The sequence below is a fragment of the Halichoeres trimaculatus genome, unplaced genomic scaffold, assembly GCF_033239565.1.
Source record: "Halichoeres trimaculatus isolate MK-OKI-2021-1 unplaced genomic scaffold, fHalTri1.1 fHalTri1_scaffold_7, whole genome shotgun sequence".
Lineage (NCBI taxonomy): Eukaryota > Metazoa > Chordata > Actinopteri > Labriformes > Labridae > Halichoeres > Halichoeres trimaculatus.
The window spans coordinates 12,814,885-13,103,242 of NW_027437185.1; the positions used below are offsets into that span (position 1 = coordinate 12,814,885).

The 288,358-nt window shown below is 41.5% G+C and overlaps 5 protein-coding genes across 5 annotated transcripts; 4 read left to right on the forward strand and 1 right to left on the reverse strand.

Moving 5' to 3' along the window:
* The first annotated feature begins 1,794 nt into the window (after nucleotides 1–1,794).
* apool (apolipoprotein O-like) lies at nucleotides 1,795–12,023 on the forward strand. The gene is made up of 11 exons (XM_074674234.1): nucleotides 1,795–1,890; nucleotides 2,635–2,733; nucleotides 2,818–2,943; nucleotides 3,521–3,575; nucleotides 5,673–5,771; nucleotides 7,436–7,527; nucleotides 7,621–7,737; nucleotides 9,100–9,286; nucleotides 9,403–9,786; nucleotides 10,182–10,277; nucleotides 11,388–12,023. The coding sequence occupies exons 1-11, from the start codon at nucleotides 1,879–1,881 to the stop codon at nucleotides 11,474–11,476; spliced, it is 1,356 nt and encodes a 451-aa protein (XP_074530335.1). The 5' UTR covers nucleotides 1,795–1,878; the 3' UTR covers nucleotides 11,477–12,023.
* A 1,946-nt stretch (nucleotides 12,024–13,969) lies between these two features.
* On the forward strand, nucleotides 13,970–15,912 carry LOC141793914 (cilia- and flagella-associated protein 20-like). The gene is made up of 6 exons (XM_074674787.1): nucleotides 13,970–14,109; nucleotides 14,960–15,039; nucleotides 15,209–15,320; nucleotides 15,427–15,615; nucleotides 15,687–15,800; nucleotides 15,895–15,912. Exons 1-6 carry the CDS (start codon nucleotides 14,026–14,028, stop codon nucleotides 15,910–15,912), a joined length of 597 nt encoding a protein of 198 aa, XP_074530888.1. The 5' UTR covers nucleotides 13,970–14,025.
* Nucleotides 15,913–22,780: 6,868 nt separating this feature from the next.
* Nucleotides 22,781–25,660, forward strand: agtr2 (angiotensin II receptor, type 2). Its single transcript, XM_074674440.1, has 2 exons — nucleotides 22,781–22,931; nucleotides 23,430–25,660. Exon 2 carries the CDS (start codon nucleotides 23,496–23,498, stop codon nucleotides 24,747–24,749), a length of 1,254 nt encoding a protein of 417 aa, XP_074530541.1. The 5' UTR covers nucleotides 22,781–22,931; nucleotides 23,430–23,495; the 3' UTR covers nucleotides 24,750–25,660.
* Nucleotides 25,661–29,107: 3,447 nt separating this feature from the next.
* LOC141793944 (SH2 domain-containing protein 1A-like) lies at nucleotides 29,108–31,982 on the forward strand. The gene is made up of 3 exons (XM_074674833.1): nucleotides 29,108–29,472; nucleotides 29,804–29,867; nucleotides 31,398–31,982. The coding sequence occupies exons 1-3, from the start codon at nucleotides 29,336–29,338 to the stop codon at nucleotides 31,656–31,658; spliced, it is 462 nt and encodes a 153-aa protein (XP_074530934.1). The 5' UTR covers nucleotides 29,108–29,335; the 3' UTR covers nucleotides 31,659–31,982.
* A 1,619-nt stretch (nucleotides 31,983–33,601) lies between these two features.
* On the reverse strand, nucleotides 33,602–240,541 carry tenm1 (teneurin transmembrane protein 1). Its single transcript, XM_074674832.1, has 38 exons — nucleotides 240,159–240,541; nucleotides 223,543–223,814; nucleotides 217,968–218,306; nucleotides 179,183–179,426; nucleotides 172,845–173,083; nucleotides 146,154–146,327; nucleotides 134,319–134,521; nucleotides 129,641–129,848; nucleotides 125,332–125,433; nucleotides 123,374–123,568; nucleotides 119,512–119,712; nucleotides 117,427–117,612; nucleotides 117,239–117,268; nucleotides 116,979–117,125; nucleotides 110,909–111,143; nucleotides 109,560–109,679; nucleotides 109,203–109,464; nucleotides 107,658–107,943; nucleotides 97,223–97,366; nucleotides 96,547–96,799; nucleotides 95,759–95,779; nucleotides 88,127–88,359; nucleotides 63,384–63,538; nucleotides 58,203–58,286; nucleotides 57,503–57,697; nucleotides 54,031–54,118; nucleotides 52,267–52,463; nucleotides 50,472–50,785; nucleotides 49,639–49,811; nucleotides 47,727–47,971; nucleotides 46,721–47,014; nucleotides 45,250–45,494; nucleotides 44,415–44,557; nucleotides 42,519–42,730; nucleotides 41,863–42,164; nucleotides 38,076–38,782; nucleotides 37,123–37,265; nucleotides 33,602–34,672 (listed from the first exon to the last, which is right to left on the reverse strand). Exons 2-38 carry the CDS (start codon nucleotides 223,757–223,759, stop codon nucleotides 33,917–33,919), a joined length of 8,292 nt encoding a protein of 2,763 aa, XP_074530933.1. The 5' UTR covers nucleotides 223,760–223,814; nucleotides 240,159–240,541; the 3' UTR covers nucleotides 33,602–33,916.
* Between the last annotated feature and the right edge of the window lie 47,817 nt (nucleotides 240,542–288,358).

Here is a 288,358-nt window from a genome sequence, read left to right on the forward strand (position 1 = left end):
GAAAGAAAATGACATTTATTCTTCCTAAAGTAGCCTTTTTTGGTTTCATATATATGAATATATATTACAGAAAATACAGATTGTAAACTTAAGTTGTTAAACTTTGACTTCAATAAACTGAATCCTCTGCACTACGAGATATGCTCTGTTTGTATGATTCTTTTCTCGAAGTTATTGGACTGGCGCAACAATGGCCTTTGAGCTTATGTTTTCAGGAGGGAGATTTCAAACAAAGTGCAAGGATCCTGTCTTAAAACAGACCACTGTAATTCATGTTCTGTTAATGCAATAGTCAATGTGCATATTTTAGAGGTCCTGAGAAAAGTGCAGGCTTATCTTCTCTGTTCAAAAGCAAATAACTTGAAAAAATAAATAACCCGTCTATTCTGCTTGCACTGCTTTTCATCCACCCATGGCATCCACTTTATCTATCGAGCCATGGCTGGAACAGGCGAGAAATACTCATATATATATATATATATATATATATATATATATATATATATATATATATATATATATATATATATATATATATATATATATATATATATATATATATATATATGAGTATTTCTCAAATAAACAGAAAGTTTGGTTGGGGCATGACTTGACAATGTTTGCAGCAGTTTCTCCTCTTTCTTTCATCTAATGTGCAATATTACTATAAGTGATTAGTGCTACGCTTTATATCTTTTGTTAAAAGAGACCTCGAAGCCCTTCAATTAGGGGACCTTGGGGTTTAAAGGGTCACTGCAGAGAGCTTGCTTTGGCAGAGGGTGCCCAAAAATACATGAAAAAAAATGGTGTGACATCTGAAGGAAGTGTGTAGTCATTATCAAACTGTAAGTTAACCTCAAACAAGCATGAGGTTGGAGAAATAAAACATACCTAGCAAAAAAAAAAAAAAAAAAAAAAAAAAAAAAGCTGATCACAATGAACGACTGTGAAGGCAAATGATTGTAATGACTGCTCAAGCTTTGACACACAAAACTCTCCATCAGCATCATTGGAAGAGTTAGATCTCTTTTGTGATCCTTGACACTTTGTGAAAATCCTCTGCAGGTTCAGTCTGTGTTTAAAAAAGTGTAATAAAAAGTCAGTAAGGCCAGATGGCTTGCCTGCTTGCTCATTAAAACATTGCTCATTTGAATTAACTGAGGCTTGGTGCCCTGTCTTTCCACTGTCCCTTGACAGCTTGACTGTTCCAGCACAGTGGAAGAAGTCTGCTATCATCCCCATTCATAAAGTGTCATGTCCCTCTGAGAAGGATTTTCAAGCTATTGCATTAACTTGTACTGATGCAAAGGAGAGTGGAAAATCAGGGAAACATTGTAGGAAAGTAAACTTAAAGTACAAGTTGAATATAGAAAAAAGTTAAATGAGTCACTGATGAGTACCTGGAAGTGGTGAATGCGGGCAAATAACATTCAGTTAAACAATATTATACGATTTAAGGCAAAAGTACACAGTAATGACATGTGTCAGCTGAATTAAAAGGTTAGGCTAGACTTTTAAAAATAAAATAAAATGCAATTTATTTCTTAATACAAGTAAACACCTTGAGGAATTTAGAATTGGTTATGCTGGTACATGTTTTGTAGGTTATGTTGAAAATATCAAAGGTGGAATAAAAAAAAAAAGTATCCCAATATACCTGATTCCACACTATTTAAAAAATATAATGGGTTATGTATTCTTAATTTTCGTAACATATACAAGAACTCGTGCACATGCCTCAAGGGTGAAATCGCAGTGAATTATCAACACCCGGCTGCAGCTCCGTCTCCAGTCCACCAGGTGGCGGTAAAAGACTTTGCTTGTGAGCAGAGCAGTCAGTGAACCAAGAGAGCTGAAAGAAGAAGGAGGAGCGCTGTCATGGCGGCCAAGGTGAATGCTTGACATTTTCTCTTTGGCTAAGATTTTATGTGTTTAATGTGATTATTTTGAATGACTTATTGGTCTGTAGTGGACGTCAACTGTCTCGGAGCCGTTACTGACGCTTTCCAGGAAGTTGACGTTGCTGCGCGTGCAGATAGCCTTCTTAATTAGCCTGGCTAAATGAGCCAATGCTAACCATAGACTGTGAATAGAGTCTGTGGGGCTAACAGTCAGCCTTATGCTACTCTAAATGACAGCCCGTGACTCTTTCGCGTTTAACAGACAGGTGTAAGACCTGTTAAGTGTGCCTGCATGTCAGTATAAAGTGCTTTTCCACGGTGAAAACCGAATGAGCACATCTATGAAACTGACGTAGCTGTCATATTACATTGTGTACCCAAGCACTGTAACCGCTGATAAACACATAGTCCCATTAGTTGTGTGGTAGTGGATGTCAAGGAACCATCTTGCTGAACTTTGACTTCTTCGTACTTTCACTAGTTCTTTTAGACTTCACATGGTAAACATTACAGAAACATAAAGTATGTCGTACATAAGGGAAGATATTAGCAGTTTCGACAAAATTGTCACAATAAGAACTCCATTTATATCTGGATATTTGTACATTTTGTCTGAATTCTTTTACATAAGTTTAAAAATTTACTTTTTCTACCCATGCTCCACACAAGTGAAGAGTGTCTATCATTATGTTGGTGCTCTGTGATTAGAGTAGTGTATGTTTAAACTTTATAGGTGGCCCTTGTGGCTGTACCGACAGTGCTGGGCATAGCCTCCATCCGTGTGTACACTATAAGTGAAGCGCCCACTGATGGACTCATCACACGAGAAAAGGTATGGCTGTACTAAATTTAACAAGATTTAAATTTAGAGAAATGTCAGACATGGTAATCATGTGTATTCTGCCTCTGTCCCCAGCTGAACATCTACACCCCACTGCCACAGTCTGACACTGCTCAGTTTGTTCCAGAGGATCCAGGTTTCATTCAGAGAGGGTTAACAACAGCGAGAGAGGGCGTACTACCATTTGCCCTGGCTGTGAAGGTATTGAAGATTTAGTTTTGGTGTGTATACAGTGCTAGACAATAGACTCTCACATGCAGACACCACCTCAGCACACCTCATACTTTCACACCTCTGTGAGACTGAAACCAAAGTCAACATCTACCCTTTTGAGAGTTGTAAGTGTGACAGAAATGGAACAACTGCTAAAACACGTTGTAGATGTCTCCATCTTGCACCTGCAGTGTTAGTTTTCCAACCCTGATTTTTGTTCCTCTTGTTTGCGGTTACAGAGCACACATGCTGCGAGTGCTCTGTGCAGGTATGATTTTTGCAAACAGCAAAGTTAGGGAGTGAGACAGGAAATTGCGTTCATGCAGTTACCGCTGTAGTTTTTTTGGTTTGCTGAAAGGAGATATGACAGTTTGATAATGTGAAACATGGGGAAAAACACTACTCACTGACTCATATATGTGTGTGTGTGTGTGTGTGTGTGTGTGTGTGTGTGTGTGTGTGTGTGTGTGTGTGTGTGTGTGTGTGTGTTATTTCTGTTCAGGAAGTTCTGTTTTTGTGTCTGTATGTAATGGCTGATCTCACCTTTTTTCTATGTGTCTGGCAGGGTGCCTGTGTGTCTGTGAAAACGGGAACTGTTAATCTGTACCATGCTGGAGAAGGTGAGTCACCAGTAGGTAGCTGAAGGTATCACAGGAGTCTACGATTGTCTCCCTGAAAGTCCTGAGTTAATTTTCTGTTCTATTAGATTACTAAGTTATAGTGAAAGACTGTTGTAGACTTAAGATGTAGCTGGAGGGTTTTTGAACTTCAGCGTGGTCTGAATTAAATACCAACATCTTTAAGAAATGCACAGTGTATCTGTATTGTCTATGTGAACTAGGGATGGGTACCTTTCACATTTGAAATGATGCAGTACCATTGCCTGATAACTGGCAATCGGTATCGGTACTCAACACTTTTCTGTATGGTAATAAATATTAATTTGTTTCATAATAAATCTCAGAGTTTTTCAATTTAACATATTCATTTCTCAATATATAAACTTGCAATGCTGTGTTCATGCCCAGCATGGAAAATCCCCTTCTGTTCTACTCCCTCACAGTCTCAAGGATGTGTTTTGGTACATAAATATAGCACCGTTTGATTTTACGTGAATTGGTACTTGGTGGAATTCTGACGGTACCTGTAAAAGTATCTAGTTTGGTACCCACCCTTAATGTGAACCCTCCTTAAAAATTTTGATCCATGTATTTCAATGTAGGATTACATTGAAATTACTTCAGCCCATCGAGAATTGGTGACTCAAAGAGCTAGTATTTCTCATTATGCATAAATGATGCCGTTGTGTACATCAAGACTCTTAAGTGGCCCTCAAATTGTGTGTACCAGGGCCAGTTGTACGCCTGATCAGGTATTGATAAATCTAGTAAGTAATAATTATTAATAATAATTTTATTATTTGTATAGCACTTTTAAAAACAAAGTTTACAAAGTGCTTTTACAAGCATTCAGCACAAAATAAAATGCAAACAAACAAACAATGAGCACAGTAAAGTAAAAACAAAAGGCACAGTTTAAAATAAGACTAATGGTGAGAGACAGTGTAAAAGGACATGAGGTGAAAAGGTCCTTTCCATAATTTATAGTACTTAATAGGAACCCAGACAATACAAAAACCATGCAGCCTAAATAGAGAGTAGTGTAGTGTAGTGTAAAAGGTTGTCATTTAAATAACACGCCCTTAAATGTTCAGAAAGTTCTTACCTGACCTGTGTCAGTTTCCGGCCCATGTGTAAAAAAAGGACAGACAAACAATGTAGGTTTTAATACATTTCCAATATCTTGGACTGCAGATTGGTAAACCTCCATATCAGTTCCATCAACTTTATTTGTGATCATTTTGTATCCTGGCCCAGAACTGTTACTTATGTGCAAATACGCACTGGTAGACTGGAGTGCTGTGGTTATTTTGACAACGACACGAGCCACAAGGTTGTTAGCTCATGTAAATGACAGTTTTTTTCATAGTCATTTACACACGTCAGATTTATATCATAGGTTTGTTATATGGTGTGAAAAAACATCTTTATGGTAAATCTTGTGAATAATGTTTGTTTTGAAAAACATCTCTTTTCACATGCTAAAAGTTTGATCCGGTGTGCTCTTGAGAATTTCCAGATTTTGGTTAGCTGTGGGAGTATTCATAATCACTGAAAACAGCCTCTCTATGTTTAAAGTAAATCAATAAAAAAATATGTATTAGTGAAATTAAGAAATCAGCTGACAGCTTGCACTGATCAAAGTAATTTTATGAGCGAAGTATTTTAAAGGGGTTAGTAGCAGCAGAGCGAAATGTTTGTTACACTTGAGGTGTCTTATCTGTTGTTACATTCCAAACATTGATCCGTGAACCTTGGTTTACTTAAATGTACTGCATTAATTTGATCTAGCGATTCTCCAACATTGACCAATTGACATTGCTGCACTGTGCTCCTCTCTGTCATGGAATTTGGGCACATGAACATTGTGTGGGATTCAAGTTCACCTTCCGCCTACGTCCAGACTGATAAACGTCAATCTGTGCAGGGGAAATGAGCAAACACTCATTTTCAGTTGTACGCATGTTTGAGAAATGAGGGCTGCTGTAGCTATAGTTAGCGTTCTAACCAATGTGAGATATCATGAACAGACGTCAGGCTTAAGGTCACTATGGGGAATATTTACCATCATGTTCTCTCTGTCTCTTGTATTCCCAGATGTGTTTTATTACTTGAAAGATCCTCCCCCGGGTTTTCTACCCAGATTTGGCACCATCACTATGGCTGGCCTGCTCGGCATGTTCTTGGCACGGAAAGGTAAAACTATCCCCTGTCAATTCATCAAAACAAGCACTGTGAGAAAAGCATTTTATCACCCTCTGCCAAAGCAAGCTCTCTGCACTGTACACCAACATACCTTTATTCTTCATTACAGTTTAAGATGACAGCAAGGGGCTGTGAGGAGTTTGAAAGTGATCTTTAAAAGTCTCCCTCCTAGATTTATGCCTGATCGTAATCCACACTTTAAAATGAAATTATCAGCACCAATATTGCTGGTTACAGGTTATCTTAAATTGCGACATAGCTTGCAGGACAGGTTGTCCAGGACTGGATTGATTTACAGCACATCTAGGTCTCTATGACAACACCATGCCAGCTGACAAAGTTTAGTAGTGAGAAGAGATAAAACACAGAGATCTGTGTTTTTCTCTGCTAAAAACGATTTCTATGATTGATTGTGCAGTAATGGTGGACACAGGAGCCTAACTGTCAGACAGAAAAAATTAGCTAATTAGCCTTTAGCTCGGACTGTATCACTCTGTAACACAGGGGTTAAAGTGTTTGTGACAATGTTCATTCCAACCCACAGTCAGCAGTTACTCTGCAGTGGTCTGTTCAAACTTGAGAGTCTATCAATAAAATGAAGAGTGAGGTTACGTTAGCTCTGCTTGGTAGATGACAAGCAGGACATAGCTAACCAGGATTTACTAACGTTACACATTACAGACATGTCTTAGAGCACTGAGCTGCCAGATGAGCTATATATAGACAGCTACTAAACTACTTACAAGCTGACAGTGTGTAGTTCTTGTCACGTTAGCCCACAGATGCGTCGAAGCACAGGCTGCCGATGTTGCTAACATATAGCCGGCTGCTACAACGTCCACTTGATATCGTGTTTAATTTACAACAGTGTGCGAAGACTCCAGGCCACAGGGTGGCGAGGGAGTCCAATAAAACCAGATCCTTCTCCTAGCATATCCTTAAGTTGCTGGTAAAATGGCTTTCCGAAATCTTCCCCTATTCAACTGTCTAAGTTATGTAGATAAATGTGTCATTGGATAAGCAGAAAGTATTTTTACGAAAGTTTATTTTTTCTTTTAATCCCCTTTCTGCCCTGAATGAAATATGTGGATAGCACATTTTTAAAACAGTGAAAGTGCTCCTTTGTTTTTAGTTGTTTTGCTCAGAAGTCATGGCCTGAAACTCAGTCTCTTCAAGTAAAATATCAAACCTTCATGCAGCTACATTTAACCAGACTCTGACCTTACAAAGCGGAAGATTCCCCCCTCAGTGATAACATGTCTTCACAAACCACAGTTTACCACACAAGTAACCTCACTGATAAACCACAGGGCTAGAAAGAAGAGCAGCACAGAGTCACAAAGTTTCTCCACTTTCTGTTTTACTTTGCTCTCTTCATCCTGGAGTTATTTGGTTAGCATTTAAACTTTGTGAAATGAGTTATCTTATTCTTACTAAAGGCACCAGCTTTCTGGATTTAGAGGGTGTTTTGTCTCGGTTCAGACAGGGTGAGGAGGAGGATTGTGTAAACCTGCATCACTGTGTTAGTTTGAAAAGCTACAATAGGTCAAGTGTATGTGACCTTTCCAGATACAGCTGTCCCAGATGAATCTGTTCTCCAGGGTTTAACTTGTGCCAACCTAAACTGCCAATCTTCGTGATAAACTTTATTTTAGGATCTCGCTTTAAGAGGGTAGCTGTACCAATGGGTCTGATGAGTGTGGGAGCTTCACTGTGCTATCCAGCCCAAGCTGTGGGTGTGCTTAAGGTAAAAACTGCTGTTTTTAAATGATGACTTCTTGGAAAGCAGACATAATAAATGTATTTCCAGGGTTGAACGGAATTTTCATATTTCCCCCAGGTGACGGGTAAGAAAGTGTATGCTGTGGGCCAATGGAGCGGTGCTGCGGTGTCTTCACTGCTCGCCTCAAAACCCCAGGAGCCTGTCGCCAAAGAAGTTACTGCTTCACAACCAGAGGTTAGCAGCCATATTAACATACAATGAGAAAAAAAAATACTAAATAAATACTACATGAGTGGTGCTAGTTAATTTTAAGTAGGCAGAGCTGTGGGGGTGTTAACTATGTGTGACTGATATAAAAAGCAATTATTTTCTTACCACAAAGGATTTCTGCTCCCCACTTTTTCCCTGCTCAAGAAAAGTCCCTTTGTCACTCAGAGGAAGTCCTGATTCCTTCATCTCTGGGTTTTTTTTTAATCGTGTGAGGTTATAAACAGGATGTGTAAGTTGTTGGCTCTATTAGTTTCAGCTAAATGCTGCTTGATATCGGGGATGCAAACATAAGTTAACACATTTTTTCTCCTCTGCCAAAGTAGAATTTCTATATCCTGAAGAGCTTGAATTTCCAGAGAGCTGTGAAAATCTAGATTTATTCTGTTTTTAATAAAATGTGTAATTAGTGATGGGTACTAAATTAGGTACTGACCAAATTCCGTTTGTAGAACAGAGTACCAATTCACATAAAATTAAAAACTTTGAGATTTTATTTTTAAACTAGAAAAGCACTCAGAGCACAGACCTCTACCAAGCAAACTGTGATTGTCCCCAGCACTTTATTCCTACGTTAATGTTATACTCCCTTTCAGCAGACTGTCTGCTACAATTTGGTGTTAGTTGCAGGTTTGTACGATAATTTGTTACCTGACAGTGTTGAAAATTATGATGACCCAGTACATATTTCATATTCCAGATCTTAGTATCCAGAATATTGCCAGGATCTGGATCGTACTTTTACATCTTTCAGAAATTATGGTGACCTTGTCTTCTATTGTTTTGCAAAGCAATCAGACCATTTATGGTGGTTATATACACATATAGTGAAAACAGCTCTATCTCACAATGATAAAGAATCCTTTAAAAAAATTCCTGTATCCAGATGGTGATCCAGATCAGCTCCAAAATGCAATCACTTCTTCCTTATCCCATTTTGAACATTTCCTGAAAATGTCATCAAGATCTGTTTGTTACTTTTTGAGTTATGTTGTTCACAGACAAACAGACAAACTCCTTCAAAAACATAACCTCCTTGGCGGAGGTAACAAATTATTATTTATAACCACATTAACACCAAAGTACAGTGAATTGGTACCGTTTAATACTGATACTGACACTGCCCAGGTAATGGCCATCGGTACCGTACCATTTCAAATGTGAAAGGTACCCATCCCTATGTGTAATATATCTTGTTTGAAAGACTCGTTTTAGTGTCATTGATCAGATGTTAAAATTGTTAATGTAAATTTTTAAATAAAATGAATGAATAGTGTATATGTGTTTTTACAGATTGGTGTATTTAAATGTTTATCCATGTTTTGTTAGGTGGCTCCAGTGCCAAACCCAGAGTCTGAAGCTCCACAGGCCGACTCAGTCTCAGAGAAAGAGGCAGAATCGGTGCTGCCTGTTCCTGTCTCTGAAGAACCCATTGTCGCTGTTGTCACAGACGAGGTGTCATCAGTCACACTCACAGAGCTATCACAAGACCAGACCACTACAGAGGCCAATACAGGTGTTATAGATATTGATCTCTGTCTGCTTCCTTCTGCGTCTCAATCTCTTTTGTTTCACACACAATCACACAAAGGCTCTTACTGATGATGTGCTTTGTTCCCCCTTTCTGCACAGATCCAGTAGCACATTCAGTGCCAGCAGAAACAGAGCTCACCATCACCTCAGAGGAAGTACCTCCACCTATTGAAAGCGATACTTTGGTCACAAAGCAAGCAGCTGAGGATACATCCACTGACATCAGTACAGCCGAGCCTGCACCAAGCTTAGGATCTGAAGAAGTCGCCCCAGTCGAATCTGCTCCAGCTGAGCCTGCTCCAGCTGAGTCTGTTCCAGCTGAACCTGCTCCAGCTGAACCTGCCCCAGCTGAGTCTGTTCAGGGTGAAGCAGCTTTGGTTGAATCTGCTCCATCCCAGTCTGTCCCAGCGGAGGGTGCCCCAGTTGACTCTGTTCCTCCCTCTGAAGAACTACCTGCTCCAAAGGCCTCGGATGAACCATTAGGTACCAAAAGTACTCTGCCCTGTTATATCAAAGAGCAGAAAATATAACACTAATTCAGAAACTATGCCAAAACATATCCGCTTCTTTGAATGACCACTTTGGTGCAAAGAAAAGTTGTGAACAGCAAATAGTTTCCAAAGTTGTTTTGTAAATTCAAATCGCAAACAGAAGAAATGTCCTTTCAAATCTCTACAAGTATAATTCAAATGCCATCATTGGAGACTGCAAACTTTTTTGTGTTACGTATTTGAACAGATCACCATCAGTACACAGATACAACGCAAATGACCAGTCAAAATTTGTGACACACTGATTCTGGTTCGAGTGTTTGTGTGAGGTAATCATAGCTTTCATTAACACCTCTGACTCTGTGTTGTGTTCTGGCTCCTCAACAGTGCCAGGTGTTGAACCACCTGAAACCACAACAGCTGCTGTAGAGGAGACACCAACACCACCCACTCCTCCACAGCCTGCAGCAGAAAATAACAAAGGTATTGTAAACTCATCTGCTCTCAAACCACTGCTTCAGCCGAGAAATTCAAAACATCTAGATACCAATTCAATTCAGTCTTATTTGATTTAATTGAATCTATGGGTTATATTCTTTAAAAAGGACTCAGTGCAATAAAACATAAGTTTCCCTGACAGCCTCTTACCCTCCAAACAAGCTGTCCAATCACTGAAAGAGGCCGTAGAGTTGAATGGTGAGCCTCAGCTAGGTTTGATGTACATCTAATTTTAGCTCATCCAGACTTAGATTGTGGTTTATTCTGTCTTCTTAGACATCAATATTTTTGTTGAGTCAACTAAACACTTCATATCTGGGACAGATTATCTTCCTCTGAGCTGAAATTTGAAAAATATATCTTTACCTTTTCTCGTGTTTTGGTTTCATCTCTTCATGTGAGATTGAAACTGTAGCCAAAGAAGCACCAGTGCTAATGTTGAATCAATATGGCCGTCCACATCGCATTTCAACTCTGTGTTCAAGGGCAAAAAAAACAACAGTGCAACATGCAGAAAAAATAAGCAAGATGCTGAACTTTGAGATCATGTGTTGCTGCAACAGCCGCTCTCTGCCAAACACGCATGAATCTTAGAGGAACACGTCTCTATATCCAGCAGTCTGACAGATTAGGAAGTTAAAATAATATCCGTCAAACAAATCATTTGAGGAATCTTATGTAACGCTGCCAGAGTCAACATTTGGACGTGTGCAGCTTGAGCAATGCAAGGAAGCTTTACACGTTCTGAAGGTTTTAATCAAACCACAGAAACAACAACAACAATGCAACGCAGTGATCCCATACTGCACAGCAGCATATTTCACAGAGAGAAAATGTGGTATGAAAAAATGTCTGTTTAAAATAACCTCAGTCTCTTTGGGAAATACACAAGTCTCAGCACATCCTGATAATTTTAAATCCAGCCTATCCCAGGGCATTTCTGTGTCTGTGATTGTTTAATTAAATGAAAGAGTAACAGGGCAGAGTGGCTTTGACCCTACTTCTCTTTTTTCACATTAAATGCCTTTAAACTTACCATTGTTAACCCTGTGCCTGTGATTCAAACTTTGTTGTGTTTCTCTTGCTGCCCTCCAGGGGGCTCTGGTTTCAAGCCTGACCCTGCTCTGATGGACTTTGGCCAGTCCAGCCCAGAGGATGAAGACCTGTACAGCACACGCAGCTGAAACGCCACAACAGACCTCGACAATAAATCTCATTCCCACACTGCCACCTCGTCACTCATTCAGATACACTTTGTCTCACAGTACAGTGTAAATACGCCTTTTTACTGAGGAAGCAAGCAGGTTTAGGAAGTCTCTAACATTTCCGTTCTCATTTCTTCAGCCCACGTTATTCATATTTCAGAAATGCTTCATCTGCATTCATATGAGTCATAAAAAATACACAGAAGTGAGCTGGCTTGCTAAGAAGGACAGAAACTTGGAAAAAAAATCCTCCCACAACGAGCCTTTCAAATCACAGATGGCAGATTGTGAAATCCACTCTCTGTATTTGTCATTTAACAATTACTGGAAATTGTACTACAGCCTTCAGAGTCATGAATGCATGGTGCTTGTATTTATTGTAATAAAGCCCACTGCATTGTTAAGTTTAATTACACTGCATATGTGCTGGTGATGGTGACAAGATGGACCAGTTCTGCTCTGTTATGTTTCATCAAAAACGTTTCTCAGTTTTTGAAAACCAAAAATAAATTTATATTTTTCATGATTCCATGTTGTGTTATATCATATTTAAGCCACATACAGTTGTGTCTTTTATTATTTATGGTTCATCTGACATTTTGTACTCAGTTTGGAGATGTAGAACTCACTAGTTGTCTTTGGAGTGGTGCAACAAAGTTTAGTGCAGACTCCAAAGTAAGCAGAGAAGCATTGTCCCAGGCTCAGTAGAGTTAATTCTTAGATCAAAACTCAACCCACTGGCTCTAACATTAAGTTTCAGTCTGATAGTAAGTGCTATGCGCCGAAGTCCCAATGATGACTAAACAATCTCAAATGTACCTTTCTAACTACCCAAGAGCAAATGATACAGATCATGACATCATTCATTGTTCCCACAATCCTGACATTTCCTGTTGTGCTACCAGCAGGCCAGACTATAAATGTATTCTGTGGAACAGTTTAACATCTCCTGGATAAATTCATTTAAATTCTTTATAAAGACGTCCCAGGTTTCCAGGTGATTTATCCTACTTATTTTTACCCAATGCAGTCATGGAGTTAGCATGTAGTATGAAGTGAATTACCCCCAGTTTCGTTGTATTGATTGCTATGAATGTTGGCATTTATGCTGGATAATTCAGCAGTCATCATTTTTATGGTTCAATACTCATAAACTGCCAACCACAAACTGTTTTAATGAACCACAAACCTTGTATAATAGATAAACAGAATCTATACTTCACCTGCAAGCCTTTGCTTGGTTCATGGATTAGATGGATGTTTCTTTTCTATTTTTTTTATTTTATTTTATTTTATTTTTTTTTGAGTGCTAGGAGGACAGATTGATATTTATATTATCAGTATGAGGCACTTGCCAATAGCCAGTGAATTACTTATAAGAGATTACAGCTCTGTTGAGATACCGGGTAAGGAATTGGATTAGAAGCCAGCAGCTGCAGAGGGTTGATTTTACTTATATGATCAAATATTTAAAAAACCAAACAACCCAAACACTAATCTGGATGTGATTGTATGCTTCATGCACATTTTTTAGCCCTTTGTTTCACACTGAGCTGAAATAAACTCAACCATTATAGAGTCAGCTGGAAATTGTTTACTGTTTGCCTAAAATTATGTGAGACTGGCATGAAAAATGTCAATACTCCCAATAAATCAGACTGACTCCTCATTGTGAACCCAAGTTGATGATTAACGTGATGTAAGTGGAGGAATATGTGTACGTGCTGAGCCAACTACCAGAGCAAAAAAAAAACATGCCAGACACAGATGGGCTTTCTAATGGACAAGGGAAATACTAAAACTCTTTAACACAGACACTTTCAGAGTTTCTATAAAAAATTATAGTATTAGTTTAAAGAAGTTTTTACTTTGCTTTGCTTTGTTTGAACACATTTTTATCAATAAAATTTCACTTAATTAATAATTTGTTATTTTGTGTATCATAAGAGCTGAAAAAAACACAGCATAATGCCATGCAGGTTGTATTAAAAGGTGCTCATCTTTTGATGTCTAAACTATTTGTTTTGAAATAGAAGTCACATGATAAAAAAAAGGTCAGTTATTGTAGTACTTAGTCATAATGAGATACACCAACTCTATTTTATTTTCCAGATTAACTAAATTTAATTATTTTATTATTTTTTAGTTATTTTAACTTTTTATTTTATTTCATTTTTTTACTGGCAGAAATTGACTTGTATGGAGAAATGGACTCCATACAAACTTGACATGTCTGTTATTGATAAAGAAATTGTGAGATTAAGTGAGGAAATATACAAAAATACATAAAGTAAAGCTATTGAAGAGAAAAATTACATTTCAGCAAAGCATTCTTTAAGTCATTGTATATTTGTTTATGCTTTTGGTTCTTTTGTTATTTTCAAAGGTTTTAGGTGCATTTTAAAATCACTTCGAAAAACAACACATCCGAGAGACTTCAGTTACATTTCATTACAAACGTCGTTGGGACTTGTGGTGTTTTCGTGCAAATTTGCAAATGGGATCTGGATTAGCCACTCACAAGGAAAATGTTTAAAAACACATACCAAGGCGGACTCTTGTCCATTTTATACAGTGTTGGAAGCAAACCTCTTCAGATATGGGGTCAGAAGGTAAGCACTGATTCACAGTACGCTCGCTACTGTTAGCCTCCTAAGCTAGCCATGCTAAACCAAACCATTGGGTTCTATGACGATATGTCGCATTTCGTTTTACATGCTGTTTAAACATGCGAAATAAGCTTATGTTTGCTCCATTTAACGCTCACAATGCCCTTAAGAGTGTGGGTAAACTCCTCTAGCAGATAAAGAAATTTGTGTCTCTAATTTATCGTGTTTCATTCTGTTTATGATGCCTTTAATGATGATGCCCATTAAAGAATGGGTTTCAAGGAAAAGTTTGGACGTGAACTGAAAACAGGAAACACCGGTTACAGATAAAATATGTAGCTATGGACAAAGCTTTTTTTATGCTACAAAGTGAAACACTATTTTAATTCACCCCGTTAATAGATTATTTTCGAATCTAGTAGCTGGATAAAAGGTGAGCATGCGCAGTAACTACTGCAACAGATAAGACTAGCAGCATCACATTTTTTTTGTTTATAGCACATTAGTAAGTAATTACAGTAAATAAATTGAAATGAAATAAATAAAAGGGTAAGAATGAATCGAAGTTGGATAAATGAAAAAAAAAAAATACTGTGTAGCTAAGATGATACAATAAATGAAATAAAGTAGATGTTAAAATATTCCTTCAAAAAAGCATGGAAGTCATAAAATTATAGAAACCCTACATGAAAGCCACTCTAAATAGATAGTTCTTTAGTTTAGATGAAATTGTAAATGCTTTATTTGTATACAATAAAACTCATACCTGATACTACTGCACAGATGTCTTTTGCTAGTGAGAAACATAATGGTTCCTCTTCATAAAATACATTTTGACATTTTGTGATTGCAGGTGAGGAACGGTCACATCAAGAGAATCATGGACAATGATATTCACTCTATGACGCTGGCTGTTGAGGGGTCAAATGTCAGGTGAGTGAGTATCTGTTGGAGTCTTAAGCTCAGGTCAACTTGTATTTGCACTGAAAACCTCATTCACCCACATTATCTTGAGATCCAATTTAAATTCAAAGTCAAAATAAGCTTTATTGGCATGAAGTTAAAAAAAAAAATGTTGGTTGATTTTCTCTGTTCCCCTCAGGACCACACATATAACATGCCCTGCAGACCCTGAGAAAACATTGGGCATACAGCTTCCTATTCTTGTTATGGTCGTCAAGAGCCTCAACAAGTATTTCACGTTTGAAATCCAGGTTTTCCTAAAAAAAACAGACCTCTCCTATGCATAACCAAACATTATATTTTGGGTTTGAGAATTAATAATTTCTCATGTTTTCTCCACATCTTCATAACTTTCAGGTGTTAGATGATAAAAATGTTCGCCGACGGTTTCGAGTGAGTTCCTTTCAAAGCTGCACCAAGGTGAACCGGTTTGGCTGTGCTTTGCCTATGAGACTGGACAATGGCTGGAACCAGATCCAATTCAACCTGTTGGACCTCACTAGGAGAGTCTATGGAACCAATTACAGCGAGATGCTGCGTGTACAGGTTAGGGCTGTTTCGATTGGAGTCTTAGATGACCAAATCATCTCTAAAACAATGACTGTTTTTCCTCTTAGATCCATGCAAACTGTCATATACGGAGAGTGTATTTCTCAGACAGAATTTACTCTGATGATGAGCTTCCTGAAGAGTACAAACTCTATGTACCTGTTGAGCATAAGAAACCAAAGGTGAAACACACTCCTCCACTCTTCAAAGAGTATTATGTTTAGTAGTTAGTTTGTTTTCTGGTCTAACTCTCTTATATTTGTGCTTTTGTTGCAGAAGAAAGGATCTTCTTGAACCAATCCTCAAGACCTGAGTTGGTTACAGAATAAAGATAATATGTATTTACAATATACTTTGTATTTTTTTTTTAACTTTGGGGTATGACAGCATCATATCACATGGGATATAAAATACCTTCATGTCATATTCATGAAAGAAAAAGACTTGAAAATGCAGCTTTTGCATATGATTTTTTTATGTTTATAGTTGGACCATGATATAGAATTTAACGGGCAAATGGTGCTTTTGTTTGTTCAATTATTTGTATTTTTCTTTTGCCAACAGATGGCAGTGTTTATCAAGAAAAAGCACAGTTTTGCAAATATTCTCTTTACAGACTTTTATTCAAGGATAAAGCAGTGATGCTTGCATCACATGGAGTTGTCTGAGCACTTTGTGGCACTGTGTAATTGAGTTGATATGTCTTTGTAACTCTGGTAATGTAACAAACTGAGTTTCCTGTGTGTGTTTAGTTTAGGGGACGATAAAAGCCTTAACCTGGATGACACTCCCCTGTACAGATGTGAAAACAGTGATTCTGTGAGTGACGGGCCTGTCCTGTTGTGCGCTTGGGACAGAGACAATTTCAAAACCTCTGAATATGTTTAATGAAATGTTTTAATTTTTGAAAAAAAGAGACAACTGTCCTGATTATTGTCATGGATTTATTTGTCTAATACACTTCAAACAGGCAAGAAATACGTCTTATCATTCTTATAGATGTGGTCTGAGACCCAGAATAGAAAAGATGCTACAGTAGGTCTCAAGTTCTAAAGTTAGAATACATTATTAAATAGGGATGGGTACCTTTCAGATTTGAAATGATACAGTACTGATGCCTGGTACCTGGCAATCGGTACCAGTACTCAACGGTACCAATTTTCGGTACTTTTTTGTATTTATGTGGTAAAAAGTAACAATTTGTTTAATAGGATTATAGATATTTTTAAACTTTACATATTTATTCTTCAATATTTAACCTTGCAACGTTGTGTTTATGTCCAGTCTAAAAAATCCCCTACTCTTCCACTCCCTCACAGTCACAAAGATGCATTTAGGTACCTAAACACGGTATCTTTTGATTATACATGACTCGGTACCCGGTACTTTTGACAGGTCGGTACCTGCCTAATTCGGTACCCATCCTTAATGATATACAATACCTTTATGACTCATTATAAGTGTTGTGTTCAAAGAAAGTGTAACCATTTTCCTTTTTAATGGCAAAACTCTAGCGGTTGATGGCCTTGCTTTAGTCAGGTTCTACTGCTGGTTACACAACAAAGTGCACTGCAAAAACTGAAATCTTATCAAGTGTTTTTGTCTTATTTTCAGTAGAAAATTCCTTTTTAGACTCAATATGAGCCAAATTCACATGACCAATCCAGAAAAATGTCATGTTTAAAGTTATTTAAGGACAAAAATGAGGTCTGAATTGCTTGTAACCAGTAAAAAAATCTGCCAATGGAACAAGAGAAAAGTTACTTGTATGAAGACATTAATCTAGTCTCAAGGAAATTTTCTAGCAATTTTTTCTTGTTCCAGATTTTTTTTACTGGTTATAAGTGATTCAAACCTCATTTTTGTACTCTGATAACTTGAAACAAGACATTTTTCTGGATTGATAAGTTGAAAGTGGCTCATATCGAGTATAATAAGACAAATTTTACTTAAAAAAAAGACTAAAACACTTGATAAGATTTCAGTTTTTTGCAGTGTGACTGAGCTGACCAGCATTTCTTATGGGTATTACAATTACTATTGACAAGAACTTCACACAACCCCACTTAAAAAAAAAAAAAAAACTACACCTTTAACACTCTGAAACTGTCTGGTTATGTTACAACTTCAACTAAAGGCACTACTTTGAGTTTACTCACTCACAGCTGTTAATATGGCTGTAGACTCTTAGCACCTTTTTACATATAATTTTCATGTAATCATGAGCTTAGTCATGTAATTGGACTAAGTCAGAAACTAACTGGTGAACATTTACATGTGAATTCTCCTTGTGTTGATTAAGCAGAAATAGTGAAAATGATGGTATATCTGATCTGAAGTGACATGGTCTTGGTGGTTTCCTGAAACAAAAGTACAGTACAGAGAAAAATGTTTATCATGGAACAGTGTGTTAACCCTGGGAGTGTCATGTGTACTTAAAAGCATTTTTAGTGCCACATGTTTTTGATTATTTCAGTGTGCACAGAGGGACCAGGCTATCTGTTAACATCTTTATAGCTTTTTTAGTGCTCCTCAGGGGAACCCAAGCAGCCTGGACCTCATAAACTCAGCATGAGGCTGACCATTCGTCACCCATGGGACTGTGTGTATGCCTGTGTGCATGCTCACATGTGTTTAAGACAGGAGGAAGTCAGATCAATTAGATGTCGATACTTTCTCATCCTTCTTGTTAGACACAGAGAAAAACATATGGGAGGAAGGATTCCTGTGGCATCAGAGCTGCAGTGTGTGCCAAAGGAATGAGTTGATGGGTTACGAGACCGTAACTGGAGAGGCTGCGTTGTTTTGTAGACAAAATTCTTGAGAAAAAACTCCCTCTCCTGGAACCGTTATTTGCCAACACGTTTAATGAAACCACATGGAACATACTGAGTCATTTTAAAATAGAACAGAGAATGAGAATGCTGGAAATCTGTGCATCCCTTTCGTCACACATGGACCTCTTTTGCTATAAGCAGAGGGTCTGCATCAGAGGGTTTCATAAGATGTGACGCTATGTATAGCCTCATGTCACCTCTCTCAAGGGTCCCCTACACATACGGGACCCTTCATTGTAGCATCCCACACAAGCAGCTATGATTATGTTCTGAGAACTTATGCTCCACTGGACTCTGTCATGTCATCCAGAGCTCCCTCTCTCAGAGTTTCCTGACCAGCAGTGGGGAAGTGGGGCTCACAGCCCTGACCTCTCACCTTTCACCCCCAGGAGCCTGATTTTCCACAGCAGACTTTGCGACGGCCATGGTTTGTGGTGGTTATCTTCCCAGGATCCAGGCGGCCAGGAAAGACCCCACCACCAAATAAACACATAGCACATTTATCAGTAAAAATTATAAACAACACTACGTAAACAATTAAGGGGGACAGAGCACAGCACGCCTATATGTGTACATGCACACATCTTTCTTTGCCTAACTTGTGTGTGTGTGTGTGTGTCATTGCTTGTTAACAATTTGTGCCCATGATTTAATCCACACTTGTTCTTGTGTTAGTTTAGAAAAAGTTTGGTTCGTTCTGTTCAGTGGAAACATTCCTCTCATAATGCACACATGCTAGCTGTGATATATTTGTTGTTTTGCAGACTGCTGGGATCTTTGTGGTATATCTAAGTTGCAGACATATCCAGACATAAAATAATTATATATCTTGATAATGAGCCCAGAGGAAAGGAAAAGAAACTTTTGACAAACTACATTAGCAGGAGGAAAAAAAGGACATGTCATGCTTTTAATTCTGAAAGAAAAAAAGAAAGAAAACTGTGAAAAAATAATTGGCTGGGAGATAGATGTCCAGAAAGGGTTATGATGGAAGTTGAGGTTTGATGCTCTCTGCTCTATCGCTCCTCTTATCTGCTGCCCGTACAGACGCTGCCTGTAACTAAATCCCTGTGTTTGGATCATCAAACAAACACACAGGGACACACACTCCCACACATTCTCAAACTGTTCATCACTCAGCCTCTCCATTTGCTTTTAACACCCAGAGAGAGGGCTTATTTAGAATTTGGTAACAAAGTTAGAACAATAATGTTTGTAAATGCCAAGAATGCCATTAAAAGTGGATATTGTATCAGCATTAGCAGGTACATTGAATTGATTGTCTGGAGATACAGAGAGTTGAGAAAGGTCAAACAATGGCTAACTGAGATTGAAAAAAAAAACCAAACAAGTGAAATGAAGATCTATTGAATGCTTATGTAACAGATATCTTCATTTTGAATGTCTGTAATGTTTGCAAAGTATTGACTGATTCAAAATCTGGCTAAAGGCAAAGAGATGAGAGTCAGCTTTTTGGCTGACAAAAGCACATTTACACTAATGTTGAGCAATGTGTGCAAGCCGGGGGAGCAAAGGAGAATGTAAAGTGTTCACATCTGAAGCATTGTTGAAGTGATGAGTCAGCTCTTTTAGTTACTACAGGCGAAAAGAGTGTTTGCATAACTTTAAAGTCCCTGTGAGGACTTTTGAAGTGGTCTTGAAAAAGTCTCATTTCTAGTCATAGTTCTGATTGTAAATGGGACTATTAGCAACAAAGTAGGTTATCTCTAAATCTTATTTCTCAGCTTCCTGATCGGGTCGGACCAGACTGGATTGATTTACAGCGCATGGAAGTCTCCATGACAACAACACCGCCTGATTAAGTTTTGCTGGAAGAAGACAGATCCGTGTTTTTCTCTGCTGAAAATAATTTCTTGGACTTATTTTGTGGTTATGGTGACACTGGAGCTGAACCAACTGAAAGAAAAGGACATAAGAGCACAAGAAACCTAAAGAACAGTGTATCAGAGCACAAGGGCTAAAACACAGGTAAAGCTGTTTGACTATGCTCACTTCAACCCACAGTCAGCAGTTATTCTGCAGTGATCTATCCAAACTTAAGTGTCTATCACTAAAATGAAGAGTGAAGTTATGTTAGCTCAGCTTGGTGAGGTTGGAGCTGGTAGATGAGCACTGGTATGACATAACCAGGACTCACTAACTACATGTTTCAGACACATCTCAGAGCACAGGGCTGTGAGTAATGGTAAATATAGCCAGCCACTAAACTATGCTTCAAACTGAATTTGTAAAGCCAGCTTGTTGTCACGTTTCAAACAGTAATGCTACATAACTGTTGTAAATACATTTCCTTGTCGTGTTGTATCCTAAAAAAAGTTTATGAACAAAGAATTGTAGTGTTAAAAAAGATCAAATCTTCTTTTCATTTGCTTCAGAGCCACTTTGATGTTCTTTCATTGTAAGATCATGTCTGTCATCACGCTAGCTGCCGCATGGGACTATATTTCATGCTAACATCAGCATGCTAGCATTAGTATTGGTATCATAGCTTCATGTCATGGACTTCAACTTTTCTATACTCTACCAATGTCAACGCTGAAGTTTGGAATTAGTCTTGTCTAGAAAGTCAACTTTTTTTCTGATGGATGCACATGTCTCAAAAGACAGGATGGACATTTAAGCTAGCATGACAAGTAACACACCCCTCTAACAACTAAGAAAAAAGTGTGAAGTCCAATTAATTTTCTGAATTGCCCTTCAGGGATCAATAAAATACATCCAATATTTTCTGTTGTTTTTTTTTCTAAATGATTTTCATTTCTCTTGTAGATTAGTGTAACATTCCTGATAAAGATATTGCACCATGTAAGTTTATGTAAGCAGGGTATCGTAACTGGTGGGGATGGCTTATCTGACTTTGTAATCAATTTAAGTGTTCAAAATTAATCCTAAGCTAGTGCTGTCGGAGTATGATTAATTTAAGATAGATAGATAGATAGATAGATAGATAGATAGATAGATAGATAGATAGATAGATAGATAGATAGATAGATAGTAACTGTCATCATGTGATGAGCTAGACGTGGGTTTGTTTTTCCTCTTTTGACTTTATTTGAACTGGCTAACATGATACCATAAATTTCAGTTTTTAGTTGCCATGTGATGACTCATCCTTGGCTTCACTGGGTATGTGTGAGAACAACTGTGCATACCAGCAGCATGCCAGTGCGAGAGCGCTGCATGAAGTTTCCAACTTGGAAAGCATAACTGCCATTTTTTATGGCTTTGAGACACAGCGCATACCCAGTTTGTCATATCCAACACCAACAACGAGGGAGCTCTTCACACACGGCCTACAGAAGCCGCTGCTGTCTTGTAATCATCTGTCATCCTCACCGTCAGCTTTCCCACGGCCATTAGAACATGCCACAAACTGATAGATACTCAGAGGAGCACAGAGCACACACATACATCTGGACACACATGTAAACACAGACGAGCTCATTGCATCAATGCATGCATGCCACGATGAGATTAAGTACAGACAGTTGCACAAGTATTGAAGCATAAATGCACAGGCACACACACAGGGGGAGAGCATGCTCACACTGTTGATCAAAGGAGCTGTGATGTAATCAGTCTCAGGGCTTTGTGCGCATCCCTCATTAACTTTCACCAGAGACTTTAATGAAAAATCACTGGAGGGAATCTCCGCTTTCTCTCCATTTCTCACTCCTCCTTCCCTCCATCTCTCCTCTTCATCTCCTTGTTCACTCCCTGCAGTATCTGCTCATCCTCCTCCTCATCCATCTTCCACACTGTGCCTCCCCTCCGCTCCCTCTGCCTCAGTGGCAGGCTTGACTTCCGCTGAGACAGAGTAAATATTTCCCATGGCTTATCTGACCGCTGGCAGGACGAACATGACACAAAGTATGGAGTCCTGCTAATTAACACACAGATGCCTCAGATGCTTGGGTCAGAGGCCCAGATGAGGACAGTCAGGACTTTATACGTAACACCTGAAACACAGGAGTATCATGTTCATTGTAGACAGGTATGACACATGGCTGCATTTAACAGTCACTGGAAGCACAACTATTCCTCTGACACACATCTTAACTTAATTTTCCAAGGCATTTTCTGGTTGAGCGAATATTTGGAAAGAAGGATAAATGAAATGAAAAACAGAGAAAGCATCTCCTCTGTCTCTGGCTCTAGTCCAGGTACAGTCCAGCCCCTTGGTTCTAGTGAAGGTGTGACGTGTGAGTTACTTCCCTGTTGTGCAATCACCAAGAGGCTCTTGGGGGCTATAAGACTCCCAACCTCATCTGGTTTCTCAGAGTCTCCAGCCTGTCTTTCCTACACACAGACGCAGAGGCATGTTATGGTCCGGGGTACTCAGCTCAGCTGTGTAGTCTCTTAGAGGGGTCGAGGAGCAACTGTCAAGACATGGACTTTAGCCAAAATACACATTAAAAACAGCTTGACTTTGGACTGAGTGCACAACCTCTGAAGGTAAAATTAAATCTTTTAATAGAAAAAAATCTTTCATTTTGATTTAATAATGACTCTGTTCCATATTTTCCTTCAAAACTACAGCTTGTCTGCTTTAACTCCTGTCTGTTGTTTGCTATTAAAAACGTATTCCCTATGCGCACTGAACCATGACGCAATTAAGAGCAGTGCCATTGACTTTTAAGACTCATATCAAGCATCACAACTCAAATAAGGTTGACACTTCTTTATTTCTAGCATGAATTTTTCAAAAACTTATTACATTCATTAATGCAAAATAGATTTTTGGGAGGAATCCATTAAGCAGCCAGATTGTTTTGCTCCCTTCACATGTATATCATCACTGTCACACCTCAAGAATGGTGTAATGTATTTTTGCTGTGATTAGTTATCGGGAGGTACAGCTAATAAACTCTGACGCCAGCTGACGCTGTAGGAAAACTGTTTTTGTCCGTAAAAGGCAACTGAATTTGACATGTTCTTCTGTTTTATTTTCAGCTGACCTTGGATAACTCAAAGGAGGGAAATCATATTGTGCGACTCAACAGAATATCCATTTTCATAATGGCAATCCCGAGTGACCTCCCTCCTCTCAACACCACCTCCTCACCCTATTCAACAACAAACACCTATGGGAACACCTCCTCAGCTAATTCTACTCTCGACTGCCAGAGCTGGCCAGATGTGCCCATGAACACAATCATTCCTGCTATTTACAGTGTTATCTGTGTGCTGGGAATTACAGCAAACGCTCTGGCTGTGTGTGTGCTGGGCCATGCCAGCGCTTCAAGGAGAACTGTAGCAAACACATTCATGCTGAACCTTTGTGTCTCTGACCTGCTGTTCCTGCTGTCCCTCCCACTGTGGGCTGTTTACTACGCTAACGGCTACTACTGGCCCTTTGGTTTGGTTGCCTGCAAAGTCTGTGGCTTTCTCCTCCCCCTCAACCTGTACGCATCGATCTTCTTCATCACAAGCATGAGCGTGGATCGCTACCTGGCCATAGTGCATCCACTTCGTTCGCAGAGTGCACGAGACCCCAAACGTGCCCGACTAACATGTATACTTGTGTGGGTACTGGCATTCGCTTGCTCAGCTCCCCACTTGTTTCTGAGACAACTGCATCCTATATCTGAGACTGTGGAATACTGTGCAATAGCTCCATCTCGTTCTGTAGATCTAACCCTGACCAGTTTGAAGATCATTCTGGCCTTCCTGCTGCCACTACTTGTCATCTCTTGTTGCTACTGCTCCATTGGTAGACATTTGTTGGCTGACACAGGACTGGTAAGAATGCGGAACCCGTCACATGCCCCGAACATGCCCTCTTTTAAATCCCAGGAAAGCTGCAGTAAGCCAGAGAGACCTCCAACCCCTTGTGTGAGCCCCAGCTCCAGCGGAAGCAGACCTCAGGAGGGCAGGGGGCTGGAGAGGGTGTTATGGACAGTAGCCTCTGTAGTCCTTGCCTTCTTCCTCTGCTGGTTCCCCTTCCACTGCGTGACATTCTTACGCATCCTGGTCCACGAGGGTCTGCTGAAAGGCTGCTGGGTAGATTGGACCATGAAAAACATGATTCCTCTCACACTCTCATTGGGCTTCTCCAATTCTGCTATCAACCCTGTACTCTACTGTTTCATCGGAAACCACTTCCGGGGACGTCTGGGAGGCCTGTGCAAAGGTCTTTGTGCATGTTTGAAGACCCGTGGAGAGGATCAGAGCCAGAAGAGAGGCTCCTTTAGCACCAGGCTGAGCTCCTTCTCCAGAAAACTCAGTGATCTGAAAGATCTGGCTGTTGTGGAGCCCTCTGGTCCTGCTTAGTAAGGCTAAAAGGGGAGACTTTCTCTTTTCATTTACTGGCTTCACACCCTGAGAAGTGATGCCAACACCAGGGGACTGCTAAACTCCAATTAGCATGGATGTGTGAGACAGAACTGTTACTATAAGTGACACAGTCTAAGTTTCTGTGGAGCTGAGTCCTGTTGCTCTGATGGAAAATGTAACCATAGACAAGGATCTGTGGAAAAAAATGTTTGAAGTCTTGAGGCTAGTTAGTCAAAATGTGTTTCAAACAAACAATGAATTAAGTAGTTTTAGTCTTGCAGAAAGCAGCTGTCATCATACAAAAACTGCTAACGTCCTCTTTATTACCTGCTTTGCACCAGACAACAGTTAGCAACTAGCTTGTGAACAAAATGTAGCACAAAGCCACATATCTCCTGCAGGTTTTGTTCATTTCTCAGCCCATAATCTGTTTTCATGTAACACTAATCACGTAAAGTTAGTTAAGAGAGAAAGAAAAAAAAGCATTTAAAGCTTTGGAGACTACAGGGCTGAGATTTCAGCTAAGCTAGTTTGGTAATACTTTAGCAGGGTGAGCTTAGCACTTCTGTTTTCTGTCTTCATCAGTGCTGTTGATTAAAGCTGAAGCTCCTGGAGGGCTGGTGAGCATAAATGTTGGGGCTTAGAGTGACCAGATGTGATTTTCATAAAACAGTGAAGAGGTAAGAAAGAGAGACAGAAAAAAGATTGATCTTACCAGTCAGCTTTTATCTGAGTTTTAGCGACTGAGCTCTGCTTTAACCAGAATGTATATATAGCTGTAATGATATACATTGTTTTCATAATTTATACTGTAAATACGTGTCAGTGTCATAATCTACTTTTGCTTGTAATGACCTGCATTTTTGGCAGGCCAAAAATAAATATGATAATATACAGTGCTTATTATATGGACCACCACCCTGTCTTTCCACCACGGCCCTGAATTAACAGTACAAGGGGGTGGAGCGTTGTTTCAAAAACACACATTGATATGTGAAACAATGGTAATCGTATAGAGCACATTATGTAATCAAAAACATTGTCCAGCATAAAATGTTTATTTTTTCTGTGTAAGGAAACTTACGGCCCACCCAGTATAAAGTTGACCACTAAAATGTTTCTGTGACAGTTAATCCACCGGGATCTGCAAGCTCTTTAACCAGAATGATGTATTTAATGCAAAAATATAATTATTACTGTTTTCCATGAGTTCTCAGATTTTTTTTTTTTTAACAAAAATGCAAAAAAAAAAAAAAAAAAAAAAAAAAGGTAAAGCACACAATTATTTTTTTAATCAACAACTACAGTCATTTACTTGTGTATTTTCCTAAATGAAAAAAAAAATGTTTGAAGAGTTGTTTGTTATTTTTGATATATTTCTGACTTCTCAGAGAGTCCGAGTTTTTCTGCTCAAATATGGGAAAAAAAAACAAACAAACCATAAAATCAATTTGAAACTTCACACTCCTGCTCAAAACAGTGGAGGGAAGGAAAATATCTTAAAAACACAAACAGTCAGAGTTAAAGCACTTCATGATGATGGGTGGTTTTTCTTTTTAATGACAGGTGGTCTAAGAAATTAGTTAAACACTGTATCTGTAATGTATTTTATTAACCACTTTAAACAGCATTACTTTGAGTCTTCTTCCTGGGACCAATACATCATGTGTGTAATCATTTCTCATGTAACATTTGTATGTTATCACGATATATCGAGACAGTTGAGCAAAATAAATACAACTGTGTGTGTTTTTAACGCATAATAAAGCTATATGTCTAAAAATGCTTTTTAATTCTCTTGACTTATTTCTATTGTTCTTTGATGGAGACTATTGAAGAACATGTATTTGTTGTTGTTAACTTTTTCTTACAAACAGATGAATTTTATGTTTCTGAATCTGTTTAGGCTTTTTATTTTCTTTCCCAAATCTTCCCCTCAACCAGCTGTTACTGTGGGCTCTCACCACCTGGGAATGAGGATTCTGGTTTTGCTGACGGTCTGGCAGATGGACATTCAGTTGCCTCGCTCTTTCCCTCTCCCAGGATGCCTGTCATGAATTCCTTACATATCAATGGAAGATATCTTAATCTCATACTAATGTCCTTATGATGCATTCCAGTCCAGCTGGTTGTGCTGGTTGAGGGAGCTGCTGGCTAATCAATGGCTGTTTGTGTCTGTCCAGTATAGATTCATGCATTCTGCATCGACCCTGGCCTGTCTCTGTGAGCTGAGGGAAGATGATGGAAGCTATATGAGTTTTTTTTTTTTTTTTTTTTTACACAGGTGAAGGCCACGGATTTCTTTTCTACATGAAGGTTGAGGAGAGTTCTTCATGCATTAATAGTTGTGTTTTAGCTTTCTTGGATTTCTACATCTTTACTCTTAATGTTCTGGAGGATAACACAGCAACTAAAAAGAAAGAATCTCAACTAAAAGCCATCCAGATTGAACCTCCAGCCACTTGCTGCAGATCGATCCTCGTTAATCTTTCAAATATCTCCACTGGATGGTGCTAAAGTGCTGCCGAAGCAGTGAGTAGGATGCCACTGGCTGCTTTTCCAGACAGAGCCCCAGAGTCCCAGCGCTCATGATCTTTGTGAGCCGGGGGAAACATTTCCCTGACACAGACTGATGACTCATGTAGGCTACACTTCTGAATGTATAAAAACACAAATCCTCCACAAATGCTGCGTTAAAGAAAGCTACTGGCACAAAACACACACACACACAACATGGTGTTGGTGAGCCTGTCTGAAGGGTCTTTTGCAGCAGCACAAGAACTGTCTGTGAAAAAAGAAACACACTACATTTTTGTCATCAAAGTTGATGTGCTTTTAACAACAGAAGCTGTGCTATCAGCCATGTGTAAAATCTGAATGGCATGTTGCTGCTGCACACCTTTAATATTTTAATAACCACATCCTAATTTGACACAACAGAACTTTACAACTGACAGGACAGATTGCAGGATGGGTATGTTGCTGCTCCTCACTATCATTACACACACACACACAGACACACACACACAAATATACACAGCTTCATTAGCTGATTCCTCACTGTTCTACAGAGCAGGTGTGACAGTCCTTGACACACGTTCAGCAGCAGACAGACCAGTGACATGTGACTATGAACATGTGCTGCGCAGTGTGGAGGAGAGGGAGGGATAAGGAGAAATCTTTTACAGAGCAAGAAACTAACTTTTTGCCATTCTTTTTTTTAACACAACATTAAAAATTTATCATTTTTATTCAATTAATATTCACATTGTCTTCCTTAAATGTGTTTTATTTTAAATCAAAGCACAGGAATAAGACACATTGCTGATGTTTCAGAAAATAATACCAGCTGTAAAAAAACATTTCTGATATACCAGTTACATAGGGAAGTATTGTACTTTGCTACTTCAAATCCTTTGCATTTTGACAGCTTAAATATAGTGTGGTGGTATAATATAGGATTATATATTAAATGTGTCTAAATTGATATAAAGCATGATGTATTGTTCATAATGATCCTGTCCCTGCATCATGACCCCTGATTTAAAAGGTAAAGTTTAACATAATTTAATGATTAATCTCATTTCCAGTTCCACTAAAACTTATTGTATGCTTCATTTAAATATAAGATGGTGAATTATATGTGTAAAATAATTCTTTTTTTTTTTCAAATCAAAGAAAAGATAGGGTTTCGATTTTTTACATGAACCTTTTTAAGGGTAAACAGAGAAGCTAATATAGCTTAATGATCTTTGTTATAATTTTATAACAACAAATTGATCAATTCCCTGCAGAATGAAATATAAATTTTCAAATTTGAGTTGTACTGATACATCTTGTGTGGTGTTACTTCAGTAGGATCTGTGTGGAGCTCTGTAGCTTGCAAAAGTATTTAACATTCAGGCACTAATTTGCTGTCGATACAAGGATCTGAATACTTCTTCCCCAGCAGATTAATTGCACGATAAACTGCACACTAGGGCTCATGGAAACTGTGGTTGAAACAGACAGCGTAAGCAAACTTGAGCTAATCAGAAAAAAAAAGGAAGGCCTCCAGGTAACTGAGCTGGAAAAAAGTCAGATGAGCTGAAAATACGTATTTCTGTGTAAAAACAGTGATATTGCTTTCGTATTTTCTCTCCTGTGTGTTCTGTTGTTGTGGAACGGTTCAGTTAGAAACTTTGAAGTTATTTCCTGTCAAAAAAAAATACAATCATTTCCTGAGAGAAACACAAACCCACATTGTGTATATGGGTGTGTGTGTGTGTGCCTTTTCACATGTGTGTATCTTCAAGACAAAGAGGAAGGCCATAAAGGTTAGAGTTGAGACAGAGCTGCTTTCAGTGTGTGGAAAATCAGAACGCTGCCTTACCAAAGCTCAGACTCCCTGACAAACATCTGAAACAGCAAGAGGCAGATATCAGAGGAGGCAGGACAGCTACCTCACCCAGGTTCCCAGCGTAGAGCGTACACAGAGCAGACCTAAAGGCTTGCCTGGAGTGAAAAAGTTGAAGTCAAGGTTAAGAGAAAGACGGGGAGAAAGGAGGGTTGACACTCGGGAGCAGATCTGGAGAAGAGCTGTGATGGAAAAACTGAGCGTCTACCACGGACCCATTGGTAGAGAAGAAGGGGAGCGGAGGCTGGCCCAGGACGGGAGAAATGGATGCTACCTAGTCCGTAACAGTGACTCCATGGAGGGTGTCTACTGCCTGTGTGTGCTGTGAGTAGAAATACAGATTGTTCATCATCCCTTTGTCCTCTTCAGGCCATTACTGAGACCTCCATGAGCACATCAACACATAACCATATTTTCTGCTATTACAGAGATTATTGATCCCCTCACATTTAAGAAAATAAAAGCAGAGGCATAAACAAAGTGTGTGTTAGCTGAAACCAAAAAATGGGGTGGCCTTTTATTTAGTGTGAAATGTGAGTCCCAGAGGAGCAACAAAGGCAACGGCTGAGGCAAATACTTATTTCATTAAACTGAAAGATGATCTCAGGGTCAAAGTCATTTCTGTGTGTGTGTGTGTGTGTGTGTGTGTGTGCAGGAGTGACGGATACGTCTACACATACAGACTTCACAAGGACAGTACAGGGACCTGGACCGCAGAGGTGACGCATTTTCTTTTATTCTTTGCTCTGATCCTGTGCTGACTCCCTCCCTCTCAGCTGGAGACTTTACACATCCAGCAGAATCTATCTCACTTTTATTGAGGATTATTAAATCTGGAGGTTGTTTGGGCGCTGGCGTAATTCAGTCAACCCAGGATTTAAGTCAAACATTTTATTTTATTCATTTTTTTTTTCAGTACAGAAGGGGTGCATTTCATTTTCTTATTTTTTTTTAACACTAACACTCTGCGTATCCCTCTGAAACCTGACTTAAATTTAAGACACCACTGCATCAGCAAACACTCCAGAGATAGAAAATGTAGAATTGCATTTGACAGCGTCTCTGATGGGATATGTAATTGAGCAGTGAGGGTTGGCGAGATGTGGTTGTGTAGAAACATCTGAAGGCTTTGTCTTTCTCTGTGTGACAACTAAGCAAGATGTTGCTGTAACTACATTTCACCCCGGCTCATTTTTACTGACAGCATCAAGAGAACAGATAGCACAAAGCCTTGGATTACACGCATTTCACTACAAGCTCAATAACAGTTTACATTATTCATGTGCAGAATCAATCACTTTAATGAAATATTCCAGGGAACAGAGGTAACACTTGTGGCCGGAGACAGAAACAACCAAAGTGCTTTGCTGTGGAAAGTGCTCTCTGTGTTTGATTAAATGATTTTAAACTGCATTCAAGGAGCAAGTTTACCACGCTCTCCTGCTGCATGATTGATTGCACAGGGTGAAAACTGCTTTCTAAAGCCCTTACTGAGCAAAATTATAGCACTTTAAAATATTTAATCCTCATAGTTTAGAAATATCACATGTTAATCTGACAGCTGTGAGCGAAAAGGAAAATTGATTTAAAATAAAAAAGATTGCTAAACTCACTGGAAGTTCATCGGCAAACTTGAATTTCACTTAAGCCTCGTGTGCAGCAGAGGATGAATTCTGATTGACTTGTTTTATTTTGATTTAAACAGCAGGTGCTTTCTGAAAGTGAATTATTTCAGTTTTATTCACTCACAGTAGCGATAATGGGACACTTAGCATTTGCGGCTTCACACATCAATCCTAAAATAAATGCTTTTTGTTGTGTTGTTTATTAAAAAAAAGCCCAGGGGAGCAGATGCTTTTAGCGGTAAATGGAACCAGATTTCTTCTATTTTAGCTTTTAAACCCCTCGAGTCCATGCTCCACTCTTCTTGAGTAGTTTTACAGCAATTACAGATTGACTTTCTTTTGCATCATCTTATTTATCTTTGTGTTCTTCTTTCTCAAACACGGGCTCAGCGTGGATCAGTGGACTGGATGCATGAAAAAAAAACCTGACATGGTTCCCAGCCCATGCCTTTGCACAATGAGTTTCTCTGAACTGTTGGTGTGTCTGATGTCTTTTATCAGGTGCATCTGTGTGAGCTCACTTCAAGCCAGCCCTGTCCTGTCCCTCTCATTTCCCTGCAGGGCTTCATCTGAAGGCAGAGATGGAAAAGCTGAATTTATTTTGCCGTCTTTCTCCTGTTTCAGACCACTCCTGGTGTGCAGAAGCGATATTTCCGGCAAGTCAAGAACTTGATAGCAACTTTCCAGAAGGCCGGACAAGGGATTGCCTCGCCTCTGCTCTACCCTGTCACCGCTCAGAGACGGGCACAAACACACAGAGGCTCAGACGCCGGTAATAGCCTGTCACCGACACACAGCAGCCCTGACTCTTACCTCCAGCAGCATGCTGCTGCTCAGGGACAGAAAAACAGGAACAAGAAGGAGGTGCAGCAGGCTGTCGGTTAGGGGCAAACCCTAAGCTCTCCATTGACCTAATTATAAACAAAAATGTCGTCCTTGTGTGGTTCCTGCTGTTGCATTTTTCACGCCGTGTGTGGAGTAAATGTCATTTCTTTCCAATTAAGCAGCTTCTGTTTGTTGAATCAAAGACATTTAAAGTTCTAGTGCTGCCTCAGATCTCTTTCCAGTGCCTCTTTCTTTTTTTTTCTGCACATGCAGCACAGAAAGTGCCTCACAACTTCCAGAGATTTGATGTAAAATATTCAGCTGCTGAAACATTCATATCCATTACTGTTTTTGTTCGTTGACAGCAAATATTGTGCTCTGTTTTCTTAATGCAATTTGGTTATGTGAATGGCAAAGAAAATAAATGACATTGGTCGAAATAAACTCTTTTAAATGAGGTCACACATACACAGTGGAGTCTCCATCTGACACATGATGTGGAACAAAAATTCAATTTGACATATTGAAGCAGTGATTTCCACAGAGGGAGGAGGAGGGGGGGGGGGTCTGTCATTCATCTGACTGACATTACTGGCTCTTCATGCAAAATATGGGAAAGAGAGGAAAGAGAGGGAAGAGGAAAAAGGAGGAGAGAGGAAGAGAGGGGATCCATTCAGCCCAGACAATTCTTCAGTGCAGCCGTCTCCTAGCAACCAGACCCTCCATCTCTTCAGCACTGAGATGAGGTTGGACAGTATCTCGCGGAGCATATGGTTTAGAAGAGAAGGTGCATCGCGGCCGATCAGCACAGTGCTCGTCGGGAACGTATATCACCTGCTGGCAGTCAGAACATATGCATTGTGCGGCTCTGTCATCCACAGCCCAGGAGAGAAACACAAACAATTAATGGTGGGCAGATGGTGGAGTGACGACGGGAGGGAGGCAAGTTGGGGAAAGGCAGACGGACGGGGAGGTGGATTAGTGGTAGCTAGATTAAAAAAAAAAGAAAAACAAACAAACTTCTTTGCTTTCTTTTCAAACTTTTTTTTTAGGGGGAGGAGGAAGGAGGCTTGGAAGTGGTTCACATGCAGTCTGATTGGCATTTCCTAATGAGAGGAGACAAGCTGTAGAGAACGGCACAGCCAACTCCAGGTCCTGCCCCTTCTGCACTCACCACCCACTCGCTGAGCCTCAGCTGTCACATTTCTTTTTCCCTTCTCCGTGCCTTTTTTTTTTTCCTTCTTCTTTTTGCCTCTCTTTCTTCTTCTTCTTCTTCTTTTTTTTTCTCTTCTGACAGACTCAGGTTCCTCATGCATATCTCAGTTTGAGCCATAATGATGGGTGATAATGACAGCACAGATTTGAAAGTTACAAACTCCCAGAAACAAGAACAAAGAGCGCACAACAAATGTGTGGAGAGAAGGCGCAGCGACAGAGAGCAGACAGAGGGAGAAATAACAAGCCGCCATGTGTATGAAATACCATCGAGCAGTTTGTAATTCACACATAATAACTTTAATCAGCATTGTAACCCAATAAAGTCAGATTTTTCAGCGAGAATATTTACTATAGCCATGTATAATTCTTTGCAAAAATGTAACTGTTTTTCTATTGATTAACAATACTGACACTTACTTATGAACAACAGAATTTCCAGTTGAGCACTTTTTTCAGTGTGAAAGCACTGGCTATGTACATTCTTGATTTCAGTTTACACACTCATACAAACTACTGTTGGAGCACACCAGAGGAGGAATACCAGGAGAGGTTTCCTTCTCTAAAGGGGAGTGTCAGAGTCGACAAGGCCTCTCTTACACAATATGTAAACGATAGTATATCCGAGGTAAACCATGTAGGAACTCAAATGGCCACCGCAGAGCTCTTGATTTGAGTCATGAAGAGGATCATTCACTGGTAATCCTAATGTCTTCATCTCTACAGGTCTGTGAATTAGAACAGAGTCTAAAATGATTAACAGTGTTGAAACAGCAAATGACAGACGGTCGGAGAGTCAGTCCGTCGGTCGGGGAGTCAGTCCGTCAGTCCTAGGCCGGTCGGATACAAAAAGCAAAGCCACAGCCAAACCACACTGCTTGTGCCACTGTTAGAAATCGGAGAAACTGGACGATAATAATAAAATACCATCATTTTGTCACAATTAAAGGCATTTGGAGATCATTTTTTCCCCAATCTCTCCTCTTGTTCTTCTTCTGTCGTCATCTTCTTTTTTTCATACAGTATAGAAACAGTAGAACAAATCAGAGTAGAGTAGAAACAGGCAGTCTTTGGTGGGGTGGGGGGCTGCTCGCGTGTCTCTGTTACCTGCCCCCCACCTCGCTCAGTGTCATAAAGTGGATGTTGGAGGGGCAGTCGGACAGCTCCGGCTGCTGCTCTGTAGGCAAGGAGTAGTAGCCGTCGTAACCCTGAATCAGTCCTCCGGTCAGCAGCTGCTGCTTCTCGGCCTCGCTCCACACCCGGCTCCCCGCATCCCCTAACTCCACTCTCTTCCTCTCTTTCTCCCACGCCCCCTCCACTGCTCTCTTCCTCGCCTCCTCCTTCACTCGCGCCCTCTCCTCCTCCTCGCTCCCGCCGTAGCGCACACACAGACACAGCGCTCCCTGCTGAAGGGTGATATCAGCAAATCGTCGAGTCCTGCCGTTTACCAGTGCGCTCATCTGAGACACGCTCACGTTCACCCCGCTCTCCAGGATGCGTCCCCCGACTCCTAACCCCAGGGCGAGGTCTTCCTCAATGGGCCGGGACTGAAGGAAGTGATGGGTGTCGCAGCCCTGCACGGTGAAGCTCAGCCCGCTCAGATGGACAGCACCATTTAAGATGGCTGCCACGCGGCGGCTGTCCTCGCTGGCTACGCCGATGACTTCAGCGCTGACACGGCCATGGGAGACAGCAAAGCGGATGCTGGGGCCCAGAAGGGAGGGTCGGGAGCCGAAGGGGGGAGGGCGCATGGGTCTGTGACAGGTAGAGCCCACAGGCTCGGAGACCAGAGGTAACCTCTCCAGGGAGATGAAACTCCTCAGCTGTCTCCGCAGTTCACACTGGATCCCCAAGACCACCTGGGAGGAAGACACAGGTTATAAAAAACAACACTATTCACATACTGGGCTTATCACTGTATTACTGTTAGACAGGACCAGCTTACGGGAAAGGCACGGTGCCCCTTCCTCTTTGATAATAAATCAGAAATGACACATCCCTTCTTTCGTCTTTTAAATACTCTGTAACACTTGTGGTTTTCTTCCCACGACAAGTCAAAATGTGTGGTGTGAAAAAGGCTGAACCTGGTGGAGTGTTACCAAAATGACAGTTTGATACTGCTATTACTTCGTGCTTCAACTGCCATGTCTTTAAATATGAGTCAGGGGGAAATCAGGGCATTTAATTGGGTTGGTCATTATCTTTGCAGCTGTACTCTGTATGACTTAGTGAGCCAAAAAACAGCCCAAATTATTAAATTCACTTCATTTTTACTAATCATTTGAGGACTCATAATAAAGCCTGACTCACACTGCAGGAGTTTGAAACATCTTAAAAGATTCAAAAATCAGGTTGCATCCACACATCAGGAGGGTTTTCACATCCATCTCCTACAGCTATATCTACATCTAATACAAGATCTGAAAATTATGACCAACACACACCAAAGGATTTCATCAAGATTATCTGACCAGACCGAGGGATTCAGCACGCGATCCAACGTCATTTCATGAGGAAACAAAAGAATGGAGACAAGCATGGTGCTGCGGGCTGTGGCCATTATTTACAGAAAAAGAAAAGAAGACTAAATGAATCTGGATGAAGAAGTGGTTGGAGAGAGGTGGACAACACTGTGTCTCTGATAACTTCTAATCATTTCCTGTCCCTAGTAGGTGGCGCTCTCTGATTGGCTGTTGTCATCTTGGTGAAAATGAGTGGCGTGATCATCACAATAAATATAAAACATGTTTAAAAATTACAGAGGTGGCTCTGATGAGTCTGTAATAGGGCTGAACAATTAATCGCATTTAAACCAACATCGCAATGTAACAGAATGCAATTTTCAAATCGCAAAGGCTGCAATTTAAAAAAAAAAGTTTCTAAATGGTTGAGCCAAAACTATTCTTGTTTATAGGTCTTCACTTTAGTTTGTGCTTTGTTACTGATGAGAGATCAGTGAGATTTTTATACGTTAAACATTTATGTTTACTCAGTGTTTCATTTATATAAAAAAAGTGTATTTCATATGTTTACATATTTCAGTGGTTGAGTCAGAGATTTAGTCTTATTTACATCACTGCACTTTATTTAGTGTGGGATTCATTTAATTTTTTATATTATTGTTTATACCAGGCCTGTTCTGCAGGGCTATGTTTCTGTCTTAGATTGTAGGTAATTAATAATAATTAAAATACACGTTTACAAGGCTTGAAGTCAATATTCTACTGTGATTGTAATAGTTAAACAAAGATATTTTATTTGAATCAATTCATGCATCAATTCATCTCATTTCATCATAACATGCAGGCCTGGCCTACAGAAAAGAAATGTTCATATATTAACAGTTTCCTTTGTTGTGTTGGTTATACTACAGAATGATTTATTGCTTGTGTTTAGTGAATAATGCACAAGATCGCCCCAAAAATCGCATGTTAAATCGCAATATTGATCCAAAAAAATTGCAATTAGATTATTTTCCGAAATGGTTCAGCCCTAGTCTGTAAGCAGGCCGTAGGACTCAAGGTTGATCCTTCACCCACTCACACTAAAAGATAATCTGGGTTAAATGTCAGGGCTGACCTTGGTCCTGGATCGGACTCCTCCATGGATGGCTGAATTGGGATCAAGTCGGCCCTAAAATCCTGTAATGTGAGCCAGGCTTAAATCAATCTTATTCAGTTGAATAACCATTTTCAGGGGGACTGATTGCCAAAGTGTTTACATCATGGCAGCACTGACAAACTATTCCAACAATTTTAAAATTTAAAACTCAACTAAAATCTCAAAACCTAATTTCAATAGAAAAATATATTTTTTTAACAATTGTATTTTTCACAATATATTTCGGTTATTAATAATTATTTTTAATGTCTCAAGTTAATAATGACAGCATTTAAAAATATATATTTATATATATTTTAACTTTGTTTCTGTGCACTAAAAGGCTTCTTAAAAGTTTTAAGCGAGCTCAGAAACTGTAGCTCAATGTATTTTGCCCTAATGGCAACCAAACCATGAACTCAAGGGTAAGTGGATTTTAAAAACAAAAGCTTATCTCTAGCCCCCGGTTATGTGTGGTTGGGAACATTTAGTCTGTTTTGCCCCTAAGCTTAAATAACGCACAACAATGAATTAAATGAAATTTAAAAAATAAGAGAAGGGAAACCAACTGAGTAGAGGAAAAAAACCATATTTCTTTAAAAATATAATTCCATGAGGAGAGGGACAAACAAATAACTAACACAGTTGCACACAGAGCTGAAACTGCTGTGGTGCAGCTCGCCGTGGTTGTTGGTGGTGAACAGCTCACCTTACTGGAGTCCCAGTTCTGAGTCTTGGTTTGGGTCTTCATCAGTTCGTATGTTTGCTCCATTCTGCCAACGTCAGGCTTTGGGAAGCCAGGGACGACATTATGAAGCTGGAAGCCAAAGAGCTGCAGCCAGCTACCGATGTCTGAACACAGGCACGTAGAAATGTTGATACACACACACACACACACACACACACACACACACACACACACACACACACACACACACACACACACACACACACACACACACACACACACACACACACACACACACACACACACACACACACAAACAAAAAAACACACACAGGCATATGGAAGAAGAGAAAATTGCACAGGAGGAGAGAGTTAGAATAAGCTGGATATACTGCGAGGCGAACAAAAAGTCATAGGGCCAGAGTAACAACACCTTGTTCAGGAAATCACACAATATATGAAGATAGCACGTGGTAGGGATGGCTCGGTGGTGTTTCCCTGACAAACAAATTCATTCTGTAATAAACAACCTTGCTGCAGGCCTACGTGACAGGCCAAATGAACGTTCCATTAACTAGAAGGACATGTGCCCCCACCAACATCCCATATTCATTCTCTTATTCCATCTCGCTCCCTCGCTCCAGTCTCTATTTTGCCTCTCGGGAAAACAGTGTGTTCTTGACAGACAGAGGGAACAAAACACAACCGTCTGTGTTAAAAAACAAGCTGATCTGAGGCCTGGCTGTCCTTTCTGTTGCCAGAACATTCTGTCTGTCACATCTTCTGTCTCTGCCACACAGCTCACCTGTGGTTAGCTGTGAGCCCCGCTCGCATATGTTTTCTACTTGGAGTTGTGTGGGAGTAGGTGTTGCTGAGTGAAATTTCTGCCTGCAGCATCTTGTGAGAGAGAGTTAGTGACTGATTCAGTGTGGAGCTGTGAAGTGAATCAAAACCTGAGCACATGTGAAGCTCACCTGTGGTAAACTTTGTCACCTCCTCCACCTTGCCAACTGGACAGTTATTCTTGAAAGCGTACAGGTTAAACGGCTTGGGCTCTTTGCTCAGCTCTCCCCACAGCTCGTGATTGGGTGAAGTCCATCGACCAGCCAGTGTGTCATAATCCCGTCTGCCTAAATGCACCAGCCGTGTGAGAGGATCGTACAAGCCTCCGTGGAAGCCGATGACAAGCTGGAAGTCGGGGTTGGTGTCCTGGTACACCTCTCCATAAGGGGTGTAGAGGATCTCTTTGACCAGCCGCCCTTTACTAGAGAAGACAGCTCTTGGACTCCCCACGCTGTCGCAGGCGACATAATACTCCTCCCCGCTGCTGAGCTCCATGGCGATGAGGTGGCCCTGCAGGTCGTAGTACAGCGATGTGATCAGATTGCTGCTGTGGTTGTACAAATGGCTGACCCTGGTGGGATGTGACAGGTCAGCGTAAAAGAACTGCAGCTGCTCGCCCTTGCTGTTCTTGGTGGCTACACGCCGACCAAGCCCGTCGTAGCGATACCACATGGTGTGCTCGGTCACTCGATTGAAGACGCGCGTTAGCAGGCCGTTGGAATTGTAGTCGAACAGATCATTTGCTCGCTGGTGGAGGAAGCCATCATCGTCCACGCTGTACTGCAGCTCTCCGAGGTGTGTGATGCGGTCTCTCTGGTCGTAGCGCAGCGGCGTCAGCCTGGAATATAAACCAAACAAAAAAGCAAATACTGCAGAAAAATTAAACAAGTTTTTCCAACTTTAGTCAGTCAACAAAAGATGAGAGTCAGAGAGAATGTAAGCAGCTCTTTAAGGCTCAGCCATAACTTCAAATGCAATAAACGCCTCATGTTTACAGTCTCCTCCAACATTTAGTCATCAGCACTGAACAGAAAGTGAATGTGAGACTCATCAGATTCAGTCTCTGTTGATTTTGAACCAAATTACAAACTGATTCAACAAACCTAACAACAACACAATGAGTCAGAAGTGCATAAGTGGTAAACCCTCCTTTAGAGGGTCCTAAAGCTGTGTTTCACATTCAGATTAATCAGTCAACATTTTAGTTTAAAGACAACCTCGAACAAGAAAAGTCAGAGATCGCTATTCTGCAGAACTAATCAACTGGGCCCATATTCACAACGCATCCTAAGGCTAAAAGTAGCTCTTGGTGACGCCATTTTTAGAATAATCTGAGAATTCCTTGGATTCTAAGATTTTTTTCCAGAATATTCGCAAAGCGTCTTAACCATAGACTGTATATAGAGTGTACAGCGTTGTTCCACCATTAACCATTGTAAGGTTTTGAAGCCAAAGTATCCCCGCCACAGGTCTAGCCACTGGTAGTAGTTGTGCAGCCAGAGTCTGCGCAGTAGGGACTATGAGAGAGAATCTAAGTGGAGCTGGGTGACAAAAATAATTATTATTTTCTTTTGAGAGTCTAATCTCTTCTTGGCTCTCCCTCCAAACATGTTTTACGATCCCTGACAAAAACAAACAACACAACTGACCAGCTGTCAATCATCGTTCAAAGTGATGTAAAACCTCGTTTTTAGCCTCTAATAATTAATGAAAAAAAAACTTTTCAGAGAAAATAGGACCTGAAAACAAGGCAGCCAAATGATGTCTTTAAATCACCACAACAATTGGACATGAGAAACATTTCTATGAGGTGTATCAATCTTTTAAAAGTTTGACCACAGCCCATCTTGAATGACTGGAGAGATGAATTTTTTGACCTATACTGCAGCCAGCCACCAGGGGGAGCAGTTTTTGTGGTGACCTCACTTTGAGCTGAGCAAGATGACGTCCAATTCTTTTTACAGTCTATGGTCTTAAGGTTTAAGAGAACTTCCAAGGTGACAAACTGTTAGAAGGACTTTTAAGATGCTGATGCTGGTGTCAGACTTTCTTAACATGCTAAACACAGTTTCTGCCACCTGAGACAGCTGTTAGCTGCTGATCCACCCCCTACACAGACCAGTAAATGAGCAGATGAAATATATATAACATTCTTAGGATTATTGATATCAAAGGAACCAATGTCGTAAGTGGTAGCTCACAACACTATGAGAACGACTTCACTTCATGCTGTCTTCAGCTCTTGCTTAGGATAGCAGCACAGCGCACCCCTACACTCGTGCACTTTGTGCGCACAAGGAGAGGAACAATGATTATTGATTTGTTGGGCAATAAGTTGGCCTAAGTCTAAATCATACTGGGACCCAGTTTCCCTCTCGATACTGTTTTATTCTTGAGCTGAGCCAACAGCAGGCACAGTTCAGTTCTTTTTTTAACCATGCCATTCGTTGTTTTGGTCGTTCTGCCAAATTATACTGTTTTTTAAAAAGAGGCCATCAATCACAGGAAGCACTGACAGCTGAGTCTGCGTCCACTATTAAAACCAAACACATTGAGTAGTAACATGAGCAGCATGGACAGTAAACAGAACAATAAGCAAATCAATATGATCGGCATGTGGATAAGGTCGTTCAAACATTTTGAAGCTGTGTCACAATTAATATAATTTTGCTGAGTTTTATCATCACGATGTAAAATTAATATCACTATTACACATTTCTGAATACAGTCTGAGTTATGTGATTTATTGATATTACTGTACATTCATTGTTAGGAGCATGGGGTGCTGTTTTCCCTTGTTTTTTTCCTTTTTTGTACCAACCAATCACAGCTTTTAGCAGACTGTGTCATACCTAGGAATGGGGTCAACCACACCTCCTCAGTAAAATAAAAGTTTCTGTCTCCTCCTTGCTCTCAGAAGCTTCCTGAATTACTCTTAAAGTGATACTCCGGGATGGAACAAGTTGGGTCTTATCACAAGGTTTAGGGCAGAAATTACCCCTACAGCAGTGTTTTTGTGCAGCAGAAGCCCAGGGCGCTCGCACCAAACACCCCCTCCCTGCTCCTCTGCCGGTTTCCTCTGCGCCAACCGGGGCCATTTTTAACTTGACCAAAAACAGAAATAAACGGACTCCCACCGAAAAAATCTGATATCGATCTGCATTCACGCTTTATGTAGAGAATTTTCAGCGCGTTACTTTCACACAAAAACACCGCTAAATAAGGCTCTAGTTCTCATCGTGTCTCTTCGTCCTGTCAGACTACCTGCGTTTTTTTTATATCTGGCACGCCGCGTGCGCAGACTGATACACTAAGCGGCGAGCACCTCCTAGTCAGCTGTGGCACTGCAGTGGAGGTAGCGCCGTTTTACGACACAATGAGAACAAGAGCCTTATTTAGTGGTGTTTTTGTGTGAAAGTAACGCGCTGAAAATTCTCTATATGAACCGTGAATGCAGACCAATATCAGATTTTTTTGGCGGGAGTACGTTTATTTGTGTTTTTGGTCAAGTTAAAAATGGCCCCATCTGAGTGCAGAGGAAACCGGCAGAGGAGCAGGGAGGGGGTGTTTGGTGTGAGTGCTCTGGGCTTCTGCTGCACAAAAACACTGCTGTAGGGGTAATTTCTGCCCTAAACCTTGTGATAGGACCCAACTTGTTCCATCCCGGAGTATCACTTTAAGCTCAGACTCCTCGATAGGAATTTTTAAACTAAGTTAGGAGCTCACTGAAAGGACTTTGAGAAGCTTCGCGAATACGGGCCCTGGGGATCATTACTGTCTTTATGAAATGAAACTGCAATCCATCAGATGATAACAGTCTAGTAAAAAGTTGACTAAGAAATGCTCCAAAATGTATCATAACATCTCTTCAGTTATTTTGAGACCATAAAAATCTGCCTCATGTGGATTTGGACTGACCGTGCACTGGTCCCGTGGCTGAGCAGGTTGATGTTCCCGTTGAGGTCATAGCTGTAGCGCCACTGAGGTCGCTCATTGACTGAAGCACTCTGCAGCTGGCTATCTGCGTCATACTCGTATGTGTAGCGTGTAACGTTACTGTCCACGCCCACCCTGATGTCACAGGTGGTTGTGCGCCCTGCAGAGTCATACTGTATCGTCATCCAGTAGGCGATGGATTTAAGGATTTCATACTGGACTTCCACCACCTGGCCATAGGAGTTAAACACCTTGGTGTGCTTCATCAGATGAGTGGTGATGACCTAAACAGCAGTAGGAGTCAGAGGTCAGGCAAAGAGTATTCATTTAACTCTACAGATATGTTATTACTGTAATTAGAAATCAGCTGCAAGTTTGTGAATGAAATACACTTGGGTGAAGATATTTACTAGTTTAATTCATGATCTCTGCTCCCTGACAAAGAAACAACAGTTTTTAGTTGGTAAACTTTTTGATAGACATTGCTCTTTAGCATTCTAGCCACAATGCTAACTGGCTAGTAGCAACCTTCATTTGTTATCTGAAAGCTTCACTGGTCATTGATAAAATACTTTTCCAACAATTCAAGGAAGAGGAAGTTGTATGTTGTTATTTTCTTGACGCCGTGTTCTGCCCACCTGGTTGAGGTCGTAGAAAATGACGCTGAATTTGCCAAACTGCTCCACCCTTCCTGACACATCAACGTAGCGGTACAGGTCGATGGGCAGAGGGGTCTCATTGATGACTGCCTGCATGCTCGTCACTCTGAAGTTGTTGTAGCTGTAGTCGAACCTGGCATTGACCAAGCCCTCTTCGCTGAAGCGGAAGATCTGCCGACTCGTCAGGGGACCTGTGCAAAGGAGGAGTACACAGACTTGAAGTTTCCAGGAACATGCACCTGCATTTGCATGAGCTGTACACACACCACGATGCATCCGCACGGCCCTCACAGTTTGCAACCATGCTACCCCTGCAAGTCAGCTTAATTAATTCAAATTAAGGACTAATTCAACATCATTAACACGGGCACACGCAGTGCAATCCATTCAATCCGAACTATCTCCTCTATGGCATTTCCAGTGGTGACCTTTAATATGGAGAGATAATGAAATCTAAAGACAATAGCCATGATGGGCCAATGTGCTCCTTAATGTCAGAACATCAACTTTAACAACACTATTCATCACCTCTGCTGCTAGCAACTACAGCCTGTCCTCCATTTGGAAAAAGGCCTGCTAATGAAACACCATTATGGCGCTATTCGAGATGACTCTGATTGCAGTTAAAATGACTAAGTGTCGGGCTTTGGAGACTACAGAGAGCTGGATCGGCATTACATCTTCTATTTTTATTTTCTGTGGAATGTTGATTCTAAACCTGCGCTAATGGGGAAATGGCAGAGGCACTGAGAGCGATGTGAAGGCTTTTCTACAGCCCAAGGGAACCCGCAGTCTGTTTGTCTCGCTTCTCTAGCTGTCACTTCCCCAAGCTGTCATCTTTCCCTCTCCTTTTCTCTTCCTTTTCCTCCCTCACCTGCCTCTTTTTTATCCCTGTCTTTTCCTTTTTGTCCCTACTCTTCCTTGTCTTCTCTCAAGGGACAATTACCAGTATCTCTCCTCTCTCCTAGTCTCCGTTTGTACTGCTGAAATGAGATCAGTTAAAGGAAGGTGAGAGTCTATCCACTGTGAGGGCAAAGCGATAAACACACACGCACACACACATCGCTGAGCCTCAAAGATTAGTGACACCTGATCACTTTGAGCCAATCACAAAAGCCATGTGAAGTGAACCGGCAGCCGAGATGAGAGCACTCTCAACGACCCTGGAAAGAATCTGTAACTTGAGGGAATTGGTGAACTGTCTCACAATGACGATATCCTCTGATATCTGCTGCCACAGCTAAAGGGGGCCATTGATGATCATTGTATTACTGGGTAATGCTGCAAATTAAGAAGCGAAATGTCTCTCTGATTCTTTGCACCACATGTGGAATGATTGCCCTCTAATTAAAGCTATCATTGATCTCCTGCAGTAAGATTTTATGATTTCCCATACCTCGCAGACATGCAAAAGCGCAAACATGATCACAGACAAGAGCCGTTGTACACGAAGGCAACCAAAATGTAGAAGGCCCACCATATAGTATAGTATTCACTTTGATCATGCAGTATGGTTGCAGACGTGGTAAAGAGATAGCTCGGCTGAGAGCCCAGGGGGTTGGTCTCCTATTTACAGCTGTGGTAGACCACAGTCTTTTCCACTCTAGCATGCGCGGCCCAAGTCACACTCGAAAGATGCGGCTGACTCAGTCTCTGATGAAATAGCTCCATAGCTGAGTAAAAGCGACACTATTCAGTTTGATGCCAAATCTTGTTTGAGATGCATGACTGCGCAGTCTTGTTTAAGTACGGCTGCTTTAAGACTGTTTTATGCTCAGAGAGTTCATTTTGTACGACTGACTCAAAGAAAACTATTCCAAATATTCCAAGTCTCAGGCCTTCTCCGTGTGTGTGTGAGTGCGTGTGTCTATGTACCTGTCTGCCTGTATCGTATGGAGCTTATGAAGCCGTTATGGGTGAGATGAATGGTCTTGACGGTGCCAGAGGAGTCGTCATAAGTGAAGGTCACCAGGGTGGAGTCGTAAACCACCTCAGAAAGCCGTGCCGCTGGTGTGTACCTTGAATAAATAAGGAGCAAACAGAAACACAAAGGTGGTTTTTTTTAACAAATAAAATATTGCTGAGGAAGAGTATTTATGTGCTAGATTTTTATTAAAACTACATACAAACCCTCATGAATAATAAGGAGATCTGTTTGGACATTAAATAACAAGTCACATCATCCTTCATCGTTTCATCAAAACTGGAGCAGCTGCCGTGGCGGTTATGGCCTTTCAAATCTTGAAAATGGGACCGTTTATAATACTGTAGTGTCCTCAACGAGCCAATAAGTATTAAAAAATGTTAAATGCCAGAACGCTGCCCGCATCATTCCTCCAGCTTTCATCAAAATCAGATCGGTGGCGTCTGACATACCATGATGATAAAAAATTTGACCTTTAATCAGCCTCCTCATTAGTCCAATCAGTGTAATTTGTAAGGACAGCTGGGTGTAAGAGCAGCACGTTGCTAGACTCAGAGCAATAATGGGGCTTTTAAATTTCTCAGATTAGCCTTTAATTATAGCACCTTCATCAAGCCAATCAGTGTTATGCGTTGATATGGCTGAATATATATTGAGAGACACATTTTGCCTCTTAAGTCCCATCAAATCAAACCACAGGTGTTGTCAATGTCACTGCAAACTGCAACACGCCCTTAAATAAAATAATCCAATAATCAGACGTAATTCCTGAGATCTGTGACAGACCTGTAGATGACGCTGCGTCCTGTTCCCAAATACTGAGTCCTCAGCAGCCGCCCATCCAGGGTGTAGTCCTGCATAAAGGAGGACTGGCTATCAGGAGGGATGTAGATGTTCCTGTAGTAACCAATGGACAGGAGGGACTGCAGGGTGTGTTTCACCATGCTGGGCATCGTCACAGCGACCAGCCGGTCTGTTTGGTCGTACTCAAAGACGTAGCGTCGCTGGCTGTGCAGGAGTAGCATGATGGACTGTGGGGACGCAGACAGAAGCAGAGAACAGCTTAAACAGTGAAGAGCTGACCGTTTTTATCCCACCCGGTGTGTTTTTCAATCACAGCCTGGTATCACAAACGTGTCTGCCATTCAGAGGAGACCTCGGCTTTAGCCTTGAGGACATTCATTTAGAGTTAATCGCTGAGGCAACACAAAAATAAACACAAAAATCTGTTTTTAGATGACAGGAACAAGTTTTTGGTTGCTGATTTCCTTAAATTTAATTTTAGGTAAGACTAAACCAATCTGCAGTGCTGTATCTGTCCAGCAATGTGTAAAATATTCCTCAGCTTAACTAAAAGGTATATCACTACTTCATTAATATTTGATGAGGGTATTATTAATGCCTGTGTGATTTTGTAATATAAGCTCATTCATAGTCTAATTTTGTCTTTGAACAAAATCTGACACTAGATTAATTTTAGGCTGAAGATCATTTCATTAAATATTACAATTAATATCAAGGCCGGAAATTGTAGCTTGGTCGCTCTAACGTTCTCACACTTTAAAAGGAACATCTTGGCCAGACTTATTCTATTTAGTGGACTTAACATGAGCTTCACATTATTTCAAAGTGTTTGAAGCATGTCACGCGTTGACTGTGACGCTGTCTTTCAGGAAATGTGGTTTCTCCTTGGCGATCACTGTGACTGAAGTTATAGACTTTTTATACTTGCATGGAGAACTTAAACCCCCCTCTCGATGAATCTTTCTTTCAGCTTCACTTTTCTCAAAATACAGAACGGCTGTGAAGTCATGGAGCTCTGGGTGCAGACTGACTGAAAAGATCTGCACAATAGTTGAAAGTTTGAAAAAAAAAAACATAACAGACCTAATCTTCCCTCCAACTAAAGGATGGCCTTTGTCGAGCTGAATGAAAGGATAACAAAAGCTGCCTCAGAGAGATGAAAAAAAAAATTAAAACATGGTTTGTATGGCAGGACTGTAAAGGATCCGTTTTCTACATGTTAGTCACTCTCACCAAGTGAAAGCACTTTTCATAGTTTAACTAAGTGTTTGTCTCAGGAAGCAAAATAACCTTGAAGCAGTAAACAAAGGCAGAGCAGATGTGTTACTTTCTGTTCATATCAGAGATGAAAAGAAAGAAGTGAAAACTTCAGACAAATCTCAGTATGGTACAGATCAAGATAAAAAAACTGTCTTTCACATCCTCTTTAAGCTCTGTTCACTAAAGCTCTTACTTTGTCAGCGTACGTATAGCTCCAGATCTTTCCATTGACCCAGGCTCTGGACACCACCCTGTCGTTCTCATACTCCAGACGTTCAGACCACTCCCCGCGGTGGATGGATGACAGCAGTCCTCCACCAGAGTAGCTGATGTTGACTTCAGTGTATTTGCTGCTGGGGGACCAGACCACAGGTCGCCCCAGAGGGTCATACTGGATGTGAAGAGTAAACTTCCTGTGGTCATCGTAGATCTTCCCTACTCTGGTGTTCTGGTCGTAGTCTATCGACAGCAGGTTCCTGTTATGTGCCTGAAACCAAAACATTAATTACACAGAATAACAAACAGTCAAATGAAGAAACACACGTCTTACAATTAATTATTTTGTAACAGGGAGTGAGTGAGTCTGCACAGGGCCATACACATGAAAACAGAATGAGATGGCAAGTCTGAGTCAAGCAGATTTATTATTAGCTCTGATTAATTAATTTGTGTCTCTTTTTGGGAACCAGACGTACGTCGCAAACACTAAACTGCAAATTATGTAGCATTTAAAATCTTTCTTTCCCTTACAGAATAATCTGTTTGTGTGGTTTGCCTCCTGTGCCAGGGAAAAAAGGAGAGGTGTTCAGTTGGTGTGTGATGTATGGAAAGTTACACCACTTGGGTTTTCTAGTCATTTGACCTATCAACTCACTTTCAGTGACGTCATTTATCAGTCAAAACATCTAACATCCATCCTGTAGCATGGTTTAAAGTTTGCTCCAAATTAAACTGTAAGCTTCTCTTGACAGATTGCACTCGAGGAAGTGTATAAAGGTCAGATTGCACAACTTTTGTTTAACTTGCTGCTCTTTTAAGATGTGGCGGAGGCAGCAAATTTGACCTTTTTGGACAGGTTTCCATCAGCCTGACTTGGTTTTCTGGGCGTTGATAGACTCACTGTATTCCCTGCTGAATTAAGAGGATTTACAGAAGTGACTGATTTGACCAGAAGAAAAAAATTGATGAGAGTCTTTTACCCTGAGCCTGCGCTCATAAGTGCTGTAGTTCGTCTTGCTCTGCTCCTTCCTCTGCCTCCACTCTATCAGGCTGGGGGCATGGTCTCCAGGCAGGCTGATGTTGCAGCGGCTGGCTGTGGGACTGACTCCTCCCCCTGCGCCTCCAGGGAGGAGGGGCTCCGTGATGAGCGACAGCTCCATCCCGCTCGCCAGCGACACAAGGAAGGACCCATCAGCGCTGACTCTGTATGAGCTCTGAGCGTGGTCTGGGAGTGGAATCAACGGGTGGGTCATACAGAGACAGAGATGCATGAACGTAGAGCCCCCCACAAACCACACATGCACACAAGGATGCATCAACGCAGCAACAGCTAAAAAAAGTGTGAAAAGCATCAGTCTCTGTCTCTTATAAAACACTCTTTAGAAAAACCAATGAGATACAGCAGCAGAGCACATGAATGCAGTGAATACAAGTCTGGCTTTTTGTGCGCGTGTGTTTTGTTTGAATTAATTACTAAATTTTTCTGAGCTTAGTGCTCTCTCTCCCTGCAACATTAGAGCTCTATTGTATCTTTAGGAAAATGTAATCTATTCACAAAGAAGGCAGAGGAGAAGAGAAAGAGAGACGGGTAGATCTACAGTCTGAGGTAGCGGGAGAGACAGCATGAAAAAGAAAAGTGAGCCAAGCAAAGAGTGGTTGGCCATGACAGTTGTTCACACGCTGAGGTTTCTCAGAAACAGTCCTGTAACATCTATAACTCCTCTGTGAAAGACCACTGACTGAATCTACACACGCGGATGTTCAAATGTCTCATGCCTTTATCATTTTACAAAACATAATTGAAATAAAAAATAGCCAAAATAATCATAAAACTATATTCTTATCATAAAATTTAACATGGCTCATAAAGTGGATAAGGGCTTTAATTCCCTCCACTACTGTAAAACTTCTCTCTGTACATGTGCTTATTGTTGCCTCAGAGGCAGAAAGAGACTCAATGAATTTGTAGATAGTGGAAGAAATGGGTTGGAGGAGCACTGTAAAATGGGGGGTCATTTCCACTCTTCCCTGGCAGCTCTGTCATACTGTAGCTCTGCACACAGGCCTGTGTGAGAGTGAGTGTGTGTGTGTGTGTGTGTGTGTGTGTGTGTGTGTGTGTGTGTGTGCTGGAGCAGCTTTTCTCCCCCTGCAGTCCTGTCATTGTGACAACTGCTAGAAAGCAATTAAAGGGATGACATGAGAAGAAGCTGCTCCCATGAGCGGCTTCTCCACTCCACTCTCATTTCCTCCTCTTCTCATCTCTGCCCTCTTTTCCATTTTTTACACCGGTCGTTAAAAGATTTCACACGACAGCTGGATCTGCCTCTTTTCTATAAATAAATAAAAAAATTACTCTATTTTTCTTTTTTTTCTTTACAGTCCATTAGTCCTCTTACATGAAAAGGTTGGATCAGATTCATTTGTGAGTTATTTATAGAAAGGACTGAATCCTCTTTCAAAACTGTGAATCTGCTGTGCACACATCCATGCCAGCCGATGAAGAAAGGGAATAAGAAAAACGCAGGTCAGTGTGTCCAACCTGACCGGAATAACTGCCGTGTTGCTGCAGTTTGCCAGACATGAATGTTTAAACATCAGTGTCACCTCGTGGTCGGCCCCCTTATCGCTCCGATGTTGTCTTAGCTTTCGCCCCTCGCGCCTGAGTCATAACAACCTCACAATCCGTTGTGGTAAATTGTACGGAGGTCGATGCACTGTGGTCAGGTGTAACCTTTCAGATGTGTCACCCCGTGACGACAGGGGGATTTGACACCTGTTCCCCCTTTATTTGACTCTGTGTAAACTCCCCCTCACCTTCCTACACTTTACCCACAATCCTCTCCTCCTGCATGAGAGGAAAGATCACACAACAACGCCCTGACACTTCTGTACCTTGTCTGAAAGTGTAGATGGTGTCGCTGGCAGAGAGGTTGGTGCTGGTGATGAAGTTCTCCCGGTTGGAGGCCTCAACCTCCACCCGTGACCAGCGCTCCAGGTTGCCGTGGAAACCACTCACTTGACCAGTGGGGAGGGTAATGTTGGTCACGCGGCCCTCGCCATTGTACCTTGGAGAGTAAACACAGAGGTGATGATGTACAAGCACAAATGCACACAGTGCCGCCCTGAACAATGAATACAGTTACACACACACACAAACACATAGACACGTGTGTGTGTGTGCTTACCGTCACACTGTTTTCCTGCTCATACACAAACATTGGCACAGAGTGAGTGTCAACTATGATTTATATTTGTAATTACCCAGCTGTGGAATTTGAGACAGAAACTCTGCCGACACCGGGGAATAATGAAACGGATGTTTTGTGTGAGCAGAGCACTATATGTTCATATTTAACGTGTGTGAGATCAAAGTGTTGCAGAAACGTCCTTCAGCTGATCCATCATTCGAGCAAAGGATAAAACAAAAAAAGGGAAAAAAAGAACCAAGGTTCCTCCTGCTTGCTCAAGTGATGCTCCGGTTACCACCAGATGGCACTCACATTTCACTCTGCTAAAGTCAACCTGGCTCACATTTACAAACATGCACATGTATGCAATCCCATGTCCAGGCTGAACAAACATTCAGAGTCAGACAACAAAGCATGAATGAGAAAATCACACTGAAAGAGCAAAGTAAAGACGGACAGAGAGGGAGAAAGACAGAGGAGGATGGAGAGAACAAAGAGAGAAATAAAGAGAACAAAAGGCTCCAACTGTAGACTTACTCATAAACAGTGGTCCAACTGTTCTCATCACTCTTAGTTGCTAGGAGACCAGTGTTGCCATGGTAAGTGATGTGGGCGATGTCATGGCCTTGGGCTGATACCTTTCTCAGTGTTCCGCTGTTGCTAAGAGACAGCCAGTACACCTGTCCGCCAGGTAATGCCAGCCAGAGAGGCACGCCGTGAGCATCCCTCCTCACCTGGAGCCCGTGGCCGTCTCTGCTCGTCAGCCCGGAGAGCTGGCCGTCCAACCCGTAGGAGAAGTTGTACAGGTAGTGACCAGTGATCAGGTGTTTGGTGAACATGTGGGAGCCGTTCTGTCATTAAAGAGAAGATCGAAACAGTTTGAGGTGGGGGTTGGAGGAGCTTTTTATCAACCCTCCAAAAACTTTGTAAAGTATTTTGTAAGTTTTTAGAAAAATTGACTTTGACTCTAAAGCTATAGGACAAATATTACATTTTAAACCAGAAACATAATCATGTTGAGTCTGAAGACTTCAAAAACTTTCAGCTGTTTAAACACAGAATCGTGAGAGAAGACAAGAGGAGGAATTTCCAGAGAAAACAAACCACATTTAACTAGGGATGGGTACCGAGTTAGGTACTTTTTTAGGTACCGACCGAATTCTGTCAAAAGTACCGGGTATCGATTCGTGTAGAGTCAAAAGATACCATGATTAGGTACCTAAGTGCATCCTTGTGACTGTGAGGGAGTGGAAGAGTGGGCATTTTTCCATGCTGGACATGAACACAGCATTTCAAGGTTATATATCGAAGAATAAATATGTTAAATAGTAAAATAAATTATATGTTATTGTTAAACAAATTAATATTTTTTACCACATAAACACAAAAAAATACCGAAAATTGGTACCGTTGAGTACCGGGTATTGATTGCTAGGTACCGGGCATTGGTACCGTATCGTTTCAAATGTGTAAGGTAACCATCCCTATATTTAACAAAATGATAATTTTTGTTAACGCTTCGTCAACTTCTCAGCAATTAAAAGAAGTGACAGTAGTTACCGGGTGTAAGTTTTAAGAAACACATGTAATTTATCTCTACTTAACTGCATTTTTGAATGGTTCGATGTTTACGTAAACACGCAAGTTTTGGTTTGAATTTAGCAGCAGTACAAAACTCATAAAGTTCAAATAATTCCATGCGTTAAAAGTAGAAATCACTAAGAGAGCGCAGACCTCCACCAAGCATTTTGTGATTGTCACCAACACTTTAGTCCTACTTTAATGTTATACTTCCTTTCAGCAGACTGTCTGCTACAATTTGGTGTTAGTTGCAGGTTTGTACGATAATTTGTTATCTGACAGTGTTGAAAATTATGATGACCCAGAACATATTTCATATTCTGGATCTTAGTATCCAGAATATTTGCAGGATCTGGATCGTACTTTTACATCTGTCAGAAATTATGGTGACCTTGTCTTGAATCGTTTTGCAAAGCAATCCAACCATTTATCGTGGAGTTATATACACAATAAAGAACCCTTTAAAAAAGTCCTGGATCCAGACGGGGATCTGGATCACCTCCAAAATCAAATAATTTCTTCCTCATCCCATTTCGAACACTTTCTGAAAATTTCATCCAGATCTGTTTGTTATTTTGTGAGTTATGTTGTTTACAGACAAACTCTCCCAAAAACATAACCTTCTTGGTGGAGGTTATTATCCTGATAAAGATGTAATCATACTCCTGACCTCTAGGGTTGGAAAGTTGTTCAGGATCTAATCATTCAACATGACATTGTACATCTTCCACAGGTATGGCTTAGTCCTTACCTGGCTGAAAAGGTAAAGCTCCTGGTCCAAAGGGGAGCTGATCTCCACCAGTCCTGCTGGACTGGGCTGAGGCTGGTTGGGGCTGACAGCTCTGATCCGAATGTTGCCCAGATCAGCAATAAACAGGGTGCCGTTGGGGGCCACGGTCAGAGAGGACGGGGCTTTGAGGCGAGCATCCCGGGCGTAGCCGCCATCCCCTGATAAGAGAGACAAGACGGCTTTATTAAAATGAGCAGAAACTCTTTATCGACAATAAGCATAAGTGAAGACACCCTCAGTTATTAACACACTGTGAAATATAATTTATCCTTTGGAGAGAGAGGAGTCACAACTACTACAGACAAGCTCTGCGAAATAGGGAGATGCCATGGTGCTGCTTAATCGTTTATCAGTTCAGCTCAGGACTTGGACTTGTTGGGATACCATAGCTTCCCAGTGGAGCAGATAGGACCACCTTGATAGTGACCTCAGCCTTATCAGACAGTGGTAGTGGGTGGCTGAATGCATTCAGATGTCTTTGGTAGCACAGCAGGATAATAGCAGGGTGAAGCCCTTTAGATGCTGTCAGCAGTAGGCCGGGGGCCTCTGATGAGTCTTCGCTGGCAGCAGGGTGGCAGTTTATCTCCTGACAGCATGCACATTATGTTTGTGTGTGTTGGTGTGTGTATGTTTTTGTGTGCATGAGTTCATGTCTGTTTGTATTTGCGGGTGTGTGTTCACATGTTCAAAGGCACTGTGTGAGTGTCTACGGTGAAGGGATGGAAACGGAAAGCCTCTGAAGAGAGTAATCATCTGTTAACAGCAAGACATGATTGAAAATATGCAAAGTACAACTCAAGAAATAGGAATGGTTACAGCCCATTGGCTTGTGGCATGGGAGAGACACTTCCCTCCATTTTGAATAGAAAGGAGGCTGATTTTTATGAGCAGAATTAAATGATAAAATCACATCCTCTGACACTTACAATGAAAGCATGGCCTAACTGTCAAAGGAACATCTGCTTATTTGTTTGGTCCTTTCCTTCCTTCTTTTATTACATTTCAGGTGTCCCTTCCATGTCACACCAACCAGTTAAAACCTTCAGCTGGAAGAGAGCTCGTTCCTTTACATGTTATTGGACTGGATTTGAAAGGTTTCTCACAAACTGGTTTCCACTGAAACTTAGCTGTTTCATTTTTTTTTCTCACTCATAAGGATCCTCTTCATGAATACAAATAAAAATACACCCTCAGTACACATGCACACTTTCAAACACCACTTGCTGACTTTTGCTGCGTTGTAGTTGGTGTTTTTCTCCCCCTATATATATTGTTATTGTATGCATAAACATTATAATTGTGTTATTTTTCAAGGAGACTGGGAAACTGCCTTTCTCAGATATTAAAATTCCATCTCAGTTAAATAATTGAGACACCAGAAAACAGAGGAGAGGAAAAGTGCCCCTCACAATAAGTTAATAAAATCAGTGGCCAGCAGGGAAACACAGGCAGCAAGATTTAATCTATCCACTTAAAGACACAAGGACTATTTCTTTTCCTTCAACTGATGTCAAAACTTCATCATGCCCTTGTTTTGTTTTCCTGGTTCAACTGCTCAACCATGAAAAGCCTGATCTCCTCCTGTATGATTTTTAGCTGCGCTAACATCTTGTTTTCAGTAAACAAGTGTAATCCTATTAAACATAATTTAACACACCTAAATCCTCTTGTCAGCGAGCATGCATGTGTGTGTGTGTGTGTGTGTGTGTGTGTGTGATGACCCACCAGAAAAGCAGTCACAGTTGGGGTCTATCTTACAGTCACAGTCTGTGGGTGCTCCAGAGATAACAGATATCTCCCCATTGGTCGACACCTGTAAAAAGTAAAAAAAAAAAAAAAACAGTCAAACTCAGCTAACGAAAGCTGTGTTGCATTATTGCTAAACAGAGGATCATGTTCAATCGCAGCCTTTGTTGTGTCTGATCCCTACAACAAACAAGACGATGACGGCATGTTGTGAAAGAAGCCTGAACCTGAAATATAAAAAATGATGGTAATAGAATGAAAGAGGGGAAAAGATGACAGAGACATATCAAACCTCATCTTTTTTTCAAAGATATCTCAAATGCCTTTTTTAATTTTAGAAGAAATTAAAGAATTAAGTCTCCTCACAGTGTGAAAACACTCCCTGTTAGGCCTAAATAAAGCATTGTTGACAGATTATGAATCTTTAAAGCGTGAAGTCTTTCTCTCCTATCAAATTAAACGAAACGAAGGCGAATACTGCTTCATCATTGGTTTAAACTTAATGTACTATGGCCGATAGATGCTTCTCCACGGGTCTAATAGGAGCATTGGGATATGACCTGGGAAGATAAGCTTTTATTAGTCATCTGGGAAAGTTGAGGGATAAGTTTTTATTTATTTATTCAGAATATTCTTATTTTCATTGATCCCCCATAGGGAAATTTTTTGCCACAGCAGCTCACAGAAAAAGTGCAACAAATGCAATAACAATGAAAAAATAGAATAATAATAAGAATATGAAATTGGGAACATGAAATAATGAATATGAAAATTTTCACTAAGAGAAAAAAATTCATGTTGATGTCTGAAGGGATGGATAAAGCTTATTACTTCTTTTGAATCTTCATTAAATCCACACAAAAAATGGCCACAACAAACAAGATGAAACTTGTGAGCTTGTATGTGTATGTGAATATGTGAGCTTCAGATGAACTGAGAGATTCTGATAATAACAGTCAAACATGATCCACGTGTTTTCCCTCACTTCCTGTTTGGTTGAAAACCAAACTTGATTCTGCTGGTGCTTCATAATTGGTGTGAACACATCAGGAATCAATCTTCGTAAATGGCTCCTTATGAGAAAGTCAATAGATGTGTTTAAAAAAAGAAACGCTGAAAATATTCCTTGAAATTTGATGTAATCAGTTTGTATTTATCAGGCATGTCAGGGTAGAAAATCAATCCTAACTGGCCAGAAATCAGGCAATTTTAGACCAAACTGTGGGCTTCAAAACTTGAAGCATTTTATCAAGCAGTTCTGGGAAAATACTAACAAGTCCTCAAAAATTTAGGAGAACTGGAGAGTTTTCTAAATCAGCCTCAAGACCAGCAGGAGGGCAGGACAGATATGCTTTAACCTCTGAAATATAAATATAAGTATGAAGCTATTTATAAAGCCAATACCAGGGGAGGGACATCAATTTGATCAAAAGTCTTTTGACTTTTGATCAATAAATGCTCAAATTTAAAAAAATATGCCCCTCACAGAAAACAAGTTTTTGCAGTTTGCTCCAAACTGACAAAAACAGAGAAAACAACGATAGGCACGGCGGAGCTAATTTGGGGTGTAACAATCGTGCTTTTAATGAACCCCAAGCTCCAATATCATGCATATTAGATAAGTTCCCTGACTCTATCCAAGATTAAAAATAAAATTCAAAACATATTGGTTGCGCTTCTGTGATCTGTGATGTCCTGGCCAAATGTTTTGTGTGTTTTTCTGAATCTGTGTGTGTGTGTCTGTGTGTAATGGACAGACGTGCCTGCACCGTGAGAGGAGACCAACAAAAGTGCGGAGGCTGTGCCAAAATACCCAACGCAGCCAAGACACGTTCACATGTAATGGAGCTTATTATGAAACATGGAAAAAAATAGATGCGGAGGCTGAAAATGTGAAAAAAACAGGAAAGAGATAACTCAAATTGAGGTTAAAATGACTGAATGACCCTTTTGACTCAAAGGCACTTTGAAAGAAAGTGATATACTTGAAGAAAAAGCAAACTACTTTGAGTCTTGTACAGTTTTTAGACTGAATACTCTGAGTGGATAAAGTATTGGGTGAAAACAGACCAGCAGTGCATGACTCAGCTGGTTTCAGTCTCTTCAGATTTAATGTAGCGGCTAAATTAAGTGTCATTTTTAATAGTTTAAAAGCTGTCAGTATGTACCTGTGCACAGCTAGTTTTTCTTACAAGTAAAACAAATTTTCTGTCTAATTTACTTCTCCCAAAAGATTGAGTCAGTATCAGTCTGTCAGGCTCTTAAATGTGATCACTGCACATCAAAACTGCAGACAAAGTGTGCAACACATCATCATTAATTCTATCAAATAGTTGAGAGTCACATGTCTATTTTGATTTGGGAGTGTTTCTACTTGTTGCAGAGCGTGTGGAGAAATGTTGATGAAAACACTCCCGTCCTGCACTGAAGCAGCAGGATTTTTAGCTGTAGTTTGATTTTCTGGGTGAATGACTCTGAGATGAAAGACAAACACAGGCACTGAAACACCAAACACAAAACAGATGTGACGAATACAGATCTTTTTTTGTTTTGTTTTGCACTTTCCAACAAGGCTACACGATCTCTGTGAATAAGGCATCTGAAGCTTTTATGTTTCTGTCGGCCTCTGCGTGGACTCAGCATATGCTGCAGACCACAAAGGAACTATTGATTTACTTCAGTGGGCAACTTCTTTGTTGTGCTGGTACCCATATGCAGTGAGCTTGTGACAGCATGCTGCTAGCTAATGCAGCTAATGGACCAAATACTTTTTAGTCCTTTAATAAAAATACTAAGCTTTTATTTATTTATTCATTTGATGGACGCTCAGAGTTTTGTTTCCCATGAGGAGGCTCAGCTCTTTGTTGCTGCCTCTGTAACCGTGGTAAACAACTCAACCACAGAGCAGCCTCTGATGCAACAAGTGTTAAGGTAAAACAATGTCATAAGGACAGATGGATTGCTGGTGTCAACTGTCAACTGAGGTGTCTCTTCCTGTTTGTCAGTTTTCTTGAGAGATGTAGAAGAGATTTTTTCAGGGGTCGTTGCTCAGCGATCATTCACAGAGACATGAAGTGGTTTGACACCTGCCCAGAATTTAGTGAGAACGACGACGGAGATGCAGGTTTGTTGGGCTTGGTTTTCTGTAACTTATCAGAGCCCACAGAAAACACGTCACGTTAGTTACTGAAGGAACAGAGCAACACTTTGGATAGGAAATCAACTTGTTTGTGAGTAAATCAAAACTGAATTTTGTGACGGCAGCATGAGGAAAGCAGTGACCTTAAGGTGCTTGATGCTCGCGCTTAAAATAGAAATCTGATTGCAAGGGTCGAAACGGTTGATTTAAATGACAGATGATTAACCATCAGTAGCTGCTCTCCAGAGTCCAATTAAATCACATCTTGAACTAAGCTTAAAGCAGCTGCAGGATTCAAAGTGACAGGGTGACCTGTTGGATGCGGTTGATCCGCCTCTCATCAGTCTCAGCGATGTACAGTGTTCCTAGGTGGGAGAGGGCAATGGCCTTGGCCGCCTCCAGGGTCGCACGCACTGCAGCCCACCTCACCAGGTGGTGGTCGATGCCTGGAACCTGGCAATGGATGGGGCGGCCTGCCACAATACGCACCTGGAGACCTTCAGATACCTGATGTTCACAAGAAAAACCCCACCGTCACACAAGCTTTGTTAGAAAGTATGTAAAAAATGAAAGTCTTTCCTAAGATCAGCCCCTGACAGTGTATCTCTGTTTATCGAGTGCACCAAACATCTCCAAACCTGAGCCTGCCTCATCTAATGACTCATTAAGTTTTACAAGAAACATACTCCAACAGGCAATTCATTAATTTCTGGGAACAAGTGTTTGGGTAATAAGCAAAACCTGAGTGACACTTTCTTCAAAACAACTGCTCCAGAGACTGTTGATAGCATGTTATTTTTTTTAACAAGGTGATTTTCCCCTTTCTTTTATTTGAGCAGCCACACTGGCTCTAAATGCACCTGAAGTGACAGCACTGCAATTTGTGAGAAATATTTCACTACTCCCTCTGCCTGTGCTATGTATGGTTAAAAAAGTCTGTCAAAAAACAACACAACAGATTTCTACAATGGGGAACAGCAAATATGCTTATGTGTTCAGAAGTGTGTCCTACCTGCAGGACGATGTTGTTGTCCAGGATGTAGAGGGAGTTGTCCAGTGGGTTGATAGCCAGGTCTGTTGGCCACTCCAGACGCACCTGTGGATTGACACACACATACACAGACCATACACTGAGAGTCACTGTGTGTCTGTAAATAAAATTTGATCAAAAGAACAAGAAAGCCTTGAAGGGAATCACCCACAAGACTCAGCCACAGGTGAGACACATAGTATCTCCTTAATAACATAGCATTAGGCCTTCTGACCCTCCCTGCGCATGCAAAGGTCAGTGGCGGGCAGGGAGCCTTCCCCATATTTATTCAAGATTCACATCAGCTCGCCTCGGCACTGTTCCAAATGTCAGCCAATAACCATGATCGCCGCCGGCTCAAATAGCACTCCCTGCCCGCTAACACTGTGGGGGTCAAAACCAGACAAACCTACACCAGTGCTCTGCCACCCACACGCCTGCCTATCGCACACAAACAAACACTCAAACTGCAAGCCTCTGAGACGAGGTGATGCGTCTGTAGGATCAGTCCGGTGATTGATGACTCTGAGGGCGGATTGGTAAATAAATGGATCATGTTAAATTGCCACTGACATGTCCAATTATAGGCTCTGTCAAATGAGAGAGAAGAGGGTTCACTTTGAAATCCCATTTTAAGAGGTGGAGAGATTCATCAAGCAGGACTCACTCTGTCCTCAACCAAAGAGGACGCGCATCAAATCTCTTCTCCTCATGATATTGAACTTTGCAGTGATGGCAGGCAATCACTTTCACAAGTTAAGTTGAGCTGTGCACAGAGATGGACTGGCTAAATCAAAGTCAAACTGGAACAAACATAAAATGTTGCTAAAAAAAATCAATAGATGGATTTGTGGTGTTTGTCTTTGACTTTTGGACTACCTTGGCCCCCTTAAATTGGTGTGGAGGCATTCTGGACAACCAAGGACACAGCGGGTATTGATGCAATACCTGAGCAGCCAAGCACTTTTAATAGATCAGAATATGTCAACATCCAGAGAGGCAGGTAACCAGCTTTAAAGCTTTAAGTTATTATTGAGTTTCTCATTGACACAATGTCATCTATGATTACAGTCCACGTACCTGAGCCTTTATTTTTATTAATTCAATCAATTAGATAGACATTGGCTGTTTCCTTAGATATTTGTGTGGCACGAGTAAAGTTTAATTGAAATGGCAGACATTTAGCTCAGCCAAAGTGATCAGTGAGCAGGGATCAGTCAGCTGTGCACCATATGTCAAGATCTGACTCAGTGAATAATGTAGAGGAGGCTGCTGTTACAGGACTATGCAGAGTCGTAGGTGCAGACAGTCTGGTTATTTTCAGTAATCACCGCTGTTGGATGGATGAATTTGACTGTCTAGCTGCCTAGAGGTGTGCGTTAGCTCTTTGATGACTCAAAAGATAGAGGCATAATGTGAAGTAAATACCTGTCTATCAGGAATCAGTGCAAACATCAGTGTTGTAAAAGTTTAGACGGCAGAGATGCGAAGTAAGGCTGAACCAGGAAGGTGTGGCAGCCTGACAATTAAAAACTGGTAAAAAAAGTATTATTTGTAGGGACATATTTGACCATTAGGGGTGAAAGAAAAATTGAACACCAGTATATCTGGATTTTTGTGTGTGACAATATCAAAATTGAGGTTCTTTGTCCAAAAATCTTTTTTTATTTATTTTTTTATTCAATTTCTTCATTTTAGTCTCTGTTTTTAAGTGGGATTGGAAAAAAAAATACCACTTTTCTCCAGCAGAGGGTGAAATGTTTCTCTCTAGACATTATCATTATCTAAAATTTTCTTATTTCACACTTGTTAAATGAATCACAGGTGAGCAATAAAAATTATCGTCTGACCTGATGTTTGAAGCAGAATTTAAGCTCCGGTTTTGGTCCTTCTTCATTAATTAGATCTGGTTTTGATTGGTGGGACTTTTTAAAGGCTATCTACATAGACTGTATATAGGATGTAGTCTTTATGACATCACTGATCTGTTTCTGAACATGGTAATGAATACAATCATCGGAGGTGGCCATGTTGACTTTTTATTTTTTTTATTTCACCACCTTGACGTTGTGCGCTGAGAGAGAAACAAGCTCTTCAGACCAAAGCTGATCTTTGAACCTGACTATATTTATGATTTTTAATGCTGTAAAAGCCCTTTTTTTTGCTTGGTGTGTATGTGGTTTTCGCTCTTTCTGCAGCCAGCCTCAAGAGGACACTTGATGAACTACAGCCTTTAGCACTTCTGCATAGCCTTCATTTTTAAAAACTTCATGTTGCCCCTTGGTTGTAAAAAATACCTTCCATGTTTGGCTTTCAGTGGAAGTAAAACTTTTGAATGAACGGATTGCTGGTGCACTCTTCATTTTGGAACAGCAGCTGGCTACGTCTGGGGGCAGAAGAACTGCAGCAACATGAGGTGAGGCTGCTCACAAACTCCTCCTTCAGTGAGACAAAGTTCTGTCTGCCTAGGGGTTCATCTGATCAGCAAAACTAAATAACAAATACAGAAATGAAAATTAAATAAGCCTGACTATGGAAAATCTGAGTGTATGTAAGAAATGTTTTAAAACAGAGACAGAAACAAGCACATGCCAATCACAAGCCCTAACCCAGTGTGTGAGGAATTGCACAATCTGAGGTGAGAAGGCTGCTCGAGGCCCCACTTTGTGTCTCACCCTTGTATTTGAACAAGAAGTATGCAAATTGAGCAATTTTGACTGTGAAATTATGGACATATTGTAATCAAAAAGAAAGTCAATTTAAAGCACGGACCAGATAACTAAATTGAAAACATTATTTAATCATGACTTGTTTATTTTTACTCTTCATGATGACAGGTGAGACTCTATCTCTCCTGCCTCTCCTGACCCTGCGCCCCTGGGCTGCAACGTCTTCTTCTTTGCAGAGAAGGCCTAGCTGACATGCAGGCTGACATGCAGTTCTGCAGAGTGTGCGGTTTCTTTTCTAGAGAAAGTAATCTGCGTAAACCACTTCTGTGGTCAGGTCTCAACAGCAGACACTGTGGGCGTTATGACACTGCTGTGACGTAACACATCAGGGAAAAGAAATTTAAATGGTTTTAGAAAACAGGAAAAAGTGACAGTCGGGTCACTTTCTTCTGTCTTAACATAAATCTTCCATCACATCAACTATTAAGGCTAACTAGCTAAATAAGTCTGTTCAGTCTGTGTGATTTTGTACAGCACTTTGTTTTAGCTGTGGTTGTTTTTAAAGTGCATTAAAAATAAAGTTAGGTAGAAGCAGCAACCTCTGGTCTAAGACCTGGACGACACATTTATGGATATTTTTTGGACTGGATATCTTTGTCCTCGTTTAAAAAAAAAATCTTTGTCCACACCGCAGAAATATCACTGTCCATACGAAGAGGCAAAACTGAAAACCATCGCCTCTGAAGCCTGCAATGCCATGCCTGGCCGATAAGTGTCAGGTTAGCAAAATGTGAAAACCATAGAAGAAGAACAATATGATCATACAAAGTCAAAAACAGGAAGAAGAAGCAATCAATGGAGTAAGGAGATGGTAAAAAAAACACAAAAACATTGCATTCATTTGTAGAGCTGTAATGAGGGCAAAAAGTCTAAAGAACACAGAAAAAGCGTGGTAAATGTCAGCCATCGTTCTTGTTGTTGGCCATTGCTACACTGACTTGTTGCTAGGCGCTTGACATCATCACGTCAACACCAGCTCCGTTTAACACCGCTACATGGATCCACTCATCCAGATATTTTTTCATTTCTTCACTTTTTTATCCGTTGAAAAAAAAATTCTGTGTTCGTGTAGTTGAGAGGCTCAGTTGGACAGAAAAATGTGCGTTTAGGAATATATCCGTATTTGTGTGGTCCAGGCCTAAGAATGTGAGACAATGCTGAAGCTAAAATCTGGTGTTTCTCAAGTGTCACATACACACCAAGCCAAAAAAAGCTGTTTTCAAAGCAGAAATTAACCTGTTTACAGCCTGGTTCAAAAAATGTCTCCTGTCTGAATCACTGATTTTATTATCAACACACAGTGCGGGGAGTGAATTTTTTTAAACTTTCTACTTCCTTAGAGGGTTTTCAGATCACACGCTTGCCCAATCAGAGGCACACTTCAGGTCACGTGACTGATGGGCGCCCTATAGCTGTGCTCAAAGCCCCCACCACTATACCTATATGGCCATTTGCTTCAAATTCTGTTTCAGAAACAGGTGACGTCAGGGAGGCTACGTCCATTAATTTTACAGTCTATGATTGGGCCCAATTGAGTTAATTTTTTACAAACTGAACAAACTGTGAACGGACTGATGGTTTGAAATGCTGTACAGCAGCATAAGCATAGGAAGAAGCTGTGTCCTCCTTGGTCATCTGGTGTAGTCCCTTTTACCTTGAATCCAAATTTGAGTTACTCTGTAAAAGGTCCAACACTTGGCTATTCATTCTGCATAAATTACTGGAGCAATGTTTGCCTCCCCATAGCTTCAGATGTTTCTATCAATACTGAAGCCATATTGAGGTCACCGTTTACAAGAACAAACACAAATGAGGATGCATGCAAGGGGACAAGCTCAGATGGGCTGCAGAGGCCGATAACTGACAAACAAAGGGATTGTGAGGTAACACTGGCCCCTTTAAAGACATATAAGATCACCTCTGGGATTTCTCCAGGGCTTAACACACATATTCACACACACAAACACAGGCACTTGAATCCCTATGTGTGGGCAGAGATCACTCTATAGAGCCAGCACTTCATCTATAATTCATCTTGTGCTCTAATAGGCCTGATATAAGTCAGCAGAGTGATCTGAAGGCTGGCTGATCAAATCTGTGCAGTAGCTGTCTCTGGGTTCCTCCACACACTCTCTTTCTCACACACACACACACTCAGAGACACACTTACACCTTGAAGAGGACAGAGAGCGGTGCTGTGAAAGGGAGTGGGTTATTTAGATTGACAAACCCATCAAGGACTGGGAGAGGGAAACAAAGAGAGGCTTATTATTTTTGATTCAGTGTTTTTTTTTTGAGGTATAAATTTAGTAAGTCAACACACATGTGCAGATCTCTCATTGTCATGGATTTGTCTTCACAGAGAAATAGCGAGAATTAAAGCCATCTCAGCTCGCTTCCTCGCTTTCGAATTCGACTGCTTCCATTAGCTTACCTGGCTGATGTCCATACGAGCGTCACAGCTTAGCGGCTGAGTCGACATCAGTCCATTGGAGCCAATCACAGTGGAGAGCAAACCCCTCTCATTAATCTTCTGAATGGTGGTGCCATCCACAAAGTAGACAACACCTCTTTTATCCACCGCAATACCTGGATGGGTGAGAGAGGGAGGCAGAATGAGCTTTGGGAGATGACAGAGTGAGTGAGTTGGGGTGAGAGCACAAAAAAGGAAAGAGGTGAAAACTGAAAAGAGGGAGAAGAGATAGAGAGCGGTGAGTAACAGAGGGAAGGAGTGTGGAGAGAGAAGAGGGCTTGGAAGAGAAATCCAACTCAGTTAGACATTCAGCTCAGCAAGCGGCTGTCTTATCAAAGGCACTGCACCACAGAAATGTAATTATATTTCCATTCCCGAGCCCACTAAAGGGATTAGAACAATACAACTGGAGGAAGAAGTTATTTGTCACATTAGATGTGTGCGGGGTGCTGCAGTGAACTTTTGACATTAGACTCCTGCAAACTTGCATTATAAATGTGCATCCATGTATCAAACATATGTGTGCGTGTTTGCCAGCACACAGAATTGCTTGCACTTCAGCCGCACACACAAGCTGAGAGTGTGTTTTGCTTTGAGCAGCGTATACTTGAACTCTCCTTGCCGTGAAGCTGTGCAGCAGAGGATGAGCCGAGAAAGAGAGGTAAGTCCAGGTATTAAAGGTCAGGGCAGACTATGAATCATCTGTTATGGATGAGTAGAGACCTTCATCCTCATCTCATCTCCATACAGAAAATAGCCCTTTGACTCAACTCCTCCAGCAATAATATTCCACAACTCAACCCTCACCTCTCATAACGTATGCCACCAATTCTCCTTGACTGCTTTCACTTCGTATCTGCGACAATAAGCAATACCTCAGTAATCCAAGCCGTCAACTCCAGTGCACATAACTCACTTCAACATTTTAAATACTTTTATTTTATGGTTTGTCATAAAGTCGTGTCAAGTTTAGGATTATCTTCCTTTATCTAAAGAGCACCTCAGACACCCACTTATTCCTATCTAAGCCACAATCAATCACAAATAAACAGTGCTAGATTTTAGCTATATAAAACCACAGTAAAAGGCAGCATGGTGAAAAGATTTAACCTTTACTTTTCCCAAACAGTATTTACATAGTCTTAAAACCTGAACTATTTAATTCTTTAAAGGATCAAAACAAGCAGATAACATTAGATTGACATTTCTATCTCTAAATGTACTCACAGTAAACGTGTTGGTATGGAGTGCCGACTGACACATGGATTGATTTAGACTGTGTATCAGGCTAAATGATAAATCAAAATCCAATAGCCACTCTGCTGTTGGTTTCTGTTAAACCCTGCAAGATTTTTTTCACCCTTTTCTGCTCTGCTATCTGACATGTTAAAGCATAGCAACAAAACTATGTGAGTTAAGCTTTTGGGTTAGTGCAGACTGAACTGTAGGTTTATTAGAGCATTTGTGGTGACAGCGGGAAAACTGAGAGGGAATGATAAAAGCTACCACTAACCATCAAATTCACCTGCTCACACCACATCATACACTGATGGCAGACCAAAGTACCCATCAACAGGGATGTGCCATATCATACCATCTAAGATAATACTGGTATATTTTTTTTGAGGATATAAATTTGTCATTTCGCAATATCTACAGTGCAGAGGGGCAATGACATATGACGCTCCCTGCTGTACAAAACAACAATGGCCGAGAGTGAAAGTAGCATGGCAGCATCAACTTCGTCCTCCCATGAGAATTTAAAAAGAAAGGATTTTAAAAGAGGAGCTACCTCAGAGATGTGAGGTGGTTTAACTCAGTGTTTCTCCATTTTTTTCAGACCAAGGACCACTTATTCTCCCAGAAAACTCTTGCGGACCACCACGAGCTAAACAGCCCCAGAACAACACCCCAGAGAACAAACTCATACACTATAGAATCATACATGTTACAACTTGCTAAGGCTCCAACTAAGGATTGTTTTGAAAATGGATTGTATGCCAATTATTTTTTATGATTAAAATTATATATTTTATTTCTTTAATTCCCTTTATTCAGAACAAGTTTTTTTCAAAATGAAAGACACCAGAGTAAAAACGTGCACCCATTTCCTCATAGTTTGGTGTTTTGTTTTTTGTTTTCTTTTAGAATGAGGGGGAAAATGGACCTCAAAATCTGAGTATAACATTACTGATACATTATTCCAAAATACTTAACATTTCTAGTATTTAAATACTTACGTACTTAGATTAAATTAAATAACTCAATGCTTTTATGAAACAATTTTTGTAGATTTTATCAATTTGCGTAGAAGCCGAACAACTCACACCTCCACCCCCTCTTTTTTTGTGAATGTTCCATTAAAAAAACACAATTTCCTCACGGTCTTTGCGGACCACTAGGGGGCACTGGCGGACCACTAGTGGTCCACGGACCACAATTTGAGAAACACAGGTTTAACTGACCAAAGATCAGACACGCAGCGAAACACATTAAATGAAAAATGTGAAGGAGAACTATTACCGCGAAGGATGGCAACACCACAAATATGTACCACCACCTGAAGCTGAAACACACAGCTGAAAAACTAGGCTATGAAGACATGTGAGGAGGACATGGAAGCTATGTAATCGTCAGTGGAATTTTTTGCCTCTACGACAGACGTGTGGTCAAGCTGAACGTCCGCGGATTTTGGCTGCGTGCCAATTTACACTGGATGTGTCTCTAGAGCACCGCACAGTGGAGCGCAGGGCAGCGCCCATAGCGGCTGGATACCCGAGATCACGAGATCACATGAGAACCACATGTTCCTGCAGGAATCTCACCCATGACAACGTACTTTCATGGTTATTAATTAGCATGTTAAGCTCACCTGGCCCTCCCAAAACTTCAGCACCTTCAGTCCATGTCTTCTCCTTTCTGTTGGTGTCCTCATATAAAGAATGTGTTGAATCGTATAGGATTCTGAAGTTTTTCACCCTCAAGATTAACTTTCCTCCTTCAAAACGCCAGATTTCCTCTGGATCTGATCTACTCACTATGTAAACATTTCAAGCTTGTGTAGTTGTAGTGAATGATTGGAAAAGTGTCATCCATACTGTGTGTGCAATAAAAATGCTGTTATTCAGAAGCAGCAACCACTATAAGTAAGTTGTTCATTTTTTATACCATAACATCATGAATATCGATACAGCAAATTCCCACAAAATATCATGATATAATTTTGAGGCTATATCCCCCACTCCTGCCCATCAACAATAACTAGTCCCCTGCATCCCGGGTCCATGAGCTGGTGTCTAAGCAAGAACCTTCATTTGACTCTACAATCAGCCAAGAGTTAACAGTACATTCCTCTGGGCTGAGTTTCGAACATTTTTATCAGGATCACTCATTACTCGTGACACCACTTCATACAACACAAGAGTCAACAAGAGTCAACAAGTCCTAAATATATAAAATATTGAAACACAAATTAAAATGTCCTGGGGAACAAAGTTTAATCATCGAAGTACCTTTTGTTTACATATTCTTTCCTATTATTTTGCTCTGTTTTTGCCAACCTGCTGTTTATCTAACAGAGACCGACAGCTGGAACCATAACAATACTTTTTTAAAATCTTCATTAAAATGACTTAATGATTTTTTTCAGAAATCCCATTAGTTATAAAAATGGCACTTGATTAACTTATTGTCAATTATCTAACAAATTTCACCTCTGGATATATTAAAGGGCTATGACCCATACACCCTGTATCCCCCACCATTCAAAGAGCGCTCTGACCATGCAGACAAAAACAGACAATGGAGCAACACCATCAGCATGCAGAACAGCTCCAACTACTCCTCCCTGGCACAATCCGCCATCATCGTTTCATTTGCTGTAGTTTTATTCTCGACCTGTCAGTCTTTTAAACTCTGTCACAGTAGATTATGTAGGGATGTGCCTGTGCTCACTTTCTGAGCCTTGGATAGAAATCACCACCGCCCTTTTTCCCCCCGGGCGGCACTAAGGTCTCATCCTCTATGACATACAATAACTCTCTCAGATGTGATTCCATTCAACATGTGCGTGTGAGCTCACAACAACACATGCAAACACAGCACAACACGGCCACCACAACGAGATTCGCAAACGTCCTCAGACCGAGCAACCCTGGACCGACCCCGTGAGTCATAAATCGTGCAGGTGGAGGGGAGGTGCAGAAAGGGGGGGCCGGGCAGGGGGAGGGCCAGGGTCAGTGTGTTTCCTCCAGAGGCCAGAAGGTGAACTGTGGAGCTCTCCCTCCTGGCCCCTTCATCATCCCTCTGACACAGACAGATTACACCTCCCACACAGCCCCCCCAACACCTTTTCTTTCCTCCTGTAGCTTTCCCTTGCTCCCATCCTCTCTAACTTGATCTCCTGCTCTTTTTTCACTCTTTCTACGCTCCCTTTGTTTTATTTTTGTCCTTTGCTTTGTTTCTTTTGCTGCGCTCACTCTTTGTTGCCCTGTGTGTTATCAGAGCTAATCAAATCTACGACCTTTGACCCTTCAGTACAGTCTTGGCTCTATTTTTCTCTGTTCAGCCCATTTTTTATGTCTTCTCTTTGTTCCTCCTGCCTCTCCACTTCTCCCCTTGTCACCTGGCATTTTGCAGGAGGAACATCTCAACACTAAGTGCAGTCTGAAACATGGGATATTCTTTTACCATTCTTGGCCCCTTCTTACTGTCCTTTCACTTTTGCACCCACTCCTGCAGCAACCTAAACCTCTCCCTGATCTTAGAGCTCATAAATCCTGCACAAGGACATGAGGAGGCAGCCCGGACTCTCTCTCAATACTGATTTCTGTTCTCTCCCTTTCTGTTCTTGGATATTACTCCTCTCCTCTTGTACTACTGACTTCCAACCCAAATTCCCTTTACACTTTCTTTCATGCCTTTGTTTGTGCCTTTCTTACACCCTCAGTATGCTTGTCTTGGATCTGCATGTCTAATGCTCTCACAAGAGGCTCCTAAACAGCTGCCAATCTATCAACAATAAATACAGAACCAGGCTGACTTATTCATCCTTGCTCAAGCATAACAATGAAGAATGCTTGCTATTATTGCCTGGCATTGGCAAAAGGATTTACGCCAGTTTATGTGTTGTTTAAGAGTATTTCGCCTTGTTTATTGAAAAGGCGGAAGATTAGTCCACATTTTTCTTGTCAGGGACTGGATTTCCTGCTGCGTGGGTAAAGCTGTATGCTGCGTTAAGAGAATTTACAGCCTCCTGGTATAGCCGATGGATACTCACAAGACATCAAAAGATTTACCGTTTCTCTCTGGGTGGACCTGGCTGGCACTCTGCTGCTCATGTTTAGAAGCTGGCAGACACACCAGTGGACGAATAATTGAGATAAATCTCAACTCCGGAGAGAGACAGACATTTGGCTAAAGTTTGGACGAGATTTTATCATCAAAGAAAAGTGAATTAGACTGAGATGCACTGACCTTGGGAAAACAGAGGGAGGGGAGTGAAGGAGAAGATGATAAAGTAATGCTTTTCACATTCAGCTCAGATTTAGGGTAAAAAGAGGCAGCCAAAGAGAAACAGACAGCGCCAAAAGAGGTGTGAAAGCAGAGAGGGGTGGTGATGAGACAAAGGGACATGATGAGGAATTGCTTCAATTAAGAATTACAGACCAATTACTCTCAAAGAATCTCTTTGTTCTCTGTCCTTGTCAAAAGAATATCAGGCATAACGGCCCCTCGTGGCATTGCAATACAATCCAATCTGATTAATGCCTCAGAGAGGGCTCTAAGCGTGCATCAGTGTTGATTACGACTATTTGAAGAGAAGGAGTCACCAGGGATTTTACTGACAGGGAGCGAGAGGCAGGTGAGGAAACTTGTATGGTGAGATATGAGGTGAGGTGAGAAGTACTAATTATGAAAAAAGAAGTTTGGATTGTGAAGGATCAGAATGTAGTGTGTCTGCATCTGTATGAGCGAGTGTGTGTGTGTGTGTGTGTGTGTGTGTGTGTGTGTGTGTGGTGCATACTGATTGCTAACACCTGAACCCTCAAGAGTGCAGGAAGTCAGCCTGCTGGTGTTGCTCAAGTTTCCCTTCTTACAGTACTTTTTACCCTTCAAATGTTGACAGGAAAGCTGCCAAAGAGCTGCCTGTATTGATGAAAGCGGGAGGAATGTAAAGAAAAGAAACACATCACATTCTGTCAGCCAGGAAAACATCCACCTAAGTGCAAAATAAGCACAAAATCTGCAGAAGGCAGACTATCCAAAGGATGTGTTTATGGAGGATAAAGCATAATCTATGAATGTATGGAAGTTCTAGTCATACCTGAGACTCTTATACACCCACAAACACAGCATGTATACACACAAATACAGCATGCACACACACACAGACAGAGATTTCCAGCAGCCTGAAGAGTAAGTCATTTAATCTGCCCTCTCATATCCCCAGGCTCAGTGGGTGTTAATGATATGGACTGACATATTATTACAGCATCTAAATGATGCCGGCTGTAGCTGATGATGGCTCATGGCACTTCTGCACACGGTAACTATGTGTGACTGACAAGTGAATATGGACAGATGAACAGTTTCACCTGAACAACTGGCCCCAGTGTGGGACTGTGTCCATAAATAAAGTCAACTTAATTAGCTCGGGGAGGCCTGACGCTTTCACTAACAGCCACAGACCAATTGCAAGCGAAGCTGAACATCACCCTGTTTCAAAGAGTCTTTAGCCGGCTGTACTGTTCACACAATGCTGTTTGGTATTTGAAGTGTGAATGTGTGTGAATGTGCGTGGATGCCGACGTGTGCAGGCTTGTGTTTGGGTGCGTGTGGGTGTGTGCGTGCGTGCGTGCTGTGAAGTAGCTAGGCGAACAGATAAGGCATGGCAGTTAATCACATTGTGCGCATATGCAAATATGGAGCGGATAAATCAGAGTGTCTGCAGATGAGAAATTCACACTCCCACACACAAACACAGACACAACTTTCATGAAGACACTGAGGTTGTCCATGTGCACTAAAGGGGGAAAATAAACTTGTTCTCTCAATCACAGCCCTGTGATATGGCACAGTCTATCATGCTGATATGCTGTGTGTGTGTGTGTGTGTGTGTGTGTGTGTGTGTGTGTGAGAGTTTGTTTGTGTGTCTGAAAAATATTCGATTTCAGAGATGCATAAAAAATGACACGGGCATGAACCTTTTACACAGCCATCACAGCCCTCTCTATCTCATGGCAGGCACGTCTTTGAACTACAATACTGTTGAACAAAAGCTGTTTGCTTTCATTTTCCGCCAATCACATGGTTATCATCAATCGATACAAGATAGCACCATAAAGGAGGACGGGCGTGTATTTCTGGTAGATCTTTGGTAAGCAGAAATAATTCATGCTTCTTGTGATTAATTATTCATTAAAGCCCCACAGAACAGACAGTGGCTTAGTAATTAAGTCTGAATCAGACACTGGCTCATCTAATTATCAACCACTATAAGTTTGTTAACATATTAACCCGCATTAATTAATTATTGATAGCTGCCTTTTTTTAGGCTGCTGGTTGCACACTACATATGTATGGCGAGGCGGGAACTTGCAAGCATGCAAAGGACCGGAGAATATTTTGCAATAGTTGCATGCAAATTTTGATGTGAATAAATATTTTTTTGCGAATATATGCGACTTGGCAGTAATTGCCTTGTTTGATAGCAAAAGACAGATCCAAAGCAATCACAGAGGCAGCAGACAAACTCAATTATAAAAGCAATTGAAATGCTTTGGACTAGAAAGCTCCATGAAAGGCTGAGGGGTTTGGATCAGTGCAGAGCGTCTGCAGATTATGTCGCACTGTTTAGAACATCAAACAAACACAAGGAGGTCTATCAATAGAGGCTCTTTTACCAAACACCATCACAACAACGAGCCAGCGAGACGCTGCAGCGCTGGGAGGAGGAAATGGGATCAGATGGGAGGAAACAAATGTTTTCACGACTGAAAAAGTAGAAACAAGCCTCTAAACTACTATAGATTTCAAATCTGTGAGCGCAGCTTCCATCCGAACAAAGTTACCCTGAATACAAAGAAATCATGAGCCTGCAGCAGCTCCAGCGCAGTATTTATCAGAAATAGTTGGCTCTGCAGCCATTTCAGATTTTCCTTCCCATTTTCCAAGAGAACTGAGTGAGTGGGTCTTTGGAGAGAGGTCTGGTCACTGGTCTTTTGAAGAGCTGCAGGTGATAATGGTACCCAGGTGCAAACATTTACCGCCTCTGTTGTCCCACCTTCCCTGTAACAACAGCTGCCCCCTGCCTCCCTCAGCACCACCTCACCCTTCTTTCACACTGGCAGGTTCAATTGGACTGCCAAGTTGAACTCTGCCTGCCACCATCTCTCCACTTATTCATCTTTCTGTCAGTGTGTTTAAAGAATCAAGGTAGGAACAACCTGCATGGGCACAAGTTCACCGTCTTTACCCCTCATCAGAGCCTCCCCCCTCGAGACAAACGCCTCCATCTGTGTGCTTGTGTATGAGTGCGTAACGAGGGTGTGTGAGCACGGGAATGAGCGCCTAAGCATGTGTGTTTGTGTGTGCGTTCACCTCGAGTAAAATGCAATTTATTCCTCCACAGTGGCAAAGCTCCACTCCTCCTGTCAGCTTGCCAGGCTCCCAGTGGAGGCTGACAGGACGGCTGCCAGCAGTGGCCATCTCGACCAGTTAAAGGGACACGCGTGTCACATTTCCCATGATCACGCTGACGTTGTCAACCTGACATACCCATAACAAGGCAGCCATTACTAACTCTCTGTCCTATCAGTGAAAGGAGCAGAGTAGGCCCAGGGACCAAGATGCTGTCAATCAAAAACAGGCATGCACAAGCACGCTGACTGGCACCAGCGTTGCACCTTTGATGCACGGGCTCAGCCTTTGGCCTTCAGCCTGCATGTCTTATTGACTCAAGGCTTCATTACACACACACTGAGCTTCAGTAATCTCTCTGAAGCTACCCTACACACTTCGACTACAAACAAGGAAGCTGTCAGTCTCCATAGTATTCTACCAAATAAATTACTTGAATAGCAGGCATTTAACTGGTAGAGGCTCCTTTTAAGTCAGCATAAATTTACCTCTACTAAGCACATTGACTATTTTCTCTGGTCCTTCGCAAACTTTGGCAGCGGGCCGACTGTCTCTTTCTTTAACCTCTAAGTCCTCCTCTGATCTATGGTGACTGGGACACAGACTTCTGCAATGGATGCCTGTTTCTGAAACTAGCCTGGGATATGTCCAACAAATATATACGCTTGTTTTTTTTGTTGTAGTTAAAAATATCATGGTCAACCCATGCTTGTGTCATCTTCACAATTACAAATGTGGTTCTTCATTAATTGTATTTTAATCATGGACTGTATAAAACATGGACTCAGTCTCCACAATGTCCCCCGTCTGTTCTTGACACCATGAAGGTAATCCGTGGACACAGCCACATTTAATACGACGCCGGCAGTGATTTTCTTTTCCAACAGCTACAGGGCGTCCACCAGTCACATGACCTGAGCTGTGTCTCTGACCGGACAATCAAACTATCCTAAAATCTTCTTAACAGCCAAGCTAGAAAAAAATTTCATCCCACCTTCAGTGTGTGCCGATAGTGAAATCAGCGTTTCAGACCCAAGCTGTTTTTTGAACCAGGCTGTGAATATGTTTTTAATGCTGTAAAAGTCAGTTTTTATAGCTGTGTGCATATGACTCCTGGTCTTTCTGCAGCCAGCTTCAAGCAGATTTTCAACGAACAGCAACTTCTAGCACTTCCACAAAGGGATCATTTTTACTAACTGGATGTTGCCCCTTGGTTTTAACAGATATAGTGGTTGTTGACAGGTGATGGGTTTGCAAAATCAGGAGAAAATCTCTCAAATTTTTCTTTTTTTCTTTTCATAAAGTCTGCATAGTTTTGGGCTTTTATTATTGAATGTTTTTAACAATTTTCCAGGCACCATCTGCTGGGACAAAGCTGGGATCATATTTTGAGTTGTAACACACTCACACTGAAACTTTAGTCCACTGTGTCTGCCAGTGGAGGGAGAACCCACAGAAAGTTATTCAAACAATTTGAGCCAGTTATATCAACTGCTGTTTTGACTTTTGCTGAAAACATTTTCAGAGTTTGGCAGCTGAGCTGCTACTCTGTTTGGATGGAGCTGTCTTATCATATTTGAATAAGTCTCCATGAGAAAAACAACATTTGTCAAATGGTTAAATTACTTTTGTCTACATTTCCTGACAAGAAACCTCTCGCCGTACTGAAAACATCGACTACACTGACAAAAAACTCTCTGCGCTGACTTGTTACGTTTGACTTTGTTCCTGTTGGGTTAAGCTGCTTGGTTCTCCTGGAATGGTAGCCACTAGTTAAATAGTTTACTGCAAATAAACTCAATGATCAGTTGGGTCGAGGAATTTGACAGATTTGTGGCACTCAAATTGGCCAAGGCCTGCTCTCAAAGGGCGAATGAAAATAAAGAGATAATGCCTGCAGATATTACAGCCAGTCTCATCAGTGTTACTGCTAAATGACAGGGTTGGAAATGACAGTAATCCCTGTACTCAAATTACCCAATGAAGGAGTGCTCAAATTAGTTTTTTGTTTTTTAACCGTAAACAAAAACGAGGAAAAAAGAAAAAAAAAAATTCAGACACGGACCTTCCAGACTGTTAATATAGATTATTATGGATTATTACATATATCTTTTCCACCCTTGTAGCTGCTGTTCCCTGTGAAAGTGGCTTGTACATGGCTCAACAAACACCATCGGCTCTGAAGCCCTCTTCTTGCAAAACTTAATGAGAGCACATCTCCTGTTACCATTTTGGTTATTAGCAGGCTAATCTACTCTGGTTTCTCACAATGACATGCTAACAGGGCCAGCAAATGATATGATGCAAGACTGCCTGTTTTATGTCCCCATGGTTTTCTCCTTGCACATGTGGCATTAAAGCATAAACTGGTGTTTCTATGGTATGCATGTTGAACACCACAACCTGTCTTGGCCAGGACACTATTGGGAATGAGATTTTATTCCTGGTTAGATAAAGATTAATAAATAAATAATAAAACATGTGTATATTCTTGACTGACATGCTGCAGGTGTGGCGGATGCTTCTGATTGATTCTGCCTTTTGTATAACAATACTTTCCTAGAGAGATGGGCTGGCTGCTGTAAAACAGTAATTTTTTGCTGAAATCCGGCTCGTGTGCTGAATCTGTGCCCAGAAGAGTCGTAAGTTTGTATCCCATTAATTATTTTCCTATCTAGTATATTTGATTATTGATTATTTGATTATTAGATTTTGACTGTAACACTGTAGGAGTTTCAAGTTTTGTGGCAAAAAGCAACGCTTGTACTATGTGTGGGTACCCTGACTTACCCAAAGGCAAGCCCCCCTAGTACTCGTGCCCATCCCTAAATGATAAATTTAGTAAACCACTAAATGATTCACGTTGTTCACCAATCTAAATCCCAGAAGATCAAACTTCAACAGTTATGAGCTGGTGATAAAACCTGATTATGTCCTGATGTAGTATTGCTTCTGAGATGAAAACAAGAAGTGTTCTGAAACTTAAATCACCACTCAGTGCACATTTGCATTTCCTGAATTAATAATAATCTATCTGAAACATGTTACCGTTAATCTACCATGTATATTTTTGGCTTATTTTAGCAATTAAATGAAATGCTACAACAAAAACATCCTGATTCAAGGCCTTTGCACACCAACGTTGTCGTGAATAAACTGCACAAAATTGCCAAAAAATTGGAGGTGCCATAATTAATCTCCACAGCCACTCTCCTCCAAATGATGTCTTTGTAATCTTTATGTCTTTTGTCAAAAAGAACCGGGTGCTGGGACATGAACACAATCAATGTTGAATGTTTTTGTATGTGGCGTTTCAACAACTAGCGTTTTGATTAGTTGCATGTGTGCTCGCCACAAGCCAAACTTTGGAAAAAACAACAGCCACAATTTTGGTTTGCAAAAGAAAGTTGCTGGTGTGAAAGCTAGCATTGAAAAAACAGTAGGTTCAAAAAAAATAAATGACGTACCAAAAAAGTGCGTCTGGAGTGCAAAGGGCTTAAGTCAGCTGCTTTGCTCTTTAATTCTTGCCATTGGTCCTTTAAAATCCTGTATCAGATGATTACTTTCATATATTTTATACATATTCATGCATAAATAAACGTGGATAGACCCTTCAAGCAGCACTTGTGAGGAGTATGTACAGAGTTCATTTTGTGAACACACGTCCTCTCAGCTGTTCGCTTCATTCAGCACGTCAAACTGTAGCTGGCTGCTGTGTAGGATAACATGCTGCTCATCATGTCACTGACTCCCTCACACAAATCAGCACCTCTTTCAGCATTCTGTGAAAAGAAATGTCAGGCTGACTTTATTGTTTAGATAACTGGTTTTATTGGATATGTCAACCTGTTGAAGCCTTGTAGGTTTGCCATGGGAAGTGAGTCATTCTTCGATGTATGCGCGAAAGGAAGGAAGATGAATCACAGACACAAGAGGCGCATAGACTCAATGGGGTTGTGAAATACCAGCAGAGACGGTCCAAATATAGTCAGGTTTCATTCTGTGAATTAGCTATGAAGATAAAACACTTTTTATGTAACATAACCACAAAGTCTGATGACTATTCTTCATTTGTAAAGTAGTTAGCAGCTCTGGATGAGGCTAAAGCTGCCTGACTCAGCTTAAGGAACCAAGTGGTCTCTCATCTACAGTTTACAAAGGCCAAGGCACATAAATCTTGTCTCACTCTTTGTTTAAACACTGCACCAAACAGACAGGCTGCACTGTTTGTCTCTTCTTGTACAATTGCATTTTAGAAGCTCTTTTCTATGAGTTGAACAAACTTACACAGTGTTTTTAATGAGACCTCTAACTTTGCATTGTAGCCCTGAAAGTATAATCCAGCTCTGATGCCTCCCAAATCATATTTTGTTTGTCCAAATTATTGGCACAGCTGATTTTAACTCAGAAAAAAGAGTTGGAGGCATTCCTCTGAATTTTAGAGTCAATTCCAAACATATTTTGTCATTAGTTAAACTTTCTGGCCTTTTCAGAGTTTTCAGAGAAAATGTGACCTTGGTGAGTTTGCTGTCAGCATCATTTCAGAAATAGACTCAGTCATTCTGGGGTGATACAGAGTTTCATAGGCTTATCTGCTTGTTAAAGTTGTGAGAGACTAGTTTTAAGATTCCTGGAGTTCTGTCAGGAACGCTTACATCAGAAAGTCAGAGGTAAATATAGAAATAGGACATTGGCCGTATCTCTAGAATTCCTCCTCCAATCTTATAAAAATTGCTCACTGGCTGGACAAGTCCTCAGAGCACCTGTGTGCTTTGCTTGATGCTCTTTTCTGTGGCCTCCCAGATTTGCCTCTGGCAGCTTTATTTTCAGCATTAGTTTAGGGAGAAATGAGTCTCCAGCAGAACTTCATATTGTGGCTGCTCAGTGATGCATGTCTGTTGCACAAACCATTGCCCCGCCATCTAATTATCATGGATGCTGCAGTGAGAAAACAAGCTGTGGTAGAAATAGCACGACCCAATGGCGTCTCTCAAATTTGCATTATCATAGAGTATGCTGCTGTTTGCCTTGCTGTGTGATTAATTCATGTGTGTATCATTAATGCAGGAATGTCCAGGGGCAAAGACAAAAGCTCGGTCAATGTGAAATGAAACACGGGAGCAGGCTGTTAAAAATTGTGCACACATATGCACACGCTCACACACGCTCACACACAAACAGAATTTTGAAGCTGAAACCGCAGCGTGACTTATCTGATGCCCTTGTTTTGAGAAGTAGTGTTCTGTTTAAACCAACAGAAACAATGATAGTTGACCCTCTGAGAGAGCAGGCAGCCACAGGGCCAGTTTAATATGCAGATGAGGTGTGGAGCTGCTCTGCAGGATTTGACGCAAAACAGAGTCCTCTCTTTCTCTTTTTCCCCTTTCATTTCATCCCTTGTTCTCTCTTCCCCTCCATTATCCACTTTTCTTTATCAGTTTTACTTTTTATATTCTCTTTTGCACTATCTCTCACGGCTCCGAGCTCCATCTTTTTTTTTTTTAATCCCCTCACCTCTCTTTTTGCTCAATTTTGTGAGGCGCAACAATTACTCTGCACTAAATGGTTAGGGAGCCAGACGTAGAATAACAATGGCATATTCACTCCAAAGTTCCAGCACTGAGCAGCTGGCAGAGAGGCTGCACAGCCCTGAGAGAGCTCCTAACGTCACTGCTGCAGTGTGCGAATCCAGCTTGGGAAGCAGGAGATTTCAGGGAGAGTGAAATGCAGGCTGCCATGATTAGAGCTGTGCATCAAAAGGACAACACCACTCATTCGACTCCGCGGCTGCTGGAGGAGAAGCAGGGGACGGCTGTTTGCTGAGCTAATGGTTTGAGTACAGTCTTGCTGACAGCATCAAATGCTTGATTCACAGAGAAGAAACACACGAGGAAACGCTCCTGTGCACATTACTATGTTTTCAGACATTTCTGTAAATGAGACCAGCGCCCAATGTGTGAAGACATTCATTTGCCTAAGCTGCTTATATGACAACCACCAGCCAAGCCAGATACTGTACAGCATGACGCCAGGCTCCCTGGTCTGGGGTTGGGGGCCGGGCACACGACGTGCCATGTGAAGAGCATTTACCCCTGGCTGTGGCTCCTTTTTTAAACTCCTTGGCAGCAAAACATGCTAATAACCACGTCTGGTTTAAGCCTCACAGCTTCATTTGGCACACGGGCCTTGCTATCTCCACCCTGATGGCGTGCCTCGCAGCTGAAAGAGACAGGGCAAATATGTTGCGTTAGCCTGTGCGGGGAACAGAGAGACATAGAGAAAGAGACAGAAAGGGGACGCAGAGAAAGAGTGAAGAAGAAAGAGAAAGAGAAACCGTGTGGGAGAGGGAAGCCGACGGGGCAAAAGCGAGAAAATATGGTGGCAACATGTCAGCCTCTGATAAGGGCATTAGTCTGCCCCCTGTGGGCTGGAGTGAGAGACTTCCTCTGCATGCACTCACACTCACACACATGCACACCCCTCTCTGTGGATATCAGCTCTGCTGTCTGGGACTAGTCCACAAATAATAGATAAGACCTGCACATGGCAAACACCAACAACTAAACTCTCAATCACTGGAGTCACTCTCTGAACTCCTCTGTCCAAACCTACGCAGGAAACACAGACGCAGATGTTTTTACACACTTTTCCTGACAAAATGTGGGGGTAAAAAAAATCCTCCATGTTCTGAACAGAAGGAGTCCAGATACCCGTGCCAAGGCTGTAGGGCCCTGTGGGACTGATGCCTCTTTCATGTCAGACATGGGATCCATCCTAAATGGAGCAAGGCCCTTTATTTACCAAGCTAATTGACTGCAGAGGCACATGTGGAGCCAACTCTAAACAATGCCCCAGATCTTGTATTCATAAGTGAGAGTTTGAAGGACACAGGATAATCCCTGCAGCTTACACTATGGAGAGCCTATAAACTTGGGAAACAGCAGAGTGCTCAGTAGTGCCCCAACACTGCTGGCTAAATTAAAATTATGGATTACTATTCAACAACTGTTTGCCATGCTGTAACAACATTGTGCCACAGCAGGCCCAGCGCTGCTATGTCAACATCAGGGCAGAAGGATGATTCATTGATGAGGAAGAGAAGAGAAGAGAAAAAGAGATGGAGGAGAGGAGAAAAGAAGGAAGAGTCTAATTTGGAGCAGGGAGCTCACCAGAGGACACAAGACAAGATCAATGCCTGAATCACAGAGCCACAGCCTCAAAAAAAAAAAAAAAAAAAAAAAAAAGGAGACACGGACATATTTCTCTGTGAAGTCTACCACTCATTACCATTGGTAAGAGGGTGAGAGGAGGAGGAAGAGTGTGGGCTGTGGCAGATGGATGACAGGGAACCGAGGGGCTCCAGGCAGAAATCTCCAGAGCCTTTATAAGAGCTGGTTAGTCGGAGCACAATGGCCACAGAAGAGTCTGTGAAGCGAAGTGAGTCAAAGAGTATAAAATACCTGACCGTGCGTGAACAGGAGGAGTCTGGGGACAGAATATTCTATTACGGTATAAAGGCAGAGATACAGCATGTTCTGAGGTAAAAGGGGCACACACACCGAGGATATAAGTCTTCAGATCATCTGTCAAATCAGAGCAGAAATCTTCTCCAATCTTGTTTTTCTCTTATCTTCTTTCCCTTTTCATCTTCGTTCCCCTCTCCTCTCTGTGTGAACTCAGGAAGTTCGGGCTAATAAAAATCAAACCACCACGATCAAATTCAGATCCAGTTTGTATTTGGAATCAGTGATGTTTGAGGAATAGAGACACTTCTGCACCACATTTGTTTATTGTGGCTTTTATCGACTGGCTGTCTGCCTCCAGCATCAGGCTGCACCTCACGCACCAGCTGAGCGTGAGTGACAGCCGAGGCCGTGTAGGACTGTAGGTGTAGCCTGAGTGACATCCCTGTGGCTAAAGCTTGTGTGCAACCTGGGGACCAAGAGGAGGCCAGGTGTGTAGGTGTGATTGGTGAGGGTAATAAACAGATTATTTCTTCTTCCAGGCAGCAGAGGCTTTTTGTGCAAATGTGAAACCCACAAGCTCAGTGAAGTCTTGTAAAAGGCCTCCCAAACTACAGGTAATGATACCAGCACTACAATGGCCTTATTCCACACATGCTGGGTGGCAGAACACAAAAATAGGTATAACAATCTGCAACTTTTCCCTCTGTAGTACAAAATGCTGGGAGACAACAGATGCAGCGGATGAGACAGCTCGTCAGCAAAACAAGCATTTAAGGATGATTTCTGCATTGTTTGCCTCGTCTCAAAACAAGCGCTGTTGACTGCAGCCTATTTTCCCATTCAGTCAATGCTGTGAGAGGCAAGGTGAACCATGATTATTAATAATGATTACTATTGGAAGAAAGGGTTAATAATCTTCTCTTCTTGTGTAATCAGATTCAGCCTGGTGTTTCTTTGTACAAAGCTCATTATCTAATCAACGGACACTATAATAATGATGATGAATGATACTGTAGAAGATGCTGTTCCCTCCCCCTCAACATTGTTCTTGATTAATTGTCCTTTTTCTCTCATTGACATCCACCAACATCACTTCCACGACAATTTATACACATTGTGAAGTTGTTAGTTTAAGGGGATATTGTGTAGGTAAGACTAGCCCCTCAAAGGTTTAAGGTTCACATAATGGATCTGTCAATTACCTGAATAAAGAGGAAGTGATGTGATTTCTCTGAGTCTAGTATTCAACTCTCTTAGAATTGTTCAGTGGAGTGTAACAACAAATAAACAGCACACTAAGGTGATTATTAGGGCTGGGATGATATGCTATTTTCGCGATTTGACTCTATTATGATTTTTGGAGTGCCCATTTGATTTAAATTGCGGTTCTTCGATTTTATGATTTTTTCAATCTTTAGTTTGCTTTTCTAACACCAGGTCATGTGAAAAAAGTTTAATGATGATGATAATATCTACGGACTATATCAGAAGCCATATTTTCCCCATAAAACACACATCACATAAGTCCGAGAGAAACGTTTCGCCCTCTGCTGGAGAAAGGTGCTTTTTCCAATCCAGTTTATAAACAAAGACTGAAATGGAGAATTTGAATTTGAAAAACGAAAAAGATTTTTTGTCAAAGAATCTCGATCTTAATATTGTCAAACAAGAAGGTGGACTCCCGCATGCTGTCTAAATTGCAAGACAACTATTTATTTGCAATGTTTCGGGTCTCAGACCTTCATCAGGCAAACAGTTTTTCTATAATTTACAGTACAGCATGTCCTCCCTCCTTCTGGCTAACTAATGTGCGATGCATATGAATTGCACAAATTTCTAGGCCCACTTTCAATGATCAGGCGACCTATTAAAAGTTTCTATTTGTATGTAGAGATGTCATCAGGTTGTACCACCTTCTAGGCTTTTTATCTCTCTGGGAATCAGTGATTAAATCATCAATGGACTGTGTCAACTCAAAGTTTAATACAATTTTTCTCATGTCTTATTGACCTTTAATGTCCCCTAAACTGCATATTTTGTGATTGATGTTCTTATTTTGAGCCTTATTTGTAGGCTTTAAATAGACTTTCATTATGATGACTATCTTAGTCAGGAAGTCAATGTGTGTTTATTTTCCTGTGTATTTATTTTTCTGGTGCAGATGTTACGTCATGATGATGATTGGCCACAGATGCGATCGCCACTTCTTATTTAAGACATCCTGCCCTTTTGAAAAAAACTGTTTGCCTGATGAAGGTCTGAGACTGAAAACGTTGCAAATAAATGATTTCCTTGCAAGTTAGACAGTGTGCAGGAGTCCACCTTATTATTTAAATCGTCTTTTTTCTCCAACACACCTGTGTCCTAAATTAGATGTATGAAGTACTCTCCTGATATTGTCAAACAAAAAATCCTGATATATCATATAACGATTTGTTCTCCCACTCCCTGTAATCGATAATTGCATAAAAAAATGCAGCACAATGGATTAAACTCAGCAAATAAGTCTGACTTTCAAACTGAATGTATTGAAGAGCGCTCTTTTGTCGGCTCTTTAGCAGCCAGAATCAGCTCAAAATGTAATGCAAAAATAGAAATAAAAGATTTAATAAGTGATGGATGAGACATTCACTGGTGAAAAAGAGCATCACACATCACCCATGGGACTTACTAAAGTGAAAAGACAATGCTATTGATGTCTCGAAGTGTTTGTGTAGTTTAACTTTCATATAGTAAAAGAAAAGATAGTAATTACAAATACTACACAGCTTCCACAATACAATACAGTCAAAGTACAATAACTTTACTAAGCTGTTTGGCATTGGCAGAGAAGGTTTAGCAAATTTTTCATGGGTACAATCCACAAACTCAGCTCTGATCTTCATCTCACAAATACATGTTCCTTACAAATGTGGCTTCAGATTAACGCAAAGAAGCATTGTTACAAGAAATACACACACACACACACACACACACACACACACACACACACACACACACACACACACACACACACACACACACACACACACACACACACCCTTGCAAACAAAAAACAAGGTACAAAGGTTATCAACCATGCTGCAAGAGCACGATCAATAAATAAGAACCACCAAACTATTTAAAAACACAGCTAAATACATATCTGTGATAAACACATGCATTAACATTTATGTGAGATAACGTATGGGTATCTGTTTATACAATCTACATTATCATTAATAATGTCATGTTATTACATTAATACTTGAGTATGACAATTAATGACAGGCCAACTCATCAGAAAACATTGGATGGAAGTAATAAACAGGATTCATACGGTCATCATCAGGCGCACTCAAAGTTGCATTTGGTATTTTAATTGGGACGGTCATTAGTGCAGCATTAGCACGAGGCCACGATCATTAGTACAATTTCAAATTTCAAGTTCATTTGTTATTTCAGCCACAGACAATGCAGCTGAAAAATAAAAACATGGTACAGCTAAACGGAAGATTGTTCAGCCCTCAAAAAGCAATGTCGGATTTTTAGGTCAGACCATTTTACTACTCCATACTACTGGAATAGACAAAGGAAAAGTCTCTAAACCCAGCTCCCCTGTGGGTGACAATGCTTTATAGATGACAGAAGTCAGAAGAGACCAGTAAGGCTTGTTCCAGCTCACAGGCAGGGGTAGGAAAAGATATAAAAATGTAGAACAACGGCAGAGAAGACGCATTGCCAGAGCCCATTCCTGTCAGCTAATAACTAGGAGTGTAATGATTATCCAATTCAAATCGACACTCCGGGCTTAATGTCTGAAATATATGTGCATTAATTCAAATAACTTGATCCGGGCTGAAGCTGGGAGGGAATCAGAGCTGGATCTGCAGACTTCTCTGTATTAGAAAAGTTAATATGACAGGCAAATTTTGGCTTAACATCAGCGCCTACAAGTACCGTTTTCTCCAGCCAAAGGAAGCCATGCTTACCCTGTTAGTGAGGCTACTGTTGTCATTTTAATGAAGTGATCAAATTACTTTTGTATTATTATCCAGTCCTTATGGCAAAGTTTGACCCATCTTTACTGGCAATGCTTACAATTAAAGAAACAGCATTGCTCTGAATTTTTAGACACACCGTCAGTGCTTTGTTGGAGCGCTAAAAATGTGCACTAAGCTGTTGTTATGCAGGGTTCTCTGTTAGCAGGATGCCAGGCTAAGTGTACTGCTGTGTGGGTGTGTGCAGACTGAAGTGACAGCTCCCTGAATTGTCTCATAGTTCCTGCATGTGCCAGGATACCGGAGTATTTTTGACTTTGGAGTTCAGATAACCTGGGGTGGTTGTGTGATTGCAGAGTGCGCTGAATGAGAGTGAACTGACATCCATGTGTTTCTCTTTATCAGCCGTTTATCATTTTGTATGAAACCCACATTCTATTTGTCCAGTTTTCTGCCACTTCTGTGTGACTTCCTTTGGACCATGAGACAGAAAATAACCCCTCAGTTTTAATTGCTACCTGCTGATATGAAAGTTACGAGTGGAAAAGTGGTAATTAAAGTAGCTCTGATGTGACATGAGCACAACATGAGCAGCAATGTGAGCACATTTAACATACAGTGAAGTAATGTCAAACAGTGAAGCTGTACACAGAGTCAAAGCTTAAAATAAAACGGATTATCAGATTTTGACATATTTTTATAAAATTCTTACTCTACTAAGGCGAAACACTGAAGATTACTGAATTTTTAAAGCTCAACACTTCAAGGGTTATGGTCCCTGATACAAACACAGTGGACTAATGCCCCGGCCACACCAAATGCAAACTCGCGAATTTAAACGTGCGTCACGCCTGTATCGCGCCGCGTGTAAGCCCGAGTGTCACTGTGCAGGCGGAGTAGAGTCCGCTCATTTAAAGACGGAAAGCCCCAAAGAGCATCTGAAAACAATGAGCTGTGGTTTCAAAAGCATGACAGGAGAGTGTGTGAAAGCTTTGGAGATCACAATCAATGCCTGCTGCCTCTCTCTGGTAATCCACCGGCCCTGCCTGGCTGTTCCCTGGGACCTCATTCTCGACCCTCCGAACCCCCGACCCCCCTCCTCAGCGACTTTCACCCAAGCCTGCTCCTTTTTTCCGGTCTCTGTAGAGTACACACGTCATATCTCTGGATATAACTCTGGATAACGACACACCGCACAGATTATTTTCTCCTTCATCTTCCAGCGGGGTTGGAGTCGGAGCAGATGGCTGTTCCCCCGCAACGTCTTCAAATCAATGACGTCATGGGGGAATGTCATCGCTGATTGGCTGCTGCGGCACAGCCTTCACATGGATTTGCGGCAAAAGTTCAATATTTTCAACTCGAGTGTAGGGGCATCTGATGCTCCAAACGCACCGACGCCTCAAACGCGTCCAACGCTGTCCGGGGCAAATCGGCGTCCAAACACGCCTTTGCATTGACTTCGTATGTAATCTCAACGCTTATTTGCTTTCGGTGTGGCCGTACCATAAGAGGGCTCAATTTTAAGTAATACAGCGAATTGAATGATTTTTTTTCTGTTTTCCAATTAACTGCAAAACAAATGACAGAAATGTGACATGGCTACTCTTTGTAAAAACGAACCTTCTGACCCAGACTCCAAACAGTGAGATGAACACTGATGGTAGTGCTAAGGGTGTGCTTCAGTATGTGTCACCCATGGATTCATTGTGAAAGCCTCTGGTCCTCAGCAGCCTGATGACACAAACACGCTGAGGATGTGGAGGACCATCCTTTTCCAGACAAAGGGCATCTCGAGCCCGGCCTTTCTTTGTTCAGACTGTGACAAAGTGACAGTGAGCTTCCTGCAGAGACAGGTTTTCTTGGAGCTCAATCAACCCCTTTTCTAAAGAAGATGTATTAACCCCGGGGCAGATTCTCTGTGCCTCCATCAAGGATTCTGACACCTCTGACAAGAAACAGCTTTTCTATGGGCAGCTGCACAATGTATTCACATACCAAAGCTGAAAAAAAGCATATTTGGAAAGTTTCAACAGATCTTGGAGGAGCACAGGGTGGTTAGGGCTGGATTTTTTCCACTCTGGTTTGCTCTCAAACTTTTGGAAAATGAACCAAAGCGCTCCTCATGCTTAAACATCGCTGGCCTCGTCTGATAGCAGACATGAGGCCACACAGCACGGTCCCTGCTGTGAAGCTTGACATTAAGGTTGCTGAGGTGGGACCTTATCCGTCACAAATGTACGCGCCTACATTTTCTCTTCATTTTACAAGAAATCTAGCACTTTGCCTTTTGCATTTTTTGGCACAGGCAGAAAAGGTCAGGCTGGGCTGATGGGGAGATGATGCCTTCAAATAGTTGACAAGTCACATCAGAGTTGTCATTACTTCTGAGCACATCACACACAAAACTGCTTGGTGGATTTTGCAGTGATATATCCGACAAGGGCAGTGAGGTTTTAAGCGTTAGACGGATACCCTCTCTCCCTCCCTGTCATGGATGGTCATCCCTGTTGATTCATCCATGGCAAGTGAGATGAATGGCGCCTTTTTTATGTCATCTAAAAGTTGCTGGAGCAAATCTTCAGCAAGAATCTCAGTTCGTCTCGCTGCTGAGTGTGCTATCTGATTTATTTTCTCTTTCATTTCATCCTTTCGCTTTTCCTTCTAGCATGGCTTCAAACACATCACTCTTGCACTCGTTCATTACTTAAGCGTCCAAAAAAGCTTCTTGTGTTTGCAGATGACTCAGAGTGCTCTCAGATAAGCTGGCGCTGCATGCTCCTGCTGTGTCATTGATTTTACTATTATCCTGCTGGAGGCTCCATGTGACGTCAGCTGGTTTTGTTCTGTAGTTCAGGTTTTGGGATAGTTTTATTTTTAAAAAATGGAGTAATTGAGGTATGAGGTGGCATTTCCTCTTTAGCATCTTTGACTTTTTTTTTTTTTTTTTTTAGGTAACAGCCTGTTGACCGTTTGCTTTTTGTAAATGTCAACCTGACTGCCCATGGTTAAATCAGGCTGGGTGATGTAACATTGCGATGTGTCACTCATTAAACATCCTTGGTGAGGAATAAATTGGACTGCAGTCAGCAGAAGGCTTATTTGTGAAGACAACACTTGGACTTGTTGTAGTAAGAAGAGGCCAGGTGAAAGTAATAACACTAACGATGGATTCACTCCACCAAAGAGTCCCTGTGAGCCATGACAAGGGGCCAAAAAGCACAAATCCGGGGTCCTGAAACTGGAATACCTGACTGAACCGCTGCCATGACTATTAGCTTTATTAGTCACACCGGTGTTTGCCCTGCTGTGACATGCCAGGGTGTCTGCTGGGGAACAGGTGGGGGAGCGCTTTGGCACACAAAAGTGGACTACTATCATTTTATCTGACCAGTGTTTTTTAGTTCATTAAAGAAAAATAAAATGATGAATAATTACCACCTTATTAAAAGTACCTTTGACCAACAATAATAATCATTATAATTGGGTTGAGTTGTGGATAAATTAGTTTTCAAAGTGGTTAAATCAACTCATGTTCAAAAAAAAAAATATGATGACAGGGTTGAGTAAGAGGTACAAGCAGCATGAATCCATCAGTCTATCCTTCCTAATGTGAACAGAGCAGGCTGCCGGTGGGGATGTGTGGAGTGTTTCTGTGGCAGAACACAGCAGGGTTCTTGAACCAATTAAGCATTATTTCAGTGCCACAGAAAGTCTTTATAAAGGAGCGCTTATAGAGAAAATGCTATTTCGCTAATTATTATAGAACAAAACATCCATTCTTTTTGAAAACACAGCACAGGACTCAGACACAACGGTAACACTTATTATGCTTTAGAAAACAGAAACCCTAAATAAAGACACTTCATACTTTTTAAGGAGAAAGAAAGCCAGCACTTTGAGTTAGAGGCCTGATTCAGACACAGAGGGACAGAACTGTAATTGATTTATCTTTGGTCTGATGAAATGGAGCATCAGTTCATGAGGAGTTCACAGTTATACATGATTCATAATCTGGAAAGTCAGTCGCTGATGTTTTTCTGAGGATGGTGGTATTTAAGAGGGTTGTGGGTTTCATTAAAAGACAGCACAGAAAGGGGATCTAAAGGCGGACATGAGGACCAAAAACGGAATGATGTCTTCTCTGATGATATGATAGGTGAGCAGTGTTGAAAGTGTGTCGGAAAAACTTGCAGGGAGTCTTAAAGTGACTTTTTAAGTAATGATGAGAGTAGCTTCAGTCCATCTCACAGAGATCCCAACTCTGATACTGAATGTTCTGCACCCTGCCGGGTCGGAAATAGAGCGGTGAGTGAATCACATACAAGAAGACTACCTGAGTTTTTGTCATGAAGTCAGGGAAATGTAAATGTATTCTGCATCAGAGTGATGAGCTGCTTCAGTAAAAATCTTCTGACCTTCAGAAAAATCCTAATCCTGCAGCTAGGTGTCTGAAATATCATAAATACTGATTTTTGACTACTGATCCCAAATCCTGATGGATCAGCCTCAAGGTGTGAGACTGTAAATGTAATTCATGCTCATGGCAACAGTGTGCAGCAACTGCGAACTGACTGACGAGGTGACTTCATTAGATGTAGTGTCTTTAATCTCTTACCTCGAGGGTTGTTGAGTGCAGCCTCGGTAGCCTTTCTGCCCTCTCCGCAGTGGCTCTGGTCAAAAGGTAGACACTGCTCCCCGGTCCCGGCCACCACCTCCAGGTTACGAGATGGATCTTTGGGCTGCCCCAGGTTCCTCACCCGGTACACTCTGCGGCTGCTGGTGTCAGACACGTAAAGAACCTCTCCCATTGGATCCATAGCCAGGTAGTACTTGTGAGCGGGGCTGGTGCTGTTGAGAGTTAAAGTACACACTTAGTCTAGCATTAAGCAAGGCACAAATTAAACACATTTTTAAGCATGTGCATGTAATTGTATGCTCTTCTCTGGTTGCATTTTCAATGACCCAGGAATGACAGCTTACACACTATCAGTGTTGTTCAGCGAAGCATTTATTTCTCACACTCTTTCTCTCACTTCTGAACCAGGTATAACCAGCTTCGTTGAGGAAAACTTATTTTTCTCTCGGTGTTACTGACAAGACAACAACACGAGCTGAACTGTAGCAGTTTACAAGCATCAGGTTGTTCCTATTGAATATCAAAAACTGAGCAGCTCCAGGAGTCTCATACTTTTCCTGTTCTCCGACTACAAGATGAATTCCTTCTTATTTCAAAAGCACAAATGTCCACAGCATCTAGAAAAGACTTTGTATTTGTAGGTTTGCTATGAAAAAGTGTTAACAGTGTTATGAATTCAAGGATCAGTGATAGGTCTGCCTTGGATGTTGCTGCAGAGTTAGAATCCAGTGCGGAGTCGCATGTTGACACAACTTTCACATACTGCATTCAAACAACATGAAAAACTGTGGCAGGGAAAAAGTTTTATAGTTAACGCTAACCCTTTAACTTTCACTTTTCAAATGCAAGGGATATGAAGTCTATTTAATTTTTAACCCTTTAATGTGCCATCCAAGAGAAGAAAAGGATTTTTTTTTTAAATACAATGTTGTTGGAGCACTAAGATCAGAATAAATATTTCAAGCTGTAGAGATGACCCAGTCAGGTTTTACTGAGGTCAACATATTTTCAATGAAATATAGCGACTCAAAATATGATCCACCATTAGTTAAGGGGCAATATAAAAGGTCAAATTAATTTTTTTTTTCTTTGTTAATTTTGTTTTATTGATATTTTAGTCCAAAATTTAGTCAAATATATGACCACTTCAAGACAATTCCTTGGATAAATTTACAGCATCCCTTGACCCTCTAACCCTCCCTGTATCTCCATTAGCTAAAAAAAGGTATATATATATATATATATATATATATATAGACACACCTTTTTTATACCTTTATATATATATATATATATTATATAAAGGTATAAAAAAGGTGTACATATATATATATATATATATATATATATATATATATATATATATATATATATATATATATATATATATATATATATATATATATATATATATATATATATATATATATATATATATATATATATATATATATATATATATATATATATATATATATATATATATATATGTGTGTGTGTGTGTGTATCCAGTCTTTAAATGATGAAGGTGAGATCAGATCTCAAATTTACAAGGCACAATTCCTAACATACATAGTGCTGGATTTTTGGTCAGAGATATATGATATAGTTCATTTATAAAAGACTGTATTTCATACCAAAAGTCCCTTACCATCTCACAACCATACAACATGTCAACCAATGTTCCCGTTTTGTTATGACAGTACCAATATAAATCATCATTTCTATGTTTGAGTAAAGCCTTTCTGCTTGGGGTCCAGTAGGAGTGATGAAGGATTTTATAATTTATGAACAAGTTAAATTCATAGTAAACTATTCTTGAAACCAGCAGAAATACTTAATGTTCACAAGGTTAACGGTATCCTTAGGGCCAAACAGATAATAAAGCCTTTATAAATGGTAATAACCTTTTCTGAACTGACTATAGAAGACTGACTGCTGAATGAGCCACATATTTCAAAGGGTTTAGAATATGTGACAGTGTTACTTAGTTATGAGGGTACACATTGGATAAACTCCCTGAACAAACAATGGGCATTAACCTTTTAAACCCTTAAGGTCCCCTAATTGAGGGACTTCGATGTTGCTTGGCAATAAAAGGCATCAAAAAATACTTGAGATATTACTTCAAGCCAGTGACAGAAATACCAAGACTGACACCTCCAAATACATTTTACAAGTGCTCCCTTTATTATGACATAAGACACGCATTTATTAAATAGTACGACTGCTACACCCTCCTTGAACAATATTCAGATGGGAAGATATTTTGTTGCCCAAGTCAAGTTGTGGATTAAAAAGTGAGTTTGTATGATTTACATATCTTTTATTTCATATGTGATTAAATCAAAATATTTGTTTTTCTTTTTGTCTTCCTGGACTGCTACAGAATGTGGTCCAAAACATGGTAAACTTAAATTGGAGCAAATGGAAATACAGGAAACACAATAAAAAGGGAGTACAAAAGAATGTCCATAACTAAAATTAACCTAGAACATTCACAAAGCTAAATTTGTTCGCAGTTGAAAAGAGTCAAAAGAGTCACGTGGAAACATGATTGTCCATTGTGCAAGTTGCTATTGTTGGTTTATGAGAAGTGGGCTCAGAACAGGGTGGTGCACTGGGAGTGTATTCAGTGTAAGGCTACAGCATGTTGTGCTGAGGAGGAGCCATGAAACAGACTTCTTATTGTGTTTTAATAAAGCTGGCCTTTTTCCTCAGTGTAAGCCTCAGGCTTAGGTTAGTACACTGTGTACACTGACTTCATTTACCCCTACATTGACTGTGAGCTGCATGCTGTACTTTGTGTAGGAGGAGTTTGGCCCCATGGGTGTTTAGCTGCACAGAGAAGACTTGACTTTTTGCAGAACATATAGTCTGCAGTTCAGTAATTACATTAAGCCTCTGTTATCGTCTGCCGTGTTTTGTTAGTCAGGCTTGAATACAGTTATTGCAGAATAAACTAAGACTGGGATACATTTCAAGACTGTTACTTTCTGAGAGCCAAGTAATTATTTCGTACCATGATCTCTAATGTCAGCCAGGTCTGGTCAAAGGCTTCCAGCCAATTAAACCGTAAAATGCCTTTTTTCGTTCTTACTTGTTGTCAATGGAAAAGCCTTGAAGGGAAATATTAGTGTCAAGGAAAGTATCTCCTTCAATTAAAAGTACATTTACACTTTTTAAAATCTAAACTAGAGACACTGTTTATTCAGTACTTTATATTTTCTTGCAGGCTGCTGATTCCTGTTGTTTCCAGTTTGCTTTGGACAGCAATTGCACACTGTGACAATGTTCTGCCCCAGCTAACCCTTCCCTTCAAAGAGAAAACTTCTCTCTGATATAACCCTGAACCTTCTCACAGCCAAGAAAGGAAAACACCACAACACAGGCAAGGCTGCTGTCAGTCATCTAGTCCATTAAGTGCATAACTGTTTACAGAGCTCTGCACTGAACTGCACATACATAATTTAAACTTGATCCTAAGAGAGTTATTCACCGAGTTTTGAAGTGTGCCACTGCTCAGTGTGCTCAGTGCAGAATATCACATTTGGTGGACGTCCTGAAGCTACCGTGAGCAAAGCACAGCACACATAACAGATAACAAGTCTCCTCACCTGTTATTTTACTCATTCAGACGCTCTAAATATATTTATCCAGTGGAGGGGAAATGAACAATAATAACAACAGCACAAACAACCCTCTGCCCTCGATTCCCTTGTTCCATCGCCGCATAAAAACAAAATGATGATCAGAGTTGATAGCCATGGTGAGCCTACTTTCTGAATCGACTGTCTGGGCTCTTAGGTAGCACCATATAGGACTTCCTCCCCTATTTGCTCCACTCCTCGCTCAAAGTCTTGAAGGGAGAGCACAGACAATGGTTTTACAGTGAGCACATCCCATATTGTCTCCCCTCAGAGAGCACCTTGTTTTGAAGCCCTGTTGGCTGATAGGCACTTTGCTGGGAAGAATGTGGAGGGAAAAGCTTTGAAAGCTGAATATGGATGAATAATTAATGTATCTGACTTGGAAGAACAATAGTATAGAATGAAAGAGAAACACTAACATGCTGCTAACGGTAAAAAGCTGCTGTGGGAAGAAAAAAAGAAGAAGGAGGAAACAGGAACTGAAGAAGAAACCTCCAGGGTGAGAGGAGGGCATCCAGAGTGCCTTCAGAAGAATCCAGTTGTAATGGGCTGAGACCAGTGGTTCCAAGTGTTTTTTTCCTCCTCTGGAGCTGTACCCCAGAGCTCGGTGGGATTAACTGAAGTACCCCTTCACTGACACAAGCTTTCATGTTTTAAATGTGCCCCTTTGAACTGTTATAGCTGAAGATTAAATAACTTCAAAGTATTATGGCAGATGAAACATTGATAGGAACACTTTGGGCTGTCAAGTAGTAGTTTTAGCCGTCTCTATCTGTCATGCTTTCAATCATTTCCTTTTTTTGCTAGATGATGACAATGGTAATGACAAGGGTAATGATCGCAGTAATGATCATAATAACAGCTTTTAATGTTACTATTATTATACATAAATAACAGGTGTAGTATTGCTTTAATTATGGTCATTGCAGTGCAAATGATTATACTTGCAGCCATGACAATTGTTGTGATTTTCAAAGTTATTTTTTTATACAATTTACCTTCTCTATCTGCCTTTGTCAGCATTTTTTCTATCATTTGCTTTTCTGCTTTCCCCTGTTTGTTTGCTGCAGAGCACTTTAGATCAACTGTATTGTGTTTAAAGTGCTCTACAAATAAAGGTGATTTGATTTGGTTTAAGAAGACTTTGTCAGACCTGGTCTGCTCTGATTTTCAGTGATTTAGCCTTTACTTTAGCTTTAAACATTTGATCTGTTTACTGTTACTTTTCACTGGATATGAGTGGGTTGAGTCTAATAAATGACTGCTTTTTCCTTCTTTCTTGAGTTGGTAATGTGGGTTTGTGTGGTAGACCCTGCTCCACACACCCAATGCAGCCTGTGTGTTAACACAAAGGCCGCTAATTGAAGTGGTTCTGCCGCTCACACACTGCTAATCATTAACAGTATAGATACAGCTTGTGCCACTGATACAGGAAATAATATGTTATTTCATCCCTAATGTTTCTCTTTTTCAATCTACAACCACAATAACAAGCCCCAGAAGTTATCTCATGACCTCCAGGTTGAGGATAAGGGGAATAAATGATTAAAGGTGGTCACCTTTGCGAGTCATTGCTACAATTATCAGGTGATCAGACTCAAAATAAAATCAAAGGTTTTTTTTTCTATATTGTAGCAAAGCCACCTGCTTTAAACTAGGACGATAGCTTTGTTTAATGGCGCCTGTATCAATGCTGTAATGTTCTGCAATCTGGATGTAAACGAGCACAGATGGCCAAAGGCATCTTTTGGCCTTTAGAGATGTTTGGCATTGTTTTCATCTAGAAAATGAAAATAAAGCTGTCCGTAGGCTGTGTGTTGTTACCATAATCTGTGTTTCCACCAAGCAGTCTGCGTCGGTTCAGTACGGTTTTGGACGGTTTGGTACAGTTAAGCCTGATCCCGTTTGCGTTTTCACCACAAACTGTGCCCTCTCGTGGTAGGCGGCGTGTAAGCCGGATGCCGAAAACCACAGCTGTTAAACAATAGCGTGACACTGTAGCAGCACTACACGGTGTACCCCGCTAATAAATCCAACAAAGAAGAAAAACGCGACACAGTAAACAAAGTGCATAGATGGAAGACATGCAGCATTTCATCCTCTCTGTGATTAGCATGTAGCGCTTTGATACAAAGTGCAATCAAACTTAGTTTCAGAGAAGTCTGTGTGCTGCCAGGAGAAATGCAGCCACTGTCAGGGTAAGTGGCGATTCCTTTGACCAATCAACGGTCTGCAGTGTGTTGCTCCACCTTTCGAGAGCAGATCAGTTCAGTCTGGCACCCATATGGAAGGGTGCCAAAAAAGTAGGCCGGCTCGTCTTGGTTTTTAGGGATCTGTCCCGGGGTGAGTCAGTGGAAACGCCGCACCGAGACGAACCGAACCGGTCTGCTTGGTGGAAACGCGGCTTTAGAATGTTAAAGAACTGCTCAGCTCAAAGTGAGATTGCCACAAGACTGCTCCATCAGGTGGTTGGCTGCAGTATAGGTCAAAAAATTAATCTCTCCAGTCATTCCAGATGGGCTGTGGTCAAACTTCAAAAAATGAATACACCTTGTAGAAATTTTTTCTCACGTCCAATTGTTGTGGTGATTTGAAGATATCTTTTGGCTGCCTTGTATTCAAGCCCTCTTTTTTTCTTTAAAGTTTCATTTTCAGTAGTTATCAGAGGTTAAAAACAAGGTTTTATGTCACATTTAACGATGATTGACAGCTGCTGTTCTTGTGTATTTTTTTCGGGGACTGTAAAATATGTCGGGAGGTAGAGAAGTGATAAGACTATAAGACTATGGTAATTATTATTTTTGTCACCCAGAATCCCTCACAGTCTTTACTGATCAGACTCTGGCTGTACAACCGCTTCAGTGGCGGCGTCTGTGATGGTGGTATTTTGGCTTCAAAACTGTACAATGGTAAATGGCTGAACCACGCTATACAGTTTTTGTTTATGTTTGTTACACTGGCAAATAATCACCTTTCCAGAGTAATGTGTGACCAGCACATACTGAAGACTAGTGGAAACACTGATAGGGGGTGACACATCTCACAATATCAAAAAAAATTTTTTGAATTGCATATTTTGTTGGTCATCGTAAAAATATAAACATAAACATGAGTTAAATTTTATGTCAAACAATGCTTATAGAAAATCATCTTTCTTCACTTTTTGTTGCCATAAAACCCCTGAGGTGACTAAGCCAGGATAAGCCGAGTTAATTCAGGAAACACAGAAGTGTGTGCACATGTATGTCTAATTTTCTACTGATCGATCCGTTGAGGGCTGAAAAGTTTGGTAAGCCCTTTTCTAACCTACTGTTCTGTGGCTACACCCACCCAATCAGTGCAACCACAAAAAACCCTTCCAGGTTTTCCTTTTTTCACATGGTTAGAAACTTTGGCATCGCAGAGATATGGCATCTTGAAAAATCTTCTCTCCTCTCAAATCGGATAAACCCATTCTGTCTCTCTCACAAACACCCACAAGGACACACGCACCACCAGTTCGACATAACTCCTGATAGTGCAGCACACATACACACACAGGCAAACAGACACACAAGTACACACACAGAGCCTATAACATCTGTCTAATCTTCTGTTGAACACGGTGTATAGCTCTCATACCGCTATCAAGGCTCTGGGCCAGAGATGATGTGGAGGCCATACGGGGCCTCAGGCTTTCAGTACAAGTCAGGAGTTGAGTGAATTGCTGCATGCTCGAATCAGACCTCCAGTAATCCCACAAAACACAAAATCCTTGACATTTTGGCTGATTTCCAATTTAGGTATTTCATATCGCCCAGTGAAATTCAAACAAGGATTTGACAGATCTGATTTCAACCTGAGTGCATGCAGATTGTGTGGTTGTTGTGTTTGTGGGGAGAAGTAATGTCAGGTCAATATAGTCATATAGTTATACATGCTGAAGAAGCTCATGAAGAAGGTATTAATTATTAGTTCTCACCTGTGCCGGGTATCCCGATTCCTGATAATGAACACCACAGGAGTGTTTGAAGAGGAGAAAAGGAAAGAGAAAAACAATCATTTATGACGCTAACAAGAGCCACTGTGAGTCTTATATGCTACAATGAGTCCATTTTCTCCAATAAAGTGAGATTAGGGTTGATTTATTTCTCTGCATAGCTTCACATTAAATATTAACCCCAACAGGAGCCTTTTGGCATTCGCTCTCAGAGGACTGGGAAGTATCAAATACAGACACTAAGAAACCCCCGTCTGAAGCAGAAATATTAGTCAGAGATACAATAACAACAGAGAAGAAGCGAGTAAAGTTACATAAGGAGAACACTTTACAGGACAAATGACTGTGCTATCCCATCGAGATTCTACGCTTGAGAAAATACAGAAATAGAGAATGTAGTGCCTGCAGCGCGGTAGGAGATATCATCGTCATAATCCACAGAAAAAAATCTTTGTTTCACGCCACAGACTTTCAGCCTCTCACACTCTAAAGAGGTAGATTAGAGTCTGTGATGTCTGAACCTTGTACACTCAGCCTTTACATGGAAACAAACTTCAGAGTGTATTCTACTGAGATCAAAAAGATCACAACCGCAGATGCCAACCATGCTAATGCCAACCAGGCTAATGCCTTACTAACCCATATCTGCTCGGCTAATTGTGTTTTGATTGTGCTCAAGTCGATCCAATGTGCAGAAATCCACCGTTGGAGATGCCTATCAAGATTTTTGAACTCTAATCTCATGGGTTTAAAGCAAACATGAGTCTCACTTGAGTTCCAGTATGGTTCTGGTGTATCCATCAGGGTGGACCCTACGGATGAAGTTGAAGTCCCCCACATAGAGAGAGCCGTCAGGGCCGCTAGCCAGGGCCACCGGGGCGAACAGCATCATGTCCCGAGCAGCTCCACTGCAGCTGGGACTACACGGCACGCTGCGGTAAAACCCATTCCCCATCACAGTGCTGATGACGGGAGGCTGCTGGGAGAGGAAGACGTTTTCCCCATTTCCCTTGTGAAGGATTCCTAAAGAAGAGAAGGATTCAGTATGAATACTCACTGTTAATTCATGTTACTGTAGGGCTGGTCTTCAAATGGTGCAGGCTTTTGGCACAGTCTGCACCGAAGCTGTCTTTACTCGAAGGGCTGCATGAGAAATGCATCTTTTCCGAGGTACACATGACATTTTCCTGCGTTGTTGTGCGTTCTTTTATGAATGTCAAAGTAAAGTGTTATTATAAAGCGCTCTGGGAGCAGCATTGTGAGAGTTACTTATTATGCATGGTATTTGATTGAGTCAGGGGAGGAAGAATTCTCCTGTACCCATGAAAACCGCTTTCAATATGTTGAAGTCATGACAGCATTTGGGAAAAAAGGGTCTATGCACCTGCTTTTCATGAGCGATCACAACAAAAGCTGAAAGAGAAGACGTGTGTTGTCTGCTCTCACCGCTGTGTATGTTGAGAGCATGGTGTTTGTCCAGGGACCATCCTCCGAAGTTTGAGGGGACCAGTTCAAATCCCTGCATCAGAGCAGTCCTCCTCTCCCACTGGATAACTCCTGGACATGTCTCGTACTCATAGCCAACAGACACTGAAAGGAAAACACAAATCACAGGTTATCAACACTAACTGATGCTTAGTGTTTCAACGTGGAGGTGCAAACTGCAAGATTAATGAGCCAGCAACACATTATGATGCCTAAAGCTTTGAAAGTTTTCAAAGTCATGAAGGTGACTCTGTTTCCTGACTGCAATAGTAATTTATGGTACACACCAAAGCCGTAGGAGGTTAAAGTTTAAAGTTTGGGGATTTTGATCAGCTCCTCTTTTGCTTTTTCTTCTTCTGACTCTATAAGACTCACTTTCAAAGATAATCTTTTTTGGAAGCAAGTAAATCTAAACACTTTCAAACACAGCTGCACAAACAAGTGTTGCACGAGAAGCTAAAGCTGTAAGCGAGATGTTTTGTTTTTTCTGTATGACTCTACAAACACAGAGAATAAGATGCAGAAAATCTGAACCTCTATATTTTCTCCGCTCATATTCTATTTTTTATTATCATTTTTTCCCATAGATGATCCAAAGACTGGACAACGATGCAGCAACAACTTCAGACACTTTTTATTACTGCGAGTTTGTTTCTAGCTGGCTGAAAATGGTTCAACCTGATGGTATAGCTACTGAGAGAACAGCTCGTCAAAAATCAATGTTTATTGATATTTTTCAAACATCCTTTTCAATCCATAAAACTTTGTCCACTTGAGAGTAATGTTCCAAGCACCTGTCTGTGAGTTTGTAGTTATGAACTGTACAAGTTGCAGTTGTTACATTAGATATCAAGAAATAAAGTCTGGAAGAAATTCACCTAAAAAACATTTTTTTTTAGCATTTCTCTCTTCACTTTGCTTTTTAACCTGCCTTTCCAAAATGAAAAAGGCAGTGTGATACTAGTTATTTCTGCTTTGGGCTTAAGGTTTTGTTGATTCAGCTCAGACTATGTTGAATTTTCTTAGTAGTTTTATCCCCCTGCAATGCTTAACGTTACAGAAAACTAACCACACGCTGTGTAATGGTATTCTTACAGAACTCGATATGAAGACCGTACACACAAGCACACACATCCTCCAGCTCTCTTAAACAGTACTGTACTGAGCGGTGAGATGGATGAAAGGCCCGCAGCGAGACCTCATCAGTGTGTGTGTTTGAGAGAGATCAGTGAGAAGTGGAGGCGTAATCAGGAGGAGCCTGTCTTCATGAAGGAACCCTAGAATTAGCTGCTTGGCCTCTTAGTTGTAATGATACGCTGTGCAGCTTCCCACTACAACTAACAACTATCAACAGCTCTTTTTTGGCTTGGGAGGATAAAATATGTTCAGAGAGAATTTTACCACCTCACACTTGGAATATGATTAAAGGCAGCAGGTGACAAAATTGTTGGAGCTCTTGAAGATGTTCACACACACACACACACACACACACAGATAAATACACTCGTCAATCTTGAAGTCACTATCATACAAAATGAACTGCAGCAGCTAATGGTACCAAGAGTGGTGCATCATTTGGCCGGGCTACCTGCTCTGTCTCAAGGTCTTATTCACAAGGTAAATTGCTGTAATGACATTCAAGTGCAAAAACAGCCACTGAGCCTGCATCTCTTTGCAGTTTGCTCCTGTTTACACCTGATTGTGAAGAGATGAGCTGCAACATCTCCTGTCTGTGCAATGCTGCACTGTGTACTTTTACCAAAAGATCCATCCACATACACGATGAGCTGGATAGAAAAGGGAAGTCCTCATCACTTCATTTAGGATTCAGTTCAAGACAGATGTAACTCCTTTTACCCATGATTTAATAGTAAAAGTAATATCAGAGTAACAGTAGACTTTATAATCAGATATGTTGTCATAGTCACCTCCTCTCCTCTATCCGCAACCTTGGTGTTACCCTGGATTCTACGCTCTCCTTCAACTCACACATCAGGAACATGACGAAAACATCCGTCTTCCACCTCCGCAACATTGCACATCTCCGCCCTACCCTCTCTTTTCCCGCCACCGAAACCCTTATTCAAGCTTTCATAACCTCAAGACTGGACTATTGCAACAGCATCCTTTATGGCCTCCTCTCCTCAGACTTTCAAAAACTTCAGCTGCTCGATTACTCCCCCACTCCCGCTCCCGTGAACACATTACACCCATTCTCCGGCACCTCCACTAGCTCCCTGTCCAACATCGAATCATCTTCAAGATCCTGCTCACCACCTGCAAAGCTCTCAATAACCTCGCTCCCCCCATACCTTGCAGACCTCTTACAATGCCACTCCCCCAGCCGCCATCTCAGATCATTGGACGCTAACCTCCTGACCCCCATCACCAGGACCGTGCACTGAACTGTTGGCGACAGTCTTCTCAGCTGCTGCCCCAAACCTCTGGAACTCCACTGAACATTCAAAACTCAGACTCACTTCTCTCCTTCAAAACCCACTTTCTTAAAACTGCGGCATAGCTACCATCAGCCTTCAGCAGGTAATATTTAACTCTAACTAAACGGGAAATTATCACAAGTGTTGGTGAATAAAGTGTGAGCTGACGCACACTGATGCACAGAGACGCTTATCTGCTCTGCAGTCCAGTTTTTTGGGATGTTTTTTATCATGCTTTGTGAATTAGATGATGTCCTTTGACTAATTTAGACAGGTTTTGTGATCCTAAACATCCCTTTCAGGTTCTTAGTCTGTAGCCTTCTTCATATTGAAGTTTTTGGTTTATTTACTGATGGGCTGTATCTTAATACATTCTTCCACACTTTCACCTCATGCTGCTTTTTATTTTTCTTGCTATATTCAACTTGAAGGTGAGAGTTTCTGCAAAACCAATAATTATCTACTGAAACACTTAACCCTGTAAAGCCTGATCCATTAAAAAAAGCCAGAAATATTGCTTTAACATTTTGTTTATGATATATTTTTGTATGATATTTGACACACTGGGCGGTTTTGGTAACTTTTTTAGTAAAGTTTTTTTTTTTTTAAAGTAATAATGCATTCTTTCAATGCAGACAGTACCTATTTTAAAATGGTAACGAGTTAGATGTTTTTCTTACCGCAAGTTCTTGAACATAAGCAATGATTTCCTTGAAAAAAAAAGTATGAGAATAATTTCATGTGAGCAGCCAAAATACACCTTCAGCTGTCTGTATCAGCTTGATAATCCTCACATGGACAGAATACATGACATTTTTTAACAGCTTTGTAAAGGAAACTATTTATAATTTTGATGACATCTTTGAAAAACTTGTATTCACCATGATACATTGCGCATTACAGAGTTAATGACATATTACCAAGACTAGATTGTCTGATCAAGAGACACAGACAGACAAATAGAAGTCAATAAGAACACAAGTGCAAACGTTCATTTCATATTTAATCTGTGGACATAATACAAGGGACCTCTATCCACTAGAAAAAAACAACACAAATGAACTTGGCAGAAAATCCTTTCACTTTTTTATCTTTTAAATCAAGAGTCAACGCCGCATCAACAAAAAACACTGCAGCTGTTAGCGAGAAGGCTCCAATTCCTCCACCTTGGAGGGATTAAGGCTTAAACTGGGTTTTTACTTCAGAAACAGGTTGTGTTTTTCTTATGATGTAAAAAAAAGACTCTTATTGCTGCAACCTTTATACCACTTTTAGATAATGGAGACCTTTTGTACATGCATGCTCCTGCACAGTGTCTCCATATGGTGGATACTGCCTACCATGCCTCCTTGAGGTTCATAACAAACTGTTAACCTCTGACTCATCATTGTGTGTTGTACCTTGGGGTTGGATGGCCTGCTTTGGCGACCCTGAGGCTCACGCATTGGTACATTTTGATCTATAAGGCAGTTCTTGGTCTGCTTCCCCACTATTTATGTGTTTTGATCTGTGTTCTCAGGACCTCATTATGCTCTCTGTCCCAAACGCTCGGACTGAAGTTAGGAACAGAGTCTTTGGGTACCTTGCACCCTTATCTTGGAACCAGCAGCAAAATGACTTAAAGCTCAAGGAGCTGGTGCCTTTAAATGTTTTTAAATCTAAAATAAAAGACATGGAGGCTGGTTCTATAAGATGTCAGGGTTTTAGCTGAGTTGTTTTGAACAGTTGTTTCCTGGAATGTGTTTTTTTTAATCTGTTATCATGTGTTTTTACTGACTTCACTTTGTCTCTTTTTGTGCTTCCTGTCTGTGACTTTGTGTTTTTGCTGCTGCCTGTCTTGGCCAGGTCTCTCTAGTAAAAGAGGTTTTTTATCTCAATGGGACCTACCTGGTTACATAAAGGTGAAATAAAAATAATTACCGGTTTAAATGAAGTTCTGTTTGAGTTAATGTGCTTCCATGATAGGTTTCAAAACCACCTCAGAAACAGACAGGTGACATTGTGTCCCTCTGGTTTTGACCAATCAGAATTGAATTTTTAAAACAGCTGGGTGATCAGTCAGAAATCCAGGTAATAAATGAGGTAAATGATATTCAGCTCAATGAGGCAAACAGCCTGGCATAAACTTGGTAGAAGAGCAGTTGTTGCTGTCAGTCAGTGGTTGCACTGATCTCTCTGCTGAACTCACTTCATAGTAAACCAACTGTGTACTGTGTACTGGCAAGCATTCAAGGGGAAGCAGGCAGCACAGTCAGCATAAATACCAGCCGAGGTGCAGGAATTATAAGTGAGGGTGCTCTCTTCATGAACAAACTGAGGAGGTTCCCTTTAAAATGGAGGGAAACTCTCAGCGGGCACAGGGCCGACTTAAATCTTCAACTCAATGGGCACAATCAATAAAGTGATTGGGAAGGGAAAGTAATGGGTATTTTGGGACACTGGGGATTGCTAAAAGGAAAAAGGAACCGTATAGCTATGGACAAAAGTTCTTAGTTAGGGAACTATCTCTTAGCTCATTTAAAAGGTTCATTTGTTTCAATTTTGTGTGTCTTAAACTCTGATAGGCTTGTAATCTTTAGTTTTAAGAGGACAGAGAAAGAACTTTGAGGAATTGAGTTTGAATTGATATGGAATTGGGGAGAAAAAGACCAGGAGAGTGACGGATTAAAGGTTTTTCATCTGTTTCTGTTCGGTTACATCCTACTTGCTCTTTAAGGAAAATGTTCCACGGCCTCAAAAGAGGTAAAAATTTATGAAAATGCATTTAAAGTTTCCATTAAAACATTGCTATGAAAAGACCTGGAATGTATTTGCAGAACGAGGCTGTTTAGGGACGAGAAAGGGCAGAGCAGTCTCAAAGGAGAAGTGTCAGTGTTTCAGAAACTGCTTCACAACAGAATACTGCTGTAGATATATTACACACACACACACACACACACACACACACTGGATGCACACACACATAGTCTCACAAACAATATTAACACACATTCAGTGTCTCACAGGTGAAGGCTTTCATTCCCCTCTGCTGAAGCCTCAGGCGATGTGTTCACCCCAGCAAACAGAGCACGAGTTCACTTTCTCTGACTCTCTGGATCAGAGTGAGATCATGGAGCTAGCGTGTTTGTACACATATGTTAGCTTCTGTGTCATGGTGCCATCAAAGACATGGAGACATTAACAAATCAGGGGCAAAATTTGGAGCTCAGATAAAGAGAAACACAATGGAAGTATGTTTTTTAAACTCTTGTTCACATGCAGTAGAGGTGGTGTTACATATCCTTTCTACAGGTTTGAATGTCAAACAAATTCAGACAGTAGATGCTCAACATGAATGGTTTCCTCTGGGAATAAAATTAAATACTATTCATTTCAGAATAAGAAAATTAATAAAAAACATCACTTCTTTTTCACCTCCTCAGTCGCTCACAGTGTAACACCATATTTTTCTCCCTGAGCGTTTTATCCAGTAAACCCAGTTTTTCTCTCATTTTTAAACAGAATCTCTGGGCTCTATTTTGGTGTCATTTGGGCACCCTGACATTTTCTTGCCTGGTTTGATATCTTGGTGACTAGCTGTGTGAGGACGGGGGCGTTTGAGGGTGTTGGGATGCCAATCTAGAGGCGCGCGTACTCTTGATGACAAAAACCCAGTCTCACTCTGTCCTCAGCCCACCTCTTCAGAGCCAGTCGACAGCTCTACATACTTGTTCCATAATTTTTTTTCTTGTTTGTTATGTTCATCAAAACCCACCCGACCTCTCTGAAAACAACAGAGCCCCTTCTTAGTGTTTTCAACAGCTCTTCAAGCAGCTGACATAAAAATACCCCACACAAAGACAGCTCTGACTTCTGCTCATTCTGAAGACAGACAAGACGGGCAACTAACTTCAGAGGATCTACTACATCTATCAGCTGTTTTTTTTTCATTTTAAATATTTATACACACATGCACTTGGGCTGTTGTATGCATACACACACTCAGGTAGAGTCCCTCCAGCTGGAAACACATTTTTGCACATGCCAGATGTATCGTGAGGAACAGATGAGAGGAAAACCTGAGTTAATGGAAGAGAACAAAGGAGAGCAGGAGAGAAAAGGAGTGAGGTAACAGGGGAGAGTTGAGAGAATAGAGGAAATAACAAGCAAATGAGTAGAGAAGGTTCAGGGGAGGACAGATACACAGGAAACACAGTGATGATAGAGAAAGAAAGGGGATGAGGGAGTGGGGATAAGAGACGGGAGGGACGTGGTTCAGCAAAACAGGGCAAATAAAAAGCGGGATCATTGGAGTTGAGGAGAGGTGAGAGATCAGGAGAGCTGGAGCAGATGAAATGCAGCTCAAACAGATAAGGAGAGGACGGGAAGGATCAGGAAGGCCGAGAAAGCCCCGGGATGGGGAGATGCAATCTTTGTACGAGACCATGCACTCGAGTGGACAAAGCTTCTGGTGTGTCTGCGATACCTCAGCGCTTATGAAAAGCTCCCTCTCACAGCTCAACTGTTTGTGCATCCACAACCGCGTGTTGAACACAGACAGTGGACGCATTATATTTGAAATGACCAATAGTAGGTTCAAAGGTTTAAGCCTGGATGGCCTAAAATGGCTCTTTGTGTCATAATGAAGCCAAAAAGCAGTAACAGTAACAGCTTTACAACCTGTTCAATCACTTTTTGCACAGGTAAAAGAGGACACAAGGGAGAGATAGACGATGGACCGCATTCATAAACAATTTTCATGCACAGATTTATATTTCAGCCATGCACAGATTTTTCTCAGTAGAGCCAATGCTGCATCCAGAGTGCTATCTCTGTGCCACTGCAGATTATATCTCTGCTATTCTGGGCTTGTCAAACCAGTTACCCCACAGTAAATGTGGAGCCATCCATCTTCCTATCTCTTTTCTAAATACATCTCCAGCCCTCCTCTGGTCGATGTTCCTGGAGAGGAGGAACAGGGTTTATCTTGTTTCTTAATCCACTTACCACTGCATTTATAAAATGTTGTGTATTTCCTTACTAATTACATTCTGACTTGGGAAAATTGCATTCTGTTTTTTTTGCACTTGTCAAATCATGTTAAAGAAAATATACCTGTAGTTTTCTTTAATTATTTGTTCACCGGAAATCTTCAATCTCTAATTTCCCGGCGGTGGACTATCTAAGCAAACCTGCTGAGCAGTAAATTATCTTAAAGCAACAACTTCCCAACAGGCTTTTGTGAAACTACATTAATGAAACAGTAAATCCAGGGAGGGGGTAGAGTTTCTGTTGGAGTATTGTTCAATTTGTAAAGGAGATTAAAAACTAAACCATCTTATTTTAAAAGACTGAAGTTGGCCACTCTCTCAGCTGCTAACATAAAGAAAGACTTTTCCCTGAATTCATCAAGAACTCTGTCTGAACGGGCAAACAAAACTGACAATTTCATGATAAAAAACAGCGTTTTGGGGTTTGGAATATTAGGCTTCATATTTTTGGGATTAGTTTTTACATTTTTTTCTGTTGATAAGTAATCACAGTATCTCTCTTATACTCACACTTAAGCAGCTGAAGTAATGAAACCATCAGCTGAGCTCTGCACAGACCATGAACCAGAATAAAAACCAACCACAATCTCTTTGAAGTTCCTAAATATGCCAACCAACACTTCTAAATCTCACTGAAAAACATTTTACATCCATTTTGTTTTATCTGTACACAGACAGAAACATAAATCAAACAATTTGTGTAATAGAGGTTGAGTTAGTTTTTGTTTTATTTCCCTGTCTGGCCGCCATGGCTTTGCTCCGCTGGTTACCTGGCAACGTCACCGACCGTCTTCACCAACAAACTGTGTAACCACTGAACTCCCGGTGAAACCTCAACATGTCATTTTCACATTAGTTTTTACTTTTGTGTGTGGATTGAAGAACTGCTGTGACACTGAGAGGTGTGAATTAGTCACTTTAAGGTGCTGATAACAGAACCAGGTTCCTGTTTCATCCTTCAGATTACAACTACTTTAATTTAACAGCTGGCCCCTCTTCTAAAGATATCAAACAGATGTGTTGATCTTGTTATCCCACACTTTGCAAATGTTATCAGAGTACCTCTCAAGTTATTAAAAGTGGAATAAATGACTTAATATCAAACATGTTTTTCGTATCTCAGACATTTTTGTTGAAGCACAACTCAAGCTGCCTTTAATAAACGATGAAAGATGACAGCTAAAACATATCATAACTAACAGATGGTGTGAAACATACACAACCGCTTCCACCGTGCTTCCTAATTAATTTTCATATGGTAAAATGATTACATTATGTTTAGAGGATTGAAGTCGCTAAAAGTAGAGGATCTTAACTGTTGTCAGTCTATTTTTCTCTAATCAGCTGGTGAAGATTAAACATATTTAGAGTTAATTATGGGATTGACAAACTGACTCTACGTATACATTGTGATGAAGATGTGTGTAGAATTATATTTTTTGATCACCAGCAAATATGACTGCTAACTTTCTGAAGTTACTGTCATTCTGAAGTAGAGCTGGGCAAACAATCAATTAAATCAATTAATTCAAATTATTTTCTGCAGAAAATTAAAAAAATTAAAAATTGAGATTTTTTTTCTTACCTTAGCCCAATTGTAAGTAGTTGCAATTTTTGAAAAAAAAAAAATAAATAAATAAAAAAATAAAAAAAAATACAATTTTCATGATAGTTGGCCTTGTAGGGTTTGCTCAAGCACTTTTATAGGCTTGTATTTGTTATTTAAGTAGATTAAATATTGATCAGAGAGTTTCATGCTAATACTGTAAAAATACCTCAGCCTTTTAGGATTTATGTAGACAAACCTGCCTACGTTTATACTACATAATCATCCTTTTATGACCCAGACTTTGACTCTAAGAGGGAAACTTTTAGACAACATAAAGGCAAAACTTGATTCATTTTATTTTTATGTTACTGGGAGTTTTGTTTCTTTTAGGGAGGAAAAAAACGATTACAATAGTAAATTGAGTTTTGTGGAAAAAAAATGTGGATTTTATTTCTAGGCCATATCACCAAGTCCTATTCTGAAGTTAGAAAAGCAGAGTTTTTTTTATGTGTTTCTTGTGGTGGTTGGGACATTATTTTTCCCAACCCTCCGTCCACTATACAGAGTGTGCTTGTCTGTGTGTGTGCTCACATGTTTGTGTGTCTGTGTAGGCATTGAGGAGGATCTCTGTCAAGTGTGATACAGAAAGAGGAGGAGAAATGTGAGAATGCGTGACCATGCAGAGACAGAAATGACATGTAGCCACATAATGAAATAAATAACACAAGGCTATTTGTTCTGTTAAATAAAAGAACATGGTACAGACCTGATCTATAAGAGAGGTGGCCTTAAATTACTTATGCTGTGATATGGCACTATATTGAAAATTAAATTAATTTGACTTTCAAGGGTGGCGGGGGCAATGTTGTGTTTCTTGTTGTTGTGGAGAGCTGGGAGACAATCAGGTGGGTAACATATCGGCAGCAAAGAAAATCCAAACAAGCAACTACACCATAGAAAACATGCCTGTAAAAATGCAACCTTCGACTGACAAGATATGAAAGTGACTTCACGTCACTTAAAACAAGCGGACTTGGCAAGTTTGAGCAGTTTACGAGAGACATATCCCGCTTTACTCTCAATAGTTGCATTACCATAGAAACCGTGCTCAGGGGTCCTGCAAATAGATGGTTAAGGGCCTTGTTTACCCGCCAAAATGTTTTTTTTTTTCCCCAGTTTGGCGGGTAGACAGGTGTTAATTTAGAGCCCTGGTGAAGACTCTTCATGTTATTATTGCCAAACATATTTGCTCTCATATATCAGAGGGACAGTGAGGAGAGGGCAGACAATCAGATGACTGGTTTGTTGTCAACATCAGTTGCAGATATTTTCTCTCATTTAAGACAGATAGATCTATGTGAAGTTTAAATCCCACCTACCTGTTGCATGAGTGAGCCCCCAGACCTCCTGCCCGTAAACATCAGTTTTGTTCCAGACAAGCCTGTGGACCAGACCGGGCCCAGCAGGGTACCAACGCTGGTACAGACGCCCCTGTACAGAAGCACGAACGTGCACCTTGGAGAGCCCACCGAGGGGGGAGATGGGGGATGATGGGGAGGGAGGTGTGAGAAGGATTCGCAGCAGAGAGAGGTAGCCCGCGGCTCGGGTGCTCAAATAGTTCAACTTCACAAAGGCTCCTGGGATTGAAACTTCTTCCTGAACCGCCTAGGGAGAACAAGATGGAGAGCAGAGTGAGAAATACAGGTGATGAAAGGAGGATTAACAAGAAATGAGGAGGAGAGAATAATATTAAAAGGAAAGGTGATTTATCATTACTTTGTGTTCTTATAATGAGCTGATGTAGTAGTGCCAGTGGCAGGTACAAGATGAAATGGCTCCAACAGAAAGGTGCACCAAGTCTCCCAAATATGCTTTAATAACATTCAAAGAAATTTGAATAATAACTTTATTCTTCTCTGTTTAAAAGCATCATACCTAATGAATGAAATTAACTTAATGAACATAACGAGGGCTTTCTTTTAAGAAAACGTAGAAAAGAGGTAATCTGTCCTAAAACTACAGACCAGCAAATAAAAGCTGAGCTCCTCTCCCTGATAAACTGTTAATTAGCTGCTGTGGTAAACATTTATTCCCCCACTGTTATATCTTCTTGTCTGACATCAGATCCCTTTTAAGCTGCTGATTAACTTATATTTAATAATCTCCAAAATGACGATCTCCGCCACATTTTCATCAAAGGGTTTTGAGGCTTTGATTCCATTATTAACACAGGTGAACACAGTGGGTGTTGCTAAGCTCACAGTGAACACTGAGTACCGTTCCTTCCTTTATTGCGCGCTGCCTGTTTGCCCCGCGGTGTTATTTGTCACGAGGATAAAATGTTCCTTCATTTTGACACTTTATTCATCCGGCATCGACTGATTTTTTAAAATGAGCCTGAACTTTGAAGTGCAGATGATGAGCTACGGATGTGAGCAATACTACTTGTGAGCAAAAAATTTCACTTTCTTGTGCCACAAAGGAGCCTGTGACACACTGCATATTGATGTGACATTTCCTGCAGTCTGTTAGATGTCCAGGTAACAAGAAAAGGATTCTCCCTGTACTGAGAATTTTAATGAGCTCAATAGTGAATTTTTAGACTCTGTAAAAAAGACTTAGGAGTCACATTGCAGGTTTAGTGTCTAATCACCAGACTGACCTCCTCACCTGACCTTCAACCACCTCATTTGCTCTGGTGGTGGGGAAGTATATGGATGGAGCATGAATTTGCATTTCTTTTTCATTCTCTCTTTGCATGATGCAAATATGAAGCAGGCTAAATTTACACAACCCTGTGAGACTGGGCTGGTTTGTTGTTCAGCTGTTACAAATTGAGCCTCAGCTCACTTCTGTCAGCCGATCATTTGTACATAAAAAGCATTCGGTTGTGATGTATTATACAAATCGTGTATTTTGTGTACCTGTAGCTCTGGCACTGCTGGCCCCTTTTCTGCACATGCTCCTGTGTATCTTGGGAGTGGGTAGGGCAGGACCAGTGGGTACGGACTCAAAACACTTCTGATGTCACATTTAGGGGCTTGAACTTCCTCTCTGGACATGGTCACCTGACCCAGAACTAGAAAATTGTTGTTAGGGGTCCAAATGGTGCGTGTCTGTGGCAGGAAGGGCGGGCGCTGGAACATCAGGGTCATAGACATAGCCCCCAGTGTCACCAGGTCAAAGCTATGTGTAAAATGACAGAAAAACAAAAGAGAGGGTCAGAAACAAAAGGATAAGAGAGCGTGTATTTGGTGTGTAATCACTGAGAGCGCCTCTACCTTCCATCCTGCCGGCTGATTGTGAAGCCATACTCTGGATGCTGTGGGAAGGTGATGTTGACTCCCACCAGAGGAGAGCCATCCTGCAACGCCACGCTACCTCGGATCACAGCCACCCGACTGGAAAAACAAAAGATGGGAAGGGGAGAAGGAGCAGAAGGGAAAGAGGTGCACAAAGAGAGGCAGAGATGACAGGTTTACAATGATTGAGAACATAATCATTGTTTGGAGAGAGCGGCATATTGTGACGCGTTAGCCAAACGACCTTGTGCATGAAGAAAAAGGCAAAGGGGGTTTGTCCAGCTCAGTGCAATTCCTTTCTTTAGCACAGAGAAATCTGCCAAAGATTGCCAGGATACAAGGACCATAAATATAGCTTCACCCACAGTAAAACCTTTCAACACCCTGTCATATAAAAACCGAAAACTCCACATCATGTTTATATTATAGTGACAGTGGTACCTGCAGCAAAAGGAGGCTGTGTTGTTCTTTAAATAGCCCTCAAGCCATCAGTCACATCTCCACTGTTTTGAAATATTCGTCTTGATTTTGCCGGTAAAGTGTGAAATACACTGCTTAAATCAAGAATGATCACTGAGCTGCACAAATGAAGACAGATCCAGACGGACACATATGTTGAGCCCACACACACAGGCACACACAGGCACAAATATACACACACACACTCATGATGAGGACTCTGTTCTGTTCCAGAAGAGGGATAAATGAAGGATGGTGAGGTGTCCCCGGGTGGCTGCTTCGCCCCGTTTGTTACTCCTGCCCTGAAAGCTGCCATCGATTTCCCTTCTGAAAAAACAGCCACATAATTAATTTATTTGTTTATTCTCGGGGTGAACCAGGGGGAAAAGATGCACTTTGCCATATTTCAGAGAGGCATCCCTGTTTGTTTTCAAACCCAACTTTCTAGGTCACCATGATGTCAGTGAGATGTATTTCCTCTCTTAGTTTGCTGTGAGAGTCTCTGAAAAATTAATGACGACACCTCATGACTGGTGTAACTGAGTGATACATTAAGTATGAATATGTAAAAAAAAAAAACTCTACAGTTGTAGCTTGAGACTGGAGGACAATGAGCTGCCATGTGACTGCTGATCTCCAGGGAAACAAAGCACACTGCAATGTGTGCGAAGGCATGTGCACACATAAAGGGTTTTTTCACATGCAAACACACACTATCCTTAAGCAAATAACGGGTAATGGACGATAGCACATGCGTTTACTTCATAATACACCACTGCAAGACGCCTCAAGGACACGGACAAACTAAACAAATACATGAATGTATTGACATGCACACACAGACACACAAAGAGCAAACAAGCACATACCTGGTATCAAAGGGCACGTCTCCAGGGAGGGTGTGTGTGGCTGCTTTGCCAAGGAGGAAGTGTATGCGGCGATAAAAGCTGTAAGTGTGTAAGCTGCTGGGTGAGGGGGGCGTAGTGGGGGGCAGCTGGCTCTGCTGCAACAGGGCCAAGGGGTCAGCCGAGCCGTGACACAGAGGGTCAGAGCCACAACTCAGCTGCTCGCAACAGTCAGGGTCGACACAGTCCACCAGGCCATCTGAAAGGGAGAGTCAAATATTTATCAAATGAAACAGTTGAAATGATAATATATTCACTCACCAGCCACTTAATTTTTAGGCACACCTGTCCAACTGCTCGTTAACACACATTTCTAATCAGCCAATCACATGGCAGCAACTCAATGCATTCAGGCATGTAGACATGGTTAAGATGATCTGCTGCAGTTCAAACTGAGCATCAGAATGGAGAAGAAAGGTGATTTAAGTGACTTTGAACGTGGCATGGTTGTTGGTGCCAGATGGGCTGGTCTGAGTATTTCAGAAACTGCTGCACAACCATCTCTAAGGTTTACAGAGAATGGTCCCAAAAAGAGAAAATATCCAGTGAGCGGCAGTTCTGTGGGTGAAAATGTCTTGTTGATGCCAGAGGTCAGAGGAGAATGGACAGACTGGTTTGAGCTGTTAGAAAGGCAACAGTAACTCAAATGACCACTGGTTACAACCGAGGTCTGCAGAAGAGCATCTCTGAACACACAACACGTCCAACCTTGAGGCAGATGGGCTACAGCAGCAGAAGACCACACCGGCTGACCCTCCTGTCAGATAAGAACAGGAAACTGAGGCTACAGTTCACACAGCAACACCAAAACTGGACAATAGAAGATTGTAAAAACGTTGCCTGGTCTGATGAGTCTGGATTTCTGCTCCACATTCGATGGTAGGGTCAGAATTTGGCATCAACAACATGAAAGCATGGATCCATCCTGCCTTGTATCAACGGTTCAGGCTGCTGCTGCTGGTGTAATGGTGTGGGTGATATTTTCTTGGCTCACTTTGAGCCCCTTAGTACCAACTGAGCATGGTTTAAAGTCCACAGCCTACCTGCGTATTGTTGCTGACCATGTTCATCCCTTTTTGAGCACAGTGTACCCATCTTCTGATGGCTGCTTCCAGCAGGATAACGCTCCATGTCATAAAACTGGAATCATCTCAGACTGGTTTCTTCAACATGTCAATGAGTTCACTGTATTTAAATGACCTCCACAGTCCCCAGATCTCAATCCAATAGAGCACCTTTGGGATGTGGTGGAACGGGAGATTCTCATCATGGATGTTCAGCCGACAAATCTGCAGCAACTGTGTGATGCTATCATGTCAATATGGACCAAACTCTGAGGAAAATCTCCAGGACCTTGTTGAATCTATGCCACGAAGGATTAAGGCAGTTCTGAAGGCAAAAGGAGGTCCAACCCAGTACTAGCAAGGTGTACTTAATAAAGTGACTGGTGAGCGTACATTTCACTTATTCTCTGAGTTATAGGAGCAGATTCCTGTTATAGGGCAGTTCATAAATATATCCTATTAGAGTTATATAATGCCTATTTAATGGATTTAAATAGTGACTAAAAGGGTTAAGAACAAATTAAAACTCTAAAGCTCTAAAGTTAGGGCATGTGTCTGAACTGGAAAGACATGAAAATCCCGCCACTGCTAAGCAACAATTATCAAACGCTGGCCGGTGAGAAACTCCACTGGGGTAATCTAATCTTCCACAATGAGCTGCTCGTGGATCATCATTATAACTAGTATCAATCAAAAGCAATTCATTAGGGGCCGTCAGCATACAATTAAAGCATCTACAGCAATAAATCAGACCTGAATTACCAGCGTCTTTTAAATACAGACCCTGGAAGTGTGGCGTAAACAAAGAGCTGCACATACAAAGCCAGGCAGCAGGTAATAGGGGCCCGGCTGGCATTTGTGTTCCCTATTTCAAGCCTGTTTCTGAAAAGGCAGGAAACAGTGCTGACATTTAAATGCATCTGACCACAGAGCGCAGAGCCAAAGGCCAACAATATTCTATTATAACCTCCTCCTACAAAGGTAGCATAGTACAATGGTTGATTTCCATAAGATTCACTACTTCAACTTGAAAGCACACTATTAATTGAATTTCTAATATCATTGTCGTCTAAAGAGCAGACAGGTTTGTAGCTCATTACACAATGCATGGTTGTAATTGTTACACACAAAGAAACCCAGTTAAAATGTTGTTTTGTCGTATGTAATGCCCATAAATATGTATGTGCCTGTGATTTCTGGGCCTCACGAGAGGAAAATACTGTGTTTTTTTTGTCAAGGGGAAAGAACAATACTTCTTGCTCTCATCCAGGCAGAATAATTGAAACTCCCTCTTCAAAGTTCCTCTTTATTCTCTGATTACGTGTGATAGCATCTTTCCATCTCTGTCTATCTTCAGAGACAAAAAAGATTGCTGCGAGAGAAGCCTATGAGAGCCGTCTGTACATCTGCCAATTAAGGGAGATGGTCGAATTGTGTAGCAGAAAATTATGGTATTTGAAAGGCTTTGCAGAGAGGTGGGATAAAAAGATAAGAGAAGTGTAAATGGTCTCCACAGGGCTTTGTTAGTGAGTCTTCTCCAGCATAATCATCTCTAAGCTGAATGGTTTGATACCTGCAGCACTGACACTTGAGGAAGTGCATCAATATTCATGTGGTATTAAAATTCAATTTGATAACATACAGTATGCATATTCCTTTTTCCAAGCAGTGCCATATGTATTTTAATGCATTTTTTTGTTTGACAGAGAGAAGCTTGTCCCTCTACCCACACACTCAGTAACTCTGCTTAGCCTTCCCCCACGGGAAGTTGAAAAACACAATATCAGACCAACACACTGATAAGTGAAGTAAAGGGGGGTCCACTGCATCAAAAGGGACCAGTTCCTTATGTTAGTGCAAAAAGGTTTAATGGATATTGTTGGCAGGTTGTGACGTTATAGCCCTCAGTGCCATGGTCAATGGTTTGACTCCAGCTGCGTGTCTTTCCCCACTTCCTACTCTCCACAGTTCATGTCTCTCTTCAGCTGCCCAATCTATAAAAGCAAAAAGCCCAAAATAAATTCATGAAGGGATCTAGTTATTTTTAAAGGACAATACTCTTCCCACACTGCAACCAACAGAACAGTCTGTTGGACTGTTTTAATGCCTTTAAACGCCAATGTATCTCCGAAGGAATCAGGAAGATTTCGCTGTTTGTGGAATGAGGATAATGCCAGGATGGAAAAAAATAAAAATAAAAAACAGAAAAAATAGTTTCTTGAAAGACCTACCAAGCTGCTACAGTCAGTGAGGATGGGAGGCGCTCCTTTCAGATCACCTGTCCTGATCTATTAGAGTCCCACAGGGACTGATTGGGTCCTACACCTTTAACTATTAATGTCAATAACATTGCCCTTGCCACAGGTGATTCTCAGGTTCATCGATATGCTGATGACACTTTTATTTATACATCTACTTCCTCCCAGACTACTGCTCTATCCTCGCTGCAGGCCAGGTTCAATAGCATCCAATGTACTTTCTCAAACTGTGATTGAGTTGCAGAAATAAAAATAAAAGTGTGATTTTTAACAGAAATCTAAGACACATCAGTTGTCCCCTCCAAGTTTTTCTCCTTACATGGCTCCTACATTGATTACGGGGACATACACAAGTATCTTGCTTTCCGCTATGTGACTGCCAGGTAGCTAAGCTTAGGCCCAAACACCGCCTCTTTGCTTGTTTCTAAATAAGCTAGATGTTGTCGCTATGGCAACAGTCTTCTTTGGGCTTTGATGCTTCTCCAAACTCAATGTGAGGCATCACTGAGATTCCCTTTATGTTTTATGAGGTTGATGGTTTGTCTGCTGTTTGGTGATGTCTAATGCTGCTGTATACATTTCTACTTCATCTGTACCCAGAGCCTGCAGAAACATCTAAATTTGAAGAAATGAGTAGCGTGGTTCTGATTGAAGGTAATAATGTCTGTCAACACAGACTTCTACAGCTCTTAGATTCAAATTCTCACTTGTAGAAGTCAAAATCAAAATCATAACTATTTTTGGTTTTATTAGGGGTTATTTGAAATATTCCAGTTAAAGTAATTTCCCAGCCAGACTTACAAGTTTTATCGAGCTGGTATTCAGAGGGGTATATTGTTCTCCTCTAAGAGTTTCCAAAAAAGAAAGAAAAAAATACCTCTTCAGTTTGAAGATCTCCTGAAAGCACCTGTGAGGATTTTTCAGTTGGTCTAGATTATGGCGGCTTCTTTGCACAATAAAAGAAGCTCTTATTTCTTTACTCCTTTTGTCTGGTACATGCTTAAGTCATGTTTTTCTGACAGAATATTTCATCCTGCTTTATTTTAACAATCAAATGTATGACTCATCAAAAAACCTTTCCTCATACAAAACATAAAAGCTGAGTCTCAGCGTGTTGCCAATCACTTTGACGGACACTTGTCCGACGCCATTCGCTTAGTGGTTATATATAAATAGTCGATCTTCATCTGGTTTGTTTGTTTTGTTTCACATCAGAGACACATCAGTCTTATTTTCAGACTGTTTCCAGAAGCAGCTCCAAAAGCTTTAATGTTTAGATCTTTGATTTCAAACCTCAAATCCAGTTCAGGCTCATGTCTTTGAAAAAAGGTCCTATGTCTTCATGAAACTGCTGGTCTGAACAAAGGTCAAAGGAGTAATTAAAATGCCACCTGTGAGCTGACCTTTGCGTTAATGGTCAGTTAAATGTGTATAAAAGGCTGGGTTTCTTTTAGGTGCGACCAAATTAACACTGAACTTCCTCGAAGATGGGTAAATGTACTGAGAGCACATCTGTCTCACACAACACAGGTGAACCATCACATAACAAGACCTCACAATCAGAACACAGATCACATCCATCAACACAAAAGAAAACCCATCAGCGCCTTGACTGTTGGTGGGCCACGGTCCAGCTCGGACTCCTGTATTAAGCCTCTGTTTTAAAGCCTGCAAGACACTCTTGATAGGACGTCTCTGAGGTTATAATCCAGGGTAAGGATCTGTAATCCATGTTTGGAGCAGCCATCTAGACAGACTCCCTGAAGTGTTGGCTCAGTAACTCATGCAGCTTTGGTAAACAATGTGCGGGGGAAAATGGTAACATTGCAGCTATCACCGCCCCACACCACCTGAAAAGGACTAAAAAAAAGAATTTATGTGTTTGAGGTTTCCTGCTGCTGCGCGCTCTGATTCAAATGCCACTCATCACCAAACATGAGACCACACACGAAAAAAAGAACCTTTTATTCCAAACAAAAGCGACCCTGCCTTGTTTGCAATGATGGATTACAGCACCAGCTTAACAGAAAAGTCCATAATGGATATTTGATGGAGTTTCAAAGCGAATGAGCACAGTTGAGAGGGAGATATTCTTCAAACTTGTAACGTTTTTGGAAACAGCAATAGATGGGCCTGAAATGGCGAGGAAATGATTGTAATGAGCAGAACTCTCGCTTCAGAAATGTTCCTTTTTCGTCTCTTTACCTGAGGATAGAACAACACAGCCGTGAGAGTGAGACACGCACACCTCTCACCTGTCACCAAAACACCTCATAACCAAAGAAGAAGGAGTCTTTTCTGCACGGTTTGCTGTATTTAGACTTGTGACAATTTCTCTGAGTGCCTTTTATCCTGGCAGGTGGTATGCATATTAGACATTTAGCTGTGATAGGGGGAAAAACAGACACACACTCACACACACGCATGCAAAAATGAACGCTGACACACGCACTTACAAAGTTGTGCACACACACACACAGTTGCACAGAAATACATATTCAGTATAGTAATGACCAGCAGGACTCTACAGGAGTCTCAGCAGGACCGGGACAGCGCAGGGAGATGAAGGGGAGGAACAATGAGGCAGATTTTCAGCAGGAGAAACAGGAGGAGGAGCAGAGGAATGAAATGGACGATCTGCACAGAAACAGGAATGAAAGAGATAAAAAGGGAAAAAGAGATAGAAAATGATAGATGATGTTAGAATGTCACCTCCGTCGTTGTCTGTTCCATCACTGCAGTCAGTTTCCATGACAACGCTGCATCCAGGCCCACTCCATCCAGTCTGGCAGACGCAGCGCCAGCCGCTCTGCTCCAGGGTACAGCGCCCATGCCCACTGCACAACCCTGGGCAGCCATCTGAAAAGGTGTGTCCCACGTGAGCACTCAGAAATACACACACGTTTGGCTGCATTTGTAAATAAGTTAAGAGAGCGCAATGTGACATTCAAATCCAAATAAGGATAAATTACCTTTCACCACAACGTCCAAATCATGAGTAACTGCAGCAGGAAATTAAGTGAGAATTTTAGAAAGAGAGGGATAAATTGTTAAAAGAAAATTATTCCAACAACAGCGACACCTTTTTTTATCCCATTAATCATCCTGATCAAAATATAACAAGGAATAATTAAACACTCCCACATGCGCACACACTCACCAATGTTACAGTGCTCTCCCTCCCAGCCAGGCTGGCAGATGCAGGTCCCGTCATGGCACTGGCCGTGTTCTTCGCAGCGAGGATGGCACGCTCTCTGGTCGCACGCAGCGCCAATCCAACCCTCCTCACACTGGCACTGGCCCTCTGAGCAAACACCATGGCTGCCACATGGCACTGGGCACAGCTCTGCAGAAACAGGTGGGTGGGGGTATGCGTGAGAAAAAAAAAAATGGAAGTGTGAGAGCAAGAGAGAATGAGAGGGAGGGAAACAAATGGTGGAATTAAATGTTGGAAGAAAGGTAAAAGAGACACAGGGGACGTGGCGAGAGGGAAAAGCAAAAGAGAAATCAGAGTTGGGGGTGAGCCATTGGATATATGTGGGAGAAAAAAAACAAGCAATAGAAAAGGATAACCTAAGAGACTAAAAAGTCTACTTTCTCACAATACACAATTTTCCCACCTCTAATAGCTGAGCTCCCTGAAGGAGGGGAGGAGTGAATAGACTTACAATAACAGCCAAATGATTCGTATTTGCGCTGCATATTCAAACTACAGGGACTCCAATTCAGTTCTATTATTCTTTTCTGACATGTTGATCAGATTTGGTCGGTATGTTAATACCCTCTCTTTTTCCTCATCTTTCCATCTTTGTCTCTGTCAGCTTTCTCTTTGCAATACTCTGTCCCCTCTCCCTCTCACTATTGCAACATCACTTTTAAATTCCCTCCTCTTTTTTTTTTTTTTGGTCTATTTCTCTGTGCGGCTTTCTCTCTCTGTTTCCCTCTCTCTGCAGAAGCAAAGCCTCATCCATCAGTAAAGAGAGCAAAGTGCTGGAGGCACACAAAGACTACTTATCCAGCTGCAGTAAAAAGTTATTTCAATTTAAATATACATAGCATGGAGAGGGAGGTAAAAGTGGATTAAAGTTGGAGAGTTTGCAGCTCTTTATTAGAATTACATTAGCTTAGCTATGCTTCAACAAGACCAGGACGTGGAATTGCTGGGTCCTTTTGATTAAAAGCCCGGCAGGTAGAAAGAGGCCACTCATATCTCAGATATTCAGCCACGGTATATCATTATCACGGGCTATATCACTATAATAAGGCATGCGTGCACCTGAGAGCAGGAGCTACTGCCAGTTCCCTGCAAATCATTGGTGTGCATGGTAAAACGTATCCGTCCCAACACCAGTGTTAAGTTAGTGTGGTGGAAACAGATGAAAGTCAGCGCTATTATGGCTCTTTTCCTGTCAGGGTACACTGCAAGGACAAGGACACTTTCCTCACTGTGTACTGCAGAGTCCTGCTTTCTATACTGTAGGCACTTCAGCGCGTGCGTTTCACTTATACAGGATAATTTTGAACACTCTCTTCTTCACCATAGCTGCTGAGCTGCTGTCTCCTAAAACAGAGAAAGTTTATCGAGTGCAAAGGAGAGCTAAGGCAGTTAAAGATGGAGTAAATCTGTTAAAGTCTTAACAACAAAACACAAACTAACATGTGGCATTTAGGTGAAGGGGAAAGTAAAAAACATCAGCAAGCTTTTAAAAAACCAAGCTGAGCGTTCTCCGGCGTCACAGTCCATCTCAAAGGCCTTGCAGCAAAGTGAAAATAGAGGTCTTTTCCTCTTTCTCGCCTCCTATTTTCCCTCATTTAGCTGAAGGGAATATTATGTGTGCCTGTGTTTAAGTGTGTGCAAATGTGTGTTTGTGCATGAAGAAGTGTCTGTTACAGTACAAATGCAAAGTAAGTGCTACTGCAAGGGGGTTGGGGGCTGGAGAGTGCTGCTGTCTGACAGTCATGAGGAGAAATCTCATTTACAACCAGCATGAAGGGAGTGCAAAAAATGCACATGCAAACACACACACACACACACACACACACTCACACACTCACGCTCACACACACACAGGCCCATTTCACAGAGTGGCTGCAATCCATATTTCTCTCTCATGTCTATCAAATCCCCAGAAAATAGTATCTGGCAGGGCCGTGCGTGCTACAAGAAACACTGGCAAACTTGTGATGTGCAGTCGCAATTGGGGTTGTTTTTTCCTGTGGGTGAACAATAATCCTGGGGTCTTACCAGTGTAGCAGTCTGGCCCAGTCCAGTTGGGCTGGCAGGCGCAGGTGTCTGACTCAGGGAGATAGGTGCCATGTCCTGAACACTGCTCCTGACAGGCTGGCAGCGGGTCATCACAGCTCACTCCTGCCCAGCCCGCCGAGCACACACACTCCCCGCGCACGCACACGCCGTGCCCGCCACATTGAGGGTCTGCACAGTCCACTGCAGGGGGAGAGAAAGGACAAATGGAAAAGCAAGGATGAGTCAGAGGTGAAGGGAGGGAGTGAAAGGGCGGTAGAGAGGAGGTGCTGAGGGTGGGTGGGGGTGCCTGCCTCATTATAATGATCAGTTCACCGAGTATGAAAGCAGTGTTCTTTGCATCCCATCCAGGAGTTAACCACCCTCGCTACAATCCCTGTATCTGTTCCACAACATTACACTTCATAGGACACTTAGAGCTGAGGCTTTGATAAGGGGTGAAATGGGTTGGTCTTTGTGAGTATGTGCGTGCGTGCGTGCATACGTGTGTGTGTGTCATGGTGGTCTCTGCTTCACTTTGTTAGTGTGTGTAATTACAGCTCTGAGCGCCAAGCCAAAGCACAGTTCAGCTCAGCTCAGCTCAGCTCCACAGCTCAAGGTCAAACACCTGATTTTGTCTCCACAGGCCGAGACGCTGAAGGCAACAGCAGGACAGGCGTCAGGACAGCTGTGCTCTCACGTTATGATCAATTGTAACATTTTAATTGTGGAAAATGTGACAGCTTTGTTTGTTTTGGCTAATTTATTGGACACTTTAAACGTAGGATGCTGCAAGTGGATGATACTGCTCAGACTCGACATTGATTCCTGTAAAGTCTTCAATGCCTTGTCGACCTGATCTGTGCATATTATTCATCATTCCAACCACAGGCTGTTTCGTCTTCCATTACCAGAAGCTTTAGGTACATGTGTATATAGTACAGTAAGACAAAACAGAATATAACAAACTATACAGTGAAAACAAAGAACAACATTATTTTAAAAATAGGTTCAGTTGCTTAGAGACTCTATAATACGGCATGTGGGCAGGAGAATAAAAGTTCGAGGACAGCCTTCATGGGAAAAGAAAAGTTTGAAGCAGCGCACTTTTTTTTTTCAACACACAAACACAGATCTTTGTAACACATGAACAAAGCTTTGCACTGATAGAGAAGAGTTAAACCTGCTGAATGGTAAGCCTATTTAGAGTTCTGTTGATTAAGGAGGGGTATTATGCTCATTATTAGGCTTTATATTGTCCCTCTGATAGCTCTGAAGTAGCTGTACATGATTAACAGCTCTAAATACTCTGTATTTATCTCAGGCTGGTGGCTTTTAAAAACACTCATTTAGCTTCTGTCTTCAACCCCCTCACACACTCACACACTCACACACACTTTTTTACGACTGGCCAAATCTTTGAAATCCTCCACCGCTGCTCTCAGCGTCATTGTCCCAAAGATAACGAGTGTTTCTCTATTGGAATGGGAAAAATAGAAAAAAAACACAGCCACATGTTTTTTTTAGCCCGGAAAGTTTGGAAAAAGAAAATCCTCAGTTTCAAAGAACAGAGCAGGTTGTTTGTATTTGGCAGCTAACATATTTACTGTGTTTTTTTTAAAGAGATTCAACAAGCATTGATGTTACAAATCAAGCAAATCTCAGATCCTTTTCACAATATTTTAGTGTGACTGATTTGAATAAGCTGTTCAGAGCAGCCGGCGGTCTCATTCAGGGATTATTCTGACAAATGTTTACTTCAGAGTTTAAAAATTAACCAACACCCAACATTTTGACTTCATTTTAAAACATTATAAATGATTTCATTTGATTGTAAATGACTTAAAGGTAGGGTCTGTAGGATTCTCCTTAAAAAATAAAATGTCAACTTTTACAGAAAAATCCGGCTTAATCACTCCTACAGGAGACAATGAAAACATACATGTGTGCCAGCGTCTGTGTCTGCTTCAAACCCTCACCTCAGCCTGTATGTTGTTAAATTGTTGGGACATTTCTAGGTGGAGAGTGGCTACCTCAGCCAATCAGACCACGCCCAGTGTGCAAGTGACTTTGTGTGCTGATAGTGAGTGGAATAAGCTATCCTGAGCGGCTACGATAGTCGATGTAGCTCGGAAAAAGAAAAACACAACCAAAGTGAAATGACTCACCAAACAGTCATAGCTTCTTCCTAAATGAGGGTGAAGCTTGGCTCAACTTTCACTCACTTCCAGCACCTGAAGAGCAGCTCGTGGCAAAGAGCTTCATGACACAAATTGGCTTTCTACTAACCAGGTATGTGTCAAGGACCAGTGATTAGCTTTAATAACATGTCAAGTCAGGTACACGGCTCTTGAACCTCTCATGTAGAAACATGATGCTGCAGGTGGTTGCTGGGTAAGTGTGTGTGTGTACATAGTCATAGTCATGGTCTGAGGTAGTGGGTGTGTGCTGCTGCTGGCACTGAACCAAAGAGTAGGAGCCCAGTTTGAATGTTGTGTTTACTAACAGACAACTAAATAACAAAAAACCCTGCAGACCCTGCCTTTACAGCTCCTGTGTGAGACAAACTAAAAGTTTCATGATTTTTCTTTATGATCTAAAAAAGCAAAGGTGACCACTAACAGGGTGAAAAAATATTTCTGTCCTGTTGATGAGCTACCTACACAAATTATTTGTACCATTCTACCTAAAAGATTTCCAATGTCTGCTTGGGATGAGATATTTGTCAGGAAAATCAGTAGGGGCTGGAGAAAAATATAGAAAAATCGATTTATCCGAATTTTATGCTTGACAATTTCAAAATCTAGATCCTTTGTCAAAAAATCAATTATTTTTCAAATTCAAGTTCTTCATTTCAGTCTTTATTTTTAAACTGGACTGGAAAAAAGTAACCAATTATCTCCAGCGCAGGATGAAATGTTTCTCTCTGACTCATGTGATGTGCATTTGATGGGAAAATATGGCTCCTGATGTATTCTGTAGACATTGTCATAATCACTTAACTTTTTCGTTTTGGTCCAGTGTTACAAAAGCAAACAAAAAATTTCAAAAATGGTAAATATCAAAGAATCTCACATTTTTGTCCACAGGGGGTGCCAAAATAAATACAATTCAAAAGTTACTCACAGGAGCTTTAAAGAGAACATTGTATTATAATGAAAAGGGTCGTTCTTATAATGCCTACATTCAGGGTGAAATGGTCAATGTTTCTCCCTTCTTACACTGTTGCCATGGCTTGATTTTTTGCAGCAGGATTTAAAAAAAGCCTACATATTATGTAGACCAATTTTGAGACAAGATCTGAAATTTAACAGCTCTGATATCCCCTGTTCAATTTACAGACACAGACATTTAGCAGGCAACGTTTCACAGAAGCGTTCATATCAGTGTGTGAGTCTTTGACAAGAAGCTGCAACGTTACTACACAGTGGATAGACCGTCCCTGTAGTTCTGTGTTGGTCTACATCAATCCAAAAGCTGCTTTTAGATCCATTTTATCGCCCAGATAGTTTCTGACTGAGGTCAGCCTGGTGTTTGGTGCTGGATCTGCTGTAAACATCTGCCTGCTGCAGGTGAAAACTGGGTGTATATGTGGGCAGAGCTTGTTCCCAGGGAGCTAAAAGAATCATACAAACTCCCTCTCTTTAAGTTTGTAACTCAGTGGACCAGATGGTATCAGGCGCTGCTCAAATCAGTATTTTGTAATGATAAATTTGTGATGTGGGTTTCTGTGAATTAAAACTGACTTTGCTGATTTAAGTTGGTTTGATCAAGGCTTCCATGATGGGAGGGTTAATGTGGTTCATTTCAGCTGTGGAGCTGTTTTTGGTGCAGGCGTTTCTTTATTAAGTGTGTGTCTGCTCACCTTGTTCACAGTTGGCTCCTTTGTAAGCTGGACTGCATATGCAGATCCCCTGGATGCAGGAGCCGTGGTTGGAGCAGGTGGGGTCAATGCATTGACCTTCCTCCACATTACACTCGGCGCCCTTCCACCCCGCCAGGCACACACACCTTCCTTTCTCATACATGCCGTTACCGCTGCACAAAACAGGGCACGAATCTGCAAAACGACAAACAAAGATTACATCCACATATTCAGTTATACACACATGCAAAGACTCCCCTACACACACACACACACACACACACACACTCACACACAGAGTGCTGCAGTATATTAGCTGGGAGACCGCAGTAACCTACCGTGAGTGGGGCTACGCTCTCTTATCTCAGCTGGCGCGCGGATTCAGCAAATCCTCAAGCAGCCCCAGTCTCCTTCTCTTTCTGTCTCTCACACACTCACGCACACATACGCATACATACACACACTCGAGTTTATCCCTCACGCTGTTTCAATTTACTCAAGCACCACCTGAGCCTGGCTACCACGGCAACCCAGGAATTGTAGAAAATCCCCCCAACGTCACCTCTCTCGCTCAGAACAGGCCGTGAAAACAATCGTGAAAACTGAAGATTAGGAAATGGAGCATTAGGGTTTTATAGGATGCGAGTGGAAAGCAGAGCTATCTCCATGCAGAGATGGAGAGCGGTGTGGCTAATGTAATGACAGCCAGGTAGAATAAAGTCAGTATGTGCGATGATGACGCACCGACAGCTACACCTCGCCGCCTCCCGTTTCTGACTGCAGCTGGAGAAGGTACGGCAGCTCCAGACTTCAAATGGATTAGAAAGACAATCCTGAACCAACAGCTTTTTTCTGGGATAATTTGCAATGAAGGCCCTGTGTGATCATGCATAGAAGCATGTGTTATGTGTTTGTTTGATCCTGTGTTCAATCTGAATCTCTGAACCCCACAGTAATACATTTACACTTTTTTTTTACAGATCTTGCCAAAACTTGCTTGTCTAACTTTTCAAACAGAGAATAATGTAGCAAGCAAATGAGCAAAGATGAGAGGAAGGGATGAATAAATGATAAGCGTAAATAAATCATAGGATGTGATATCAGATCAGCTGTTTGAATACAATAAGGCAGATACACAGTAATTTTACACAGGCGGACAAAGAGACAGAGGAGGACAAACGGAGGCATGGAGAGAGCAAGAGGAAATGAAATAAAATGAAAAAAGAAAGAGACATAAAAGAGCCTGATGCGGCTTAATCCTGTGTGCCACTGAACTGTATTTCTGTCCAAAGCCTCATAACAGACATCAGTGAGCACTGCTGAGATGAAAGACATATTCTTTCATCATGATAAACATGAACACACTTACTAATTTCAGTAAAAACCTGCAGTTACATTCATAGCTTAGCCTTGGACAAATAATGGGACAAACAGAGATTGCATAAAAACATACATGAAAGGAGCCTCTTCCCTGCTAGCCTTGATAATAAACACTGAACCATGTGTATGTGATCACTGCCAGTCATCTCGTTTGCTCTCATTTGCTTCTCTGGAAATATTTTCATGCACTTCTTGAGTCTGGTTACTCCCACTCTGTGATTTTTCAAGGGTTTTGAAGTTGTTGTCAATCTAGTTTAACAGATCCTGCAGATGTTTGAAACATCTGCACAGGTCATGTCCTTTGAATTGCTAAAAGGCTTTTTTAAATGTACGTGTTGGTAGAAAGATTCACAGGCTTAAAAAACAGCTAAATGGGAGCAACAGGACGAGGCTGTGGAGGTGGGGTTGAAGTCTATTTCTGTTGATGAGGAGGCTGGTGGGTTGTTTTTATGACTCTGCTGGATTGCAAGGAGTACTGAGAGACATAAATAAATGTTTATTCTTGAATCTTGGGCAATGTTGCCAGTAGGAGAGGTTTGGAGTAGTTGCAGTTGTGCTACTCATCAGGCGTCTCTTACCTTTGGCACAGTCTGGACCCAAGAATCCAGCGAAGCAGTGGCAGTGTCCCGCCACACACTCTCCGTTTCCATTGCAGTCCGTGGAGCACCCGTCCATTGAGTCTGCAAGCACACACTCAAAAAATTAGACACAAAAGGGATGGAGAAAAGTTGAACTTATCCATATTCCACATGTCGCTCTATAAGCTGGCATGGCTCTCTGTTATTGAATGAGAGATCTGATAAGCAAAGGATGGTTCCCCAGACTCAGGGCCTATATTAGATTAGTCTGATCCAGCTGCTATCACTCTCTGGGGAATGGCCAAGCACTCACTTACACTCAGTAGCACTAAGCACATTATACTGCATTACAGGTTGGAAACACACTGCACGCAAATTTACAAACATCAAGGCTTAATCAACAAACTGTTTACAAGGGCGCAGTTTGGAACGAGATTGAACAACATAAAACCTGACATTGTGAGTGCACACAGTGCTAGAGGAGGGCTACACAGAGTCGCTCAAATAGCTCCACTCTCGCCATGGGGAGATCAATGTAATGCGTGTTCCTGCTTGTGCTTTGTCTGATCTGGATGCTGGTTTCATCATATCCTTCTGTAGGCTATGGGTTTCGTCATACTCCTCCATTGGACTTCAATTAGCTGCCTTCCTTTCACCGTTCTCCTCGTCTCCCATTGATATGTCCATCATGTCACATCTCATTCTCTGGGCACAGGCAGCACGGCAGAGACAGATAAAGAGGCAGAGCACTTCTATGCTTTTAGGAGCATTATATGCCGAGCACTGTCAGCTCCACTCGAGATAGAAGATTCTGGAGGAGAGGAGAGGTGCCCAGAGGCTGGCAGAGTTGGGGATTTGAACTGTGCTGCTGGCTGTCTTGTGCCAGCCAAACTCTATCTGAGCGAGATAGAGTAATTAAAATGAGTGTCAAAGATGTCATCCTTTATTTGACCCTGCGCCGTCCTGCTCGCTCCTCTGAACGTGGGATCCACTCCAGAGTCAAACCACTGCAGTCCCCTGGCTTGCTCTGTTCAGGGAGCATGGATGACAAATCCTTCAGTGGCATGGCTTGCTCACACACGCACGCACACACACACAGACACACACACACACACACACACACACACACACACACACACACACAGAGGCATTTACAAACACATGCACGCAAAGTTATTATGTGACACCCGCCTTGAGGCGCGTGTGACACATGCTAATGAGACAGGCCCTGCCAGTAGCCGACAGCACAGCGTTATCCTCCACAGTGGCGCATCACTACAGAAACCAAAGTCATTTTCACCTCCATCACCTGTCATCGTCATACTGATGGAGAGAAGGAGTGGCAATCATCTTTTCTCCCACACAGTCAGGAGGACTCACAAATCTTTTTCCACATCCGTCTCTTCTCTCTTGAAAAAAGCCCCAGATACACAAATTCCAATATTGTATCTGGCACCTGACACATGCACTGAACAAAAAACTCATCTGCAAGGTCACAGAGTTCTTTTTAATCCACCTGAGGGGAGAGATCTGTCGGCCCGCTCACGGGAGAGTAAGGTGCAGGACTTTCACAGTGATGTAAGCTCCGTATCCTCCAGGTCAACGTCTCAACCATAAAAATCTCAGGGCAATTAACAGGCGATGTATGGTGAGCCATGTCTTTATTTGTTATGGTTTACACTCTGTGTGTGTGTGTGTGTGTGTGTGTGTGTGCGTGCGTGTGTGTAGTACTCATCTCTTTCCAGTGGCTAAACCCTTCCCAGTTAGAAATCACTCATGCCATTAGTTATTGCAGTTAAATGCTATTATAAAATAGGTGCTTCCAGCCAAGTGATATGATTGGTCAAATAAGCATTCCAATTGTACTTTATGAGCCCGTAAAGTCCCAGCCATGCTTTATGACCCTTGAGCTTTATGAATTTATGAAAAAATTAAATGGCTGCTGAGCTAACTAGAAGCATCCAGCCGACACAGTAGCCAACCACCTTTTTTTAAAAAAATTCTCACTGTTTTGATGAAGTCACAGCTTTCCACCAAAAACTTTCCCTCACACTCTTATGGTCATTGTGTTAAAGATATAATATTCAAGAAGACGTGTGATGGAAGCTGAAGTATAGCAATTATGTATAATTAATAGCCCCGCAGGAAGCGACACTCTGCCTGGGTAGAGGCTGAGGAGAATTAAAAGAAGACAGGGAAGATGGGGCGCGGGTGGAGGTGGAGGAAATGGCAGGAATCATTAAGCTGGAGCTTTTATGGGTCACATGCAAATGCCATTAATAGTGGAAAAGGAAAAAGGTTTTCGCTGCATCTGCTGATTAAATGAAACTGAATGTTTGGGAGGATTCAATCTTAATCAACCTTACACTTATTAAAAAAACAGTCCATGTGTCATTGTCTTACATTTACTTTAATGGATGTGCATAGCTGCTCACTTTATGCTCATATCAGTATGTGTAATATTTAAGTGTGGTCACTAGCGTCAGTTTTGCGGCTTTAAGCTACGTGTGTGTGAAGTGAGATGTTCAGAGAAAGGATGACAGAGCAACTTAATGCTTTCTGACTGATACAGGTCAGGTATCAGCTGACCAGACACATGTGGCTTTGATTTTTCTGCCCCGGCTCACTTCTTTGTTCTTTCCCTGTTATCATAAAGATGACGAAGGTAATTATCTAAGACAGAGCTTTCTGTCACATGTGATCACATACCTCATGGCATAACATGTTTAAATCCATGGTCCTATTTCTGAGAAAACAAGCTTTTTCCTTCCTATTCTTTATGTTTGTGAATATTCCTTTGCCGCACTCACACTGCATTGATTTTATTTCATTGTATTTATTCATCTTATGTCAGTCTTTTCCTTTCCCTTTATTTATGACCCATTCATTTCTTTGTTGTATCCAGTTACTATTTGCTGCAGGAAAGCTCAATTTCCCGACAGAGATCATCTCATTTCCCCCTCGTCTGCTCATAAAGCTACACTCTGAGCTACAGCACACTATGACTCTTTAATAAGATTCATTGTACTGTCGCTCAATGGTTTTGATTTTCTGCCTCCAAAACAATCCAGAGTCTGTTCCTAAACCTCATTAGGCGTGCAAATGGGCACCGAAATGACCTTTGACATCGATCCATTAATATCATTTTCAGCTTTCAGGCAGAATCAGTTGATGAATCATTTGGAAAACCTAATTGGACTAAGGGCTGCAATGCTGAGCCCATCTGTTGTGTCCATATTTGTTTTGATCATTGAAGAGGAAAAGAAAAGTTACTCGTTTTAAACATTGCTGTTTCCTCTTTAGCAACATGACACGTGAGCTCAAAATAGGTTTGGTATGTTCCAGACTTTACTGACAGCACGCGACTCAAAGTTGTTTGACAGCTCCGAGATAAAATCTGTGTTTAGCTGTCACATGCTGTCAGTCATTATATAAAGGCCTGTGTCAATATGGGGATCAAAAGATGTTGTCAGTGCAATGTTTTCTGCACTACCGAGCTGTTTAATGATTGGCTTACGACTTTGGCTTCTGAGAGGTTGTTGATACACATATTTAGCATTGAAGCGCTGCAAAAGCTCAACGCACTGTTCCTGATCCTTTGCTGAATAACATATAAACTAAATAATGCATGGCTGGTTACGACTCAGGAGGAGCACAATCCCAGCAGAGTCTGTTTCATGGAGTGCTTTCATTAGATCTGTTCATCTGATTGCACACTTTTCAAATTGCCACATTACCTGTGTGCTTCATATAAATTACCATGGGGATAGTGTGCACTACATTCCCTGACATTATTTTTTTTGTATTTCAACACTGTATTCTCATAAGGAGTGCTGGACAAAGTGGGAGTGAAGAAACTGCCCTGGTAATTATCCACTTGTCTATATTCAGCCACGTACTCCTGCATTATTCACATCCTTCAATTTACACTGCCATCCGTGTGTGTCATAGCAATGAGCTGCAGTTAGCAAGCCCTGTCATTACCACCGGAGCTGTCCTCCCCTTTCGAACGGCTGTCTCTCGCCATGCCAAGCTCACTCTTATAACAGGAAAAGTTCCCTTCAAATGTCAATGAGTTTCAAACTGCTCTTGGCAATGTCCTTATGTTTTTTTGCATATCAACAGATGAAAGGGCGGAAAGGACAAGAGAGTGATGTGACCCTGGGATGCTGACAGTGATATGCACACATGCTACAATTTTAAAACCCGCCAAAACAGAATAAATACATGTACCAACACTGAATGTCTTAATAAAGGAGGGGGAAAAAAACACTACCAGTGTGACTGAATCTGTAAAACGTCTCCTCACCTATGGTGGTGCTGTGGAGCAGCACTTGTTCCAGGTTGCGTCCATCATTGTAGAGAGCAAGGTGCCATGTGCCAGGGTCCATGTACTCTATGAAGCCTGTTTCCTGGAGGCCGCTCAGCAGCAGGCCTTTGGGAGCTTTGGCAGTTGAGACGGGATCAGTCAAAGACCTGGGCAGCGCCTTCCCATCCAACAATTTCACAAAGTCGAACTGCACAGAAGACAACAGTGCCATCCAACTGAGTTTAGCATGCCAGGAATTCCAGACAATCTCCATAAATGCACCATAAATGTACCAGTTAAACTATATGCAGAGGTGTGTGACGGCACATTGGTTAATATTAGAAAGACAGTGCATAAATGAAGCACAGGAGGTAGCGTCTAGCATTCTTATGACATGCAAACAGTGAGAAATGAATCAAGTAAAAAAGAGGGAGGTTGTCTCTGATGCAAATTCAGTTCTATCTCAGGTGTTTTCCTTCCTTCAGAAATATTAAGGTGCAATTTTTAGATCTTCAAACAGAGCAGACTATAATATAATTTGTATATATCTCTTTGTGTGTCTCCCTCACCCTCTTTAACTTTCTCCACCACCCTCATCTCCCCTCCCCTCTCCTCCCTCTCCATACGAAAACCTCCTTGAACTAGCAAGCACTCTCTGAGTCTTATTCCCCCTGAGGGCTGTGTGTCACAGTAGTGTCAAAAACAGCTAATTAGACCTCTTCATGCAGGCGAGAGCAGGGGCTCAGTGATGTTAAAAAGCAGATGACTCAGTGTGTGTTGTATTCAAGCCCGTATGTGCTTCTCGCAGGGAAAAATGTTGTTCTACACTGTGCAGACAGTGCATCTGTGTGTGTGTGTGTGTGTGTGTGAGTGTGTGTGATCGGAAAATGTTACTAAGACATTTTATTCACACCAAGCTAATGGAATCAGAAGTTTCCTTGTGAGAATGATTTGTGTACACTCTCGGTAACTTGTTTATGCGGAGCTGTCGGCCCACATGGGGAAACAGTTTATTCTGTACTTTTAGCAGACACAGAACACAAGTTCACGATCCAGTATCACTATTTGGTATGATACAAGAAGCCTGACTTATCCGTGGTTGAGATAAGTAATTAATCAGTCAGGTCGTTAAATGCATTTGGAAATAATCTCACCAGCTGATGACATGCTCCTGATGCTTATTTAAGAATATGTGCAACAGCCTAGTTCTTTTCCTCCTCGGCCCAGGTAAGACACTTCTTATGGTGACTCAGCTTCAGGAGAGGGGTGCTCTTGCTGCTTTGACTCCAGCCTTGGTCCACTCCTTGTGAAGTTCCCTCAAATTCTTAAATGTCTTTTGCTCAACAACCTTCTCAAGGCTGCGGTTAACTTGGTTGTTTGAGCATCTTTATCTACCACACTTTTTCCCCTCATCTTTTCAGGTGTTTCCAGTGAATTATCTGATTAGAGTGTGACACCACTGGTTTACAATATTCAACTTTAAAGATGCTATGAGGAGTATCTGTTTTAATTGAATTGCCTCGCCACCTTCTGGACTGGAGTCTCACACACACTGTCATAAATTACTCTTAGCGGGGCGTGAGTTTGTGTTGTTGCTTGAAACATGACATCAAGCAAATGCTGTAGTAGTCGGCTATATGTAGTGCTATCGGCAGCCTGGTGCTGTGATGTATCTGTAGGCTAACGTGACAACATGCAACACTGTCAGTTTGTAAGTAGTTTAGTAGCTGTTTATATTTAGTGTAGCTGGCATTGCGGTGCCCTAATACATATCTGTAATGTGTAAAATTAGAAAATCTTCATTATGTCCTGCCAGTCATCTACCAAGCAGAACTAACGTAACCTCACTCTTCATTTTATTGAAAGTTTGAACAGACCACTGCACAATAACTGCTGACTGTGGGTTGGAATGAACATTATCACCAACAGCTTAGCCTTAAGCTTGTGTTTTAGTCATTAGCCTGTGCCCCATTGCACTCTTGTTCAGCTTTCTTCTGTCTGACAGTTTGGCTCAAGTGTCTACTATCACTACAAAATGAATCATGGAAACTGTTTCCAGCAAAGGGAAAACACAGATCTCTCTTCTCACTACTAAACTTCGTAAGTCGGCGTGGTGTTGTCATAGAGACCTAGATGTGCTGTGAATCAATCTGGTCCTGCTAGACCTGATCGGGAAGCTAAGGAGTAGCAATTAAAAACAACCTGTAACCCGTAATATTGGAGCTGATAATCTCATTCTAGAGTGTGGATTACGATCAGGTATATATCTAGAAGGGAGAATTTTACAAGAACACTTAGAAACTCCTCACAGCCCTGTCAACACAACATCCTTTCACAAGATAAACTAAATTTGGTATTGAAAGAATAATAGCTTGAAATATTTCACTCTGTGTTTGGGCTGCACGATTAACCGTTATAAGATTGTGATCTCGATTCACAGATGTATGCGATCTTATTTCTTAACACGGACAATTGGTAGCACTCTATTTCATGGGCTGCATTGTAAACAAATGCCGCCCAAACACAACACTGCTGCTTCCTTCTCCTTCAATCCATGGTAAAGCGTCTTTAAAACACGTGAGGCTGCTCCTGCTGGTTGCAGTCAAGTGAGAAAGAGCGAGTGCTGCTCTCTTTACTTTATTGACCAGGGATGAGTATCGAAAACCAGTTCCTTTTAAGAATAGATAAGATATGTTCCATTTCATTGACATCATTAGCCTTTGTGCTTAATGATTTTCTTGTCTTTACATTACGTTGGAGCTGTCGGACCTTACAGCCAATATTCTGCCCCAGCTATCTTAGCTTGGCAGATGAAAAGCAGAAAACTTGGATTCAGGATTTTCTGCCTTTACTTAAGAACTAAACACACAAAGAAATGTACATAACTCTCTCACACCAGATTCTTATTCAGTACATTCAACATGTAATAAAACTCCAAATGTACCAAAAACAATTTAGAAAACAAAACGCTAGCTAGATGCTTATGCGTACGGGAAATTGCATGCATATGCTAGCGTTTTAAATACATCAATAATTTTTGTTTTAAAACTGAATTTCAACTTTTACTAAAGTAACATATAATAACTCTTTACTGGAACCTCTAAATGTCAAAATGCTAACACTGCCGTACAGGAGGATCGAAGAAAAGTTATGAGCAGGTTTATGGCTGACTTCATAACTACGGCTCAGCGCTTTAACCACTTCATGACATTAGATGGCCTAGTCCAGTCAGTAACACGTAACAAAACAAAACATAGGCTCCAAGTGACGCACAATTTTTACTTGTTCTTATTTATTTACATCCAGAGATATCCAGATCCACTGACCAATTTCTCATTTCTGTACTTATAAACTTAAATAAATGTTGCTGACAGAAAACCTGTCAAGCTGTACGCATAATATTCACAGAAGGAATTGATAAGGGCATCAATAAAGAATCAGATCGATAAGTGGACTTGATACAGGCATTGGTATCAATAAAACCGTATCAATACCCATCCCCATGAATGTCCATTTGAGGGTTATTTTTTTTTCTTAAAGTTCATCAGAGCAATAAACATGTTTGTGAAAAAAAATGTGGCAGAAATGTGTGATCTTAACTCAAGCAAAAAAAAAGAAATGTGATTCTCATTTTTGCATGAAACCTGCAGCCGTACTGTGCATACTGAATCTTTTATGTGTTTTGAAATGCAATTGTACCGTCACTTTTCCAGGACATTCTAATGTTTTGAGCTGCACCATCTATATTTTACTGACATCATGGTTGCTTGATTTGCTAGACTGGCTTCCAAAATGTGTGATCACAGATTAGGTTAGAGGTGGTAGGAAGTTTGTTTCATGGCCCTGCCAAACATGAATGCTTAATTTGTCGAAGATGAAAGACCTGTGGCTGTGAGGAGTCTGTTTGCGGTTTCACACACTGTTTTCCTATTGCTTGAGGTGGTGAAACGAAAGGTGTCACATCCACGTGGGACTCGGCGTTGGAGACAAATCTGTATCTTTTAGATTGAGAGCACAGCTGTCAGCTCTGTGAAGACATACAGTGCTTCCACTGATTTGTTAAGAGCTTCCTGGAGGAAGTGTCTGAACCACAAAAACTATTATTACGTTTTAACACAGCTGCATACGGGCAGCATACCTGGCTTCAAAATGAAGAAAACTGGATCACCTCTACACAGAACTGAAGTCTTATGACACATGCAATGTAAAAAATCATTGTTGTACATGTAGACATGTGCTTTGATAATCATTTTGCAGTTTCTCTGGAGCGTTCTCATTTTAGAAAAGAACGTAACCATGTACTAAAGTGAATGGTTATAAACCATTGAAACAAAATCCTTTGAATAAGAAAAGTGATTTGCAGTGATGGATAACACTGAAGGCAATCTGATAAGAAAAACAACAGCCAATCATAGAAGAGAACAGAGAAAACTCAAATTCCCTAGGCTGATAGCGTACTGCTTGAGATTTAAGAGTCTAAAATATCCAGTCATGTGACACAAAACAAAAGGTTTTCTTAAAAAAAAAAAAAGAAGAAGAAAGGATGAGGGGATAAAAACTTTCAGAGAACTCTCTTAAAAGAACAGAGATAAAATGTGAACCAGAATGTGTTAACACACAACTTTGGTTGAAATCCCCATCTGGGCAAACAGCTTGTTTCAACAGAGGCCTCCCCTACCTGAGTGTGTGTGGGCGGTATGTTCCTCCGTCCATAGACCCCCAGCAGAGCATTGTGTGAAAGAGAAAGGTTGAACTTGATGTAGGTCGGATGATGCACAGTCATATGAAACCTCCAAAAGAGTCCCGGTGGGATTGCCTGGCTCTGCTGTGTTCCAATGTCGACCTCGCCACGGTCGATCGCTCTGCCTCGCACCCATTTCTCTGCAGACAAAAACCGCACACAAGTAATATTGTTAAATCTCAAACTGAAGATTTGTGGAGGCAGACAGGATTATTTATTCAGTATCAGAGGGAGCAATTAATAACAAACCTGATGTTGTCAAACATCAGCGTGATCAGCGGCTGTACTAATGAAGTAAGACTGAATAGACGTCAGGAATGACTGAGCACAGGTAAAAATCCTGCTTTTCAACAGACCTTGCTTTGGCAATCCTTTGGATAGGCTCTGCATAAAGATGAACTGCTTTAGAAGGGAAGTGTTTTGTCTGAGAGCTGTCGACTGGGGCTTTGTCATGTGCTATATTAGCATCTTCTAACAAGAAAAAAGAGTATGTGTTAGCATGTGTGTGAAAGGGAAGAGACAGAGAGGTGGATGAGAGAAGTTAAGGGGGGCAGGGGCATGCACGCATTCACAAACAGCACCACGACACAAAGATAGTGTCTTGAGTGAGAGCGTGTTTTGTGTGTGAAGAGAATAGGTCTTTGCAACAGTCCCCTGGCCATCAGCTCCCCTCTTCTCTGTGAGCCTTTATCAACCACCAGGCCTGAGTCTTTTGTGTAGCACAGAAGGCGAGGCTCTCCAGCCCCCTTTGTGCTGGCCTTTATGGAGAGATATATCTGCTTCTAAACTAAGATGGAGGAAATACGGTGACAGAGGGGAGCCAGCCGATCGTTACGGCCACAAAGGTAGAAGAACAGTTAGGGGCAGATTCATGGACGAGGATGCTCGCTCTCAATCTATAATGCCTGCAGCTTTACCACTCCATTATGGCGACACCATGCCCACCCAGAGGCCAGCCGGCATATATCACAAGTACTGTCGCACAGATAAGTAGGTGGAAAGCGGCGATCTGTGAGTGGCTTCTGTTTCTACTGATGCTGTCCTTTCTTTGCCCACTTCATTATGTGGATCTGAGGAAATGTTTCATATAATACCTTTTGGCAGAGCTACCAGTTTGATCCATCGGACACATCTGATAGTCCAAAAATAATGACTGCCCACAGCAGGTATACTCATCAATTGGTGACTCACCTGACTTTTTATCAAGCACCACAATGAGCACTTGCACTTAAGGGCAAAACATCCAACATGAGGTGGGTTAAATTCTAGTTCTCACTGTGCCCGTCTTATGGTCACAAATGAATACTGTTATTTAACACAGTCAGTAATTAAAGTTTAGATTTATCATAGAACAAGTACTTTAGGTTTATGACCACTTATCTGTACAAAATACCACTTTCACAAGCCTTCACTTGGACTTTCTGTGGTGATGACCCAGTACATATTTCATATTTCGGATCTTAGTATCTAGAATATTGCCAGGATCTGGATCGTACTTTTACATCCATCAGAGATTATAGTGACCTTGTTTTGTATTGTTTTGCAAAGCAATCCAACCGTTTATCGAGGAGTTATATGCACATGTGGTGAAAATGGCCCTATCTCACAATGATAAAGAATCCTTTAAAAAAGTCCTGGATCCAGACGGTGATCCACTTCACCTCCAAAATTCAACCACTTCTTCCTTTTCCTATTTTGAACATTTCCTGAAAATTTTATCAAGATCTGTTTGTTAGTTTTTGAGTTTTGTTGTTCACAGACAAACAAACTCTCCCAAAAACAACCACTTTGGCGAAAGGTAAAAATGTTGTTGTAATACTTAATGGTAGCATATCTTAACTACTTCCTCATGCTATTAATTTAGACAGGGGTAAAAGACAGGGTGAACTGCACACTTGTACATTGGCATTGGTTCGTTAGCACTATTGGTGCAGCTTGTACAAACAAATAAATTTCCACTAGCTAAAAGCACAGTGCAGCCTCAGCGAGAAAGCAGTCCCGAGTTATTTGGTCTCATTTCTGTTTCATCAAAATCCTACTTTTAAGACCTGCTCTTGCAAAATGTCAAATATCATGCTAATAAATGTCAAGACTTGACTTTTTCCTTTTTATCTTCTGTCTCCTTCATCTTCCTCTGCCTTGGATAAAGGGAGGGGAAAAAATATATTGACTAATTGGTTAATTGATTGAACTTGACTGGGCTGTGACAAGTGAGCTTGATAAAGGACGAGGGAGAAAGACAAAGGGAGGGAGACATCAGAGGAGGATGAGAACAAAAAGAGAGTTCAAAAAGGTTTGTAATGAAAAAGAGAAAAAAAGAGTGAGGTGTCTGTGTGCAGCACAAATTGTCCCTGCACTAAAATCTCTACCAAACAGAGCAAAAAGCAGCTTGGCAGGGCTAAGGTATGCATTCAAGCATTGCTGCTGAATCTACCTCTGCAGTCCATTCCGTTTAATGCTAATCCTCACTCCTGTGCCTCACCACAAAAAATAAAGGCCAGCAAAGGGATGGATGTCCCGAGGAAAGCATCCTTTTATTCAAAAGCAGATGAACAGGACATGAATAGGGCATGGCAGTTGGCAGAACAGAAGCAGGCGGACAGGCGTGCAAGGCAGGCCAGCGAGCACGCCGACTGGCAGGCTTGCGGGCAGATGAGCAGGCAGGTCCTTCTGATGTTAATTACTGTATAGCGCCTCTCCAAGTCTGATGTAACACAGGGACAGAAAGCGGCGTTCAGGTCAGCCTCGAGGATGGGTGGTAGAGTGTGAGAGATGGGGGCGGGAGGGCTGGGGAGTAGGAGAACTAAGGAAGGAAAAGGGAGGGAGGAGAAGCATGCCCAAAGAGGAGGTGGCCATGTCAAGTTACAGCTGCTGATGCAAGAAAGAAGAAAACCCTCTTTGCATCTCTCCCTCTCGTCTGTCTTAGCAGCACAGAGTAATACTGCAGCTTCAGTAAAAAGAAGGCAGGATCGAGGCATTTTGGAAGTCCCAGAGAAACCAGACAGATCTCACGGTGACTGGGGCTCCTCCAGGCCTTGCCAGCTGCTAAGATTACTGTTGTCAGTCACCATGCTCCACCAGCACCACAGCCCCATCTCAGCACAAAACCTGAGAGCATTCTTTGAAATATATCTTACAAAACAGAAAATCTCTGTTTATTTCTACTTGGCAGGCAAGAGGACAAGCTTAAACAAGCCAATATGTGAAAAGGGAGGTAGAAATTCTTCACACCTTGCTATCTTGTGGCTTTAATAAGCAAAAAGCAGCTTGAAATTCACACTTGCGAGCGTTGCTTAGAATAAAAATATAAATAAACGGCATCGCATGAATCTCCTCTTGTGCTTTTCATCATTAGTTGGCAGCAGAAGTATGTTGTAAGAAAAAGAGTATAAATCTTTTATTTCAAAATATCTAGCTTGTTTCAAAGAGCAATGAAACTCTCACAAGCTCATTCATGTCTGCCATCATGCACAACATGCTCCTGATTGAAGTGACGACGGGTTAGTGGGCAGAGCCGCTTCAAACCAACACACTGAACAGTAAAATAATGGTGCTGCCGTAGCCAATTATAATGGTAGTGCACATAACCCAGCTAATGCCCCCACTGACATAACTCACCCACAGTATGCTAACACATGTACACATTGCAACATTTTCTCCTAAATTAGCTCCAGTAAAGTCGCTCTGCCACAGGGTGTCTGGATTAAACTGCTTTTGGATTTTAACTTTTGACTTAACCCACATCTAATGACCAGCTAACATCCCCACACTGTCACCTCCATCCTTCTTTTAGAGGGTGTGTTTCTTCAAGTGTGACTTTGCCTTCCCATTTGTGTCAGTGTCAATTGTGTGTCTCCAAGTGCTTTGTGTGTCTAGAGAGTGTGTGCACCAGGCCAATGAAAGAGATGAGCTACATTAGGACTTGGGACACAAGGTCTAATTAATTCCTCGTGCCTACGGGTTATTCAGGTAAAACAATTACACCTGTAATCTATTTTCAAAGGAACTAAACTGTCTTTGCAATTAATGTTATTATCCCTCAGATTCTAATGAAGCAGAGAACAGACTAAAAGTGCAGCAGGGGTCTTAGTGACAGGACATGTCTGCAGGGACTGCTGCTGTGTCTGTGTATGTGTGAGAGGTAGTCCATATTAAGGTGATAGTCCTGTGTGTGGATCTCACACACATTGGTGCAGACAACATTAATAGTGTTCCAAATGCAAGGGAGATTGAGTTTGCCGCAGGATGAATAAAAATATCACAATGGCCAAGGTCTCTATAATTACTTGGATTCAATTAAGGGCCTTTTGAGCAGTTGGCTTAATAAGCTTTCAGCCTCCTCTCTCCACTGTGCAGCCTAATGAGTGTCAGTCAGAGTCAGGAGAAGATAATGCTCTTGGCCTCGGGGCCTTCCATTACTCTGCCGTCTTCACCTTCTACCATCGGGCCTCAGGCTATGTCTGTGACAGGTGAGCCAACCTGTTCACAAACTCATTCACTTCATGACTCTGCAAGAGCTCCTCCATTGTTACCAGTGTGATATATGTTAGACAAACTGACACATGAAAAAAGATCTGGTGTTTTTTTTCCTTTATTGCTTTCTTCTAATCTGGTACTAATCTGGTCTAGGCTGAGGCCTGGAAGAAGTAAACCACAGCTCACAGGATATTTAATTTACTACTCTTAATCATTAATTTTAACAGCAGATAATGCCCTTTTTGTCTGCAAGAAGGCCCTAAAATGCATCTTCATAACCAGTAACTAAAGGTTATGGAATTAAAGATGAATAAACAGTGTGCTGAACTATTTTGGTCATGTCATTTTCTGTCAATGTCAGTATATTTTTTGTGCTCATCTTGTCCTTGGTGGGTTCACTTAGAAATGTGTCTGTCAGTTTAAGCTTCCTTAACTCTTGATGAATTATACAAGCAGATGTTTTGTCAGAACAAGAGCAAGTGAAGAAACCAATGTTTATCATTTTTGTTTACAAGAAAAAAACTGAAGTTTTATCAAGTGTTTTTGTCTTATTTTCAGTAGAGTCTTTTTAGACTAAATATGAGCCACATTCACCCGAAAAGTCCAGAAAATGTCTTATTTTAAGTCATTTAGAGACAAAATGAGGACTAAATTGCAAGTTAAAAAAATCTGCCAGTGGAACAAGAGAAAAAGTAACCTGTAGTAAGACATTATTCTAGTTTCAAGAAAATTTCAAAGCAAATTTTTCTTGTTCCATTGGCGTATTTTATTAATCGTTACATGCAACTTAGACCTCATTTTTGTCTTTGAACAACTTGAAATAGACATTTATCTGGACTGGCCAGGTTAATGTGGCTCATTTTAAGTCTAAAAAGACATTTTCTATTGAAAATAAGAAAAAAAAACTTGATAAGATTTCAGTTTTTGCAATGTTGTGATATAAAAAGTTCATTTATTTATTGTTAGAGGTTTTCACTCCCTCCATAGCTGAGCCCATGTATTCTAAATTCAAGTTGGAAAGTATGGATGGGAACAGAAAACCAATTCCAGTTGAGAATTGTTCACAAATCCATCAAAGAATCTTTATCATTTATCTTTTTGCTAATCAATTCGCTTATCAACTACAATCAATTGACATTGTTTAGAAGCATCAGAATTGTGGCTTAATTTTAATTACACCTACTGCACAACCTTGATGAGTGGAAACACCAGCAACTTGCAGAAGCAGTTATTGCCTACATGCAAAATTTGCTGGAATCAATAAGGGAATCATTAGAAAATTGGATGGATGAGCAGGATTGTTAACAGCATTGGTGTTGATAAAATCTTATCAATTCCCCTCCCTATTGGAAAGTATCCAGAAGTAAAAATAAACTATTATAAAAAACACTGATAAAAACTTTGAGCTGCTTTTTGTTAAATTTCTAAAACAGGACTACATGACTTTAGTGCAAGTATACTAGAACTCTTGTTCAGCTTTAGGCCCTGCTCTGGCAAAATTCACAGACATATATTTTTATTTTTCATAACTTTCACTTTTTTTGACCAAGAAGATTAAAATTGAATTTGATTTATTTCTTATTTAGAGTGTTTGATGTCAGCAACCAACACATCAATCTAGTTGTCAAATGTCAAGAGTGGGTACTCCAAAGCCCTCTGCTCCTCATAAAATCTGTCATCTCCTCTGTAAATACTGACTGCAGCTTGAAACATGTTTAATTTCTTCTGCTTCTATTTTTGGCGGAGATGTTTTGGATGCTGGCTGAGTAACAGACAAAAGTGCGGCTGCTGTAGGGCTTCCTCAACTGGAGGTGTTTGAGCATGAGGTTCTCTAAATGATCTATACTTTCTCTGCGTGTGTGTCTCTGTGTAATATGTGGGTGTGTGTGCTACATCCCAAGACTGTATCCCAGCGTGAGAAAATCAATGAGACCAGTGTACCAGGGACCAGTCCATCAGCATTTACACACATGCACACACTCATCCCCTCCCACAGACACATCCTTTCTCCCCCCACAGACATGTATCTGCTGTGCACACTTTCTCTTACTCTTATGCACACGTACACACTGCTCAGCCTCACTCCCTCAACTCTCTCTGCACGCAGTCTGGAATATTGATGTGCTCTTTAAGAGCCCTCCTCTCTGTCTGTGTCACATTCCATCCATCTACACACCATTTCCAACCACACCATCAGATCGAGTGAAAACAATCCCACACTAACGCTCCTTTTATACACCAGTTTAAACAATCATCACATAGGCTCAGATGGCATTTCACAAGCCCCACATTTCATCATCCTCACATTATAATGAGGCATTATGCAGCCGTACTGTATGTCAGTTTGTATCATTTCATATCATTAATATATCCGCCGTTCCACATTGAGTGAAATATTATTCTCAAACTTCAATGTACTTCATTAAGGCAGGGAATCCTCTGACAGGAAATTTCTTCTCTGGGCACTCCTGCTTTCATCTGCACTGGAGGATTTTCTATGTGTGTGTGCTAGGTGCATGCGTGTGTGTGTGTGTGTGTGTGGGCATGTTCCCGCACTCATATTCTTGCACGTCTTAAACAGCAGAAGAATAAAGAGAGGAGAAATACGGGGAGCTGGTGTGTGCATGTACATCAGCCTGAGGTTGATTATCATGGGGTGAGTGGCAATTAATGTAGCACTAATTAGAGAGGCTTTTATGTGTGGAGGACTAAGAAGGGCTCCTGGTGATCTCTGGAAACTACTGGGGAGATAGTGTAAAGAACATAAAACACAGCGCGCATGCCTCCACAAGACGCTAGCCATACGCAGATGACACATGTCAATTAGTATCTCTCTGAGCTGCTGTGTTACACAGATAAGAATCCTGACTTTGGGGAAGAGGAAACAAATCAAGCAGCGCTCGTATCTTTATGGCTCTGAAGATGACAAAAAAATCTGCACTAAAATTACATGAACAAGAATACAAGGAGATTACTACCTTCCAATCATTTCCCAAGCTCGTTTCATCTCTCCCAACTGTGTCATCAGCTTATATCAATACAGGAATAAAAACATCCTCCAATCAGCCTCCTCGGCTTCCCTTTGCTCCTCAATATGTTGTTCTTTGAGTTTATGGCAGCTCATCAGGAATGAAATCAATTACCAAAAATAAAAAGAACATTCTGCTACGTGCTTTGTTTGTTTTGTAGAAAAAATACATGAAGGTGGCTAATAAGTTGTTGAAAATTGTATTTTAATGTGAGCAATCATTTAGCTCGTGCCACTTTAATGGTGGATATCTGGAACATTCCTCATGTCGACTGGTACCCATCAATCACTCTCCTCTCCCCCCGTCACTCTCACTTCTTTCCCTCCCTGCCGTGTGATGTTTTTATCGTTCCCGTTTCCCCGCAGCCTCCCCTCACCATCGTACGCTGTGTAATCTCGGGGATTGTGTGGTCTCTTGGTGTGAGAGGTGATGGGTACAGCAGGATGAGCGTGATAATCTGCCACACTGGATTACAGTCTAATCTCTAATCTCTCTGGCCCTCCTCTGCCCAGGGACCACCTCCACCGTGCCAATTTTATTAATCTGAGCCCCCTGCATCAGCGGCTTAGCTTTGCCCATTTTGATTTCCCAGCTTTCATCAAGCATATAAAGCAATAGGAGCTGAAACAATAGATTGTTGTGACGCAATGCTTGGAAGTGAATTTCGTGACCCCTGTGCGCTCTATCGGAGGATTTAACTACTGATGAGAGCGTTAATCCTCTGAATGTGAGGATTCATCAGGAATAGTTGCTTTGGGGACGTCCCAGGTTGCCTAAATTGCAGCGGGCTGCAGTTTGGCTGGCTCATTCTCTTTATAAGTGCTGAACATGGGCTCCAACAGCATCCGATGTAATATCCATCAGAGGGAGTCTAAGCGTGAAGGTTGCTGTGTCCTGCCTGACTTCATGACCTGGAACACTCACAATTAATGTTCCGTGTCATGGGGTTAAATTGGTGTTAGTAATTCCTCTGGCTAGTTGAGAGATGGCAGAGTGAGAAAAGGCTATTCCAGTCACGGACTGGCTAAGAGGGAACATGATTAACCAATTACCTTGCCTTTCTAATAAATGAGTAATCAGTTCAAGGCTGATCTCTGGACTGATGCCTCTCCATCTTATTGGAACATTCATTGTGCTGAGTGTGATCTGTAAGCCAGAGCCAGAGTCCTGATGCAAGAGAAACTGAACAGAATTAATGCCAATGGATATAAAGTCAGTCTCATTTAATTGCAATCTTAATGTTTCAGTATTGATATTTACTCTTTGCGAGAGGATTTTCTAGTCCTGCTTCTTTTTTAATAATTGTGCTGCTATTAATTCCTTTTGCAAACACGGGTGGGTGTATTAGCAGGATTTCAGGTTCATTAAGTTTGCAGAAAGAGAAAAACAGCAGCAGAAAGATATTCTGATAGTCACAGAAATGAGAGAAGTATATGAGGTTTTTTTTATCTTAATGCATACGCTTAAACTGACCTCTTCATACATACGTGTACTCTTGACCTGAGAGACTATAATGAAGGGTGTTAAAAGAAGCAAAACTTGTTTTGAAATCTTGTTTAATAAAGAATGTTGGAACTAATGAGAGCAGACTAAGTCTTGTTTAGTTTTCTTTGATGAATTTTGAACACAGACCTCAACCTCAGAGACTGATCACATCAAAAAGGAAAAAAAGAAACACAGAGAGTTTACACCCATAGAGCAGAGTGATTGGAGATTTATATATTACAGGAAGAAAAATACAGTGATAAAGCAAAGAGGGTCAGATGCTAAAATCCATTTATCAGCTAAACTTGAAGCATTTACTGATTCATTCTACTATTTGTCAGCTTTAGATATCACACAAACTTAGCCTGTTCATGTGTTTCATACATGTTACACTTTACCCTTTTAATTTACCTATTTACTTTCCATTTCATTTAATTAATTTGACTTTTACAATCTTATTTCTTTTCCTTTTTTAAATCATTTTTTATTCCTTTTAAAGTGATACTCCGGGATGAAACAAGTTTATTTCAGTTTTTGGTCAAGTAAAAATTGGCCCCGTCTGAGTGCAGAGGAAACCGGCAGAGGAGCAGGGAGTGGGTCTTTGGTGCGAGCGCCCTGGGCTTCTGCTGCACAAAAACACTGCTGTAGGGGTAATTTCTGACCTAAACCTTGTGATAGAACCCAAATTGTTCCATCCCGGAGTATCACTTTAATGCCTCTAATCAAATAGGTCAGTGGATGGAGTAGGACATGGCGTGAGAGTGGGAGCCACATGTGCAAAACAGGCCACAGGCTGGATTCAAGCCTGGGTCAAATGCTCGAGGGTAGAAACTCTGTGGCATGACCATAGACTGTAAAAAAATACAGACTTCGTCTTGGTTTGAAGTGAGGTTGGCACAAAAACTGCTCCCCCTGGTGGCTGGCTGCAGTATAGGTCAAGAATCTGGCTCCCCAGTCATTCCAAACAGGCTGTAGTCTAACTTTAAAAAAATCCAAACACCTCGCAGAAATGTTTTTTCATGTCCAATTTTTGTGGTGATTTACAGAAATTATTGCCTTGTATTCAAGTCCTTTTTTCAAGAAAAGTTTAGTTTGGTTATTAGAGGTTAAAAACAAGGCTTTACGTTATGTTTAACAATGATTGACAGCTGCTGCTCTTGTGTATTTTTTCCAGGGATTGTAAAATATGTCAGGAGGGTGAGCTAAGAAGAGATTAGACTCTCGAAAAAAAAATATATATATATTTTTGTCACTTGGTTCCACCCAGATTCTCTCAAAGTCCCTCAAAGCCTCTCCTGTGCAGATAGTACAACAGCTGCACAATAGCGGCGCCTGTGATGGGGGTATTTTAGCTTCAAAACTATACAGTAGTGAATGGCAGAGCCACACTGTCTACTCTGTACACAGTCGATGGGCGCAACCTAGACTGCTGGGCCATCTGCACCCTGTTACAATCTCTTTCTATCTTACATTTTAGCTCATTATTAATTTTTAACTTTTAAACTGCCTTCATAATATATGTAAAAATGTGCATTAGTCCCTTCTCCAAAATGTTTCTTTAAAATACGTTTTTGTTGTTATAATTTTTTTTCTGTATTTTATGATTTTTTTTCAATCATTGTGAAGCACTTTGAACTGCATTTTATTTGTATGAAAGGTGCTTTATAAATAAAAGATACAAATAAAAGATGATACACAGATTTAAAGTAATGATATACAGTATAATATCTGTCCCCCTACTTCAGAGGGGTTTTAAATTTTCTGATTCTTAGATGTCTTTTTTGTGACATTAGGGAATAGACTTCAGCAGCAGGCTGCAGTGTGGCCCCAGGTGTGGTTGGAGTCTGTAGTTTAGTTGTATTTACTGCTCCACTTTACGCGTATATGTGAATCCAGCACAGCTACTGAGGAGAGTACGCCACTGGTTTAGAATAGCAGTCTGTCATTGTCAGCTGCACAAGGACAGACTGATAAAAGGAAAAAAATAGAAAGGAAACATCTTTTCTGAGCATTTTTCCCATCTTGTCAAAGTCTTGCACCTACATTTCCTTCAATGCAAATCAGCCGTCTAGACTTTAGAGTTTTGGTTGTGAAGTGGCTAACTTCAGCACGAACCAACCCTGATTCGAGTGTCACCACATAGGAAATATATCTGATTCTGCACAACTTCTTCTGAAGTCCCCAAAAGCTTTACGTAACTTTCCAGAAAGCAAAAGAACTCTCCGATACCTGTAAACATTCTTTGATGTTTGAAATCACTGAAGCTTCCCATTAAACTAAAAAAAAAAACTGTAACTAAGACTCTAATTAAGCAGTAAGAGCAGACCATGTCAAAACTGACTCATTTCCTGGATGCAGCAGCAAAAAGAAACTTTCATGTGGGATAGAAGATGCTGCCTCTGTGGCTCAGATTGATTGTATCATAGTTTAAAGCCTGCAGCTGTGAAAGCCTGAAAACTTTCCAAACCAGGTGTAGCTCAAACAGACGATTGTTTAAGGAAATACAGTTCAGACTGACTTACAATTGAGAACGTTCTGGAAAAAAACAAGGCTGAAATGTAGCTGTGTATTGTAAAATGTGACTAATTAAATAGTGAATCTCCAAGGTACAGCTGAAGCAAAACAAACTGGAATACTTAAAGCAAGTGTTCATCCAATACATTTAATGAATAACAAATCACTGTTTTACATTTGTTCTGTTGTTACTGACGGGAAAACCCTGTCAACAGTTGAGCGCAGAACATCTGTTATTATGGTGTGGACTGTGTGCGTGTCAGCTCACCTCTGTCACCAGCGTGTGTGTTTTCAGGGTTGAGTGTGTCCAGCAGGTGGATGGAGCTGGTGGGTCTGGTTTTGCTGCGGTCGTCCTGTTGATGGTCTGCTGAGCTCAGGCCGTTCTCATACAGCTGGCTCTCGCCGTGCCGCAGATGCCAGGTCAGACCTAACAGGTGGACCGCTACACACAGTTACACACACACACACACACACACACACACACGCAAATACACACAGGGAAAGGAAGAGGACAAACAGAAAGCAAAGATCATTATTCAGAGCATGCAGAGGGGTGTGTCTGGATCTCCTTTAATGCCCATCTCAGAGCGCTCACACAGTTTATGTGCTTATTAGTGCCCAGCAAGGCAAGGGACAATTAACGGATACACAAAAGCACACAAACACATAAACTCATCTACACACACATCCAACATATACGTGAATACATGCTTGCTTGAACAGCGAAAGTAGCAGAGGTGAGCAATTAAGGCAGATCTTTGGAGCCTGAGCCCAGAGCTGGTATTAAAGCGCTAACACAGTCTTTTATGCATGACTAATGATGCTTTGAAAGCTGCTGCCGATTCACAATCCATATGGGCCTTTTAAACAACAAAGGCTATGGGTGGATGCTGGATTCCCCCTCCCACTTATAAAACTGTTTACTAGGACGACAATCCAGCACGCTATTAAATAAAAACAACTAACACCTGCCCATTAAGAAAATTAATTAGCGCCTTGCGTGGCTGTCAATAAAATATTCAGTAAAACAGCCACCTTGCTCTGACCAACCACCAGGTTCCTTTAATGAGAGATTGTGCTTCTACACTGCTTTAGTTTTTAACTTTAAAAAGAATCTCTAAAGGTAATGTCCCTTTGCTGATATGAAGAACAAAGCAAATGAAATAAATCATGGCAGGTTTTTTCTCCTCTGACACATTCGGAACATCAAACAAAAGCAGCAAGTCAAATCACAAAGTTGCTATGCGCTGGTGGCAGTCACAGGATGGCTGCTGCATGCAGATCAAGGTAAGGAACTTCTAACGACTTCAAACGTCTTCTCTGTCTGTCTTGTGTCTACTGATTGCCGACACCCACAAAAAAAAAAAGCACTTGACACGCGCTCGCTCGCGCTTGCATGAAATGGCTGCTTGGTAAGAACAAACTCACAATTACACTACGTGACCAACACAATTAGACAGGTACGACATCCAAGAGCACAAATGCGCCTTCTATTTTCATGCATGCATCAATGCACACACCGACGAAGACACACCTACGCGCTCACCCACACTTGATCCCCAGCTGATGAGAAATACCTAATTAAAACTCCAGATAGTTCAAAGCTATTCGAGTCACTTTCAGCTGCAGAGGCACCGGAGAAAAAGAGGAACTATTTTCTCTGAAAAATAAAGCAAACCTATGATGAGCTCTGAGAGCTGAAGCCAATTTAGTCCCCTGCTCCACTTTTGCATCTTTGGGGATCAGCAAATCATACACTCAACATTCCAACATGACTAGCCGCAGCCACTGTGGTTTAGCTATCTACTCATGCACAATATAAACGCTTCAAAGCAGAACACTGACGATTACTACGGCCATGAGGGAGACGTCATGCATCATTTAGTTCAGACTAATTGAACTGTCAGCCTGTGACGAGACCAGACATGGACACGCACACATTCTTCACATCTGTATGAGTACCAGTCAGTCATTTTAATACATCTTTTTTTTTTTCCTCCTCTTTCACTGTGGTTTTCTTATTTTCGTTTTATAAATATGCAGTGAGGGGGATTTTCTCATTAACACTTCTCTGTGAAATTAGTTGTGATGACTCACTCTGTTTCTAGAAAATAAAAAAGTAACCCAAATGAACTGCCTTGTACATTCAATTTCATGGGTTTGATTTTCTAAATCCAAAAATCCTTTCTAGTTGCCTGGTCTTTATCAAACAAGTGAGGGGGAAAACAAGCAGGTATAAAGATAAACTCACAGAAAAGTAAAGCAAATATATTTCCTTCAACAAAGGGGTTTTCAGACACCCCTGCAGAGATTTGGATAAACGCTAGAAAAAACTGAAATCTTATCAAGTGATTTTGTCTTATTTCAGGTACAAATTGTCTTTTTAGACCTAATATGAGCCACATTCACCTGACAAGTCCAGGAAAATGTCTTTTTTTAAAGTTATTTAAAGACAAAAATAAGGTCTGAATTTCTTGTAACATTTTCAAAAAAATCTGTCAATTGAACAAGAAAAAAAAAACTTGTATTAAGACATTATTTAGCTTCAAGCTAATTTTTGAGAAAAATGTTCTTGTTTTATTGGCATGTTTTGTTACGCGTTACAAGCAATTCAGACCTCATTTTTGTCTTTAAACAACTTAAAACAAGACATTTTCTGGACATATCAGGTGAATTTGGCTCATATTAGGTCTAAAAAGACAATTTGTACTTAAGATAAGACAAAATTACTTGATAAGATTTCAGTTTTTTTGCAGTGAAAACGCCCTCTGTCAACTCTCCTCTGTGGAGATTTAACATGAAATACAGTGTTGCACCTACAGATACAGGTTTGTATGCGTCTTGGCTGTTTGTACTGTGTTAAATTGTGCAGCCAAGTGGAACAGCCTATCATAGTTTCATAAATTAGTCTGTAAGAGTGCTCAGTGAAGGATGTCATCTTATTCCCAAACTGATACATTAGGCGTTTCCATTCAATCGCTCATGCTTCATTCTGTCCTCACTTTCTCACGACTGAATTGCTTGTCTTTCTCTCCTTGTTCTCCCTTGCTCCCCACACACACACACCTCTGTAAGCCAAGTGTTAACCACTCCAGTAATGACTCTGCAGTAGCAGTCCTCCACGGCTCTCCTATCTTCTCCTCTTCACCACTCCATCCCTCCTCAAAGGCCCCTCAGACCCTACTTTTCCTGCTCCTCCTCATCAGCCTCTCTCTCTGCGTCTCTCACTCTCTTGTTTTATGGCTGTTGACCTTTTGCTGGAACACTTAGCATCTAGAGTCACAGAGCACACACACACGCACACACACGCACACACACACACGCACACTGAAGCGAGGATGGATAAGGACCGGAGAACTTGATGAGGAGAGGATGGTGGTAGAGGGTGCAGGTCGGTGTGTATGCTCTTGTACTTTTGAGGACCCAAAGTCCTCGCAGCAAAAAAGTCTGATGATGACATGTTTGTTGTTTTTCACCAGGGATAAAAGTTACTTTTGGGTATTAAAAAAAGACTGAGGACATATGGAGCGATGGGCAAGGACAAGACTATATTTCAAAATATATTGGACAAGAAGAAAATGTTGTTTCGGGCATCAAGGACTCTGCATTCATCCCAGTCCCAGTCACTGGCTGAAGGTAAACAGCGGTTGGAACAGAGGCAAGGGGATGGCAGAGGCTATGGGTGAAAACACTGGTCCTTACCACCCAAACAAAGTTTAAGAAGAGGAAAAAGTCCGTTCAGCTGATTGAGAAAAAGAATGTCAGGTACGATTTCCAACCTGTGACTTGAGCAGCCTCTGTGAAATTAGACAACATTTTGAATGCACAGACCAAGTGCTCTGATGCTAACCGGACGTTAAACTGACACTGTGTTTAGTCAAATGCTATGTGTAGGGCTGAACAATAAATCGAATGGAAACCGGCATCTTAATGTAATAGAATGAAATTTTAAAATAAGATTAAAAAAAAGTTTAATGCACACAGACCTAGAAGAAATAAAGGAACTTTACTTGTTCTTCCTTAAAACCACCAAAAGTCCATCTGCTGTTTTTTCTGTCAAAAACCCTGTGAGCTACAGAGATCCATACAGTTGAATGACCCTTGGCTGGCAGAGCCATACGCCTTGTTCAATTTATCCTGTGCGGTTTGTTACTCTTACTGACAACTGGAGGTCAGTAAAATTAAAAGGGGCATAATTTCGTAGACCAATTTCGGCCTTCTCCACGCGGACAGGGCGTGACCGGCGCACTTTGCAAGTTTCCTGCAGTGCCAAGAGAGGCGCAGTCAAGGCGCAGAGGAGCGCAGAGGAGCGCAGAGAAGCGCGTCCACGCCTCCCTCCGCGCAAATGGTAGAGAGGGAGGAGAAAAGCCGTGAGTGGGTTTAACACAGCCGAGCGCTGTTTTCACCAATCAAATGAGCGCCTCTCCTCGCCTTTAAATGCCCTGCGACTGAGGCGCAGCGTCTGATTGGTCTGACTGATCCCCAGCACTGCGGAAACAGTGTGGTGGAAAGACACGATAGCGGAGACGGTCAGAGCCGCTGTCCCTGCAGCAGGACAATGGACAGCGGGGCGCATCGGAGGACACGAAGCGCGTCACTGTGTGGGCCAGCTCCCGGGACAGATGTAATCTGTTCCTTTGTCATTATTAGGAGAACAAAATTAAGAGGCAGTTACACAGCTGGCTTATCCATTCAGAATACTTTTGATCCACCTGCACTCCTGGTTTGTCATCGCCAAATAGCACAACCTTTGGTGATATACTGTATACTCTGCTGGTGTCTCCGCCTCATCCACCTTACAATAATGTACTCCATCTTTTTGGATCACGTTAAAAATAAAGACTAAAACAGAGAAATATGGGAAATCACAGGCAAATCCTGAGTGACATACATTTATTTTGTCACTTTTTTCTTCGTCTTTTCTCTCCCTCTTTTCTTTGAATTAAATGAAATGAAATGAGAGAACCAGATATATACTCAGTATCAGATATTAAGGCTGTTGATTGTTTAATTGTAAGATGTGCATCAAACTTCCAGCTGCCGTCAGGTTAACTTTCCATGATGACAAACGGCTTTAATCTGACATCAGATGTGACGGGACAGTTAATATAGATATAAATGTATATGCTGGTTCAGGCAGTTACATTAAATAGTGATTGCTGTGATTGTTTATTGAATTAAAATGTGCCTGACACTCTGGAAACCTGCCTCTGAGGCTTTGTTGACATGCGTGCACATGTGAACCTGTCACCAAATTACAGCTGCGGAGGGTGCGCGCTGCTTTGCATATATGTTCACATTTTTCAGTTTTTGGGCCTGGCCTACAGGAATGAATTGTTCATATGCTGACAGTATCCTTTGTCATGTTGGTCATACTATAGAATGATTAATTGCTTGTGTTAGTGAATAATGCAGAAGATAAACGCCCCGCCGAAAAATTGCATGCTAAAGCGCAATCGCAATATTGGTCTGAAAACATCCCGATTAGATTATTTTCTAAAATCGTTCAGCCCTAGTCATGTGTCTACACACAGCTTGCTGCCTCAACTTGCAAAGATGGTAAACACAAAGACAGTCTCAACTCAGCCAACCTGATCATGAGACTAGAATCAACACTGCATAAAACCCTCTGGCTCAATCCAAGCACAAAAAAAGAAAAAATGAACAACTGCTGAGGTCAAATCTTATTATTACAAAATTTCCGACTACGGGTCATTGTTTAATTATTTTTTTTTGTCCTTATGGAGATGAGACCTTGATCATAAAAACTATGAAGCTCTAATATCACATCTGTTTTGCTGAATGGTCAATCATAGAACACTGAGCAAAAAGAAGTAAATCATCCAAACTCTGAAACAGGACCAGAAAAAATGTGACAGTCCTATGAGAGGAGCGCCTGCAACGGAATACTCTCCAGGTATTAATGAAAATGAAATTTATTCCAAGTAAAAATTTAAAGGGATTAAAACATGTTTTGACACAGAGCCCCTTCATAAAACTTCATAAAACCTCCACCATCAACTTTTTAAATTAGCAGTTTGGCACCAATTGAATTATATTTTTTGCAGTCTCTTGGGAAGAAAAACAATATCTTATCAAAGCTGATAAGCTTAGCTTGGCATAAAGACTGGAAACAGGATGAAACAGTCAGTCTTTTTGTCCTAGACTTACAGCGTCACAGTGGCAGAGGTATAATAAAATCTCATAAAACACTGGGCAAGGACCCAAATCTTCATATCCTAAATGTCAAACCACTCACTGAAGGGAACCTCCTATCACATTCTGGGATTTAAGTTTGATGAATAATGCAACTATGACACAGAGTTTAGTAATCAGCTGCAACAACAAACAACTGTGAAGGTGTTACGGCTGTATGTTTCCGCTGACGGCCTTATTTATCTCCTGAACTTGAAGATTCAGATCCTTGGACTTAATTTGTGAAATCATTGGAGTATTTATATCGGATAATGACTGCACCTCTGTTGACAGACAATTGGTATTAGCCAATGTCGCCCTGTTGACACACAATAATGTACCATGCACTTGTGTTAGTACACAATGTTAATCTGCATCTCATCATATCTTCATCACATTTTAATGCATCCATTTACCTGCAAGCCAGAGCACCTAAGTGATGAACTGAGACGGAAGTTTTGATTGGAGGTGGGGGTGGTGTCATTTAATAGATGTACTGATTTGTGCTTGTGGTCAAACATAGATGAAAATGTGGACTAAGTGGAAATGGTGCATCATTTTTTGGAAAGAAACCAGAGACGTGCTGCTTGTAAGGCTTGGTCCAGCGACATTTTAAAAGGAGGAAAATGAGAAAAAGCTTAAAATACATTCAATCTTATGGCTCATTTACTCCTCAAAAGATAAGAATTACAAAAAAGTGAAGCAAAAAGACATTTGTGGCTGAATCAGCTGACGGCTCAACTGTTTTTTAATCATTCTTGTTGGCTCTGATTTTCACAGTGGGTGCCTCTGCAAACTATCCCATAGATAAATCAGCAGGGATTTATACATCAGGTTTATAAAATATCTACTGGTCATTTAACAGAATACTGGAGGAGAAGCTAGTGTTTTAAAATGTTTCGGTTTTATGGTTTTTGCCCTTAACTCTCACCACGATGCCCCAGTTTCCTGATAATGAACATTTTGCACATCATTTAAGCACATTTTTAAACAAGGCTCCACACAAAGCTGCCTCAGGAACCAGTAGTTACCCTCACTTCTTAACTGTACTCCCTTTTTTTGATCCTTAGTGGGGACCAAACAAAAAAAAAATTGCACACACTCACACAGACACACACCAGGACACAGCATGCAGTCAGTTATGCGAGCAGCATGTGCTCAGCATGAACCTTCACTCTAACTCTCTTTTCCCTCTGTCTGTCTATCCATCTCTCTGTCTCAGTCCATCTTTCTCTATCTCCTTTCTGCAAAACGGCACACAACCGTCAGCACACATAAGATGTGGGCGAGAGAGAGGGCTGGAGTTAGCCTAGTCATTACAGCGGCAGCAGCAGCAGCAGCACAGTGGCAATGGCGAGCAGCGAGCAGCAGTGCGGCGAGCTAACAGGCCGAGGCCCTCTCACACATGAATCATTGATCAGCGTGACAGTGAGATGACTGCCAGAGGTAATAGGACAGCACTGCTGTGATGGGGCTCTGTACTGTACCCTCACTGCTGGCTACCCTGCTGAAATGTGCGGAGAAGATGTGGCAGGCTGAAGGGAAGAGTGCAGGGTAAAGGCAGAAACTCAGGCAGTTCAGTAGTAAGAGAGAAGTGCTTGATGTGGCTTTAACAGTTTACTTAAACTACAGGGGAGAACAGACGGATTCAAGCTGGTGGAAATGGAAGCTCAACTACTGTTGAAACCAGAAGCTTACATGCACTCTAGAAAAAGGCACATAACCTTTTTTTTCTCTCACCGTCTAACATTAAATCAGATTAAACTTTTCCTGTTTTTGGTTAACTGGGATTACCAAAATTATCTATTTGCTAAATGCAAGAATAATGAGAGATATTTTTTTAGGATTTTTTTATTACTTTCTTGAGAGTAAGAAGTTAATATTCTCCAAAATTACTATGCATTTAAATAATTTTGGGAAAGCCCAGATGACGATGTCATGTCTTTGGGAGCCTCTGATAGGTTTATTATCAACATTTGAGTTGGGCGGAGCTGTGGATGTATTTTAAGGCACACCTGAAACACACTGCTTCTTTGTGTAACATCATGGGGAAATCAAAAGAAATCAGCCAAGATATCAGGAAGAGAATTGAGGACTTGCACAAGTCTGGTTCATCATTGGGTGCAATTTCCAGAGGCCTCACTCAAGGTACCCAGAGATGATTGGGCTTTGGTTGGGAATGTGCATATCAACCCAAAAACAAGAGAAAAAAACCTTGTGAAGATGCTGTGTGTCATTATCAACAGTGAAATGAGTCTCGTACATAGACTGTATAAAACATGGATGTAGTCTCCCTGAAGTCACCCGTCTGTTCCTGAAACAGAAAATAAAGCACATTGGCTATAGCGGCCATATTGGTAGTGGCAAGGGCTTCATGTCAAGCAGCAACCTCCGGTCCAAGAATATGAGACAATGCGGAAGTGCTAAAATCTGGTGTTTCTCGAGTGTTTTCGCTTGAGGCTGGCTCTGGAAGTAGCGAAAGTCTCGAGCCAAAAAAAGCCATTTTCAAAGCAGAAATTAACATATTTACAGCCTGGTTCAAAAAATGTCTCCTGCCTGAGTTGCTAATTTTACTACTGGCACCCAGTGTAAGGGGGGTGAATTTTTTTCTAACGCAGCCGTTCAGAGGATATTAAGATCACGAGCTCCCCCAATAAGAGGCACAGCTCAGGTCACATGACCGACAGGTGCCCTATGGCTGTAGGCGAAGCCCTTCCCACTACCAATATGGCCGCTATAGCCGATGTGCTTCATTTTCCATTTCAGAAACAGACGGGTGACGTCTGCGAGATTACGTCCATGTTTTATACAGTCTATGCTTCGTGTACAGCTATAGGGCACCTGTCAGTCACAAGACCCTGAGCTGTGCCTCTGATTGTGGGAGCTTGTGATCTTAACATCCTCTGAACGGCCGAGTTAGAGAAAACTTCACCCACCGTACAGTGTGCTCCAATAGTAAAACTAACAACGCAGACAGGAGACGTTTTTTGAACCAGGCTGTAAATAGGTTTATTTCTGCTTTGAAAATGTCTTTTTTTTTTGGCTTGGTGTGTATGTAACTTCCAGTACTTTTGGAGCCAGCCTCAATCGGACACTCAAGAAACAGCAAATTTTAGCATTTCTGCATTGTCTCATATTCTCAGACCGGAGGTTGCTGCTTGGTCCTGTACCAATACCAATTTTTGGAGACATGTCCTGTGGTCTGATGAAACTGAGGAAAAAAGGGGAAGCTTGCAAGCCTGACAACACCATCCCAACTGTGAAATAAGGGGGTGGCAGCATCATGTGGGGTTGTGTTGCTGCAGGAGGGACTGGTGCACTTAACAAAACAGATGGCATCATGAGGAAAGAACATTATATAGAAATACTGAAGCAACATCTTAAGACATCAGGAAGTTGAAGCTTGGGCCCAAATGAGTTTTCCAAATGGACAATGACCCTAAGCATACAGCCAAACTGGTTATAGAGTGGCTTAAGGATAACAAAGTCAAGAATCTTGTGGAAGTATATCCAAAACGTTTGATCCACGTCATATAGTTTGAAGGCAATGCTACCAAATACTAATGAAATGTATGCAAACTTCTGACTCTCAAAGAAGTCATAAAATCAGAAGTAACGGGGACACTCTTACAACCTAACGCAATGACTGCCTTGTTTGGAATATCTCTGGTGCCCTTACCTAAATTGCAACTAGATTTAATTGCCTTTACCACTTTATTGGCCCGACGCCTCATTCTTTTAAGGTGAAAATCAACATCACTCCCTTCTCACACAATGTGGGTCAAATAGATTTTTAATAAGTTAAAGCTGGAAAAAATTCAGTATACATTAAGAGGATCCTCAAATAAATTTAGAGAAGTGTGAGGCCCTTTTCTTGTTTACACAGAAAGGATTTTTTTCCCAGTTGTTCCTTAATAGAAGTATGCTTTATACTGCTACAAGCCTCTGCTTGTTTACCTAGCCTCTTTTTTTATTATTATTATTTTGTTTGTTTGAAAAATCATAACAATGTATTTTTATTTATTTATTTATTATTATTATTATTATTATTATTATTATTATATATTTTTTTGTATCCTTTGTCTTTCTATCCCTGCTCTGTTTTAAAGACTGTGATTACTATTATTATTTTATGCAAGAGCATGATCTTGAGCCATTGTATGACCAGACCAACCACCCTGTTCTAATGTTGCTGTTTCTGTTTATTTTTGTAAGATTGATGAAAAACTGTAAACAGTCACTTACAAATGCTGTAAACCTTTGACCTTTTTGTGTAAATTTAATAAACAAAACTGTGAAAAAAAAAGAAAAAGAAGTAATAAAATGATCTCTGTCATTATTCTGGCATGGACATTTAGCAAATAGAAATAGCTGTGGTACTTGACCAAAAACAGGAAAAGTTTAACCTTTTATAAAGTGTTGGTAAACTTCTGGTTTCAACTGTAAGTACTGCTCCAGTTCAGCTGTTGTATAAACAGCTGGAATGCAATGACGTAGGGGTGGCGTATCTTGATTGTCACAAATGGCGACCCTGAACTGCTAAACTCCTCCTGCATTCTTCCAGATACAGCTTTTAAAACCATTGGGCCGTTGGAGCTGGTAGGAGCAGAGATAATGCTAGCTTGCAATTGCTACTGCAGTATTGCTATTGTTGTTGTCAGGCATGTGTGTGTCTCCAGATTAGATAGAAATGATTGTGTGCTCCAGTGATGATTAGATTTCACAGTCGTGGTGGGAGAAGGAGTGGGAGATAGAGAGAGAAAATTGTGAGTGTGTGTACACGTGTGTGTGTGTGTGTGCATTCCTGTGAAGTGTGTTACACCTCATGCAGCTATCTGGTGTTTGTAACAGTGCTCGCCTGGGCTGAGGGACACAATGGGTGAGATTGACTGTGAATATACTGTCTTATCGATAACCATTACAGCCAAGGTAGCGCCGCAGTCAGTTAAAAATGATTTATCAATACTCTTGCAGGAGCGGAAACACACTGGGACCTGATTGCCAAGTTCTTTTTCACTCATACACATAGCTAACCGCCAACTATATTCCATCTGACAACCAAAGACTACAGCTGGCTTTGCCCCGCAGCAAACACTTTCAAGAGCATCAGTCATTCGATTTAGTGTGTGGTTTAGCATGTACAGTAAAAGCAATTTCTCATCCAAGTTCTGCATGGCTGTGTCAGCCTCTAGCTAAGCCACAACTTCTGAGGGATGGGAGAAAGAAAGGCAGCACGAGAAAGAAGGGCAGAGGGAGATAAAAGACGCAGGGAGAGGCAGAGTGGGGAGTGAGACGGAGAAGGAGAGAGACAAATGGGGAAAACAAGTGTGAAGGAGAGTGAAGGAGAGAGACTTCAGAGCCATCTGTGTCTAAGTCAACGTTGGAGTAGAGGACTGAGAGCCCGGGGGTCTGTCTGCCCTCCCGCCTATTCGCCTGTCGGCCCTCGCTCCACTCTGACAGACAAGAGGTGCTAAAGTGTTTTTCTTACTCCCCTCTGCCGACCTCTTGAAAGCTACTAATACAACTGTCATGATTGTTTAAGTGTGTATGTTTGCGTGTGCCAGTGTGTGCTCGCTGACATTTCTTTCTGTGCAGCCCTGCGTGTGTGCGGCACAAGCAGAGGCTCACTCCGCACCGTCTCCACTGGTGTAAACCTGAGGACTCATCATAGTCTGTGCGACCTTGCTAATCTGAAAGTCTTGTTTGGATAAAAGGATAAAATGAAGGGAAGAGGGATAAAGGGAGAGCGGAGGTGGAGACACACTTCTCACACCTCGAATGATGAGATTTGCTGTATATCCCTGTGTTTATTTACCAGTAAAACTCTCTGTCGCTGTCAAATAGTTAGTCACGGTAGCGACGGTACACCAAGTCCAACAGATCACAGCATTCTGCTTCACGCATTTTCCTGTTGTTCTTTCAGTCCTAATCACGCCCCCTCTCCCGTTCTGTCAGCGCCGTCCTCTCTCCCTGTCTGTCTCCCACTCGCTGTCTTACTGATCTGGTCCCTTTCTGAAAGCTGAGTCATGTTACAACAGACAGAATAGTGTTAAATGAGTAGGGAAACGGCGCCATGTTAGAATACCCCCTGGGCAAACACCATCAGCCACCACTGAGAGCTAAAGCACTGCAGACAAACAGCGGCTCATAACTGCTGCTCGCAGTCACGTAAGGCTCGGTCCCTTGTTGTTTGTGCGTGGGTGTGTGACTGCATTTGTGCGCGTGAGTGTCACAGAGAGGATGAGACGGGGAAAAGCAGAGTGGCAGTTTCTGCGTAAATGTGTGTGAGCTTGTCTTGCCTGGTGAACTATTGAAGCTATTGAGACTATTTCATTGCAGCCTCTCTGACCTTCTGGAGACATTTTACCAAAGGGCTGTCTTGCCAGTCAGAGCTTTCTGACCACAGTCTGTCTAGCCATTTAAAGCAATTTTACCAAAGGCCTCTGAAGCTGTTAGGGCAGTTTTAGCAAAGGCCAGCGGGTTTGTAAAAGCTGCATCAGACGACTGAAATAGAGGACTGAAAACAAAGAGAATCTGAACCAATCAATACGGACCCCAATGAGGCATGAAGTAGCAGGGTGAATGAAGCAGGAGCTTAAGAGAACACACATACACACATACACACACACACACACACACACACACACACACACACACACACACACACACACACACACACACACACACCACCACAATCATAAGGTTACTCATGCATCCTCACATATAGAACATGCACATTTACACAAGGGCTTTCAGACAAATATTCCTTTTTATTGGCGGTTAATTCCTGCTGTAGTATATTGTAATCATTTGTATTTCTAATTGCATGTTTGTTTTTTATTATTTCATTTAATATCAGGTGAAAGCACATCTCTCTAGCTTTTCTTACATGCAGTCGCTGGCTGGATTTTGGTCGTGTTGAGAGAATTATCTAAAAAGAAATGAAACTGAACTTGTCGATCAAAGGACCAATTTCTTTTTTCATTTGAGTTCAAGGTGGTTTGTTTTGGCTTGCCACCTACACTGTTATCAATATTGTGCCCTCTGATTTCCCACAGGAGGAGTCTGAGGTCATAACCACAGTGTGTGAGTACACTGATCACCCATTAAAACAAAAAGGTCTCTTAAAAGAGTTTGCAATTAATGGTTGTTAATGCATCGTGCCTCATTTCTGTAACTTACGACTATTAATTACTTTTAAAGTCGAGGAAAAGATGCACTCATTTCTAACCTTCAGACTGAAAGGAGAAGCTCTTTAATCTCATTGTAGATTCTGTATAATGACAATAACGGTCATTCTGATTCAGATTCTTTAGTCCCAACAAAAATTAAAACAAATATTGAAAAGTATGTGTGCTATTGGCAATAAAAGTCAGTTGTAAAAATTGGGTGTTAATGGTTGATAGTAGGGATGGGCACCGAATTAGGTCCTTTTATAGGTACCGAACGGATTCTGTCCAAAGTACCAGGTATCGATTCATGTAAAACCAAAAGGCACCATGTTTAGATACCTGAATGCATCCTTGTGACTGTGAGGGAGTGGACGAGTAGGTGATTTTCCATGCTGGACATGAACACAGCATTGCAAAGTTATATATTGAAGAATACATTTGTTAAATTAAATTTTTTATATTTCATTATTAAACAAATTGATATTTTCTACCACATAAACACAAAAAGGTACCGAAACTTGGTACCGTTGAGTACCAGTACCGATTGCCAGGTACCTGGCATCGGGACCGTATCGTTTCAAATGTGAAAGGTACCCATCCCTAGTTGATAGAAGCAGGACAAGACAAAATATCAATAGGAAAGCATACTGTTGTCCTGACTATGGGAATGCACTTTATAACAGATGGTAAATTCTGACATTAGGCTAATACCTTTATGTTTCACAGGACAGAATACGGTGCATGAAACGCTGGCAGGTTATGTGCTGCGCAGCTGCTGTGTGACTGTGGGCACCAATGACATGAATGAAAGTACATTGAACTGGCTGAAAAAGAAGCTGAGATGGCAAAACAAGAAGGTAAGAGTGTTGTGCAAGGGTGAAACTAAACTCAGAGATGGGCTTGCTACTTTCAAAACCAGAAAGCAGAACGAGAGAAAGAACTTTTAAAGCTTTAACCCTGAGACAGAGGAGAAGAGGGGTTTGCACTCAAGCCTGCAGAGAGTCTCATACACCTGTGAGTCCTGCGCGTTAGTTACAGACCATTTTATTAAGAACGAGTAGAAAATACATTCCTACGTGCGATTACCTGTATTACACTGTAAAAGACTTACACTGATGGTCATATAATAGAAGTTTTTATGAAGGCTACAGAGGAAAGGAAGCTGACTATACCCCCAGGATATTTAACTCTAAATACTACATCTACAGTTATATGAGTGAACAGAAAAAAGCTGGTTTGTTTTGAGGTTTAAATAGACCATGAATAGGTTTACATGAATAACTGTTGTAGAGATATGTTTTAACAGTGATTTTTCTTTAGTTTTACAGCTTTGTTAATGAATTGCAGAGATTAAAACAAGCATATTTTTTTTTAACTCAGGAAAACATAAAGTGGCGTGGAAAACATATTCACCTGCACTTTGTCTTTTTAGGGTGTTTTTGTTTCCTCTAGTTAACAGACATCAAGACACATATTTGTCTTTCAGTATATTAATACCACAGAGTCATTTAGTCATTTTACTTTATTCACCTTGGGCCACTTGTTTTGAATCACCTGGTGGTTCCCACTCCCCATATTAAACCATAATGACATCTTTAATAGAAAAAAAAAATAGCCAAACACCATTAGGAAAACATATACACAGCATAACCTTGAACAGAAACGCACACACAGGAATGCTCAGGTGCAGGCCCTCTTATTGAACACTACAGTTATGTTACAGATTAGAAACATCTGTCTAGGCAAATCAAATGAAATCAATTGACGATTCGGAACATGGCAGCATCGCTGTACTGCGATTGACTCACTTTGTGTGACAGTGTTTTCGTGTCCAGCTTCACTGTGCTGAGCCAGAACTCTCCTAATAGAAAGGGTACTAGTTTCCAGGCCCGACTGGAAACAAGCTGTAGCAGCCAATCTTACCCACTCAGCATTGCTGAGGGGATAATTGGTTGCCAGTTGCCCTCCTTGACAGAGCTGCACAATGAAGAGGATAGCAGCTGATCCCAGACAAACAGACCACCTGTTCGAAAACTTTCCTTGGGGAAGAGGTAACGTTTCATTATGGCCCGCCGACTCAACACTTCAACGGCTTCATCCATTCAGCCATCACCAGCCTCAGCTGACCCCCTGACTTCACCTCCATACACATACCGCTCTGGCCTCCTGCCCACCACCTGCCATCAGAACAGACTGTAATCCCCACTTTACAGATTGTTCGCTCCACTGAGGTTATTATTTATAAACAAAGTTGTATGAGATAATGAATGCTCTGCAAATACCATTAAACTGATTTGCATATTGACTTATGCTCTATACCACCTACCTATATCATCAGGAACTGATGTTACATAACGCTTTTAGTCATCTCTGTGTAACCATCACAAAGTGAAGCCTACTTGCAGATCGTCTGACTGCATGTGGGACTGAGTTCAACAATAAAATAGCGGTACATCCACAGCACAGTGAATCAGCACTTTTTAAAATCAGAGTTGGAGTACACTCTTATTTTGGGCCTGTCTTTGCTATCAAAGTCTTTGTTTCTTTGTCCTTTTCCATCAGTATGTTGAAAAATGAGGCCAAGGAGTTTTATACCCTTCCTTTCTGTTGGGACATTTTCTTAATTGCTTTGCACATTAGGGCTGAATTGAACTCACATTTGAAAAATGAGGTATTAAATCTAAACCATATATTGTTATATCTCTGCTATAAAGGGCCGTGCCAAAAGAAGTAGACCAAAACATAAGTGGATGATTGGATTGTCAGAAGGTCTGCTGGAGAGTTAAATGTGGATGTTCTGAAATGTTTCTGTTCAATTCAAACCTTGGTTCACACACATACTTGCACAATATGACACGCAGCATGCTGAGTGTCTGCAAGGTTTTATTTATCTACTACTATACCATAAAGACCTTACTCATGCCTGACACATAAAATGAAATAATACACCAGATAGCTCTGCCGTCCAACATCGTTCCGTTGCATGTTGACTGGGTTTGTCAACTTACTCCAGCTGTGTGTTCAATCCAACAAGCTGCATGAGTGACAGACAGCTGGAGTCACAGACCAGGTCCTGCTTTTTCCTCTTCATTGATAAGTCTTTTCATTCATGTTGGGCTGTAAAACCTCAAACCTGTTGACTCCTGGTCTGGCTCCGCTCATTTTGTCCGTTTGTCATTGTAGTCAAGCTTAACACTGGTTTTGACACCGTTTGTTTTACTTCCTGTCCAGCTCAAGCTTCCTGAAGACGACTGATCTGTTTGCCATGACAGAATGGAGACACACTGCAGACGCATCTGGTGTATTTCAGCCATCAGTCTATAAAGCCTCACTCATAATGTTGCTATTTTCTACTTAATGTTGCTGATCGGTTGCAATAGCATGCTTTCAGCATTTAAAGCACTAGGACCTGGAAACCAAAGCAGCTGCACGAAATCACCCTTTAATGTAACGTCTTTACATCTGTGAATGTGTTTTCATGGTTTTCATTAAAGAAAAAAAAAAAAACTCAGCTAAGTCTAAGATAGGATGTGGATCACTGTGTTAAAACAAAGGTCAAGTAACTTGTCTGGAACATTCACACATTTGATTTAACATTTAACAGCCACTCGCCTGTATGTTTCATACTGATTCCATCAAATGGAAATGGTCTTTATAATAATGTTTTAAAGTTTTTCACATAATACACTTGGTGCAAGATGGAAAAATTATACATGAACATAAATAGATATTTTTTGCTGACCTTTTGCCTGAATTCAGTCTTAATGTCCTTATTGCGACATACTCATCAGCTCTCTAGGACACAGTTTGGACACTTTATTTCCAGTTTTTTGCAACTTTTTTAGACTTATTTTTTTTTAAAAGGAGCCTTAACCTGCAACTTTTTGAGCTGGCATCAGCTACTTTCTTTGGGTACTTTCATCAGCTACAGCTCTCCTGTTCACATACTGTAACAGCTGCTACTTATGCAGGTTTAGAGCCAGGTTCAGTCGACCGACCTGCAGTATGTCTGAATCATAAAGTAACTGCACTTGAATAAGCCTCTGTAATACCACCAATCAATGGTCTCAAGTGTGTTTCCTCTTAACCCCCACACTCTTAAACCTGAAGTGCTACCACAGCTATGCTTACAGCTAATTAAATGCTAATTGTTTATATTTCCTAACTATTTACAGCTGCCTTAAACTGCTTTTTGTCCAGGATTCAAAAATAAACCAACGCTTGCTCCTAGAGGGTTTTCACAAAGCAAACACAGTCACTTCCTAGCATGACTGCTAGCTTAAATGAGAGTGAAGTAACATGCTGCTTTAAACTCACCTTTCTTCTGACAGAGACATGATTTCTCCTCCTCCTGTTTTTCTCTTATCTTTCCTGTTTTAGCCTGCTTAAGCTCTATTTCGAGCACAGCTGGTATCTTGGAGTGGTATGACTGTAACACACCGATAGAAAATTTGATACTCTCATTAATGTGAATCAATCGATCGCAGGTGCAGACTAAACCATTTGGGACATGCTGAGGGGGGAGCAGGCTTTTTCACAACGACGTGAGACTACACCAATTCATGCTTGAGTGTTTGAGGCTAGCTGTTGTTAGATTATTCATCACACTAGTGAATCAAAAAGAATATTTAAAAGAGAAAAAACTACGATTTTTTAGCACAGTTTATTTTAAGGCCACCAGCAACCTCAGGGAAACCCCTGAATAGGTCTACAGCTAAAAAAATATCTTCAGTGCTGGTAGCTGAAATAAAAAGGCCAAACATGGAGGAAAAAGACCTATTTTGCACTTTTCCTCTCTTTGTTAGTTGTCAGATGAGATCTTCCTCTCATGCTTCATTCGCCCTTGGTCCTTTTCTCTTTAAACAAGAATTGTCACTAATCTTTGAGCTCCAAATGATCTTCACAGCTGACATCAAAATCAATCTCTGTCAATAACCAGTAAGTGCACACAAGCATTCTTATTTCCCAGCAGTAGTTACCTACAGTATCATGAAGCAGACATTTTTGTTCAAAGGCACCTACATCCAAGAGGGAGGGTAAGCAAAGATCTTTGCCATAAAAAATACATTTTTATTTTTTATTTTTTTTTATCATACCAAGTTTACAAAGACCTGGGTCTAAATGTTTCTCAGAAGTAGGATGGCATTGTGCAGATCAAAAGTGATGGGTGTGACTCAAGACAAGTCTAGTTCAAGTGTGTAGGTACTGCCTTCAAAGCTGGGTCTGAGATTTTTCTTAAGGGTAGAAAGGGACCCTGCAGACCGAACAGAGTTAGGTAATCCCTCCCACCCTCCTGCTGAGAAGGGGGCACCATAGTAGGTGCTTTTCCACTTCTTGCTTATAACATATCTTGCCCTTTCCATATTACAGTTTCTCTTTTGTTCCACCTACAACCTAAAATATTCACATCCTAAAAGTAACATCACAATAATGCAACCTTTATAGTCTACAGTGTTGGCTTTACAAGGAAAATCTGAGTAAAAAGAAGAACAGCAATGTCACCCAGGCTCCAAAAGGCTACAGTGAGGATGTGAAATGAAATGTTATTAAAGTCAGCAAAAAGTAACACTATTGATTTACTGATACTGGTTGCAATTTTCTACACAAAGTACCAGGTACAACCACTGTTTTGAACGATGCGGTAGATATATCCCTCACTGTCTGTGATTCTGGTTCATTTTCCATCTGAGAACAGTGCATGTTGAAAAAATTGTTGGTTGTGTGATTATTGTGCTTCAACTGAGTTTCTAACCATCATGGAAGGCTAAAATGATGGAAAAAAACAGACTTCTGTCTTGTAAGATCACCTGATTGTCTCAATAGCCTGATGACCAAAGAGGCTGTTACCTGACAGGTAATGTCCTCTTGGTGTTATACTCATGTACTCAGTCTCTTTTTTTATATTTGTTTGTCAGGCTGCTCATTTAAGTGGAATAAAACAGGCACTTAATTCATGATAAGCTGTAATCAGCCTGACGCCAACACAGACAAGGCCTGCCAGGACATTTGAAGGAGAAATTCAGATCAAGACGGTGCTGACTTTTGAAGCATGTGGATAAATTTTGTTTTATTAAAAGAGCTGTCAGGACTGTTTACAAAATCAATTTTAAAATCGTTTTCCCCAGCACACAGCAGCAAAATGAAAACGGGTGTGGTTAATTGGTAAAAATTACTGTAAGTTTATTTGTATCAGCTTCTTTTTTGAAGCTTTTCAGCAGTGTTCTGCCCTAACATGGAGTGTGCATGAAAAATGAAACATTTAAGCCCTGTTTACATCAAGCAGTCTGCTTTGGATCAGTATGGTCTGGTTTGGGTTGGATTGGTGAAGTTTGGTCCTGTTTGCGTTTCCACAGCCAACTGTGCCCCCTTGTGGTAGGCAGCATGTAGCCAATAGCTCCATCAGTTAAATAATAGCGTGATCCAGCAATTCATTTTCTTTGTGATTTCCATGTGGCTCTTTGTTACAAAGTGCAATCAAGTTTTGTTTCAGAGAAGGCTGTGCACAACAAGGAGAAATACAGCCGCTGTTGCATGGTAAATGACGAATCTTTCGACCAATCATCAGTCGGCAGTGTTGTAGCTCCACTTTCCGGGATTGGATCTGTTTAGTCTGCCACCCCTACAGAAGGGTCCCAAAAAGTGGGACAGCTTGTCTCGGTTATTGGCAGATCTGTCCTGGGATTAGTCAGTGGAAATGCCGCAAAATGCGTACTGTGCCGAGACAAACCAAAATGAACCGCTTGGTGGAAACGGGGCTCAAGTTGTCGAAGTGAGAAGCAGGTCAACACTTAGACAGCACAGAGTAAAAACTTAAGTGTTGCTTGAAGGACATTGTTAAATGTATGGTAATGTAGTAAACATCAATACTTGTGTTATCTTAATGATACTTGTAAATTTTCCAGCAAGATTTTCAATTATTTCTTCCTGTTTACAAAATGGATGTGCCAATTTGTTTTGTTATTTTGCAATGTGAATATCTCTTGCTGCCACGAAGTGATTTGAAGACATCACCTTAGGCTGTAGGAAAGAAAAACAAGAACATAATCTGCAGATTTATAGATAATAATAATCATTAGTTTGTGGCTCTAATAAACACCCAGACACACCATCTGTCTTCTGGGGGCTTCAATTGGAGACTGTACTGAGTTTGACCTCTCTGAATAATGGCTAATTTTTGAGGCAGATGCTTTGAATTGCCATCAAACTGTGAAAGCAGATTTACGGAGAGAAATAGTGTGAAAATAATGAACTTAAAGCCGCTAACGGGTCGTTTGGTTCTTTATGGAACCGCCAGGTCCCCTGAAGCAGCTCATGTTGCACATAAAGAGAGTCTTGGCTTTAAGAGTACACTGCCTGTGTCTCTGTGCATGCTGAAATGTGATTTGAAAGTGATTATTTGATTGCAGGGCGCCGTTGACTTGCTCATTTCACTTGCGTCAAAAGCTTCTTCCTGTTGCCATAGAGATGATTATCTTTCAGAGCTGACACATCCCACCCTCTCCTCATATTGGATTCAACAACTGAGGATTGTAACTGTTTAAAACAGCAAGATATTCATTAATGCAGAAAATACTCTAATTAGCCTTTCTGACAGCATAGTAGCGCAATAGTAGGTAGATTTAACGGAGGCAGAACCTAAATGAGGCTTGGAATAGAAAATGAGTTACTGGTACTGTTGTCAGCAGCAATATTCCTCAAGATTACCGATGCAATCTTAATCTGTCCTCTATCTCTCCTTAAATGCCCCATTCGCTATCATAATGCCTGCTGCTCGTATCTGATGACCGTGTTGTGCTTAATAACAAGCTACGATCGCATGAGGGAGGGGTACGTTGGGAGATAAACAAATTAACAAAGCTATTCGCAGCCCCTGAAACACCGGGGGGTATGGGAGGAGAGGAAAGAGGGCAGTAAAGAAAGAGAGGAGGCCTGCCTTAGCTAATCACAACAGGGGGCATACGCTGCAATCACTTAGGCACAGCATTATCTCTGCAATCATGCATCGTCCTATTGTTGTGCTAATTGGAAACCTTAATTTGAGACTTAATATTATTGCCTCATTATTTCCCGGGTTCCTTTTTTTTTCCCAAATCAATAAACAAGTCGTATTACTCACAAAGAGCTTTATGGTCTGCAAATAATTTCTGTTGTTTATGAAAAACTGGTTCCAAGCTGTCAGAGCTAAAGGATTTGAAAGTCAAATTTAATATCTAGAGCTTCTTCAAGATCTGCTGCAAAGACCTGGGTGTTACACTCATTGTCAATCTGTGCCTACACACTTAAACACACAAGTTCAATTCCAGCTCAGTAGCATGCTGCTCCGCGGTTGACTGCAGCAAGGAGTGTAAAGTTTTGGCCGGCTTCATGAGTTAAGATGAGGACTCAGCCAAAAGTAACAGCTGCGTTAAAATGATTTTCACCAAGAGGTGGAAACATCTCCAGCTCTGTGAAATGTTGGACTCCAGCTTGGCACGACCACAAAGGAATCTTTCTGCTTCTCTCACATATTGTTAACATCTTGGTTGAGTTAACAGTAGTTGTGGTAGAAGCACTATTATTATACTGGAAACACACACAGACCTTGTTATGGAGCAAATTCATGCCATCTCTCTTCTCATGCAAACTAGAGGTTCACTGAAAGTTCAACAGATTGTATCGTGTTAAATTTACAGATTACCAAGGATTATAAAATAGCTCCATTTATGACTTCTCTTTAACCTAACTGTTCGCAGCTATATAACCATTAGTAGCAGTATATTCTATCATAGGCACGCTATTTCTCAACTTAACCAGGATTAATTTTCCCATGAGAGAAAGAGACACATGAACCGATGCACAAGCTAAAGCTGGAACGCAAAGACTCACATGAACTTCTATAGTCTTGAATCTAAGATTTCTTTAAGTAAGCCATTATTATTTGACAGATCATGACAGAAAACAGCTTTAAAAACATTCAGATAGCTTCTCTTGTCTGACCCACAGCATTGTGTTCAAACAAATATATCTCACCATCACGTTAGAAAGAGAAAGTATCAAATTGTTATAACTATGAAACTAAGGCAAAGGAATAATTGGTCTCCTTCCCTAGAAATGTACTTTCTGTTGATGATCTCAGGGAGTAATTGACTAATGTAATGAGTATGACAAAGAAAAAGAAAGTCAAAACTGCATTGAAAAGAATCCACCGAGAAACATCTTCAATGAGACAATAACAATAAATATGCACAATTGCCTTAGCACAGTAGAATCCCCTGAAGGAGCTGATTATATTTGGAATAAAGGATCACTCATTATCATATATTAAACACTGGATATTATTTATTCTGTTTCTTATTATAATCCCTGTGATAATAATATTTAATCTTCAATAAGAACCTATTTTAATGAGATACAGAGTCAAAATCAGTAAATAAAGCCAAAGTAAACATGGATTTGATTATGTGGTGATGGAAAAGCACCAAACTACTGGAGGAGAACCCTTTTCTTCTTCTTTTTGAGAGTGGCTGTTAATGAATTCATTAAAATGACTGAATCATTATGTAATGAGGGAACCTAATCATCTGCTGTCCCATGTCTCAACCTCTTCCCCCTAGACAAAGACATTAAGTCCATGACCACTTTAATCTTGCCATTAGAATATCTTTGATTTACAGGCTAACATATCATCTATGCTTACATCCCATACGTCTTGGTAGAGTTGCCATGGTGATGTCAACATGAAGATCGATCATTGCCAAGCAGGAGTGGAGCATGACACCAATTAAAAGGTGATGTCGTCTCCAAGTCATCACTCACACTCCTCACTAATGCACTAATTACCGGGGCTGGGACATTAATGGAATAGCATGGTTCAGCCTGGGGATTAATCTGCATGGCTTCGCCGGCGTGCATGTGATGTCAGTCGGTGATGTGATGTGTGTGCTCGTGTGTGTGTGTGTGGGACTGTCTGTCTGCATGTGTGTGATTAATGCAAACCCCCCACTTGCTCCGGCATGACCTTGAGCACCACCACAGGAGGGAAATGAACCGGCTGGGTGGAGGGTTGTGATATCTGCACTTTGGAGAGGTGGAGGAGAGACGGTGTGCTGAGGTGGAGCGACAGGCCAAGGTTGAAGATGAATAGGGTAGGGGTGCAATCGCTGGGATCGGTGAATAAATATGTTTTGTTTGTCTTTGACAAACTCTTATGGTAATTTTCCAGAATAAATAATGAATATAGAAACTTCCTTGATTTAGAATAAAGTTTATTAATCAGTATCATTAATAAAAACAGTCTGTCATCAACACTCTTAGTGACTCAGACGTGTTGCGTCATTTCACAGCAGTGTCAAATTAAGTATTTATACCTGTTACTTAACAATTTAAAGAAGGGAGGGGGGCTGTAGAGGGCCCCTTTGAAATCAGCTACCCCCCAAAATCCCAAACTATGATTGGTTATTTGTTTGATTAGAAGCAGTTGTTAAAATAAACTATCTCAGATGTTTTGCCACAGGCTGACAGTAGCTGTCTTTGCCTTTCATACAGCACAGTCAGTTTTGTTGAGCCTTTAAACTGTGACTGTGGACATCCATCTTCTTTCTTCAAAGAGTTCAGCTTCAAAGATTTAAATGCTCTACCCTACTGAGATACTTTTTGAAGCTGGAAGTAGAGATAGAATACTTAAATGAAAGCTATTTATTTATGTGTACTCACATAGTTGGCTCCTCTGTAAATGTCAGTGCTCTAGTTGAGCCAGCCGAGTCTAAAATATCTACACCCTGAGTTGTAACATATTTAAAACTTAGATTCATGAGTAAAAGAATGACGTAAAAAGAAGGCTTCACGTTTATCAAGGTTAAAAGACGAGAAATCCCAGGCTGCTTAATTAAAATGATACAACCAGGCTAGAAAAGCTACAGAAGTAAGTAACACTGTGTGAGTAATGTTCTCTGTAGTCGTGGGTGTGGAAGAGAGTCACAAAAGAATGAGCTCGTACTTGATGTATAGTGAGTATATACTAAGTATGAGCGAGGGATGCGCCAATCCAACTTTCATGGTTCTAATATGAATACTGACACCTGGACTTTGGGTATGGCTCGATACTGAACCAATGCCAGTGTTAAAACTAGAAAAGCACTCAGAGAGCGCAGACCTCCACCAAGCATATTGTGGTTGTTACCAACACTTGAGTCTTACTTTAATGTTATACTCCCTTTCAGCAGACTGTCTGCTACAATTTGGTGTTAGTTGCAGGTTTGTACGATAATTTGTTACCTGACTGTGTTGAAAAATATGATGACCCAGTACATATTTCATATTCAGGATCATAGCCAGGATCATTGCCAGGATCTGGATCATACTTTCACATCTTTTAGAAATTATGGTGACCTTGTCCTGTATTGTTTTGCAAATCAATCCAACCATTTATCGTGGAGTTATAAACACATTTGTTGAAAATGGCCCTATCTCACAATGATAAAGGATCCTTTAAAAAAATCCTGGATCCAGACGGTGATCCTGATCATCTCCAAAATTAAATCACTTCTTCCTTATACCATTTTGAACATTTCCTAAAAAATTTAATCAAGATACCTTTGTTACTTTTTGAGTTATGTTGTTCACAGACAATTAAACAGACAAACTCCCCCAAAAACACAACCTCCTTGGCGGAGGTAATAACAACCTACTTGCTCTATGTGGGATAAGACTGGTAATGTTTTGGGTAAAAAGCCAAAAATGAGTCTATATGGAACAACTGAAGTTGATATTAAAACTATAAAATACCCAAATGTTTACCGGCAGTTTGGTAAAGAAAAAAAGGCTTCAGAACTTAGAGAAAATTCTAACCAATTGTAAACTTTTCTATGCAGTAAACTGCTAATGCAGCAAAAAAAAAAAAAGAAAAAAAAAAAAAAAAAAAAAGAAAGAAAGAAAGAAAGTGCTTCAGAGGTAAGATTCCAGTACAAAACTGCATTACACAAGTGTTTGTAGACACATACTGTAAGCAAAGTGTCAATTTTGAAAGAAAATAGAGCAGACAACCTTGTTTGATTAAATTATAATTTTGCCTGTTGACCTCAAATTGACCCCAAGTTCTGTTATTGGAAACCCTGAATGAAGACTGGATAATCTATGGGTCCCAGTGTAACCGTTAGGATGGGTACTGAATTAGGTACTTTTATAGGTACCCACTGAATTCTCTCAAAAGTACTGGGTACCTATTCACGTAAAACCAGAAGGTACCATGTTTAGGTACCTAAATGCATCTTAGTGACTGTGAGGGAGTGGAACAGTAGGAGATTTTCCATGCTGGACATGAACACAGCATTGCACAATTTTATATTAAAGAATAAATTTGTTAAATTAAAAAAAAAACACAATATTTTATCACTAAACAAATTGATATTTTTACCACATAAACACAAAAAAGAATCGTAAAGTGGTACCGTTGAGTACCGGTACCAATTGCCAGGATTGGGCATCGGTACCATATCGTTTCAAATGTGAAAGGTACCCATCCCTAGTAACCGTTAACTGGTCACATGCAAAATAACACGGTGCTGGTCTCTACCTGACCGGAGTTCACCTCCGCTCTGTAAGCCTCTGGCAGAAAGAGCATACATATAGTATAAATCACACTTATCTTCAGGTTTGAAAAAAAACGACACCCCAAACTTTAAGTTGGTCTTCTACGCACCCATCTGCTATTGGAGGTAGTTGTGTAAAGTTTTTAATCGACACAATTCTAAAACAAAATCATATCCAATCTTAACAGTTCAGTCAAATAAAAATTCACTACTACCTTAAACAATATCCAAATCAAGCCTCTGAATTCCTGTAACAAATGTTAGAGCAGCTGTATCCATTTCACATAGAGGTCACCTTTTTCCTATTCAGATCGCTCATTGAAGAGCAAGGTCAGGTTCTTTCTCAAAAACAAGCCTTTCAGCCCTTTCTGCAGTTTGTCTTTCTTTTTTCATCCACAATGTCAAAGACTGTGCTGTTAGCTGCTGCCATGCTATCATAGCTCTTTCCTTGACAGGCACACACGTCAGACATTATACTAAAGTGCTGGTAAATAAAAAAGGCATAAAGCTGGTTAGCTAGCTTGAATCACAGCACCACCACAGTTTGGTCCTTTCCCACCGACCACCAGGTCCAGCTTGGTGGATCAGGCTGATACCGGAAACCAGGACTGGGATCAATACATCTCTTGTATGAACTGAAATGAGTAGTGTGTGTTTCAATGTGTGTTCCTTTACAGGATGATACTTGGAGTAAAAAACCTGTTTGCTTTAAACAATTTGTCCACAGTTGAAATGTCAAAATTTAAGCAGTCCTGCTTTAATCCTTATCGATCTTCCCTTCTGTTTCTTTTCTTTTCCATCCTTTCATGTCTAGCATTTTGTGTTCATAAAAACTGTTGGGGTTTGTGTGTGTGTGTGCTTTTTTAATTCTTTTCAAATAATTACGCTGTTTTTTTAACAAGCCTCTTGATTTCCTTTGCCCTCAAGCAAAACCTTTAAAATGATGATCCCTGCAAAATAAGCTTTTGTTGTAATGAATCTACAATGACAAACATTTCTCTCGTCTTCTTTTTAACCGTAACTCACCAATGACGTATGTGAGCAGCAGGGCCAAGGTGAGAGTCAGGAGCGACGCCGACAGGGCGGTACACTTCCAGTTGCAGCAGCGGTGAGGCTTGTTGAAGGTAAACAGTGGTCTGGTCACGCTGCTGCGAGGGAGAGGTCGGGGTGGAGGGGAGTACACAGTCCCAGAGGTCAGGGGGTAACCCTGCCCGGCCCCTGACAGCAGAGCCGATGAACCAGAGCCCTGCTTGAACAGGAAGTGTCTGTAAGAAAAAAACAAAGAGGAGAAATGTTAGTCCAACCTACCCCTAACCGTTCAGTAAGCTTTAGTTACTGCTCTTCTTCTGTAGGTCTAATATGTAAAATTAGCAGATGTTTCACCTATAAGTGACTCCTGATTACAGACTGAGCCAGAACATTACATTTCAGGCCAGAAATATTTGATTTAAGCTTTAAGTTGCTAGCTTATCAAATGAACATGGGCTTCATGAATATCCAGCTTGTACTGCCTGTAGCTTTCTGTCTTTGAAAAGAGATGTACTGATCCTTTAAAGACTACGCTTCATAAACAAAACACACAGAAATAACAGATAAATAAGTAAAAAGCAGGCTGATTATGTGCAGCAAGCTAGCTAATCTGATTAAGCTTACGCAGGCCAAGGGCCTAAGGAGTGCTTATGTGACTTCCTACACCTGAAGCCTTAAAAAGGGTTTGAGGCATCAAATCTTACAAAATAAAATCATAGAGATTTTTTTTAATGCTGTATGGAGATTTTTTAAGTTGGAATAAATGCAAGAAAATACGTTAATTACTTCTGGCTTACACATTTAAGAAAGTATTTATTTGATATGTATTTACATGATACCGTTTTCAGCAAATGTAAATTTCCATCTGGTTACACTCGTATTATCCTCCTCAGTCCACACAGAGCAGGACACAGCTGCTCATGTTATCCTCCACATAGTGACTGTCTTAGACATAAATGGAGCTTAAAAAACACAACCTGCAACTACACACAAACTAATTATTAATGTGCTCCATGGCCTTGGGAGTTAAACCCAGTTACCACTGTGGGTAATGAGCTAGTTAGAGAGACATGCTAATGATTGCAGCTGACATTAAAGCAGATAAACACACTGTTTAATCCATTCCTTCAATTTTTTTTATCCGTTGGGTTTAGAGAAGAGAAGAAAATAAGACTCCTCAATGAACTTTTTAAATGTTAAGTACCTTTCTTCAGTTCTGTGCAAACCATTTTGGCAGGTGGAGAAATCCTTACATTGGAAACTTTCTATTTTAGGTTTAGTCAAAGAACAACTCATGCTGTCCTCAGTTTGTGGTGGTCACAGAGTCTGTGTTGCACAGCCACCTGCCACTCACTGATTTAGTCTTTATGATGCAGATTTTATTTTATATATAAAGTTACTGTCCAGGATTATCTAGGACAGTGTTTCAGTCCTTGGCCAATTATCTCAGCTTGCACACACATCATCTTTTCTAAGATATCTGCTACCTTATTCTGATTCTATTTATGCAAATCTGCACTCGGTGGAATTCAGTCTCACTCTGAAGTCTGCCTGACTGAAGCTCATTTAAAGGCCCCCCAAGCTAGGGGATTTTGGTGGAGACCCCTCTCCTGTTATTTTGTGAAAAGAAGCACACGGGCTGGCTCAGGATTCAGATATCACACACAGGACAGGCTGTTCTACTTTGCCAAAGCATGAAAACACTGTCCAAAAAGCTCTCAGTACTGTCTAGAACTAAGTAATTTAGCTAAACCTTTAATATCTCTCATGTTTGTGCTTTTAATTTAAGTGGTCTTTTAAACTTGCAAGGAATGCATCATCAAAGATTAATTTAAAAGCTAAAACCAAGCAAGAAAGTAGTCTAAGAGAGTCCCTAAGAGCTATGAATCCCTTTGCAATTTATATTATGGTTCACCATAAATTCCCAGCTTCATGAGCAATATATGTGACAAATGTAAACCACTAACATTATTCACATTTAGAGCGCTCCAACCTGTTCGACAATACAAAACAGTGTAGCCACAAACTGTGGCATGATATACCCACAGCACCCTGAGGACGCTGGCGGATGGGATAAACTCTTCCTCAGTCCAAGTCCCTCAGAAAAGAGGAAGCTCAAATTTGACAAAGTGGCTCTCTGGTGCAACATTATGAGTAGGGACTGTAATGCAGAACACCGCTGATATGAAAGAGAATGAAAAAGCCCTGGCAGCCAAAGATCAATGGCTTACCTATTCCCTTTTTGACTCATCAAAGCAACTACTTAAGTTATTCAGCTGTATTAGTTAAACCAAGCTGAGGTTCATTTTCATTATGAAAAAGAGAACGTTTGATGGCAGAGGATGATATGAGACTTTGCTGAGGGGCAATTAATGGAGGTAGCATTTCATCTATATTGTGTTTGGATAATGGAGGCCGAGGGTTTGGAGGGTGACAGATGAGGAAGCAGAGATGTGGGGGCTTGGAAATTATGCAATTTGGGAAAGTGGATCTGGGGAGGCAATTATAAGTAGATGTGGCTTGCTCCAGCTGTATTGACTTCCATCAGAAAATGAGCAAAGGCTGCTGGTTCAAGGAAGCAAGAAGTGGTTATACTGGAGAAAACATCAGAGGAAAAGAAAACCCAGGAATGAATCATTGTTTTTCTCTCCTCAGACTCGGTGTATTTTCCATAACAAAAAAATATCCTCAAGCTCCTGGAGTTCTCCGCCAGCAATGATTGCCCCAGGTTACCACGCGCTCTCTGAGGGTTAATATCTTGTGTGAGTACAATGTGTCGAGGCAGACTTGCGGCTTGGCAGAGAGTTATTCCGTCCATGCACGAAGGTTGTGAGGTCACAGGCTGCTGGTAGGCCCGCGGTCTCTGAAGAGCCCTCCGAGGACAGGCCATTAAAGTGGGGCCAGACAGCAGACTGACACCGTCTTTGGACACTAGGCTGCACCCGCCCATCCCTCATCCGTTTGCCCTCATTCACGGCAAAAACACATCCATCTTCTCGAGTCATTTAGTCTCATTTTCAGCCTTGAAGATGGATTTTGTTTTAAAATGTGCAAAATTGAGGCGGTGAAATGGGAGTTTTCCAGAAATTTCTGTCAGTAAGTTTTAGTATCATGATGCATGAGGGAGTAAACCAGACTGTGGCACTTTTGTCATGCAAATTACAGGGAAATTCTTGGAACACAGTGATTTGCATAGAGAATGGATGAAATTATCTCAAGGTTAAGCAAGGCTAGTTTATTTCTTTAGGACTTTCCAAACAAAGAGGGAACGTAATGTGCTTTACATAAGACAGGCTTAGGAGCTGTAAAATGAAAACCATTAGAGTTAAATTGAATCAAAATAGACTAATGAAGAAGAAAAGGGGAAATGGCTTTTAGATTAAGACATTCTGACTGTACTCCTGCTGCTGCTTTATATTCCTCCTTTCTTTGTAGAACTCAAAATATTCCCCATTTGAGGCACGATGGATGTTTTCAGTCTGACTTTTCTTTCTACATTCTTCAGTTGATGTATTCATTTGGCATTTTCTCCCCTGTTTCTTTCTGCGTATTTCTCCCTCCTGTCTATGATGTGGCCCTGTGGCTGTGTTTAACATGAGAGACAGATGACATCCATCTTTCACTGTTTGCCTCCCCTCCTCTCTGCATCAACCATCTCATCTCCTGAAGGCTGTGAGTCAGATGGGGGACACAGGAGGCTGCACATGGAACAAGCACACACCTAAGGGTCAATGGTAGTTCAACTCTGTGAGGCCAGAAATAAACTTGGCATGCACGCGCACACACCCATAGAGAACCATAAGTCTGTTTAGAGATGCCCTCACAAGACGGGCATAGAAAAAGAGACGTCAAACAGGGTGAATGTTTTCACATTTTTGAGGCCAGTACACAGGTCGAGCCCACTGTGGTGCTTTCATTGCTCTGCTGAAGGTGGATTAGAGCAAAAGGGATCAGACTCCATCTGAAGAAATTGCATTTGTCAATGCGTATGGAACTCTTGTCTCGTTGTGAGGCGCTTTTAAAAAGGCTTCACTGTTCTTCCTGGCTCCCTGCCTTTGATCTTCACAGACAATATCCAGAGGCGACGCCCAGGAAGCTCTGAATTCATATCAGAGGGCAGATTTCCCTGGAGACAGGAAGAAAATGAGAGTTCCCGCTCTCCAGGAGGTCGGAGACGAGCGCCCAAAGGCTGTCTCTACCTGGGTACGTGCGAGAGGCTCTGTGCACGTCTGTGTGGGTAGAGGCCTTTGTGCTCAGTCTACAGGTGTATGCAGATGCTGTGCCTGTGTGTGTGTGTGTGTGGCTGCACATGCACAGTGTGTGATCCAAGTAGTCTCACTTCTCAGCGATAAGAGGAAGGAGAGAAGGCAGGGCACCAGTCAATTTATTACAGTCCCTACATTTGTTATGCCTCTTAACTCACCCAGTGTGAGCTCCGGTCAGATATATTGAATATCCATATCTGCATCCTGCCACTTACACAAGCCAGCCTCTCCAGAAACATAACGGATATACAGCTGAAAAGGAAATCTATGCACACTTCAAACAATCTTAATCTCTGCTGACGCAACATCAATACTTTTCAATACAGATTCATCAAACACGCATCCGGGGAAGCTGAAGTGTACCTGACAACAACAGATATCCTTTTTTTGGCATTTTTATTAAGGTCAAAGCCTTAATTAAAATTCCATTGGCGTGAGCCTTCATGTCATGTTTGTAAATACTTGATAAATCTTTAATCTCCAGCCTGAGATTGGACTGATAGCAGCAGCATCAGTGTATAAGCTGAAATATAAAATCATTAGATAAGAAGTGTATCTGAGAAAGTGAAAGAGGAGAGAGAAGAACAGGGCTGGAATATTAAATCCAAATCAAAAGTGTTAAGCAGTGAACTCGTTTTTTTCACCCTCAACCCTCCAAATGCTGGAGAGAAAAGAGCCAATAATATCTGAATTATGTTATGAAGGGATACTATTCTATTGACTATGAATATAATTACATTTTATGCTTTAGAACTAATAGCGCCCTATCAAATGGAACTTATTTGACTATAAACTCCCCAATGCAAAAATGTATTACGACGAAAAAGCACCCTCCAATATACTGAGCTGCAGCGGAAATTGGGTTTTATAATCACATCTCTCTGAGGAAGCAAGTTCTTTATGTTCAGCAAATATTCTTTGAACGATTTGGGACAAGCATAAACATAAAGTATGAATTTTATTTATGATGAATTCTTGTTGAAGGCAAACACACACACTGGAGTAATGTAATTACAATGCACTTCTGACAAGTCTTTTTGATTAATTCTCATGTCTGGCCAATGATTAATTTAAATAGTCAGTGAATCTAATTTTATTCTTCCTTTCTTTTACATGAGGTAAGATCTAATTATGGCCTAATGCATAACTTATTAAAGCATCTTCTTCTGCTGTGGCAGCCTGCCAATCTCATCCTCACTCATAACGCCAGAACTCAGCTGCTGCGCGGAGCTCTCATTACACATGCAAACCTATTCTTTTGCACCTTGCTGTTCTTCTTGCAGTTCCACAAATGAGGATCTCCTAAATAACTCTCAGATCAATTATTACTTTTTGCAGAAAGGAAATGGTTTATTGGATTTGATGTGGAGGATTTCCAGCAGTTTCGAGTGATTGGAAACATTTTTGACAAGCAGTCGGCTTGGACACGAAATAACAACGTGTTCCTGGAAAGAGATTTTCTACGAGGAGCTGAACTTCACTGTTATTATAGTGATGACAAACTCGCATGCTGGTCTCTTAAACCTGTCATCAGCAGGGGGTAGGAGAATAAAAAGAACTATAATAAAAAAAGTGCAAGATTTGTTCTGACTTTGATGATGTGCAAAGTCCTGTAATAATACCCCAGAGGCCTGCCTGGTGTTCCACTTACTCCTTTCTAAACGTGAAAACACGTCCAAATCCTTTAGTCCAACATTCATTCTTAATCATTCCACTCTGATTTTTCTAAGAAATACTGAAAGTCTGCCAATTCACACCCTGATTAAAGAATTTCTTTTAATCCAGTGATCCTCATTTGTGAGATTAAAGAAATGTCTTTAATCAAGTGACATTATGCTGAAGTAGGGCAATTTGCCTTGAAGATATTTTCATTTGAAGGGTTTCGTTGCAAATGACATAACTGCTGCTATGATCTCAAAGCAAAAGAAAAAGCCATACGTTTGTTTAAAAATCTTTAAAACACATTTCCTGTAATTTTTTTTTGTTCAAATGTATGACGAAGTATAAAAATAGACATCATGAAAGTAGCTTTACTGGGTCATTTCGGGGAGATTTGATGCATTCTCTTACCTGGTCTCCAGGGGGATGTTGCTGTTGAGCACCCAGCTGTTGTGAAGCTGTGCCTGGTCTGTGCTCGAGCTTGTGTCTGCCCCCTGGCTGCCCTGACTGGCCTGGCACCGCGTTGGCATGGTCTTCCTCTGCAGGCTGACTTGAGTGTAGGGCGCCGGACGGGCACAAGTGCAGGCATGGGGTGGAGGAGGAGGCGGGGGTAGCGGGCGAAACGTGAACTGACCACCTGGACTGCTGGGCAGCTCTGAGCAGAGAGACAGAGAGCGGCAGCGGAGGAAGAGCGGGGAGGGACAGGGGAGAAATAAAGAAAGGTTTATTAGGAGCGCAGTACCATAAATTACAAATAAAAGTGGCATGTTAGTTGACAGTTTATTGTTATTACACTGATTGAAGGACATAAATCTGTTTGAATACTGCGCCTGTCCAGCATCTTCCCTTCCTACCTGCTTTGATACACTTCCAGCAAGCCTATAAATAGGTTCTTGGCTGCCTGCAACAGTGAGCAGTCTTTAAAGAGCTAACAGCTCTGGCTTAATCTGCACCCGCCAGCCCAAACTACCCATGTGATGTTTATTATGAGATCTGTAGCTTGACGGAATGAGCTAGCCAGCTGTAACTCCCTCACACTGCTAACCTCGGGGTCTGTCTCGATCCATCATTTATCATTCTCTTTCACCGCAACCCTCCTTCTCTCCAGATCTTCCCTCCTGCTGTTTTCTCCCCCTTCCTGGTCCGTCTGAAGCGGGCAGCTAATTACAGTTTTGCCAAATGAGATGTGCGTGCATATGTTTGCTTAATGTGTGAATGTGTGTCTCAGCATACTACTGCAGATGAGGGTTGTTTGGCATGGATATGCACGGGCATGCACCTGTTTGTATGTGTCAGTATGCACTCATGAGTGTACATCAGGCATCCTGGGACGCTATTAGTTATCAGTGTTTATAGGGACAGCCCTTGCCATATGGCTGCAGCATGGTTCTACGAACATGGCAAATCCCTCGTCCCAGAAGACCAATACTGTCCAGCTGTATTGACAATAAATGTAACATTAGTCTCAAACCTCTTGTAAGAGACGACAGGATCCAGACTCTGGTAGACTGAGAGGATTCTCTCACATCTCTATTTGCTGCCAAAATGTCAGCAATAATTTAGTATCTGAAATGAAGCCCACCTGGGAGGATACCACAGGCCTGTCTATCTAACAGTAAGTAATATACGGACATCACTACGGAGCAGGTTCTTTGATTCCAGACAGATGAAAACCCAGGACAGAAAATAATTAAATAGTCTAGTTTCTGTTATCTACAGCTTCTATTGCCAACATAAAAACCTGCATGTTGTTTTATTCTGCACTTCACTCACTATTACATCTAAAATTGAGGTAGCATTTCCCTCAAATATTGCAGGGGAACAGTTATGAAATGTGTTATTGTCGACATTCTCATCATACTAAATCTGTGAACATGCGCTGACATCGTCGTATCGCTTTGATCTCTTCACTCTAAATTCACCTTTTGTTGCCTTAAGCGCAGACACACAGGACAATACAGGATGTCCTGTACAACAATGTCTGATCACCAACTCGTAGCACATCAGGTTTTATGACTCTCACTTGTAGGAAATTCACATTTTCAATATATATTTATATCACAGCAGCGTTATAGAGAGATGCAACGGCCGGATAGGAACAGTTCTGTAAACGGTCCATAATCATTTCTACCATAATTTCCCCATGATGCCATCTGTCCAGCTGATACAGCATTTTGAGCATTGTTATAGTGGCGGTAATGACAACTCCCCTGCTTTTGTGCCTACATAAATCTGCACATTTGACACTCACATTTCCAAAACGACTGAAAAATTCTGTCAATTTGCTTTTCCAACAAATGAAGTTATTCATCTTTCAAAACAAATTGCTTGTTAGCGATCTTCTAGCGTGGCTGAATTGACTCTGTCACATTTCCAAACCCCATGATAAAATATTTGTCTCCATGTTGCGCGTACTGCCACGATGAAATTATCCCGTCTTTATTCATGACAAGCCATTACTCACACACATTTGTTTCATGGTTTCACTGAAACATACAGGGGATCCCAACTCAACCTCCTCGCTCTGTTGTTCTTTATCGCTCTAGGCCATCTGCTACAGTGCACATTACACGCTTACACGTTGCATTTGATATTTTTGGCGTGTTAAGCATGTTACTTTTGAGTAAGAACAGCTGAAAGTGATGCAACTTGCAGTCTGTGAATGGTGTCATATTTATGTAACAATGCTCAGCGCCTGTAGAAACCTTAATAACTAAACTCTCCAGAGAAGATCTATCATATTGCATTGTTCTATATATAAAGCACAACCTGCTTGTTCTCCTAGCACTAAATCATGAGGCGATTGCTACACACTTATCAGGCTGCGCATAAACAGCTCATATATGAGACCTGGTAAAATGACAGGAAATGTATTTGTGTCATCACCTGGAGGTGCTGTTTAGTCTCATCTAATGGATGTGGGAGATGGAAGTTATTTTAGTCTGAACCACCTCTGAGTATTAAAAATTACATGCTTAGGGAAAAGTGACAGAACATTTTTGGAGCAGCTCTGCATAGTGTGTCATTGTAATGCAGCAGAAGCTTTAAAGTGGTGCTTCAGTTTTTAGCAGTCTTTCTGATTCATCAGTAACTGGGAGTCCTTTGAGTTCAGCCAGAAATCCCTCGCTTCAAGGTTTTTCCCTTTTTTTTTTGGAAGTGGATGTTTTAAACATTTGTCACAAAAAGGCTTTCTAAAATAAAATCACATGCAGTGCATTTCCAGAACCAGGCAATAAGATTGCAGCTCAGATCTTGCTCAAGGCCCTGAATCAGCCTCCGACTTGACTCGTACAAGGCTTTGTTGACTCGAGATTTGACTTGGACTGAAAACAGTACAAGGGAGTCGGAAATTATAAAAAAACACTGTAACTGTTTCTGCCAAAGCTCCAGTTTGATTTATTCAGAGCTGCCAAATTCTTTCAGGCATCACAATGTGCACCTGTCAGCCACAGGCGTGTCCCTGAATCAAAACACATCAACTTTGTTGGAAATCGTTTTAAAACAAATGCTTGCTCTAAATGTCACAAGCACTGGTAGTCATAAAGTGCTCAGGGCCTTTAGTAAAAACAGATTTATTATTCTCTAAAAGATATCTTTGATGGCAAAAATCCTGCATTTTAAATTCAACAATTTGAGTCAGTTCCTTGTTTGGCATAATATGTTACTCTTAATTTGAGGCTGCGCTGATTCTTGCGGTGATTTGCTGATGGAAATTTGTGCTGCAGTTTGATTTCATATGTATATATATTTAAAACATAATATTCAACATATGTGTAATTCAATATAAAGCATGTAATTTAGTATGTCTCTCAGGTCCGGCCTTTGTTCTCAAAGTTCACTGTGAAAGGTAAGCAAGTAAACGCAACAAACTGTGACACTCACATTTAACCATGCAGGATGTCTTCTTCATTTTCCTTGCTAAGTGTATTTTAAGTGTTTTATCAGTTTGCAAAACTCTTGTAGCTGACTCTTTAAAATCTTAGTGCATTGCTGATATTTAGTTTCTGCTACATAGGGAATGACCCCTTGTGTTGAAGCCAGTGAAAAAAACTGCAGTTCCTTGAGTGTCCACTTGAGGCTGACCACAGAGCCAAAGCACTCTGTTAGCACCGGTTCTGAAATGAGCACCACAGAATTAAACCTGTAAACAGACTATTAAAAAAAAATGTTCTGATCGCCATACCTCATTTCTTTATTTGAAGGTTGAGCTATGGCTAAGTCCTGCCCTCAAACGTGATGAGCCAATCACAGTGGCCAATCATGCCACAATAGCCATTCCCATAAGCACATTCTCAACCTGGGCACCCAGCGAAATGCAACAGAAAGTCAGTTTTCATTCATTTTATTAGGTTTTTCAGAGGTTTAGTGAGATTTTTTTTTTGATTTTGAGTTGTTGTTTATGGGGTACATGCAAATCCAACAAAAGGTATCCTGAGAGGCTAAGCGATAGGGTGTATTTTTACGTTCCCCTAAGCCACATCTCAAATGAGAAAAGTGTCTCCTTTCGATTAAGTTGTGTGTTACACAGGGAAACTGTTTTACAATTAACTGTGGTTTAAAACGATACATTTTTTTGATTTTAAAGGCTCTGTCCTTACTCGCAAAATACAGTACATTATTTTCAGAACAGTTGAGGGAGAATGACAGAGGATATGACATGAATTATGAAAACTGGAGGCAGAGGAAATTTCGGTCACACTGTCGAGACCACTTGAGCTGACTGGGATATCACGCAGATGATCATTTCTCTTTTGCTAAATCTGCCGATCAATGTGGACATATGCAGACAGTCAGTTAACTACCTACAGAAAAGACAAACTAGTGTAACACTTTGACTATATCTTCTGAACTGTTAAACCTTGACAGTGTCAACTTCAAACTTAGTACAATCTTACTTGAGGGCCACGTGGAAGACAGAGCACAGGACAGCTTCTACTGAGCATCGTGAAGCCTTTCACGACTGTTCATCAACGAAGGAAAAAAAAATCATTGAACAAATATGACACCTTTACATCACTATCAAAACAATATCACCCTCAAGCAACCTTGAGGCAGTGTAATATATGAAATACATGTCTTTTGAACTTCATTAAAGAACTCAATGATAAATGAAATATATAAGACAAAAAAAATCTCATCTAACAGTTTGTAGGGTTAAATGTGTGCTCTTTTCTAGTATGTGAATAAGTAAGGAGATTGGTTCATTATTAGCATTAGATCATCCTGTATTAGTTAGCCCATCAACGTCATAGCATAACAAGGTTTGAGAGCAACAGTATGGTCTAACCATACATATATGATAGTATTTTACACATTGATTTTTCAACAATCTTTCTGTCTCCAAAATCTTCAATAGCCCCCTGCAAAAAGCACCTTTCACTGATTGTTCATTGTTTGTCTGGCTGAGTGGAGGGGGCGTGGCTTAACCAAGGTCAGCGGTACAGGGGGTTAACTTAACCACTTTGATTGTATTACTTATGTAACTAGATGTGATTTGGGGGTGTGGTCCAGCTGACAGGCAGGGCTGTTTAGTTTTCCAGGAGGCAAAAGATAAGCCTCAACTCCATCTATCTGCCTAGAGTAGCGTGGCGTTCGCTGGAGTCAGCATTTTCAAAAAACTAAACAAAAAGAATCCTATGGGTGACGTCTTTCTGTGTAATCACAGGACATAAAATAAAGGGGATGGGTGGGGAATGAGGAGGGGAATACTCTGGAACACCAGTGGCTTTCAGTTGCTTTTGAAAAACAATTAAATCCAATTTACTTCCAGCTCTGGAGTCATAAATGATCCAAACTTTTGAGATGACCAGAGTTTCTAAAACTCTGGGCACACAGTAACCGCAGCTTCACCCGCTGCGTTCGTGTTTACTGGTGAGTGAAAAGCAGGCAAGAGTGTAAGTGGACAGGAGGAGGAGGAGAAAGGAGGGGATGGAGGGCCAGGGGAGAATGTAATCTTGGTGAGTAGGGTGACACAGGGGCCTGGGCTGCCAGATGGTGCTTTAAAGGGCTTAGCTAAGGCAGCTTTGGGTCTCCGCTCACAAAAGATCCACAAACTGACTCAATTCCTCTGTTCTCACACAAACGCACAAATGGCAGAGAAACAGTTGCTAAATCGTTCTTCTCGTCTTTTCCTCTCATACACAGTCAAATGAAACACGCAAGCTGTGATGATGTGCTATACTGTAGATATAAGCTAAACAGATCTGGCAGTGTAAGGCGGTGGCCCTGCTGCATTATGTGGGCTGACCAGGAGTACAAAAACATCAAATCAAGCCTGTTGGGAGCAGATAGAAGTCATGGGTGGGGCTGTTACAGCTCTCGATGACAGTCGTGACAGTGTAGTACATCCTCCTCCCTGGGGTTCCTCTGCGACTTAGCCCTCCAGACACTTTGGAAAGTCGCTTATGAGATATTTTCCAGGATTCATCAGCTTTTGGTTACATAAGCAAGATATGAGGAAAAGCCTTTTAAAGCCAGCAGAGATCTGGGGGGATTTTCTGTGAAATGTAACAGGTAACAGGTATTTGGGCTGGGTATTAAAAATGCATTACTGTAGGTGAGATAGACCTGAAACTGCAAACACATTACATATTTATGACAATTTAGGCCTTTTAAGCCCATTCATGGCCCTGTAATGAGAGAAAAGTGCAATTGTGAATGACTCAGGGATAAACACAAGCATGTACAGTTAAGGTGATGATAGTGTAAGTTTCTTTGTTGGGGATAAAATCCATGTTTAATAAAGTATGAATCATGAGCGCTAAATAAATTTCAATAAAACACTGTTTGTGATCACTCCTCATGCTGGTAGCTGTAATGTACTCCCAGTCTGGATGAGCGTGGCAGATGTTAGGATCTACCTGTGCATGCTGTTTCTGTGACTGAGCAGAGTAAGAATCTGAAGTAAGAGATGTTGTGAAAAAAAATAAGACTGTTTCTAGTTTCTATTAATTTCAGGGAGCGTGGAGAAGTTATGTACGTGGGAAGGGGTGAGGAAAGGGTGAAGTTATGCTGCAGGGAGGGTAGTTAAAATAATTAGAAGAAATACAGAAAATGTGACTTTTTATCTTCTGATTATTTTTCATTTTGAAAATATTTATAAGACATGCCATGGTGACATCAGTATGAAAGCTGTGTGTGTGTTTTTGCATGTGTGTGCGTTGCTTGCTGTATGCAAAAGATTAGAGTCCAGCCTCTGTCCTGCAACTTTAATCATCTTATCAGCCTCGGTCGCCTAGTCCTCTGTTCAATCATTCACTTGCTTTAATAAGTGTTTCGAAAAGCAGCTCCTCATAAAGATAAGAGGGTGGCTGCATGTATATTTATCATCTCCTAATGTTTGTCGTAAACAGCATGCTCTTTGAGACATCCGTATTGCTTTTTTCCACATCAACCAGCAGGGTCTGATAAAAGTATTAACATCGCTGCAGTGGGCTTTGCTTTTATGAAATGAAGCAGAAGATTCATCTCCACATGCCAATAATTTCTATACAGTCCCTAAGTGGTAGTCGCTGCAAACAAATAACGTATAGCTTCTTTAATAAGAAGAGATGACCAGGTTTCTGTGTTGCACTCTACGAAAACAGGAGGCACAATAACACAAAAGTCTAATATTTAACCAGGTTTCATCCTCTCCTTCAATCTCTGTGTTTGCTCCCACCTCCTTCCTCCCTCCTTCCCTGCATTATTGTGCCCATGCAGCGCTCCAGTGCCGAGTTAATTTCACTTATTACAGGGAAGGCGTATAAAATCCATAGAGCCTGACCCCAACAATATCAGACCTGCCTGTCGAACAGAGGAAAGCGATCGTTTTAGAGAACATTTAACACTATTGTTGGGCCTATTCCAGAAAAAAAGAAACACATCATCCACCCCACTCTAAAAATAAAAGCTTCATAATTTCCCCTAGGATAGCTTTTCATCTATCTCGCTTCTTAATTGACTTGCATTAAATTGCCACAAAGTTTATTCCACTGCTGTGCTTCGATGAAATAAATAATTAACCCCATAAAGAGGTCTGACAAGTGAAATTAGAGCTCCTGCTTTTTGTTCTTCATTTTTTGTGGTAATGAGATGAGACCCTGGCCCGGCTGACCATATGACTCTTCCCAATAATCTGTCTTTGTCTTAGCGTCTCTCTTGACAAGAGATAACACATTATCTCATTAAAAACTTCCAATGTGACTCTTTTCATTGGTTGGCTGCGGATGAAGTCGGTGTGAAGAATGGTAATGTTGATAATAACGATAGCGGGTGTATGATAAGAAGGACTCATATCCCTAATGATCATGGCAGCTGTGATGACGGTGATGAAGATGATGTTACTGATAACGGCTGCGTTGGTGGTGATGAAAATCAGGATAGATAATGGTGATAACATCAGTAATAACAGTAATAACAAAGATGGTGAAAACAGCAGTGATAGGGACTGAAACACTGATAATTACGCTGATGACAGCGGACTCTGAGACTGCAATTAGAATAAAAACAGCCATTGATTCATCTGTGCAGACACAGAGGATAAACGGTGGGATCTCCATTAAACAAAGTGACACAATCATGTTGTCCAATTAAAGCCAGAAAATACAAATGAAGAAACGGAGTGCTCTAAGAGCTTTCCCCCGTCTCATACGGAAGCTAGTCGATTTTCATACACAGGCTGATAATTAGCAGCCATGCATCATCCGGCTTTTTCATACCAGAGGACTCATTCACTGTGCATGCAGCTGTGAGAGCGTGTGTCTGTTGGCTGGTGCGTGCATGCATTTGCATGAAGGTGTATATTTGTGTGCATACTTGTGTAATTGCTTGTTTGTAGCCTATCTTCAAAAACAACTCTGGAGCAGCTTCACAATCATGTTTAGGCTCCAGGTGATTCTGAAAGTTGCATTTCCCCGGAGACGACGTGAAACCTCCTGAGTGTAGCGCCCGTGCTCTACAGCAAGAGGCTTACCATCACTCAAGCACTTCACTGCAGGGGCCTGTGCTCAAATTACATTTTCAGAAGAGCAACCTCCTCAAACGTGTGCTATTTAAAAGATCTGTTCAAAACTTGTTATTAATCAGATAATGTTTTGCACTACCAGACCTAACTTTTTTTTTTTTTTTTTTTAGTTTTAATGAATGCTGGCTCTGTTGTGGAGGCCGCTGCAAGTTTTTCAGGATGTAACCTGTAGTGGGATAGCAGCTAGCTGAGCTCAGCTCATCTCTCCTGAGAGCACAGCAGTGTCCTGATCCTCCATGACCTTGTCTCTGCAACAGAGCAACCGGTCATTGCCACCTGCCATGGAGCTGTGCAGGTGTTTGTGTGTATGAAGGAGCGTGCAACGGTGCATGTCATAAGCCCATGAGTGTGCATACATGCATGCATAAGTATGCACATGAGTATCTGGAACCTCTGAGCATGCTCAGTATTGGAGAGATGTCATGTGAGTTATAGCCTTGGTAAAAATTTGCATCACCAGGAAGAGGAGGTGACAAGGTGTTTGAGACTTCAGGAGGTGAAACGACACAATGGCCATTACAGTGATTAGTGCACACATTCATCTTTTACAAGCCTCATGATTCTTCTTCTCTTACCCTCTTTCTCTGTCTCACTCATGTGTATGAACACACACACACACACACTGAATTTCCCTCCATCCCAAAACAATCACAACAAGGATACGAAGAGTATGAGGGAGTTTTGCTTGCACACACATGCATACACTTTATTTCCTGCAACTCCAACACTTAAAAACAGGAGAAAATGCCTGAGTGTGACAGCAAACAAACCAACATGGAGATTCCTGGCAGGCTAAAGAGAGTGGAGAATCAAAGCTACAAGAATGCACCAGCAGCAGCAGCAGCGGCAGCAGCCCATTTTTTCACAGAGGCAGAGAGAGTATGCGCAGTGTTGTAGCAGACCTGAGCTGCTGGTAATTAGAATGGGCTCTGAGGAGAGACAGGCAGTGGAATGAATGCAAATGAATTCACTGGCTCGGGCGCTGGGCTCCACAACCTCACTTTTCATATAGCATGCCTTACAAACGTGAAGCTACTGGCACGAACAGAGCAGGGCTACACAGCGAACACTGAGTGACATGACAGTGGACACACATGCCAGCACGTCCACACACACACACACACACACACACACAGGACTTACACATGTGCGAAAGTGTGCAAATAAAATGTGGATCCAGAGGCCTTCCACAAATACAAATCCCACAGTGCACACGCAAGCATGAACAAATACAAAAACACCATCACAACACACACACACATTATCATAATCCCTGCAAAAGCCACTGTGTTCCTTGTGAAAGAGAAAGGGGTTGAAAATGCTTGTTCCAAGCGAACATCCACAGCATGTCCCATAGCGGTATAAACAAACCCTTCTTAATTGGTGTCGATTTGGAATGAAGTGATGATTCATCATGCAGAACTCCCCAGAAGAGTATTGGAAACCCAATCATTTCTAATCCATATGACCTTGACAGAGGGCCAGAGTCAGACTCCAACTCCTTTCACATGCATTGTCGGTCAGACAATGTCGAGGCATTGTAACTGACTTTACAGCTCGCTGTAACTGTAATCCACCAAAGTCAGATCACTTCACTGATTACTCCATCTCAGCCAGCGGCAAATCTTTATGAAGCACTCAATTCTCCACAGCAGCCATAAATCAGGGTACTATAAGCTTTCCGTCTCCATGATGGCACACCAGAGACACTATTTCCATACCACGCTGCTCCAGTCAATAGCTCCCGTTCCCATTACATCTACCAGGCATGCTCTTGACTTAAAGAAGTCCACTGGCACCATGTCCGCCCACCTCCAAAACCCCTACTGGATATTCTGGTGAAACTTTGATCTGTAAGAGCGTGGCCCTTCTCAAGGAGAAGCAGGTCGTCTGTGAAGAGGTCCTGCTCTTTACTAGCTGGTGCTGTAAATGAGTCTAATTAACACGTCTCCTATCCTATCTTAACCAGGCATCTGGGGCCAACTAGACTCTTATTATAGAGGAGATTATGCATGTAATGTCCCCGCTGAGATTACAGTATGGAAAGTGGTGCATTCAGAAATACGAATATGCACAGGACTGTGAATATGGGAAGAAAAGGGGAGAAGAGGGACGGACGAGGGGCTGTTTGGTATTCCGACCAGAACATATCATAGATGGTTGAGCCAGATAAAGACACGTAGCCTGCGCTGAGGAGAGGGAGAGAAAATAAGAGGAAATAGATGTGTCTTCAGCACCACCTGCAGACTCGACCAGCGGCCATCTTGCGGTCAATGAGGTGAGTGCAGCCACCGCCCCAGGTCAGCATTAACACACACCAATGACAAGTCGGCACTTGCCCTCTGGTGCAACAACACATTGCCGTTCCACTCCACCGAACACACCTATCACACCGATCACACCGTACACGCGTGCTTACGCTTTCCCTCTTTTTCCAGCACACTCCGTCTGTCTCTCTTTTTCTCTCTCCTTCTCTAAAAACACACATGCACACACACACACACACACACACACACACACCAGGAGAAGCTTAACAAATGTGGGAACAGATGCCCCACATCAGACTGCAGTTGCCCTCTACTCCCTGCGTGCCTCTGGAGAGTCAGAGGAATACGGTAAGTGAAGATAAGACACTGTAGTCCTCTGCTGTCTTAATACACGCCTACATTAGACACACACACACACACACACACACACACACACACACACACACACACACACACACACACACACACACACACAGATTTTTCAGTCATTTGTTAATGTACACGTTAGGAAAAAGAATACTTATGCAATCGTAACAACTCCAGGTTTGTTTTCTACAGACTTTTTGTGCTCAGACCTCCTTCCAATCACCTCACAATCTTTCTGCAAAAAATCACCTCAAACTTCACACTTTCTTTTGGGGATGTGATTTGTCTTCATCAAGACTGCCATTGTCTTCCTCTTGCTTTCTGAATTCAAGTATTCGTCTTGAGTGAAAAACAAGACTTTCTGTGACCTTCTCCACACAGAAAAACCTTTTACTTTTTCCAAAGACTCAAAGGCATCCTGAGTGGCAACACTTTACTTTAGAGGTCTGCACATTTCATCACACTTAGGTAATAATAAGAACGTTTTTTCTTATTTCTTTAAAACTAGCACATAACTTATTTAGAATAATGTCCGAATTTATTGTCGCAAGTCACAATTTGTGGGTTACTGTTTTTTCCAGTATCTGTAAAATTTACTCCAAATTGCACAATAAGAAGGTGACGATTAGCAAATAATTTATTTGAAATTAAAATCACAACCCACCACAAAATATTTTTAGAAGTATACCAATGTTTCTGCTATTTCGCTGCTTAGTTCTTGAAAACAGAAGTTAGGTTCATTGTTTCCTCTGATAATTACCTTTGAAATGTTAAGTGAATAATTAAATTTCCCAATAAGCAGTTGATAGTTTGCTATTTTTTATTTAATTTTACCAAGTTCTTCAGTACCAAGTTTGTTGATAGGTATAATTGAGATCACATGCAAAATGATAAACCTTTATGATTAGGCCTATAATGTTTTACATGATACAACTGAAGGTTTCAGATGTGATATTCACCAAGAGTGGGGCTGTAGTGGCCTTACCTGATTGTGACAGAAACTGTGAGAACAGGCGCACTGCAAAACAGAATCTGGACAGATGTTGTGTGCTAATTTTCAACAAATTCTCATAAAATTTTGGGAGGAAATAAGGAAAACTTTGTCTAATTATTACCTAAGTGTGGTGAAATTTGCAGCCCTCTAAAGTAAAGTGTTACCTTTTGAATTGCTGTGAATATTTCGGTGCAGACATTTAGAGTAAGAAGAGGAAATACTGCAACGCAATGCTGTAATTATTTATTTTGAATGCAGCCTATATTCAGGATATTTGATGTTTTACATTAAAGAGAGGAAAATCCCAATCCCTTTTTTTTTCAATTGGTGAAAAATAATTAAAATTGATGTTCCCATCTTTTAGAAGCAGGAATATAAGAAGCCTTGAGGGTTTTTTTTATCATGTACAAGCTGTCAACCCTCTTTTGTATTTCCAGATCAGTGTCATGCATTCAGATCAATATTTAATTCAACACCATTCGTACAGTTTTTGTTATTGCACTCAGAGAGGGCATTTTTGGGTTAGAACACTTCTGAAGCAGCGTTAGCTCCTAATGCTACCCGTGTAATCCTCGGGTAGACGGCAGTTGTCTCTAACCTCACTTGTGGTGCCATATTTTATGATTTTACAGACTGCAAGTAAATATTTCAGGCAGCTCTAGACTCAGCTGAGCGTGACATTTTTTAATTTTTGATAGTCATGGAGAGACTAGGGGCTTACACAAAGTAGGTATGAGGTTTGAGAATGAAGGCTGTGACACAATAAGAGAGACAAGACTGAGAAGTAAAATGTATCACAGGCCTTTAAAGTCTGATTTTAAGGTCTGCTTTGTTTCTCAAATTCATTTCACGCAGAAGTGTGCAACTGTGTGTATGCATGGATGTGAAGTTTCTGCATCTGGTGATTTGTTTTGTTTCACATATGCTTTTAGGATAGGAAGATGGAAAATATGCATTTTCATTTTATTTAAAACAAGAGTCAAAGCATGCAAGCACACTTTGATACACAAGGATACACAAGCCTCTGAAAAGTCTGTGACATTTAAAGAATACTATATATAGTGTGCAGTCGATTGAGGAACACCGGCTGACTGCAGGGTCAGCCAGGAGATCAGATTAAATAAACATCGGTGTAAAAGACAGTCACACACACACAGAATAAAAGGAGAACATCGGAGCACACGAGGTTGACGTTTTGGCCACAAATTAAGCAGCAGCTTTTCATCCAATCGTCAGTGGATCAGACATGTAATCGCTTAGCTCTCAGTCGGCGGACACATGGCAGACGAGGGACCCAGGCTGAGGATATGGAGATGGATCAAGGGTTTAGGGTTGACACTTTCTGTGTTTGACTGACCGACATCAATCCACAAGCCCTTATGGTGTCTCCTCTGTGCCTGACATGGCCTGGATATTCCCCTGGTTCCCTGAATTACATGATTAAAGCTCTACCAGCATATAAGAACAGAACCCACGGGCTGACAAGCTGGAAGTTGCCCTGCTGAACATTGATCCCGTGACTCTAGAAAATACTACAACTGACTGTAAGGTGCACAAAACACCTAGCTCTGCAAAACTGTCAAAAATATGCAGACGTGTCTCGGTGAAGTATGCAAATGCAAGTCGAAACCCTGCATAGCAATCTCAAAATTAGAAGATAGGTCAATACGTTATTACAGAGGCAGAGAGACAGAGGGGGAGCTAAGTGTGCACTTAAACATAGAAAGGTAGAAGGATGTTTGGATAGCCATTAGCTAACAACAGTGTATGACTATTCAGAAGCCATTTACAGAACACACAGTTCCAGACATTTATAGCTATTAGCAGCCATTAACATTTGTGTATAATCATGTGGAATAATGAGCGAGGGAGCCTCATCTGCAGAAGCAACAGTAACCATAGAGAAAATTAAAATCCATCTCGAAGATGATGACAACTCTGCAGCAGTGGAGCTCTGGGTGCGGTGCAGGTGTGCACACAACGCACATTTAAATGCCAGAGGATCTCAGAAGTATACACACATACACACATTTTCACCGCCAGAAGGAGACACATGCAGAAAAATGCATAAATGAAAACAGTTCACAGCAGGGAGAGCTGTAAAAAAGCCTCTGTGTGTGCATCAACCCTCCATTTTCATACTAAACACCAACAAGGAAACTGTGACACTGCTGCTCTTTCCACTCATCCCTCCATTTTTTTTTCCTTTCTACAACTGTGACTATAAAAGGGCCACTAACCTCTGACACAATAACATAAAAAGAGACACAACAACCAGAAAAGACTGTCAATGACCCCCCCTCTAAAAGGGTCAGCTGTCCAAGGCTATAAAATCTTAAAAAGCATAAGATAATATTCTGCCGCGGCTATCAGCCTGGAGACAGCGATGAATGGCGAGAAGGGGGGAGCTGAGACAGGACCCCGGCCTTAATGTAGTTTGTAATTGTAAGTGTTGGTCTTTAATAAAAGCCCAGAGTATTTGGTCAGGCTAATAGACTGGGCTCTCTAAATCCTGCCTGGCATGCATTATTCAACAGCCATTAGCTATCGCCTCATCGGGGAGGCTTTATGAGTCCCATCATCGGCTGGGACCCAGGCTACGCACACCAGAGGTGTGTGTGAGGAGGGGGGGGGGGGGGGGGGGGGGGGGTGTAGCTAGGAAAGGATGGTAGAAGGGAGGAGATGCAAATCCAGGTATGAGAGGGAAAAAGGGTGGTGGTGGTGCTGGTGCTGGTGGTGCTGGTGGTGGGAGGGGAGGTGGAATCAAAGAGGCAAACTGACGAAAGATGAGCCGTGGCATAGGTGAAGGCCTGTGATATGGAAATGACTACAGGAGAGATGAAGAAATGGACGGATGAAAGCCAGGGGTCATGTGATGGAAGTATGAGAATGTTGCGGTGTTGACTCAAGGCAATAGGAGAAGTAACTGATGGGAGGTGGCGGCCTTGGTACGAGACGTACGGGCGTGGATGGCGAGCGTGGGGTCAGAGGGAGGCCGGAGAGAGCAACAGAGAATGAAAGAGAGATGCCAGGCTGAAGTGGCATTTTCCATTGGCCTGGAACATAAATGTCAGACGCTTCCTCCCTTTCCCCTCTCAACCTTTTCTTCTTTCAATTCCCCTCACCTCCCTCTCGACGTCCCCCTGCTCCTTTCACTCCACCTCCTGCTGCCCTTCTCAATCTGCCCACCTCTCCCTCGCCTTTCTCCATCTCCCCAGAGTAGTGCCAGCGGTAATTTTGCTTTCAGAGACGGGAGAAGGCCATGGAACACATGGAGATGCAGGCTGCTCAGTTACCATGGTGTTGCTGGCCAACAGGAATGGCGCCAAGACCAAGATGCGTTTGTGTGTTTGTGAGTGCATGGGTGTGTAGGGGTGTGGGTGTGAGCGTGCGCTCCTGAGTGCATCTACACGTCTTGGTAATGGGTGTTTAGCAGGCCTGCCAGACTTGTCCCAGCCACTGCTCTCCCAGACTACCAGGTTCTCCTGACCCTCTGCGGCAGCCCAAGGACACACTCCTGTCTCTCTAATTAAAACACAACCCTGACACACACACCACACACCCACACACACCACACACCCTGCAGGTCTGCAGCTTAAAATAACCTTAAAAGGAACAAGCAGAGCCATCATCCCCTGCACTCAACACCTCTTCAAAATCCACTCAGGGTTTTCTCACCAGGCAGCTCCCAGGCAGATTCTGCCTCAATCTGCAGAAGATTTTGCAACACACAAACTGCAACTTCAAATGCAGCACCTGTCTGTAGGAGAGAAAGGCAAAGGAGCAGCATTATTAGTGCATTTCTTTCCTGCTACAACAGAACAGCTGCAGCATGGCTCTTTATTTCAAAATGTTTGTCTGGAAAACTATTTACAACCATTACAAAACATAAAGAGTTGTGCAGAAAGCTGTCAGTGAGGCTGAGGTCGAACAGAAAGTTATTTCTGAAGTGTCAAACACTTTAAATCTTACTGCACACAGAGAGAGGCCTCACCATTTGAGGGTGTTAGCTTTATATTTTGCCATTTTCTACCCATTTGCATTCGTATCATTAGCCACAGCCCACACATGAGTCGACTCACTATTTGTTGGAAGAGTATCATCATTACTGTTGTGTTCTGTCATTCTGCTAAGACACGGTGTGTTTCCTGTTTAACGAACAAAGATGGCTCTCAGCTGCGTGTGCTCACTGTGTTATGTGGATGCTTCAAATGAGAAAACTAAGATGTGTGGACATCACACGAGACAATCTATATGGAGACAGCCCCTCCTCTTCATCTTCACCAGACAATTTAGCATGTTTACTTCCTCGTTAAGCGCATGAGAGGTCCTGATGGGAGGAATCCCAGGGAGGCGATGGCGTCCTGTCACTGCGGGTTACCACTGCAGCATGATTTAATGGAACTGTCTGTCAGAGAGCTGAACAACAGCCTGTCAACGCAGAGGAAGAGGTGACGCAGGCATGCAAACACACTCACCAGCACATGTATACAGTCAAAAAACACAACAGAAATGGACTTTCAACAACTCTCCCTCCTTCCTCTCTGCTCTCTCTGTCTGCTCCTCTTTCCATCATACATACACAAACAAACAGAGGCGTACAAAATCATAATGCAAAAGCTCAAATGTCCAAAAAGGTTCTGGCGGGAGCTAAGACAGGCGGAGACAAACACAGAAGCTTTCCGAGCACAGTCGGAAAAATCAACGGTTTGAAAAACACACATCACCAGCAGCCCCCCTACCAAGAGAGGAGATGAGTGCCAGAAATACGCTCGCTGCATCAAGAAGCACAGGTGTTATCAGAGCGGTTTGTGGGAGATCCCGCCAAACGGTGTACGACAGTCATCGCCACAGAAGTAGCAGTGTGGAAATCAACCCAAACAAATGTAATGACTGGTTCACAAAGTATTTAGCAGATTAGGCGGAAAACTGCATGCATGATGACGGCCCAAATCCAAAGCTCATTACATGTGGCAGTGAATTAGAAGCTCACAGAAGCCAGCATACAGCCCTATCCCCATCGTGAAGGCTGATTTCTATCCCCTGCTACCCTGTGAATGAACTAGAGAGCAATCACATCACCCGGGCTCCAGGCACCAGCTATAAACCCCTTTCTTATTATATATTTCCACCATCATCCCCAACTGGCAGGACAGAGAGCTCTGATTAGCATCAAAGCCTTTGATTGCCCCACTCAACAATCAGAGCTGCTCTCCTGTTTGATGCTCGCTGTGATGCATAACGGTGGCTATGTGTGTATCTGTGTGTGTGAGACGAAGGAGAGGAGAGGCTATGAAAAATCATACTGGGTGTGTCTAAATTACTTCTGTATATGCAAGAACACACATGTATCCGCTGGTCTAGGCTATCGCATGCACCTGCGGCCTTAATGCTTCAAAATGAAGCCAAATTGTCCTTTAATACGCCCGCCTCTGAAGCCCACCTTTTGATGTTGCACAGTGAAGCTCCATTCTCCGGTCTGGACAATTCACTCTGACTCTGAAAATAGGCTGCTTCTTTAAAGATACCTCTCTCTGTAGCTAAATATGATTAGCTGCAGAGGACATTGTAGCTCTCTCCACAGCTAATACATTTAGTATGGATTGTCTGAGGGCTAAGGATACAGCTAGCAGTGAGATCAATATTCTAAGTCAGAGTCTGTCTGGAGAAGAGGAACCATGCTGAGAGATGGTTAACTGTTCTAAGGCAGCAAATGCTGTCTGGAAGCGCCGAATGCCAGGAATCCCACAATATTGAACACTTCTTCAAAAGGTAATGCTTAATGCTCAAGCTGGGCGATGGGTTATGTGGAGTGTCTGCATCAGCCGTGGAGCTTGTTGAAGATTTGTTGTGGATATCTCCAAGGAAGGGAGATTATATAGGGCAAATCTGGATGATTCCTTATAGTCTATAGTGCACCACTTAAGACTGAAGCCCCATAGGGCCTTGCCTCCATAGGGCTGATGTCAAAGTGGTGCTTTAAATAGAGAAAAGGGTCCCCTCAGAGATAGATGGGGAAAAAGACCCAGATTTAAGTGGCTTCATTTGCATGCGTGAATCCCTCACTTAAGCCCATTTGAGGGGACAACCACACACAAACGGACAGACATGCGCGAACCCTCACACAACGTCTCCCAAGCACACAAATACATACACTTAGCACTGACACATTCTGCCCCTTTTTTTCCTAGAGTCAGAGAACATTAGCACTGCATCTATTTCTGGAGGCACATTAAGGCCGTTAAACATTTAAGATCCACGCAGAGTGATTCCAACTGTCAGAATGACCTGTTCTCTCCCCATTTCGCCTGCTCATGTAAAAAAGCTGACACGAAGCTTGTGACAGAAACATGTATTTGGTCCCGCTCCGGATTCGGCTGAGTGGGCTGGCATGCCGGCTGGATGGGTGGGATGGGGGGGAAGTGGGGTTGAGAAGAGTTAGGAGGAAGGGGGGGGTGCAGTCGTTCGCTCGCCAAATGGGTCCATTTTCCTGAAATGTGAAGCCTGCACTTTCCTGACACGCTATAATAAATCTATCAATTGTGTGTGGTTGAGGGCGTGTTATGTGTCTGTGCACCATGCATGAAGAGGAAATTGGTGGCATCTAAACAGGAAATATCCCCTTCCCTTACCCTCTATAGATGTGACAGTCACAGTAACAGCTAACGGCCCGGCTCACCATAACACATAGTGGCATATGCTTCATAATGGAAGTGCATTGTACCAGTAAGTTACAAATATACACTCACACTGTGGCACACATGTATGCATCACACACTCATATACACGCACACACACACAAGCTAATGTGGGATGAGTAGACAACCTTGTCTGCCTTCCATCTCAAATCTATACATAAATTTATCATTTGCAGTCCAGGGAGGACTAAATCCATGAAAGCAGCGATGCTAGGCTTCTTTAATGTGAAATGACAGGCTTCTGGGCAGCTCTCAGAAGCCTGAATAGTCTCTATTTCCAGAGAGGGAGTGTAAAATACTAGCAGACTGTTGGCTTTGCAATAGATCGTTTATTATTGCACACAACCTTGAACAGCCCCTTATCCTGTGTTTCAGCCATATCAAATCCACTCACACATGCAGAACATGCTTTGGAAGAGGCTTTATGTCCTTGGGATGTGTTTGTTGCTTTAATGTACGCGTACATAAATGCTTCCTTCTGTCTCTGTATTGTGACCTTGTGGCCTGTTAGCTAAATTTTTTATGATAAACGTTGGCTGAGGCTAAAACATACACACTATTCAAATGAAAAAAAGGAGAAAGTCACATGATGGCTCTGTCTTGTTAAAATGGTACAGAACCACTCAAGTAGAGCGACGAGTAACGAGAGCTGTCACGTCAATGTCAACCTGGAGGAGGACTGTAGCCTGGTGGTGCTAGGATTGCTAACATAAGCCACACTTTGCATACAGTTTAACTCTGCCTTTCCACAGACTCTGTGGTTTGTTGCAGGGTAGCATTTGACTGTTTTCAATCAGTCACTGTAAAACATCCTCACCATCATGAGTTGCTTTTGTTTAGATTTGTACCTTTTCATTGTTTCTGACTTTGCTATCTTGTTGCCTGTATTCATTATAAGCCGTCATTAAGTCTTCCTTGTGTTTATTACCGATCCACATCTTGTGTTTTACTACGTCTGTGTGTCTGTCTTCTTGAGTTGCTTGGTTTTTTTTTATTTCCTGTTTTATTTTGAAGTTCTTGCGCCCTGTATGCTTGGTTAAGTTGTACTTTCCTTTGTGTACTTTCATCTGTGTGTGTGTGTGTGTGTGTGTGTGTGTGTGTGTGTGTGTGTGTGTGTGTGTGTGTGTGTGTGTGTGTGTGTGTGTGTGTGTGTGCTTCCCTCCACTGTGATTGCACCTCATTAGTTTCACCTGTGTCCTGTGTTCACACCTGTTGCTTGTTACTCAGTGTGTATTTAGTCTCTGGCTGTTCCTGCTTCCTCTTTTCAGATTATCGTGTTGTTTCATGTGATCCACGTGTGAGCTCTTGAGGATCCCTTGTGCTTTCTCTTAAACCTTTTTGGATTTAGTTTTCTGGGAAACTTTGGGTAAGTTTTGCCTTTTTCTGATCTTTAGTTCATACATTTTTTAAATGTCTACATGTGGATCTTTCTCATTTGTTTCTCTTATACTCAAAGGACTACTGTTGTTTATGAGAAAAGCAGCTTTGGTTTGAAGGTGTCACCTCACAGGCTTTAAACTGTGCTGTGATAAAACAGCATTATTTCTTTGCTAGTACATTGTGTACCTGCACCATATTCTCAAACAATGTCGCGCATGTCCACCATTCATTTGACCATGGTCCTTAACTTCCCTCTGAAAACACCTTTAATAATTCTTAAAAGTGTGTTGGACCCAGTTGGATCCATGCATTCTGAGGGATTGCTGCCAAAATCTTTCATTTAGGCTGAATTACAACATTTCTCCCCTATAACTCACAGAAATATCTTTACAGTGGATCAAAGGTACATATCAATTCTCATTTCCCCCCATTTAGGTGCACTCTGTGAAAAATTGGCCTTTTTGGCACCAGCATGAACCCTCCTGTAAACCTTTATTTGAGTGAGCTCAGAGCTTTTCAGGTATTGACCGAGAAAAAGGAATTTCCTCTCACAGGATAATAAAGTATCTGTCCACTTTACAGAGGTACAGGACTGTTCTGCCTTTGTCAATAATATTCGTGTAGATGTGTTTTTTCAGCGCGCCTACTGCTGCACTGGGGACTAGTCAATATCCCACAGTGCACCTCTGACCTGTGGGCAAACCTGCCTCAGACTTCCTTTCTTCTTCCGATGGACATTGATTTTCTAGCATCTCCCACTCGTATATAAAAGTGGCAACTATTGAGAGGATGTTAACAGAGCTGTATTTTAAGTAGATGAGGGGGATATGAGTGGATAAGAGAACTGTGAGGAATATTTCTTCAGATGCAACAAACTCCCAAACTCAGAAATCTTTCAGGCATTGCAGCATTGTGCTGTGTTATTGTTCTCTATATCGCAAAGTACAGTGTGTAAGTGTGAAGAGTATTACACCATGGATGTATGATTTGTGAGGTGCTATTCTAAGGTGAAAGTCTGTGTGTGTGTGCGTCTGTGTGTGTAAGTGAGAGAAGGCGGTATCTGGGTCTTTGTGATGAATCTGTTTCAGTGGCAAGCAGGGTGCTGCGAGCAGCATGCCGTCTGTTAATTCACATTCGCCACGGGTGGTTGGAGTCTGTGGCTGATGATACTGGTAGGTGTTGAGAAATGGAGGAAGAAAGAGGAGAGGGAGACTTGACAAATGAACAAAAGCAGTGTGCAGGGATGATCCCTGATGTCAACCGTTGGCAAAACAGAGTTAAAAGCAGACCTTCATGGGGAACTTCCTGGCATTAATTTAACAGGACGGTTCCCTCTTGGCTGCAAAAAAAAAACTGTACCAAAAGAAAAACGCTTTGGAATTGCAAAGTGCATGCTGCAGAATGAAAGAATTGGCTTTACAAAATAAATATTTCAGCTCAATATGCTGGAGTGTAAAGCCACACTGTGCCCGTATAAGTAAAATTAGCTGGAGCAGCCATCGCAGCTGGAGAGTTTTTGATCTCTAAGCCACCACATCTTCATTAAAGTATTAACCGATGATTGCAGCACCACCCTGTTTATTTCAGCTGCGATTATCGCCCGTGTTACATCCATGCAATCATAACCGCCGTCTGTGATAAACCTTCCCACACAGAGTTTCCTCCCGTGGCCGTGAAAGAGTCACGAGCAGATTGATCTATACTTTTCTTTCTTTCCTTGTTTTCTGTCTCTGCCTCAGGCCAAACATTCACACATCACCCTGAATTCATCCCACTAATGTAGCATACAACTGCAGATATGTATTTGATAAATCACACATCTCACCCACTGCCCCCCTCACTGCTTCTTTACCTCCCCCCTGCCTGGGATATCAGGGGAAATCCACTCGACTGAGACGGTCCAGATGTAAATAGCTTCTGCGTAAGCCCTGCCCACTCAAGATCACACCAAGTAGCATTACCCAGGGCTATGAGGACGGGAGGCTGTGGTTTTGTCCAAACCAAGAAAGAAATATCTCTTTGCCATCTCGTTTATGCTCTGTTTCACAAAGCTAGAAAATAAAATAAAAATCAGCCTTAAAAGTTCTTCAAAGAGTGGCTGCCACTCTCCTACCTCCTCACTTGTACAGCAGAAAGAAAGGGTCCTGCCTCAACCCCCACATCACATAAATCAGCCATGAAAGCATAATGGTGAGGATTTGACTGAGGGCAATCGGGGGCAAGGACAGAGATATGAGATAAAACTCTAACCCATTCCTCCTCCCTCCCCTGCCTCAGCTCAGTCTGTGTGCTGACCCATCTTCTGGTGCTGACCCAAAAAGACTGGGAAGAAGAACCACATCCCCCTTCTGTCAGCTGCGTACCCCATTATATCCGCCCGGCTCTACAGCTACGAGGGGGCTCGCCTCACACTTCCCCCAGGTGATCATCTCTCAACACATCCCACACACCGGACTCATTTCTGCTCGTTCCCAAATCATTCGGGGATCTTCTGCGCTCAGGCAGGGCTGCTGTCATTCCCTTACACTGAGCTCCAGACAGAAAGACAATAGTTGAATGTATCTTGAATTTAACACCAGCTCCTCTGGGGAGGGAAGGAGACCTTAAGAATTGGTGGAGCATATCTACTCAGTCTAAAAAGCACAGATTTGTAGTTCCTCGAACAGATTATCTAAACCCTGAGGTCAGATGGACAAGAAAGGGGAATCGGCTTACAGAATCAGAGTATCAGCCAGTGCTGCTCATGTTTGGGTTTCATCATATATTTGTACTTAAAAGAACCAAATTAAACAATAAAACTAACCATTTGCTCAACTCTTTCCAAGAACAGCAGTTCCAGTCATGGTTTATCGACGAAAACCAAACACATCAGGGCTGCAGGAATGATGCTGAGCACTAAGTATTTAAAGGATTGCGTGTCTTTGTGCTGTCTTTAAAAGCCAAAAAATGGAAACAGAATTGTAAAGGAATGGTTCAAACAATGATGTAAGTTTGGGTTAAAAAATGTCACAACACGCGAGCAAACCGTTACCTTAATGATTTAAGAAATTATTGTCCACTATCAATTCTAGGGGTGTAACAAAAAATAATAGGTATACTGGGATTTTTTGTGTGACTATATCAAAATCAGGATTCTTTGTCGAAAAAATTGATTTTTTTCCTTCAAATTCAAATTCTTCATTTCAGTCTTTGGCCATGTCCACCTATTGTCCATGCATTTGTGAGACCGCATATATTTTTCCCATCATCCACACGAAACCGCAGCTTTGCTTCACTCAAAACGATGTTTTCCAAAAACTTTGGCAGAAGTGAAGCTTTTAGAAAATTCCAGTTTCATGGTTTGGTGTAGACGCCGGTAAACTTGAGTTTTCCAATCTCAAACGTCACAGCTGAGTGACGGGGGCTCATTCTGATTGGCTGGCACGGGTTGTACGTCTGGAAAACACTGCCCATTATGGGTTTGGCAAATCCACTTTGAGCCGCACTCACCAGTGGATTTGTGTGTGGACAAAAGTATTTTTAAGAAAAATGTGTGGGGGAAACTTATTTTTGAAAATACCGGGCTACATGTGGACATGGCCATGGTTTATGAATGCGAAAAGTTACCACTTTTCTCCAGTAGAGGGTGAAGTGTTTCTCTCTGACTCACGTAATGTGCATTTTATGAGGAAATATGGCTCCTGATGTATTCTGTAGACATAATCATCACTGTCATCATTTAACTTTACCCCATGGTCTGGTACTAAAAAAACAAACTAAAAATCTCAAAAATAGTAAAAACAGAAGAAAAGCAATTTAAATTAAATTAGCACCCCAACAATTATAGAATTGCATATTGCATAAAGAATAGCATATCATACCAGCCCTAATAAATTCCAGTAAAGATTTATTTGCTGCATTCTATTAAACTCTTGAACCACAAACATCAGCGAGCACTCAGCCAGAGAGAACAGCTTTGTAAACATGATGGACAATGATGACTAACCTTCCTGGCTCCATTTCTCTATTTACCTAAACATTAGAGAAACTGGCGCCATCTGTGATCAACTAACTACTGGACAATCTTCTCCCATCATCTGAGCCTCATGTGCGTGTCACACACAGATCACAAAGAGAGAGCACGAGGAGCAGAGACAGACAGAGAGAAAGGTCCTCTCATGAATTGACTGAAGTGCAACAGACCTGATTATTCAAAGCTCATAAAAGCTGACGATGTCATGTTGTACCATGCTGGATTATTTTGAGATGCTACACCATTAGCAAATAGCCCTCGAACACAGGTCACATACTGCCATGGAAACCTGAATCCAGTGAGGAAAAAACACAAATAAATTAGACTGAGTTTAGACACAGAGCAGAACCAGAGTGTAAGTTTGTGGGGGTGGGCCTGTGCTGAATGGAAGTACAGTGAGCATGTGGTAATAATAATAAAAAATTTATTAATCCCAGTAGGGACATTCAGGGGCACAGTTGCTCATCTACTATAAACATGGGGGGAAATAGTTATCTAAGAAAGTATGTATAATTGTAAGTAAATATATATGTAAAACAAAAAGAAATGTTAACAGATGAGTGAACAATAAGAAATAGTTGTCACTAAAAGATACAAGAACGGTGCATCTGGCCGTACAGGAAGTGACTCAAATATTCCTACAATAAATATCGATGGATAAAATGAATCAATAAAAAGTAGTTTCTTAATTAGTGATCCATTTTCCTTATCTGTTTGAACCACACTGATTACCCCAGGTTATAAATGATTTTAATTTCTGAACAGTTTTTCAAGTCCATATTGGGGAGTTGAATAAAGTTTTTCACAGCATCTTGATCTAAGAATCAAATGACTGTAATTCACTTTGTGTCTTTTTATCCAAATAAAATCTGCACTCATGAACCAGTGTGGTCTGAAACCATGATTGTGAAGTAGGAGAAAGCTTTAACGTGCTTCATCAACAAGTTTGTGGTGATAAGCGCGCTCTGAAATGCTGCTCTGCCAGCTCTGGTGATGACTGCTGACAGCAGGTTGAGTCGCTGCACCTGTATGCTTCAGTCAAAGCGGTTGCTCGAACTGAAAGTGCCTAAGTGATGTTTAATCCTGTCTGACACAAAAAGCATATTTACTGTGTCATATTTACCACCATTAACCATGGCGTGCCAAAAAGGACACTGCTACACACGATTAGAAGAAATTATGCCTTAATTTTGGACATTTATCACGTCAAGATTAACATGTTAATGCTGACAGCCCCAGTGATTAATTTAGATGAATTATTCATTTAGCCAGTGGTTAATTAATTTAATTTCTTAAATCGCTTGACAGCACTGGTTAGCATGTCTGCCAGTGTTGACCTGGCATCCAGCATTACATTGAGACCAGGGCATCTTTCTGTAGCCATCTAAGAAGATTGGATCAAAATGATTTAACACTGAAGAAATTCAAGGTTGTGTTTCTACTAAAATTATGTCTGCTTTGTCCAAAAACAAAATTTAAATGTGGTTAGCTGTTGAGTCGTCTCAGGGCCATTTTGACCCTAAATGAAATCATTTACCGTGAAAAATCAGGGTTTTCCCTTTTTTTTTTTTTTTTTTTTTTGTAAACAAGGTCTGCTGGCCCTAAATTAAAAAAAAAAAGTTAGACTAAAGGTGTAACACAGAATTGGTGAACTTTTTTTTCTTTTTTTGATATAATGCTTAAAATTACAGTAAAAGAGGATAGGGGCATTTTTGACCCCAAAAGGACAAAAGGTTTATGTCACATGGGACGACATTACAAGGGTCAAATTTCTATATATTTCCATTTTTGGAGAAGTAGGTTTACGTAGCTCTTCAGGATGTCAGTATTTTTGGTGCTAACATTTTCCTCGTACATTTTCTCTGATAATTTTCTTAAACTAACAACAAGTCTAAAGGTTGTTGTTATTGTTCGAGCTTAAAGCATTACAAACTGAGCTTCAGGGCATTTCCAACCAAAAGTGTTTACCACAAGTTTTTCTTTCAGTGTTTGAAATCTAGGCTTAATTTATCTTAGCTATCTTAAAGTATGAATCAAAACCTCACCCTGTTCTCATGATTGTGCTTGAAATAACATTTATTCCATGTTGGAGTGAAAGTTTGAAAGGCACGCTCTCAAACAAAGGGGGCGGGGCTTTACCATCTTGGCGTTTAAGATCCAGTCTTAATAGAAATTAAAATCATTCATAGAGTGCCTTACAACCACCTCAACCTCCTCCTGTAATTGAGTTTAATTATGCTCTTCAGATTCCTGCCTTTCCTTTCCTAATGAATGCTGGCAATTTCTTTATCACTACACGACTTGCAATCATGATGATTCATGTGGAGTTAATCTGCTGTTTGCATTTGCAGCATGGTGTCAGCTGATACTTAAAATGTTAACTGTAATGTAATAGTCTCTCTCTACGTATAATCTTCAACATCTTGTGTGTGGGTGAGTGTGTGTATGTGTGTGTGAGTGTGTGAGTGTATTTGTAGTATTGGCCGCAGTGTACTCTGAATATTATCCACCTTGGCCAGACTCACTGCACCGGCTGGTGTTGATCTGATTCAGCTCGTACACGCACACTGGACAAAACATCTGTTTGGAACGAAATACTCTCACACACAAACAGGAACACTGAGTGCACAAAGACTCCAAACTACACGGACACACAAATATGCAGTGCACATTCATTTACACACTCAAACTAAACTGCTAACCCCACCCGACATACACGTAAACACTATCTGGAAATGGCGTTGAGCATCTGTTTGGACAGCGTGAGTGCATTCAGTGTTTTTTTGAAACACTGGCATGAGCTGGCGTTGGCCATGAGAAGCTTTTCCACCACAGCAGGGTGACCGGGTGACCAAGCAGCCGTCCAATTGCCTCTACACACAAAAACACACGCACATACACACTTTAAATCACAATGCAAATTCAGTACCAGCCATCTCTCTGACTCAACCACTTTCATTTCCCAGGTCAGCCATAAAATGCTCATGCTTTTAGCAGCATCCTGAAGCATTTTAAGCAGCTATTTATTTAACAGCGTGATTATCTATCTGGTGTTAGGGTGCTCTATCTAGCAAAGTGATAGGGTGCGCTATTAACGCCCTCTGCTCTGGCACAGGTGGCAGCTGCTCAGAGGACATGAGAAAAAGAGAGGAAAAGTATGCTATTTGATGAATCTGTTAGATTTTCCATATGTAGACAGTGCAATCCTCACCACAGCCTGACAGCATATAAATGAATCTTTACTGCGAGGGGAAAGTGGTCAATCAAACACGCCATGATGAGCACCATTGGGCACACAAACAACATCCTCTTCCAAAAGTAAAATGCTAAAAATACAGCCTGCTCGAATGCTGGGCCTTGGGATAATTCCATGGATTGTAAATATGAAGGTGATGTGTCCTGCCAATCTGTCATGTCTCATCTTAACAAATGTATCTCTTCAGGGAGCGCCAGTTTTGCATTTAGCATGTGCATACATCACATCAGTGTCACATGACAAAAGCAGCCCCATTTGTATTGCTGACAGCTTGGTTGCTACCAGGATGTGTGATCCTGCGTGTGTGCGTGTGGAGTGTAAGGGAGAACGACAGTGTCAGAAACAGAGGGAAATAAACAGAAACAAAGACGGAGAGATAGAGAAGAGAGGGGACTCAAAGACGGAGTGAGTCAAGCCAAGGCCTGGAGGAGTTTAAGTTATTTACATATGCAGATTCTGGTCACCCCAGATCCCTACCCTCATCAAGAGAAACCAATTAAAACTCTCTTCATTTAATGTTTACCTTAATTAACCGTAACAATTAATTGCTGTCCAAAGTCCTATTGTGGCTTTTTCAATTAAAAGAAAGCTGCCTGTGACAAAGGTTGCACTCAAGATGTATAAATCATACCGACTTTCTCCAGTGTGACGGAGAAGTCTGTGCCAAAGCAAAGTGAGCGACTGGAATAGCACCATCTTGCACTTTTTGATTCTCACTTTCTTTCTGTCGTCAGTACAGATCTCGAGCTCTGCTTTCAATGCAAGCTGTGTGCTCATGCATGTTTACCTGCACATGTAGGACACGTGTGTGCGTAGGTGTCCGGCTTTCCCACCAGCAGCCCTCATACTGGTCAGCAGATTGTTGGGCGAGACCCAGTGGACCATTAGCTGCCCGTAGCTGCCAGGGCTGAGAGCTGATAATGACAGGTGGTGTACGCACCCTGGAGGTCTGACAGGCTCAGGGCACCGTGCCATGTAACAACAGCCTTTACCACTGGCACCATGGCTATAATGGCAGCCCTTAACACTGGCACTGGCACAGCTATGGCAGAAGTATCCCTGGCAGTATCACGACGGCTTCAGCGAAGTAGCAGCTATTACTACAAGCAGTTAAACTAAAATGGCAGCGACTGTTAATGGTGGGGAAACCACTATGCTGCCATTACTATCACTCATCCTCTTGGAAAATGCATTCAATCCCTACCCAGGCTGCAGATGACAATTCTGATTATCGGAATAACAATGAACCTGTGGCTGTGTTATTCAGACAAGCCTTTTCACAGCAGAAGCCTGCTCAGAGACAGGTCCCATTCATACACACCGAGGACGGCATTGTGTGGCACATAAAGGTCCTGATTTGCTTACTTTTCTTTTCCTTTGTCCATTGTTAAATAAGGCCTTGGAGCTGCCCATTCATAGAAGACGCTGTCTTTTCTCCATATCTGCACAGAGACACCCCCGGCAAACAAAAAACAAATTTCAAATTTCTTTAATTCCCTCTCCCCTCCATCGCAGCCATTTACTTGTCAATCCAGCTTTGACACAGCTGCGTTTTCTACCCACCCTCAAAATTAAACACCCCACTGACCCCTCACACAGAACACAAAGCAGCCAGGAGCATGTGTGGGCATCAGTGTGTGTGTGTTCGTACAGTACAGGTACCTTTGTATCCACCGCCCCCTCTCAGCCTCTCCCCCCCAATGCAGAACACTCTGATTTGCACTAATCTCTCGGTACACTCTCAGGGCTATTGTTCCTTTCTGCTGGGAGCTTATTCATGTGCCACTCACCATGCCCTCCTCTCATTTTAATACTCCAACAGCGCTCGGAGCTGAAAAACAGTTTTAAGCCCGCTTATTCGACTGTTTATTAAAAAAAAGAACCCTCGCCTCTTTCCCCTCCGCTGTGTAGGTGATCGTGGAATTCCAAGGGATGTGACCGCTTATTAAAATGGCAAGTAGCGGCTGGACTCTGTGATGTTTTCATCACACAGTTTATGTATACAGACAGCCCGCAGGCAGCCGGTGGACAGTATGAGATGAAAGCTACGGCTGATGTTCTGATTTGATGACTGTTGCTATGGCAGCGAGATGAGGATGAAGAAGGGGTGTAGGCATTCAGAGAGAGACAGACGGAACAGAAAATTATCCCTGTCTCCCTCTTTCTCAAACACACACACACACACACACACACACACACACACACACACACACACAGACATGCACCCACATCCCTTACCCCCCATCAACTAGGAGTACAGTCCAGTAGGTCTTCCTTTGGATCAGTGAGCTGTAAAGGCCCATCATTAGGACAACAGGGTGGGGTCCAGCAGTCTGACAGCTTGTCAGGAACAGAAGGCTGCATGGCTAACTATGTGATGAGACGGCTATTAAAGAGGGAGAAACCAAACAACTGCACCCTCGCTACAACGAGGCACCTGGCGGATTCATGGTAGCTCTTCAGCCTTTCCTGGATGGCTGAACGAACGGTTCAATAAAAACGGTTTCTGGCTCCAGCGGACGTGTTTATAGCGTTTCCTCTGGCCAAGCAAGGCACCAGGGTTAAGTTGATCATCTCTCACTCTGGTAAAATAGCCAGGGGAGTCCGTGTACCACTAGATCAACTCTACAACTTAAAGACCCTAAACGTTACAGCTCAGATGATCGATATGGCACTGAGCAATGTTCTTTACGAGCTAATAGACAAATCCATTCCTGCAAAACCCCTTGGGCCTTAGGAAGGCAAGAAGGAACTTAGAGTGTGCTGCTGTTTGCCTGGTTGCCACTTAGACCCGGGCTTGCACGCACACACAAACACACCAGGGAGCTCAGATGAGACACTGGGATTGAGCTTGTGTGTCCGTGCGTGTGCATATGTGTGGCTGCTTTGGCACATCAGCGGACATCTCTATCTCTGAGGGTGTATTGTAGTTTCCTGATTCCACTGAGGTTATCACGGCTGCAGAGCTGCCAAAAGGAGATTTGTGTCTTTCAACATCAGAGGGAGAGGGGAAAAAAAAACACATAAAGCCCCTTCCATTCGCATTGCTTAAATGCTCTTATCTTACACTTTTGGATAAGGGAGCTTACTTGAAACATTTGTAATTCCCTCACTATCTAATTAAAAGTTCAGATTGCCTAATAAATGCCAGAATTGCATCATAAAGTAGCGAAATCCTGAAAATCTGACTCCCATCAGAAATCTAATTCTCTGTAACACCTGTTGCAATTTCACCAGGTTCCATCACTTTTATCTAAATGCTATCTAAAACTTGGCTGTAACAGGTATCACATGGATGCTTCCTAAAATTACATTCAGTTTAAAAGCCAAATCTTGCCAGGCCTTTCTGATGGCGGCTCTCTAATATCCTGCGTAATGTCTTTACTTGCCAGCGAGCCTCTGTGTCTTCCTATCTTCTCTGCGCCCTCTCTTTGTCTTCTTTTTTCCTGTGCCGCATGCTTGCTCATTAAACAGCAAGGTCAGTTTTTCACTCTTCTCTTCCACCTTTTGTCTCCATCCCCTTGCTAACCTTCTGCAGCACTTACTTGAACACAACTTGGCCAAACTTGACTGCAAAACTTTGGCACATCATTATAAAAATAATGGAGCATTTTTTTATAGAGGATATAAGGGCCCTCTTTGACATTGTGCAGTCCCCAGGGCCCTCAAAAGACCTAGTTTATAGCTGGCATGTAACATTTATGTTTAAGGTAACATTCATGCTTGTCTTGTTTCAAGGCAAGGTCAACAGCTGCTCTGTGAAAAAGGCTTCAAATGACTTTACTCGAAGGTCTAATGGCAGCGATTTACTTTGGGCAAAAATGCCTCATTTATTGTTGGTAAGTACAGTCCTGGCAGGCATCTACTTTACTCCTTAACAGCGCAACTTTCTCACTCTCATTCACTGCAGAGAATATTCATTTAGCTTAGCCTTCAATTATTGGACAAGCACTTTGAATGAGATGGAAATTAGGGAAGATAGATGTGAAAAACAGTCTTCTGGCCCCTTTCTCTAGCAATTATAGCACATTTTGAATTAGCAGTAAGTGTGGAGTACAGCTGGAAAACACTGCTGAAAACATTTACAAATGCATCTACAAGATCCCTCCTTATGCATATCTGTTTTTTCCCTCTTGTGTTTCCTGACAGACAATTTGAAACTCCAATGTATGTGAAATAGCAGAAAGCTGTAAATCTGAAGAATTGAAAAAGCAAATAGTAATAAATTGTTGGCAGTTTTCGCCATCCATCTTGGAAAACTCCTCAGTTGGAAAATGCACATGCGTTTCACACACAAACAAAATAATTAATACTTGGAAGAAGATTTGTCGGAGAAATGAGTGTGCTCAAATTGAATTCGAGAGGCACAAGCTGTCAAGTGTAAATAAATTCATGGCTGACGACAATTAACAAGGAAGGTCTTGCATTTCTGTTCAAATTACTTTGTCTCAGTTGAGTGTTGGATCACATGATCCTGGGCTTTTAATATTCATTCAGTGACATCCTGCTTTGAAATATTCATTCAATATCAGTCAGTTAATGAATAAATATAATACCTAATAAAACCTGAATACTGATGCACATCTTTATTTATTTGTTTTTCTTACTTCAGTGCTGCCTGATATCCCTGGGCATGTTGTGTTTATGGTAGCAGAAGCGCAGTGACATTGCCAGGTCAGATCAACAGATGTGGGCTGACATGTCTCCATGCAGGAGGATTACTTCAGACCAATGTTTTCAGATCTGCTGCTTTCATAAGGCTTGATTGCTAACTTGGGGACTCTAAATGTTTGAGGCAATTTAAAAAACCCATTTTCTTCAAGCCATTATCTGCAGTGTATGGCAGAAACGAAGCACTCAAACCTTTCCAGTGTATTAATTCAGCACTGCGATCAGACACTTGTCAAGTTTTTAAGAAATAATAGACGTCCTACGGCCAATCAGAATCAAGTGCTTACTCAGGCCGCGGCAATTACGCAGATATTTGCATTTTGGTATGAAACGTTATCTAGCATAATGAGTGATAGCGGTTTTCATTGGACTGCTGTTTGCATTTGCCTGAGAACACTTTCTGCTCCGAGGACGATGTATGTCAATCCCAAAAGTGAAGTGAACAAAAAAAAAGACAGACAAAAGCCTGGAGTAAATCTGCAACTGATTAAACTAATGAAAAGTGGTCAATTAATTAGCATCTCATTGTAAGACAGTGTTGTAACCCAGATAATAAAGCTAATGTAGTTTTTTTTTTAATTAGTCCACACTGCAGAAGACTGACACCAAATCTATCCGCTCCCGCTCTAATCAGCTCTGCTTTTCTCTTTCTCTCAGCATTTACTCCAACACAGAGGACTATCAATTTTGCAATTCAATTAATGCCATGGTGACTGTAGGACTGCCCATTGATTACGGGAATAGTTTAGCAATTTTGGACATGTACTTCTACTCACTCTCTGTCAGAGGGTGTAAAACTTTTTCTTACATTCCTTTGTGTTAAACTGAGGCGGCATTAGCCTAGCTTAGCATTAAGACTGACAGATGAGGAAACAGCCGACCAAGAAATGACTCATACGAATAAAAACCTGAAACTGATCTCATCCAAAATCCTTGTAATAAAATGAGATAGGGGAGACCAGGTATGGTTGTAACATGGGGAAAGTTGTAACACCCCAATATCCACCAAAAACGGAAAACACTAGAATCATATAAATGTTTCAGCATTTATCCACATCCTCCTTGAACATGCACAAGGATTTTCAGGGCAAAAAACTGCATCTGCTTTCGACTGAGAAAATGAAGGGTGATTTTTAATTTTACTTTCTATGCTCTTTTATGCTGTCACAACCAGTATCAAACTAATAACATTTAATTGATTTTGATATTTTTTCAGAATAGGATGTCAAAGGTGTGCTCTCACTTTTTAAGCCTCTGCTCAGGTCACTGACACTGGATTGCTAAACATTATCTCAGAAACCGGATCAAAGTTATTTTATTTGCACCAGGTTACCTTAAAGGGACTGTGAGGAGTTTCTAAGTGATCTTGAAAATGTCTCACTCCTAGATATATGCCTGATCATGATCCACAACATAAAATACGGATATCAGCACCATTATAAGTTATTTCAAAATGCTATTTCTCAGCTTCTATGTTGGGTCTACCAGGACCCAAGTAGTGAGAAGAGAAATCATTTTGTAGAAATGCTGGACTGTCAAAAAAAAGGACATAGGAGCAAAAGTAAACTCAACAGTAGAGCACGAGCTACAGGCTAAAACATGGGTTAAACTGTCTGTGCTAATGTTCATTCAGTCAGCAGTTATTCTGCAGTGGTCTGTTCAAACTTGAGAGTCTATCAATGAAATAAAGAGAGAGGTAATGTTAGCTCTGCTTGGTAGATGACTGACAGGACATAGTTAACCAGGATTCACCAATGTAACAGGTTACAAACATGTCTTAGAGCACTGGGCTGCCAGTAGCGCTACAAACATAGTCAGCTACTAAACTACGGTACAAACTTACAAAGTTTTCTTGTTCTCACAGTTCAACCATAGCACTACAAAACCGCTACAAAATGCATTATTTTGTTGCATTGTATCTGGTAAACTGTTGTCTTGAATGAAGAAAAGTAGTGTTGAAAGGAAGATCCGATCTCTGTTCATTTGCTGCAAAACAAACACCGAACGCAATCACGTTGAGAGTCATGTCATCATGACAGTGTGTGCACGACTTCCAGCCAAAGCACTGCAATCCACTTCAAATAGATAGTCGTCAAAGCCTCTTTGAGCAAATAAGTCAGTTCATTTGTGCTTGGCAAATTGCAGCCTCATGCACACACACCTTGAGTCAAACTGTGGGTTGCAAGGTCACATGGAGAAAGGTCTTAATATCTACGTAATGGTGTGTTATGAAATGTGAATGTGTATCTTGATTGGGATGGAACGGTTCATCAAAAAAAGCCAAACCGTTTGGTTTACTTGATTCGGTTCGGGGTGCACTGTGTTTTTTGGATGTGCCTGTGGCATTGTATTGTATGCATTTTAGATTTAGTGTGAGCTCTCAGGTGAGAAAGTGGTGGATAGAACCGCAACTGAGAAATGCCATTTTAGACCCCTTTGTTTTTTGTTTGTTTTTTTTTGTTTGTTTTTTAAAGTAGTTTTTTTTTTTATTAGTGACTAATCTAGCAACTTTCTGGAGTTTGGAGACTCTGATCTTTGATTATAATCTCCTCAGTGAGCACCAGGTGCTGCCATGAGCCCCTCCCCCTATCCAAAACCCATAACACAGAAAGACAAGTCCACCTCACTCACACTCTACATCGCACAGCCGCTTTTCATTTATTTGGGTGACTTCTGCTGGTCCTGCGCCCTCATAAAGGAGGAGGATTGATATTTTGACATAAAAAACAAGAATTGATGGAAGAAATTTCATTTGTTATTCTAAACATATTTATGGTGGGTAATTTTTACCTACTTCTTGTCTCTCTCTCATTATTTCTCTCTCCTACAGTGTCCACTTCAATTACATGCAAATTGATTATTATGCAAATTAGCCAATGGCGTCACTTAGCAACTTCTGGAACAGCCAATAGCAACTTTTCTTACTGAGGCGTTGGCACCAGCTTTAATAATGTTTCAAAAGGCAAACTGCCTTATTCTTTCAGGTTTCACATGACCTCACGCGGCAAAATTGATTAAAAATATTGTTAATGGTGAATTATATGGTGGGGTATTAAAACTACTAACAGCATTACGCCAAATCTAAAAACAGTGACCACAAAATTGTGATAAGATCTGAACAGTGGATTTTGCAAACCTAATTTTGGTCACAGATGATTTGGCATCTTCGGTACAAAATTCAAAAATGTAACCCTAATGTATTCATTGAGACTTTTTTTTTTTCGATAGGGCTGTTGGGTTTTGAAAGTCTTGGGAGTTTCCTTTGAAAAATAAAAAAATGTTTGCAAGCAGGGATGTATTCCATTCTGAGCTGAATATTAAAAGAGGACTATCAAACTTTTTTAGGTTTGAATTTAATCTGCAGTAAACAAATAATTTGATTCAAAATTTGAGAACACTAGCTCATAAAGCAATATTGTGACAAACACCTGGTCTTCCCTATTCAGTGAAAGTGTGAGGGATAAAAACACCTTGTGCCTTTGTCTTGACAATTACTAAAAATGAAGAGTCACTTAGCCTGCCTAATCATTAAGACTGAAAGATGGAAAAAAGCTGAACCTAGCTGGAAAATATATTTTTCCATAACTGTGTTTAACAGGTAAAAGGGCTAAGTTAAAAGGAATGGAGCCAGGCTTTGCACGAAGACTCAAAGAGGAAAGAAACAGGAAGTTTAGCTCCCTAAAAAGTTAAACTACGAACATCAAACCCAGTACAAAAATTATTTCCAGAATTTGGTGAAGACAAATTTGATTGATCTGTGAAAGACTTTTTTCTCTTAGGTCTGTGTGTTCAACACAGAAAGAGAGCAGTTGGCCCCGCTTAACAAAGACACAGGAAGAAACTAACCATCAATAAGTGCTTTCATTTTTTTCGAAAAGGAAATGTTGAATGATTTGCACAAACGACTGAAAGGCACCTGATCCAAAAACTTTTGATTTTGAAATGATATGAGTAAAAAATTGTATGTCCGTACATTTTGGTCATTCACTGAAATTGTGTGAGAGTGTGTGAGAGTGTGTGTGTGTGTGTGTGTGTGTGTGTGTGTGTGTGTGTGTGTGTGTGTGTGTGTGTGTGTGTGTGTGTGTGTGTGTGTGTGAGTGTGTGTGTGTATGTGTTAAAGCCGCCAGTAAACTCTACTTGAACTATACTTTGTCTTTTTACTGCCAATCTTCTCCGATCTGACGTTGCGCTGTCGTCTATTCGGAGGTTCATGTTTTCCTGAGATTGTCAGTAGGTCTGACTCGTCTTCCACAAAACCCACAGCCTCTCTCAAGGGAGGTGTCACAGTCGGACACAGTTGCCCCCCTGCTTCGCCTCTCAAACATCTCCACCACCATCCCATTGTGAACACTTGCACATGAAAGAGATTAAAGATAGACATCTCTACATCACACAAAAACTTTATCTCTTTCTACTTTACTCTATCTTAATCTATCTCTCCTTTCCTCACTTTTCTCACACTCTGGTCCACACATATACACGCACACAAACTGACTAAATTGACTTGTCAGCTTCAATCAGACCAGGAACAAAAGGATTCCTGCCAGTTTGAAGCTGACATCATTAATGGGTTTGGGAGGGGGCACGCTCCGAAGACAAAGGGAGAGCAAGGTCGGGCCGACTTAAAATGCACTTTCATTTTGGCAGAGACGTTAGCTTTTTGATTCCAGCCCCTTTACGCCAACATCTTTTTTTGCGAGTGGCTCTAACTTTCATTATCACGGGGAACAGAGGGGAGTATGAGACTTTGTTGTGCTGATGGAGAGAAATGTGACATCCATAATGCATTTCCTATTAGGGGATGCCACGCATGGACACACCTGGCCACGTGTCAGAGAGGGAGAGAGATGGACAGGAAAAGGATGAGAATAAATGGGGTGTTGGAGGTGCGGAGGAAGAAAAAAACGTTGCCAAGTGAATTACACCGATGCAGGAGGAAACGCAGAGTGCGAGGTGATGCTTGAGTGAAAGGAAGAGCGTGTACTTTGGAGAGATTGTGTCAAGGGTTGGAGAGCTGTGGAACATAATGTACAGCCCTTCATGTGACATATGAAATCCACACATGAACCAGCTCTCTGGTGCATTGTAGCAGCAAAGCTTTGAACATTTAAATCCTCTCCCTGCACTTCTCTGACTTCATCCATCCTCATTTGCCTGTGTTTCCTGTGCCGCGTGCCCATCTGCCTCCCCCTTTTGCAGCTTTTATTCTGACCCTGGATAAAGATGAAGTCCCTCATCTCAAATGGTAATAACTTTGGTCCATATGCACACAGCCATCACAAATTGATTACTGTGTAATGCTGCGAGCGCTCCCACTCCCTCTTCCTCCCTTCCTCTCTTCCATCTCATAATTTTGCAAAAGGCTGATTCCATGTCCAATCCATCTGTCATTAAAAAGCACCCCTGGGTGCAACCAAAACATAAACAATCAGGTCTTAAACCCCCTCTGCCATGATCTCTTCCTCCTCCTCTCTTCCTTTCACCATCTTTGTCTAGCTCTCACTCGATACCAGCTTCTCCTTCACCTGTTTTACCCTCAACCACTCATTTCCTTTTATTCTCATTCTAATTATACCATTACATTACCATTTCTATTCTCTCATTAGCATATTTTGCTCTCCTTGTCTCTTATTCCTCTCCTCTCGAAATTCTCCTCTTCCCCCAGCTCCTTCTCTTTTCGTCACCCGTCCTCATCTCAGCCACTGAACGCGCTCCACCTTTTTTTGCAGCACATAAACAGACAGTGCCCTTGGGGATGGGTTTGAGAGCTCTGTCTTTGTTTGTGTGCACCTCTAACTAACTCTCCATCTGCGGGGAGCCAAGCCAAGCCCAGCAGTGCAAGACAGATAGCTGGCACCATCCCAGACTCTTCTCTAGTTGGCCCCATATCTTCACCCCCGCCTCTCAACTTCTCCTTCCTCCCAGGCTGCAGTTTCTCCCACTGAGGCGGTTGTCAGCTGCCCTCAGGCAGCCACTCACATACTGTAGATGTCCGACCCCTACGATTCCTCTTCCCTCAAAGATTTAAACCAAAATCTGCTTCCTCTTCCAGAGGATATTCAATCCTTTTCAAGCTATATGCTGTGGATGTTCGTCACCGGACTTTCCTTGGGCTCCTATCCCCGGTCGACCTCAGGTTCACCTCCGATACCAGCTTACTTCAGAGGATAAATAACCAATAGCACCTTCGATGTATTTAGTCACATCAAAGAGCTTTCAAAGGCAGAGGAACTCCAGCATTAGCATTAGCTCCAACTGAGAATTTCAATCACGTAATAGCCCAAGGCTGTAGCTGAAAACTTAAAAAGGGTTATAATGTTATATTTTGTTTTTCTTTGAGTTGCCCAGTGAAAACTTTCTTCTCTTAATAATATGAGACTGTATGCATGTAAGTGTCTGACTTCAGCATGCTGCTCACTTCTTACATGCACAAAAATGAATCATCAAATGCACCATAGTATCTGCTAAGCTGAATTTTTATCTCCCCAAGGCATTGAGCAGCAAAGTGATGAAAGCTTTTACAGAAAGGAGAGAAGTATTGAACTCACCATTGTCAGGCTCAGACTTCCTGTCATGTTCAGTGTCAGTGAGGGAGAGGGCGGAGTTGGCGCGGCTCGTGAGGCAAGAGCTCTGCTCAGACTTCAGGCCGCGCATCCACATGTGCTGCAGGCCGTGAGCAGGCGAGGGGTCCACCTCCGGCTCTGTGTCCACATCCGAGCTCACTCCCAGGGAGTAGGTGCGGCTGTGGATGTGAGCGGCCGGTCCGGAGCACAACGCCTCCTCCTCCTCCTCCTGATGCTGCTGTTGCTGCTGCTGCTGCTGCTGCTGCTGTGGGTGGATGTGGTAGTCCGGGCTCCTCAGCTGCCCAGCCTTACAGAAGTCTAAATCTAGAGGTGAAGGAGAGACATGCATATTGAGATCGTGCACACACAGCGACAAAGCCCCTAAAGCCGGCGTGTGTTTTTATTTGCTTCTGCAGCTAAGCTGACCAGGTGTTTGTCAAAGACAGGCATTTACAAGCCAAACACTGAATGCCACCCAAATTACCTGAAGAGACAGGCTGTTATTTGAACAAGCATTTATTAAGTTTTGCAGCAGAAGCCCAAATCAAAATGCCACCCTGGATTGTTCTTAACCATTTGCAGTGAAGCTATATCCTGTTCAAGCTGGCTGATGTGTGTTATCGAGCCGAGGATGTATTGAACTGCTGCTCAAACAGAGCACTGATCTCATCTATATTCTCCTTGGTGGGGTGAAGAGATCAGATAAAGATCAAACCTTATTAATATTGACTCAGACTGAGGGAAAAATTGAGCCTCATATGCTTTCAGGTATTAGAATGCCCTCCAATCCGGAGCATCACCCTGTTATCTGAGAACATCAGATATACTGTGTTAGTCCTCTCGTTACACTTCAATTCAATTCCATTCAATTGAGCTCTACTCTTTTTTTCCCTGCAGAGGCGGTTGAGTAAATTTTCTTTCCTGCCACCTGAGCTCTCTGTTTAAAATGTACAAGTGGAAGTGATGGAAGTGATGGAATTTAAAAAAACCAAAGCCTAAATTGAAATCTATACAGATGTTATTGCAGCTTTGCACCATATAAACTGCACTAAGAGCCGGGAAAAAAGGAAGACTTCTCCCTCTTCTCACTTAGTGCAGTTAATATGTGTGTTAGGTCAGGTCCTCTGAACACAAACCGCAGTGTTTCAATAAAAGCCACAGTCCTGTTGACCACTCCATTGACCAGCCTTGTGTCCTGCTGTGCTTGTTTGATGGGGTCGAGACCAACTGTGGTTCACACTCTGTTCCGCTAGAATTAAAGCGGTGCAAGATTGGTCACCACTACACACCACTGTTTAGCTCAAATTGGCTGCAAGAGGGCAATTCGAGAGCAAATAGGCTATTTCCCCGAAGCGCAAACATGGATTGACTGTAAACGTCTTTGTTTTGGAGCATGTACAATACAGAGAAAAGGTTTTTCAGGTGATTAGCTATCCAGACTTTACTCCAAAATAACTTCTTATTTCCTGCCAGTGCAGCTCCACTTGACTCGATTCAGAAAAAAAAATACCATTTACATCTTTAATAATACTTTCAGATGAATTTGGGAGCTCTGAAAAGTACAATCACTGTCAAATTAGGCTGTCTTCCTGTGCCCCTGTTTTTACACTCCTTGGCTTAACAGGTTATTTCCGTTTGCCAAAATGTGGCAGGGTGGTGGTAACTAGGTCCTGATCAACAGCAGATAACAGCATTCAGAAGCAAGGTGTTTTTAACATTCAAGGTATTTTAACAAGCTGAAAAAGGTTACCAAACCACATTAGAAGCTGTTCCAGCTTCAGTTCATCCAAGAAACACACAGCAAAGAGTTTCTGCAGAGTGCGTCATACTGATTATAATCCTGATGAGATATCATGACGGCGAGTCTTCATACGAGCAGAAACCTGCCTACTCTATTTCACTGTCCACCAACCAGTGTTTTATAAATTAACTTATTTCTTTGTGCACCTTTTTTTTTTTTCTATTTATGAAAAACCTGGGAGGACAGAGCTTCCTCTGTCGCTGCCTCTACCCTCCACATAACCAGACAAAACCCCCCCTTGGAAATGCTTTTAATGTGTGATTGATTTTAAATGTAGTCTCTGTTTTGTTTTGTTTTGTTTTTTTTTTCTTATTGTGATGTTTTATATGTTAAATATTTTATTCTACTGTAAAGCATATTTGAGTGTTTAGAAAAGGGATTTATTAAAAAAATGGTATTATTATTATTATTATAATTATAATTATTATTATTATTATTATTATTATTATTATTATTATTATTATTATTATTATTATTATTATTATTATACTGTGTCTCACATTAAGTCTGTACTGCATTGAGCTTTTATCTTTTGCTGAGTGTTTCAGCAAAATGTACCTCTTAAGTCAAGTTTGTCTTGGTATGGAAAAGTATTTGCATGTGCAACATGACAATATTAGATTAATAAGGAAAAAAAAAGTAGGGATGCACAATATCATCGCCACGTTATGGGTATTGGATGATATTGGCTTAAAAATAAAATATCACATATCGGCCAACACACCAAATACAAATATTTTTTCTTATTTTGCACAAGAAACAAGTATTACATAACAAATTTGATTAGAGTATGCACCTTAATACAATATGCTACTTCCAGGAGAGAAGAGAGTTGATAATCTTTGCAATTATGTGCACAGAAAAAATATCAGTATCAGCTAAATGAGTTGTTATATATTGGTAAAGCAGATTTCAACCTAAAAAATACATTATCGTGAATCCTTAAAAAATAATCAATTAATGAACACATAAATGGTTTAAGTTAATCAAATTATCACACATTAGCTTTAAAGAGCGGTTGGGTCCTTAATTTTAGGTTTAGTTTTGCTCTTTATGCATTAGACTAGGGCTGAAATATTAATCGAATTTAAACCGACATTGCAATGCATCAGGGTAAAATTTTCAAATCCCAGAGTCTGCAATTTACAAAAAAAAAAAAAAAAAATTAAAGTTTCATGGACACAGACCTGGAGGGGATAAAGTAACTTGTGCGCCTTCCTCCTTAAAACCAGCCAAAATCAAAACGCTGTTTTTTTCTGGCAAAAATATTATATGTCTACAAGACTTGAAGATAAATCAATCGGTCGATATTCTCCTGTGATCGTGATAGTGAAATAAGGATGTATTAATCATATCAATTCATGCTTCAATCTATTTCATTTCGTTATATCACGTAGGCTTGTTGGCTTTTATACTATAGAATGATATAGAATGATTTATTAATAATGCAATATTGGTTAAAAAAAATTGCATGCTCAATCGCAATCGCAATATTGGTCCAAAAAAATTGCAATTAGATTATTTTTCAAAATCCTTTAGCCCTATATTAGACCTAGGGTAGAGCAGAAAACTGGAAGAAGTAGAGAGAAAGAGGAATGAAAAAGGGTCACAGGTTGGAATCAAACACATCCGCCCACTTCAAGGACTTTATCCTGTGCACATGGGGGGGGTCAACAATGATAAAAATGTGATGCGTCAACTGTCAAAATTTGCGTTGATTCATCGACTGATGAATCAATTATATCAACTAATTGTTGCAGCTCGACTGAAAAGGTTTACTATTCCCACATTTCTTTCAAATGTCTTCTCTTGATTTCTTAACAAATGGAATACACCATGATCTGTTAAAAAGACTTCACAAGACACTAATGTGCTTTTGACAATAACAGAACAGAAAAAAGGAGTTACTCTCAGTTTAAGCTGCAATCCCTTTATTGGGTTGTCGGAGCTATACTCATTCAGAGAACATTAAGAAGTTTGTGAATTTTCTTTCAGTTTTTTCAAGTTAACAAACTCACTGAAAGTGTACTGAAGCTCTAATTGTTCAATAAAAGTGCCTCCTTTAAAAAGTGGTGAGAGTAGGAAATTAACTCTGTTCTTGTTGTTGTTGTTGGTGGACACCAATTAAATCTTGATGAGGTAAATCAGTTTAATTACAAGGTGTTGTTTTTACATTAATATTAATATTATTCAAATAGTTGCCATTTCTGACTTTAATGTGCCCAAACAAAAAATCTACATATCCTCTTTTTACTCTAAATGTTTTGATTTTTTTTGTAATAAATATAATTTGACTTCATTAGGTGGTAAAAGCTCCAGTCAGACTCAAATGATTAGGCTCTTAGGATGCATTAAAAAAATAACACTAATAGCACTAAATGTCCCTTATTTTTGCTTTTACAAACAAATAGCTGAATATATTGAATTAATTTCTTTGAGTCAATTAGTAAAAGACAAAAAGTAATAATTACAGCAGTCAGCTGTCTAATGGGCTTAAAAATGACCACAGAGCCATCCGTTATTTTTTCACCAGAAATCAGAGCGCTCCTTTAAAAAGACAGTTTGAAGAGACAAGGACGCTGTGGAGAAGTAAGAAATGATTGTTGTAGGAGTGAAAAGTGAAGGAGAGGAGAGGAGAGAAGAGGAGGAGAGAGGGCAAGACGCTGAGAAGAATGAAGAGCATGGGAGGAGAATTAGAGGAGAAACAAATTGGCTGATCGTTGTCAGGAAGACTGTAATCCATTAAAAATGTCACTGGAGGCTACGTCCCCCCTTAACAGTTGGTTACTTAGGTAGGGTATACTATATATAACTCTGTAGCCCAAAGATGAACAGATGTGCTTCTCAGAACCGGCTGCCATTGACATTTCAAAGGCTGCTTTGGGGGGTCTTTTGCACCTCACCATATGACACTGATGGCAGGCAATGTTGTTTGTTATGGAAACAGAAAGGCTGAGTAACTGCTGAAAAAAAGCCAGGTGCTCTTTAACACCACCAAGTTCAGGAGCACATTACAGCAGCATGATTATTTCTAATAGCCATCTACCAGTATGGGATACTGGATTGGAGAATGATGACAAAATCCATAGAAGTTGGCATTCAAACCATGAAATCCCCCGAGCAGCCTGCTTGTCAGGACTTGTAACCCTTGTGAATGGCTAATGTTGCTTGTTAGCATGGTGGGAAGGTCTTGCAGAGTAGCAGGAGGTTGGGGTAGTGGGAAGAGTGTCTATTGATCACCATGAACCTTGCACAGCGGCGCGCTCCTGATGAGGTGCGGCTTCTCTCTTAACACCACACATGACCTGCATAAAGGCCATCCATCACAGCACGCACTGGCCCATTTCTCCTCCTGTCACCAGCAGGGAAGAATTTTTCGGTGTGTATGTGTCAACGTGCAACTGTATGTGTGCCTATGTACGCTTCAGTCTGTATGCGAGAGTGTGTGTGTAATGAAGGGTGGTTTTCCACCCCAGGTGAGGCCACAGAGGTTTGGGGTTGACCTAGTTTAGCTGTGGGAGAGAAATATCACCTCTGTGGAGAAGAGGTAATTGGCTGCCTCTGACTGTCCTTCTGGCTCATTGTGGACTGTAATAGGTAATTCACATAGGCCCTTTTAAAGGCTTCAGAGTGTGTGAGTATTTGTGTGTGTGTTTTTTGTGCCTGTATCTGCTGCTGTGCCTATAAAGCATCTCTGCATCACCGGACGTATATTTCCAGGTAAATAAGTTCAATCTTTGCATGCCCCGAGCGTGCTACCTGGCTGGGCCTGGCTGTAGCTGCTCTGTCTCTCCCGGTGTGATCCGAGGGTGAGGCGTAGCTCATGCGTGTAGTCAGGGAGGGTTTCGCGGGAGGTGTAGGAGCGGTGGTGGGCGCGGCCATCCTCGCTCTCATCAGACGAGCTGGTGTACGACATCTCCATTTCATGGCGCCCCTTAGACAACGGCTGGTAGGGTTTACTGTCCATCTCCTCCATGGCTTCCAGGGCTCCACTTAGTCACTCAGCACAGCCACAGCACAGAGCACAGAGTCTGCAGGTGAGAAAAGATGGAGAGAGGAGGGAGGAGAGGACAGCGGGGAGGGAGAAGGATGGGCCAGCGGAGGAAAATGAAAGGAAACAGGGGGTTGAAAAGACAGAGTGGAGGAGAAAAATAGCACAAGAAGTGTGTTATTGAACACAGAGGAACAATATGGCAACATCTGCTCATTCCAATTACAGCAGACATTCATAAACAGTATTTGGCTCCTTTCATATTTCACACCAAAGGTTAGTTCCAAATCAATACGCTGAGAAGGGACTGTGATGGTGGCCATTATGTCCGGATGTTTGAAGAGAAATTGGCTAAAAACACACACGGCTCTCTATTCTATCAGTTGTGTGTTTTGTTTTCGTTAGCTACTGTATTTTGGCTTTATCTCCCTTTTACAGACAAACATTAACAAGTCGCAGATAAATCAACAAATTTGTAGCTTAGCCCCCCCCCCCGTCTGTCACTCTCATTAAACACAGTGACTCACCACATTTTTAAGTAATGATGAAACGCCATCAGAAACCAGACATTAAGTGTCAGTGCCCCTCCAAACAAAGAAATGACAAATCAGCTCTTTCAGCTCTATTCAGCTCCGCTTCTCTTGTTCCTCCTTCAACCACATCAAAATCCCTTTCTGATAACGTCCAGCACAATATGCTTGTACAGCCATAACCGATGATTGATTGGGACAACGATTAGAGCATTGAAGAAGTGATTAGAAAATACTTCATTCATATTAGTTCTCTTTCAGCATGCCCTGCCTGAGGCTTTTCCAGCCTATTTCCTGCAGATATAAAGCTTCTAAATGGAGCTTGAGAGGGTCATTGCTCATAGAGACAAAGTGCTATGGTATTGACCTCTTCAGGGAGTCCTGTAGTCCATATATCAAAGCCATTAGAGCGTGCCTGCTCAATACCTCAGAGATCTGCAGCGCAGGGTGATCACCACTAGTCTGATACAAGTTTACAGCTGACCTTTCTACTACTGCAGTAATGCTTTTATTCCACCTGAAAGACTCCAAACCCTGGCCTCACAATAACCCGCCTCACTCCCTACAAGCATGCACTCATACACCCTCACAGCGACCACCTGCTGACCTCTGACAGCAAACAGTCAAAAAATGGGCCAAGTCGCTGGCACATTCATGCCACACACACACACACACACACACACTGACTGCTCAGCAGACATTACCATAAGTCAGACTATCTGTAAAAGTCCACACAAGGGCTGCAATGAGGAATCCATAAGTTCAATAAAAATCGGTGAGTAAAAGCGTCAGCAACATTTTTCCATAATCGACGCACTGTGCTGCGCCATCACTGTATTAGTCTGTCTTCAGTTTATTTGTCCTCTTCCTTTTTGTGGGATTATTTAGCGGTTGGCAACCATCTGAAGGTGCATTACTGCCACCTACTTGACTGGAGTGTAGATTACCTAGGTTGCGGGGGGTGTATGCATCACATGTAAACAGAGCAGCGCGGTGGAGGAGGAGCCAAGCCGGCAGGTGAGGGAAACAAGTAAACACATGAATAATGGCAGCCGTTCATTCAAAAAAAATCTTGAGTTCATGCTGAGTAAAAGCACACAGCTTGTTAATTGACAAAAGTGACCTAGCATGGCGTGGTAGTACGACTGCTTAAAACAAAAACATGTTGGGCTCATCGATGACAAGCTGGGGAGCTCACAGTGAGGTGAGGAGCAACAAAATCCACATACACTCCTTTTATATGTGGTGAAATGCATGGGATGTCTCTTAGGATTCGTTTTGTCTTTTTATTAGTGCTGGGCAAGTTAATGCGTTATTTTCACGTTTACCCGTCAATCTATTAACGCTGTTGAATATTTTATCGCACATTAATGCATGTTGCTCATATGCTTTTATTTTGTAAATGTCTGTTGCTGACCGTGGTGGAACCGGAAGTGAAATTGGCAGAGAAACACAATGAGTAACCAAAACAAGCACAGAGAAGAGGGGCAACGCCACGGAACTTAAAGGCGCTCGCCGCTTGGTGTATCAGTCCATATAAACAAACGCAGGTAGTCTGCCAGGACGAAGAGACACGATGAGAACTAGCGCCTTAATTATTAATTATGATTAATCAGGGAAATTATGCGATTCATTACAATTAAAAGTTTTAATCGTTGCCTTGCCCTACTTTTTATTAAATCGTCACCCTGTTTGAAAACCACAAGGAGTTCACTAAACCAACATTAGCATTAGCATTAGCTGCTACAGAGAGTGGTAAGGCAGAAGGGGTGAATTGTTTGACCTGCAGGTGAAAAGATTGAGGACACATTTTAATTTATTATTCCTTTTTGGCCTACTACATTCTCAATCTGATGACATAAAAATGTATTTTCTGTTATTTTGCCAAAACTGTTGATTCTTCAAGTGACAATACATTAATATGACTTTTATACTTTATAAATGTAGCATCTGTTCAGTTTAATTATGTTCAAATAAGTGGTTTCTTTGTATATATCTTTAAGCAAACAATAGCAATCAACTTAAATAACAACACATTTTGGTTTTGCGAATCTTACTACTATGTATTGTCATCCTTTTTTTCCGGTTTGTTGATTAATTGTAAATAAAATTGCCAGAGTAATCGATTACTAAAGTAATCATTAATTACAGCCTTCCACACTCATCCTCCCTCACTCTGCTCACATGTTTTAGTAGCAAACAGGATTCTGTCTATAAAAACCTTTTGCATCTAATTATCTAAGTATAACTCCAGCATGCTGTTAGCTCCTCCATGTACACACACTTGTGGTTCCCTGCAATCATGATGCTTTTCATTTTGATTGGCAGGAGTTATTGCTGGGAATCAAAGCCCACTATTATCTCTGCTGCCCTGTCAGAGTGGGATTGACTGGTGTCACCTTCTCTCTGGTGCGGCGAGGAGCAAGTATACATTACCCTGTGAGCTCTGAGCGTGCTGCAGGCACTGACTGCTGTCGGTCTCTACAGAGGCGCTCTGTCCCGTTTTATGTCTGTCACACGTTTACACGCGAGAATGAAAGCATGCAATCCTGTGAGCGGGAGCACCATCTTGTTCCCCCCGCTGCGTGTTTGCACGTACCCAGACAGCGAGTGATCGTTTAAGGTGGTACATGTAGACCTGCTTGTAAATCAACGTGTAAAGTATGAAATAAAATCTGCTTGAAACACACCTCTCTGCCTGTTAATCCCTGCCCCTCTTTCATCCCTCTTTCACCATCCCTCTTTCTTGCACCAGTCCACCTCTGCCCTCCCTCTGTCTTCCCTCTCATCCTTGCGCCCCCTCCTCCTCCTTACATGCTTTCCACCCTCCACCTCGTCCTCCGAGGCCGCTGCATTTAGAGAAGTAAGCCTGCTGGCGGGGGTTATTCTCACTAATTCTAGCCCACAGTGGGGTGCCCATTAGGGGGTTTGATTCTTGGTTTTGATGTCAAAACCTGGAGGTTGTTTCCTAGAGCCAAGCTCACTTCAAACAAGACACATGGGCGTTGAGTAGGACAAGTCAGCATGTGCCACCTGAGCGCAACACCAGCCTTGATTTTTCAGTTGAGGAATAGCCACGGCGAGGTGCGGTGGGTGCCACTGGCTCACTGTGGGTTACTTTTCACATGAAGAACTCAAGGACTGCAGGGTCTGAGAAAATTTGAATAAGCAGCTCCGTGCTGGAGTTAATTTTTAATACCAGAATATTCAAAACCCTCTCTACAAGAAATATACGGCACCTCTCATCATTTGTATGTTAGCGTGGTGCAGAGGACCACATGGTGCACTGAGGGATCCATTAGTGAAGCTAACTAAGTGCTTAACTTATTGCATCAGTGTACCACCAGTGACTAACAACTAGTCTTAATCATCTCCAAGCAAGACCAAAGTATGTAAAATTCATCGACTTCAATGATTGATGCACTCTACGCTAACTGTATTAGCTTTGTAGGCTATTAGTCATAACCCATGTTTTGGTATTTATATTAATTCGTGATGTGGCCAAATGCAGCACAATACGTGGAAAAGGCAGAATTAAAAATGTGAAATGTGTTTCATGTTGCATTGTTTGCACTAGAGAGGATTAACAGGGAGTTAACAGAGACAATGTATGTTTATGCTGCTGTTTGATTTTATTTCTAATTTAATTCTAATCTATAATTCATCAGGGTGTAATGAACTCTTCACCACTCAGTTTAAAATTAATACAAAGTGACAACACGGAGTGAAACACATGCATCGCATTACATTGTTGGCCCTCCTCCCCCTGCTAACCCTTTTCTTTCCGTCTCTTATCACTTCTGCTTTCACACAAACACACGGGAGTGATAATCCACAGCTACACAGCTGCAACAATATCTAATGGGACTCTTCACCCACTTGATCCCCTCCTATCCTTCCATTTGCTCAAACAGTGCAAACACAGGCCAGTGTGTTGTTTTTGCAAATCTGCTTAGAGGAGTGGTAGAGGCACACATCCACAGTTCCTTTTAAACAGGATTTATGCTCCAAGTCATCTCCAGTGGGGCGGGGTCCCTAAGATGTCCGACAACAACAACAACAATGACACAAACAGCGCAGCGGAGATCGTCATGCGTAAAGGCAAGGACCATGAGGGCAAGTCAAAGCGATTTACTCTCTCAGATCTCAAATGAATGTGCTGAAATCGCGACGCACAGGAGGAGAGAGCATGCAAAATGGGAGAAAAAGAGAAAAGGCAAAGCGGGGACTGGGGCTGGCAGCGGCACAGAAATTGAGTTTCATATTGGTAAATAAACAAGGAAGATGGGGAGAGCAGAGTGCCGTCCAACAATATTAGCCCCTCATCTTATTGAGACAGTATAGTTGCAGGATTACTAATACATTTCCACCATGCAGAGGAGGTCTTATTTTCATAACTGCCTGGAGACCCCCAGTGAGGAGGGAGCGACTATCTTTGTTAGCTCTGGCCTTTTACACGTTTCCAAGAAGCTTGTTTGCAGAGAGGCCAGCTAATCCCGCGTACTAAACAGGCCTTGCAGGCCGCAGGAATGACGATGAGAAACCTTGAGAAAAGCATACATAAAAACGTCGCTGCAGATGTGCCTAAGTGAAGCCTTGACAATCCCGTTGTTGTTTGCAGGTTTTCATTTTGTCTACCATAATGATGGCTTAATCATCAGAAGGAATCGAGGCACAGTCTGTTGCCGCAAATGCAGATCCGGGCTACAGGTCCTACGGGAGTAAACAGTGAGCTGTCAGACGGAGATGCTTCTCCTGGAGCGAGGGTGTGTATATGATTGTGTGTGTGTGTGTGCGTGTGTGTGTGTGTGTGTGTGTGTGTGTGTGTGTGTGTGTGTGTGTGTGTGTGTGAGTGAGAGAGAGATGGGGGTATAAAGCTTAAAAATCTATCTGTTCTATTCGTTAGCACCGCCAAAGCTCCTCAGGCATATGACAGGGACACCTCAGACGAGAAACCCTGAAGGACCCACAGGACCCTGTTATACCTAAACCACCCCAATCACAACAAAACACAACACTGCTCGCTGTGAGCCCTCAGCCCCTGGCGAAAGGAGAGAGGAAGGGATGAATGGAGAATACGGATAAAGAGAGAGATAGATAGATAATGAGAGATGGAGAGATTTCACAGTGAAAATGGGAGGAACTGAAGGATAGAGAGATAGCCGAGCGGGACACGGACTGATAGAGGGTTTTAATTAGTGGATAAGGGCGAGCTATCTGTGGGCGGCGGCAGCACTCTCGTCACGTACTTGTGCTTTCATAGCTGACCAAGCCTGAAATCTCTTGCTGCTAATGCTGGGTTTACCAGCAGAACACATACAGCCCTGTAAACCCTCACGCACTCACACACACACACAAAAAAAAAGACACACACAAACACTAGCCTCGACCTGTCCATACATTCTGTAACCTGGAGAAGATTCAAAGATAAAAACTTCACTGACAATCAGCGACAGCAGACCAACTCGGTGCCCCTGCGCCCACACACACTTATAGCATTTCACACTTCGCAACAAACAACACACTTGAACGCCCACACATCATCGAATCAACAGTCTTTACTGGTCCTTTCACTAAAGGCGGTGAACCCTTGGCTTGTTGTTGCCGTGTGTTGCAGTGTCTTTACCATTCAGCCTCCATCCCACTGCCGACTGCCATTATTCCTCACACCCAAGGTTAATGCATGTATTCACAAATCAAGTTGTATGGGTGATACAAAAGGCCAGCAAGTCCGAGGCTGTGCCCACTGCTGTCAGGAGGGGAGCGTGACCAAAAAGAAAGTGCAAGAGTGTGAGTGTGTGTGTCCACTCTCGGAGCAGATCCGTTCTTGTCAGGAGCTGTCAGGAGCCGAGAAACCATCCTGGACCATTTGACTATTTATAGTGGACATGGGTCAAATCCCACATCGGCATCGCATGCATGAGCAGTGTGGAGAAATCCATAAGGTCCTACACTATTCATGCCCCCTGAACGTGGCCTAGAGCGACAGAGCAAAGCTTTAACTTTTCAAAGGCCATTTCTTTTTCTTTTTTTTCTACAGTTAAAACTTTTCTCCTTTCAGATCTCGACCACAGTTTAGGTAGAGCTCCTTTATATCTGCTGCTCTCCAGACTACCTCTCTCCTTTCATGATATGGATCCGCTTCTCTCTGATCTAAAGCCCAAACAAAACACTCCAGAGCATGCGACGTCACACATGCTCTGTATGCACAGTACTCACATGAACACCACCAAATTAGCTTGCAGGGAGCACTCAGGCATCTGACCACAAATACACAGACACACACACACGTACACAGAGAAAGTTACACCACCTTAAACCACTTAATCAATATCCCTGACAAGGCAAAGCCTTATTCAACACATTTGATATTCCTCCTCTCTCGCAAGATAAATTCATGTCACTGTCCTCCTAGCAGGACTAAAAGGCTGTTCACACTGACTCGCTTTGCAAATAAAGCTTTACATCAAGACTGACAACCTCCTAAGCTCTCTGCATCAGCCACTGCTTGGTAAAAAGCCTCATTCAATAATGCATTTGACCGCTAAAACCTCCAACACCCAAAGCAAAGTGGCAGCATTACAGAAGCAGAATTAATTGATAAATCAATGGCATTGATTTCTGAAATTGGATTTGGTGATTAGTTGTTTAGACAGTATTTCCTGCACGTCTCTTTTATGAAGTTGTTGATTACAGAGAAATGAGTGAAGAGCATTAGCTGCAGAGGAGTAGCTGAGGAGACGTACCAGTTGGTGTTAGTTAAGCAGCACTGCAGATTGATTTCTGAATGCTAAGTGGGCTAATCTTCCATCTACACAGCTACAACGTGACGCTTGTCGGCTGGAAAATAACACGAGCTTGTACAAGAGTCAGAGAACATTCAGAGATGATCCTAGTGAAACTTCTGAGCCCTTTCAGCACCCAGATCTGCTCTCAGCCTCCACCTCCTCTCTGTCTCCTGGCCACTTGCAGTTTAAGGACACAGACAGCATTCAGCAGCTCTCGCGCAGGAAAATACTTCGTGACAGAGGAGCTGCTCTACAAAGGACACAAGACTCAGTCGGGAACAAACTGTGGTCCTGGTGCAGCTCTTTTGTAAGCTGCTGAGACGTGGATGTGTGGGGGCTGAATACATTCCTTTTGTTCATGAGTTCAGCGCATAGCAACACAGCATCGGTGCATCTCAGGGTTATGGTACTGTATATGGTACATACATACAGTTTAGTTAACAGTTCACTCTGAGACATACATCAAATTTTCAGCATTCACGAGGATGTGCGGCTGTTAAAAATTTACAAGATGCTTTAAGCCCTGCAGCTTCAGCCCCCTGAAGAAGTGAGAGGCCTATCAGTGAAAAGAAGAGCCGCAGTTTTCTAGATAAACAAATCATTCAAGCTTGAAATCAATAGTGCATACTGTAAAATGTATATGCCGTTTTCAAATGGAAGAGAATCAGTTTAAGCACTTTCCTCCTAAGTATCTTACACCATGCTTTTTCTTCTTTCCCAATATCCTGTATCTTCTTTCACTGGAGGCTTATCTTTGCTTGAAATTTGTTTGGAAAATCTACAAGGGCCGTGTTCCTTCAGTATTTGCATTTCTCATTTTGCTACCTTTCACATGAAGCATTGTGTCATCAGAGCACGCTAAAGACGTATCTTTCCTAAGCACATCCAGTTTGTGTGACATGTTGTGTTAACATGTAGAACCAGGGCTTCAGGATTGTTACATCTGCAGACAACACGCATTAGGCCTGCTTGAAACAGAGTCTGCACGCTGCTGCCATGATTTTTTTTGGAAGAGATACGAGATTCTTCTTTTTTTTTCCTTTCCTAAAATCACTTTTCTTTGTGCAGTTTGGCTTGGCGTTTTGGCTGACGATCAGCAGAGTCTATGTGTCTCTGCAGCTAGAAGTCAATTTGGGCAATGATAAACGCACTTGAAATACATCCCAGAGTTCACGGTGGATCAAGGCTCATTCTGAAATTAAGCCTCGACAACAAAACAACTCCCCTGCAAGACAGAGAAGAAACGTGCTGAACTTGATTGTAGTGTTCTGTGCCGTATTGTGTTTTATACATGGCTTCCAGCAGAGATGCATCAAGCACCGTTTTGGAGCTATTCATCTTTTCAATGACTTAATAATTCATGATCATCTAGAAAGTAGAGCTATGAATATTACTGATGATACACATGAGGCTATTTACCAGTCAGCAGGAAACAGATGAACTCGTTTAGAGGCGGGATGTACAGTATACCGTCACTGTGTTTTATGTTGCTGAATAAATCACTTCATTCTGTGGGCATGCAACAAAGCTGCAGATGCAACTTATTCCTATTGAGGTATTAATCATGGCCTTAAGGTGCAAATGTAGGTGTGAAATGCGTTGTTGAATTTCTTTTTCATGCTAATGTGTGGTCACTTAACTTCCACTTCAGCTCCTTGTCTCAGATCTACAAGAGGAGAAGTTTGCTGTAATTATCAGCTGTTTTGATGTGGTTAATGTGCAAGGTTTGTCTGAAGATTTGACACATCCAATTTCATCAAAACCCCTCCCCGATAATTTTCTTTGCATTGATTAAAGTGAAGGTGAAGCGCTGCAGGCGATATCTCATCAGTCAGAGCGGGCCGACTCCCTTTTGTCCTCTGTGTCAACAAAAGCGAGATAAAATCAAAGCAAATATAATGGATTTCAACTTAATTATTTTGACACCAACGCCAACATGTGCACAGTGACAGGAAGGACAATTTATGTTGTGATAAATTGTGAGGGGGGAAACAAAAATTGATTTTTCTTCTTCTTAAGTTGTCCACTGACTTGATGAATAAAAATTTCGCAGTGAGAAATGTGTCCCTGTAGGTGTGTGTGTCCAAGTGAGTTACAGTGTGTCTGTGTTTAGATAATAGTACACACAGTTCTGTGGTCTGTCTCGACTGTACACGGGACAGGAAGCAAAAAGAACTAACCAGAACAAAACTGCAATCCTACAGAATAAAAAACACCTTGCTGTGACAGTGTCTGAGTGTGTGTGTCTTAGTGTGTGTGTTATCACTGTGGCTTGACACAATTAAAGAAGCACCTTGCAGTACTTTTAATTAGAGCTGTGACAGTTTTTATGCTTATGAATTAGTAATTTGAAGCTAAAGTTGTTTAATTTTCACATAATAAATATTAACGGCAATAATATGTTTCAACTTTGTGATCCAGCCCAGCGTTTGTGTTTTATACAGGGCTCCCATGATATCAGAATTTCATCTCAAAATGTAGACAAAACACAATTACATTAGCAATATCATTGCAATATTTCAGTTGGATGGAACTTATTTACTTATTTTTTCCTACTTAAGTATTTTGAACATGTTTATAGGAAAGAGAATATCTGTAACCATAATAGTGTAAAAAAAAAAAACACCAATACCAGAAAGTTAGAAAGAGTTAAACTGACAATGTGACACCAGATTTAGGCTCATATAGGGACAAACAACAACCAACCACTCTGATAACTTTGGCTTAATTTCTACCAATCACGTCTTTAGATTTTTTTCTGTCTCTTTTTCATTTTTTTGCTTTTGTAGTCAGAGTTGATTCACATTTCCTGCCGACAGAAGTGTCGACAAGCACCTGTCTCCTTAAGGAAATTCAAATAACTTCCAAACTGGAGAGGAAATTTTTCAGGGTTTTAGGCAGAGTACCCCACTTACATCTGTCATCTCCTCCAGCAGCTACACCACAGTAGAAGCAACAGACTGCAGTAAAGGCTAACTGGTGCGCTTAAAACTGTCTAAAAGTCCAGTCGCTTTTTCTTCGTCTGTGCAAACAGCAGGCAGCAAAAAGAACACTACCACCCCCTAACATAAAGACTTGTGACAGGAAATTACTTTAAGCTCATTTTTAGCATGACATCAACATTTCTTTTTTTAATCCATCAAAAAGATGGTTATCTTATAATCTGTATAAAATATGGGAGTAGTCTCTGCAACGTTCTTGATGCAAATGAATGAAGCCAATGGTAGGAAGAGGCCATAATGAAATTGCTGACTCTAGAGGCTTTGAGCCTCCTTACTAACAGTCACGTGAGCTGAGCTGTACCCCTGACTGAGATAGGAAAAATTCACCCATGTACAGTTTGTGCTGACAGTATAATCAGCGTTTCAAACCCAAGCTGTTTCAGACCAGGCTGTAAATACGTTTTTTATTGCCATAACAGTCTGTATTTTTTAGCTGGTTTCTGGTCTTTATGTAGCCAGCCTCATGTGGAATCTCGATGAACTGCAACTTTTGGCACTCCTACAAAGGCTTAATTTTTTTAAAATCTGGATAGGGATTAGACCAATTATTGCCCAGGCCGATTATCGGGGCCGATATTTAGCATTTTGAGTCATATCGGCATCAGCCTTTTTTTTAATTTGACGGCCAATTTGAACAAAACAAATTTAAAAATTGCGCTGTCGCAGCTCTGATTCAGCCGCTCAGCTGTCTGCAGTCACTACTCAGTCCCAAGCACTGTCCCACCAACAGTATCATCTGATTGGTTACAAGCAGAGCCATGACTTGGGAAACAGACAATCAGTAGTGTAGTTATTACAGCTACTGCAGTTACATTGAAATTTTGAAAAACTTTATTTACTCTAAAAAACTTTATTTATTTTTGTAAGTTTTAATTTAACTTCATAGAACATGCTGCTAAGCCTGGAAGCTGTTTGATAAACTCATACTTAAAGGTATTTGAATGAAGTGCATGCTTGGTTAACTACATAATAATAAGTTGTCACCCTTGTTAGTCAACACCAGAAAAAGCTCGTCCTTTAAACAAGATATTCATATTTTGGTACTAAAGGCCTGAAAGGACAGCTGGGATAGGCTCCAGCCACCCGCGACCCTGAACAGGATGAGCAGTTCGGAAAATGAATGAATGACTGAAGGTCTGAAATGGGGGTATTTGTCGTATCTCAACTGGAGCCGTGGTTAAAGGCAACTACTACCCATTTCAAACAATCACATTTGGTAACTTATAGCATGGCGTAGTACGGTTTGGTGTTGTTTGATGTAGAAAATGGAAATAGAGTTGCATAAAGGGTGTGTTTAGCTAACTCTCCCAAAATGATTTGTTACAAACATTGACCTGTGGATGTGAACCTGCGGGTGGATCTAAAGCTGCTGCTGTTAGCTCAGTATACATTAGCTACATTAGCCACATTCAAAAAACCTCTTGCCATTAATTATCTGCTTTTTTTTTTTTTTTTAAATGTGAACAGTTGTCAAAGTTATCTGAGTTTTTCTTGCCTTTAGACTAATCTAGTCTGATTTTTAATTTCCATTTAAATGACAAGCCAATTACTCGCTTCAGGACACCTCTGGCTTGAACAAATACCTTCTGCTTTTAGTACAACTCTTGTCATGGATTTTCTCTTACCAATTTGTTAACTTTTCAGACCAAAGAGTTAATGTATTAAAACAGAAAGTAATTAATTGTTTTATCGAATAATCATGCAATAATTGAAAGGAGCACAATCGGAAAGTAGGGAGTGCAAATTGAGGCCTCAGAAATGTACATCCATAAAAATCTCATTCAGTCTTCTGTCTCAGCAGCCCTCCAGCAAGGTGTGTTCTATCAGCACTCCTCTCAACACACACACACACACACAAGGACACAGACAGAGAGACACACACACTCCTCTTGACAAATTAATCTCATATTTTAAAGAGAAGTAGAGTGGGCTTGACCAGTAAGCCTCTCATGTCTCTGATCCTTCAGTCCTCTGACTAGAATTTGAAAGAAGTGGCGTTGGGGGAGGGAGGTGAAGGGAGGAGAGGAAAAGGGGGGATGGAGTTGAAGGTAAAGTGAAGAGGGAAGAGAGGCTGTGGCTGCATTTCTACAATACAAAACTCACATAACACACTGCTCTTTATTCAACTGTATATAGTTCTTGACTCTTGCCCACAGCACAATGGAAGAAGACAAGCAAGAATAGAGGGCTGGAGCTGCCAGCTGAGACTTTGCCAAATACTTTAAAGCAGAACGCCTCCGGCATAAACTGTATGTTTGTGTGTGCATGTTTGTGTGTGTGTGTGTGTGTGTGTGTGTGTGTGTGTGTGTGTGTGTGTGTGTGTGTGTGTGTGTATTTGGTAGCAGCACTGGTAACTGGAGGTGATTTTGGTTTTGATACTATTTCTGTCGCTGTCTGTGTTGCTGTTGGTTTTCACGCTCAAAAAAACTGTTATATTAAAGCGCTTAATCATAAAGAGAAAAACAGAGAATACTCTCAATATTATTATCCCAAAAGATAGGAGGACAAACTGCTGGCACAGAATTAAGTCAGATAAATGAGAGACATAGGTTTACACAGGTTAATCAAAGCTTACCTTACATTGGGAAAAATTGGTTGTGTCATAAAGCATAAAGCCGTTTTGTTGAGCTTTCACCAGTTGATTAAAAAAAAAAAAAAGATAAACTTCTTTTGGTAAAAAAGAAAAAAAAAAGGAAAGTCAACTAGTCGAGAAAATTACCCATCAGAAGCTTTTTACGTTCATCAGGTATCATAAGTAAAAACATGTGCTTTGCTTTGCTCCGGGCATTAATTGTCTACGCGACTGTAAACACTGGGCCTGCTCTGCCATATAAGATTTTTATGGGGTAATTTGGTGATATTACACTGCTTTTGTTTTTCTCTGTTTTTGATGGCAGTGCGGCTAATTTCCTCGCCGCAGAGGCCGAGCGCAGACGAATGGAAGAGGAAACCCTAATTAGCACTGCAGGATTTGTTAAACAATTCCTCTTGAGGATGGAGCAGCATTGCAGCGAGAAGGTAAATATTTGAAGTTGTACAGTGGTTACATCTCCAAGTGTCTGTGCAACTGTGTGTGTCTGAGTGGCTAAGTTTAGTGGTCGAGCTGCCTGATTAAACCGACACTTGTGGGTTCTTTTACTTTGAAAATATCAGCAGGGTGGCAAACACCCTGACACATTTTATGCTCCTCCAGCAATTACACTCCTCCCATATGATGGACATGCAGGGAGAGTGAGGAGGATAAAAACTCCCACTGGGCCTCACATCGCCTGTGAGCTTAAAACCTGACTGCACCACTTAGTGGTCTCCTTCATAATAAAAACAACCTCTGATACATTTCACATTGTCCCCTCACTAATTCATGACCTCAATTTTATTAAGGAAATTTTGTTTTTGCAGCAGACTTGTTGGGCAGGGGGGGAAAGTGTGAGCGATTCCATGGGAGAGAGGAGCATTACAGTGCCAGGGGCTACTGCATTCCTGGAATGAAAATTCATAAATAATGCAGGGCTGGATAACAAAAAGAACTCCCCCGCTGTCTCGCTCAGCGCTGCGCTATCCAAAGGCCATGCAATATCACTCAAATCTCAGAAAACACAAATTATTAGACACAAGCCAAGATTTTTTTGTCAGTGTTTTCTTGACTCTGGACAATGGGATGTGCTGACAGAAAAACGGCAGTATCCTAGCAGTCTGCACTCGGGGCCTGAATTGTCAGGAAGTTGCACTGAAATAATGATGCGACTACGAGCCACAGAAGCCGAGCTGCCTCTCTTTTTGGCGTCAAAAACTACATGTGTATCACCGGCTTAACAACATGTCAGTAAGAAGTATGCGTGTAATGGCTGGGAATGATAATTAGCTTAGCAGTACCTGCTGCCCACCAAGCGCTGAAGGCAAACTAGAATAAGTTGGCACAACTCGAGATGTAACACTCTGAATATCCCACTGATTGATTACTCACACACTCCAGGTTGTTGACTGACAGAAATGCCAATGACTTATCCGTGGCATGTGTGGAACATATAATTGTTAGAGTGACATTTCAATTCAAGAGCCGGTCTTCTAATTGTAAAGGCGTTGCCCGTTAATAGGTGTGGCATTTAAAATTTGCACTTAATCACTGTTTTTCCACATCTCCAGGGCAGCGGCCTGCAGGGCCTAAAATACCAGCCACATGTGAACACCAAGCTCATACACACACTTCACTAGACAATAGTGTGTGCAGCCTCGGGCGATAACACACACACATGCTTTCAACACAACAGAGCAGAAAAGTACAGAGGGAGAAATGCAGGTAGGATTACAATCATCATCCTCCCTAGATCTCATACATCATCTGCTTCTTCATGGGGCTGTGTGTGTGTGTGTGTTTGTGTGAAAAGGCACAGAAGGAGTGTGTGTGCATGTGTGTGTGTGTGTGTGTGTTTGTATATTATCTAACCTCCATTCACAGATTCTCCCTATTAATCATGAAGAGCAAAGACAGACTGCCTCGTTTTTATTATCACTTTCAATGAGGTGCGAGCTGCAGGAGAATTAAGTACGGTGCCCGCGTCATAGCGAGCAGCAGCGCCAGGTAGAGCAGTGACACTCAGTGCAACCCTGACATAACATCATGCTGCATTTCAGCATGTAGGCTGGAGATTTAAGCAGACTTGTGTTTGTTTTTTTGTCTTCCAGTTTTAAAATAACGTGGGAGAGTGAATGCATATGTGATGGATGAAACAATTTCGACATCAATAGAGTTCTCAGACACTGGCTGGAGGAGTGGTGCATCAGACGATCCATGCATGAGACATCCTGACAAACTCAAGTTTGTGATTACAAAGCATTTGCATATTTTAAATTAAAGTTATGAAGCTATGTTTATTCCCTTGCCAGGGCAAGCTAGATTAACATGCTATCCAGGGGTGTGGGATGCTTTTTTTAAGAGTTGCTTGTTAATAGAAAAACATCTTAAGATTATAACTCAGAAAACTTGTATTTATTAATATTAGGATTTACTTATTTATTTTTTTGCTTCCTTAATTATTAATCTATTTGAAATATGCCTCCAGTGGTTCACTTCAAGCAATTATTTATAATCTACTGTGAAGGAGAGAAGTGAGGAGGTCTAATTTAAATCCATTGGAGCACATCCATACTAGTGCAATTTTCACTGCCTTCACAATAATTATGATTTATCAAAATGCATTTGCTGATGTTAATTATTTAGCACAGCACGTTTAAAAACACAGCCAGCGTGAGAAATAGAGATTGCATGCAGTTCAATGTTGTTAGTCATGGAAAAGCTTCACCGGCTGCAGCATCATGCAGGGGGGTAGAAGTTCATGTGTGAGGTGTGAGAACCGGCAGTGAAGCGGGTCACACTAATGAAATGTGTCCTGACGTGCCTGTTGGACCTGTGCTGGTGCTGCTGCTGCTGCTGTCGGTGGAGGTGCAGGTGGTGTCTGGCCCGGGCCCGGTAAAGTCTGCGTGGATGTATGAAGACAGAAGGCGCGAGTCATTGAGATCTACAGCCTCTGGATCTCCGGTGGCCCTGCTGGCATCATTAGGCTACCTTAATGCTGATGGAGATGGAGTGGACGAGCCGGGACTGGAGCAAAACAGCTCAAGGCTGCAAACGTTTGGTGAACCAAAACGAACACGACACATGCACAGCTAAGGCAGGCGGGCTGCAGCTCTGTGCCGGGAATGTCATCGTTCAGACTTGGTGACAAACAGACAGGTTTGTGCATAAAGTCTGCACCACTATACTTCAAAGGAGGTGCACTGATTTTCATAACCGCACTACACATACACAAGCACTCACACGCGCACGCACTCTGCCTCTATGTCTGCCTCCTTCCTTCTCTCTGTTACACACATGAAGGCACACACACACACACGCGAGCGCGCACACGTCCCATAGCCCCGCACAGCACACCAGAACAGCTGATAATAAACATTTCCTGTGAACTCACGTTGTCTCAGCCACCAGAGCCCCGTTTAGCCAAGCAGCATTGTAGCCGATCTCACCCACTGAGCCCAGTAAAGGCCGGAACCGAACGTGCCCGCTTACCTTTCCGACGTAAAGCCATTCCTTTAGTCCGATTCCATGCTCTAAGAAGCCTGCAAATGCCGAAGACGTGCAATCCCCGTGGTAGAAATGTGCCTAGAGACGCGGTGCTCCTGTTAAAAATGTGGACAAGACACCTTTCAGTGTGCTTGCTGGTCTGGTTTCAAGGCGTCGGTGCTGATGCTGATGCTGCTCGCTCTCAAATGCCGATAGAAGAGGAGGAGGAGGAGGGAGAAACGATTTTGCGCGGAGAGAGGGAAGGGATCTCCTTGCTGCTGCTGCTGCTCCGCCGTGCCGTGTGACAGGGAGCCCGGCGCGGTGCGTTTAGCCGCAGTTGAACCCGAGGAGGCTGACGGGTGATGCTGTTGCTGGTGAGGCTCGGTGCCGCTATAACAGCATCCCTGGATCATACCACCGCACCGAGGAGAAGGGGGTGTGGCACGGAGCGGCCACAGACACAAACACACACAGGCTCCCTCTCGTCAGGAGGTCGTCTGGATCGTTGGTTAGGCTCATTCAGGTGAAGCCATATGGCTGCACTGTTGTCCTGTGATGGAATGCTGACTCATTGAAATAGCCACAATTCTACAAGTTTGGTCTTTTCCCCTATTTTCTGCTTGTGCTTCAGCTGAAGGAGCCTTTCACTTGCATATTTTAGAATATCAAAAACAAGACATTCAAATGAGCAACAGGCCTGTGAGCAGCTGAAGTGGGATTAATGACAAAAGCATGCACATCATAAAAACATGCAGCCATTGCAGAAGCTGCTAATTGCATGGAGTAAGAAAACAGAGGCAGGGGTGATTAAAATTGAACCAAAAATTACATTTCCTAAGACATACATATAAATAAGATCACATTTAATGCAAATTTATTGCTCCAGTGGGTCTAGTTCTTAATAACACCTGCAGATCATCTCTTAATATCCGTTTTACTTTGCTAAATGAGCCACCTAATGACTCTGACCTGTGCTCTGTGTGTGCAGCAGTGGTTGGGGTATTCGCAGCCATGAGTGGCTGGTACAAACAACGTGTGAATGACAGGGGTTCTAATGATGCAGTTTATTATTTCCCCAATGCACAGTACGCGCGGGGCTACAAACAACCATTTTGACAGCTGCTTCAGTCTATCTGCCTCTCTGCCTGTCTCGCCATATCCCCCAACACAACACAGCACTGTGCTGCTCCTATCAACAATAGGTTTTGGCACTTTCCATCCGTTTCATCACCAGTTCTCTCTAAGTGGAGGCTTAGGGTCCAGCAGTCCAGCAGATTATTGATATCTCTCATATGGATGTGGGATGTCACTGGGCGGCCACCAGGCTGCTTCTCTCCTTTAACAACTGCAACAGATCGTAATAGATCTGAATCAAAAGTCCAAAAACCTCCACTGTTACAGACAGTGAGCCCCCATGCTGAAAAGCTGCATGTTTCTGAGCCTCCATGTTTGCCTGCAGAGTCCTAATGGCAGTCACATTACACCTCAAGCAGCTGGGTAAACGCTCTTTTAAAAGAGCAGTTCCTCTTCTGCTCGACACATCTCACTGAGACATCTCCTTGACAACCAGTTCAATGCAGGGATTTGAAATGTCACAGTTTTTACTGTGATTCTTTTTTATCATCATGGTCTATAGAGGAGAGATAATAGATGTGCAGACGAGAAGAAGATTCGCCTTGCAGAAGGAGAGACGTAGCATCTCATATTGTTCTATAAAACATGACAAATACAAACTAAAAGTTGTGTTTGAAGTCACAAGGCTGTGGTTTGGAGAGGATTTGTATGACAGTCTAATGTTATACACTCAACATGCAGCTTTAATGAAACTCCAGCCGACATTTTATCCGATAATTAGCATCATTAGAGCCCCAGATGCTCCACAGTGCTGCTCAGAGTGCATTTCAGACGTGATGTCAGTTGCATTATAACTGATGTCATCAGCTTGTAATGTAAATTGCATTGAAATGGTAAAATTTAATTAAATACCACCTCATTTAGAGAAAAAAATGTCAGTGGGAACTAACAGGAGACCACAAGACCATGTTTGCTGATCCAATTATTCCTGCCCTATTTGGACGACATGGAAGCCCAGCTGAGTGTGCAGGGAGGGATGGGGAGCAGAGGTGGATTTAGAGCCCGTACTCCATAAAAGCGGTTTGAGAGTGAAAAGAAGGCTACTGTTGCTGTTGTGAATGCTAAAACAGAGTCTGGTGAGAATAACTTTGATGGGAAGCTGTCCTGAACTCCCTTTTTTTCCTCCTCTCCTGATTAGAAGCTACTCACGCCTTCTCCGTGTGACACATCTGTTACAGCCTGAATTGCAGGGATATATTACGCCTTAAATAGCGTCAGGAGACAAGAGATAGATCCGTAATGCATCCGCGACTTAATGCTACTAGGAGCCTCAGCAGTAATATCGGATTTTAAGTATCCCTGCACTACTTCACTTCACAGCTGGAGGCAGTTTCCATGAGCATTATTTAGTCTGCTACATGCAAACTGCAAAGCCAACACAGTTTTTCTCCTCGGTACTCTGTGTTCCTCGTAGGCTGTGATCGATTGGATAGTGATCAATCCTTCCACCATGGAACACAAGGTGAACGTTGCATGCTGTAACTAGAAACTAACAATTATCCTCGTGTTTCTTTTTCTACACTTCTTGCTGATTTTCGTTCTGTTTTCCTTCTTCATGTCCCTCGACTCTTCCTCCCCATGTTTTCCTCCAAACTATCCTTACCAATTTAGCTCCCTTTTTCTACTTTTCCCTTTATTTCATTCCATGTCTTTCTACTCAATCCCCCTTTCCCCAGCTCCATCCCTCTCCAGGGTGACGTTGCTGAAGGGGTTTCTCTCGTTCTGTAATGAGGGATCTCAGATCAATGCTGTCAACAATACTCGCCAGCTGCACCAGCGATACAGTATAATTCTGCCTTCCCGATAGATGCCTTATCTGGGAGGGTGTTAACTGTTAACTCGGGGGTTTCTTTCTCTGAAAGGGTGTTTGGGAGCTGCTCCATCACACTCTCTATTCTCAGCTACTCCTATGTCTCCACTCAGTCAGCCTCAGCTCCAGTGCCTCACACAGGAGACAGAGCCAGCCATTTATTGAAATCTTTTTTTAAATGACAAAGCGATGACCTTTCCGATGCATGTGTTCCACTGCCATAAATTTCCACAGATTTCATTTTACATTTCCTCCAAGCAGTCACAACCAAATTACACCTCCACAGCCTCCAACCTACGGGCAATGAGCCAGGATTTTCATCTTCAATTATTACTTTTTTCTTACTTCCGATGGTGCTTTTCACGCTCTTGGAGGCAGATAAGTGTTTTGGAAATCAAAAAGGGCTGGTATAATCTGTCCTGAAAAACACACAAACTCTGACAGCACTTTCAAAGGCTGTCCTTTTCTGAGCCTGTCATCAATTTCCCCCATGAAAAAGGAAAGGGAAGAAAAGAAGCAAGCACAGAGAGGTATCTATTGATTAATCACTAACAGTAAGAGCCCTGATGTGCGAGGGATGTGAACCAGTTTCAATCTGTTGACGGATAAAACAGCTTTATATCCTCACCTTGGTGACACAGTCTCCTTCTCGTCTTTCTCTCTTAATTAGTCATATCCTCAGAAAGGGCATGACATTAATAAATTCTACATTAAACCCACATGTATAAACTGAAGGGGAATTTGAAAGAAAGCAATATTTTTAACCAGCAGTGCAGTGACATTCAATAGCTAGTGAAGAGCAGCTGGAGATTGCACTACAGAGGACACGGAGCGATACAGAGGAGGACATCACTGCAGCAAACACGTGATGCAGGAATTATTGATTTATAAGGCATATCTTTATCCTTACAGTATGCACGAAACAGAAGCAAACATCAAGAGCACTCCTCGATCACCTTCATCAATGGATTCACGCCTTTGTTCTGGGCCAAAACAAAGCGCCAACACACACACCGGTACTCGCACACCTTTTGGTCCCAAAACCAGGGCTAAAAAGTGCTTTCTGCTTTGGACCCCTAAAATCTCCGGCTTGTTCCCATAAGGATCAAAGTGTATGTGTATGTTTCAGGGGGCTTTTTGTATTTAAGTGTGCGCGGTGTTGAGTGCTTTCCTCAGACTGTGCAAAAAGCTCTCAGATAGCGTATGCCACCCTAAAGCATGGGCACTTCTCCTCTTCTCCTTTTATCAGCGCACACTTCTTGCTCTCGATACCCTGCTTACCTGTGACAGGAGCGCCTTTCAAACGCACCTCATTGCATTTCAAACGCCAGCGACTCCCACTCCCGTTTCTAAGACTCCCCCACACACGTACACGCACGCAGCTGTCAGCTGCCCAAATATTGTATATCCCCTGGCCTTCTCTCCCACCCCTTCCTGAACTAACTCCTCCACAACCTCGAGTTGTTGAGAAAATAATATTTTATGCATGCCACAGCAGCCCACACACAGATACAGCTTATGAAAGACATACCGAACCTACTTTACTGCCAACATTTGTGTGCGTGTCGTGCATGCCTCTGTCTCACGTATATTTCTGTGCAGCTTGTTTTTTTTTTCATGCCAGATTAAGATAAAGTTAAATAATGTGTATGAAGTGAAATGCAGGAACACTTAGCCAATAACTTGTTTTGCAGTGTCTCAGGGATCAATATACATTATGTAAATACTCATTCCATAAAACTTCAGGGTGCAAAAGGCCAAAAGAGTTGAGTTTTGGTATAGGCGCCCCTCTCCAGAGAGAATTATCACAGCACCAGAATCGGAAGGAGCCTGCCTACATACCTCAGCATTTGTCAGAGCAGGAGAGGACACAGTACAATGAATTTGCATCTGTTTGAAGTGTTATTATTAATTCATGCCAATGAGACTTTGCATAAAAGAGGCAGGAAAATTTTTTGAAAGGGGGGGAAAAAAGTCCCAGTTATAAGCAGAGGAGCTGTTTGATCTTGTTTTGTCGTCTTGTTCTCTCTCTGCTTGTGGAAACCATATTGTCATCCACGTATCTTTGCATTAAGGTGCTCTCAGATTGACTTGGCCCTTTGGGAACAACAAGCTGCTGGAAAGCGTGGGCCTATCTTATTTAATCAGCATGTGTTGAGCTAAATGACGAGCTATTATCACTGGCCACCCGTCGACTGCTGCTCGGCTCCTCAAACAGCCAAAGCAAAAGGTCAAACACTGATAATGAGTAGACAGAAAGAGCGATTCCTAATAAGACGTGGATGTAAAATTTGAATGGGAAATTAAGGTTGAATAGACGAGGAAGAGATACAGAACGCACATCTGGCAATCCATTCCAGCTGTACTTAGTATTTACTCTTTGCTTTGTTTTCTCCGTCTCAACAGGTGCTCCTCAGCATGTGTGTGTGTGTCTGTGAGTGTGTAGGCCTCCTGTGTGTACACTCATTTTTAAGCATCCACAGGGTGTGCTAGTTGATGTACCTGCATGTGTATAAGGTTTCAGCTGCATGTGTGTGTGTGTGTGTGCTGCTGGTGTGTACATGCTGGCACAGCTATTTCCCCTCGGAGTATGAGTGCTGGTGGTGTTGAGGGGGATGACAAATAAACTGGTGGCATATTATCAGCAGCAACACAAACACAGGCTGGCAGCATCCCAGCTGTTAAAAGGGGTCTTTATTTGTGTATGTGTATGACTCTGTGTGTTCGAATCAAGGAGAGAGAAGCACAGAAGGGTTTTGCCAAGTACGAAGGTTTTGCCTTCAGGGAGAAGGGTAATTACACCAGAGCACATAGAAGATAAAAAATATTAATGGTATTACTGGTCAGCGGGGTTCTGTCCTTGGGCCGTCCTGGAGACGCATATCAAGCACGTTCTGCTAATACTGTTGATTTAAATCTATCTTACAACAAATACTGTAATTCCACAGCCACCTTTCTGCCTCCTTTTGCATCTAATAAAGCTGTCACTGCATACTGAGCAAAGTAACCATCTTTCAAGCAGAGGGCTTAAGCTCAAGCCCCAGTGACAGCAAGCATTTACCTTCCTTAAGTGTCCTTGAGCATTTTACTTAATCCCCAGCCGCTCGAGGGGCGCTGTTGTGGTGCTAACCTGTGCTCTCCGAGGAGGCAAGTGGAACATGAATTTCCCCTTCAGGAACCGCGGCTTCAACATGAAACAGCATAACTCTGATAGCTCTGTCCATGGTGCTGAAATTCAGCAGTTCAAATCTAGACATAAGCTGCAAACCTTTTCAGAACACCACGCTAAGTGCAACTGGTTCTCAGTATGCAGAGCATTCACACTGGCAAAGTGCTCAAATTAAGCATACTCAAAGATAACAGCATGCATACTAAATTCACTTGTATTCAAGTGTGCTGTTGATGGACAATTTTGTCCCACAATGCATTGTACAAATTACGAGATGAGCTGTTTGCAGATTGAAAAAACAAAACCAGTGCGTTGGTTGTAGGACAGCTTGGACAGAATTGCAAATTCTTTTCATTTATTTTTTTTTTCCCACACATATGTTCAGTTTTAAGGAGTACTTTAAACCAGCTCAGTATGCCTGCTGTGGCTCTGGAGGAGCATTTCAAATTTGCCAGCTTTACACCACTGTTGGTGCAGTTAGATATGCTAAAAACTTTTACAGTTTGGAGTCAAGGGGGACAAATACAAAGACATGAAAGTTATTGCATAGGATCCAGCCTTCACACTCTAGATTTCTGTACAAGTGCCTAAAAGTGAGGTCTTTGTATTTTCTGTATTCTGTATTTTCTGTTTCATTCTAAAACCCGCCTCTCTTAAGCGCCTCGACTTTCTTTAGAAGTAGCAGAATAAACCACCGGGTGCTCTTTTTGAAGAGAGATGTTTCAAACTCACAGTTTGACCGATGCCTGCCACACTGTGTTAAACCACTTAACCGTGTTTTTCTCTCTAAATAACCTGCAAAAATCTGACATTCAACTTTTTAAAAAGTTGTTTTTTGCCAAACTGGGAATGATCATGGCTGGGTATTTTGTGAGCCTGTGATGATACAACAAATTTACCCAACTCTAGTGACTCACAAAAGAAATCATCACAGAGAAGTTGTTATAAAATAAAGCATTTGTCGGTAACTTTTATGTTGGAAGTTAAAATAAACCAGCAGGTGCTGCTGGCCCTTGAGCATTTTCACACAATCATGTGGCTCTCTTTGAAAAAAAGTTGGGGACCTCCTACTGTGGATGAAAGCAGATATCCAATCAGACAAATCATCCGGTCAAGTCCTGCATCATTTTATTTCATTGTCCACTATAGTCATTTAGGAAACGTTTTAAAACTAAAGTATTGACCAAAACAGATTCAATCAGGTCAAGAATACATGTTCTCTTCATGAAATGTTTTATTTAAAACATATTTAATAAAGAAAACCTCATTGAGATTAAAAATGTCAGTATATTCTGGAGCTCATAAAAGAGAGTCATCAGTCAAAGCATCTTAAAAGTGATGCATCTTCCTCCATCCAAACCAAAATTCTTCTGCAGCAATTCCAGGCTGCAGGAGCCGAGTACCTCAAACTCTTTCTTTCTGCTTCAAGATATACTCTGGGGACAAGGAGCAAAAGTAAGTTTTTTTTGGCTGAGTCACAGAGCAAAGGCTGTAGCCTACAGAATTTTACAAATGAATTGAATTAAACAAACTTGTAAATAAGAGCATGTAAGTGATTCAGTCTACAGACAGTGCAGGCCAGCCAACTTAAGCCTTCAACGAGCAGTGATGAGTTAGAGGCCTCAGGATGAACCTTTAAGCTCTACGTTTAACGGCATCCAGAGAATACATGCCCTGAGATGATGAATGCAAATATAAAAGATCCAAATAATCAGTCAGAGACATTAAAGCAGCAGCAACAAGTCTTCTCTTTGCGGCATGAGAAAAAGACACCTTATTTCTGAAATAGAAGTCAAACCATAACTTTATATTCAATCAGAGTTGCTGAATGTGAAGCTGAAATTAACTCTAAATTAGAAATCCTTGCTATTTATGAGATGGAGGTGTCAAGAACAAGAGCTAATACTGAGCCGAGCAGAACAGGAAATAACTGTATCATCTGCATAAAGGTAAGAGTTTAAGTGAGTAAGTAATGCTGGTGATACACGCTCACTGGCCACTTTATTAGGTGCACCTTGCTAGTACTGGGTTGGACCCCCTTTTGCCTTCAGAACTGCCTAAATCCTTTGTGGCATAGATTCAACAAGGAACTAGAAAATATCCCTCAGAGAGTTTGGTCCATATTGACATGATAGCATCACACAGTTGCTGCAGATTTGTCGGCTGAACATCGATGATGAAAATCTCCCGTTCCACCACATCCCAAAGGTGCTCTATTGGATTAAGATCTGGGGACTGTGGAGGACATTTGAGTACAGCGAACTCATTGTCATGTTGAAGAAACCAGTCTGAGATGATTCCAGCTTTATGACATGGAGCGTTATCCTGCTGGAAGTAGCCATCAGAAGATGGGTACACTGTGCTCATAAAGGGATGGACATGGTCAGCAACAATACTCAGGTAGGCTGTGGACTTTAAACCATGCTCAGTTGGTACTAAGGGGCCCAAAGTGAGCCAAGAAAATATCCCCACACCATTACACCACCACCAGCAGCCTGAACCGTTGATACAAGGCAGGATGGATCCATGCTTTCATGTTGTTGAAGCCAAATTCTGACCCTACCATCTGAATGTGGAGCAGAAATCCAGACTCATCAGACCAGGCAACGTTTTTCCAATCTGCTATTGTCCAGTTTTGGTGTTGCTGTGTGAATTGTAGCCTCAGTTTCCTGTTCTTAGCTGACAGGAGGGTCACCCGTGTGGTCTTCTGCTGCTGTAGCCCATCTGCCTCAAGGTTGGACGTGTTGTGTGTTCAGAGATGCTCTTCTGCAGACCTCGGTTTTAACCAGTGGTTATTTGAGTTACTGTTGCCTTTCTATCAGCTCCAACCAGTCTGTCCATTCTCCTCTGACCTCTGGCATCAACAAGACATTTTCACCCACAGAACTGCCGCTCACTGGATATTTTCTCTTTTTGGGACCATTCTCTGTAAACCTCAGAGATGGTTGTGCAGCAGTTTCTGAAATACTCAGACCAGGCCGTCTGGCACCAACAACCATGCCACGTTCAAAGTCACTTAAATCACCTTTCTTCCTCATCCTGATGCTCAGTTTGAACTGCAGCAGATCATCTTGACCATGTCTACATCCCTAAATACATTGAGTTGCTGCTATGTGATTGGCTGATTAGAAATTTGCATCAACAAGCAGTTGAACAGGTGCGCCTAATACAGTGGCCGGTGAGTGTAAATTACAAATAAGGGGCACACAGCCCTGGGGCCCCCTGTTAATGATTGAGATCTCAAAGTGATGCCCTCAGCCTCCACACACAGAGACCTGTTGAATGGATACTTTTCAAACCTATGGACTAATTGTTCAGACTATAACATAATAACATGGTCTAAAGTGTCCTCTAAAAATCTGTCATAGCAAAAAGGGTTGATTTTTACTGAAATCTCGATGTATGAGGACTTTTCAGAGGTGTGAGGTGAGCTATCAGTCCTCCTCCAAAGCTCTATGAATCAAACTGAAAATTTCTCCACAGCTCATCTTTCCAAAAGACTGAAATTACCCAGGCAGGTCACAAAAAGTATTGATCAAAAGGCTACTGTCCATGTAGTTTTCTAAAGCATCCCTGACACCCAGAAATATCGCCAGACAACTTTTATGAGTCCTATTTCAATACATCACACCGAGAATTCAGATGTGACTGCCCTTGACTCTAAATAACTCAGAGGAAGCTGGCAGGATGAGGACGGGATCAGTCCGGCTTTGAATGATCATGTCCGAGCCACTCAGAGAGCTTTGAGACTTCGGATGTTTTCCCTTTTTTCTGTTCAAAGTTTCCTCTTAATGATATATTTAAGATAAACACTTACAAAAGCAGCATGGGTCTGTGCAAACGTTTTCATCCTGTTGCATAAGGGAGCCAAAACACTTTGATGTCCTAAGTTGAGGGCCATAAAAAGAGTCAACGCCTCAGTATGAGATCTTTATTTCTCTCTGTTCTTTTTTTGGGCCAAGGTTGGAACACTTAAGGTTAGCTAAACTGAACGATTCCTCTTCTTCTGTTTACACTCTTACCTCCACTCTGAAGTGGGGAGGATTCGGTTGAAGAACAGACACACAGACACACTGGTGAGTGTCACTCTCCTAATAACGAAGGCTTCTCGCATTGAACAGAACCTCCGACTATCGAGGACGTGATCATAATATTAAACAATATGTAGAAAGTAGTCATAGGGGAAGTTCAAAACTTTTCAAGTGAGTGCCCATGTAGAGAGGAAAACAGAATATTTTTTCCTGCTGTAGTCACTTCTGTTCAAATGAGTCTCTCAGATGTAGCCTCATAAAGCCATTAAAGCTTAGGTCAAGGGGACAGCCCGCTGTCTGCTATCCCTGTAGAACATTGTACTCTTGATGCTGAAAAAAAGTAAAATAAGTCTGCAGCATTTGGATTTTACTTTAATCAAGATATTTTCAGTAAAGTTTCAAACTTTTAGGAACAAAGTTTTTTGTTTGTTGCACCAAAGTATACAGAGCTTTCTTCTCAAGGCTCTCATAAAACGTATCCTTATTGTTGCAATTAAAAGACACTTGAAGGTTTCAAGTTTCATATTCAGGTATAATCATACTGAAACTCACAGATTATCTAATACATAAGGCTTATACAGTGTTGCAAATGAGGAGTTTTTCTGAAATGTTAAATAACTGCTTCTCAAGCAAGACAGTATTTCAACTATTAATCTACATGTCTATTGATTTATTATAGTCCAACAGGGTTAATTTGGTCTGAGACCATGTATTATAGTTACACAGTTCTTTTAACTAGACCAGTGTGATTTATTATTGCTGGCTGGCAATGAGGCCTCTTTTTGGAGCAGGACCTAGCTGCACACACAGCAGACAGCAGTGAGCATATCTGCAGTTGGAAGTTAAAGTTGAGTCTGAGCTATTATTGGGAAATAAAGCGTTCTCAAGGGTGAGAGTTGTTCTTTTTGTGTCAAGTTTTTAAGTTCAAGGTTTTAAAGATAGTAGAGTTTAATTTCTGCACTTAGTCAATTCAGGTATATACAATATTACAAACATCTAAAAGTTAGCAAACCGTTTAAGATTTATTTAAGTAATCTGACCTGTGCCATCAACTTTTGTAAGATCAACTTATCGCAAAACACTAGATTTCAAATACCTGTATTGATAAACTTTGCATTTTAAAATGTTATGGAAGCAGATATGAGACATAATTATATGAATTTTGACAGCCACTGAATGTTAAATACTGAATAGAATAGAATGGAGAGAATAGAAAATACTTTATTCATCCCCGAGGGGAAATTCAGGAGTCACCGCAGCATTTAAGAAAACAAAAGTAAGAAATAGTATAGAAAGTGCAAAAAAAGTCCATAAGAAATTAGATGACGACATCCTGTCCACCACTCGTCCACCACTCTCCAGCCCAGCCAGCCTCCACCTCCACAGGGTCCAGGACTGAGCTTCTTCAGCAGTCTGTTCAGTCTCTGTCTCCTGGATCCTGTCTGTTCACAGCAGGCTAAGCTCCTCCAATGTGGTCCCATGTCAGCTCCGTCAGCCACGTCCGTGAACAGCACGATGCCGCTGGGTTAGCACGGCTAGCTCGTCCATCCCCCGGGGCTAGATCCCACGTTCCCAACAACGATGGATGGAAGGACAGGTCCACGTCGTCACCTCCCAGCTCACATCCGAGAACCAGCACGTCGTCCTCATCTCCTCCTCCTCAGCTCGAGGGAAATCGTCAAGCCCTACACTAGTTAGCATTGACATGCTACAGGCTGCTAACAGCTAATTTTGCATGTAAACAATGCAGCCATGGTTACATGTAGGATCTCCAGACAAACACAGGAGAAAAGTAGTAAAAAATACCGCCGAAGCCACAAAAAGTTTGGTGTCCGTGACCGACAATGAACCATACAAAGTGATAATCCACTCCAAATACAAAGATTACGAAAAAGAGACAAAAAATTTACAAGAAACGGACAAAGACGAGAGAGCTGCTGCAACAGGCAGCTACTTGGGTAGCGCCTAGCAACGAAAAAGCCAAAGGCATGCCTTTGTTACGTTTCTCAATAAGCTCATACTTCCTCCTGTCAGTCTCTTGGAAACGGACATTACACTACGTAACTCCATACTTTTTGGCTTCCTCACAGTTGTTTAAGGTCTCTAACACTTTGACCATCATCTTAAAATTAGCATCATAACTCTGCCTCAGTTGTCAGTTTGGTCCACATTGCTCTGGAAAATCACAGCGCCTCTTCATTTCTCATCTCCTGTTCATCTCTCTGATAGCTCCTGCCAATGTGTCTCTACTTAAACGACAGGTCAACACAGCCACAGTGAGGTCACTTGCTTTACAAAAAGCTGGTGCTCTCTGCTGTTGCAGCCACGTAGACAACTATGAGCATGTTTTAATGGTTAGACCTTGATTATAATAACCCCATGTTTTCACATTATTTTCAATAGATAAAGCGTTTCTTATATTCAGGTCAATACGGTATGTTGCCTTCCCTGACCTGGGTAGCCTGGATGTTGTGATCAGAATTTCTAGCATAAATTTTAGGATGTGAATTTGTTAAATTCAGAACTGAATTTGGGCAACCCAAATCCTTTTGTTGTTGAGTCATGAAACAGAAATTTTTGGATCTGAATTCTAAATAGGTTATGACTCAATGATTCAATGCCATGAATTCAGTGGTGTATTCATTTCAGTATTTAACACTCAGTGGCTGCTAGAATTCCAATAATTATGTCTCTTATTTGCTCCATAAAATCTTGAATTTTAAAATTCTATTTACTCGTAAAATCTTCAGTTGAGACAACAGAATGCATAATTTAATGGGTGTAATATCCCCAATCCCCACCCTTTTGTTTCTGAAACAGATTTTCGAAGCAATCAGCTGTTGTGAACATATTGAAAGTGATGCAGGTTTTGAGTCTCAACAGCTAGAGGACGCCTGTCAGTCACATGAGTTACTCTATGCCTCTGATTGGGCGAACTCGTGAGCTGAAAACCTTCAAAACTGCTGAGTTAGAGAAAAATCCATCCCCCAACAGTGTGTGCCAATAGTGAAATTAGTGATTTAGATAGGAGACGTTTTTGAACCAGGTTGTAAATACATTCGTTTCTGCTGTGAAAACAGCTTTTTTTTGCTTGGCGTGTAAGTGACTCCAGCTACTTCCAGAGCCAACCTCAAGCAGACGCTCAAGAAACAGCAGGTTTTACCACTTCAGCATTGTCTCATAGTTTTAGACCAAAGGGTGGCCGCTCGGTTAAAACTCAAAGCAGCACACTTTTGATGGCATGATTGCTTGAAATTCTGATAACAGTTGCCTTCTGCAATATTGCCTGAGTCTGCAAGAACTTTCACTTCCTTTGTTGCCCACATCTGTAATTGCTTGATTTGGAGGGCATCTGACAAACTGTCATTTTCTGAGAAGAACAGTACACACTGCTTTACAAAAGAGAGGGGTCATTGGAGGAAAAAAAAATGAATTGGTCTTCTGTAACTGAAATGGTAAATGGATTGTGTTTATATAGTCCTTTCTTGAGTCTTCTGACCACTCTAAGAGCTTTTACATGACAAGTCACTTTCACACAATGCGACTAGAAACTGCTATCTTCAGCACCACCAGTACAAAGTGATTACATTCACACACTGATGGCACAGCACTAGGAGCACTTTAGGGTTAAATGTCTTTCCTTTGGCATGTGGGCAGTGGGACCTGGGGTTGAACCCCTCACCCTCCAACTGAGAGACTCTACCACCGAGCCACAGCCGCCCCACAACTTGCTTTCCTTGAGGTTGGGACCATTTGAGATCTGACAGTAAGTAAAATATGTCCTGAGTAACACGCATCTGAAAACATCTTTAATTAAACCTACATGTGTGCAAATGTGAAATATGCACTTCCACGTGGGAAATGGGGCTTTTATTAACTTTTTATAACACTTCTGTTGGGAGCATATGAGTCCATGTGTGATTCATATGTGATTTTTCTGTGCACTGGGAAATAGGACACATTCAAGGAACTAAAATCAATCTGTTTTCTGTTTCACTGCACCCTGTGAGTTTAGAATAAAGTTTTCAAGTGGCCTTAAAAAGTGTGTCATATTAAAAATAACAGGAGCGGTGTTTTATTTATGGAACATTCTGTTCTGTGGTACAAGAAACCCTCCAGCCTCCTGCCAGGTTTGATGGTAACAAGAAGTGAAGGGCCAGGTCCAGCCTGAAAAGCTGGGGTATTGAATTGCATCCACATCTTGCGCATGTGTGTCCTTGAGTGTGGATGGGGACTTCAAAACACATCAATTGATAATGTCACAGGCCTGTTTGGATTCTGCGCCTCAATTAAGACCCAGGAGGCGTCAGTGATCAGAGGGGTGAGAGGGCAGAGCACTGCAGATCAGTGATCAGTGATGGGCATCAGTTGGCAAGGTGTGAAACGCTGCTCCGTTAACAGTTTCACACAGAGCCAGCCTGTCAGTGACGTAAACGCCAACAACCCTTAGCAGTGACAGACAGACGGACTCATACAGTAAAGTGTTCTGTCACTTTGATTTAACCTTGTTAAAGAGTTTCACAGGTATCTTTCTGAGTGGGGACAGCATGACATGTGGGTGAGTTAATTAAGACAGTGACATTATTAAAGCTGAGAGTGACTGCAGTATGTTTTTATTCATTCACCAACTGACCTTTCTTCTGGGTTGAAGCTAACGCCTGACATCTTTACAATTGCGGCATCATACCCAGAAAGCTTCCTGAGGAGAAGGAAAAACGCCACATTTCAGCTTTTAAAAGTCTCACAAAAGCCTCAATGAGTTTAGGGTTTCTCTCTGTTCTCTCCTCCGACAGAGAGCTCCATGCAGCAACCAATATGCTTTTAAAAAATCGAAGAAGGAAGACATTTCAAACTCCAAACACACACGCAAGAAGATATTCTTCACTCTGTGGTGATTGAAAGGTCTGAAATGAAGCAATTGTGCGTGATTTAAATTTGACCATTACTTTTCTGAAATTGTCAGAAACTTAAAATAAGGGGAAATTACATTTACATAACACAAGAAGTGATTTTCAAAACCTATTTCCCACATGTACAGCTCAGCTTGAAGAGCTCACAGCCAGTAATAACAACCCAGTGAAATTATTCATTGATTGAAAAGACAAACCACCATTACACAATACAAGGCCTGGAGCTGTAAACTTAAGAACCACCCAGACTCAAAGGGCAACGATGACAAATAAAGCTGCTGGGATCACACTCCTGAGTCAATCTGGTGACTTTGCCTTTAGCCAAAAGTCACGAGATTACAGTTTGTTATCAGGTGTAGGGGAGCCAATATTGTGTCAGCCTTTTCTATAAACAGGAACAGTACTATTTTTATCTGCCTCTTAATCAATTTAATCCTCAACAGACTGCAGTTTTGTTCCAAATGAGGCAATTTGAACTTACAAATTTGATGAAATATAAAAGCCTTTAAGCTACTCTTGCTAAAAATCCTCCAAATGGAGAATCAAATATTTTTCAAAGTGTCCTACTTCCTCCTGTATTTTAATAAGAACTGAGCTGATCAAGTTAACAGCCTGGTTCTTTGGATGTAGGTGTGAAAGAAATCATGTTAAAGCCATCATACAGATGAACCACAGGCTCTTTCTTAAAGACCTTCAGTTTTTGCCTTTAGGGTAATTTCGTTAAACCAACATAGAAAAGAACCAAAATCTGCAGCTCCTCTGGTGGCCACTTGAGGCTGGCCCCAAAAGTGAGTGCATTTCTAAAATACTCTGTCCCGATATTTAAACATCAAATGATGCGTTGATAACTACTGAGATAACTTTCACAGCCTGACAAGTGTCATTAACTGTAGTTCCCTAAGTAGCCACTTGAGGCTTGCTCCAAAACTGAGAACACCTCCACTAGCCGGTGTGCTAAAATAACCTCTTTTTAACAGTCTGGAACAACAAAAGACTTTAATCTGGACTGCTAACTGCCATGGTTTAGATATTTTAAAGAGGGTTAAAATTTCAAATCACTCTTTTAAAATTGCTTTTACAATCTAAGCTATTAGGAGGTTAGTGGGACATGGTAGCTCAGGGGTCTGCAACCTGCGGCTCTGGAGCCTCATGCATCTATTTGACTCTTTTGCAGTTGCTCTAAAAGCTTTTGAAAAAAGATTATTAAAAGAGGGTATTGGTGATTAACAAGAGTAAAACTAAACAAAATTGTGATTTTACTTTTTTTTAAACTCAATATGAATCCCGATTTGCAGCAAAGCCTGACACTTTTCTACTTCACCTCCAACAACATCAACAGCCCACCACCTTTCGTTGCATCAATGGCTAACCTCAAGTCTTACACTCCTGGTAGGTAAACTAAATCAACAAAATGACAAATATAGTTGAAAACAGATGTTTTAATTCTTGATGACAGATTCTTTGTTGTGTAAGTATACATGTCATGGGAAGAAATTAACAGACAACAAAAAATGAGTCCTTTCTGCAGTTTTACTATTTCATCACTTCAAACAACTTTTTGTTTAGATATAAATTCACTATATTTTAACTATTTATGAAAATTTATAACCCTATTGTCTCCATTGAGAAGGTAAAGTAGATTTTGTGGGTCAGGAACATCTTTAACCCAGGTGAGATGAGGCAAAATGGCTCCTTTGATAGTGAGAGTTGCAGCCCCGTGCCAGCTGTTTGCTAGGTTGTCCTTCGGCTAATTCATCCTGTAGTAAATGGTTTTCATCCTTACTTAAACATGTTAAAACTGCTGTAAAAAATGTTGTACAAACATCTCTGGATTGTTCTCTTGGAGAAACTTAAGCAATGTACCATGGAAAACATAGTGTAGCATTAGCACTGTGCAACCAAGCTAACCATAGCACTCTCTGACGCGTTGGTTTGCTTAGTGTTGTCAAACATTGACTTTGTTGTGGTCAGTGATGAAAAAAAAACAGGTAATTTTAAGTATTCTACCATAATGTATGACGGAGACAGTCCTCATGTTTTCCCAGTGGAAGCTTACCAACTAACAAGATTATTTATCAGCTAATGAATTAGAAACAGGATTGAATTTGATAACTGAGGCTTGCTAATCCTGCAGTCCTCTCCATATCGTCGTCCTGACAGGGTGTTAACAAATCAATGGGTGACCTCCAGGTGACTACATCTGTGATTTATAAAGCCTTTGTGAGATTTGAGAGCAGGAAAAGCACAGGTGTCAATAATGAAATGAGTGATGGCAGATATCTCTTTGACTATTTTCTGTTTGGCTTTCAGGGTTCATCACCTTGATTTTTGAAAAACATTCAATTACAAAGAGTGTATAAGCCAAAGAAGAATTTTACAGCATCAGTATAATACACTGGATTATGTGACATTTCAAAGGCTGTGGTTAGGTTAATTTTAAACAGTTTCATGGTCTTGATCAGTGTTGCATTACCCACCATGTTAACAATCAGGATGTTTGAAAAAAATACATGAAACTACATAAAAGTATTCTATCATGTTGGTGTAAGTGTTTGTGTCTTTACATGGACTGGGGTGACATGTGAGATGTTGCATAATCAAAACCCAAATGAAGTAGCATCTGAGGACAGATAATCATCTCTGCAGGAGAGCTCAGAGACACTGAGACTCTAAGCCAATGGGAATAGATTATTGGCTCAGAACCATAGAAAACGCTTGACGGCACTTTTAAGGTGGATTCATCACCTATCTGTATTTCCTTATCCTCAGTAACTTATCAGATGAACGTTGTTTCATGAAATGGATCCGCCAGCCATATTCCTCATCATTTTTAATCTGATTTGGATGAAATGCAAGAAAAAGCAAAGATCAGAATTGGGCAATACACCAGAGTAAGTTTCATTGGCTACTTTACAATAGGCGCCTTTTGATTCTGCGCCCAAAGGGCCAGTCTGGCTGGATGAGACAGACTGGCTTGTGATGGCATTACTGATTCAGTGGCTTTAAGCAAGGTGGTGAGAAGCTGAAAGAGGTTCTGTTGATGTTTTTTTCTTTTTTTCTTCTTCAGTTGGAGATGGGCCTAACCGCCTAACCAGTGTGTATCCACCGGGGCACAATATTACACATATTCTGTGTGTGTAGCTACATTGCAAATAGCTGGTTATGAAACACTGAATCACTTGCAAAAAATCACAAAAATAGCACAGCATGACTGTGTGCCATGGCTATTTCCTTCTCCTTTTTTCCTTAGACACACTGGATAAAGGATTAAGGTATAAGTGAATGATTTATTTTATTCATGGTGACTGTATCCATGTTACTGTAATACAGTTTGAACGGGAGGAACTGTTTATTTTTGCTTGCTTTTCTCCATTGTATTTTTCACAAGAAAAATAGGAGGTAGAAAAATACATATAGAGGAAACAACAACTTGTTAACTGTGCATGTGTCTGTAGACACTCATACACACAAACGCACCGTCCATTCTTCCAGTGTATGTATGAGATGCAGTGCTGCAGTGGATTCAATCTGAAAAGTCTGCCCTGACAATATGATGATATGTAGCAGAAAACTCAGAGCACCAGAGGTCCCTGAACCACAGAGACTGCTTCACAGGGAACCAAAGGCATATCTGCAGGCAGCTACATCACATAGCTGTATCTAACTGGGGTTGGTGTACATCATCATAAGCTCTGTAGCACCGGGTACTGAAACATCAACGCTGGGATCCCAGAGGAGCAACGCTTTCCTCACTACAAAGCCCGAACATATTACATTACAATACTGGGAATATGAAACCTTATGTATCTGTTGGAGGTTTGTAGTAGGAGGTGGTCCATGCTTGTTTGAGCCCTGTGGTTATCTCTAGACAAGGCACCCTGAAATCAAAGGGGGGAAAATATGTAAACAGTGTTAATCACCAGAACAGAATAATGTGATTTTCTCATAATGGGAAAGGGCGTAGCACATCACAGTTTAAGAGCTGTGATTACTGACATCTCACTGGGTCCTGATGTGGCAGAACTAATTCCTACATACAAATGTATGTCACCAAAAAAAGACAGATTCCCTTCAGGCTAATTAATAATCAAACAAACCAATGAGCAGTGAAACACCCAGATGACGCGTCCTGTCCGACTACGGCAGGTTTCTTGCAACAATATACAACAGTGTCAACATAGCCAGGAGCTGTGTTGTGCATGTCTCATTCTGTCGAGGGGTGTGTTTGATTTCTTTAACATTCCCACCAGGCTGTCGCAAATCAAGAAATTCTGCTCTCCTTAAGGGATGTAAACATTACAGTGAGAACAAAAGGTAAGAGAATGATTAGGCAGAGGAAAAAGATCTTTATCCCTGTTTCAACAAGGGCATCGTTCAACTTATCGACTCTGTTTCCTTTGATAATAAACTCAGCAAATGAGGTCAAACTATGTGAGACATTTCACATCTGTGTTGGTTTTGCATTGCAGTCTTAAAAAGAAGGAGCTTAAAGTGAATTTACCTATGGAGCAGACATGTTGACTTTAATTAATGAACAGTGTAAACCAAACTTCATTCACATTTTAGCCACGTTTGCATCCCTGAGCAAATGACAATTAGTGTTAGCTCATTGTGGGCTTAAACTCCCTGGCTGTCAATATTGCAGATGACTGTGGAGTGCAAGGGTCACCACTGCTGCATACAGACAATGAATACGGTGCCGTAATTGTATCTGCACTCAGGAATATATAGGTCTAATGGAGAAGTGCTTAAGAAGCGCTTCTGTGCTGGTGCGAAGGAACAAAAAGGGAGAATTAGGGCAGTGCACGGTTGTCACAGTTTACAATATAACCCAACAATTAGCAGTGCTACTTGTATCCCCAGTGTCCAGCGTGTTAATAGTCTTGGGCAGGTTCCAGTATTCCATTACTGAATAATTGGACAGCATAGTGGGCCATCACTGAGCCTCTTGCTCTTGCCAAGGGAGAGGTGAAAGCCTTATTGATCCTGTGTCTGAATCTCTGATCAATCACCCCAAATCAGCCCCCGGGGATGAAGGAAGGAAAACAGGTGACAAAGGATATCTCTATGACTATGTATGTATTAATCTCAACAGAAAGGAGGAGGAAGAAGATGCACACAGAATCCCAAGCAGTGCAGAGCTTAAGTTTTCACGCTGCATTTTCAAGTGAACAGGGAAGTCGCATCAGGAAATGGATGAGAGAGTGTGTGAGGATGCTCAAATCAGGTGCTCTGCTTCTGCGAGCACGGCAAAGCCACCCGGACTCTCCAGGTGACATCAGCGGCAGAGGAACCTGCTGTGGCTTCCTGTAATTGAGTTAAATAAATGATTGCGTTTCCAGTGGCGGTAACCACGGCCTTCAGCTTTATGCCTGGCTAGAGCCACAGCCGATTTAATTAATTTTTAATTAGGAGGGAAAATTGCAGGCCTATTCCAGCGGGACCTTTAAGACATCTGTGCATTAGAGATAACATTCTTAAATACCCTGAGCCTCCCAACAGTGGGGGCTTTGAGGGCAGCGCCACTCGCACAGACCAGGGCCATGGGAGGTAGATGAGGTGCAGGAAAAGTTTTCCGCTGGTCTCACTCGACGTGATCAGGGTCGGCTGATTGTTGCTTTGAATGTCACCAAGCTGGAGTGATCCCTAAAGCCTCAGACTTGAGAAGATTTGGTCCATCCATCAGTCATAGAGTCTCACGTCACTGTCACACACAGCTTTAATTGAATGATGGATCGAACTTTCCCTCCTCCTGTCACACACAAACACTTATATATGTGCAGGCGGCATGCCATTAATTTTACACACACACACGTGCGTGCCTGCGCACACACACACACAGACACAAAGCCACTCTCCCCTGATGAATATGTAGTGCTGCTCTATTTTGCGACTTGCCATGTAATCCCTCACACACTTAGCCTTTGCATGCTGCAGCCCAGGCTTGATGTATGGCAGTCATGGTGAGTAAGGATGTAGCGGGCGGATGTTCAACAGCCTGTTGGAAGATGTTTTACAGCCCTGGCAAGCAGTATGTTGTCACAATGTGTTCAATATCACAACGCATCAAAATTTACTGCGGGCTTCCAGCACTTTCCATTCATTGTACTTTATCGCCACAGCGACACACATTGATCTTGGCAAAAAATACTTTTTATTATTGAACATTACCCCATGCACTCCATAATCAGATTTATTCCCTGTCCGGTATGTCTGCGCAGAGGAATATGAACAGATATCAGAGCAGATACAGCAGAAAGATTTCAGACTCGTACCTGATGTGATAAAATCCACCAAGAACACTTTATCTGAGAGGTAGATGGTGTTGGGGGGGAAAAAGAAAAAACTCCTGACCTTCTCTTCGTGATACAGACTGACATGTTCTTAGAGAAATATGGAAGCTGATACTAAAGACAGCTCGTATTTTATCTTCCAGTGTGAAACAGAGAGCCTGATCATTTACTTACTTGAAATTCTGACATGTCTAGGCAAGTTAAAGTGGAAAAATGAAGATAACGTAACAACAGAGCTGATGAAATGAGAAAAAATGCAAAATCAATCTGCAATTAATGAACTTCAGAGAGCTGAATGGATTATTATCAGCGGTGGAGATTTGTCTCTCCTCTGCAGAGCAGCACTGTATCTCAGTGTTACATTTTGTTACATTAACAAATGTGTTTTTGGAGGGAGCATTTTGTTGGAAGAGCTGATGGCAGAGCATGGAAGTGCCTAATTAGGCTGCTGTCCAGGAGGCTGCAGTGTGTGTGAGAAACGCCCGGTCTCTGGCATTTAATCTAAGCCTGTCACATCCACTTTGCCTCCCCCTCAGCCCCCAGAAGCACTCGGAGTGCACGGCTGAGGGGACACCTGAATGCATCGCTGTAATTTTCTCTATGCGGGATTCACGGTGATATGCCTCTCACATGACACCCTTCTCTGCCCGTGAAATAATGAATGAAGTAGCACACAGGATTTGGACTAGTGTTTGGATGTGTGTGTGTGAGTGGAATGAAAGTGGAAGTGAAGACACTATGACAGGTAGAAAATCAGTTATAATTGGGCCAAACAATGACTGCGACCCCCATAATTATTTTTCCACACAGTTTTGTTTTGCCAAGTGACAGACTTGTAAATTGAATTGTCTCCCATTGATCACAACTAATCAGGGAGACGTAGAATGAAGACAACGCAAAACTACAAAGGCAAAACCTGCATCAAGCAGGAGGTGTGTCTGACAGGCAGAAAGAAACAATGAGCTGACTGATGAGACAACAAGAGAGGCAAGGGACCTGTTTTTCAAATCAACATTGAGTTTGTCATTCAGTGGCCAAAAAAAACAAAACAGGAAGAGTCATGGTTTGTTGCAGTCTTTAAAAAAACAACAACAATTGCCATCCTCCTGTCCCCTTATAGGAGCATGTGATAACTTTATGTACTGTATTGATCCTGGATATGCAACGACTCCCTTTTCCAAAACACATTTTAAGGAACAGGCTATTTGATAACAAAATTTTTGTTTTATCCCAAAGAAAATTTTATTTGAAAATTCTGATAAAACTTTGACAAAATGCAATGTAATACAAGGCATGCTGTTCTTTATAACACAATGGAAAAAAATATGATAACATGGCAGACTGTTGGATCCAACATCACAGCTGGTGGGGAAAAGAAATCAGTGTTTCCTTTATTCTTGTATAGATTAGGTGTCCAAGTTCTTTTATTTAAGGGAGCTGTGAGGAGTTTAAAAGAGATCTTGAAAAAGTATCCCTTCTAGACATATGACTGATCGCAATCCACACTTTAAAATGAGATTTACAGCACCAGTATTACAGGTTACAGGTTATTCTAAATTGCTACTTCTTAGCCTCTCGGTCGAGTGGAACAGGACCAGATTGATTCATAGCACCTCTAGGTCTCTATGACAACACCATGCCGGTTGCTGACAGAAGTTTAGAAGTGAGAAGATAGAAAGAAAGATAGATTTATAAGATTAATTTTGTAGTAATGATGGACACAGGAGCCTAACTGTCAGACAGAAGAAAGCTAAATGGGAGAGTGGTACAGCCCAAGCCAAAGGCTAATTACCCTTTAGCTCGGGACTCTACAACACAGAGGCTAAACTTTTTGTGATAATGTCCATTCCAACCCACAGTCAGCAGTTATTCTGCAGTGGTCTGTTCAAACTTGAGAGTCTATCAATAAAATGAAGAGTGAGGTTATGTTAGCTCTTATTAGTAGATGAGTGGCAGGACATAGCTAACCAGGATTTATGAGCAGTGGACTGCCAGCTGTGCTAAATATGAACAGCTATTAAACTACTTACAAATTGACAGTGTTTACTTGTCGCATTAGCCTACAGATATGTTGGAGCACCAGGCTGCCGATAGTGCTAGATGTAGCCGGATGTTTGATATCATGTTTCAAACGGTATTGCTACATAACAGGGTAAATAGCCTAATGGGATTTATCTTAAAAACAAACAAACACACTAACTTGTGCTGTTTGGCTCACTGCTTCTCTCTCCTAACACGTGGTGCGGTTTGGTTTGGTATGGCTATGTTATTGTTTTTTCTCAAAACAAATTCCGACACACACACAGACATATGCCCATTACTTAGACATTACACGTAGTACTGATTGCACTGACATCCACACTTTATGCTTTACTAAATCCACTCTAATTTCAGGAATTCATTTGGGTTTAATTTGTTTTATTAATAATGTTAACAGTTTGCCATTATGTGGTCTCCCTTTTGTTAGGACTTTAAGCCAGGTCATGACACCAATAGGGGATAAGCTCTGAATCATGGAAATAACTTCAGCGGTAGATTTTTCTCATCTTTGAAGCAGCCACCAATCTTGACAAGCACATACAACTGCTAGTCACTCTGTCTTTTGTCTTTGACAAAATAAGACAGCCTAAGTCACACTATTAACATAGTCCATTAAAATAAGGGTGTAGAATTACATGATCTGTTAAACTGGGCATGTAGGCAGGTTTACCAGGGGTAAGCAGCATCATACAGAGTCGGTTTAGGCAAAGAAAAAATCTTTTTTGTCAAAAAATTGACAAAGGCAGTTGTTTCAAGAAGGTGAAGGTATACAAAATGTATCAGGCGACATTGAATACAAAAAGACCTCTTTATTTATTTACTCATCTGGGCAGTTTGGGTAAAGAAACCACATAACCACTTGAATATTTGATACTAAGCTGCAAATTAAACATTGCACCTTGTTTTGAGTGAATAGTAAGCTACACCCTAAACCCAATTAAAAAAATATCGATTATGATGGTTCCTCCTTGACCCTGCTCATGACAGACACTGCTCCTTCCCTCAGGAACACCCTGATACATGGATGAAAGCATGAAAAAAAAAGATTAGAAAAAGACTTTTATTGCTCCCCTGCTGAGATCTTGAGAAAACACAGTGAAGAATCTGAAGGTCTTCACTAAATTTGTGTGCCGAGCTGACATTTAAACAGTTGCTCTTCACTTTGCTGAGGTTTCAACACTGACAGTGTTGGGAAATACTCTCCCAGTATTTGCCATCATGCTGAGTTTCGTGGACAATGAGGCTCGTCTTGTATGTGCTCAGTGAAGCTGGCAGGCAATTAGGTTAGCTTAGCATAAAAGAGACAAAAGTAGCAACAGCTAGACTGTTAATGGTACACATTTGCATACTAACTGAAGCTCTAAGCTCCTTGATTGACACTTAACATGCTTGTTGCCTGGAAACCTCACACAAGCAAAATAGGTCATGCATGTGAATTCATGTGAAACCACAACTCATCATTTCAATGTTTGTTCATGTTCAACAGATCTAATGAGTTTTGATGAGTTTTGCAGATGCTGGGAGATGATGAAAATGAATTTACGGAAAAATAGCTCCTCCTGCTTTCCGTGATGTTGACTTTCATGTTCAGCCAAGCGACGCACAGCCAGGCTGTAGCTTCACACGCAATCGACAGGTAAACAGTGACATACATCTTCTTTATGAACTCTGAGTTTTAGTGTGAACATTTCCTAAAATGTCGAGTCATATTTTCCAAAAGTATTGCAGCAAAAGTTACACTTCCTGCAACAGCTCAGGAAGTTCAACCTGCCTCAGGAGCTGCTGATCTTGTTGTTACTCAGACACCATCCAGTCATCTCTGCAGACTCCTCACACCCCACACACAAAATGTTTCAAACTCCTCCCGCCAGGTAGGCCTCACAGAGCCCTGTACACCAAAACAAGCGGACACAGGGACAGTTCCTTCCCCCAGGCTGGTGCTCTGATGACCACCAAACAGTCACACAGTGTCAGAACACACGGTGCTATAACCCCGCGGCTCACAATTCATACTGAGCCCGTAAAACAGGTTATTTATCTTTACTGTTTGGACACACACTCCAATCATGTTATATCATCCCCTTATCTAACATGTAACCGCACAGGGTTTAAAGTAAAAGCTGTCTACCTCATGTAAATTAACATCGGTTGTATAATCATGTATTAATCCTCATGTGTATCACTATCAGCCCATTATCTTACTAAGAGTTGTAACACTTGTACATCATTTTTTAATATTTAATGTAGCCTTGTATGCATTGATCTAACATAGGTTTTTTCATATTGGTCAATATTTTATGTTACACACTTGAATATGTAGAGTGAAGTTTACCAAGCTCATATTCCCTGTATGTGCACAGATACTTAAAACAATGATGGTAATTCTGCTTAAAGTAGCTGCCTCTCAAATCTAATCCCTGAATTATTTAAACTGGGGTGGATATGACTTGTGCATTGTGGAAAACCTCCTTTTTTCATGACTAATCATTAATAGCTCTCAGATTTCTCTGGAAACATTTATGTTGATCTCAAGCTGTGCAGCATGCCATGCTCTGTACAATAGACACTGTAAGTATAGCAGTGATCAATTTTGAAACCATATTTTTCACAGTGTGTCTTTATGATTAATATTTTGATGTTTATGATAACAAGGTTGTGACACTGTGCCTTCTTTATGCCAAATTCTTCTTTTGCTAGGCACTGCCCTGTTAGCTATGGCTTCTATTTGCAGCAGCTCTCATTTCTTTGTCCATTTCTTGTGATTTTTTTCCTATCTTTTTTGTAGTCTTTGTATTTGGAGTGGATCATTACTTTGTATGTCTCATTTGTTGGTCATGAACACCAAACTTTTTGTGGCTTCAGCGACATTTTTACAACTTTTTCCTCCTGTATTTGTCTGGAGATCCTACATGTAACCATGGCTGCAATGTTTACATGTGAACTCAGCTGTTAGCAGCCTGTAGCATATCAATGCTAACTGATGTAAGGCCTGATGTCTGCCAACAAGGTGAGGAGAAGGAGGTGAGGATGACGTGCTGGTTCTCAGGTGTGAGCTAAGAAGTGCCGACATGGACCTGTCCTTCCATCCATCGTTATTGGCAACATAAGATCTATCTCCGATAAGATGGACGAGCTAGCTGTGCTAACCCAGCAACAGAGGGAATACCAGAGGGCAGAGTTGCATCATGCTTTTTACAGACATGGCTAACGGAGCCAACAAAGGACACCAGCGCCATGTTGGAAGAGCTTCACCCGCTGTGAGCAGACAGGATCCAGGAGACAGAGATGGAGCATGACTGAAGAAGCTCAGTCCTGGACCCTGTGGAGGTGGAGGCTGGCTGAACTGGAGAATGATGGACAAGCTGTCATCATCTATTTTCTTATGGACCTTTTTACACTTTCTATACACTTTATTACTTTTGTTTTCTTGATTGCTGCAGTGACTTCAATTTCGTTGTACTTGTTACAATGACAATAAAGTTCCTTTCTATTCTATTCTATTCTATTCTATTCTATTCTATTCTATTCTATTTTATTCTATTCTAAATGTTGTTATGTCGTGAAGCAGACTGCTGTTTCGGTCACCTCTTTGTGTCAGGATAAGCAGCAGAAACCCTCTTATTTTTAGTCGTTTAGAAGAGCTACCCAGAAAAAAACTTGTTCTTGAATCGTTTGTATGCAACTGGTGTTGCTACCTGCCTGACAGGAGTCGTTAAATTCTGTATTTACTGATTCCAGCCTCATCATCTGTATTCCCCCTGTTCAAGTCCTGAGAGATTGCTGCAACCATAAAGCAAAACACTTTGCGGTGTCAGAGCAGGTTTCCATGTGTTTCCCTTGAGGAAACCCGCCACTGTCTCTCACGTTCCCTCCACGGTCAGTGACCGCATTAACACTCACAGGTGTAACCTATAGTGAACCCTGTTTAGCTCGTCAGCCAGCTGCCTTTACAGAGAGCGCCGTCTCAGTAGTGGCGGGCTGTAATAGATGATAATCACAGTAGGACGTAGGAGGCCAGGCGGACACGATTTTAATAGCTTCAGATGGATGTGTCTGTTTGTACAGCAGGACAAGGAAAAGCGGCAGAGACATCAGCACCTACTCACAGTGACTCTAGTGTGACCTTCTCCATAGAAACGAGGAAATGTCATCTCAATTAGGCCAATCACATGCTCTGTTTCTGTCACCGCCGGCCAAAAGGACGTGCTGACGAGTTTTGACAGCTGGGTGCTAAGAGCTCGAATTCAAATTGCTCCATTACAAACAATTTGATGAGGAATCCGAAAGATTTGCTGTCTGTGGTTAAACACACAAGCAAAAATAAGGGTCTCTCTGCAATATACTCCCATTTATCTCTTTTATGGTGTGTCACATTATTTGTGTTTGCTAGTAGAGTTTAAATGAGGGGATTATAAATGAGTGGACATCCTTATGGTTTAAATAAAATTAATCTTTGGATGCGACACCAACCTGCTCCCTGAAAGAGAGTGTGATTTAAATCATACAGGTGCCTTGTCATTGCATTTCTAATTTTAGTTTTAATCACTGAGCTGATATATCTGCATTGTTAAATCAGAAACCTCATATACCTGTTAAGCCGGATCGTTAATCAAGTGATAATCATTCCAATATTCATTTTCTCCCTGGCATGGAAAGCCTCGGAGATATGCACACATGAGCACACATGAGCACACACATGCACGCGCCGACACACACAAACAGACACACTTACTTTTTCTTCCTTTAAGCGCACACTCACACACCCACACACCTACTTGTTCAAATCAGAGCTTTGCACCCTCGCATGCCCATTAAACAACAGCAAATGGTGACCTTGGTTTCACACAGAATATGAAATAAGCCGGGCCATTATTTCGTTAATGCAGAGTACGTGTAGCCCTTCAAGCACTTTAGTTCCTGCCTTAACATTTAACCATTCTTTATAGCTTGCTGACTAGGCTCAAGACAGCAAGGTCAATTACCGAGGGTTCCCCTCAAAAGGTGCTTTACCTAGCTCATCATTTTGCATAAAGTCTTCAAAAGTAATAATGACCCTTGTAAACGCCAGGCGCAGGGATTAAAGGCAATTCTTTTTGTTTTGATACACTACTGTTTGTGATTTTACCCGAAGCCGGGGAATAAAATGTGGAGGGAGAGTGCTGTAAAAAGGTTTAAGATCTTAGTGTATTAAAATATTCAACATGCAGCCCCGAACAGAGGGTCACTACATGAAAAATGTTATGGAGCACATTATTTAAGGCTTTGGGAGAAGAATAGCCGTCTCCCCCAGGCTACATTTGAAGGAGAATATGAGAGATGTCGGCAATTCACAGTGCAGTTTAAGCCCGCGCTGAACAGAAGATTGTAAACAGCAAATACCCATGAAATTATTTGCGTAGCCCCCACCCTCTTAATGACATCAGGTAACACAACACTAATCCACCCCCCCCCAACTCACTCACTCACCCAGGCTGCACAAACTCCCTCAAATCTGCCTCATAAATGCATGCATGAGCTCACAAAGTTACACACACACACACACGGATGTACACACACGCACGTACACACATTTGGCTCATAAATTTCAAACCCAACACTACCTGCAGTAATCATTCTGGTCAGGCTTGAAGTGATCTACCCCCCACTGACAGAGGCTTAATCAAAGGTCACACATGAGAGAAAAAAAGTGCACCACTGTAATTGTTACATGCCTAATTTAGTAGAACATTGCCTGAGCTTTGGGCTGTAGTCTGCCATTGATTTATGTTATTGCAGCCCTATTGACTTTCATAACAATATGCAGTGAGCTATTTGCCTCTAATGTTTACTACACTGGATATGCCTCTTACATCATACACAATAAATGAAATGTACTGTACCCCCATGCTACTTAGCGCTCAAGATAAAACGGTTTGTCTCACAGTAAGTGTGACTTAAAGAGACCCCCATGCCAGGGCTGCTGCAACACTTTGCAAGAAGACAAATTTTAGAGGAATTTTAATCTATTGTCCTCTTACAGCTACATCTGACTCTCCCCAAAGGCATTTGCTCCATGAGTTGAAAGGCAGACTCAGCCTCCCATTTGCAGACAGCCCTGCACACAAGAAACTAATTAACTGGACATTAAGTTCTGTCAGGAAGCCTGCAACTAAATGCTCAAAGTTCAGCTTCTCACAACTCCGAAAAGGAATCATTATTAAGCTGCGGTTAACAAAAATGTCATTTTTTAGAAAAAGGAAGGGCTTAAATATGCTTTTCTGCTCACATTTGTATCCCAACCATTCATGGTTTGCAACAACTTAATGGACTTTTAAGTGAAGACAGCTTTAGAAAAAGCTGGCATGCAATCCTTGAATTCTAATTTTTTAAATTTTGATCCGGAGATGCCCCACAGAAAACGTCTGCTTTGGCTTTGATGCGAGATGTTTAATACTTTGTAAATTTTTATTTGATGCTGGGGTGAGGAATTAATGCAGAAATAATCACGCTGAGAAAAGATGGAGGTGAGGGAGATTGGAGCAGAATATTGACCAATAGCAACTCACAGAGTAAAAATGCAACGCTATTGATTTACTATTTAAGTTTCCCATCCAACTTAGCACTCCTAAACTTGACACTTAAAGGGTGAGGACTTGAAAATAGATGAGAATCCACTCAGGCTGAGACCTGACTGAGTGGAAGCACTATTGAGTCCAACATCTCAAACACAAATAGCTGCTTTGACACCGCTAAACATAACCCTCTCATGTTCAACATCGTATTGACAAACATGACTGGAGTAGGGCTTACTGGCCCTGGCTCCCCTGCTGCTGCTGTTTTCACACTGTTTGATGAGGCCTCGGTGTTATAGCTCAGTCTTTCAGAAATCATTGGGTGCTATCCTGCCTCACAGGATGTAAGAGAGCTCCTTTGCTCTGTCCTCTCTTTCACCGTGTGCTACATTTGTATGACAAACAAATATCCTTTTGAAAAAGCTTCACACGAATTGTAAAAGCAGAGACAGCAGACAGGCAGAACTGAGCCTCCGCTCCGGTAATTTGCCTCAGGCTCCTTGTGGTTTCAATCATTGTCAATCATATAGTTTAATACACTTCGGAAAGGCCGGGGAGGACCGATGTCACAGCTCAGAGCAGCACAGCTTCCTACCTCTGCTCTGCACAGGAAGACGAAAACAACAAACATGCACTCTAAATCACAGGCTCCTCTGAATATAATTACTGTTCTCTGGGTAATTCCCCGAACCCTTTTGTTCCTCTGCCTTCGCTCTCCTCAGATGTGCTCATTTGAATAGGAAGCAAAAAATCATGTTCCCTTAATATATGATGTGTTTTCTTCCCTGGACGTTATTATGGAACCCTTACAGAATGGTTGCAGGAATAAAAACGTCATTGAACATAAAGCTCCGACACACCGTAGGGCTGCAGACACTGACTATGCTAATGAATGCTCCATGCAGCCTCATTATGAGCCGTAGAGAGAGCTCGTTTTTCTTGGCTATTTTCCTGATAAAGTATTGCTGGTGGAGATGGTCCATGGTGGGCTTCTTTCCTTAACCAACGTGTAGGAAAAAAAAAAAAAAGTAAATGAAGGGAGAGCTGGTGATTTATGTGTGTGTTTCTACTGAAAAGGTATTTGGGTTGCTTCAGTGCACCAGTTGGTCACAAATGTGCAGAATATCAGCCAGAATCAGGGAGCATTTTATGGACATAATTATTATTGAGTTTCCCTGAAACTCCAGAGACCTGGTGTAGTTCGAACATAATCCCCGTCCGGCACAGAGGGAAAAAACAGCCATGCTGTTTTTCTATTTTTGTTAATGTGATCCACATGGCCTACAAATTAGATGAGTAAGTGTACCATCTACAATTTTATGCACTAGTTATCCATATTTTTACGTAATAAGCTCAGGGTACAGAGACAAAAACTGAGTATGCTAATTAAGACACTCACTCCCAATCTCCTCCCTTTCACCCCCTCTCCATTCTCCCTTTCCCAAATCTCCTCTTCTCTGATTATTTCAGATGCTGCAGTCTCTCTCTCTCTCACACACACACCCCTCCACAGACATACACACACACTTTTTCTCTGTCAGCATCTCAACCTCATAATTAGCCAGCATTAATTAGATGCACTGGCGTAATTGTTAATCATTGGTTACGCTGGAAACATCTTGGAGAAGGAATAGAATGCCAAGCAAGGCAGGAGGAAGACAACGGCTCAGCTGCAAAGAAACAGCAAGAAAGCGACACAAAGAGAGGGGGAAGATTGTGTGCAGATGTGGGAGAGAAAATGTGATTCAATGAGATTCCCCGAGATCAGCTCTGCTACTTTGCCCAAGGAGATGGCACATGCAGCTCTGAGATCAGGCAGGTAGGTAATTCATTAATGACTCTGAGCCTCTCTTATCACCTGATATTATTACTGCTCGCACTCCTGAGGGCAGTTGAGGGAATGAAAAACAAACCCAGAAACACAGTTTGGCTTCGGAACATGGAGCGTGGATTGCAAACACGCCATAACGGCGGCCACGATGAATGGCAGGAAATGGAAAGTCGGGGTGATAGTTTGCTTATGGAGTCCCTCTGGGTTGCTGACACTGGCTGCACCACAGCCTGTCCATCTCTGATTACTGTCTAATCGAATTCAGCCTCATGTCTGGCTGCTCCCGCGGGTCTGCTCTGGCGCTTTACTCCTGTGATAAAACATAGAAACAAGACACCGCCATTTCATTGTGGAACCAATCAAAGGGGACATCAAAAGCCTGCATCGCCTCTCTTTAGCTATCACTCACCTCATCTATCTTTCTTTGCGTCTGTTTATTAACTTGTTTGGATTCTCTCCCTGCCTCTCCCTCTGCCTTGCCACTCCCTCTTTCCATCTCTCTTCCTCTCTTTCACTCCATCAGCGGGAGCCGATGAAGGTAGTTGGGATCGGAGTAGTCAACTGAGCGTTGTGTCATCAGGAGTCAGGCGGCATTCTGCAGAGGTTACATGGCTCATTCTTTATTCTCCATGTCAACTGCCCGTAAATGTTTATAGCTTTGTGGTAAGACCTCGGCTATTCAAATTATCTTGTCACAATGCATCCCTGAGCAGGAATAAAGCCCTCCTTTATGGGAAACTGTAAACAGTCGCTGTGTGCTTCATGGGGAACAATACCCATTTATAAGGGTCCAGCAGAGGCCGTGTCCAAAGGGGACAGTAAACTTTCCTTCCTGTTTTTTTTTTCTTCTAGATTTCCTCTTCCCTCCTCTGGTTTTCTTGCCTTTCTCACCCCTCCTTTCCCAGGGCTTGGCGGAGATCAGGCCGGCTTTTTAATGAGAGCTGCAGCCTCAGTCTGAGCCCTCCTCTCTATGCAGCTCCATGAGCCCCGTAATCCGCCATCGATCCTTCCATGAGTTGTTGCTGTCAGCTTTCTGAAATAACAGAAAGAAAAACAAAGCGCCACTGCAATTAGCCCAGGTTATAATTGGGTTTCATTACAGCTCCGGAGCCTGGCGGAGCCTGGCAGAGCGTGGCGCGTGTCATCATTTCACTCGCAGCGAGACCCCTCCGAGAGGTCGGGAGTGACATGCTGCCCTTCTTGCCAGCCCACATCCTGGCCTTCCTGCCAGCTCATATCCACATGTAGAACCCTCCCAGTGCCACAGCTTTCACCACACAGCCAAGTGAGCACTCCATCTGAATGTGACTATAATCCTGCTTACATATGGATGGCCTTTTGGTTCACACCTGCCCATTTGCCATATAAATATATATTGAAACCTATATCTAAAGAAATGGACTTTAGCTCTGCAAAATGTCCGCTGACTCGCTTGAAATGCTCAAGGACAGGCGAGGGAGATAACCTTTCTGAGGAGCAGCGGTGTTACAATATGCCTTTCAAAGCTTTTGTCCCATCAGTCTGTCTCACCTTTGGGTAATTCACTGGACAACTTCTGCGTCTTTGCTCTGCCTTCATGGTGCTGAGGTTGTACAAAGGGGGGAATTTGAATAACAAAAGGAGTCGTTTAAGGCATGAACCACATTCTTATTTCCTCTTGATAATAGAGCCACAGGCTGAGACTATCAACCATATTTCATTCATTTTTTAACTACCTTTAAACGTTATTATAACTAGGCTGAAGAGCATAGATGTGGGGCCATTATTCCAGCACTTTAAAGTGTTTGTTCCTCCTTGAACACTACTGATTTCAGCCCAAATATTATGCAAGTACTTTAGACAAACAGTTCCAGCAATAATTACATTCCTCTCTGCTAATATCCAAACCAAACTGAGTTTGTACTTGTTGTCTCGTCAAATTCTTTCTCCAATTCCAAGAAAAAATGATCTTCAGAATATCTGAATTACTGGGCAAAGGCAGAAAACCAATGTAAGTTTTCCAAGACTCAAAGCCAACGGTAATAAGTAACATTTGGTACAAAAACTCAAAAGTGTTATGGAGGCTTAAATGAGTCTTCACACTCCTCCTCCCCATAGTGTATTCAGAGAATTGAATTACACCCCTCCGGAGGGAGACAGAGGAGGGAGATGGAGTGAAAAAACAGGAGAAAAGGCGAGATGGAGACATGGAGAATAATGGAGTTTTCTTTGCCGTGTGTTGCTTCCAATTTTGAAGTATAGTTTTCTGGCACCGCTGAGAGCAAACATCAGGACCATCAACTCCGATGGAGCTGATTCTGGCACCTAAGCAGGAGTTACTGTACCGTGTGTTGCCATGGCAACAACTAAACCAACTTGATGATGTGAGGTAGCCTGATTGTCACAAACACGGTCACCGAGACCTGGCTGTCAAGCTGCTGGGGGAAAAGCACTCAGAGCACTTACAGGCCTATTCTTTTCCCCTGTTTTCCTGTACCCTCATCTGTCCAACTGCCAGAGTCAGCTTCATGAGAGACAGGAAAGTACAACGCACTTTTATGCCCCGTTTGAAGCGACCGGTGTAAATCTGTGTGGGCTGTTTGAAGCATCTCTGATTTGTAGCATCTAGTCTTTGGAGTCTTTGATGTCAGAAAAGGCAAAAGAAAGTTCACTGAGAGCTGCACTATTAAAAATTGGTTCAGACTTTTATGTGCTGATCAGGTATTCTCTGTGAAACGCCTCTCTGTTTTCTTGTTGGTAGCTATGAAGCTGCAGACCATGAAGGTGTTTAATAAAAAAGAGGAGAGCGACTGATGATCTTGGCCTCTGCCTTCCCGTGGGAGCTCCGCGATGGGCAGCCGCCACCTGCCACTGGGAGCCCTGCACTTTACTGGTGCCATGAAAAGACAGAGGCAGCTCTCCACAGGCCAATCAAACTATACCAACAGCTGGCCGGCTGCCCTCCTCAGCCTTGCTCTCTCTTCATCTCCCTCTCTGTGTCTCTGCGCCTCAATCTGTCCGCCTCTTTGTGCATCTTTCACTAAAGCACAAAACACTACTTGCTCTCCTCCTGCGTCATCTGGCGGCATGATGGTACTACAGAGAGCGCCTCCGTCCCCTCGCTCCCTCCCCGGCGACAAATATTTACTGCACTGCCCTGATTTATTCTGGGTTAATTAGTTAAAGTTAAATAGCTATCATAGACGTAGGCGTGTGCCCGTGCACGTGCACACACCTAGAAACACAGATACAATCACACTGACAATTGGCTGTCTGATAGAAAGTGAACGCCAGCCCCTGACCTGCCCTCTAGCCCCTGAGGCATAATGTGGTTTATTATAGACATGTGAAGACTTAATTAGATGTGTATAATGCATGCTGTCCAGGGATTGCTTGCTGTACTGCTGTATAAAACCAGGCTGAGGATGAAACTGGCTGTGTTAACAGCCTGCATTAGTAAATCTCTTTGTGTGTTATGCTAGCAATATGAGGCAGCTTGGTGCTAAAACACTGCTTGCTCCTCATTATGACAGATATATGTTTCTTTGCTAGGCAGGAGAGGGAAAGGGGGGTGTGCAAGATTCACTCGCATCTTCCCGAGCTTTTTTGAATAATTGGCGCACTCTACGGAAAAGAAAACGGAATAGTGTGAGGAGTTATAAGTAATGAGCATCATCATTAAACAAATACAACATGACACACCTTTTGGCTCCACATTTGACGACTCCCGTAGTGACAGCTGGTGCATCTGAATATGTGTGAAACTTTTTTTTTCCCCTCAAACTCAGCTTACTAAGAACTTCCAACACTCTGGAGAGTTTCTACATCTTGAGCAAATCCATCAGCCAGGCTCAGCACCCTGCCCCGGAGAAAGCTATAAAGATTAGCAGTTAGATTACAATCTTTACTACAAACAGTCTTTCCAGGAGTGGGAGGGTGAAAGAGCAGGCCAAAGCTGTGCCGATGAGGGAGATTAGCCCAGGTTGAAACAAGACGGACAAAACAAATCCAGTCAAAAGAAAGAGGCCATTCACACAAAAGCAAGAGGTGAGGAGAGGCGTAAAAAATGGTGAGATGCTGCTGACTCCGAGAAATATTTATGACCCACAGTGGGCATAAAACTTGAGGGAGAGCTTCGGTGAACCAAACGGAAACAAAAAGAGGAGGGATCAATAAATCTATACAGGTTCACAGTAACAGCACATAAGGTGACATTTGTCACACGCATTATTGGCCTGTTGGACAGGACTGTGACCCTGGGTGACTCTGCCAACCCCGCATTTGTCTGTGTCTTTAGAAATGTGCAGAACCCACACAAACTACAGAAGAACTATGAAAGAAGGCAATGACCGAGTATAAAAACTTACTGATCCTTTTTAAAGGATGCGGGTGGCGATGTTTTATAGAATGTTGACAAATCCCATGAAAAGACGGAAACAAACACTGAGCTAGACTGTCCCTCAGCACTCAGAGCTCTCTGTACAGTCTGCACATACTGTCAAGCCCATTTGTTCTCACAAAAAGAGGTACATCTTTAAAAACAACTCTAAATTTTAAAGTTTCTGCTTTTGAAAGAGGCTGAGTAGCTTCTCAGAACTGCAAGGTCTGTTTGTGATCTAAAGGTATTCAGGCGGAAGTTGAAAAGCATCTGTTGGGACTATTTGAGCAGTGGATGAAAACCAAAAGTACGTTTAGTTAGTGTTTTTTTTATTTCTTGGAGATGAATAGAAAATTATACAACTCATTATTCCTACTTATATGTTATGAACTAAATGAGACTCTGAGAAGTGGCTTTAATTTATCCGTGTTGTTTTCTCCATAAGTCACATTACTTTGCACAATGTTTCAAACAATGTACGTGTTTTTCGGTCTAGCTGTACAGCTGTATCCTTGTTATGTATACAGTAACAAATACAGCTCACATGCTGTGTTCCTTTATTGTGTGAAAAGCTTTTGCAAACATGTCTGCCTGCCAATAAGCTATTTAGTTAGTAAATTGTCAACTGAATACACTTGTTTGGAGCTTTTGTAGCCTTACAGACAAAGGTGCTTTATAATTTGCTTGTCAATCAGCCATTCAACCCATACACACATCACACTGTTGGAGCAGAGCTGCCATGTGCCGAGCTGGCCTTGCTGGAAGCCACGTGGAGTTCAGCTTCTCGCTCAGGGACACTTTGACATGTGGATAGAGGAGGAGACAATGAGCAGGGCTCAGTGTGATAAAACACACTGTAGAGAGACGACCGAGACATTACATACCACATTTCATAACTTTAGCTCAACATCACACACTAATGGTACTGCACCCAGGAGGGCAAGAAAGGCATCCACGATATGTGGAAATGACCAGAGACTGCTGCCACCAACATGTTTACAAGTAAAAATGACAGACAGGTTTGGTCCAATCCCACCTAAGAAAGAAAATCCCAAGAGAACCATCTGAGGAGACATCAACAATTTGGGATGCAATGAAATAAGATGCCTTGTTTTCCCTGGTGAAGGACCAACACCATGACAGCTGTCAAAGTTTACGCCATAGACTGTAAAAAAAAATGGACGTCCACTTCTTGGCTCAAAGTGAGGTCTCCACAAAAACTGCTCCCCCTGCTGGCTGGCTGCAGTATGGGTTAAAAAATCTGACTTTCCAGTCATTCCAGAGTCCTGCACTGGGTCGGGTACCCGTGGGTACCCGCAAAAACAGCTTTTTTGCGGGTGGTTTTTAAAAACTTTTATTTTCCCGGGTTCGGATCTGGGTGGACAAAATGACGTGGGTCGGGTCGCGGGTTTTAGTTTGACACATCAAAATTAATATAAAATAATAATATATACAATAAAATAAAAACGTAAGTTGTAAGCTGGTTGTAAGGCTGTGACCCTATGGACTGTAAAAAAAACATGGACCTCATCCGTAAATCCGTAACATGGCGGAAGGCTGAGCCACGCTATCCAGTTCTTATAATACATCCATGGTTGTGACATGATCACGGCCTGTATCTGCTGAGCATCACTTAAGTCTGGACAGAAAGTAAGTCTACTCTTACACACCTAAAGGTCCTTTAAAGAGATTAAAAGTTTAAAAGCATTAAACGTAAAAAACGAGTGATTTTACAGTTCTATGTGAGAAGATCATAGAGGGTTGATGACGGAGCTGAAGTCAGGCTTTTATAGGAAGAGTTGCTTCATTCAGGCGCGTTGTTTCCTCACTGGCATCTGAACTATGGCGATATACCGTTCAATTTTCAGACAATATGACCCAAAATTATTACTTCAAACACGGTTAAGGGTCGGGCTGCGGATCGTGTTTCAACGGGTCGGATCGGGTTGCGGTACTAATCGGGCTGATGCGCGGGTTTGCGGTTTGGGTGCGGGTTTGTACGTCCCCGGGTCGGGGCGGGGCAGATCTTGAAAATTGGACCCATGCAGGACTCTGATTAAAGTCCTCTTTTTTTCTGAAAAGTTTTGTTTTCATTCGTTATACGAGGTTAAAAACGAGGCTTTATGTAATGTTTAACGATGATTGACAGCTGCCGTTCTCGCATATTTTTTTTCGGAGACTGTAAAATATGTCAGAAGGTAGAGTCAAGAAGTGATTAGACTCTCGAAAGAAAAAAAATAATTATTATTTTTGCCACCCAGCTCCACTCAGATTCTCCCAGAATCCAAAGACATCCCTCCTCAAACATTGTTTAACTTTTTATTTTAGGCTCCAGCTGACTGATGTTTGATTAGTTGGTCAAAATCAATTTCAGAATGAAACTACACAGTAATCTAAATCACAAAGCACAGCCGCTAATGTTCTATCATTTTGGTTGGAAAAACAATTTCAAAAGAACAACATTTCACATTTACCTCCAGTGGTTATGAACTTGTTTTTGTGGAAAAATTTGAACACTACTCACTAAACAAACAACTCAATTACGCAAAACTGAACACAGGGTTGAAGCGGAGAGAACAAATCCCAACAGAGTAGTGTTTCACAACAACAATCTAACATTTAATTTGTGGTCATTTTGTATTTTAATTCCAGACACCTAACAGCTTCTACAGCTAATCCAACTTGTCTGACTCCGTGTTGTACTCTCAGATGTGTTTGCACACACTTTCTATCATCACAACAATAGTTGCTAAATGAGACAAACATGAGCCCTGTGAGAACAAGCTGTGATCATTGCTTTCACAGGTGTGTGTCTGTGATTACGAGTGTGTGTGTGTTTGGGTGCCATATTTGTTTGAGCGTGGCCTGGATGTGACTGTCGGCTGGTGCAGTGTGTGAGCATGCGAAAGCGGGAGCTGCACCCTTTCATTATCCTGTAAATACAGCCTGAGCCAGAACTATTATTGAGTTGTGGGATAAAACAGTGCGAGCAGCTGGTGAATTTACAGATTTACCAAACACCAGGGCCAGCTGACGGAAAGTTAGTGTCCTCATTTTAATACACGATCGCAGGGATGCCAATAGAAACAACAAATGGGATTAGTTTGGTCTGTTAACTTCTGATCAGGTAAACAAATAAACTTGTCATCAAACATTAGGAGTCACAAACTCACCTTTGCAGAAAAGTAGATCCGTCTTGTTACCTCTTATTTCACTTGATGTTCCTGATTGAATAATTAAAAAGTATATCTCAACTGATGGATACATTTTGCTGTTTTGTACAAAAAAGGGAAAATGCTGTGTTTAAACTGTTTCTTGAAAAAGATGCTTTACACTGGTTCAATAAAAGGCAGTCTCAAAATGATTTTGTCCTTCATTACAAACATTTTAACAGCACTAGAGCTGGACATAGATTTTTATTTTCTTGCAATCGACCTTCAAAATGAGCTCATCTTTCAATCCCCTTGACAACACTCTGACAGTTAAGCTTGTCAAATAATCAATAACTTAAATAAATTAACTATTGTGGTCAAAAAACCTTCCCGGAACATAATTGTTTGCAAATGTGTCCCTCTTGACCATGAAATGTAACAGCTTTTTGAGAAAACTCTACCTTTATGTTAAATATAGAGGTTGATTTGTGGAATGGATGTAAATCTTTGTGTAGTGGGGTACTCAATACAGAATAAGTAGACTGATTTTGGGCCTGATGGGCCTGTTCTTTACAAAATCCAGCAAAACCCAAAACGCCTGTTGGTTGTCGGGATCATCTAAAAAAGTCTTATAATACTCTGGTGCGAGATGTGTTAAAAGCAGTGGTGTTTTTGAAGCCATGCTTCCTCTCTTTTTTCAGACTGTAGCTGTGATTTAATAAAAATACTCCTTTTTAACAGTTTTGATAATTCTTCTGTGTTTGGTCACTGTCATCTCTTCCTTATTTCACTCCTCTAGTTATTGAGCATTTTACGATGTGTAAAACAGCGCCCTCCTAAATGTTCTGTGGCGAATGGGTGGTGAAAATACGATACTGCACGCTGTTGTCCGCAAGGAGGCCAAGCCGAGTTGGCGTCCCTTGGTGAAAAAAAAAGAATGATTAACCAATCAGATGAGGCTGCGGTCATGACACTGCTTACCTGTGATTGGCCAAGACTGTGTCAAAGGAAGCCACCCTGTCTTTGGCCTCAAACCAATCAAATCACAGTATCGTCATCATCATCAAGCCACTGAATGAAATCAGGGAGATTAGCACATTAGCACTTTGCATGAAGCCGCCGGTTGTGCGGTTGAGTAAATTAATAAGATATTCAAGCTAAGTCAAGAGGACAATGTACGTGTGAGAATGAGTGACTGAGGTTGGGAGAGTGAAAGGGCGTGTGTCGGTGTTCAAAGTAAGTAAAACGAGCACTCTCTGGGCGCTCTAACAGGTCGTTCATTACATGAAATAGCGATATACAAACTGCAACATAGTCTTTTATGTACCCTACTCACTAAAACATACAGATTAGAGGCTTTGTCTCACTTGGCTTCCTCAAAAAAAATCTCCACGCCACACCACTGGTTAAAAGTTACCCTATGTCCCTCATCTGCCCAAAACTTTGTCCTGACGACTAAAAATCCAAACATTAAACGTGTCAGTGTTTACAGCCAGACGTCTGGTTTTATGAGGAGAACACAGAGAACAGCACAGCACACATTCAGTGGACTATCATGGGGGGCAAAACAATAGCCAATCAGGGAGCAAGCTGACAGAAGAAGAAAGCAAGACTTACGTAGACATGGAGACAACACTGAAAGCAGAGCGTGACCTGATGTCAGAAACTGAGGAACCAACTTGTTGATTTGTGGCAACAACATGAGTTTTTACCCAACAAACATATCATAGTTGAAGTGAAAAGTAGAGGAGCTGAACAGAAATTACCACAGAAGAAGATCTAAAAGGTAGCTAAGAAGCTCTTAGAGTCTAAAGTCAAGTCTGACGAGTCTGAAACGAGACTACCAGTTTGAAGACAAGACTCTGGATGTCTGTGAACAAAATCTGTTTGAGCCTGGTTGCCTGAGTTGTTCACATTATTGCACTTCAAGCAAGAACAAAACAGTTAAAACCATCATCATGTACAGGATCTCACATTTTTAAAAATTGTTTTGATTTTATAAAATCTTTTAGTGTGTGCCAGGCTTTACCAACTCTTGGATACATGTTTTACTAGATGTGAGAGGAGTTTGATAACTGTTGACACAGAATTTATGCAATTTTACACATAACTTTTAGTCTTTGTACTTTTAAAACAGATGGTTGAAAAAAAGTTTGTTGTTCTGTGTCTGAGCTGTTCCGAATAACAACCTTTGTTTTGTGTGCCAGGCAGCAAACATTTTTGACTCTGCTGTTAAAATGGGCTTTCTAACATGCGTGTTAATGGGGATACCTGGGCATGTTGAGCCAGTCTAAAGTGGACTCTAGAGGAAATCCAGTTATTTGCACTTCTGATTTGGCTTCATTTTCAACAGGGTGCCACTTGATTTACCCACAGAGTGAGAGTCAAGGTCAAATGTGAGTCCTAAACAGCCATCTCTATTAAAGTCAAGTGTGTCAGAGTAAAAGCTGGTGCCATCTGGACCATTGGCGCAGTCCTACCACGTGCAGACAGTTCATCCAGCTGCTTCACTGGATATCTGGATGAGGGTCTGGAAATCAGCCGTTGGCTCACCAACAATCTTCCCCTCTGGATCTCCTCAGTGAAAAAAAAGACCTGAGTAAGACATGTGAAGAGCAGAAGTCAGAGGCAGGTCTGATGCTCTACAAGCTTCTTTAGAAAATCTCTTTCTATAAATCACAGTTTGACTATTGATGAGCTTCATGGCTGTCAGAATGAAATTGGGAAAAATGCCTTTGGGTACTCTGCACCCTCATCGTGGGACCAGCTGCAGAATGACTTAAAATCAAGGAGCTGGTGTCTTTAAATGTTTTTAAATCTAAAATGCAGGATATAGAGGCTGGTTCTATGAGATGTCAGTGTTTTAGCTCGGTTCTTTGAACAGTTAATTCCCAGAACGTGGTTTTAATTAATTCATTATCATTATCATGCGCTTTTACCGACTGTACTTTGTCTCTTTTTTGATTCTTGTCTGTAACTTTAAAGTTTTTGCTGCTGCCTGTCTTGGCCAGGCCTCCCTTGAAAAAGAGGTTTTTTAATCTCAATGGGACCAAATAAAGGTTAAAGGTTAAATAAATAAAAAAAGGCTTTGATGTGGTGATAGTTAAGCAGAAACGAAAACCTTGACAAAACTACAAACAAAAAGAAAAAACACAAAACGATTTACTAATGAAATGCGCCATAACAAAAGAAAAGCATCAACTTTAGACCACTAAGTTAATACCATGGGTAACTATTCTAATTATCTTAACCCATTTCTATCAGCTGAACTGCTCCACAATGATCCGCACTTATCTTAGCCAAAGGCCAAGACCTATTAGACATCTCTAATGGACCTTCCTATTCAAGTCGTACTCCTATCCAAAGCAATACCAGGTGAGGGCTGACCTTCACCTCCTTACTGAGACAAAAACTTCTACTCCATGAACAGAAAGCTCTTATCATCATTAAATCTTCTGTTGATCAGAGACATTGTGACTCATAAAAGCAGGGGAAAAATGTAGCACCAATTTTCTTGAGACACCTGCCTGTGTTGCCTCTTATCATTCCACTGACTTTTTTTTTCCCTGTTTCTCATTTCTTGCTGTTACTGCTATTACCATGCACTAGGCATCTACTTTATCTACTGCACCTGTTTGGTTTGCCATGCATGTGTACATTCTACTCATAACTGTGGATCAAAGTGCAGATGCACATTTGTTGTACGTTCTTTGTCTTCAGTAAGTGCTGCATCTAAAGCTGGGAGAATTTCTCCAAGGTCTCGCTGCTCTATTGTTTCTGCCGGTGTAAATATGAGGTGATGGATATTGGCAAACAACCAGGACCTTCACTATTCAATCTCATAAAGCATGTTTTCGCAGGAGCAGAGCTGACTTTCGAAATCCCCCACATCACTGTTTTACTCTTTAATTGGAAAGAAATCAACACAACAGTTTTCAAAGGAGCAGACTGTCATTGTCTGTTTTAGTTTCTGTGTAGTGCAGTGATGGCCGTCTCTGAGGGGCCCTGAATGAGCCGTTGATTAGATTAATAAGGCAACAGATTGAATGTGGTGATGTGTTTGGTTTACAGGTCAATCCCAGAGCCCCTCTCCCTCTGTGGTCTCTATACAGGACCAGGCGGTAAAGCCATTTGTTGTCTGCTGAAGATGCTGATAGGTCCCGCGGGTGCTGGTGTTGTGTGGTCGGCTTGCTGCACCGACGGGCAGGCATGTTGCAGAGAGATTTCCCCTTGGTTTCTGTTCTCTTCTACATGCGATACATGTCTCGCTACAGCTTCTAATTAAGTCTACACTGAACACGTGAAACCTTGAGGGAAGATCAGGAATTTAGCGCCAACCCTGAGCGAGCTCTGCAGGTTTCCTTTGATATTTCACCAGAACAATGGTGGGCACAGAACTTTTAACATGGATTTCTAATATCCTGCTGTTGATATTGCCTCACCGTTATCAACGTCCACCGAGGCTGTGAAAAACATTTCTCCATGAGATAATGGAATAATGTCGCACAGTAGCCTCCGTTCCTCATTTCTTTTCCTGTATAATCACTGATATGACATGATATAATGTGACAAATGAAAAATATCACATTTCAAAGCAACCAACACCTCGCATTTATCATCGTTTGAAAAAATACCCAAAGGGTGAAGCCACAGTGCTTACCTGAGACTGTAGCCTATTGATCTCAGCTGGCAACACTAACTGTGCTCTATTCATCCTCTCCTGGCTGAGGTCTCACACAAACAGAGCCGTCAATCACTGCCTCAGAGCACCACTGGCACCACCCTTGACATTAGGCTTACAATATCACATGCCTCCTAAGTCACTTTTCTGCAGAACTATGGGGCATTCACAGGGGGATCCTCTTTCATCCAGCCTCTACAGATGCAGAATTAAATTTAAACTTTAATTAAGTCATAATGAAAGCTGAAGTGGAGGCAGTTTAACTCTCACGGAGCTCTGGCTCTGCTAACAACACCCATTGAAGTCTCAAACCTCCAATGCGTGCTACCTTAACACATTCTGTGTAGTGTGTAAACACGGCTGCTTGGTGGTGTGAGAGTGACAATGAATATGTATCGACGCATGCTGGGTTAAGTATCCGGCTCAAGGTCAGAGTAACGATGTCACCATGTCAGGAATCCTGATCAGCGCTTCTCTCTACAGGAGCAATATCTGGAAATAATATTGACACCTTAAACAACTGATGAATTCATTTGCAGCAGGAAAAAAAAATCCATCTCCAATGATTTCCCCATCAGTAAAAAACAGAATGTGGGCATTAATAATTCATCTGGATTCAGAGGGGATTGATCCACAGAGATGGCGGAGTCTTGACAGCTGGGATTGGAGGGTGGAGGAATCGCTGCTGCGTGTACAGTGTAAAAGCTTGAGCACACTTTTACGTACAGACATGCCCACAGGAGACACAAAGTTTTACAAAAAGCTTGAATTTTCTTCTTTTTGATACAACACTTAAACTGTGGGTTACAGAAAATAAGCTGCAGAAAACGAGATGTGGCAAAGTGCTTTTTAAGATCTAAACAACCGCACATTAATGTCAAGATAAATTGGATCATTAAAAAATGATGATGCTTTTAAACTCCCCAATTCATATTAGGTATTGAGTTAGCGTTCAATCCTGAGTGTATTCAGCAATGCCCCATTTCTGCAGTAGTTTAATGGTGCCTCGCTGTCTTGGTATCATTGGGCTTCTGCCTTTGAATTGAGTTTATCCAATTATCTTGCAGGTGTGACATCACTGCTGCTGAAGAAAGCCTGGGAGGCAAAGAAAAGTGCTGCCGGTAGAATGAGCGATAAGCAAATGTAAAAAAGATGCAAATGGAGAAAAGTTATTTTGAATCTTTTTTTCTTCTGAATGTCTGAGCTAATTGGTCGCTCGAGAAGATGCTGATGCAGGAGGTTTCGCAGACTGCTGCAGAGCCACCCACTCTACAACTGGCACAAAACTCTGAGGCGACATGTGCACAAACCCGCTCACATGAATGCATTCCCCAAAGCTCTGGCAGCATCTCACCACAGTAACTCAACAGTCCTCTATTCTCCCTGGGTTCACTGTGAGGCACGTTAGACTTCACTGTGTTCTTGTCTTTTGTTTCATTTCTCTTGCCGCGGCTCCTTTCCCGGGTATTTGTTGAAAGCTTGCATTAGCACACCTACAAGTCCTGTTTTTGTCCTTTTTAGGAATCATTTCCATCTCTCACCTGCCATTAGCCAACGCAGCCTGTCTGCCTGAGTTACATTTCACAGAGACGAGATGCAGAACTGCTCTCTCCACACCCCATTAGAGACTGGGAGAGAGCCCCAATAAGCCGGGGACGCTATGCAGAACATATGCACGCTCATCCTCTCACACACAGGTGCACAAACACCCACACACATAAGCACACATACATTACTTAGTCATGGAGCAGCCTGTATGCCTCTTCTTTCAAAGTAGTCACCATACACTTGATAAAGATGCAATAAAATGAACCAAAAGCAAATGAGCAGAGTTCTAATGAGCTGCAGAGGGAGCGGACGACACCTGTTTGTTTACACAATCGCACACAAACACGGCGCGGTTAATCACCTGAGGTGCTGCCGGGGTGACGCTTATCTACATCACAATGGACGGGTCGGCTCGCATTAAACACAGAGGACAGATGCCGTTCCATTTTGCGTTGGCTTTTCAGTTTTAATGTCTGCTTTTTTGTCCGCAGAGACACAGATGCAGATGTTCAGTATTGTGCTGCACCTGCAGTTCCAGCCCAGCTCCTGCTTGCCAACCATCAAAAAACAGCCAGGCTGTGTACGCACAATAAGCCGAGTGAAAGAATAAGATAAAAAATGAAAAACTCTTCCATCAAAGATAGGAAGGCATCAAAAACTATTTCAATCTCGCCTCAATTTTCTCTGAATAGTTGTCTGTGAAGTAGCTCTCCACTATCACAGAATAAAGAGAATGCTATTACATATTTCTTATTTTTACTGGCTCTGTTGCCTCTGACGGCCTTTCAACAGCTGTGGTTACCACTTTATTTGCTGCTTCCATAAAGGTGACTTATAAGCTGTTATCGCAAGGCCGGCCAGAAACGTCAATACGAGATTAAAAGGTGTGAGAAGAGAAAGGGACAGACTTCATTAAAGTTGATGTAGAGCTACAAACACCTATTGATATGTGCGAGACAACTGGGGGGGAAGCAGAGAGGTTCAATTGAGATTTGGCCTCTCATTGACACCTATTGGCTGCCATTGATTTGTCCAATACAGCACGCTGCAGAGAAAATTTCAGCGTTCATTTTCGGACAATGGTAAATATGGGTGATGCTTCTTAGAGTCTGTCACAAAGAAAAGAGACATATACTATAGAACAGCTTGTTCTCGATCTGTGCCTTCAACATGATCTATGGAAAACTTTTCTTTCATTTTATGTCGACAGTTTTCAGAACTCACTGCTTGGCTTTTACACTGCAAAAAAAAAAAAAACCTTATCAAGTTATTTTGTCTTATTTTCATTAAAAATGTCTTTTTAGACTTACTATGAGCCACATTCACCTGACCAGTCCAGAATTTTTTTTTTTTTCAAGTTATTTAAAGACAAAAATGAGGTCTGAATTGCACATAACTAGGCATGCACCGATTGATCGGTGCCAGTTTCCTTGATTTTGAAGGATCGGTGATCAGCCCATCCTTACATATGAAACTGATCTTATATACCTCCAAGGAGAGTCTGACTGCCAGCCATTGCTGTTTTTTGCTCTGAGACCTAAAACTCAGGACATTTTATTGGTTGTTTAAGTTAAAACATAAAAAATTTATTGTTTCACAGGTATTGTTCAATGATTTTCAGTAAAAAAAAAATGGAACATTGAAGGCATATGCTATCAGTTATTGAAAATAAAAGATAGAAAATAGTATTGGCTCAAATTTGTGTCAGTAAGTCACGCTTTTTAAAAGATCGGTGATCGGCAAAAAATTGTGATTGGTGCACCCCTACTCGTAACAAGTTTAAAGAATCTGCCAATAGAAAAAAAGAAAAGTTATATGAATTAGACATTAATCTATGTTGTGTCAGAAATCACTCATTACCTACTCACTACTCACTACATAGTGAATTAGATGTAGTGCACTATACAGCCCACTCAATCAGCTGAGTTAAAACAACATTTCGGACACTACTCATTCACTTGCCAGCCGCTGATAGTGACATAATTATTCTTACATTGCTCACAGACGGCTGGGAATTCACAGTTATAATTTTTCTCAAACACTGCTAAACTGTATTTATTTCAGTGATAACTAATGTTATACTTGGCGTAATTTCTGCAAAAGCTAAATTTAATAGACAAAATTTATGACCCGTTAAAAAATAAACCATATATTCTTGTGGAAACTTATGCCGTTTTTAAGAATTACAAGGACCAGTGAATGCATCACCCGCGATTGACAATTTAGCGGCTAGCGCCTGTATTGTTAGTTTCTCTGCTTGAAGTTGTGAGACGCGCTTGAGCTAAGTGTTATTCTCTGACAGTTTGTAAATGTTGTTTCATGTTATCAGTAATCAGTAATCTTGAAATCAGCCATTTATTCTGTTTGAACCGCAATGCATGATGGTATATATTGCTCACATAGTGAGCATCGTTCAGACACTACTTTTCAAAATGCATTGTGGGATACATTGAGTGGACAACATAGTGTATGACCATGCTCACTCAGATTTTGGACAGCACTGTAAAATTGCATATTTAATGAATAGTGCACTATACAGTGAATGGGGAGTGATTTCAGACACAGCCCTAGTTTCAAGCAAAATTTTGAGCAAATTTCTCTTGTTCCATGGGCAGATTTTTATTACTTGTTAAAAGCGATTCAGACCTCATTTTTGTCTTTAAATAACTTAAAACGAGACATTTTCCTGGACTAGTCAG

Coding starts and splice junctions, on each gene's coding strand:
- apool (XM_074674234.1), top strand. Junction 2,944..3,520: donor CATTTGCCCTGGCTGTGAAG/GTATTGAAGATT, acceptor TGTGTCTGGCAG/GGTGCCTGTGTGTCTGTGAA. Junction 7,528..7,620: donor AAGCTGTGGGTGTGCTTAAG/GTAAAAACTGCT, acceptor TATTTCCCCCAG/GTGACGGGTAAGAAAGTGTA.
- LOC141793914 (XM_074674787.1), top strand. CDS start 14,026: ATGTTTAAAAACACATACCAAGGCGGACTCTTGTCCATTTTATACAGT. Junction 14,110..14,959: donor TTCAGATATGGGGTCAGAAG/GTAAGCACTGAT, acceptor TTGTGATTGCAG/GTGAGGAACGGTCACATCAA. Junction 15,616..15,686: donor GCGAGATGCTGCGTGTACAG/GTTAGGGCTGTT, acceptor TTTTCCTCTTAG/ATCCATGCAAACTGTCATAT.
- agtr2 (XM_074674440.1), top strand. CDS start 23,496: ATGGCAATCCCGAGTGACCTCCCTCCTCTCAACACCACCTCCTCACCC.
- LOC141793944 (XM_074674833.1), top strand. CDS start 29,336: ATGGAAAAACTGAGCGTCTACCACGGACCCATTGGTAGAGAAGAAGGG. Junction 29,473..29,803: donor GTCTACTGCCTGTGTGTGCT/GTGAGTAGAAAT, acceptor GTGTGTGTGCAG/GAGTGACGGATACGTCTACA. Junction 29,868..31,397: donor CAGGGACCTGGACCGCAGAG/GTGACGCATTTT, acceptor CTCCTGTTTCAG/ACCACTCCTGGTGTGCAGAA.
- tenm1 (XM_074674832.1), bottom strand. CDS start 223,759: ATGGAGGAGATGGACAGTAAACCCTACCAGCCGTTGTCTAAGGGGCGC. Junction 57,698..58,202: donor ACAACAACATCGTCCTGCAG/GTAGGACACACT, acceptor TGTGAACATCAG/GTATCTGAAGGTCTCCAGGT. Junction 54,119..57,502: donor GGATCAACCGCATCCAACAG/GTCACCCTGTCA, acceptor TACTTTTTACAG/GTGTCGACCAATGGGGAGAT.